Raw genomic sequence first — 247,320 nt, forward strand, 5'->3', positions numbered from 1 at the left:
AGGTCAGCCAGGAGGTGCCATCCTCCAAATCCGGGACTCTCGAGCGGGACGCACAGAGGACAGACAGTGACGAATTTCATGGCTGTGCGTTGCCCGAAGGTCGGGCCGTGAGACAGGACAGGACGGGGTCAGTGGACCCAGGCGCACAGAGGACGGCGATGCAGTCAACAGGCTCACCTGATGCTGAACCATACATGGGCCACGTGCGCCCTGCGCTGGGACATGACTGGGACCAGGACACTGCTGATTTACTGACGACGAGGACCTAGAGCTTGCGGCACTGGCTTGTCTCCCACACCATCCACCATCCCAGAGACACTCACCTCGGTTGGGCATTAAGTGATGATGCTCCTGGGTCACGGTCTGGTGTGCACCACACAGCGAGCCGGTACAGCAGGTGGAGGTCGGAGCAGCCGAGGGCTGGACGGTCGGAGGGCAGCCCAGGCCCAGCATCCAGCTGCCGCCCAGGTTTCCCGGGTTCCTGATTTACTCGACCCACCCGGACAGCCGATGCATTTTGAAACCCAGGGACACAATGACGGGATGGGCCATCTTCCAGCAGCTGCAGACGCAGTTAGAGGAGTCAACCGCGTCTAGAGCAGGGAGTGGGCCGCTCATCGCAGCCACCCAGGCCGACACCGCACGGGTGCGTCCACGGTCGAGGCAGTGGGTGAAACGTTTTCGGCCATGGGTCAGGTTCTGCAAGGCATTAGGCTTCATGTGCACATGTCATCCGCGGCCCTGGAGAGGGTTGCCCTCTCACAGGCAGCAATGCGCCAGAGCCAACATGACATTGCCGGCACGCTACGGGCCCTGGCCTAGTCTCACCAGGTCATGGCACAGTCCCAGCAGGCCATGGCACAGTCCCAGCAGGCCATGGCACAATCCCAGCAGTCAGTCGCGGAGAGCATCGACCGCCTGACGCACGTGCTGGATGGTATCACGCACTCACAGGTTTGAGGTCGCACAGTCCCTGGCGGGAATGTCTCACTCCCTGGACTCCGTCTCTGCGAACGTTCGGACCCTGGTCGATACCGTTGCAGGCCTCCAGGACTGGCAGCGCCAGGTGTCGTGGTGGTGCGGGGACCTCCCCGCTCGCACCTCTGTCCCAAAGGGAGGCCCGGGGCCACCGGGCCCCCGAGGGAGGAGGAGGTTCCGGGGCCCATCCAATTAACTCCATTACGGGACATCCCTGAACGCTCAGCCTCCCCCCGTCCCATCCCTGGTGCATCGGGTGGGCAGCGGGCAGAGCAGGGTGGCACCACGTCATCCGAAACGCCCGCGGAGCAGCCTGGCCCATCAAGGCCGGGTCGCCCCAGGAAACAAGTGCCGACCGGGAGACATGTCGCGGGGCATGATTGGGTGTGCAGTTCCCCGCCCCCCCGCCCCCACAGTCGGGCACCGTAGTCCTCGGCACTCCGACGCCAGCTAGCCCACGCGGGCAAGTGATGGAGTGTCCCTGACGAACTCAGCGACCACCGAGATGGATGGTTCAGCTATTGCCATGAGTCAGACTTTGTCTAACGATTCTGAGCTCACAGCTCATGGCAGAGCGGGCTGTCATCATTCAACATGGCACCGATCACACCCGCTGACACAGCCATCAATGTCGTGCCATAACCGTTTGCTGCAGTGGTAAGGGTGATCTCGAAGTGGAGCACTGTACACGAGCGGGGGGGAGTTGTGTGCTGACCGTCTGCACGTCTGGCGATGCAGGTGGTTGTGCTGGCGTTCAGCGGTGACGTCGCGCGCGGCGCGTGAATCTTGCTGCCACCAACGCGTCGCGTGCCCACTGTCCTCGCCGGTGCCGTCGTGCAGCCTCCTGGACATTACCAGCACCCGGGTCATGTGATGTACCATCAATTGGACGCGAGACACGATGAATATCCAAACTGTGGCTTTAATCAGCTAGTTGTTAGCCCGGTGGTCGACTACAGAGAAAGGCCGATTGGTGAGCAGTCACATGACTAGTCCCAGCCAATCAGATGAGAGGCACATGACCAGCCAGAGACAATGGGAAACCAATGCTCTGCACCAATGGCAGTGCTCCCACTCATATCACCACATCGTGTCTGTGTGCTGCGCCCGACGCACCACCAACCTCCTCCACCTCCTCCTCCTCCTCCGTGTTGGCACCATTGCCAGTGGCTTCTCCCTCCGACTCCTCCACCAGAAGGGCATCTCCCCTCTGCATTGCAATGTTGTGCAGCGCACAGCATACCACAACAATGCGAGCGACCCTGTCAGGCTGGTACTGCAGAGCCCCTCCGGAGCAGTCCAGCACCTGAATCTCATTTTCAGCAGACCAAAGCAGCGCTCCACCACACTCCTGGTTGCTGCATGGCCTCATTGTATCGGGTTTCCGCGTTGGTCTGAGGCCTCCGTATGGGCGTCATCAGCCAAGCCCTCAGTGGATAACCCCTGTTGCCCAGCAACCAGCCCCTCAGAGCCGGGGGGGTCCCGTCCCTCAAAACATATCAGGGATGAATGACTGCGCGAGAATGTACGCATCATGCACACTCCCTGGGAACCTTGCACACACGGCATGATCCTCATGTGAGGGTGCGCATACCACCTGATGTTCATGGAGTATGTCCCCCTCCTGTTAGTGACACTTCCCTGTTGCCTGCAGGCGGGAGCATGGGGACGTGAACACAATCAATCACTCCCTGGACCATCGGTATCACCGGCCACATTGGCAAATGCACGGGCTCGTGCTTCTTGACTTGCTCGGTCCTCGGGAAAGGGTGATGTAGCAGTTGGCGATGGCAAACAGGGCGTCGTCACATCCCGGATGCACCTGTGGACCGATGTCCTGTGATATCCCGGATAGTGCCCCACTCGAGACTGGAAGAGCCGGTAGCATAAAAGTTAAGTGCCACCGTTACCTTGACGGCAACCGGGATCGCGTGTCCTCCTCCCGTTCCACGTGGGGAGAGGTGCGCCACGAGGTGGCAGATATGTGCGACCGTCTCTCTGCTGAACCGGAGTCTCCTCCTGCAGGTGATGTCCGGCAGTGTCCCTCGAAAGAGAGATCCGGCCACGCGGTAACACCCTAGGCCTCGATCGTCGCCCCTGGGGCCCTGGCTCCACCATCAATGCCTCCTCCTCCTCCCCCCCCCCCCCCCCCCCCCCCCCCCCCCCCCCCATGCTGTTCAACTTCAGTGCCCGCATCCTGTGCCATCCTCAGCGTTTGGGGATCAATGTTTCCCCTCGCATCCCCCTGGACTGCCGGCCATGAGTGCCTGTGGCCTGTACGGCGACGACAGCCACCTATGCGGCCACTCCCTCGCTGCTGCAGCTGCCCCTGCATCTGCATCCACTGTGGGATGTCACTGTGGACGCTGCTGGATGTCCACACTGCAGTGCAGCGGCTCCAACCACTGCGCTGAACATAGCCGTTCGGTTTGAATACATTATGGTCCACCTACAGAGGGTGGTGGGGGGCAGAGAAACGACATGTTAGACGGAGGTTAGTCGACAACCTCGGCTGCCGCCTGCCACGGATACCTGTGTGTCCCGGTGTCTGGTCGCGCTGCTGAACACGCGGCCAGCCTAACCCTGGTCACTTTTCTGCGTCCAACGGTCAGTTAACAACGTCCTCCTCACCGGTGCGTCAGTGGGCTGCGGCCATCAGCCACAGGGCAACCAGCGGCCGTGTCCTCGTCACCGTACCTGCCATGGCAGGCAGCTGACATGTTGACATCCTGGGGGTGGACGACCCACTCCACCACCATCTCTCCTCGTCCCCCCCTCGCCACCTCCACTCCATCACGTTCTCTCTTCCCCCCCTCCACTACTTCCCTCGCGTCTCCCCCTCCCACTACTCCCTCTCTCTCCTCCCCCCCCTCCCACTACTCAGCTCTCCTCCCCCCCCACTACTCCCTCTCTCACCTCCCTCCCACTACTTCCCTCTCTCCCCCTCCACTACAGCACCTCTCTCCCCGCCCTCCCACACTCTCCTCGTCTCTCACCCCTCCCACTACTCCTCTCATCTCCCCCACCTCTCCCACTACTCGCTCTCTCATCTCCCCCTCCCACTACTCTACTACTCGTCTCTCCTCTCCCCCTCTCCACTACTCACTCTCTCTCCCCCCCTCCCACTACTCCCTCTCTCTCCCCCCCTCCCACTACTCCCTCTCTCTCCCCCTCCCACTACTCTCCTCTCTCTCCCCCCTCCCACTACTCGCTCTCTCCCCCACCCACTACTCCCTCTCTCCCCCTCACTACTCCCTCTCTCTCCCCCTCCCACTACTCACTCTCTCTCCCCCCCTCCCACTACTCCCTCTCTCTCCCCCTCCCACTACTCCCCTCTCTCCTCCCCCCCTCCCACTACTCACTCTCCCCCCCCCCCCCTCCCCCCTCTCCCCCCTCCCCTACTCTCTCTCTCCCCCCCTCCCACTACTCCCTCTCTCTCTCCTCCCCTCCCACTACTCCCTCTCTCCCCCTCCCACTACTCCCTCTCTCTCCCCCTCCCACTACTCTCCTCTCTCCCCCCCCACTACTCCTCTCTCCCCCCCCCCCTCCCACTACTCGCTCTCTCTCCCCCACCCACTACTCCCTCCCTCTCTCCCCCTCCCACTACTCCCTCTCTCCCCCCTCCCACTACTCCCTCTCTCCCCCCCTCACTACTCGCTCTCTCCCCCTCCCACTACTCGCTCTCTCCCCCCTCCCACCTCTCCCTCTCCCCCCACTACTCCCTCTCCCCCCCTCCACTACTCTCTCTCCCCCCCATACTCTCTCTCCCCCCCCCCACTACTCCCTCTCTCTCCCCCCCCTCCCACTACTCGCTCTCTCCCCCCCCACACTACCCTCTCTCTCTCCCTCCCCCCCTCCCACTACTCGCTCTCTCCCCCCCCCCCCCCCACTACTCGCTCTCCTCCCCCCCCCCCCCTCCTCCCCCCCCCCCACCCCACTGGCCGCTGCGTTCTCGGGATGCCTTCCCCAGTTTCCGAAGACTCCGGGACAGTCTGCTCACCTCCTCACTGCTCGTCAGCCAGCACGACTGGCTGATGACTTTAAAAAGCAGGTGTGGACGGCGATGGCGTCACGACGTCGGGAGAATAGCGGGGGTTCCGGAGAATCGCCATTTTGGGTGCATCGGGCGATTCTCCGGGTTTTGGCGCGCGGAACACGACGGAACAGATTTGGCCATTTGGGAGAATAGCGGGAGCGCGTCGGACCGGCGTCGCGTGAAAAACTGGCGCGGCCCGCTATTCTCCCAACCGGCGTGACATCGGAGAATCGCGCCCAGTGTGTAGGAATAGTACATTAAGAGCTGGAAGTGCACTATATTAGTATAGCAAAACAAATTGGCATCAGGGTGGGGGCCCATGCCTGAACAGATCCTTTGTGAATGCGAGTAAGGGGCCCAATGCCTGTTCTAAGCCTTCACTGCAATAATGGTATACTCCGAGGCAGTAAACATCAGCACCTGATGAACTCAGGATAACCCAGTCTACAAATTGCTGAACAGAATCTCCAAAAGGTTATTACATATTAGATTCTAACAAATCAGGTATTAAAAAATATATACTTAAATGAATGTGGGGAATGAAGTAGCTCGAGTGATCTCCCGGAGCGTGCAAGCCTACCTTTCCTAACCCTTTTCCTTTCTTACCTTTGTTACTATTGTTTTAGAAGTGGCTCTTCTGGACTTTCAGAATTCTCCTCCAGTTTTCCCAAATATGGTTCTACTCTATTTCCCGCAGGTGAAATCTTTGTTCCAACAGAAAGGTGTCCTGCTATCTTAATAGCTTTTAGAAATTTAGGGCGTGATCTAACCAAAATAACCAGAGCCCATTCTGGGCCAGAATCGTGCCAGGCAGCAGATCCATCGCTATAGCATGTTTTGCAACATCCGGGCCGGACTCGGCAGGGTGGGGCAATGCTTCGGAAAGCAGAAGCACAAAGGGATTTGGGAGTCCTTGTTCACGATTCTCTTAAGGTTAATGTGCAGGTTCAGTCGGCAGTTAAGAACGCAAATGCAATGTTAGCATTCATGTCAAGAGGGCTAGAATACAAGACCAGGGATGCACTTCTGAGACTGTATAAGGCTCTGGTCAGACCCTATTTGGAGTATTGTGAGCAGTTTTGGGCCCCATATCGGAAGAAAGATGTTCTGGCCTTGGAAAGGGTCCAGAGGAGGTTCACAAGAATGATCCCTGGAATGAAGAACTTGTCGTATGAGGAACTTTTGAGAACTCTGGGTCTGTACTCGTTGGACTTCAGAAGGATGAGAGGAGATCTTATTGAAACGTACAAGATACTGCGAAGCTTGGATAGAGTGGACATGGAGAGGATGTTTCCACTTGCAGGAAAAACTAGAACCAGAGGACACGATCTCAGATTAAAGGGACGATCCTTTAAAACAGAGATGAGGAGGAATTTCTTCAGCCAGAGGGTAGTGAATCTGTGGGAACTCTTTTGCCGCAGAAGGCTGTGGAGGCCAAATCACTGAGTGTCTTTAAGACAGAGATAGATAAGTTCTTGATTAATAAGAAGATCAGAGGTTATGGGGAGAAGGCAGGAGAATCGATTTGAGAAAATATCAGCCATGATTTTTAAAAAAAATAATTTTTATTGAAATTTTTTACAGTAAATATAACAACAAACAATAACAAGCAACAATAAAACAACATAATAAGTATAACACCCCCAAGACCGTAACACCGCATGTATCACACCCCCCCCCCCCCCAAACCCAGTAAACAACAAGATAACTTAATAAATACGCATATTCAACACCCCCCCCATCATCTCTACCCCGCTCCAAGAAGACCCTCTTCACCCTCGGGGTCCCATGCGCCCAAACAAAGCTCATGATGCTGCTAGTCACCCTCCTGAAAAAGGCCCTAGGGATAAAGATGGGCAAACACTGAAAAAGGAACAAGAACCTCGGGAGAACCGTCATTTTGACGGACTGCACTCTACCCGCCAGCGATAGCGGTACCATGTCCCACCTTTTAAATTCCTCCTCCATCTGCTCCACCAGCCTGGTAAAATTAAGCTTGTGGAGAGTCCCCCAACTCCTGGCCACCTGCACCCCCAGGTACCTAAAACTCTTCACTGCCCTCTTTAAACGGGAGCCTCCTAATTCCCTCCTCCTGATCACCCAGGGTGTACTACAAATACCTTCCATTCTTGCCCAGATTCAGCTTATAGCCCGAAAAGCTCCCAAACTCAGCCAATAGCTCCATCACCCCCGGCATTCCCCCCTCTGGGTCCGCCACATACAGCAGAAAGTCGTCCGCATACAGCGATACCCGATGTTCCCCCCCCACCCCTCACCAGACCCCTCCACCTCCCCGACTCCCTCAACGCCAAAGCCAGAGGTTCAATCGCCAGTGCAAAAAGCAAGGGGGACAGGGGGCACCCTTGCCTGGTCCCACGGTAGAGCCTGAAGTACTCTGATCTCCTTTCATTAGTAACTACACTCGCCATCGGGGCCTCATACAGCAACCTCGCCCATTTGTTGAACCCCTCCCCAAATCCGAACCGCTCCAGCACCTCCCACAGGTACCCCCACTCAACTCTATCAAACGCCTTCTCTGTATCTAGCGCCACCACTATCTCCGCCTCCCCCTCCACCGCCGGCATCATAATAACATTTAACAATCTCCGTACATTCGTATTAAGCTGTCTTCCCTTGACAAATCCTGTCTGATCTTCGTGTATAACCCCTGGCACACAGTCCTCTATCCTGGCCAGGATCTTCGCCAGCAACTTAGCATCTACATTGAGGAGCGAGATTGGCCTGTATGATCCACACTGCAAGGGGTCCTTATCCCGCTTCAGGATCAAAGAAATTAGCGCCCGTGACATCGTCGGGGGCAAAGCCCTCCCCCTCCCATGCCTCATTGAAGGCTCGCACCAACAGGGGGCCCACCAGGTCCGCATACTTTTTATAAAATTCCACCGGGAACCCATCCGGCCCCGGCGCCTTACCTGACTGCATTTGACCAATCCCCCTGACTAGCTCCTCCAAATCAATCGGCACCCCCAACCCCTCCACCAGCTCCTCCTGCACCTTTGGGAAACGTAGCCTGTTCATGAAGCTCTCCATCCCGGTGGCTCCGACCGGTACAGTTCCTTGTAAAAGTCCCTAAAGACCCCGTTCACCTCTGCCCCCTTCCGCACCACATTACCACCCTTATCCATCACTCCACCAATTTCCCTAGCCGCATCTCGCCTGCGGAGCTGATGTGCTAGCATCCTGCTCGCCTTCTCCCATACTCATAAACCGCGCCTTGCGCCTTCCTCCACTGTGTCTCCGCCTTTCTGGTGGTCAGCAAGTCGAACTTGGCCTGCAAACTACGGCGTTCCCCCAGCAATCCCTCCTCCGGGGGCTCCGCGTACCTCCTATCCACATCCAAGAGCTCCCCCACCAGTCTCTCCCTCTCCCTCCTCTCCCTCCTTTCCCTATGGGCCCGGATGGAGATCAGCTCCCCCCGGATCACTGCCTTCAGAGCCTCCCAAACCATCCCCACCCGGACCTCCCCCGTGTTGTTGTTCTCAAGATACCCCTCAATACTTCCCCGGACCCTCCTACACACCTCCTCATCAGCCAACAACCCCACGTCCAGACGCCACAGCGGGCACTGGTCCCGCGCCTTCCCATCTCCAGATCGACCCAGTGCGGAGCATGGTCTGAAATACTCGGCATCCTGCACCCTCGGGATCAAGCCCCTGCTCAGGACGAAAAAATCTATTCGGGAGTAAACCCTATGCAATGGGAGAAAAAGGAATACTCCCGTGCCCTCGGCCTCTCAAACCTCCAGGGATCCACCCCTCCCATCTGGTTCATAAACCCCCTCAGCACCTTGGCCGTCGCCGGTCTCCTACCCATCCTTGAACTGGACCGGTCTAGTGGGGGATCCAGCACCGTGTTAAAGTCTCCCCCCATGATCAGGCCCCCTGCCTCCAGGTCCGGAATGCTGCCCAGCATACGTCTCATAAAGCCAGCAACATCCCAATTCGGGGTATACACATTAACCAGCACCACCTTCTCTCCCTGCAGCCTACCCTTCACCATAACAATCTGCCCTCCTGTCCGACACCACCTCAGCCGCCTCGAACGCCACCCTCTTCCCCACCCAGAATCGCCACCCCCCCGGTTCTTCGCGTCTAATCCTGAGTGGAAAACCTGCCCCACCCACCCCTTCCTCAGACAAACCTGGTCCGCCACCTTCAGGTGGGTCTCTGGAGCATGGCACATCGCCTTCAGCCCCTTCAAATGAGAAAATACCCCGGGGCCCGCTTAACCGGCCATTCAGCCCCCTCACGTTCAGGTGATCAGCCGGATCAGAGGGCACCCCCCGCCCCCCTCCCCCGCCGACTAGCCATAGCTCATCGATCTGCTCGCCCCAGCCAGCCCCACCCCCCGCCCGAACCCGTTCCCATGACGATACCGCCTCTCCTTACCCCCCCAGCCCACGCCAGCTCCTTCCTGGCCATTCCAGCAGCACCCAAGTATCCCCCCCCCCCCCCCCCCCAAGGCTAGGACCCCTCCCTAGCCGCGACGCACCCTCCATGGTACTTCCGTGAGTCAGCTGACTTCTGCTGACCCCGGCAACTCCCGCCAAAACCCGGCCCCTCCCGACATGGGATCATCCCCCCTCCTGCCACACCTCCCTGGTGGCACCGCTTCAGTGCGGGAAAAAACCAGTAGAGGCCACGCCCCCCACCGCCAGCTCCACCCCTCCTGCCCTGCATCGCGGGAAACCAGAGAAAAGCCCGCGCTTTCACGCTGCCCCACCCCCACCTTTCTAACGCAGCTCCCAAACTCCAGCTCCACCCCATCCCCCAGCCCCGTACAGAAGAAAAACAAACTCCCAACATTCCCCACATAACACAAGACCATACCCAACAGAACCACCCGGAAAAGAGCAAGAACCAGCAAAAAAAACACATGTCAAAATTACACAAAACAGCAACAGCAAAAACAGCAACAACCGTAGTACACAGGACCCCGCAGCCCCAGACCCTAGTTCGAGTCCAACTTCTCCGCCTGTACAAAGGCCCACGCCTCCTCCGGGGACTCGAAGTAGTGGTGCCGGTCCTTATATGTCACCCACAGACGTGCAGGCTGCAGCATTCCAAATCTGACCTGCTTGGCATGCAGCACCGCCTTCGTCCAGTTAAACCCGGCCCGCCGCTTAGCCACCTCCGCACTCCAGTCCTGGTAGATTCTCACTACCAAATTCTTCCACTTGCTGCTCCTCTCTTTCTTGGCCCATCGCAGCACACACTCCCGGTCACTGAACCGATGGAACTGCACCAGCACCGCCCGCGGGGGTTCATTCGCCTTAGGCCGCCTGGCCAGTACTCTGTGGGCCCGCTCCAGCTCCAGGGGCAGATGGAAGGACCCCGCTCCCATCAACGAATTCAGCATCGTGGCCACATAGGACGGGAGATCCAACCCCTCCAGCCCCTCCGCCAGGCCCAGGATCCTCAAAATCTTTCACCTCGTGCGAAAGTCCAGCTCCTCCAAGCGGTCTTGCCACTTTTTGTGAAGTGCCTCGTGCATCTCCACCTTCCCCACGAGGACCACGACCTCCTCCTCCCGATAAGCGGCCTGCCGCTGCAACTCCTGAATGGGCTGTCTGGGTCTCAAGCAGCTTGTTGGTAGTTGCATTCAAGGAGTCCAGCAACTCAGCCTTCAGCTCCACAAAACAGCGCAGAAGACCAGCTTGCTGCTCCTGCGCCACCTTCCACCAGTCCTCGGGTGCTCCGCCAGCCGCCATTTTGTCCTCCTTCCCCCGCTTTTCCTGGTGAGCTGCTGCAGCCTTTTCCTTTGCCCCACTCCGGGTGCGCACCATAAATTTCGGGGAATGTTCCTCCAAACACCTTCCCCCACCGGGAATCGTCGAAACAGCGCCGTTTGGGGCCCTAAAACAGGCCCAAAAGTCCTTTGATAGCGGGAGCTGCCGAACGTGCGGCTTAGCTCCACATCACCGCAACCGGAAGTCCCAATAACAGCCATGATTGACTGACGGGGCAGACTCGATGGGCCAAGTGGCCTAATTCTGCTCCTATGTCTTATGGTCTTATGGACCATGCAAATAGCTCATTAGAGCTATTTTACATGTCACTGACAGACAGGAAGCACCAGTCACTATCCAGCTGGGATTCACTGCTCCCCCTCCCCGCTCCCCGCTCCCCCCCCCCCCCATTGACAGCCTTTAAACCAATTAGTCAGTCAGTCAGTATGTAAAAATTAAAGCTTTTTCATAATAAAGTGAAACTGTTCTCCTCTGTCCCCGACCCTTTAAAATGTCTGTCAGTGTGCCAAGTTTAACGGTCTATGAGACGAAGGTTAAATATATTCCTTTAAAGTGGCGGAAACCTTTGAAGAGGTTTTGACACAGTCAATTTCATTGCTATATGAAGTTAGAAGTCTGTGTGTACAGCTAGAAGGCTGAAAACTTTGAACTGGATTGTTTACATTCAATTTCACAATCCATTACCGGCTGAACACTTTCTGATTGACAGGTTGTGGCAGCTTCAAAGAGTGCAATCAGAGTGTTTATTTTTAAAGCTCTGCAGGGATCCATTACCTCAGGATAGCAGGTGTTTTCTTAACCACAGTTTTTTAAATGTGTTGCCTCTTTGTTCCCGAGTGCTTCCTAGAAGGTACAGGGGCAGCCCCCACAGCTGAGAATATTTTCACTATACTATGAGGGATATGCATTTTTGAGATACCGAGTGACTGTTCAAATGGTCTAGGGGTGCAGATGAGAATATTTTCACTTTATTATGAGAAAACTTCAATTTTGACATACTGACTGATTGTTTAATGGATTTAAAAGCTGCAGATGGGGCGAGTAGCCAAATGAGTCCCATCCCAGGAAGGACTCCTGGCCTGGAAGTTTCCTGCAGAAAAAGGAGACTAAAAAGGCAAGTCTCATTGGGACAACAAAAATTAGCAACTTGAAGTAAATGTTTCTCTGAACATTATTTGGAGAAAGTGGCCTCCCCCGCAATCCTTTTTAAGACACTTCTTATTTGTAACATTTTGAACTGTTTGGGGCTGAACATGATCCCATTCATGGGAAGGTTCTTGCATTCAAATTGGCTTTCTTAATCCAACAGCAGAACCACAGGCCCACATTTCCATTGGTCCATGATTTCGAGATAAAGTTAAGGGAGCTTACTTTAGCAATATTAAAATTGGACGTTGGTTTTAATCTACTAGGATCTGAACGATAGGAGTATCTTCTATATGGTAATTATTTGGGATATTTCAGCAAATCATACAAACCAAATATTTTAACTTTGTTTAGTCACAGACTGAATACTTAATTGTCTAATTATTGTAGAGTGGCCTATGAATATTGTTGTTCCACGTAAAGTTAATAACTATTATTGGAATTTATATAAGTATGGCCTCAATTAAAATTAATTTGTATGAACTGTAAGTGAATGTATGTCTATTACCTTTCTGACATTGTGGCGACTACCAGGTGTTTTTATTGTTCCCTATACAGGGCATGCATTTCCTGTGCGATACTATCGTGGAATGTTGGGACCATGATCCCGAGGCACGCCTAACGGCACATTGTGTGGCTGAGAGAATCAATATGATGGTACAAATGAACTGTGAAGACTTCCTCAATAACAATACAAGCAATGAAGCAAGCAAGGAGGCAGGTTCTAATCCCTCAGATCTTGAAAGCCCTGTTGAACATAAAAATATCGAACTAGTCACAGCTCTGTGAAGAAACACAAGCATCAAGAGAAGCATAAATTTTGGTCTCTTTGTACATGAAAAATTGCATATTATTTCCAAAAATAAAATGAGGATGTCATATGAATAAAGCCGCATTGATATGGTGCATTATTAATAACTATTTGACAGTGGACTCCAAATAAGTGTATATCTTGTCTAGGCCGAATTCTAGGCAGCGCACAGAACACAAAGTTGGTAATATATAGCATTCTTGATTCAGACATTAAAAAATGTGCTGTGACATTGCCCATCTGGATTGTAGGGCAAAATTTCTGGAGATAATGAATGTGACAGTACAGTATATTAGTCGTCCTCTTCACAGAACAGGTTCCCTGAAAAAACATTACATGACACTTTGTACAATAGAGGGTTTCAACTCAGATGTATTTGCTGTAACAGCCATTAAATGGAATGAGCCATAAAGTATTATTAAATATTCACTGGAAGTCATATTCTAAACATAAAATTAATTGGTAAACTGGTTAAGTATTTGTCGGGTAATTCATTTAATTATAATGGATTTGGATTTGGATCATTAGTATGCGAGCACTAGGATAGCATTTTGAACTCAGTACTTGCACATGGCAAGGTTTTTTTTATAAATTTAGAGTACCCAATTACTTTTTGCAATTAAGGGGCTATTTAGTGTGGCTAATCCACCTACCCTGCACATCTTTGGAGTTGTGGGGGTGAGACCCATGCAGACAGGTGGAGCACATGGCAAGGCTAGTGATAGAAATGATAGAAATGATCAGGTGCATTGTTGGCAGCCAATTTACAATTGCTCATTCTGCACTGAAACTCAGGATAATTTTGCCCCTGGAGTTCTTTATTACCAGCTACTAATAATTAAATAACATGAAAAACCTGTTTCTGAGGGTCTAATATGAAATCTCAATGATGAGCTTTCAAAAATAAGAGTTTATCATTGAGTGGTAATGCACCTCAATATGAAGCTAATATATTCGAATAAGTTCATACAAAACTGGAAGCGGAAGTTGTAATATTCTGAAGCACTATTTACCATACTTCTTGGCACTAACACTTTCTCAGTAAGATTAATCCTTTTGTTACTCATATTATGTGAAAATCACAATATTTTACATTATGTCAAATTTATGTCTGCTCATAGCAGCAGATAAAGAAATATTGGAGAAACCTAAGGAAATAAAGCTGGCAAAACCCCAGGACCTGATGGCCTAAATGCTAATGTTCTAAGAAGTGACTCGCGAGACAGTGGACGCACTGGTGATGATTTTCCAAAATTCCTTAGATTCTAGAATGCAGTAGATTCGAAGTTAGAAAATCTAACATCACTATTCTCGAAGGGAGAAAACAAGCAGCTACATGCCGTCTAACCTGAAATCAGTGGTCGGGGAAATGCTGGAATTAATTAGTAAGACAGTCTTAACCATGCACTTATAAAAATATAGCATGGTCAGACTGAGTTTATATGGTTTAATTCTTTTATAAATTTAGAGTACCCAATTCATTTTTTCCAATTAAGGGGCAATTTAGCGTGGCCAATCCACCTAGCCTGCACATCTTTGGGTTGTGGGGCTAAACCCACGCAAACACGGGGAGAATGTGCAAACTCCACACAGATAGTGACCACGAGCCGGGATCGAATCTGGGACCACGGCGGCATGAGGCAGCAGAGCTAACCCACTGTGCCACCCTGCTGCCCTGTTTATATGGTTTAATATGTTTTAAAAGGCACAGATACAACAAGCAGTTAGGAAGACAAACTGTATGTTGGCCATTGTTGCAAAGGGATTGGAGTACACGAAGAACATCTCTTGCTACAGTTGTATAGGACTTTGGTGAGCCCGTACCTGGAGTACTGTGCACAGTTCAGCTATCCATATCATAGATATATTTGCCTTTCAGCCTGTCCAGCAAAGGTTTACTAGATTGGTTCCCTGGCATGAAAGGATTTTTCTATAATGAGAAGCTGAGTAAATCGGTTCTATACTCTCTGGAGTTTTAATTAGTAAGAGGTGATTTAATTGAAATAGACAGGTTCTGAAAGGGCTTGACTGGGTAGACATGAGGTTACTCCTCTTGCATGGGAAATCTAGATCATGGGGGCACAGTTATTAATTATTTTGAATTTGCAGATATGAGTTTGGCCATGTAGAGTGAAGATCAAGAGATTTTCCAGTGCTTCTCCATTAGAGCATTTGTTTTTCTATATACTTTATGGATTTCCATATTCATTCCCTGTGGGAGTGACTCTGTGACAGGAGCATTCAATTTTTCCCATAATCTGTGCATTTGACAATTGTTTCAAATAAATGAATCCAGATCAACATTCATTAAAAATATAATAGGTTGTTGAGAGAGTTGTAAGGCTGTAGAGTTCCAATTAAAACAGCTAAAAGCCGATATTGGGTGAAAGTTTTTGGCCTTGTGGGCCTTCTCCAAATACACCTCTTTGATGCATTGGTTATAATCTTCCAAAATTCCTAGAATCTGGAAAGGTCCCAGTGGTTTGGAAATCTACAAATGTAATGCTCCTATTCAGGAAAGGAGGGAGATGGAAAGGGAACTATGTGGGCCAGTTAGCCTGGTATTTATCATTTGGAAAATGCTGGAATTTGGGGCAAGAATGCAGGACACTTAGAAAATCGTAATACAGACCAGCAGAGTCAACATGGTTTTATGAAAGAGTTCCTTGAGGATGTAACAAGCAGGATGGTATAAAAGAGGAACCAGTTGGCATGGTTGGATTTTCAAATCTTTGATAAGATGCCACATAAAGGTTTACTATACTAGATAATAGGAAGTGAAAATGAAAATCGTTTATTGTCACAAGTAGGCTTCAAATGAAGTTACTGTGAAAAGCCCCTCGTCGCCACATTCCAGCGCCTGTTCGGGGAGGCTGGTACGGGAATTGAACTTGTGCTGCTGGCCTTGTTCTGCTTTACAAGCCAGCTAATCATTGGATTGGATTGGATTTGTTTATTGTCATGTGTACCAAGGTACAGTGAAAAGTATTTTTCTGCAAGCAGCTCAACAGATCATTCAGTACATGGAAGAAAAGGGAATTAAACAAAATTCAAGAAAATACATGAGAATACATAATAGGGCAACACAAGATATACAATGTAACTACATAAGCATTGGCATCGGTTGAAGCATACAGGGTGTAGTGTTAATGAGGTCAGTCAATAAGAGGGTCATTTAGGAGTCTGGTGACAGTGGGGAAGAAGCAGTTTTTGAGTCTGTTCATGCGTGTTCTCAGACTTCTGTATCTCCTGCCCGATGGAAGAAGTTGGAAAAGCGAGTAAGCCGGGTGGGAGGGATCCTTGATTATGCTGTCCGCTTTCCCCCGGCAGCGGGAGATGTAGATGGAGTCCATGGATGGGAGGCAGGTTTGTGTGATGGGCGGTATTCACGACTCTCTGAAGTTCCTTGCGATCCTGGGCTGGGCAGTTGCCATACCAGGCTGTGATGCAGCCCGATAGGATGCTTTCTATAGTGCACCTGTAAAAGTTGATATGGGTTAATGTGGACATGCCGAATTTCCTTAGTTTCCTGAGGAAGTATAGGCACTGTTGTGCTTTCTTGGTGATAGCGTCGACGTGAGTGGACCAGGACAGATTTTTGGTGATGTGCACCCCTAGGAATTTGAAACTGCTAACCATCTCCACCTCCACATCAATGTACTGCACCTGTATTTTTTAATTGAGGTATGCATCAGGGAGCTTCATTTTGTCTTGACCATTGCATGCTTTGAATGGAACCTGCACCCATGATTAATTGTATCCGTTGGAGGCATATTTCTGGCACAATAAAGGGGATAGGGGAATTTACCTTTTTTGTACTGGTACCTAATATAGTCCAGAATAGAACAGTTTGACCAGAAAAAAAACTTACAAATTGTGGGCGGCACGGTAGCACAGTGATTAGCACAGTTGCTTCACAGATCTAGGGTCGATTCCTGGCTTGGTTCACAGTCTATGCGGAGTCTGCACATTCTCCCCATGTCTGTGTGGGTTTCCTCCCACAGTCAAAAGATGTGCAGTTTAGGTGGATTGGCCATGCTAAATTGCCCTTAGGTTAGGTGGGGTTACGGGGAAAGGGTGAGGTGTGGGCTTAAGTAGGGTACTCTTTCTGCAGACTCGATGGGCTGAAAGACCTCCTTCTGCACTGTAAATTCTATGATTAGCTATAATCATAGAATCGCTACAGAGCAGGTGGAGGCCATTTGGCCCATTGATTGCAAATTCTATGGGCTAAATGGCCTCTTTCTGCTCTGCAGGGATTCTACGACTTTATTCAATGGTGGAATAGGTTCAAAGAGCTGAATGGCTTACTTCTGCTTCTATTTCTTATGTCATAATTCAATTAATAAATGGACTGTCTACTGTACTATTGATCTATACAAATAAGGAGTTTCCAGCTTCAATTCATAATTTCTGTTTCGTCAATTCATTCTAGTTAATGTCTGGCTACATGTCTAGCTACATGTCACAAAATAATTACAGGGTAACTAGAGCACTGATGTTTGCAGTTTTAAATAATAGTTCTAGCAAGAGTGGTGTGGTTGATATTGGTGGAATTGGAGCCTTCATAACTAGCAGATGTGCAGTCCAACAACAAGGGTTCTAAAGCATAACAGTTCCCAACACAAAGAACTATATGCACCTACAGGAACAGAGACTTGATGCTCCTACAAAACTGAAACACAAACTGGGGATGAAACTGATGTAGAACTCTCTTCTATTTTATGAACAACAGTGAAACATGCTGACAATTTTTACTATTTTTAAAAAATTGCGGAGGACATAACAGATAGCATTATATTTGATTAACAGATACAAGTTTACTTCTTTTGGTGCTTCAATGAAAACCAATTAATATAGCTAAACCATTGAAACCATGTGTTTCTGGGAGTGTCAGTTTCTGGAATGTTTAAGTATATTTTACCCACAGCAGAAGCGCTCCCAAGTACAAATGCTGATGTGGAGAAAATTAGTTTGGATCTAGTTTATCTGAATCCTCATATTTCCCGAAATACATTATGCATATTCAGTCATGTGGGAGTCATGGCAGCTGATCAAGAGCTCCCGAGTAAATACTTTAGAAGAACCAAAAATATTTCGTAAGAAGAACGTCATGGCTATGTTAGCATATGTCGATCATACTGAAGTATCGAAAATCTAAAGAAAGGATGGACAAGATTTTTTGCCGAAGGGGAATTAAATACAATTCGGTGAACATTCAGGTGAATACCCCCGAGCCCAAGCATCATCTCATTTTATTTTTGTTAAAGGAGAGTTAATGATTTTGGTATTATCTATCATTTAATTTGGTCCTTTGGGAAGATATAATTTTACATATGGACATTTGTGCTGGGATGGACTGCTACTGCGGGTTAAAAATAATGATGTAGATTCCAGAAGCCAACACTCCCGAAGCCACATATCTAGCCAGGTTTTTGATGGGAGCACATTATGCACTGGAAATTACCTCCTTACATATGATTGACAATATCCAACAGATTACATGAACTATTTATGCATTTCCAGTGTTGTTCCTCTACTTTGCTATGCAGTACTACTGCAAGCAATGTTCAGTACATGGTTACAGAACTTGCAACTTTACCAATTGTTCATGGTGGACAATGTAATTTTGTTTTTTGAATCAATCTGTAGCTTAAACTTGAAACTCTTCTCTTATTTAACGTACCCATTTTAACTACCAATACAAAATTTGCTGAAAACCTTTGCAAATGTTTGTTCAATAGTTACTTCAAATCATACAAACCACAGCCACTGAGCCATTTAAGATTTCAGATTTGTACACTTTGAGAGACAATCACCATTAATTACCTTCCACGCAACAAAGCAAAAAGGACACTGGCCCAAAGAAGGAGTTATCTCAAGACAAGAAAAAGCTTGGTCAAATAAATAGATTTTAAACAGGATCTTAAGAGGGCAGGGAAGTAGAGAGGCTTGGGAAGGGAATTTAATGCGTGTGTTGAGGAATGACAAGCCATGGTGGACTGATGATAGGGGGATGTAAAAGAGGCCAGATGCATAGGAACAGGGAGTTTTGGGAGCTAAGGTTGGAGGAGAGAGATGGGAAAATGCAATGCCATGAAGGAATTTAAACACAAAATTCTAAATTGATATCCATGAGCTAGTGTAATTCAATTTGGACAACAGTAACCGGTGACTTGAGACCTGGGGTGGGACTTTCCCATCTGGGCTAAGTCCCGTGACGGGAGTGGGGGGGGGGGGGGGGGGGGAGACATAGAGGGCGCGATTCTCCGCTCCCCACGTCGGGTGGGAGAATCGCAGGAGGGCCGGGTGAATCACGCCATGTCGCCCTGGCACCCCCTGCGATTCTTGACACGCTGCTCAGAGAATCGCCGCTCGCCGTTTTTCCCGGCGACCGCCGATTCTCCGGCCCGGGTGGGCCGAGCGGCCTGACGACCCCGACGGGTTCACGTCGGCGGCAACCACACCTGGTCATTGCCAGCGTGAACATCGCATGACAGGTAAGTGTGGGGCCTGTGGGGGGTGGAGAGAGGATCGAGGACCACGGGTGTGCTCGTGAGGTGACTGGCCAGTGATCGGTGCCCACCGTCGTTGGGCCAGCGTCTCTAAGAGACGCACTCTTTCCCCTCCGCCGCCCTGCAAGATCAAGCCGCCACGTCTTGCAGGGCAGTGGAGGGGAAGACGGCAACCGCGCATGTTTACGTCACTTAGGCGCCACCGGCCGCGTCATTCTCGGCGCGCCGCTTTGATGTAAGCGTCAAGGCCCGGCGGCTGAGTTTCTCGCAACGCCGCTCCTAGCCCCCCCCCCCGGGGGGGAGGAGGAATAGGGGGCGAGGAGCAGCCTCCGACGCCGGAGGGAAACACTCCGGATTTCACTCCGGCATCGGCCGTTGCGGAGAATCGCGCCCAGGGTGTTTCTCGTGTTGCTCGTTCTGAGTAAGTGTGTTTAACACTCCTCCCAGAGGAAGTGTGCTTAACACTCGCTTGGCTCTGTTTCTCGTTTATATGCTCTGGAGTCGCCAGGTGCCGTAAGAGACACCGTCACAAGTATCAAGGTCAAGGTCAAAGCAATAAAGCTATACACCAATTAGTAAGTCCAAACAGTTAGAGTTTATTATAACAATTATAATAAATACTCATGCACATGCTAAAGACTAACTTACTTCTACCATTAAACGACTAATACTTATCTAAGGCAAGGTCAGGGAACAAGGCCTTCATTCCGTTCTGGTCTGCAACTTCTTGTTACTACTGGTCGGCACGGGTATAAGTAATGCCTGGGTCAAGGTAGCGATCGCCATTTGGCACTTACTTATCGATGGCTGCTGCTTGATGGCTGGTGTAAAAGACAGGAGTCTGGAGGCTGGAGTCGGAGGCCGGAGACAGGAGACTGAACCATGTGCGGAACCTCTCTTTTATAGGTCCCAGGGGGTCCGTGGCCCTTGGGGCAGGCTTCCTCACCTGCTGGGGATCGATTGGGCCTTTTCCCAATCGATATGATTTGAACCCCCTATCCTAGGGCCGTTCCTTGATGGCTGGGGCGGTTCTTAGGACTCATTGTCCTGACTTCGCTGGCTCCATCGTGTCTGGTTCTCTATTAAAAGTATCGATTGATACCTAAGTGTATCCTTTGTATCTGGGACGGCCCAATATCACCTCATTACTATGTAAACTGTTTTCCCATTTACAGCGCTGCCTAAACTCTGCAGCTGTCGGGAAACCGGTTTTTTGCAAGTGTCTCAATGCTGAAAGCTTCTGCAAGCTGTTTGCTCTTTACTATGTCCGTTTTTCCCTGCACTCTTTGCAGTCTTCCATTTTGTATTCACTGGTGTCCATCTTAGATGGCTACACTCGTTGAAGAGGCAGGTTGGGAAAGCACATCATACCTTCTGGCCCAATCTCATTAATTATGCAAATGGCTGTTTTGCGCTGTATTCCATGGCAGTGCGGGCCTGATGGTGCGAAGACCACCGTTGAATCCGAGCGTCTTGTTTAAAAGGGGCCCAACACCATTGGCTCACTGTTAAAGAAAGAAGATGGACTTCCAGATAATGAAGATGAATCATTGGTAGCACTCTGAGGGTGGAAGACAGACCTCCTATGAAAGAAGATGGATCTTTGGGAACATTTTGAGGCCGCAGGCATTTCACTCTGTCCCCTGCAATTGTGCGTGCTGTTGTCATTCTCCCCTCTGTCCAGTTCCTGAGCTTGGCCACCCATCTAGTCCTTCTCCGATCTTCCTGGTCTAATGTTTCACCTTCCATATTGGCAACACTCAGCTCTCATCCCACCTTTTTCACTGGTCGTATTCTCTCAATTTTCATTTCTCCACTTCAGCTAAAAAATGACAAGCTGGGACTCTGATTTCCATGCTGACACATTCATTGGTTCTTTACTCTGTTACAATCCTAGCTGTTATTACTACTGGACAGTCAGGTCCCAGAATGGAACCTTGGTTCAATAGATCATAACTTGCCATTTTTTTGTTTAGAGACATGGATGAACAGAGTCACAGGACTGTCACAGTCAACGTACTGCAGGAGGACACCTCAGAGGGCAGCGAGGCTATATGGGTAGAGATTAGGAATAAGAAGGGTGCAGTCACAATGTTGGGGGTTTACTACAGGCCTCTCAACAGCCAGCGGGAGATAGAGGAGCAGATAGGCAGACAGATTTTGGAAAGGAGTAAAAGCATCAGGGTTGTTGTGATGGGAGACTTTAACTTCCCCAATATTAACTGGGACTCACTTAGTGGTAGGGGCTTGTACGGGGCAGAGTTTGTGAGGAGCATCCAGGAGGGCTTCTTAAAACAATATGGAGATAGTCCAACTAGGGAAGGAGCTGTACTGGACCTGGTATTGGGGAATGAGCTCAACCAGGTGGTAGAAGTTTCAGTACGGGAGCATTTCGGGAACAGTGATCACAATTCAGTAAGTTTTAAAGTGCTTGTGGACAAGGATAAGAGTGGTCCTCGGGTGAATGTGCTAAATTGGGGAAGGCCATTATAACAATATTAGATGGGAACTGAAGAACCTAGATTAGGGGAGGATGTTGAGGGTAAATCAACATCTGACATGTGGGAGGCTTTCAAATGTCAATTGAAAGGAATTCAGGACTGGCAATTTCCTGTGAGGAAGAAGGATAAATGGCAATTTCAGGAACCTTGGATAACGAGAGATATTGTAGGCCTTGTGAAAAGAAAACGGAGGCATTTGTCAGGGCTAGAAGGCTGGGAACAGACGAAGCCTGTGTGGAATATAAGGAAAGTAGGAAGGAACTTAAGCAAGGAGTCAGGAGGGCTAAAAGGAGTCACGAAAAGTCATTGGCAAATAGGGTTAAGGAAATCCCAAGGCTTTTTACACGTACATAAAAAGCAAGAGGGTAGCCAGGGAAAGGGTTGGTCCACTGTCTGGAGTCAGCAGAAATGGGCGAGGTACTAAATGAATACTTTGCATCAGTATTCACCAAAGAAAAGGAATCAGTGGATGTTGAGTCTGGAGAAGGGTGCGTAGATAGCTTGGGTCACATTAAGATCCAAATCGACGAAGTGTTAAACATAGAACAGTACATAGAGTACAGCACAGAACAGGCCCTTCGGCCCTCAATGTTGTGCCGAGCCATGATCACCCTACTCAAACCCACGTATCCACCCTATACCCGTAACCCAACAACCCCCCCTTAACCTTACTTTTATTAGGACACTACGGGCAATTTAGCATGGCCAATCCACCTAACCCGCACATCTTTGGACTGTGGGAGGAAACCGGAGCACCCGAGGAAACTCACGCACACAGGGGGAGGACGTGCAGACTCCACACAGACAGTGACCCAGCCGGGAATCGAACCTGGGACCCTGGAGCTGTGAAGCATTTATGCTAACCACCATGCTACCCTGCTGCCCCAGTGTTGGGCGTCTTGAAAAATATTAAGGTGGCTAAGTCCCCAGGGCCTGATGGGATCTACCCCAGAATACCGAAGGAGGCAAGAGAGGAAATTGCTGAGGCCTTGACAGAAATCTTTGGATCTTCACTGTCTTCAGGTGATGTCCCAGAGGACTGGAGAATAGCCAATGTAGTTCCTTTGTTTTAGAAGGGTAGCAAGGATAATCCAGGGAACTACAGGCCAGTGAGCCATATGTCTGTAATTGCTGGAGAGAATTCTTCGAGACAGGATCTACTCCTATTTGGAAGCAAGTGGACATATTAGTGAGCGGCAGCATGGTTTTGTGAAGTGGAGGTCGTGTCTCACTAACTTTTTTTTTTTAAATTTAGATTACCCAATTATTTTTTCCAATTAAGGGGCAATTTAGCATGGCCAATCCACCTACTCTGCACATTTTTGGGTTGTGGGGGCGAAACCCACGCAGACACGGGGAGAATGTGCAAACTCCACACAGACAGTGACCCAGGGCCGGGATTCGAACCTGGGACCTCAGTGCCGTGAGGTGGTTGTGCTAACCACTAGGCCACCGTGCTGCCCTTTGTGTCTCACTAACTTGACAGAGTTTTTCGAGGAGCTCACAAAAATGATTGATGCAGGTATGGCAGTGGATGTTGTCTATATGGACTTCAGTAAAGCCTTTGAAAAGGTCCCGCATGGCAGACTGGTACAAATGGTGAAGTCACACAGGATCAGAGGTGAGCTGGCAAGATGGATACAGAACTGGTTAGGTCATAGAAGGTAGAGAGTAGCAATGGAAGGGTGCTTTTCTGATTGGAGGGCTGTGACTACTGGTGTTCCGCAGGATTCAGTGCTAGGATCTTTGCTGTTCGTAGTATGCATAAATGATTTGGAGGAAAATGTAACTGGTCTGATTAGTAAGTTTGCGGATGACAAAAATGTTGGTGGAATTACGGATAGCGATGAGGACTGTCAGAGGATGCAGCAGAATTTAGATCATTTGGAGACTTGGGCGGAGAGATGGAGATGGAGTTTAATCCGGACAAATATGAGGTAATGCATTTTGGAAGGTCTAATACTGGTAGGGAATATACCCTCAAGAGTATTGACAGTCAGAGAGATCTAGGTGTACAGGTTCACAGGTCAATGAAAGGGGCAACACATGTGGAGAAGGTAATCAAGAAGGCCTACGGCATGCTTGCCTTCATTGGCCAAGACATTGAGTATAAAAATTGGCAAGTCATGTTGCAGCTGTATAGAACCTTAGTTAGCCACACTTAGAGTATAGTGTTCAATTCTGGTCATCACACTACCAGAAGGCTGTGGAGGCTTTAGAGAGGGGGCAGAAGAGATTTACCAGGATGTTGCCTGGTATGGATGGCATTAGCTATGAGGGGAAGTTGAATAAACTTGGTTTGTTCTTACTGGAATGAAGGAGGTTGAGGGGCGACCTGATAGAGATCTACAAAATTATGAGTGGCATAGACAGAGTGGATAGTCAGAGACTTTTTCCCTGGGTAGAGGGATCAATTACTAGGAGGCATAGGTTTAAGGTGCGAGGGGCAAGGTTTGGGGGAGATGTACGAGGCAAGTTTTTTTTACACAGAGTGTAGTGGGTGCCTGGAACTCGCTGCTGGAGGAGGTGGTGGAAGCAGGGCCGATAGCGATGTTTAAGGGGCATCTTGTCAAATACATGAATAGGATGGGAGTAGAGGAATACGAATCCCGGAAGTGTAGAAGATTTTGTTTAGAGGGGCAGCATGATCGGCGTGGGCTTGGAGGGCCGTAAGGCCTGTTCCTGTGCTGTACTTTTCTTTGTTCTTTGACTGCCAATTAACTTTAACAAAGAATAAAACATTTATTAAACATGAAAAGATTGATTATAATATAATACTCCTTCACCCCCCCCCCCCCCCCCCCCCGTATCTTCACAGATGTACACATTTTTAAGATAACACAATTTACAAAATATAACATAGTATAATGTTCTCGTAAGTACACAGTTCACATAAACCAACAGGACAACTATGATCAGATAAACCACAGTCTGAAACCAGGTGGCAGATGCCACCTAATAAAACATATCTGGATTTCTCATCAAATCCCCCAAGATGCTTGTCACACTGTGAGCCAACTGGTCTCGCTGGAATTCTGACTTCCATATAAGTATTTCCAATCTCCACTCTCGAAGAAACACGCCTTGGAATCTTCTCCCAAACAATGTTTTCTCTCAGATGCCTTCACCATGGATCCACTTCCAGGATTGCAATCTCACCATTGAATATTCCTCTGCCTGGGATTGTCACATACATTCAAGCTTCTGTAAAATCTCTCAGGTATCCAGCCATGTCAACTGAACACTACTGATTCACAGGCTGTATTAAGCTGTCACTAACCTTAGGATTAGTTCAGATGCCCAACTCTCGCCAACCAACTTCATTAAATCTGCACCTTTCAGCTCTGTCTTTAACTGGAAGCCGCTCTCTCCGCCCCTTTATTTAATTTCAGTGAACAGTACCATGCTCATATTCCAGTTCTTTATCCCTGTGGCTTCAATCTTCCTGGGCCTTCTCTTTCAATCCCTGGTTTCCAGAACTATCCTTTTGCTTCTCGGACTTGCTTTCTCCCTATTACTCGTTGTCCTGCCTCTTTGTTGGCAGTTTCTGTGAGAGCTGCTTTCTTCCCAGGTGCCTGGTTCCAACTGAGGCTTATGCATTTCAGTGTGGACTCCTGGTTGCTAAGCAACAGCCTAGTCTTTCCATAAACTTAGTTTTTATGTTGTAGGCCCTTTAATTACAATGCTGGCACAGTTTAAAATGAAACCAAAGCCCACAGACATGCAAGCACCTTTGGTTGACATGAGCTAACTGAAGTTTTAATCTTTTCTCAGCACCTAACTGCAGAACCACAAATTAAGCTGAAACTCAAACCCTATTTCCAATATCCACAAATACAACTACATGTAACATAAAACTACCTGTTTCTTGACAACTCTCTGGCTGGATGATTTTAAGGACCCTCTCCAGAGATACTTCAAAATTTGTAATCCTCTTCTCGACAGCCTTACTTATGGTCTAGCTCTCAAACCAAAACAGCGCAATGCTCTACATCATGGATTATGCAAGTTGCTTTTTCAAGTGCATACTGCTTGCTGTTGGGTGCTGTCTGGCTATCATTTAGCCGGCGTCTTGTCGAGCGGGCAATTAATTGCCTTTATTTCAGTGCTGCTGCTATCCCCATAGATTCCTTTGAATCGCAGAAATTGAAAATGATTTTTTATGTTCACAATGGTTAAAAACTGAAATGCCACACTGTTTTCTGTTATTGATGCTCAACCCAAACTTCAAACTTGACCTTCTCAGCCCCTCAGCCATTATGGATAGGTGTTGCTCATCTCCAGCCATTAGGGTGGTGTCATCAGCATATCTATTTTTCAGATCATAGTATCCCTACAGTGCAGAAGGAGGTTATTTAGCCCATCGAGTCTGCACCGACCCTTCGAAAGACCACCGTACCTAGACTCACTTCACCACCCTTTCCCCATAGCCCCACCAACCTTTACATCATTGGACACCAAGGGCAATTTAGCATGGCCAATCCACCTAACCTACACATCTTTGGACTATGGGAAGAAACTGGAGCACCCGTAGAAAACCCATGGAAGCACGGAGAGAAAGTACAAACTCCACACAGACAGTAACCTGAGGTTGGAATCGAACCTGGCTCCCAGAGATGTTGTGACACCAATGCTAGTAGCTGTTCTGGGAATGCAGACCTGATTTCTCTCATGACATTTTCTCCTATGGCATTGAAAATACTTGCAGTATAAGAAATAAGAATTAGGTATGAGAACAGGGACATTATTTTAATTTTTTTTTGTGGTTCACACAAACGACTGTCAACTAAGGTAGAAGCCCGTGTAATTGAGGGAAAACAACAAATAAATCTCCCATTGTCACAAGCAGGCCGACACCAACACCGCAACAAAGTCACTGCGACCAGCCTCCAGCCACCACACTCCGGCACATGCCCAGGCACACAGAGGGAGAACCCATTATCCCTACTTTCTGTCGACAGCCACTCAAGCAATTTCCCAACCAAGTCAGTAATTAAGGGACGGCATGGTAGCACAGTGGTTAGCACTGTTGGGTCCCAGGTTCAATTCCCAGCTTGGGTCACTGTCTGTGCAGAGTCTGCACGTTCTCTCCGTGCCTGCATGACTTTCCTCCGGGTGCTCCGGTTGCCTCCACAAGTCCCAAAAGATATGCTGTTAGGTGAATTGGACATTTTGAATTCTCCCTCCGCGCACCCGAACATGTGCCGGCGACCAGGGCCCTGCACAGCAACCCCACCGCAGCGCCAATGCAAGCCCACCCACGACAATAAAAGACCCATCTACCATTATTTCCCCTCAATTCCACGGGCCTCCACCCCAGCTTTTTTTTAAAAAAAGGTATTTTTATTAAGGTTTTGCCGAATTTTCATAATAAAATAGTAACAATAAACAAAACAAACTAGAGTGAACACTCCCTCCCCCCCCCCCCCCCCCCCCCACGGATTGCTGCTGCTGCTGACATTTTAATTTTCCCCAGAAAGTCAACGAACGGCTGCCACCTCCGAGAGAACCCTAGCGTAGACTCTCTGAAGGCAAACTTTATTTTCTCGAGGCTGAGAAACCCAGCCATGTCGTTAACCAAGTCTCTACACTCGGGGCTTCGAGTCCCTCCACATTAATAAAATCCCTCTCCGGGCTACTAGGGAGGCAAAGGCCAAGACGTCGGCCTCTTTCCCCCCCTGAACTCCCAGGTCTTCTGACACTCCAAATCGCTATCTCTGGACTCGGCACCACCCTGTGTTAAGCACCTTGGACATTGCCCTTGCGAACCCTTGCCAGAACACGCTAAGCTCCGGGCATGCTCAAAACATGTGGACATGGTTTGCAGGGCTGCCCTTGCACCTCATACAACTGTTTTCTACCCCCAAAAACTTGCTCATTCTCACTGCCGTCATGTGTGCCCAGTGGACCACCTTAAATTGAATTAGACTGAGCCATATGATGAGAAGGAATTAACCCTGCCCAGGACCTCTGCCCACAGACCCGCTTCCAATTCCTCACCTAGCTCTCCTCCTCCCACCTGCCGTTGAGCTCCTCCACCGGGGTTTCCTCTGCCTCCTGTAGTTCCTGGTAGAGATCCAACACCTTCCGTCCCCTGGAGACCACCCTGTCCTGTATCCTCAGCGGCAGCAGCGGCGGAAAGGCCACTACCTGTTTTTTCAGGAAGGCTCGTACTTGCAGATATTTAAAGGCGTTTCCTGGCGGCAGATTAAATTTGTCCTCTAGCACCTTCAAACTGGTAAGCTTCCGTCTATGAACAGATCTCCCATCCTTCTGATGCCTGCCCTCTGCCAGCTCTGGAACCCCCATCCATCCTACCCGGGACCGACGCTCCCTCCACCTTCTTGTATCTCCTCCACTGTCCCCAGATTCATAGTGTCGCCACCACCACCGGACTTGTGGAGTAACGGGTCAGCGAGAAGGGCAAAGGAGCCGTTATCAAAGCTCCCAGACAAGTACCTGTTTTGTTATGCTCTTGACGTAGCATAAGCTGCTTCCTTGATGTGCAGTCTGACGAAGGAAGGTTCAGACTTGGAGATAGCTTTAACACGTTTATTAAACTGTTAACGATTCTCCTACTTGGATTCAACTCTCCTGTTAATCTTGCTATAGCTACTCAGACTATCTAACCAGTCTGCTACAATCCATGTGCTGGGTGTGATGTGTTTCAAATCAACCCTGTCTGTACTCACTAAGTGTCTCCACTGGAAAGAGGAAGGTGATGTGTGCTGTGTCCTTTTATATGGGTTGGTGTAATGCTCCCCTGTGGTAGTGTCACCTCTGTGTGTCTTGAATGCCCATTGGTCGTGTCCTATCTTACTGACCTATTGGTTGAGTGTCTGTGTGTCGTGTCTCTGGTGCACCCTCTAGTGTCTATCTAGTCTACGCGTATTTATATTAACCCCTTGTGTATTTACAGTGATGCATATCACCACAGTACCTTTACATGACGCCACCTCCAGCTGCTCCCACGCTGCCCCCCCCCCCCCCCCCCGACTGCACTCCAACAGCGATCTCCTTACTCGTGGGGTCTTATTTGTCCACACAAAGCCCGTAATGATGGGACAGTATTTTAATGAGACTGTAAATAAATCCAATATAACTTGAAAAAGTTGGTTTAGAGTCAGAGATGGTAAATTTAATTCATGGTTGCTTTATGTCTAATCACATAAGGAAAGCCACAAGAGCACTGATTATCTTGGCCTGCATATATGCAGGGCCAGAATAATACCTAAAAACTACATTGAGTTCTACAATAGCGCGGGCTGTCAGATCAGGTGAAAAATTAAAAATGCAACAGGCTTGAAACTTGAGCATAAGATAGGAAATATTCTGCATGATTCCCTCCTTGAATTTTCAAAGGTGGATGTGAATAGGAGGTCTTTGACATAATTCAAAGATTGAGGTTCATTACAGGCTGAATGAGTTTAAACATATAAATTGGTGGATTAGATGTAATTTATCCCAGAGTACTGAGAGACCAGTGAAGAAATTTGAAAGGCAGTGTAATGATGAAGAATTCATGGCTACTGGGTCAGTGCACTAACTACAGATGAACTTAATTCAATTCCACATAATTAACGATGAGGTATAAATTTGAGGGTTATCCGTACAACAACCTAGTTGTCAACATAGATTTACGGAAGGCAAGATATTTAATTTTCTTTGAAGAACGACATGAATAATAATAATCTTTATTAATGTCACCAATAGGCTTACATTAACACTGCAATGAAGTTACTGAAATTCCTTTTACATTCCGACGCCTGTTCAGAACATCCAATCCACCTAACAAGTATGTCTTGTGGACTTGTGGGAGGAAACCGGAGCATCCAGAGGAAACCCACACAGACACGGGGAGAATGTGCAGACTCCGCTCGGATAATGACCCAAGCCGGGAATTGACAGTGTTAACCATTGTGCTACCGTGCCGATTAAGTTCAAAGCTGTGGGGATTCAGGATAAGACTTTGGGAGTAATAAGAAACTTGAAGTTTAGAGAAGTCATTGTTAGGACATGGGTGGGGAACAACTGAGTAGATTGTGATGATTACGATTTCTAAAATGACATCAAATGAATCCAGAGATTCTGACATTCAATGCAAATTAGTTATATTTGCAGATAACAGCATAGCAAAAACAGCAGGAAATCAGAGAATAGGCACTCAGTGGAGCACACATCTCAATCACAGTGTTCACTCGATATTATTACAATTATGCAGCACTACCTTCAAGCCTTTCCTTGCTTGGTTGATGCTCTTTAACTGAAAAGCGGCGTATTCTAGTAATACGACATGCCGTTTATCCACGGTCTCAGGCCATTGCCTGAGGCCCATGATGCTCCGTCCCCGACCGGCCGAGTTCCGGACGGTGTGGGACTCTCATGGTCTCAGCTGTTCGGGAACTCAGTGTGGCGGCTGCGGACTCAGTCTGGGGCCGCCACAGTCAGGGGAGGGGCGATCCTTGGGCAGGGGGGCTGGATTCGGGGCTGGGGACACTGTGGGTGGACGGTCCAGAGCACACGGGCGACTGAAGGTGGTCACTACTTTAGTGGTCCAGATCCGTGGGCTGAGTCCGCCATGGAGCACGGCGCAGTCGCTGCAGGCCACCACTGTGCGCTAGTGCGGCCTCGGAACCAGAGGTGCGGAGGGCCGCATCGGCAGCTGGAGCTGCGAGCTCTATGCTGCCTCCTGCTAGTCCCCAACAAAATGGGGATTCGGTCGCCATTTTACACCAGTTTTCCTGGCATAAAAGACCACCGTTTTCACACCGGTGTGGAGACTTAGTCTCCAAAACAGAGAATCCAGCCCAATATTTTTATTAAGAGGTTCCATCCCACTGTGCCAAACTGCCAGGGGCCAGGCCAGGGAGCAGTGCCCAGGCATGTTCCTGTTCCCTTGGGTCTATGGGGGGCATGCGTAATGAGATTAAAATTTACTCAAATTAATTAGAGGTTCTCACAATTTGCGGGCGTGAATCCAGTGATGTCGCTGGCGAGACATGGGGAAAATTGGCAAACCCGATCTCTTTTGCGGATTTTCCACCTACGCTGCTGGCAGACAGAGGCTGAAAATCACCCCATTGTTTACAAACAAATTAACAGGGCAAAACATTACTTCTGCCCACTTTCAGTGGTGGAAGAACAAGTTAGAGGAAGTTCTGATAAAACTGTAAAGCCACCTTGAACACCATCTCCAGCTCTGATCACCTAGAAATATGGGAGACATTCAAGTAATAACAGTGCAGAGGCACAAGACAAATCCTTGATGTTAGATGTCTGGGTTATGCGAAAGAACTGGAGCTTTGCATTTTCCACCTCAATAGGAGCCATCAAAGTGGTGAGTTTTGAGAGGTATATATCATAAATGGTTTGGAAAAGCATCTTCCCTGTCCAAGGCCCCATACACTCGTTCCAGGTGAAGCGGTTTTTACTTGTACTTCTTTCAATTCAGTCTACTGCTAGAGCGAGAGGAGCCGGAGATTTAAAATAGCGGGAGAGGAGCCGGAGATTTAAAAGCATAGGAGAGGAGCCCGAGATTTAAAAGAGCGGGAGAGAGGCCGGAGATTTAAAAGAGTGCGGGAGGAGACGGAGATTTCAAAGCGCGGGAGGAGCTGGGTGATTTAATTGGACCTGCGAAATTTGAATCCATCTAGTAAGTAGCGGTGATTGGGAAGTAATTTTTCTTTTATTTACATTTATCTATTTTTTTGGCATTGCAGTTATACAAGTTAACCTAAGGGTTAAGTCATGGCAGGAGTCCCAGACACGTGTCATGCTCCTCTTGTGCGATGTATTCAGGGACACGTCCACTGTCCCTGGCTCCTTCATGTGCAAGAAGTGCATCCAGCTGCAGCTCCTGTTAGACCGCTTGATGGCTCTGGAGCTGTGGATGGACTCACTTTGGAGCATCCACGATGCTGAGGAGGTCGTGGATAGCATATTTAGCGAGTTGGCCACACCGCAGATAAAGAGCACCGAGGGTGATGGGAAATGGGTGACCAACAGGCAGAGGAAGGGAGTGCAAGGGTACCCTGCAGTCATCTCCCTCCAAAACAGGTATGCCATTTTGGATAGTTGGGGGAGATGGCTCACCAGGGGAAGGCAGCAGTAGCCAGGTTCATGGCACCATGGCTGGCTCTGCTGCACAGGAGGGCAGGAAAAAGAGTGGTAGAGCTATACTGATAGGGGATTCGATTGTAACGGGAGTAGACAGCCGTTTCTGTGGCCGCAAACGAGACTCCAGGAAGGTATGTTGCCTCCGGGTGCTGGATTTAGGGATTTAGGAGCTAAACTAAAAAGTAGGAGCTCAAAAGGTAGTAATCTCGGGATTACTACCAATGCCACATGCTAGTCAGAGTAGGAATGACAGGAGAAACAGGATGAATGCGTGGCTTGAGAGATGGTGCAGGAGAGAGGATTCAGATTTTTTGGACATTGGATCTGGTTCTGGGAGAGATGGGACCATTACAAATCGGACGGTCAACACCTGGGCAGGACTGGAACCAATGTCCTAGGGGTTTGTTTGCTAGCACTTTTGGGGAGGGTTTAAACTAATGTGGAAGGGGATGGGTAACAATGCAGGAAGTCAGCGAGTAGTAAAGAAGGGACAGAAACAAAAGCCAGTAAGGAGAAAAGTGGAAGGCAGAGAAACAGATTGAACTGTATTTATTTCATGCAAGAGGCCTAATGGGCAAGGCAGATGAACTCAGGGCATGGATAGGTACATGGGACTGGGATATTATAGCTATTGCTGAAACATGGCTAAAAGAGGGGCAGGACTGGCAGCTCAATGTTCTGGGGTACAGATGCTATAGGAAAGATAGAGCAGGAAATAGGAGGGGAGGGAGAGTGGCGTTTTTGATTAGGGATTTCACGGCAGTACAGAGAGAGGATATATCCAAGGGTTCGGCCACTGAGTTTATATGAGTAGAACCAAAAAATAAGAAGGGTGAGATCACTTTGATAGGGCTGTACTATAGGCCCCGAAATAGTCAGCGGGAAAACGAGAATCAAATATGTAAGGAGATTACACATAGCTGCTGGAAAAATAGGGTGGTAATAGTAGGGGACTTTAACTTTTCCAACATTAATTGGGACAGCCATAGCATTAGGGATTTGGATGGAGCGATATTTGTCGAGTGTATTCAGGAAGAATTCCTCATTCATTATATGGATGGCACGTCTAGAGAGGGGGCAAAACTTGACCTCCTCTTGGGGAATAAGGAAGGGCAGGTGACGGGATATTGATGCCCTGGTCAAAAGGAAGAAGGAGGCATATGACATGCATAGGCAGATGGGATCAAGTGGATCCCTTGAAGAATATAGGGCTTGTCGGAGTAGAGTTAAGAGAGAAGTCAGGACGACTTCCAGTGGCGGCTATGGAGGAGTAAGTCGCACATTTGGTGGCTCCCACTCTGGTCAGACTTTTGGACCTTTCCCCCAGACATTTTTACGGTTTAAAACGGAAAATTTGTAAGTTGAGGCAACTGGGCACTATTTCCTCGCATGGGTTTATGGAAAAAAGGATCTGAAGTGTACGAAAGGGCAGAAACAAGAAGACAGTAGCAAGCTGTGTTGAAGCTGCAATGGGAGACAGTATGACCCAGGGACGGACCCCTGGGGTGGCAGCGCAGTGATCAACGGACCCAGTGATGCAGGCCATTCAGGATGGTTTCACCAGACAGAAGCGGGAATGCCTGGACCAGATCAAAAAATCAACTGATCGCCGAGAGAGCAGACTGGACACCCAGGACTGGGCGATTCAGAAGGTGGAGAAGGCGCTGCTGGAACAAGAGGAGCACCAAACAGCGGTGGAGCTGGAGGTGGGGATGCTTCGGGAGCAGCAGAAATAGTTCTTGGAGAAGGTGGAGGACCTTGAGAACTGGTTCCGCCAGCAGAACCTAAGGATTGTCAGGCTCCCAGAGGGGGGTCACAGGCTAACTAGGTGAGCTAGCTCACGGAAGCACAGTGGGGTGTGTGTATATGCTTAGTTTATGAACTGGGTTGGGATTTAGAGTAGAATTGTTGGGGGGGAGGGGGGGGATCTTCTGACGTGGGAGGGACTTCAATGGAAGGTCACTGAGGGGGTCAGGAGTGGGAGTCGCCCCATGGTGGGCCGGCGGAGGTGCAGCGCATGGGTTAGCTGCGGGCCCAAGAAATGTGATGGCTGACCAGCAAGCGGGGGGGGGGCACTTTACCCCCCCCCAACTAGGCTGGTCACCTGGAATGTACGGGGGCTAAATGGGCCGTAAAGAGGGCACGTGTGTTTGCGCGCCTGAGGAGACTGAAGGCTGTAGCCACCTGGGGTGGCCACATCCCGATTCCAAAATGGACACTCGCAAGGAGTGCAGGGAAAAACAGACAACACCAGAGAAAACAAGCAGGTGCAAGGTTTCCTGTGTATTAAGATTTGCAGAACCCAGACAGAACTGAAACCAATAGCCATTAGCATATTAATGAGCTATCTCCAGGGACAAAAAGAAACATTGAAACAATCGAGACCAAGACAGACACACCGGGGCCAGCGGGAGCTAAAACAAAGGCAGGCCCGCCCAACGATCAGGGGACAGCCCCAGTATTGGAGAAAATCAATACGAACGATTGGGACATGGTCCAATTAATTGGGACCATGTCCGGGGCCCGCCCAGAAGGGCGTGAAACCCCTTGGGGTATAAAACAGAGTCCTCAAGTTCAGTTTGCTCTCTTGGCCTTGGCTCTCAGCAAGGAGAGACCTGCCTAACAGCTGCATCAACGAAGTAAGTCTAAGGTCAACGCACGCTACAAGATAGACGCTCCTAGCTACTATTCCGTACCAGTTCGAAGCCAGCAGTATCAGAACCGGACAACGGACATTGTTCCTCTGACCTGGTGGACCACTCGAAGCTAAGTATAGGCTTTTAGTAATAGTTGTAGTTTAGCGAGTAGAGTTTATGCATGAGTAATAATTGACTGTGTGGGTAAATAAATGTGTATTGATTTCAAACTTACTAACTGGTGTATTGAGTCATTGATCAGTACTTGGCTTTGAACCTTGTGGTGGTATCAGAAAGATACCTGGCGACTCTAGAGCAAAGGTAATTAAAACAGAGCAAATTAAGGGAAAGCATTACGAGCAACAAGGCGGACGTGGTGATGCTGCAGGAGACACATCTTAAAGTAGTGGGTCAGGTTGAGGAAAGGTTGGGTTAGCCAGGTTTTCCACTCGGGGCTGGACTCAAAGACAAGAGGGGCTGTGATTCTGATTAACAAGTGGGTGGCATTTAAGGCGTGGAGGATAGTCTCTGATGTAGGAGGGAGATTTATCATGGTTAGTGGCAAGCTGCAGGGTATGAAGGTAGTGGTCAACGTATATGTGCCAAATTGGGACGATGGGGATTTTATAAAGTGGGTGCTGGGGAAGATTCCGGACCTGGATTCACACAGGCTGATTATGGGTGGGGATTTCAACACGGTTATTGATCCCGGTCTGGACCGGTCGTGTTTGAGAACGGGTAGGGTGCCAGCAATGGCAAAGGAGCTAAGGTGGGAGGGGATCCATGGAGATTTAGACAGCCGGGGGCCAATGAATTTTATTTTCTCCCACGTACACAAGGTGTATTCCCTGTTAGATTTCTTTGTTGTGGGCAGGACCCTGTTGGCGGGGATGGTGGACACGGATTATTCAGCGATTACGATCTCGGATCATGCTCCACACTGGGTGGACCTGCAGGTCAGTATGGATAGCAAGCAGCGTCCGCAATAGAGGTTGGATTGGATTGGTTTGGATTTGTTTATTGTCACGTGTACCGAGGTACAGTGAAAAGTATTTTTCTGCAAGCAGCTCAACAGATCATTCAGTACATGGAAGAAAAGGGAATTAAACAAAATTCAAGAAAATACATGAGAATACATAATAGGGCAACACAAAATATACTATGTAACTACATAAGCATTGGCATCGGTTGAAGCATACAGGGTGTAGTGTTAATGAGGTCAGTCAATAAGAGGGTCATTTAGGAGTCTGGTGACAGTGTGGAAGAAGCTGTTTTTGAGTCTGTTCATGCGTGTTCTCAGACTTCTGAATCTCCTGCCCGATGGAAGAAGTTGGAAAAGTGAGTAAGCCAGGTGGGAGGGATCCTTGATTATGCTGCCCGCTTTCCCCAGGCAGTGGGAGGTGTTGATGGAGTCCATGGATGGGAGGCAGGTTCGTGTGATGGACTGGGCGGTATTCACGACTCTCTGAAGTTCCTTGCGGTCCTGGGCCGAGCAGTTGCCATACCAGGCTGTGATGCAGCCCGATAGGATGCTTTCTATAGTGCATCTGTAAAAGTTGGTAAGGGTTAATGTGGACATGCCGAATTTCCTTAGTTTCCTGAGGAAGTATAGGCGCTGTTGTGCTTTCTTGGTGATAGCGTCGACGTGAGTGGACCAGGACAGATTTTTGGTGATGTGCACCCCTAGGAATTTGAAACTGCTAACCATCTCCACCTCAGCCCCGTTGATGCTGACAGGGATGTGTACAGTACTTTGCTTCCTGAAGTCAATGACCAGCTCTTTAGTTTTGCTGGCATTGAGGGAGAGATTGTTGTCGTTACACCACTCCACTAGGTTCTCTATCTCCCTCCTGTATTCGGACTCGTCGTTATTCGAGATCCGGCCCACTATGGTCGTATCGTCAGCAAACTTGTAGATGGAGTTGGAATGAAGCTTTGCCATGCAGTCGTGTGTGTACAGGGAGTAGAGTAGGGGGCTAAGTACGCAGCCTTGCGGGGCACCGGTATTGAGGACTATTGTGGAGGAGGTGTTGGTGTTCATTCTTACTGACTGTGGTCTGTTGGTCAGAAAGTCAAGGATCCAGCTGCAGAGTGGAGAGCCAAATCCTAGGTTTTGGAGCTTTGATATGAGCTTGGCTGGGATTATGGTGTTGAAGGCTGAGCTGTAGTCAACAAATAGGAGTCTGATGTAAGAGTCCTTGTTTTCGAGATGCTCTAGGGATGAGTGTAGGGCCAGGGATGTGGGGCTGATGGCGGACGAAGCGGTGTGCGAGAGGTTGCGGAATTGCATGCTGAATTACCTGCAGGTAAACGATACGGGGGAGGTCTCAGCAGCGGTGGTTTGGGAAGCGCTGAAGGCAGTGGTGAGAGGGGAGCTGATCTCGATCCAGGCTCACAGGGACAGGACGGATAGGGCAGAAACGGACCGACTGGTAAAAGAGATTCTACGAGTAGATAGGAGGTATGCGGAGGCTCCAGAGGCAGGGCTGTTCAGGGAACACAGTAGCTAGCGCATGGACAAACAGGACGATTTCGGACTATTTAAGGCTACACTGGGGACAAGACAGGGATGTCCCATCTCCCCACTGCTGTTTGTGCTGGCGATAGAGCCGCTGGAAATTGCTCTGAGGGCCTCAAGGGGTTGCTCCGGGGGGTTGGAGCATAGAGTCTCGCTGTATGCGGATGACTTACTATTGTATGTCTCAGACCCAATGGAGGTCCTGGGGAAATTATGGGAATCTTAGGGGAATTCGGGCAGTTTTCGGGGTACAAGCTTAATATGGGGAAGAGGGAGCTATTTGTGGTTTAGGCGAGAGGTCAGGAGAGGCGACTGGGGGAACTGCCGTTTAGAGTAGTAGGGGACAGTTTTAGGTACTTGGATGAAGGAGGATTTCCGGAGATGGGATGCGATCCCGTTGTCTATGGCGGGCAGGATGCAGTCGGTAAAAATGAAGGTCCTCCCGAGGTTCCTATTCATTTTCCAGTGCCTCCCCATCTTCAACCCACGGTCCTTTTTAAAGCGGATCAACAAGATTATCGTGGGCCTTGGGTGGGGGGGCAAGCCTCCGCGGGTGAAGAGGGCAATGCTCGAGCGGAGTCGGGGGGATGAAGGGCTGGCACTGCCGAATTTCAGCAATTACTACTGAGCGGCTAACATACCAATGGTTAGGAGGTGGCTGGTAGGGGGATGAGCCGGCCTGGGTGCGCATGGAGGCGGCTTCTTGTAAGGGCACAAGTTTGGGGGCATTGGTGACGGTGCCTCTGCCATTCCCGCCGGCGCGGTACTCCACTAGTCCAGTGGTGGTGGCGGCCCTGAGAGTCTGGGGGCAGTGGAGGAGACATGTGGGAGCAGAGGGGGCACCGGTGTCGTCCCCAATCTGCGATAATCACTGGTTTGCCCCAGGGAGGATGGACGGGGGGTCTGAATTTGGCGGAGAGTGGGGATTGAGAGGATGGGGGACTTGTTCTTGGAAGGAAGCTTCCCGAGTATGATCGTGCTGGTAAAGTGGGTGAAGCTGGGGGAAGAGATAAAGGACGGCATCTGGGCGGACGCGTTAGGAAGGGTCAATACTACTGCAACATGTGCCAGGCTCAGCCTGATACAATTTACGGTTGTTCACTGGGCTCACATGACAGTGACCCGGATGAGCAGATTCTTTGGGGTGGAGGACAGGTGTGCGAATTGCATGGGGGGGGGGGGGGGGGGGGGGGGCAGTGAATCATGTCCATATGTTCTGGGCATGCCCAAAACTGAGGGAATTTTGGCAGGGCTTTGCTGATGCCATGTCCACAGTATTAAATAGGAGGGTGGCAATGCCGGTTTTTGGTGTATCGCAGGACCCGGGGATCCAATAGGAGAGAGAGACGGATGTTCTGGCCTTTGCTTCCCTGGTAGCCCGCAGGCGCATATTACTAGCATGGAGGGCCTAAAAGCCCCAAAATCGGAGACCTGTCTTTCAGACATGGCAAGTTTCCTCTGCCTGGAGAAAATTAAGTTCGTCTTGAGGGAGTCTCTGCTGGGGTTCGCCCGGAGGTGGCAATCATTTGTCGACTTCCTCGCAGACAACTAATCGTCAGCAGAAGGCTAGGGGGGTAAGTAATGGCAAGACCTGTGGGAGAGAGGTGGAATTTGCGCTGTGTTCATATTTTTCTTGTTATGTATATTGTTGATTTTGTTGCTGTTGAAATGCCAAAGAACTACCTCAATAAAACATTTATTTAAAAAAAGAGAGGTCAGGAGAGCAAAAAGTGGACATGAGATTGTCTTGGCAGATAAGACAAAGGAAAATTCAAAGAGCTTTTACAGATACAGAGTATCAGTAAAGGGTAAAAGGGTGACCAGGGAGAGGGTAGGACCTCTTAAGGATAAACAAGGTCATCTATGTGCAGATCCACAAGTGATGGGAGAGGTCCTAAATGAATATTTCTCGTCTGTATTTACTGTTGAGAAAGGCACGAATGTTAGGGAAATTGGTGAAATAAAATGTAATGTCTTGAGGAGTGTGCATATTACAAAGAAGGAGGTGCTGGGGGTATTAAAGTGCATCAAGATAGACAAATCCCTGGGACCTGTTGAAATGTATCCCAGGATGTGGTGGAAGGCTAGGGAGGAAATTTCCAGCCCCCTAGCTGAGATATTTTAATCATCGACAGCCACTGGAGAGGTGCCTGAAGATTGGAGGGTAGCAAATGTTGTTTAAGGGCTGTAGGGATAAGCCCGGGAACTACCGACCAGTGAGCCTTACTTCTGTAGTGGGTACATTTTTAGAAGGTATTCTGAGGGACAGGATCTACAGGCATTTAGACAGGCGAGGGCTAATTAGGGAAAATCAGCATGGCTTTGTAAGAAGAAAGTCATGTCTCACGAATTTGATTGAGTTTTTTGAAGGGGTAACCAAGAAGGTAGACGAGGGCAGTGCGGCCGACGTCGTCTACATGGACTTCAGCAAGGCCTTTGACAAGGAACTGCATGGCAGGTTGTTGCAAAAGGTTAAATCTCACGGAATCCAGGGCAAGGTAGCCAATTGGATATAAAATTGGCTTGGCGATCGAAGGGTGGTTGTGGAGGGCTGTGACCAGCAGTGTGCATCAGGGATCAGTGCTGGGTCCACTGTTATTTGTTATATATAAAAAAATTATTTGGATGAGAATGTAGGAGGCATGGTTAGTAAGTTTGCAGATGACATCAAGATTGGTGGCATAGTGGATAGTGAAGGTTATGTATATATTTTTAAATCTTTAATGTCACAAGTAGGCTTACGTTAACACTGCAATTAAGTTACTGTGACAAGCCCCTAGTGGCCACACTCCGGCGCCTGTTTGGGTACAGAGGGAGAATTCACAATGTCCAAGTTACTCAACAGCACGTCATTCGGGACTTGTGGGAGGAAACTGGAGCACCCGGAAAAAACCCACAGACACAGGGAGAATGTGCAGACTCTGCACAGACAGTGACCGAAGCTGGGACTCTCGAGGTGTGAAGCAACAGTGCTACCTACTGTGCTGCCCAATATAAGATTGCAGCAGGATCTTGACCAATTGGGCCAATGATTGGCAGATGGAGTTGAATTTGGATAAACGTGAGGTGAGGCAGGCGCCGGAATGTGGCGACTAGGGACTTTTCACAGTAACTTCATTTGAAGCCTACTTGTGACAATAAGCGATTTTCATTTCATTTCATTAGATGAAATCAGGCCAGGACCTATTTAGTTAATGGTAGGAAGTTGGGGACAGTTACAGAACAGTGATCTAGCAATACAGGTTCATACCTCCTTGAAGGTGGACAAGGTGGTGAAGAAGGCATTCAGCATGCTAGGTTTGATTAGTTAGAATACTGAATACAAGAGTTGGATACATGTCTTATTGAAGTTGTACAATACATTGGTAAGACCACACATGGAATACTGTGTTCAGTTCTGGTCACCCTATTATAGGAAGGATATTGTTAAACTAGAAAGAGTGCAGAAGAGATTTACGAGGATGCTACCAGGACTTGATAGTTTGAGTTATAGGGAGAGGCTGGTACTTTATTGCCTGGAGCATAGGAGGCTTAGGGGTGATCTTATAGAGGTCTATAAAATAATGAGGAGCATGGATAAGGTAGATAGTCAGCATCTTTTCCCAAAGGTAGAGGAGTCTAGAACTCGAGGGCATAGGTTTAAGCTGAGGAGAGATACAAAAGAGACCAGAGGGGAAATTTGTTCACACAGAAGGTGGCGAGCATCTGGAATGAGCTGCCAGAGGCAGTGGTAGAGTCGGATAGAACTTTGCCCTTTAAAAAGCAGTTAGACAGTTGCATGGGCAGGGTGGGTATAGAGGGATATGGGCCAAATGCAGGTAAGTGGGACTAGCTTAGTGAAAGAAACTGGGTGGCATGGACAAGCTGGGCCGATGGGCCTGTTTCCATGCTGTAAACATCTATGACTTCACTTCATTTGCAGTTCACAATGAGGTCTCCTCTACATTGGGATTTGGTTTTTGCCAAGTATCAGTTTATATCTCGTTTTTGCTTTCAGACTGAACGGATAATTATTCTGCTATTAACAGCCACTCTGGACCGATGCTTGGTTTCTTTATGATGTGGAGATGCCGGCGTTGGACTGGGGTGAGCACAGTAAGAAGTCTTACAACACCAGGTTAAAGTCCAACAGGTTTGTTTCAAGCACGAGCTTTCGGAGCACGGCTCCATATCCCTCTATACCCACCCTCACCTGAAGAAGGAGCCGTGCTCCGAAAGCTCGTGCTTGAAACAAACCTGTTGGACTTTAACCTGGTGTTGTAAGACTTCTTACTGGTTTCTTTATGGCATTCATTACCACTCCCTTTGTCTTTTGCTCCATGATAACAGTACATGACCTATCACATTTCTACCTCTCTTCAGTTCTGAAGAAGTCATATTGGATTAAAAACACTTTCTCTCGCCACAGACCCAAGCAAAGTTTTCCAGCACTTAGTTTTTATTTTAGATCTCCAGCATCAGCAGTATTTTGCTTCTATTTTAGTGCTTAAATTAATCGGTGGGAAGAACAGAAAGAGAACACCACAAAAACATTGTGTATTTATATAACACTGTTAACATATAATGATAACATACCTTTTCTGACCAGACTGCTATGTGGAACCTTGTCCAATGCCGTGGTAAAATCCACATTGACTACTTCAAAAACATTCCCCCATCGACTCACCTTGTTACCTTTTCAAATAACAAAATCAATTTACTCAGAAAAACCTTGAACAAACCCATGCTGTCCTTGATTAATCGGTGTCTTTCTAAATGATAATATAGTCCCTCAGAATTTCTTTTCCATTAATTTGCCTGGTACCAGTTAGGCTGACGCGTCTTTAAATATCATTCGGTAATTATCAGTCAATCCAGCAGAGCGGAGCCGCTGATTGGCTGTTGCGGGGAAAATTTGTATCAGTGCATTGCAGTCACTGTATCCAGGTGTACCTGAGCAAGACACCCACCGTGTTCAAGTGAAGGAAAGCATCCAGCAGAGGGCAGCAGAGCGCAGCCGCTGAGTGGCTGCTGCGGGGAAAATTTGCATCAGTGCATTGCGGTCACTTTATCCAGAAGGTGTGTCTGAGAAAGACACGCTCCTTGTTCAAGTGAAGGCAAGCACCCAGCAGAGGACAGCAGAGCAGAGCAGAGCTGCTGATTGGCTGTTGCGGAGAAAATTTTCATCAGTGCATTGAGGTCACTGTATCCAGAAGGTGGTTTGTGTAGGAGGGAGCTGTTGTCAAGTGACAGCTCATCATGCAAAGGCAGCAGTAGCCAGGTTCATGGCACCGTGGCTGACTCTGCTGTACAGAAGGGCGGGAAAGAGTGGAAGGACTATAGTCATAGGGATTCAATTGTAAGGGGAGTAGATAGGTGTTTCTGTGGTCGAAAACGAGACTCCCGAATGGTATGTTGCCTCCCAGGTGCACGGGTCAGGGATGTCTCAGATCGGCTGTAGAACATTCTGAAGGGGGAGGGTGAACAGGCAGTTGTCGTGGTGCTTCTAGGCACCAATGATATAGATAGAAAACGTGATGAGGTCCTACAAGCAGAATTTAGGGAGTTAGGAGCCAAGTTTAAAAAGTCGGACCTCAGAGGTAGTAATCTCAGGATTGCTACCAGTGCCACGTGGTAGTCAGAGTAGAAATGAAAGAATAAGCAGGATGAATGCGTGGCTTGAGAGATGGTGCGGGAGGGAGGGGTTCAAATTTTTGGGACATTGGGACCAGTTCTGGGGGAGGTGGGACTACGACAAATTGGACGGTTTACACCTGGGCCGGACTGGAACCAATGCCCTTGGGGGTGCTTTTGCTAACGCTGTTGGAGAGGGTTTAAACTAATGTGGCAGGGGGATGGGAACCAAATGAGGTTAGTGGATAGTAAGGAGGTAGTAACTAAAACCTGTAAGGAACTAGATCGTGAAGTCAGCGTGACTAAGGGGAAGAGTAGGCAGGGAACAGATTATGAACGCAAAGGGACTGGTGGTCTGAGGTGCATTTGTTTTAATGCAAGTAGTGTAGTAGGTGAGGCAGATGAACTTAGGGCTTGGATTAGTACATGCGAGTATGATATTATTGCTATTACCGAGACTTGGTTGAGGGAAGGGCATGATTGGCAACTAAATATCCCAGGATATCGATGCTTCAGGCGGGATATAGAGGGAGGTAAAAGGGGTGGAGGAGTTGCATTACTGGTCAGAGAGGATATCACCGCTGTGCTGAAGGACTCGAGCAGTGAGGCGCTATGGGCAGAGCTCAGAAATAGGAAGGGTGTGTAATAATGTTGGGGCTGAACTACAGACCTCCCAACAGCGAGTGTGAGAGAGGGATACAAATATGTAAACAGATTATGGAAAGATGTAGGAGCAACATATTAGACGTATTAGATGCTGTGGTATGAAGAGACAAAAGTTCTGTTCCTTTTTCACCAACACACTTTTATTTTCTTCCAACAGACGGCACAAAACTCTACACATCACCAGACCCAGAGGCCACCTGAAGCCCCTTTACATATCAGTGTCAATTATTGGACACTTAACATAAATGAGACAACTAATTGCAATGTCTCTTAACCCATTACTTAACACAACAGGGTGGTGATGATAGGAGATTTTAATTTTCCCAACATTGACTGGGATACACTTCATGCAAGAGGTCTCGATGGAGCAGAATTTGTAAGGAGCATCCAGGAGGGTTTTCTAGAGCAGGATGTAAATAGTGCAACTTGGGAAGGGGCCATACTGGACCTGTTGTTGGGGAATGAGCCTGGCCAGGTGGTTGAAGCTTCAGTTGGGGATTACTTTGGGAATAGTGATCACAATTCCGGAATTTTTGGAATACTCATGGACAAAGACGAGAGTGGTCCTAAAGGAAGAGTGCTAAATTGGGGGAAGGCTAACTATACCAAAATTCGGCAGGAGCTGGGGAATGTGGATTGGGAGCAGCTGTTTGAAGGTAAATCCACATTTGAAATGTGGGAGTCTTTTAAGGAAAGGTTGATTAGAGTGCAGGACAGACATGCTCCTGTGAAAATGAGGGATAGAAATGGCAAGATTAGGGAACCATGGATGACAGGTGAAATTGTGAGACTAGCTAAGAGGAAAAAGGAAGCATACATAAGGTCTAGGCGACTAAAGACAGACAAAACTTTGGAAGAATATCGGGAATGTAGGACCATTCTGAAATGAGGAATCAAGAGGGCTAAAAGAGGTCATGAAATATCTTTGGCTAACAGGGTTAAGGAAAATCCCAAAGCCTTTTATTCATATATAAGGAGCAAGAGGGTAACTGGAAAAAGGGTTGGCCCACTCAAGGACAAAGGAGGAAAGTTATGCGTGGAATCAGAAAAAATGGGCGAGATTCTTAATGAGTACTTTGCATTGGTATTCACCAAGGAGAGGGACATGACGGATGTTGATGTTAGGGATAGATGTTTGATTACTCTATGTCAAGTCAGCATAAGGAGGGAGGATGTGTTGGGTATTATAAAAGGCATTAAGGTGGACAAGTCCCCAGGTCCAGATGGGATCTATCCCAGGTTACTGAGGGATGAGGGAAGTGAAAGAAGAAATAGCTGGGACCGTAACAGATACCTTTGCAGCATCCTTGAACACAGGTGAGGTACCAGAGGACTGTAGAATTGCTAATGTTGTCCCCTTGTTTAAGGGTAGCAGGGATAATTCAGATAATTATAGACTTGTGAGCCTGACATCAGTGGTAGGGAAGCTACTGGAGAAGATACTGAGAGATAGGATCTATTCCCATTTGGAAGAAAATGGGCTTATCAATGATAGGCAACATGGTTTTGTGCAGGGAAGGTCATGTCTTACCAACTTAATAGAATTATTTGAAGAAGTGACAAAGTTGATTGATGAGGGAAGGGCTGTAGATGTCATATACATAGACTTCAGTAAGGCATTTGATAAGGTTCCCCATGGTAGGCTGATGGAGAAAGTGAAGTCTCATGGGGTTCAGGGTGTACTAGCTAGATAGATAAAGAACTGGCTGGGCAACAGGAGACAGAGAGTGGTAGTGGAAGGGAGTTCCTCAAAATGGAGAACTGTGACCAGTGGTGTTCCACAGGGATCCGTGCTGGGACCACTGTTGTTTGTAATATACATAAATGATCTGGAGGAAGGTACAGGTGGTCTGATTAGCAATTTTGCAGATGACACTAAGATTGGTGGAGTAGCAGATAGTGAAGGGGACTGTCAAGAGAATACAGAATATGGATAGATTGGAGAGTTGGGCGGAAAAATGGCAGATGGAGTTCAATCCGGGCAAATGCGAGGCGATGCATTTTGGAAGATCCAATTCAAGAGTGAACTATACGGTAAATGAAAAAGCCCTGGGGAAAATTGATGTAGAGAGATTTGGGTGTTCAGGTCCATTGTACCCTGAAGGTGGCTGCGCGGGTCGATAGAGTGGTCAAGAAGGAATACGGCATGCTTTCCTTCATCGGAAGGGATATCGAGTACAAGAGTTGGCAGGTCATGTTACTGTTGTATAAGACTTTGGTTCGGCCACATTTGGAATACTGCGTACAGTTCTGGTCGCCATATTACCAAAAGGATGTGGATGCTTTGGAAAAGGTGCAGAGGAGGTGCACTAGGATGTTGCCTGGTATGGAGGCCCCTAGCTATGAAGAGAGGTTGAGTAAATTAGGAGCGTTTTCATTAGAAAGACAGAGGTTGAGGGGGGACCTCATCGAGGTCTACAAAATCATGAGGTATAGACAGGGTGGATAGCAAAAAGCTTCCCCCCCCCCCCAGAGTGGGGGACTCAATTACTAGGGGTCACAAGTTCAAGGTGAGAGGGGAAAAGTTTAAGGGAGATATGAGTGGAAAGTTCTTCACGCAGAGGGTGGTGGGTGCCTGGAACGCATTGCCGGTGGAGGTGGTAGAGGCGGGCACGATAACATAATTTAAGATGTATCTAGACAGATACATGAATGGGCAGGGAGCAGAGGGATACAGATCTTTAGAAAATAGGCGACAGTTTTAGATAGACGATCTGGATCGGCGCAGCCTTAGAGGGCCGAAGGGCCTGTTCCTGTGCTGTAACTTTTCTTTGTTCTTTGGTGTATACTCGGATTCCATTTCCGTACATGCTTTCTGGTATAATTTATTTATCTCCAAAACTGTTTGTTGTAATTCAACCAACTTGCTTGAACTAAAGGCATCTGCTTCATCCACCACCTGCTCTGATTCTTTATTGCCCATCTGATCAAACATCGTTCCTGACAATTCATCCATCACCAGCTCTTTGCCTTTTGACTAACCATCTGATCAAATATGGTTTCTGGTAATTGAATCTCATTCTCCCAATTGGCACTCCTTAAGTTCTCTTCCTCCTGTATCAGCCTGTGGCTTTGTGATCGGGTTACCACATTCAGGAAATGATTGTTACCACAATCAGGAAATACTCCAGATATGCCTGAAGCCATTGACTTTCCACTGGTTTTTCAAACACAGTAGGCTGCACACCTACCTGTGATCCAGCTGTACCATTACCCAGGATAAATTGTACCTCAGGCAATTGTATTTATTCTAGTATTCCTACTACCACTTCTCAACGGACTCTCTAACCTTATCTTACATAATGGCACACTACTGCTCTCACCACCAATCCCACATATTACCACCTTTTCCGACAATGTGCTTTCCAAACCGCACATCTTCTGATCTCTGACCATTAAAGAATGATTTGTTCTTGTAATATCTTAATTTCCTTACCTACTCTACTTTGTACACGAGTAAACTTTACCCTCACAAATAAAATCCTTAAGAAGTTCTGATATCTGCTTATCTACCAGCCTCTGAACAGGTTGTACACTCTGTGGCACCACTTCCATTGGGTCAGTGGTTTTTCTTCCCACTTTAATAAACCCTACTGGCTTACCCTGTTTTGCCAAGTCTGTCTTCCCAGCACTTTTCGTAAGCCACCAACATGGTGACGTCACCATGTCCAGCTTAATTACAATGACAAGGTTTTCCTGTCTCTCTATCACTATCATTGGTTTTCTTTTTACTCTGAGGCACACTCTCCTTAACATCACCAACTACACCTTTTCTGCATAGACCCCCTGTGAACTGCTCATGTCTCCAGTTTCTATCCTTCGCAGATTGAAATTGATGTCAGACACAAAACTTTGCTTTATGAACCAATTCAAAATCGTCAGACATTTATGCAGCCTGCCCAGCCATTTTAACTCTCTGCTCTTCCACACGAGTTCTCACTACTGTGGGAAGTGAATCTTTAAATTATTCTAAAATAATTATTTCTCGAAGCAGCACCTCATACGTTTGGTTTATTTTTTGTGACCCTTTTCAACTATCAATTCTATATAGGTATGACCTGGTTCTTTTCTTAGATTTCTAAACTTCTGTCTGTAGGCTTCTGGCACTAGGTAGTAGGCACTTACTATGGCTTTCTTCACCTCATTATAATCCCCAGATACCTTAACTGATAGTGAGGCAAACATATCACTCGTTCTACTGACCAACTTTGTTTGAACCACCCACATGGTCGTTGGCCAATTAAATTGTTTAGCTACTTTCTTAAAGGATATAACGTATGCTTCAATATCGTTCTAACTGAATCTTGGCAAGCTTGCATACAATTAAACATGACCCTACTAAACCTTTGACATGGGGATATTTCTTGTTCCCTAAAATTTCCTCAGCTCCTGCCTTTGCCTCCAACACTTTATGTTGTTGCTCTCCTTGCAGTACCAGTTTCCGAAGTTCAATTCTCTTTTGCCTTTGCAGACAACAGCATTTATGAAGCAATTTTTCATCCGTTAGGCACATCGATTAGAACCCTTTTCCAAAGCCTGCCTCGGTGGCAAATTTCACAACCTCTCTCGGTCGATGTCCAGTCTTCTCCTGTCCCTGTTCGAATCAGTGTTGTTTCTCTCTCTCTCTAAGCTCCGTCCAGCCCCTCAAACAAAGGTTCTCTGGGGTTTCCAGACTTGATTCTATCATTGTTATCTTGGCTGCTTTATTGCCCACTACAGCTTATAGAAAAAGAACAAAGTCATGCTGTTGAGAACAAATCTTCCATTGACAGACAAAGAGGCCATCAGACTATAATAGGCTAATAGCTGGCCAGACAGGAAGTGTCCCGAAGAACAATGGATCTGGGCATCCTGTGTATTCCCACTAAAGAGTTGAAGCCTGACTGGACAGCGTAACTCAACCATTTGTGGACGTATCCCTCTGAGTCCGTGCTAGCAGTATTTCCCCTCAATTGGTTTAACCTCTAAATTGTTTGACATTTATGGACCCAATTTCCTAATATCTCCCTCACGTAACAATGGTGTACAATCTCATGCATTTCAGGAAAAATTCAGTGGAAAACTGTATGCACCACTTGTGATACCAGATGTCATCCCATTCTATGGATTTTATACAAAAGTAAGCCAGTTGCTATTTGAAATTGTGCTTTGTCTCGGTGTAATGTTTTTCAGTGCACCATGGAATTCCTACAATGCTGCAGGAGGCCATTCGGCCATCGAGTCTGCACTTATCCGCTGAAGAACACCCTACCTAGGCTTACTCCCCTGCCTATCCCTGTAACCTCACCTAACTGGCACATCTTTGGATAAGGAAGCAAACCGGAGCGCCTTATTGTTCAACTAGACATTGGGCAGCAAAAGCTGACCCTAATCAGAGGATGTGACATCTGCTTCAGGATTGGTCAATGATCCTTAACCCAAAAGCAAAACTAGCACTAAAACCCAAAATCTGTGACAATACCAGTGTATTTCTGTATTTTTTACTGAAAGAAAAGGTTTCCTACAAAGCACAGCTGTAATCAACTATATTCAACACATTTATAATGACTTATGATTTATCTGAATTACTTGGTTGTAGCCACGATCCATTAAAGTTGTAACATTCGGGCAGCACGGTGGCGCAGTGAGTAGCACTGCTGCCTCACGGCGCCGAGGTCCCAGGTTCGATCCCGGCTCTGGGTCACTGTCCGTGTGGAGTTTGCACATTCTCCCCGTGTTTGCGTGGGTTTCGCCCCCACAACCCAAAAAGGTGCAAGCTAGGTGGATTGGCCACTCTAAATTGCCCCTTAATTGGAAAAATGATTGGGTACACTAAATTTAAAAAAAAAAAAAAAAAAGTTGTAACATTCAGTTTTACAACACACATTCTGCACTTTCACTGACAATTGAGAGGTGCAAGTAGGAAAACTTTAAAAGAAAAGATCGTAAAATTGACCATTTTTGCAGTATGTTTAATTCAATCTTTTCACACTTGCTACTACTACAGGAGTGTCATTTTGAGTTTCCTTCAGTGCATTGTACATGATTGCAAAATATACAGGACCGTAGCATCACCAAAATGTTGCATGACAATCAATACACTTTCATTTTGATTTTAAATACAATGAGTAATGATGTTTTCTGCTTTACTTTCTCACAATTAAGATAATTCAGATGGAAAATTCTAGTCAATAGTGTGTACTGCTAATTGTTCTCCTAAATCTCCCAGTAACAAAACATAATAAGATTTTTTGAATTCAGATCTGTCCTGTTAAATTTCAATTAAACTTAAAAAAAACATACAAACAGAATCTCACCCAAATGAATGACAATTTATTTAACATGTGGAATATTGCATAACGTCGAAGCTTACTTTGTAAGCTATGTCTTCCACACACATTAGAAAAAGCCATCTTTCAACTGTCAGTGCATAGACAGCAAATTTGATCCTATGAAGCGTGAATGGTACTTTCGCTGTCACAAGGTCAATATTTAACTAATATTAATGTGACATAACAATTAATGGTCAGCAGTAACCGGTGGACTTTCAGATTTATTGCAACACTCGAGCCACACACGCACAAAATAAACAGCATATCTCACCAGTGATGGTGGGTATCATGTTTTTTTTCATCAGTGTGAAATGCCATAGTTTACTTTGATCATTCGAATCATATTTTCTATATTGTTCCCTTGAAAGTTAAAATCACATCCTCTTCTTGAAGCCCAAAGGTTTGCTTACTAAGCGGTTTCTGCAAGAAACTTGAAACAAATCAATTCATAAAATTCATTGTACTTTCAGTTCATGATGAATAGTTAATTCAGCCATCATTCAGCTGCAACAGATAATGTCACATGTACTAATTGGAAGACAATACATTTAAAAAAAGATACAGCGTAAGGCACAACGCTTCGGAAACAAGGTGTTTTAAATGACATTACTCAATGTAACAAGTACTCTTTTCATTTTGCTTACCCTTTTCTTGGGATTATTTATTAATTGCCTGCAATTTTTAAAGAAATGTACTTAAAAGGAACTTCATATGACAAATTTCTCCCGAATAGACATTTTTTTTTAAAAAACAGCTTAAATAATAGATTGAACCAAAAGGTCACCCTGGCATCTTTCAGTTGCAAGTTTCACAGGCTGGATCAACAGTCCTGTCTCTCAGCCATTCTTGTCAACTGCACAAACAAGCCAAAAAAAAAGCACTACACTGTGCCAGTTAGAAATAAATCTTTGTTCTGAGGCAGCATCAATCACTGAAGCATTACCTCTTTCAAGTACTGGTGTCAAAATAATACACGATCCTTGCCAAAAAGTAATTTAAGTCAAAGGCTTTAGATAAGATACAAAAAGTAGTTGAAGATAAAAACTGCTTTCTCTTGTTTTCCTGTAACTTTAAAGTGCCCTTCACTTTACCATGCCGATGTGTACTTAGAGCACTTATACAATATCATACAGACACACAATGTTGGATAAAAGCAGCTGAGAGATTAACTGCATTTTACATTTTAATAGGAAGTCATTATGGCTAAACAACATTGGTCACAGCTACGTTTTGAATGCTTATTACTTAAAGCCCATGTTGCTCTAGTCCAGTTGCACAGAATCTAAGGTGCTGGTGCAGTTGTCTCAATGTCGTCTCTTGTAGATTTCCATAGTGGCTTGTAGTACATCCATCCATCACCCTGCAAAAGATGAATCAAGAAAAATTTAGAGGTCTCTCGCAGATTTAAATTTATAAATTAAGATGTGGGGAGATACATTTAATAGATGAGAGGCTAAAATGCTGGAATTCAGAGGGATTGGGGATCCTTGTACATGAAACACAAAGTTAAAATTTGCAGGTATAGGAAGCAATATAATGGTAAATGGTATGTTAGAATTTACTACAAGGGGTTTGGAGTACAAGAGTAAGGAAGCCATGCTGCAATTATATAGTGGGGCGATGAGATCACATGTGGAGCACAGAGTATAGTTTTGGTCTTATTACCCAAGGTCGGATATACTTGCCTTAGAGGCGGTGCAACAAAGGTTCACTAGATTGATACCTGGGATGAGAGAGCCATTCTATATTGAGAGCTTTGATCAGCAGAGTAGGCTCTGTGGGCTAACTGGTCTACTCCTGTTCCTATTTCTTGTGATCTCAAATTAGGTTTGGAATACTTTTCCAAAGGGAACAACCAAGACACCTTTTCAGGGAAGACTAATAGTTGAAGTATAGTGTTCAATTCTTGTCGCCACACTACCAGAAGGATGTGGAGGCTTTGGAGAGGGTGCAGAAGAGATTCACTAGGATGTTTGACAGTCATCGGACTCGAAACGTTAGCTCTTTTCTCTCCCTACAGATGCTGCCAGACTTGCTGAGATTTTCCAGCATTCTCTCTTTCGTACCAGGATGTTGCCTGGTATGGAGAGCATTAGCTATGAGGAGAGGTTGAATAAACTCAGTTTGTTCTCATGGAACGACGGAGGTTGAGGGGCGACCTGATAGAGGTCTACAAAATTATGAGGGGCATAGACAGAGTGGATAGTCAGAGGCTTTTTCCCAGGGTAGAGGGGTCAATTACTAGGGGGCTTAAGGTGTGAGGGGCAAGGTTTAGAGATGTACGAGGCAAGTTTTTTTACACAGGGTAGTGGGTGCCTGGAACTCGCTGCCGGAGGAGGTGGTGAAAGCAGGGACGATAGTGATGTTTAAGGGGCATCTTGACAAATAAATGAATAGGGTGGGAATAGAGGAATACGGACCCCGGAAGTGTAGAAGATTTTAATTTAGACGGGCAGCATGGTCGGTGCAGGCTTGGAGGGCCGAAAGGCCTGTCCCTGTGCTGTACTTGCTTTGTTCTAAAAGTAGAAGCAACATTCATATGGAAAAGCATTCAACTGCAGTAGGGCTAAATTCAGTGAGTCGATGTCCATGTGGATCAGAATCAAAAATTGGGAGACTAAGCAGTAACTGAAAAATGGGAGGCCTTCAGAGAAAAGGTAGTTACATTTCCATAGCGGAGGGTGGGTGGGGAAGAAAGAAAGGGCATCCACAGCCAGAGCTGCCCAAATGACTAAAGTTATGGAGGATAAAATGAGACAGAAAAAGGAAAACAAACGAGACGGGGAAAAGAAAAATGACAAATGTAAGGTACATAATACAGTAGAAGACCAGGCTGAATATAGAAGTAAAGAATAGATTTAAAAGAGAAACAAAGGGAGAAAGTCAATGAGAATAAAAATGGAACCTAAAAGTCTTTTATAAGCTCAAATAGTAAAAGGGTAGTTAAAAAGGGTAGGGCTGAGTAGGAACCAAAACACAAAGGAGATATTCTTATAGATTCAGAGGCCGTGACTGAAGCATGAAATGTGCACTTTACATTGGATTTAACTGGAGAAGAGAATGCTGCAAATATAGCAGTAATGGAGGAGGCAGTTAAAATACTGGATTGGATAAATAGATAAAAGATGTGCGTTTGAGTGCTCAAAGACCAAAAGTCACTTTATCCAAATCAAATGCATCTTAGGTCACGGAGAGAAGTAAGAGTGGAAATTCCAAAGGCTATGGCCACAAGTTTCCTTTGCCCTTGGAAATTGGGGTGGAGGAATAGAGTTGGTGAATTGAAAAGGTCACACACTGTTCAAACAGAGAGGCAAGTGATAAACGTAGCAGGTACAGGTCAAACGTCAGGTGAACATTTGTAGACAATTATTTGGGGCAGAATAATTGAACTCAAATAATTTCCATTTGAATAAACATGGTTTAATAAATAAAAGTCAGTACAGATTTGTTACGGGCAAATTGCATATCATTAGCTGGGCTAATTAGAGGGGCTGGTTTAGCACACTGGGCTAAACAGCAGGCTTGTAATGCAGAACAAGGCCAGCAGCACGGGTTCAATTCCCGCACCGGCCTCCCCGAACAGGTGCCGGAATATAGCAACCAGGGGCTTTTCACAGTAACTTCATTGAAGCCTACTTGTGACAATAAGCGATTTTTATTATCGATTAAGTTCTTTGGTAAAGCAATGGAGAAAGCCGATAAGGGTAGTGCCACAGATATTTCATATATGGTAGTTTACATATAAAGTCAATGAGATTAAAGGGAGAGTGGCAGAAACGATACAGAAATTAGCTAAGGGATAGAAAGCAGAGAACAGTGGTGAATGCTTTTGGACTGAAGAGGTATCGTTATATTTACTAGGGGTCAGTATTAGGACAAAGAACAAAACAGCACAGGAACAGGCCCTTCGGCCCTCCAAGCCTGTACCAGTCATGACCAAAACCCTCAGCATTTCTTAGTGCCGTATCCCTCTATACCCATCCTATCCATGTATTTGTCGAGATGCCTTTTGAACAACGTTAATGTATCTGCTTCCACAATCTCCCCTGGCAACGCGTTCCAGTCACTCACCACCCTCTGTACAAAATCCTGCCTCGCACATCTCCTCTAAACTTTGCCCCATGGACTTTAAACCTATGCGCCCTAGTGACTGACCCCTCCACCCTGGGAAAGAGTGCCTAGCCATCCACTCTATCCATGCCCCTCCATGCTCTTCCAGTGGGCAGAAGATACAACAGTCTGAGAACACACACAAACAGATTCAAAAACAGCTTATTTGCGGCTGTTATCAGAATCTTAAACGACCCGCTTATGGACTGATCTGATTAATACTATACTCTTGTATGCTTCACCTGATGCCGGTGTCTATGTATTAACATTGCGTACCTTGTGTTGCCCTTTTACGTATTTTCTTTTGTTGTACTAAGTGATCTATTTGAGCTGCACGCAGAAAAATACTTTTCACTGTTCCTTGGTACACATGACAATAAACAAATCCAATAATCTTGTAGACTTCTAGCAGGTTGCGCCTCAACCTCCGTTGTTCTAATGAAAACTGTCTCGAGTCTGTTCAGCCTCTCCACATAGCGAACACCCTCCAGACCAGGCAACATCCTGGTAAACCTCCTCTGCACACTCTCCAAAGCCTTCACAACCTTCTAGCAGTGTGCGGCGACCAGAATTGTGGGCAATATTCCAAGTGCGGCCATGCCAAGGTTCTATACAACTGTAGCATGACTTGCCAGTTTTTATGCTCGATGCCGTGTCCAATGAAGGCAAGCATTCCATATGCTTTCTTGACTACCTTGTCCACTTGTGGACCTGCACGCCCAGATCTCTCTGACAGAACCATTGGTCTTTTGGTTATAATGACCTGGATTTACGTATAAATGGTATAATTTCTAAGTTCGCCAATTACTCTAAATTCATAGTTCTGGTAAACAAGAGAATACTAACAGATTCAGGTCAACAGGCAGACTGCAAAATGGGCAGGCATATGGGAGATGAAATTTAACACGGAGAAGTGTGAAGTCATACATTTTAGTCAGAAGAATGAGGAGGGGGCAACATGAACTAAATGATACAATTTTAAAGGGTATTCAGGGACAGAGACATGAAGGTGGCTTCCTTAAGTCTTTGAAGGTGGTAGGACAAGTTGAGAAGACTGTCAAAAAAGCTATGTGTATGCTTTACTTTATTAGTAGAGAGAGCACAACGCAAGGAAGTTATTCAAAACCTCTATAAAACACTAGCTGGAATACGGTGTTCAGTTATAGGCACCACACCTTGGGAATATGCCTTAAGAGAGTGTGTAAAAAAGATTTGATAGAATGTGACCAGGGATAAGGGACTTCAGTTATGTGGAGAGAACAGAGAAGCTGGAGATATGCTTAGGGCAGAGAAGGTTAAGGGAAGGTTTGATAGAGATGCACAAAACCATGAACGGTTTTGATCAAGCAAATAAGCAGAAACATTTTCTTTTTCCCCCAGTGGGAAAAGGGTTGGTCAGCAGCAAGCGCAGATTTAAAGTGATTGGCAAAATAACTGGAGGCAACATGATTAAACTTGACTGCTTTACACAGCAAATACCCAGGACCTGAAATGCACTGCCTGAAAGGATGATAGGATCAGATTAATTAGCAACATTCAAAGATAATTGAATAACCTCTTGATGAGAAGGAAAATTTCAGTGCTACGAGGAAAGGGCAAGTGAGTTGGATTAATTGGATACCTTTATCAAAGAGCCACACGGCTGAATGGCCTTCTTCTGTGTTGCACTCTTCTATGAAGGTTAGAAGCAGAAAAAGATGGGGCTTGTGGAGAATGCATGATATTAAAATTAGTTTGGGGTTGATCTAGCAAAGGGATAGCACAGACACAATGGGGCACATTTCCTAATTCAGTGCTGTTTTCCAAACCACCTTGGTGACAGTACAGATACTGAAAAATAAAGTGCACATAACAGATATTCATCAGCAGCCTACAGAAAGCAACCCACTAATATAAATCTTGTGAAAATATTTTTATTCAGGAAAACCTGCAGGCAATTTAGAATTGTGAGACAGTTCAGCAGAGGTTGCAAATTTCTGGAAATAATTCTGGTATCTGATGTGGGATTTTCCCAAAAAATATGAAAATTGATAGAGATGGAAGCATTTATCAAAACAGTAGAGACACCAACTTTTTGACACTGAAAAACGAGTGACCAAATCAGCACACAAATACGTTCTACAAGGATGTTATTTATATATATTTTTCTCATGAATTGTAAGGATCTACATTTAAAATTTTACCTCTTGATGGAAATATTTTGTCTGCCATGGTGTCTCTGTCTCTGCACGGTGTCGCGCGTCTGATCTTTGACGTTCCTCCAGTAAGCTCTTGTATTCAGTTGCCTTCTCTATGTTGCTTATCCTCAAAGCTTCAGTCACATGCTGCCACAAACGTCTGGCAAATGCACAAACAACACAACTGGATACATTAAACAGAACTTTAAAATAATCACTCTCAGAATATGGGAATTTATTGGCTGTCCCTAATTGCACTGGAGAAGGTGGTTGGGAGTCATATTGTTAAACCACTGCAGTCCATGTTGCAAAGGTAGTCTCCCAAAACTTTGAACCAGTAACAAGGAAAGAGTGATGATATATAGTCAAGTCAGAATGTTTTGTGACTAGACATAGATATTTAACCCGTGGGTAAGGGTGCCAATGGACTGCTTTATCCTGGATAGTATCTAACTTCTTGATTATTGGAACAGCACCAACACAGATAAATGAAGAACATTCCATCACATTCCTAACTTATGCCTTCTATGTGGTAGACAGGTATGCCACTCACTGAAGAATACCCAGTCTCTGATCTGTTATAGTAGCCATGCAATTTATGTGACTGATACAGTTGAGCTTCTGATGAACAGTGCTTCTCCAGGATACTGATGGTTGGGGACTCAACAATTTTGTCATTGAATGCCATGGGGAGGTGATCATGCTCTCTCTTGTTGGAGATGGTAATTACACTTGTGTATCATGAATGTTAGAAGGTCTTGACGTGCAGTGGATAACGTCCCTGCCTCTGAACCAGAAGTTGTGAGTTGAAGTACCACTCAAGGACTTGATGGCCAAGGAAAGTGCATTCATAACACAAAACCAAACAGTTTGGCAATCAACTTGTAAATCCTTCTAACATAAGCCAGTGGCAGGCGGTAAGAGTGGGAGAGACTCCTCATCGACCATCTGCAAAAGGCAAAGGCAAATTATTGCAGTGCCTTGCCAAACATAACCATAAACCAACACAGAAGTCATGGTTGTCAACACCCTTTCAGGACAGAGTATCTGATGAGAGAGCGCTAGCGCAAGAATGCTACTCATCACCTATCAACAAAAACTTAAATGTTTTGCTGCAGGTGGGCATTGACTGCTTCATGATCTAAGCAGTTACAAGTAGAAATAAACACTGTGAAATCATCAGCAAAGAGCCCCATTACTTAACTTATGACGGAGGAATTGTTGAAGCCAATGGGCCTCCAACAACCACAAATGTACTCCTTTATGGTAGAAATGACTCTAGCCACGGGAAAGATTTCCCCTTGATTTCCATTGACTTTAGTTTTACCAGGACTCCTCTGTGCCACACAGAGTCAAATTATAGCTTGCTGACTTCTGGTGGCATCCATGGTGTGAGTGGTCGCACACAGGGCAACTCCTGCTTGAAGGTGTAAAAAAGAACTCTTTTTACCCAAAATTGGGTGCAACGTCGACGGAAAGGTGTAACTGAAGGTCAGAGAATATCCCCCCCGAGAGTGGTATGTCTGCTGGTCATCAAACCTGGCAGGTGAAGGACTTGGCCAAGGGGTTGGAAGGGACCTGTGGTGCAACAGTCAGTGGAAGGATAACGGAAGGGGGAAGTGCAAGTTGGAAAGCCCCAGATGGAACAGTTGATGGCCTTCATCAAGGAAGAGTTCCGCCAGCAGAGGAAGGAGATGCAGAAGGATCGCTCAAAGGCCATCGAAGGGGCAGCCCTGAAGGGATTGGTGGAGAGGGTGGAGAAATGCTTTGAGGCACAGGGGTCGCAGATCCGAGAGATTGGGAGGGTGATGTTGGACCACAGCGATCGGGTGGTGGCATTGGAGGCAGAGCTCTTAGGAGACCATTGCAAGACGTTGAGAGCAAAGGTGAGGAGCAGCAAAATAGGTCGAGATGGCAGAATCTGTGGGCCTGCCTGAAGAAGTGGAAGGTGCGAGTGCCACAGGTACATTTTGAGGATGCTGGCAGGTCTGGTGGCAGAAGGGATGCTGGATAAGGCCCCTAAGGTCAACACTGGGCAGAGGTCTCGGAGGCAGAAGCCTAGAGCAAGGGCGATGCTGTGGGCGATGATTGTGAGGCTCCACAAGTTTGTGGAGGAGGAGAAGATTCTGCAGTAGGCCAAGGAGAAGTGCAACCTGCGAATGGGAGGGGAACAAGGTCTGAATATACCAGGACATGAGAGCTGAATTGGCAAAACGGCATGTGGGGTTCAACAGGGCCAATGCGGTGCTGTATTGACAGCAGATCAGGTTTGGAGTGCTCTACTTGGCAAAACTATGGGTGACCTATGAACACCGGGAATACTATTTTGAGACCCCAGAAGCGGCCAATGACTTTACCAAGGACCATAAGCTGGGGGAGAATTGAACAATTTTGGGAGACGGAGGTGCTGGCACTTTGAAGTAATTGAGAACACAGGTAGAGTGGGGGTTGGAGGGAACATTTTTTCCTTTTCCTCCGATGTGGAGTTTTTTTTCTTCTTTTTATTGTCAGGTCGACAAAGGGTAGCAGGGGTGAAAAGTTGGTTCGCAGACGGCTGTCCCCATCCCCTCCTGCTGCTTGGGGCTGTGTTTTTCTTTTTGTTTGTCTTTGAGGGAGGTGACCTGTGGTTTGAAATGAGTCTTGGGGGAGGGGGAAGTCAGCGGAGAGCCTTCCTCACAGAATAGCGAGGTGAGGGTGGGATTCAGTAGGAGGAGCCTTTGGGCAAGAGTTGCCACGCTGGCAGGAAAGGCTGGTGAATGGAAGTGAGGTGGGGAGAAGGGAAAGGAAGGGAGGGTGATGTGACGAGGCATGGTTGGAGAGAAACATTGTCAGGGGCGGAGAAAGGGCCATCTTGAATGGGTCGGGTACAGGGTGAAATTAATGGAGGTAGAGTGGAACGTGAGGATGGCAGACGGTCGAGGGGAATGGATCAGTGAGTCCCCGGTACGGCTGATAATATGGAACGTGCGAGGGCTCAATGGATCGGTGAAGAGATCTCAGGTGTTTGCACACCTAAGGAGTTTAAAAGCGAAGTGGTCTTTCCGCAGGAGACGCACCTCTGCGTGAAGTACCAGGTTGGGCTGAGAAAGGGATGGGTGGGCCAGGTTTTCCACTCGGGGCTTGATTCAAAATTGCGCAGGGGCGGACAAATTTGATGAGTAAGAAAACGGGGTTTATGAGCGCTAAGAAAGTGAGGGACCCGGGTAGGGGATGTGTGATGGTGAGTGGGGTATTACAAAGTATGCTGGTGGTATTGGTGAATGTGTATGCACCGAATTGGGACGATGAAGGTGTAATGAGTGGGTTGCCGGCAGCAACCCCGGACTTGGCCAAGCACTAGTTAATTATGGGAGGAGATTTTAATTGTGTCCTAGAGCCGAGGGTAGATAGGTCAAACCCCAGGTCAATGGGTAGAATAAGAATGACAAAGGTTTCAGGGAATCCGGTGGCAACGCTCAGGATCTGGAGGCAGTTGCGCAAGGTTTAGGTTTAGAGTGGGGTCAAGGGAAATGCCGATTCGAGGGAATCATAGATTTGAACCTGGGAGGTGGGATGGGAATTTTCGGGGAGGGGAGGAGGGGAGATTTAGCGTATTAAAGGATTTGTTTCTGGGAGGCCGGTTTGCGAACTTGGAGGAGCTGGGGGAGAAATATGGGTTGGGGCAAGGGGCAATGTTTAGATATATGCAGGTTCGAAATATTGCCAGGAAGGAGGTACAGAGCGTTCTGATTGCAGGAACAGATATTAATGGCTGGGTGATTGGAGAAAAGGGTGGTGTCGCTGAGTTATGGGGTTATTCTGGGAGAAGAAGATAAGGTATCACTGATGGGATTAAGGCAAAGTGGGAGGAAGAGTTGGGGGAGGGCAGGGAGGGGGGGTTGTGGTGTGAGGTGCTTTGGAAGGTGAATGCCTCAACTTCGTGCCGAGGTTGGATCTGATACAGTTGAAAGTGTGTATAGGGCGCACTTCACAAGGGCAAGGATGAGCCAACTTTTTGAGGTGGTGGAGGATGTTTCTAAACACTGTGTTTTGGGGGGGGGGGCAAATTACGCTCATATATTTTGGCCCTACCCAAAACTGGGGGGGTATTGGAGGAAGGTATTTTGGGTAATCTCAAGGGTGGTGCATATGAGACTCGAATCAGGTCCCCTAGAAGCCATATTCGGGGTATCTGATCAGCTGGCATTGGAAGCGGTTGTGGAGGCAGATGTCTTGGTCTTCCACCCACTAATTGTCCGAAGGTGGATTCTGTTGGGATGGAGGTCGGCTTCTCCGTCCTGTGCCTCGGCGTGGCGGATCTGCTGGAGTTCGGTAGGACAGTTGCGTAGGGCAAGGGGGTGCAGTACTAATATGGGGAGAAGTCAAGTTGAATGTTAGGGCATTAGCTACGTAGTCAGGCCACATCCAAGGGAATATTGAAGATACGGACTGGGGATGTGGTGTCGGAGCCAGGGAAGATAAATAAGCTGTTTAGGAATTATAATAAGGAGCTATACAGGGCAGACCCGGAGGAGGAAGAGGAGGACATGGGACGGTTCTTAGATAAACAGGAGTTTCCACAGTTGGAAGAAGAGAAGAGAGAGGCGCTAGAGGGGCTCTTGAGCTGAAGGAGGAATTGGATAGCATAAGGAGGAGGAAGTTGGGGAAGGCTCTGGGGCCCGATGGCTATCCGGTGGAATTTTGTAAGGAGTTTGCGACGGATCTGGCATAACATCTCTTGGGGTGTTTAATGAGGTGTTGGAGAAGGGGAGCGGCCAGAGACGATGATGCAGGCAACGTTCACGTTAATACCATAAAAAAGGGGAAGGATCCGTTTGAATGTAGGTTGTATAGGCCCATATCATTGTTAAATACAGATGTGAAAGTACTGGCTAAGTTGGTGGCGTGAAAGATGGAAGGTTGTGTTCCCGGGGTGGTTGTGGAGGACCAAACAGGCTTTGTTAAAGGCAGGCAACTTTCTAGTAATACAAGGTGGCTGTTAAACGTAATCATGACCCCGTCGAGAGACAAGGTGCCGGAGGTAGTGGCATCGAGGAATGCGGAGGAGTGGCGGTACCTGTTTGAGGTCCTGGGAAAGTTTGGGTTTGGGCCAAGGTTTTATGGCATGGGTGCACCTGTTACATGTGGCACTGATGGCGAGTGAGCAGACCAATGATATGGGTTCACGGAACGTTGAACTGCACAGGGGAACAAGGCAGGGGTGCCCGCTGTCGCTTCTGCCATTTGCGTTGGCGATAGAGCCTCTGGCAGTTGCTCTTAGGGAGCTGACAGAGTGGCGAGGGATTATGAGAGGACGAAGGGAGCATCGGGTGTCGCTCTACACAGAACACCTACTATTGTATGCATCGGACCAGCTGGAGAGGATGGAGAGGATCATTGGCCTGTTGGGGAAGCTTGGGACGGTCTTTGGATATAAATTAAATGTAGGGAAAAAATGAAGTGTTCCCGGTGAACGAATTGGGTCAGCGAGCCAATTAAGGGGGGAATGCCATGGGGATTCAGATAGCGAGGGAATGGGCAATGCTACACAAATGGAATTTAATAAAACTGGTGGAGGAGGCTAGGGAGGATCTCAAGAGGTGGGACATGCTGCACTTGATTTTGGCAGGGAGGGTCCAAGTTGTGAAGATGAACATCCTGCTGAGGTTCCTGTTCTTGTTCTCGATACTCTCGATCTTTGCACTGAAGGTCCTCTGGCGAAAACGGGATATGATTATTTCAGATTTTCTATGGGCAGGGAAGATGCCAAAGGTTAAGAGGACCCTGTTACAGAGGCAGAAGGGAGGGTTGCCGTTGCCAAACCTGCTACATTATTATTGGGCGGTAAATGCGGGGAAGGTGAGGCGGTGGTGGGAAGGAGAGGGGGCAGAATGGGTTAGGATGGAGGAAGAATTCTGTAGGGGGTCCAGCCTGCAGGCTATGGCGACAGCGGCATTGCCACTGACACCAAGGACATACTCAGAGAGCCCTGTAGTGCAGTCCATGAAGGTCTTAAACCAGCTGAGGAGGCACTTTAGGATAGAGGGGATGTCGGTGTTAACGTCGTTGTGCGGAAACCATGGTTTTGAGCCGGGAGGGATAGGCGGTATGTATAGGAAGTGGAGATAAGTGGGTCTGGTTAAGGTGAGGGATTTGTACTTGCAAGAAGGATTTGCCAGTATAGAGGAACTGAAGGAGAGGATGGAGCTCCCGAGAGAAAGTGAGTTCAGATATCTGCAGGTAAGGAACTTTGCACGGAAGGTCGCCGAGGTACAGTCTGCTGGAGCGACTGCTCCTTCCAGATGTGGAAGGGGAGGGCAGGATCGGAGACATATACAAGTGGCTGGGAGAGCGGGGAGGTGAGCAGGTGACGAAGATTAAGAAGTGGGAGGGGAGATAAACTGGGGAGTGTGGAGGCTCTACACAGGGTAAAAGAGACTTCTCCGTGCGCAAGGATGAGCCTGATATAGTTCAAGGTGGTACACAGGATACACATAACTGGGTCAAAAATAAGTGGGTTCAGGGAGTGACAGACGAGTGTGAGAAGTGTGGGCGAGGACATGCGAATCATGTTCATATGTTCTGGGGCTGCGAAACATTGGGGAGATTTTGGGCGGGAGTGTTTGCAGCGCTAACAAGGATAGTGGGGGCGGAGGCTGAGCCCGACCCTTTGGTGGTAATATTTGGGATATTGGAGAAGCCGGAGCTGATGGAGGTGAGGAGGTCCGATGTTGTGGCCTTTGCCTTTCTGATTGCCCAGTGTGACCATTGTTCGCTTGCCCCCCAAACCTGCCAACTTTTGGGTTTCCTTTTTCAACACAATATTAGAGATTCTTTGGGTGGTTCTAGAGCCATGCCCATTGGTAGCCATATTTGGGGTCTCAGACTCACCAATATTTCTCTCTGGGGTAGGGGCAGGTGTTGCTGCCTTTGCCTCACTGGTAGCTCGAAGGCAATATTGCTTAGCTGGAGGTATCCCATCCTGTCCAGTGCTTTTGCCTGGCTGGGCGATTTAGTGGCATTCTTGCACTTAGAAAAAATTAAATATACCATCAGGAGGTGGGTGGGGAAGTTCTGCCTTAGATGGCAACCTTTCATTCCCTTTTTTAAGGATCTAGACACCGTCAGCTGCTAGGGAGTTCAGTTATAGTGTTTAGGTATTAGTTTGTGTTTTGTTGGGGATTGGTTTGTAACTTTTTGATTTTGTACCCTTACATCTTCGTTGGCCAATTGTTTGTTATATTGTTACTATATTTCCACAAACATTTAAATCCTCCACCCCCGTCGAACTGTACGACAGCTGTACCATCTACAAGATGCACTGCAGTAACTCACCAAGGCAGCACCTTCCAAACCCATGACCACTACCATCTAGAAGGACATGAGCAGCAGATCCCTGGGAACCCCACCACCTGGAGGTTCCCCTCCAAGTCACTCACTACTCTGACTTGGAAATATATCACCATTTCTTCACTGTCGCTGCGGCAACATCCTGGAATTCCCTGCCCAACAGCAGTGGGTGTACCTGCACCTCAAGGATTGCAGCGGTTCAAGAAGGCAACTCATCACCACCTTCTGAAGGGCAATTAGGGATGGGTAATAAATGCTGGCCTAACCAGCGATGCCTACATGATGGGGTTCCGAGGTATCTGCTGCTCTTGTCCTTCTAGATGGTAGTAGTGGTGGGTTTGGAAGCTGTTGTCTAAGGAACTTTGGTGAGTTATTGCAGTGCACCTTGTAAATGGTATACATGGCTGCCACTGTTTGTAGGTGGTGGAGGATTTGAATGTTTGTGAAGGGGGAGAAATCAAGTGCGCTGCTTTGTCCTGGATGGTGTTGAGATTCTGGAAGGGGGGCTGGTGCTGCCGAACTTCAGCAACTATTACTGGGCGGCCAACATAGCAATGATAAGGAAATGGATGGTGGGTGCGGGGTCGGTTTGGGAGCGGATGGAGGCTGCTTCGGGCAGGGGCAATAGCTTAGCAGTCTTGGTCACGGCGCCTCTGCTGCTTTCGCCGGCACAGTCCTCCACCAGCCCGATAGTGGTGGTGGCTCTTCGGATCTGGGGCTAGTGGAGGAGGCATGTAGGGGAGGTAAGAGCATCGGTGTGGACCCCAATCTGCTGCAACCACCGATTTGCCCAGGGAACATGGAGACTGGGGAGGAGGACGGGGATTGTGAGAATGGGGGATCTGTTCCTGGAAGGGAGCTTTCCGAGCATGAAAATGAAATGAAAATCGCTTATTGTCACAAGAAGGCTTCAAATGAAGTTACTGTGAAAAGCCCCTAGTCACCACATTCCGGCGCCTGTTCGGGGAAGCTGTTACGGGAATTGAACCGTGCTCCTGGCCTGCCTTGGTCTGCTTTCAAAGCCAGTGATTTAGCCCTGTGCTAAACAGCCCCTTGAGGGCGCTGGAGGAGAAGTTCGGACTGACGAGAGGGAACGACTTTCGATACTTGCAGGTGAGGGATTTTGTACGCAGACTGGTGCCGTCCTTCCCACGTCTCCCGCTGAAGGGGAGGCAGGGCAGGGTAGTTTTTAGGGGTGAGGTGGGAGAGGGTAGAGTTTCAGACGTCTACAAGGAGCCAATGAGAGCTGAGGATACGCAGACCGAGGACCTGAACTTTAAGTGGGAGGAGGAGCTCGGGAGGGAGCTGGAGGACGGTATTTGGGCAGAAGCCCTGAGCAGAGTAAACACGACCACAACATGCGCCAGGCTCAGCCTGATCCAGTTTAAGGTCGTGCACCGGGCCCACATGACGGTGACCCGGATGAGTAGATTCTTCGGGCTGGAGGACAAGTGTGCTGGATGCGCCGGAGGGCCGGCTAACCATGTACACATGTTCTGGTCGTGCCCTAGACCATTGTTGAAGCCTGCTTGTTGTCAATGAAGGAATACCTATATTTGGTCCAAAAACAGCTGTAAGGGCCTATGTTCTGTCAACAATGTGAAATGAGGACCATCAAGGATTTGGTGAAATTTTCTCACACCAAAAAAAAAACTGAGCGTAGATGGATTCAGCACTTAAAAAGGTATGACACGCAAAAGCTATTGGTCGTTTTTCCCCTGAAGATAGTGAAACCACCACTCCAACTCCATATGGCGAGGCATCATAGGCAGGTTGTGATGGTAACTTCAATACCAACACTTCAGACTTCTTCAGTGCTTGTCTAACTAACTGATATGCTTTCTCACATTGCGTGGCCCCCATTGTCATGCCTTTTGTTTTTACACACACAAAGTATGTAATGATAGGGGTTGTTAAATTTAGGACAAATTTGCCATTGTAGTTAATTAACTCTAGGAATTATCTTAACTGTGTTATATTCGTTGGTCGTAGGGATGCCATAACAGCCTCCAACTTCTTTGGTGCTCTATTTTATTATGGTGCGCAGATGTCAAGATTCTGCTGCAACATTCATTTGCAGGTAGCCTGCGATAGGTCGATCTTGCTCAACTTCTGTCTTCCTGCTAGCCGGCAAACAAATCCTCAGTCAATGGTGACCGATATTGATCTGGGCAGAGAACCGGATTTGATGGTTGTTTTGAAATCTCTGCAGATCGGTATAGTTCCATCCTGCTTTACTACAGGCATAATAATAATTTGTTGTCACAAGTAGGCTTACATTAACACTGCAATAAAGTTACTGTGAAAAGCCCCTAGTGGCCTCATTCCTGTGCCTGTTCGTGTACACCGAGGGAGAAATCAGAATGTCCAATTCACCGAACAGCATGTCTTTCGGGACTTGTGGGAGGAAACCATAGCACCCGGAGGAAACCCACGCAGACACGGGGAGAACGCGCAGACACGGGGAGGATGCGCAGACTCCGCACAGTGATCCAAGCCAGGAATCGAATCTGGGATCCTGGCACTGTGAAACAACAGTGCTAACCACTGTGCTACCGTGCCGCCCACATTAGGGGTGCCCAGTCACTAGTAGTAAAGGGATCCAAGACTCCTGTATCCACAAGTCTCATTAGTTCAGGTTTTACCTTTGGATGTTTGGCAGAGGATACTGCTCTAGCCTCGAGACTCTGGCTAGCTATTTTACTTGATTTTTAGTGACACTTGTACTCCTTTTATGGATCACAGTATGCCCTCAAATACACTTCTGTATTTCTTGAAGATGTTCTGTGGATCCGTATTAGAATCAGCTGAGCTGTTCACAGCACTTCAATTCAACTTTATCTTTTCCTGCTAAGAGCAGCCAAAGAAAACTGGAAAGTGTCCTCAGACAACTTGGAGCAGCAGTTCTGCAGTTTGTCCACTTAAATCTACTTTGACTATGATGTATTGTCTTAGAGGCGGTGTGGGTCCTCAGGATGACATCTGCTAGCTTTAATGGTAGGTTATTCAAATTTTGTTCATAGCTGGTCTCAGGAATTAGGGAGAATGTAGCCCCCGTATCGACCTTCAATTTTATACGACATCCATTCAACTTTGGAACAACCTAGAACCAATGTAATTCACCTTGAACTCAAATTATATTAATCAAATTGATGTGCTGCTTTGGTACCATTGTTGGTATTATTTTTTTCTTCCATACTGTGAATTCTCTTGGTGGAATGTGTTTTGTTTCTTCCTCTAAGTGTGTTCTGTGTTATTCTTTGAATGTTATTCTCTGGAGAAACTGATTTACTCTTGCATGTTCCTGCTGTGTCACCAATTTTACATTGGCTATCCTGGCTCCAGCAATCAGCCTGTGAAAGGTCCATTTTTGAACAGTGGTGACACCCTGTTGCCGGGTAGATTTCCTCTGGGCAGCAGCCAGTTTGTGAATCCTCATGCCTTCTCAGAGCTGAGAAGCCTTCTTAGCAGCAAGCTCCATTGAAATGGTTATCTGCAAGACTGTTTTAAGACTTAAATGGCCCAAATACCAAGTGGTCTCTAATCGTATAATCCTGAGAGGCACTAAATTTACAAAACTCCGTGTGCCGCTTTAGGGTCACAACAAACTGTGTTATATTCTCCCCTTCTAGCGGAATCCTCCAGTGAGCAATCAGAGAGGGGTGGCACAGTGGTTAACAGTGCTGCCTCACACCGCCAAGGACCAGCATTCAATTCTGACCCTGGGTGACTGTGTGGAGTTTGCACGTTCTCTCCGTGACTGTGTGGGTTTCCTCTTGAAGGGGCTCTGTTTTCTCCCAAAGCCAAAAGATGTGCAGGTTAGGTGGATTGGCCATGCTAAAGCAGGGGCGGGTCTGGCATATTTTACATGAGGCCATTCTCAGCAATCGCAGCAATGAAGTCAGAGTGCCAATTTCAACTGCTGGACAGAATCTAGAAGCTGCATCAAGCTGTTCTGAAAAATTCATGTCAGAATTGAAACTTTGGTGAAGATGGAAGACTGCAAATTTCACACTGAATAGTGATATGTATGTTATGTAAATATGCATGTGAAGGACGCTGACTTGTATTATAAATGCGTTTTCTACTAAAATTGAAACTGTGTCTCTGTAGCCACATATGTGGCTAGTCAGTAACTTCAATTGGACATTACTGTAACGCCAGAAATGATAATTCCATATATTGTGCTTAATACCACAGTATTACTAATCGCCTTACCTGGATTCAAATGTGCCTTGTTTCTCAGTTGGTCGCACTCGTTTTTTCATGACAGCAAGTTTAGTTACGTCCACAATTTTACTGTTTCCATTGTTGTAAGTGAATTCAAGCAGACCATTCCATTCACCCTGCACCCTACACACAACAGTGTTTGTTGAATTGTGTTTTACTTCAGCTGTCACCCTGAAGGAAGAAGTTACACATTTCCGCATCACATTAAAATGTATTGGAACATAATATCAGAATTTAGGAAACTAAAACGTAACTGCAGTTCCAGCTTCGTCTTGTGCTTTGAATACTAACAATCACAATATGTAGGAGCAAGAATGAAACACCAGCTGAATACCCACCTTCTTCAGCTGTTAAAGATAGCTCTATTGAATTCTTCTTGAAAAGAGACAGCCTCATCGCTGACAAATGGATGGAGCACATTCATTTTAGACTCCAAAATTTAGACAGGCTGCCTTCACCTTGGATTTCACCTCCTTTCCCACATGTGATCTGCCCCAGCCCCTCAATCATGCTACTCCCCATTTGCATGTCATTTTGCAGCTTCTTTTTTACCTCATATTCCTCTGGCAACTCATCTTCTTCCAGGACACTCACCAACAGGTTTGATCCTATTCAACTCTTTACCACTCTAACTTATGAGGCTACATATTTGGTGACATAGTTAATAGTTCTCTGAAGCTAACCTTTTAAAATGTCTTCTCCTGATCCATTTGACCCAGATCAGGATGTTTCTGGCCCAAGAAAGAGGTTATCTCTGGATCTGATTCTTAGGAATGAAGTGGGTCAAATGGATCATAGAACATAGAACAGTACAGCACAGAACAGGCCCTTCGGCCCTCAATGTTGTGCCGAGCCATGATCACCCTACTCAAACCCACGTATCCACCCTATACCCGTAACCCAACAACCCCCCCCCTTAACCTTACTTTTTTTTATTAGGACACTACGGGCAATTTAGCATGGCCAATCCACCTAACCCGCACATCTTTGGACTGTGGGAGGAAACCGGAGCACCCGGAGGAAACCCACGCACACAGAGGGAGGACGTGCAGACTCCACACAGACAGTGACCCAGCCGGGAATCGAACCTGGGACCCTGGAGCTGTGAAGCATTTATGCTAACCACCATGCTACCCTGCTGCCCCAAAACTAGAACGAGGAAACGATCATTAGGGGACATATTAAAAAGTTAGCTTCAAAAAAGGACAAGGCTGTCTTTAAAGAAAAGATGGTGTGGGTACAGTCAAGGTACATGAACATGTTTTTAAAAAAAATGTATTTATTCAAAGTTTTTCAATAATTTTACAAAACACTCCAAAAAGAAAAATAATACAAAGAAAAAAAAGGGCAACATGCCAACCAAACAGAACCTAACCCGCTAAACAATAAACATTTTAACAAGTTAACATCTAACTTAAAACAAAATAGGGCAAGCGCCCCTTACAAAGAAAAAAGTTGGACTCCCCGAATACCTCACACATCTGTCCTCCACCCCAAAAAACGTACGCATCCTCGCCCCTGTCATATGCGCCCTGTGTACCACTTTAAACTGGATCAGGCCGAGCCTGGCGCAAGATGAGGAGGAATTGACCCTGCCACGGGCGTCAGCCCATAGGCCCTCATCCAGCTCCTCTCCCAGCTCCTCTTCCCACTTGCCCTTCAACTCCTCCACCGAGGCTTCCTCCATCTCCTGCAGCTCCTGGTATATCGCCGAGATCTTACCCTCTCCGACCCACACGCCCGAGATCACCGCACTTCAATTCAACTTTATCTCCTACTTGTTTCCTGACAAATGCCCAAACCTGCATGTACCTGAAGGCATTTCCCGGGGGTAACCCAAATTTCTCCTCCAGTGCCCTCAAACTGGCAAAAGTCTCATCAATGAATAAATCCCCCAGCCTTCAAATTCCCGCCCGGTGCCAGCTTCGGAACCCACCATCTATCCTCCCCGGAGCAAATCCTATGGTTGTTTTGTATCGGGGACCAGACTAAGACCCCCGTCTCCCCCTATGCCGCCTCCATTGCCATTAAATCCTCAGCGTCGCTGTCACCACCGGGCTTGTGGTATACCACTTCGGCGGAAGCGGCAACGGTGCCGACACTAGTGCCCCCAGGCTAGTACTTACACAAGACGCCGCCTCTAGTCTTTTCCATGCCGCCCCCTCTCCCTCCATCATCCATTTCCGAATCATGGACACGTTTGCTGCCCAGTAGTAGCTGCACAGATTCGGCAGTGCAAACCCACCCACCCCCCGACTGCGCTCCAAGAACAGTCTCTTAACCCTCGGGGTCTTATTGGCCCACACAAATCCCATAATACTCTTGTTCACTCGCTTGAAAAAGGCCTTGGGGATGAGGATGGGCAGGCACTGAAACACTGAAATCGGGGATTCCGCACATCTCCTATCCACCCTAAGTATCTCTCCTACCAACCTATCCCTCACCCTCCTCTCCTTTTCTCTGTCAGCCCTGATGGAGATTAGCTCCCTTCTAACCACCGCCTTCAGTGCCTCCCAGACCACACTCACCGACACCTCCCCATTGTCATTGGCCTCCATATACCTCTGTATGCACCCCCGGATCCGCCCACAGACCTCATCCGCCAACAATCCCACGTCCATGCGCCACAACGGGCGCTGGCCCCTCTCTTCCCCTAACCAACTCCACCCAGTGCGGGCCGTGATCCGAAATCACGATGGCCGAATGCTCCGTCCCCTCTACTCTTGGGATCAGTGCCCTGCTCACCACGAAAAAGTCTATCCGTGAATAGGCCTTGTCCATGTGTGAAAAGAAGGAAAACTCCCTCGCCCTTGGCCTAGCAAACCTCCACGGATCCACTCCCCCCATCTGATCCATAAACCCCCTCAGGACCCTGGCCGCAGACGGCCTCTTACCCGATCTAGACCTAGACCGATCCATTGCCGGGTCCAGTACCGTGTTGAAATCCCCCCCCCCCCCCCCCCCCCCCCCCATAATCAGGTTCCCCTCCTCCAAATTCGCGATCCAGCTTAGCATCCGCTTCATGAACCCTGCATCGTCCCAATTTGGGGCATATACGTTCACGAACACCACCCGGGCCCCCTGCAGCTACCACTCACCATCACACAAGCACGGTAGCATTGTGAATAGCACAATTGCTTCACAGCTCCAGGGTCCCAGATTCGATTTCGGCTTGGGTCACTGTCTGTGCGGAGTCTGCACATCCTCCCGTGTGCGTGGGTTTCCTCCGGCTTCCTCCCACAGTCCAAAGATGTGCAGGTTAGGTGGATTGGGCATGATAAATTGCCCTTAGTGTCCAAAATTGCCCTTAGTGTTGGGTGGGGTTACTGGGTTATGGGGATAGGATGGAGGTGTTGACCTTGGGTAGGGTGCTCTTTCCAACAGCCAGTGAAGACTCGATGGGCCGAATGCCCTCCGTCTGCACTGTAAATTATTTGATAACGGCCCCCTTTATCCACCACAATACCCACCTCCTCGAAAGTCACCCGCTTGCTCACCAAAATTGCTACCGCTCTGTTCTTCGTGTCCAGCCCGGAGTGAAAGACCTGCCCTACCCATCCCTTCCTCAGCCTGGTCCGATTCACAACTTTCAGGTGCATCTCCTGTAACATGGCTACGTCTGCCTTCAGTCCCTTTATGTGCGCAAATACCCGGGCCCTCTTGACCGGCCCATTTAGGCCTCTCACAGCTCACCCTCGGTCAGTACAGCAGCAACCCAGCCCCCCCCCCCCCCCCCCCCCCCCCCACCAAGCAATTGCTTAACCCCCCTGCTCCCCCCATTGCACTCCCGTCAGCTGACTCCTGCTGAACCCATCCGCTCCCGCCTCTGCCACCGATCCCCGGGAGATTCCCCCCAAAGCCCAAGTCCCCCCTCCACTCCCCCTGCAAACCAATGTGGACTCCAATCCAGTACCCCCCCGCGTCCGGCCCCGCCCCCTCCCTTTCCACATGAAAATAAACCCCGCGCTCCTTGTCCGGGCTGACCCCGCCCTCTATGGCGCAGCTCCATTCTCCTGCGACCTCACCCCAATCCCCAGAGTCCCCGGCCCCCCCCCCCCCCCCCCCCCCCCCCCCCCCCCCCACCGAACACGGGGAACAACCCCTCCCAAACCAGCACACGCACAGAAAGAAAACACATATCGTCCTCTCCCACTCCCCAACATCCCCCAAAGCATGCTACAGACCACTAATTTGTGTCCAGCTTCTCATTTTTGATAAACATCCACGCCTCGTCCGGCGTATCAAAATAGCGGTGACGGTCCTGATATGCGACCCACAGTCGTGTGGGCTGCAACAGCCCAAACTTCACCCCCTTTCAGTGGAGAAACGCCTTGGCCCGATTGAATCCTGCCCTCTTCTTGGCCAGCTCTGCACTCCAGTCCTGGTAGATGCGAATTTCAGCATTCTCCCACCTGCTGCTCCGCTCGTCAGTGTAACCTCACCACCACAGCTCTCGGCGGCTCATCTGCCCTCGGTCTCCTCGCCAGGACTCTGTGCGCCCCATCCAGCTCCAAGGGCCTCGGAAAGGCTCCCGCGCCCATCAGCATACTCAGCATCGTAGTTACATACGCCCCAGCATCCGACCCCTCCGCACCTTCAGGGAGACCCAGAATCCACAAATTCTTCCTCCTAGACCTGTTCTCCAGATCCTCGAATTTCACCTGCCACTTTTTATGGTGTGCCTCGTGCGCCTCCACTTTCACCGCTAGGCCCAGGATCTCGTCCTTGTTATCAGAGGCCTTCTGCTGCACCTCTTTAATCGCTGTCCCCTGCATCCTCTGGTTCTCTACCAGCCTTTCGATCGACGCCTTCATAGGGGCCAACATCTCTGCCTTCAATTCTGCAAAGCAGCTTCTGAGTAACTCTTGCTGCTCCCGCGACCACTGAGCCCACGCTGCCTGGTCTCTGCCCCTTGCCATTTTGCTTTTTCGCGCCTGTTCTCCTCTCTTCTCTAATGCCCCTTTTTTGACCACGCCGCTCCTGATCCACTCCATACAGTGCTGGGGGAACCTCACTGCCATCTTCCCACACTGGGAATCGTCAACCAAGTGCCGCTGGGGCTCCTTAAAAGGGCCCAAAAGTCCGTGCACGGCGGGAGCTGCCGAACGTGCGACCTATCCAGGCATAGCCGCAACCAAAGTCCGGTACATGAATATATTAAAACCTCTTCCAGCAGGGGCGGTGGAAAAGTGGTACCCGCCAACGGATGAATCAGTACTTGCTGAACACCATTTGGAGGAAGCACTGAGGATGGCATGGATGCAGAGCATTCTCTAGGTAGGGAACTTCATTGTCCATCACAAAGAGTGGTTCAGTAGTACCAGTAGTGCTGGAAGAGTCTAAAGGACATAGTTGCTGGGCTGGATCTAAGTCTGGTGGCGAGGGAAAAACATACTTCACCTCATCCTCCCTAACCTGCCTGCTGCAGATGCAACTGTCCATGACAGTAGCGGTAGGAGTGACCACTGCACTGCCCTTTTAGAGAAGAAGTCCCATATACACATTGAGAATACCTGCCATAGTGTTGTGCGGCACCTCAACTGTGCTAAATGTGACAAGTTTCGAACAAATCTAACAACTTAAAACTGGACAACCGTCAGCAGCACCAGAATTGTAATAATAATCTTTATTATTGTCACAAGTAGGCTTACATTAACACTGCAATGAAGTTACTATGAAAATCCCCTCACAATCTGCAACCTCATGGCCCGGCACACTTTACCATTGCCATCAAGCCAGGGTATCAAACTGGTTCAATGAAGAGTGCAGGAGAGCATTCCAGATGCAGCAGCAGGCATATTTTAAAATGAGGTGTTACCCTGGTGAAGGACAGGAATCCTTGCATGCCAAACAACATAAGCAACAATTGATAAACAAAGCTATGCGACTCCACAACCAACGGATCAGATCGAAGCACTGCAGTCCTGTCACATCCAGCCATGAAAGGTGGTGAACTACTAAACAACTCACTGGAGGAGCAGGCTCCACAAATATCCCCATCAATGATGGAGGAGCCAAGCACATCAGTTAAAAAGATAAGGTTGAAGCATTTGTAACAATCTTCAACCAGAAGTGCCCGGTGGATGATCCATCTCGGCCTCCTTCGGAGGTCCTCAGCAACACAAATGCCAGTCTTCAGCCAATTCAACTCACTCCATGTGATATCAAGAAATGGCTGAAGGCACTGGATACTGCAATGGCTTTGGGCCCCTGACAGTATTCCGGCAATAGTCTGAGACTTGTGGTCCAGAACCTGCTGTGCCCCTCGCCAAGCTTTTCCAATATGTTGTGGAAAGTTGTCCAGGTATGCCCTGTACGCAAACAGCAGAACAAATCCAACCCAGCCAATTATGGTCACATCAGTCAACTCTTGGTCACCAATAAAGCAATGGAAGGAGTAATCAACAGCGCTATCAACTGGTACTTGCTTACCAATAACATGGTCACTGATGCACAGTTTGGGTTCTGCCAGGGTTACTCAGCTCTGAACTCATTACAGCCTTGGTTCAAACAGAGACAAAACAGTTGAACCCGAGGTGAGGCGAGAATGACGCCCCTTGATATTAAGGCAGCATTCGACCAAGAGTGGCATCAAGGAGCCCTGCCAAAGCTGGAGACAATAGGAATCGGGAAGAAACTCTCCACTGGTTGGAGTCATGCCTAGCACAAATGAAGATGGTTGTGGGAGGTCAATCATTCCAGCTCCAGGCCATCACTGCAATGTCAGGAAAACACAGGTAGTTTTAAATGATCTACATTTGTATTGTAAAAGATTAAAAATAAGGTATAGTTTTAAACAGGTTGAATTAAGTGTTTATGTGCAACAAAAGGTTAGTTTCATGCCAGACATGGGGGTTTGTATGCATGGGGGTTTGGCCAGACCAAACTTTACTTCTATTGTGCTTAGAGAGGATTACGGCATAAAAAGTAAACAAAATGGGAGAAGTATCAAGTCGTTGCTTAGTAGCCAGGGGCAACTTTAAAGGTGGGAATACTTTTTGAGTTTAGCTGGATTTATAGCAGTTGGAGCTAGGTAATGAGAAGCAGCTCCGACTGCTCCGCTCGAAGCAGAAAAGTCATACAACGGAGTTAAGTGCATGAAAGCAAGCTCCGGAGGAACTAAAGGATTATCCTTATTTCCAGAGTTTGAAACAAGAATATTCCGTTGGGGACAGAGTACCTGAGATGGTATAGCATTTTGGGTCCATGTTGCAATTCAAAGTAAAGGAACCCAGAAAGAAGAGGTGAAAATCTGGTGTGAATGATTGCACACAGGGCAGATCCTGCTTGAAGGCGTAGAAAAGAGCTTTTTAACCCAAATTGGGTGAAAATTCGACAGAAAAGTGTAACTAGGTCGGAGAAGTTCCCTCCAGGACTGGCATGTCTGCTGGTTACCAAGCCCAGCAGAAGATGGAAGATATGGCCAAGGAGTTGGAAGAGACCTGTGGCGCAACAGCCAGTGGAAGGATGGCGGAGAGAGAAGGGCCAGTATAAGTAGCAAAGCCCCAGATGGAACAGTTGATGGCCTTCATTAAGGAAGTGTTCTGCCTGCAGAGGAAGAAGATGCAAGAGGATCGTGCAAAGGCCATTGAAGGGACTGTGGCAGCCCTGAAGGGCTTGATTGAGAGGGTGGAGAAATGCGCAGGAGTCTCAGATCTGAGAGAATTGAAGGAGAGGGTAGAGCATCCGAGAGGAAGTGAGTTTAGGTACCTGAGGGTAAGGGGCTTCGCGCGAAGGTTTGCAAAACGTTCCCCAGGTTGCTGAGATACACCCTGCTGGAACGACTGTTGCTTCTGGATGAGGAATGGGAGGGCAGGATCGGAGATATATATATATAGGTGGCTGGGAGAACAGGGAGGCAAGCGGATGGTGAAGATTAAGGAGTGGGAAGGGGAGCTGGGATTGGAGATAAACTGGGTAGTACAGAGTGAGGCACTGTGAAGGGTAAATCAGACCTCCTCAAGCGCAAGGGTGAGCCTGACACAGTTCAAGGTCGTACACATGGTACATATGACCCAGGCAAGAATGAGTGGGATGGCAGGCAGTGTGAGAAGTGTGGGCAGGGACCAGCAAACCACACACATGTTCTGGGGCTGTGGAAAGTTGGAGAGATTCTGGGCGGGAGTGTTCACGGCACGAGCAAGGACAGTGCGGGAGGAGGCTGAACCAAACCCTCTGGTGGAGACATTTGGGATATCAGAGAAGCCAGAGCTGATGGAGGGGAGGAAGGCCAATGTTGCGGCCTTTGCCTCTGAGTGCCCAGCAATTAATTTTATTGGAGTGACGGTCAGCAACTCCACCGTGGGTATCAGGAGATTACTTAATGTGATCATGAGGGATGAGAGGTAGAAGTGGTGCTCGCCATAGCCGCAGAGAAGGCCTTTGATCGGGTGGAGTGGGAATAGTATCCATGGGAGGTCCTGGGGCGGTTTGGGTAGGGATTTGTGGACTGGGTCCAGTTGTTATATCAGTCTGCGGACAAACCAGGTGAGTTCAGACTATTTTAGGCTGCACTAGGGGATGAGGCAGGAATGCCCACTTTCCCCACTGCCGTTTGCCCTGGCTACAGAGCCGTTAGCAATGACACTGAGAACATCGGGGGTCTGGCAGGGGATAGTGCAGGGGGACTTGGTGGAGCACAGCGTCTTACTATATGTGGATGATCTACTTCTATATATTTCAGGCCCGCAGGGGGGGGGATTGGAGGGATAAATTAAATATGGGCGAGAGTGAGGTCTTTGTGATTCAGGCGAGGGAGCAGGCGCAGAGATTGGGGGAGATGCCGTATAAGGTGGTAGGGGGGGCCTTCGGTTTTTGGGCATCCAAGTGGCGCGGGAGTGGGAGCAGCTGCACAAGCTGAATCTGGCTCGGTTGGCAGGACAGATGAGGGGGGACTTTTGGAGGTGGGAAGCGTTCCCGCTGTCATTGGCTGGGAGGGTGCAGACAGTGAAGATGACGGTCCTCTCTAGGTTCTTGTTTGTCTTTCAGAGCCTTCAATTTCATCCCTAAGGAGTTCTTTAAAAAGTGAATGCGGTGATTTTGGGGTTTGTGGGCGCGGATAAAGAAGGTGCTGCTGGAGCAGGGGCGTGGAGGGGCTGGCCTTTCCAAATTTTATAAATTATAAAATATAGCAGCAAATATAGCGAGAATCAGGAAGTGGGTAATTGAGGGGTGGGGTTCTTTTTGGGAGGGGGTGGAGGCGGCCTCATGTAAAGACATGCGTTTGGGGCACTATTAACGGCACCAGATACTCCACAAGCCCAGTTGTAATGGTAGCCCAAGGGTGTGGGGACAGTGGCAGCAGCACATGTGGCTGGAAAGGGCATCGGTATGGGCACCGGTCTGTGATAAACACCGCTTCGCTCCCGGGGGGGGGCTGAATGACTTTGTGCGGAGGCAGGTTTTCCCACAACTGCCTCCCGAGGGGCTACAGGGTAAGGTGATGTCGAGAGTAGGAGTAGGGGTGGCCTCAGAGATCTACAAGGAACTGATGAGTGGGAGGGAGTCCCGATAGGGGAGATGAAGTGAAAGTGGTAAAAAAAGCTGGGTGGGAGCTGGAGGCCGGATTATGAGAGGAGGCCCTGAGGCAAGTCAATGCATCCTCGTCATGTGGCATTAAAGAAGATCAAGACCAGGCTGCACAAGAGCAACGTGAGGCTTGATGTGAGGACTTGGCTCATCTTCGGGTGACTTTCAAGGAGAGAGACTATTACCTTGATGTGCCGGAGGATGCAAATAAACGTGAAAAAGCACGGACTGGGGGTTAACTAAAGTGCTTAAGGACTACAGAGTTTATTGTTTGTTCATTGTTAAGTTCATCTATATTTGTATTTTGTGGACATTTAGGTTTTTGAGGGACAAGGAGTTTTCTTTTCCCCCCCCCCCCCCCCCAAAGTCCATCGGGTTTATTCCCAGATTGACCGCTTTATGGTGGGTAGGTCTCTTCTGCCTGGGGTGAAGATGGCGGGGGTACTCAGTGACCGTTATATTGGATCATGCTCTGCAATTTGTGGACCTGATGTTGGAATCGGGCCGCTCTCAGAGACTCCCATGGAGACTGGATGTTGGCCGTGGGTAAGAGATTTTGTGAGCAGGTATCCTCTACCATTGGGAGCATGGTGAGTTCAACAAGAATGAGGCAGTCTAGCCTTCCATGCTCTGGGAAGCCCAGAAGGCAGTTATTAGGGGGAGATAACCTCTTGTAAGGAGCATATGGATAAATCTGGGAAGATGGCATTGCAGCGGCTGGTGGACTCCATTCTCGAGGTGAACCGCTAGTACACAATCTCTTCGACACCGGAGTTATTGACAGTAAGACAAAAAATGAAAATGGATTTTGAGTTGTCGTCAAAAGGTGAGGTGGTGGCCCAGCTGCAAGGGGCACTTTTATAAGCATAGGGAGAAGGCCAGGCTCACCAGCTAAGACGACAGGTTGCCTCCTGGGAGATAGTGCAGGTTAGGGACTCAGGTGGCAGGTTGGTTCCATCCCCAAAGAAGGTTAATGAGGTGTTTGAGGCCTTCAACTGTGGATGTATGAGTTAGAGCCCCCGAAGGAGGGCCTTCAACGAAGCAATATTTAGATGGGTTGACCTTTCTAGAGATGGAGCAGGAGAGAAGGCAGGAGTTGGAGACAACGATAGAGCCGGAAGAGACCATGAGCTGCATTCAATTAATGCAGGCGGGCAAAGCACCGGGTCCAGATGGGTCCCTTATTGAATTTTACAAACAGTTTGCTGGTCGGTCGGTTCCACTTCTGCTGGATATGTTTAAGGATTCCGTATTGCGGGGGATGCTGCTGGCCACGCTGGCGCAGGCATCGATTTCCTTGATCCTGAAGAAAGACAAGGACCCCATGGAATGTGGGTCGTATCAGCCTATTTCGCTGTTGACGTTGTTAGCAATGCGTTTGGAGCTCTGCCTTCCTGGGATGATTTCAGAGGAGCAGACAGAATTTGCTAAGAGTTGGCCAATATTAGGATATTGTTAAATGTTATCCTCCTTAGGGACTAAGCCAGATGTGATTATTTCAATGGACGTGGAAAAGGCGTTCGATAAGATTGAGTGCGGATACCTCAGATCCTGGGGTGGTTTCGCTTTTGGCCAAAATGTATTTAATCGATAAGGCTTTTGTGCAGGGCCCACACTGCAAGTGTATGTAATAATGCCCTGAGCGTGGGTTATTTCCAACTGAAGGTTCTGTGGGAACGAAAGAGACTCACGGTTGGTTTGTTGCCTCCCAGGTGCCAGGGTTCGTGATGTCTCTGATCGTGTTTTTGGGATCCTTAAGGGGGAGGGGGAGCAGCCCCAAGTTGTGGCCCACATAGGTACCAACGACATAGGTAGGAAGAGAGATGGAGATTTGAGACAGAAATTCAGGGAGCTAGGGTGGAAGCTGAGAGCTAGAACAAACAGAGTTGTTATCTCTGGGTTGTTACCCGTGCCACGTGCTAGCGAAGTGAGAAATAAGGAGAGAGAGGAGTTGAACACGTGGCTACAGGGATGGTGCAGGAGGGTGGGTTTTGGTGCTCATTCTGGGGTAGGTGGGTTCTCTACAAACAGGATGGTCTTCACCTGAACCAGAGGGGTACCAATATCCTGGGGGGGGAGATTTGCTAGTCCTCTTCGGGGGGGTTTAAACTAATTCAGCAGGGGGATGGGAACCTAAATTGTAGTCCTAGTGTACAGGATGTTGAGAGTAGTGAGGTCAGGGATAGGGTTAAAAGTTCGAAAGAGGGCACCGGCAAGCAAGACGCTGGTTTGAAGTGTGTCTACTTCAACGCCAGGAGCATCCGGAATAAGGTGGGTGAGCTTGCAGCATGGGTTGGTACCTGGGAATCTCGATGTTGTGGCGATTTCGGAGACATGGGTAGAGCAGGGACAGGAATGGTTGTTGCAGGTTCCAGAATTTAGATGTTTCTGTAAGAACAGAGAAGATGGTAAAAGAGGGGGGGGGGGGTGTGTGGCATTGTTAATCAAGGAAAGTATTACGGCGGTAGAAAGGACATTTGAGGACTCGTCTACTGAGGTAGTATGGGCCGAGGTTAGGAACAGGAGAGGAGAGGTCACCCTGTTGGGAGTTGTCTATAGACCTCCGAATAATTCCAGAGATGTAGAGGAAAGGATTGCAAAGATGATTCTCGACAGGAGCGAGAGTAACAGGGTAGTTGTTATGGGGGACTTTAACTTTCCAAATATTGACTGGAAATACTATAGTTCGAGTACTATAGATGGGTCAGTTTTTGTGCAGTGTGTGCAGGAGGGTTTTCTGACACAGTATGTAGACAGGCCAACAAGGGGCGAGGCCACATTGGATTTGGTACTGGGTAATGAACCCGGCCAGGTGTTAGATTTAGATGTAGGTGAGCACTTTGGTGATAGTGATCACAACTCGGTTATGTCAGACAGAAGGCAGAGAGTTGGGATAAAAGGTTATTTTTCGGAATGGCAACCGGTGACAAGTGGTGTCCCGCAGGGTTCAGTGTTGGGGCCACAGCTGTTCTCTTTATATATTAACGATCTAGATGACAGGACTGGGGGCATTCTGGCCAAGTTTGCCGATGATACAAAGATAGGTGGAGGGGCAGGTAGTATTGAGGAGGTGGGGAGGCTGCAGAAAGATTTAGACAGTTTAGGAGAATGGTCCAAGAAGTGGCTGATGAAATTCAACGTGGGCAAGTGCGAGGTCTTGCACTTTGGAAAAAAGAATAGAGGCATGGACTATTTTCTAAACGGTGACAAAATTCATAATGCTAAAGTGCAAAGGGACTTGGGAGTCCTAGTCCAGGATTCTCTAAAGGTAAACTTGCAGGTTAAGTCCGTAATTAAGAAAGCAAATGTAATGTTGTCATTTATCTCAAGAGGCTTGGAATATAAAAGCAGGGATGTACTTCTGAGGCTTTATAAAGCACTAGTTAGGCCCCATTTAGAATACTGTGAGCAATTTTGGGCCCCACACCTCAGGAAGGACATACTGGCACTGGAGCGGGTCCAGCGGAGATTCACACGGATGATCCCAGGAATGGTAGGCCTAACATACGATGAACGTCTGAGGATCGTGGGATTATATTCATTGGAGTTTAGGAGGTTAAGGGGAGATCTAATAGAAACTTACAAGATATTGAATGGCTTGGATAGGATGGACGTAGGGAAGTTGTTTCCATTAGCAGGGGAGACTAGGACGCGGGGGCACAGCCTTAGAATAAAAGGGAGTCACTTTAGAACAGAGATGAGGAGAAATTTCTTCAGCCAGAGAGTGGTAGGTCTGTGGAATTCATTGCCACAGAGGGCGGTGGAGGCCGGGACGTTGAGTGTCTTTAAGACAGAAATTGATAAATTCTTGATTTCTCGAGGAATTAAGGGCTATGGGGAGAGAGCGGGTAAATGGAGTCGAAATCAACCATGATTGAATGGTGGAGTGGACTCGATGGGCCGAATGGCCTTACTTCCGCTCCTATGTCTTATGGTCTTATGTTTACTTTAGCAATGGGCAGGGATAGGTATATACCGCAAGGCAAGAATTATAGCCGGGGGAAAGGCAATTATGATGCTATTTGGCAAGATTTAGGATGTATAGGATGGGGAAGGAAACTGCAGGGGATGGGTACAATCGAAATGTGGAGCTTTTTCAAGGAACAGCTACTGCGTGTCCTTGATAAGTATGTACCTGTCAGGCAGGGAGGAAGTTGTCGAGCAAGGGAACCGTGGTTTACTAAGGAAGTTGAAGCACTTGTCAAGAGGAAGAAGAAGGCTTCTGTAAGGATGAGACATGAAGGCTCAGTTAGGGCACTTGAGAGTTACAAGTTAGCCAGGAAGGACCTAAAGGGAGAGTTAAGAAGAGTGAGGAGAGGACACGAAAAGTTGTTGGCGGATAGGATCAAGGAAACCCCCAAGGCTTTCTATAGGTATATCAGGAACAAAAGAATGACTAGAGTAAAATTAGGGCCAATCAAGGATAGTAGTGGAAAGTTGTGTGGAATCAGAGGAGATAGGGGAAGCGTTAAATGGATATTTTTCATCAGTGTTTACACTGGAGAAAGACAATGTTGTCGAGGCGAATACTCAGGTTCAGTCGACCAGGCTAGATGGAATTGAGGTTCAAAAGGAGGAGGTGTTATCAATTTTGGAAAATGTCAAAATAGATAAGTCCCCATGGCCAGATGGGATTTATCCTAGGATTCTCTGGGAAGCCAGGGAGGAGATTGCAGAGCCTTTGTCCTTGATCTTTATGTCGTCTTTGTCGACAGGAATAGTGCCGGAGGACTGGAGGATAGCAAATGTTGTCCCCTTGTTCAAGAAGGGGAGTAGAGACAACCCTGGTAATTATAGACTTGTGAGCCTCACTTCGGTTGTGGGTAAAATGTTGGAAAAGGTTATAAGAGATAGGGTTTATAATCAACTTGAAAAGAACAAGTTGATTAGCGATAGTCAACACGGTTTTGTGAAGGGTAGGTCATGCCTCACAAACCTTATTGAGTTTTTTGAGAAGGTGACCAAACAGGTGGATCAGGGTAAAGCGGTTGATGTGGTGTATATGGATTTCAGTAAGGCGTTTGATAAGGTTCCCCACGGTAGGCTATTGCAGAAAATAAGGAAGTATGGGATTGAAGGTGATTTAGCGGTTTGGATCAGTAATTGGCTAGCTGAAAGAAGACAGAGGGTGGTGGTTGATGGCAAATGTTCATCCTGGAGTTCAGTTACTAGTGGTGTACCGCAAGGATCTGTTTTGGGGCCACTGCTGTTTGTCAATTTTATAAATGACCTGGAAGAGGGTGTAGAAGGATGGGTTAGTAAATTTGCAGATGACACGAAGGTCGGTGGAGTTGTGGATAGTGCTGAAGGACGTTATAGGATACAGAGGGACATAGATAAGCTGCAGAGCTGGGCTGAGAGGTGGCAGATGGAGTTTAATGCGGAAAAGTGTGAGGTGGTTCACTTTGGAAGGAGTAACAGGAATGCAGAGTACTGGGCTAATGGCAAGATTCTTGGTAGTGTAGATGAACAGAGAGATCTCGGCATCCAGGTACATAAATCCCTGAAAGTTGCCACCCAGGTTAATAGGGCTGTTAAGAAGGCATATGGTGTGCTAGCCTTTATCAGTAGGGGGATTGAGTTTCAGAGCCACAAGGTCATGCTGCAGCTGTACATAACTCTGGTGCGGCCGCTCCTGGAGTACTGCGTGCAGTTCTGGTCACCACATTATAGGAAGGATGTGGAAGCTTTGGAAAGGGTTCAGAGGAGATTTACTAGGATGTTGCCTGGTATGGAGGGAAGGTTTTACGAGGAAAGGCTCAGGGACTTGAGGTTGTTTTCGTTAGAGAGGAGAAGGCTGAGAGGTGACTTAATAGAGACATACAAGATAGTCAGAGGGTTAGATAGGGTGGACAGTGAGAGTCTTTTTCCTCGGATGGAGATGACCAACACGAGGGGGCATAGCTTTAAATTGAGGGGTGGTAAATATAGGACAGATGTCAGAGGCAGTTTCTTTACTCAGAGAGTAGTAGGGGTATGGAACGCCCTGCCTGCAACAGTAGTAGACTCGCCAACTTTAAGGGCATTTAAGTGGTCACTGGATAGACACATGGATGAAAATGGAATAGTGTAGGTCAGATAGGCTTCAGATGGTTTCACAGGTCGGCGCAACATCGAGGGCCGAAGGGCCCGTACTGCGCTGTAATGTTCTATGTTCTATGAACAGGGGGACACGACAGGGGTGTCCATTGTCTCTTCTTGTGTTTGCCTTAGCAATCGATCTGCTGGCCATTTTGTGGAGGTCGGCTAACAGAGGGAGGGGGAAGAGAGCATGGAGGGAGGGAGCATAGGGTGTCCCTATATGCGGACGATCTGTTGCTATGCATCACTGAACCACTCTCCAACGTGGGGGAAATAATGGAGTTTGCTCAGGAAGTTTAGCTCCTTTTCAGGGTCCAAGCTGGATCTGGGCAAGAGAGTGAATATTGGGGGCAGTCAAGAAAAGAGTTTGTCTTTTTATTAAGATTCTGTTTTCTCTTTGGCGCGGGGGGGGGGGGGGGGGGGGGGGGGGGGGGGGGCGTGTGATGGGGACTGGGTGGGTGTACTTTTGGTATAGTGCAGTGTTGGGATTTGTTGCTTTTTTTTGTTATAATTAAAATCTTGCTTGAATAAACTATATTAAAAAAAGATGACCAAAAGCTTAAAATAGTAGCTTTTAAGAGTCTAAAAAGAGGAAAGAGAAGAAGAGATTTAGAGAGGGAATTCCAGAGTTTCGGACTTTGGCTGTTGAATGTTCAGTAGCCAATGGTGGTAGTGGTTAACATTGAGAATGTTTGGACGACTGTAGTGTTGGGAAAGATTACAGAGATAGGGAGCAGGATTGTCCAATCCCGTGGCAGAGTGTCCACGTCGTCGTAAACGCCGTTGCGTTTTACGACGGCGTGAATGGGCTGCTCCCACGACTAATTCTGGCCCCTTCAGGGGGCCAGCACGGCGCTGGAGCAGTTCGCGCCGCTCCGGCTGCAGATCCCGGTGCGAACTGTGCGGCGCGGGATCTGTGCATGCGCAGTTGCGCCGACGTCAACGAGGACATGCGCAGTGGCACCAGCGCCAACGTGCACATGCGCAGTGGTCTCCTTCAACGTGCCGGCCCTGATGCAACATGGCGCAGGACTACAGGGGCCAGTGCGTAGGAAAGGAGGTTCCCAGACACAGAGTCCAGCCCTCCGATTGGTGGGCCCCGATCGCGGGCCAGGCCACATCGGAGGCCCCCCCCCAAAGGCCGCCAACCGACCCTTACATGCCGAGGTCCCGCCGGCCCCAGAGCAGGTTAGAATGGTGCCGGCGGTTCTCGGCTCTTTTCTTACGGCCGCTTGGCCCATTTGGGCCGGAGAATCGGTGGGCCGCCCACGTAGAGAGGCCCGCGACCGCGCCAGCGCCAATTCTCCGCTCTCCGAGAATCACGTGCCCACATCGGGGCGGCATGGCGCGATTGGGAAGATTACAAAGATAGGGAAGATTACGGAGATAGGGAAGATTACAGAGATGGGGGAGATGAGGCAGATTATAGAGATAGGGAAGGTTATAGAAATCGGGGGAGATGAGGAAGCTTACAGAATTGGGAGAAATGGGGCTCTGGAGGAATTTGAAAACAAGTACGAAAATTATAAAATAAGGCTTTTCTTAACCCAATGTTGGTAAGCATGCAACAGCTTAGCATGCAGATAGCAGTGGTTTGGATTACCTCACCTTTATGGATGGTGCAGAAGGGATGCCTGTCAGGAGAGCATTGGAATAGTCAAGTCCAGAGGTATCAAAGGCATGGATAAAGCTTTCAGCAAATCAATTAAGAAAGGAGAGTTGGACGATATCCCAGGAAGTCAAAATAGGCAGTTTTAGCAATGGTGTGAATGTGGTTGGATTGATTTCTCGGAGTCAAACATGTCTTAAAAAGTTAACAGTTTGAGTCAGCCTCAGACAGTAACCAGGGGGGAGGGTATCAGCAGCAAGGCAATGAAGCTTGTGGCAAGGATCAAAAACTGGCCAATGATCAGTTGGATAATATTTCTGCTCATCCAATATCAGATGCCAGTCAAATAGTCTGACAATTTAGAGACAGTGGAATAGTTGAGTGAGGTGATGGTGAGGTAGAGATTGGCAATGTTAGCATACAAGTAGAAAATGTTTTCATTTCATTTCAAATGATGGTGTTTTTGGATGATTTATTAGAGAGGAAGTATTAAAGACTAGCGCATGATTAGCCTTCCTTGCTAGACGGCTAGAAAAGATTCAACAGATACGCAAAGCTCTGGATTATACCATATCATGAGTACTGTGTACAATACTGAATGCTGTACTTTATAGCAAATATATTGACTATGGACAGAGTGCAGTGCAGATTCACCAGACTGTTACCAAGGTTCCATGGGTTAAATTATGAGAAACGATTACATAACCTCGCCATGAATTCCTTAGAACATAGAAAGTTACGGTAATATTTTTAGAATTTAGAAAGAAATTGACACAGCGGTCAGAGAGAAACATTTGCCATTGGCGTCAAGACTTGGACAAGGGGACAATGAAGAGTGCGGAAGGGCATGATAGGAGCAGCACCATGCATACCTATAAATGAGGTATCAACCTGATGAAGCTACAACACAGGACTACTTGTACGCTCGCAGCAAATGACTGACAGAGCTAAGCGATCCCACAACCATCAAGACTTAATTGACACCATATCCATCAGCTTAAACATTAATTCCCTCCATCACAGTGTCAGCAATGTATAACCTCTACATGATGCACTGAAGCAGTTCATCAAGGCACCTTCCAAACATACAACCGCTACCATTTCGAAAGACAAGGGCAGAAGATACATGGGAACACCACCACTAAGTTTCCCTCCAAGCCACTCACCATCCTGTCTTGGAAAAATATTGCTGTTCTTTCACTACCACTGGGTCAAAATCCAGGAACTCCCTTCCTAACAGCACCATGGGTGTACCTACAGTACATGGACTGCAGGGGTTCAGGAAGACAGTTCACCAATACATTCACAAGAGAAATTAGGGATGGGCAATGAATGTTGGCCTAGGCAGCGAAGCCTACAGCCCTTGAATGAATTAAAAACATAACCTTCTTGTCTTCAATACCTACACGTTGCTTTCACTAACAACCGCTGAAGAAAGAGGGTCAATTTTCATGTGTACTTAATGTTACCATAAGTTTATTTATGCACATCACTAGGGACTGACTGTACCTGTGAAGTTTGCCACCATAAAATGGCTTTGTGTGAAAAGTTATAGCTGCTGAGTAACCCGTCTTCGCACAGTTGACATTAACTTTTCCTCCGAGTTCCACCCAAGGAACTGTCAAAATGGAACGAGCGTACGCACAAGGAAGGGTAAATGTGTACTCCTCTCCATGTTCCAAGAGACACAAGAGACCTAAATGGCAAAAAGATATTAATTTACAGCATTTTCATTGACATCATCTGAAAAGAATTGTTACAACAGTACATTTTGTTACAGTAGAGACCATACAATTAAATTCTGTCAATCATCTGTTGCCTTAAATGCAAGTTCAAAACACTGCACCATTAGCAGCTTGATTGTTATTAATTAACTTATGTATTATCAATCTGAAAAGCAACCTATAAAAAGCATGTTGAGCATTTGGTCCAAATTGTTTTATATATTGGTAGGGAAAGAGAGGACAACTATTTTTGGAACAATTATGCACACAAATTTCCATATATGGGTTTAATGACCATCTAACTATTTTCATACAGGATAACATGAGAATTCGAAATGCATATGCCATAACAATAATTTCCAATGCAGAGTTTGGGGGAAAAAAAAAATTATTATTGAATAAACAGTTCTCCAATGTCTCCATAGGAGGGTGTATGCAGTGTGGTACACAGAGTCATACAGGAAAGCCCCAGATTCACTCTCTGATCTATGGGGACCTTGTTTACATTATTGTAACCAGTATGAGTCACTGTCTTGAGAAGGGCAAGAACATTCAAAGTACAAAGTACTGGATATTGACGGAATTAAAGTCAATTCCCTACCTTGATTGACATTCTTCATTCTTCAAAAGGATGCATCCTCCACATACTGCAGGATCAGCCCAGGTTGTCAACAGGGAAAATCACAAGGGCCCTTTAAGATAGTTTTGACATCATGTGATCTTCCCTTCTTGCGCCATATAAAGGCACCTCCCTGGGCTACTTTGTAGCTCTTAACCAGAGGGAGCAGAACAAAGAAATTGTAAACAGAGACATACATTTAGCTGTACATATGGACTTTTAATACCCTTCAAGGAAATGGGAATGGAGGAATCAGCCGATCCTTGGTACGTGGAGGAAACTACTACAAAGAATGAAAGATGACCTCACTGGTAGATATGCATTCGAACACCCACCACATACCATAGAAGCTTAACCCAGTAATGGGGGGGGGGCAATTTTGGTAAATGGACTATTTTCAGATGCACTACTACAGATGCTGTCTAAGGCGGCTTTTTAAAGTATAAATATAGTTGGCTCAAAATGTAGCACTAGTATTGGAATATCATTTCCTATAAGATTTCCTGTCTGAAATTGGTAACAGGATAAAATTATAAGCTACAGTTAATCTTTGCCTAGAGATCCTCGTTCTCCATGATACAAGAAGCCCAGCTTTTCAAACTGACTTGGTTCTATCTACATAGAAAGAGAAGGTCCATTTAGCATCCAAATATTCAAATCTACAACCAAGCCTATCTTTGTGGAGGCAATTAGAATAATATTACCACGCACGTCTCTTACATATATAAAAGGGTGCTCTCCAAGATATCCACTCAGGCTAATAGAAATCAGCTTCAACATTATGTCCAGCAGGTAATGAAGATACTCAGAGCCAAAGTTGTAATGCTTCATCATACTTTTGCAGCAGTTTGTCTTTACATTTTCTTTTGTGTGCTTGTGTTTTTTCCTCTCTAACGCTCAACAACTACAATTCTTGAAAAACTGAAATACAGCTGCCAGTTCCTCACTGATAATTCCTCACCCAAGCAAACCTAACACCCAACTTCCCCCTCAAATAAGGTACACAGGCCCACTGCCACCATTTTGGACTTTGTTCTGGACACAGGTCTTGCAGCCTGTCAATCCTTGCCTCAGGTCCGACAGCCTCATGACCTCCTTCTAAATTGAGGCTCATTTGTGGCACCACAACTTAACAAAACTCCAATATTTCCAAAAGCTGGGTTTGATAAATTGTCTGAATGGTCATTTCCACAAATCTAGGGAGGAGCTTTTATTTTGCTGACTCACTTATCTGAGGTAATGGTTCTTCACTGGGTTGTGACAGAAAATAAGTGGTGCTCTGCTCGTCAAAATGGCATAACTGCTGAATGGTTGGGGTAGCCTGTCAGGAGGTAGGGCTTTTTGAAACATTTTGCTTGAAGGACATTGTTAGAAGTAATTACTGAATTCCTGATTCAGAAATTCAAAAGGGTCAAAGACTTAGCTGAGGCCTTTAGGGCATGGTGGTCTGTACCCCACAAGTAGTCATTAGTCTTGAAGTTCTCCTGGAGGCATTTCCAATACACCAGCAGAACCCCATCCAAATCTATATGCAATGTATGCAGAAATGTATACAGACAAGATTTCTGATGGCCTTTGGCGAAAGAATTGTACCAGTGAGTGTGGTAGCAAGTTACTATTGATACAATGATGTTCATAAAACAGTTTGACAAACAGTAACATGGAATTTCTGTCCTTAGGGGATCCCTCCTCGAGCTTCAATTGCACCTGACGGACTGCAGCAGGATTGCTTGCTGTTGTAATATACACAATCTAAAGAGGCTTTTAAAACCTCTGTGTATACAGTTTACTTTGAACTGATGTGCATATTGAGCCTGTTTCTGTCCACTACCTCCTAACAGTCTACAAGAAGAACGGGAAAGAAATGTCTGCAAATTTTGAAATAGTGGCACAACATCTAGGAATGTTCCAGTGCCCCAATATTTTGACTTCAGGGCATAATCATATCAATAACAATGCCTTAGCAGATGAATTAATTGCCATTTCAAGATAAGAGAGACACTTGCGGAAAGAATCTCAGCACCAACCATAAACTAAAAGATGCTCGAGACCTACAGCATCCGAGCGATAATTGGAAAATACCCGATCATAATTTGCCTTGGTGCTCGCTGGTAATTAGCTATAGCAGAAAGTGGCAGAATCAAACAGTAAATGTGGAAAAACAATCATGATCACACAATGCTGATTCTGGGAAGACAAACCCCTCGAGTATCACTGCGCAGTTACACCACCAAATCATATGCATTGACTAGGTCAAGACTGAGAGTTGACTCTTTTGGTGAATCCTCCCGAGACACCTTGCACCTGCACAGTTTGTCATGCAGTAAAGGCAGCAAACCCCAGGCACAATTGACAAACAGCCATGTTAGAGAAGGTTAAATGCCAACAAAGGCAAAATTCGTGAATCTCAACAGTAACTGTGAAATTCAGAGTCAAATTTATGGCCCGAAGAAATGACCTTTTTGTTTTAAAAACGAGAAAGATGGCAGTGCAATGCTGACTTGCTTTTTCAAGAAGTTACATAATATAAAATTCTGAATGCAGCAATGATAGAAATTGTTCTGTTGGACAGTAGTGAATAGAACTGAATACCATCTTTGGGAGGCTCATTTACATAGCACAGTCACATGGGTAACGTTAAAACGTATCTTAAAGAGACTGGATCCTTAGGATTTTTCTCAATGACAACTTGGCTGATCCTACAGAATGCAAAGGATGCTGAAATGAAGGATATGGAAATGAAAACTATGTGAATCTAATAAACTTGAAAATGCATAGCTCATAATAACAGAATCAAAACTCTAATTCAAACATTTACATCTATATTAAGCAGAGATATACACAACACAATGGAGAATCACCTTGAATACCTAAACAGGCAAAATACTGTACACTCTTCACCTTTGGTTGAGAAAACACAATATAAAATAAACCAGTTTAAGAAAAGTTACACGGTAATCAAAAAATTAAACCAAAACCACAAACTATAAAAGCAAACTTCAAGTGTGCTAAAACCAACTACCTTTAAAATGAACCGTCTCAAGTAATTTCCTGATATCCATTATCAAACGATCAAACTGGTTCATAAATCTTATAAAGTTTGAAGATGAGAGTAGGGGAATAGTCACTAGTGACTTCCTGATATGGGGACAGAAGGCACAAGGAATTGATTGACAATATCTGCATTTCCTATGCCAAGGCAGCATTAAATCAGAAACATGTCAGACATATTGATTCATCAGAGTATTGTCATGAGATCTGTCAATCAATCCATAAAGCTCAATTGACAATCACTTTTCAGTTTCATTGCTAGTTATCTATGCTGATCAGAAATCTAACAATGCACACAAAAAATATTCTGTTAAACTAAATTTATACAACTTATGAAACATTAAACCATGTATCGCTTGTTCAGAAGTCAATCAAAAACTGTGACTTGGGTAATGCAACTCTAAGTAAGAAGTTGCCAGATTTCTCCCATTTATAGGTTTAATTTAAAGCTTTTGGGGAGCATTAATGTTTTCAAGCTAACTGTTGTGCTCCAAAAGAAGTTACAACACTATTTCCACGGACATATAATTAAAAGGAAGCCAAATATTTTATTCTGGAAAGTAATAGTCCCAATGGACTCTCAAGATTACTTAAATAAACTATCTTCCTCTTTAGATCGTTGCAACAATGTTAATAATATTCCAAAGAGACTCAGCTGCTCCTGAACCATTCCCTAGGTGGGTCAATAAGTTACAGACAGCAGCTTGGACAGAAAATCTACCACTGTCCACAAAAGAAACTGATCATAGAATTTACAGTGCAGAAGGAGGCCATTTGATAACACACCTCCTCACATTTTGTTAATCGATTGTTAGAAATAATGCAGAAGAATTTATAACAAAGAGAGAAGACTATTAGAAAAATCATGACCAGCCACATTGTTTCCTTGGGCTTCTCTGGCGAACTCAAAGGTGCTAATCTACATTACACCACTCCTTGGAGCAAAACGTTCAGCGTGCAGCCACTAAGGATCATCATAGTGAGCCAACTCCAGCTTCTAATCAAATACGATATTGTAGATATTCTGCTTATGACAAGCCCCTATACGCCACATTCCGGCAGCTGTTCGGGTACACAGAGGGAGAATTCAGAATGTCCAATTCACCTAACAGCACTTCTATAGAGACTTATAGGCGGAAACCGGAGCACCCGGAGGAAACCCACGCACACACGGGGAAAACGTGCAGACTCCACACAGACAGTGACCCCAGCGGGAATCGAACACATGACCCTGGTGCTTGTGAATCCATAGTGCTAACCACTATGCTACCATGCTGCCCATATTGGCGTTATCTTCTAATACCACCCATGAACCTTAAAAAAATATATAATTAAGAGTTCAATTTTAGTTTAAGTTCACAACCCAATTATTATAAATTTGTTCTTTCACAATTGGACCCAGTCTGGTCTTATTTCAATCCTGTGGATATTAACTGTAATTAGATAACATACAGGTTTCCAATAATCACCTATTTCTCTCTTTCTTCAAATCAGAAGCAATTGCATCCTTACCTTCTCCAATCATTACAACTCCAATGGACATGCCCATAAACTTGCTTTTCGTCCATACATGTGTATTTGCACACATGTTTTTCTCTTCACACTCTACATAAAATCCCGAAACAGGTGGATGATGGGATACCTGCTCTGCCACAAATCTTAAATGATAGTCTGACTGGCCATTTCCCTCTGTCCCATCAGGACACTTCGTCTTCTGCTGACAACTCTGTGATGAGGTATTGGCTGAAGTATTGTTCATTGTGTTTTTTGGTACATTCCATGAACAGTGAAATGTTTCACCAATAATTGGATTGTATGGTTTCTTAGCAATTGCTCCTTTCCGGCCTTCATGGAATGAGGTGAGGTAATACTCAACAAAGCTGATCATCCTCTCTTCAGGGGTAGCACCATCTGAGATAGCAAGGAAGAGGTCTGGATGGGACATAAAATCTGCATACATCTCCAGCAATGAACGTTTTTCCAGTATGAAGGTTGGAAGAACCACCTGTGGTAGATACAGGAAAGTACATTTTAAATGCACCCTTATGTACCCTCAATCTAGTGACATTTCTCAAAATGATAATTAGCAAATAGGATGATTCGATAATTTCAGGAGGATTAGGATAACCATTTGGCCCACCTTGACTCTGAATATTCTTTGATGCCGTTGTTAGTTAGTTACATGAAGTCACGACTGGTCTCCCAAGGTGTGCAACTTGCAAGTAGACCTCCCAGGGAAGATTGGGCGAATGCTGCGCTCCATTTGGGGGGGGGGGGGGGGGGGGGGGTCATCATGCTTGGGTACGCCCTGGCACTGCTAGTGCTCACAGTCAGTGCTGGGGGGGGGGATTTCAGGTTGAACCAGTTTGCTTGCTCGCTGTTGTACAGCGTTTAAAAATGGTGCCCGATTCTCACGCTTTAAGCTGCAGGCAGGGCAAGCGAATCCCTCCCAATGTGTTAACTTCAAAATACCCATATAACTGTTATATATAGCACGGTAGCACAGGGGGCAGCACAGTTGCTTCACAGCTCCAAGGTCCCAGGTTAGATTCCCGGTTTGGGTCACTGTCTGTGCGGAGTCTGCACGTTCTCCCTGTGTCTGCACGGGTTTCCTCCGGTTGCTACGGTTTCCTCCCACAGTCCAAAGATGTGCAGGTTAGGTGGGTTGGCCATGAAAAATTCCCCTTAGTGTCCAAAAAGGTCAGGTGGGGTTACTGGGTTACGAGGATAGGGTGCTCTTTCCAAGAGCTGGTGCAGACTCGATGGGCTGAATGGCCTCCTTTTGCACTGTAAATCCTATGGTTCTATGATTTTGCAGTCTGGAGAGTTTTTAATATTGTTTCAAATGTGAAATAATAAATCCAGTTAATTGTGTTTTATTAACAATTTGCTTTCCATATGCATTATTTCTTCCTGTTCCATCCCGAATCAATTAACTGATGCAAAGTTCTCAACAAATATCCATATGTGCCTTCTCAAAGCAAATCAGCCAACAGTAAATGCAAAATCATTCAGCAAGTCAACGATGCTATCCCAACTTGCAAGCCTCAACAAATACATAATGAGCTTCTCCACTTGTAAGGAGTTTGAAGTTCGAGGTATTGCTTTATCCTGTCAGGCTAGCGTGGGAACAGGACAACATAACTCACTGTGTTAAGAAATAAAAACCTACACAAACAACATAAATGAATATTTGGAGCCCTAACTTGAATGTCGGTTTGAAATATTTGAAGCTTCAGTGGATATAATTTTCATTCCTCTTGAAATGCAAGAGGAATGCATTTCTCTTGAACCTCGTCCATATCCTTCAACAGATCAATGAGAATTTAGATTCTTCTGCTTCTTTAGAAAAATATTTTTGTATATTTTTTTAAACTGTAGCCAACAGCTGCTACGTTAGCTTTAAATGTTCTACCTTTTATCCTTTTTCACTTTGTGCCTTTTAGTTGACATCATTTCTGAACTTAATTGGGACTCTTTCGTGCCTCCCTACTGATGTTGGCAAGAAGCTTTGTTCTTCTTTAGCACCACAGAATAGGTTTCAACCCAACAATTCCTAAATCTCAGGATTGGAATATTGCTATTTAAAAAATACTTTTTATTGAAAATTTTCATTTATGACAAACAAACATATAATTCGAGTACGCAATCGTATCTGCGAATATAACATCTGTAATAAAATACATATTTGAACTGAACATACAAGTAATGTGATTAGAATGTACACTTGTGATAGACATAGTAATGTGATCAGTTTTCGTTTGTGACGGATGTCAACAAATTATTCTGTTGTAATCAGAGGGGGGGGGGGGGGGGCAGTCTGGTTCTTCCATCCTCCCTTCCCATCCTCCCCTACCCTCCTCCTCCCATGTTCCCCCATTAGCTTCTGGTCACAAACAGGTCTTGGTAGATATTGGTGAACTATTTCCACTTGCAGTGGAACCCTTCCTCCGACCCCCAGATCTTTTTGAGCCTCAGGAATTCCGTTAGGTTGGACAGCCAGACAGTCTGCAAACTTGGGTGGTGCTGCCAATCTCCGTCTGAACAGGAGTCCCTGCTAGGCAAACAGAGAAGCGAAAGCCAGGGCAACAGTTCCCTTCTGCACAGAGTTCTGGCTGCTCCGGCACCCCGGAGACCGCCACTAAAGGGTATAGCTCCACCTTCACCCCATGACTTTGGACATTGCTTTGAAAAAGGTGATCCAGAACCCGTTCAGCTTGGGACAAGACCTGAACATTAGAGTGGTTGGCTTGACTCCCTTGACAGCGTTCACATTCGTCTTCCACTTCCGGGGAAAACTCGCTCCTGCGTATCCTTGTCAGGTGCGCCCTGTGCACCACTTTTAGCTGCGTTAGATTCAGCCCCGGGCACAAGGAGCTAGAGTTCACCCTGTGCAGTGCTTCGCTCCAGAGTTCTCCCCCATCTCAATACCCAGTTCCTCCTTCCATTTTTCTCTCGTCTCGTCGAGTGGGGCCTTACCTCCTCTAACAACTGCCCATATATATCTGCGCATTTACTGCTCCCTAATTCGTCTTGTGCTAATAGCCTGTCCACTGGATGTGCCCGAGTAACTGGGGGAACATTGCGGCCTCCTTGCCGAGGAAGTTGCATAGTTGCAGGTACTGGAGGTCATTCCCTTTCGGCAGCTGGAATTTCTTCGTTAGTTCCCCCAGGGTTGCTACTGTACCGTCTACATAGGGGTCGCTTACTGTTAGCACCCCATCGTCCCTCCCCCCCCCGCCGCATGGGTCTTTGTCTTTCTTTGGGATCGATGGGATTGAGACCTGTGCCAGCGTGGGCGGTAGGGCCCCCCTCAACAGCGAGTCATTGAACATCTCCTGCAGGCGTGGACCAGTGCTGCTGCAAACGTTTTATAAAAGCCCATTGGGGACCGGTCCAGTCCCGGTGCCTTCCCTGATTGCATGTATTTGATGGATTCTATGATCTCATCCAGACCCAGCGGTGCTTCTCTTTTTTTGTCTCTTTCCCTCCCCTCACAGCCAGGATGGCCACCCATTCATGAACTGCTTCATCTTCTAGTGCCCCACCTGGGCTTTCCTTACCCTCAATTGGTCCTTCTCTCTTAAGTAAGTCTCCTGAAGGAAGACTATGTCAGTCTTCAGGTTTTTTAGATGGGCAAATACTCTGGATCTTTTCACTGGTCAGTTAAGTCCCCTCATGTTCCAGGTGACTACCCTGACTGGAGAGGTAGAGGGGGTTTCCTTCCCTCCTTCTCCTCCCCACTCCTCTGGGGTCAGCCGTACTTGCCTCATGGGCATGCCCAAGCTTGCCTTTGATCTTGGGCGTCCAAAATGGCCAGCGCGACCTTCCTCTTTCCAACCTACTCCACGTGTGATCTGAGTCTCTCTCTCTCTTTCCCCCCCCCCCCTCCCCCCCCCCCCTCCGCATTATTTCCTCCCGAGTCTGTTCTTCTGCACAAACATATTTGCTTCTCCAAAGTGTTGAAGTAGTGTTCCCTGTTGCCGTGCGTGACCCATAGTCTTGTCGGGTAAAACATGCCGAATTGCACCTTGGCCTGTTAAACTCCGCCCGGCGGTTGGCCTGGTCGGTCCCAATGTCCTGGTAAATACGGATGGTGTGTCCTTCCCACTTACATGACCATGTGTTCCTTGCCAACCTCAGGACCCATTCCTTATCTTGGTATTTGTGGAACTTGGCGATTCTTGCCCGTGGTGGTTTCCCTGACTTTGGTTTTTGGCGGAGCGACCTGTAGGCCCAGTCTATTTCTGGGGGTTTAGTGAATCCCTCTACCCGATCAGTTTACCAAGCATCTTCCAGATGAATTTCGTTGGACTCTTACCCTCAGGGGGGGGAAGAGAGGGAAGAGACAGGGAACAATAGAGGAGAACCAGGGAGGCAGGGAAACGATAACAAACTTGGCATCCACAAGAACAGAGAAAAAGGAAAATACAGGCGGAAGACGGGAGGAACGGCTGAAGCGGAGGTGAGCGCGAGACGACAACGGCAGCGAAATCCGTCCGGAAGAAGCAACTGACAACACTAACACCAGACCCATTCGAGTATTGCCATCTAATTATTTCTCCGGCACCCAAATGTATATCTGCCCCACTCCCAGTCTCCACCCCCCCACAAACAGATACCTACTTATGTCAAACAGGTCGATTATAAGCCTGCAAATCCTTTAATATGCCCAATGGTAGGCGGTAAGAGTGGGAGTTTTTCCTTGTCAGCCTTACAGCAGAAGGTGCATCAAACCACCTCAGTACTTTGCCAAACAAGCTTGGGCCAAGCCATGGTTGCCAACCCCATCTTAGAGCATTGTACCGGAGGAGACGAAGGATAATGGTCAGTACTCCTGAATGGTTCTTGCCAACTCCAAGATACCTCCCGATGTGTTCCAACCTTTCTATATCCACCTGGATTGAAATGAAACTTATTTCATCATTTCCTATTATGAGCGTGTATAAACAGAACTCCTCTCATTCCTTAGTTAATCTTTGATCCTACAATTCTCAGATTTTTGAAATTTAGGCTTTGGTTTATCTAGTCCAGCGGGATTCAATAAGTGGCATCTCCAGCTTGCTGCTTTCCTCGCACTTTCAGACCCTCCCAAGCACTGCCTCACTCGTTCCCTCTCTTGCTTCCATCCTCTTGCCACACCTCTTCTGAGCCCTTGCAGTGTGGATTTGGGAGAGGGAAGCAGTGAGCCTAGAAGGTGTTCCACAAGCGAGAAGAACGAAAGGATCAGGGTGGATAGAGGCAAGCGGCAAGTCAAGAGAGGTGGTAAGTCAGGACAGGTGTAAAACACAGGCAGAGGCAGCAAAAAGTTACGTTGAAACAGTTAACAACTGGATTTTTGGGCCAGTTAGGTTAAAGGCAGCCAACAGGTTTTTAAACATAAAAATTAGAGGTCAGGAACCTAACTCACCCATATTACATGTTTTATGGAAGGTGATTTTCATTTACCATATTTTGTTTAGCATGCCATTTTTTAGGAACACTTAACAGTTCCAAACAAGGCATAGTTGTATGGAGAGCTTATGCTCAATGTATATTGAGTTTGGTTAAATCACACTTGCCGTTTTTGTGTTTTGCATCTCAAGACAACTTTTTGAAGAAATAAATTGCAATGATTCAGTAAGTATTCTTTTAAATTCTACTTGTGGCCTGATTAAGATTTTCCAATACTCCAGTTGAGCCTCGCTATTTTTCTCGTGAATACCACTGCTCTAGTCACTATCTACTAATTCTAGTCAAATGTTCTCAAACTTGCTGATTGATAATTTCATTACCGTGGCTTCCTCATTTGTTTTACACCCTCTAATCTTGAAGTTTGTAAATAAATTATCTGTTTGCAGAAAGCCTTTTAGTGTAATTGAATTCTTTGATTCTGGACTCAGTCATTGGTACAGTAGTTAATTAATTAACAGCAATTAATTCACAGATAAATAAGCCAGCTAATATTGATCTTTAAATTGAAAGCAGAATAATTATGCTGTTAAGCTCAGAAAGCTCTCTCAGCCATTAATGTTCTCTAGCTATTAATATGTCATCAGGTTCTTTAATACTTGCTGAGATCAGAACATCCAACACCCTCAGTGGCAGTGCAAATAAACTGCAAATAAACCTTTTCATAGGAAACTAAAGCAAGAAAAACGGATGCAATTGGGAAACTTTGTACCTTTTAAAAGGAAATACATATTCCTAAGAATTTTTTTTAAATGTTGCAGAGTAGTAACATAATCCCACCCTAAAATATTGATACTTAATGATATACGTCAAATAAAAGAAAAAAAAGTATTGTCTAATGTATAAATTATTCTAAATGTATACAATATTACTGGATGTCTCAAAGTGCTTTGCAGCCAATAAAGTATTACAAATATTAATATGTTAATATTACAAATGATTCTACTTAGGCAGCATGGTGGCACAGTGGTTAGCACTGCCACCTCATGAAATGAAAATGAAAAGAAATGAATGAAAAATGAAAATCGCTTATTGTCACAAGTAGGCTTCAATGAAGTTAGTGAAAAGCCCCTAGTCGTCACATTCCGGCACCTGTTCAGGGAGGCTGGTACAGGAATTGAACCGTGCTGCTGGCCTGCCTGGGTCTGCTTTAAAAGCCAGCGATTTAGCCCAGTGTGCTAAACCAGCCCTAAGCCAAGCCAGCGCCAAGGACACAGGTTGGATCCTGGCCCCAGGTCACTGTCTTTGTGGAGTTTGCACATTCTCCCCGTGTTTGCATGGGGCCCACCTCCACAACCCAAAGATGTGCAGAGTAGGTGGATTGGCCACACTAAATTGCCCATTAATTCGAAAAAAAATTGGTACTCTAAATTTCTAAAAAAAACAAATGGTTATGCTTACCATACTTCAAGTTTTTATACTATGCACTTACTCGTGTCAAATCCATACCGAGCTTCAGCTGAGATAGTAAGTGCAATATTACACTACGCTGCTCTTCTACAACTCCAACATCATCCTCCTCATGATTCTCAAAGGTATCTTCTGTCTCATCATCTGGATTTATTTTCTCAGGCTCCTAAAGACAAAATTATGTTGGTAAACATGATTAACAGCATCACCTGTTTTTCTAGTTCGATTCTGAATATATCCTTTTGTGGTCTTGTGCAGTTTTCATACACCAGTATGAATAAGTTATCAAAGAAAGCAGTGTTTGAGCTTCTGTATCTTGAACGACAGGCTCTGCGAGTTAGGTCCAATTATAGAACTTCATCTAGAAGTCTATTTTTAAAATTTGCATTTATAACCTAGTATGCCATGATTACGGCACAAAGCAGTGTGATCATGGATTTACATAAGAACATAAGAAATAGGAGCAACGTTCTATTCCACAAAGCCAGCTGGTGAAGTATGATACAATATTTAGTCAGTCTTACACTTTTAGGCAGCACGGTAGCATTGTGGATAGCACAATTGCTTCACAGCTCCAGGGTCCCAGGTTCGATTCCGGCTTGGGTCACTGTCTGTGCGGAGTCTGCACATCCTCCCCGTGTGTGCGTGGGTTTCCTCCGGGTGCTCCGGTTTCCTCCCACAGTCCAAAGATGTGCAGGTTAGGTGGATTGGCCATGATAAATTGCCCTTAGTGTCCAAAATTGCCCTTAGTGTTGGGTGGAGTTGCTTGGTCATGGGGATGGGGTGGAGGTGTTGACCTTGGGTAGGGTGCTCTTTCCAAGAGCCGGTGCAGACTCGATGGGCCAAATGGCCTCCTTCTGCACTGTAAATTCTATGATTATCTACAAAGTGAAACATTACAAGCATATACCTTCTAACTCAACCACCCTACAGTTTCAGCAAGCCTCTCTTTACATATGTTGAAGTGAAACCCCAATTAAATGACCTTTCTGCAGATAATTAAACAAAATTGACATACAATGAACAGCGAGATAAGACCATTTGATTTTCTGAGCCTTCTTCGCCATTCAGTAGGATCGTAACTGATCTACTGCAACTCTGCATTCCCACACCAGTCACATATCCCGCAATTCCTCCATTATTCTACCAATTTCAGTCTCGAGCATCCAAAGCCACCAAGGCTAAAAAATTCAAAAGGTTCAAAAACCTTTGTGTAAAGAAATTTCTCCTCGTCTCAATCCTAAATGATCAATCCCTTATTCCGAGACACCTAGCTTTAGACTCCCCAGCATGGCAAACATCCACTCATCATCTACCCTGAAGAATTTTATGTTTTAATGAGATCACTTCTCATTCTCATAAATTCGAGGGAATACAGGCCTAATCTTCTCAATCTCTCTTCACAGGACAATCCACCACTCCAAGAATCAGTCCAGTGAACCCACATTGCACTCCCTCGATGTCGTGTACACAACATTCCAGGTCTCACCAAGGCAGTGTATAATTGCAGCAAGTCTTCTTTAATTGAACACTCAAAATAATTTGTATTAAAGGCTAACAGACCATTTCGTTGCCTAATAACTTGCTGTACCTGCATGTTAAGTTTGTTATTTATCACTGCCCGTGTGGAGTTTGCACATTCTCCCTGTGTCTGCGCGGGTCTCGCCCCCACAGCCCAAAGATGTGCAGGCAGGTGGATTGGCCATGTTAAATTGCCTCTTAATTGGAAAAGAAAGAATTGGGCACTTCAAATTTATAACAAAAAAACTTTTGTCATTTATGTACAAAGAAACCCAGGTCCCTCAGAATATCAACATTTCCTACTCTCACCAAAAAAATATTAATTTTCTACTTTTTCGTCCTGAAGTGGATTGCTCAAACTTTCCCACATGAGGGCACAGCTGTCATGTTTTTGCCCACTCATTTAACTGGTCTACATTTATTTGCAGCCTCTTTGCACCCTCCTACTTTCCCGACAAACTTTGTGGCATCAGAAAATTTAGTTACATTCCGCTCTGTCCCCTTATCTGAGTAATTGATTTAGATTGCAAATAACTGAGGTTCAAACACTGATTCCTGCAGTACGCTAAGTTGTTACACCCGACCCACCTGGAAACTCGATGGCCTGAATTTTCAAGATGGCAGGAACTGGGCACTCGCCATCCAAAGAGACGGTGGGGAACGCATCTCTGCCAACTGCAGCAGACTCAATGCCATTTCACACTCTAACAAGCATCGAATGGCAAATGGTGGGATTTCGTCCACCTGGGTGGTGCGATCTCGAGGTCTCGAGGGATGGCTGGGGATCAGGAGATCCTGAAGACACTCGATTGACCTTCGCCCCCCTCCCAGATATATCAAGCGTCTGCCAGCTTACTAATTGAGGCTAGGCGGGAAAAGGTCCTTATGTGGTCATACTTCGGGCGAGAGTCGACTTCTCCTCCGAGGCCCTTCTGCCCCAGTGTAAAATCCCGTCCAGGGTGAGCTGGAATCCACAAGGAATCCTGTCCATGCAATTTCATACTTCTCCCCAGTCACCTCCAGTCTCAGAACCTGCTTGGGCAAGGGAGTGGATACTCAGCGAGACCTTAGTGCCCTTGCGCAACATTTCACTGAAAGTAAGCACATAGGTACAGCAGGCAGTAAAGAAGGCAAATGGCATATTGGCCTTCATAGCTAGAGGATTTCAGTATAGGAATAGGGATGTTTTACTGCAATTGTGTAGGGTATTGGTGAGGCCACATCTGGAGCATTGTGTGCAGTTGTGGTGTGCGTATCTGATGAAGAATGTTCTTGCTATGGACAGACTGCAGCAAAGGTTTACCAGGCTGATTCCTGGAATGCGGGACTGTCACATGAGTAGAGACAAAGTTGATTAGGATTATATTAATTGGAGTTTAGAAGAGTGAGAGGGGATCTCATAGAAACTTATAAAATTCTAACAGGATTAGACAGGGTAGATTCAGAATGTTCCCGGTGGTAGGGGAGTCCAGAACTAGGGGTCATAGTTTGAGGGTAAACCTTTTAGGTCTGAGGTGAGAAAAAATTTCTTCACCCATAGTTTGATTTTATCTTCCTGGCTATATACTCCACCTACTCCCCGAAAGGTCTCTCATATGTGGCCCACATGCGGGCCACCTGCGTCGGATTCCGTGGGCAAAACCTCCATCTCCAACTCTTTAATAATGAAAAAATGAAATGAAAATCGCTTATTGTCACGAGTAGGCTTCAATGAAGTTACTGTGAAAAGCCCCTAGTCGCCACATTCCGGCGCCTGTTTGGGGAGGCTGGTACGGGAATCGAACCGTGCTGCTGGCCTGCTTTAAAAGCCAACGATTTAGCTCAGTGAGCTAAACCAGCCCCTCTGGTTGCCGGTTGCTGGTTGCCTTTCCGAGGCAGCGGGTTTAAAGATAGTGTCAATGGATGGCAGGCTGGTTTGTGTGATGGACTGGGCTATATTCACGACCTTTTGTAGTTTCCTGCGATCTTGGGCAGAGCAAGATACAACCAGAAAGAATACTTTCAAGGTGCATCGGTAAAAGTTAGTGAGAGTCGTAGCTGACATGTTAAATTTCTTTAGTCTTCTGAGAAAGTAGAGTCATTGGTTGGCTTTCTTAACTATATTGTCGGCATGGGGAGACCAGAACAGATTGTTGGTAATCTGGACACCTAAAAACTTGAAGCTCTCGACGAAAAAAATATTTAATTCGCTCTACGTACTGGGTCCAATCCCTAGTCTCGGATCCTTCAAGCTTACCGATGAATGGCATATCTGCTGCCTGAGCAGAGGCCTCCTGAGGCCTAATCAAGGGCCCGGTCCAGAGGAAGTGGCACCTCCTGCAGCTCCACTTGACCGTCGTCGCCAGTGTAAAGTCTCAGGTAAGCGATCACTCGGAAGCGATGACAGTAGAAAAGTTTGGTTTTATTCTTCTCCTGCTCCCCAAAGGGTCTCCTGCACCCAGGCTGGGGTATTTATATCCCAGTAGTTCTAGGGAAAGGGGGTAACCTGCCCCCTCATTTGGGTAAATCATATTCAGGTGATGCCACAGGGACTCTGATGTTGCAGATCCTGGGTCTCTTGTTATGTTATAACACAATGCTTTTTGAAAATCCAAATATACCACATCCACTGGAAATTGTTATCTACCCATTAGTATTTGTGATAAAATGAAATGTGCCAATATATTTGCATTCCATTGAAAAGTGAATACCAGAACATTTGGAATATCTTTTGTAGTAGCTGAAAAAAGTGTTAGATTGTAACATACATAGCAAGTAATCGCCAGTGAAAATAATTGGCATGACTTATTACTCATTTAAGAGGTGGACAACTACTGCAATAGGCTGGTCACTTACAATATGAAGAAATAATAGAAATGCAGGAAATCTATTTTTAATTTATTATGGGTTGGAAAGAAAATTATCCCCATTCATACAGTTTAATTTACATCCTCAGGCTATTCCATAGTATCACACAGCCAAGCGATTACTTAAGACATATTAATACTTAAGGTAAGTCTCCCTTATCAGAAACATTCATTTTTCTTTCTTTCAGATAATGCATTTTCCATTCGTATTTCAACTTTTCAGCATTCACAAACTGTTTTTATCTCTGAATCTGCGAACAGTTGCATCTATTCAAGAGCAAAACAGCTCTTTGTGTTGTTGAAAAAAGCAACTTTGGGATTGGCCAAATAGATTGTGCCTTCTTTAATTTGTCATTTTCAACTATACTGGTTCTCAGAACCTATTTGAGAGATTATAGAATTTTAATAAAAGTAATTGTTTAGGTTTGCCCAAATGCATGTCATATCTTTTTGTTTTGCACGAAAAGTTGTAATTTTTCAACATTTGAGTATAGCTAGGATTAGGATTCGAAGAGAATAGTAACTTTATCATGTGAGGCCAAGGCCAACATTCAACGCCGATCCCCAATTGCTTGAGAATATCTTGGTGAGTTTGTGGGGTGGAGCCAAATGCATAGTGCTGTTAGGTAAGCAGTGCCAGGATTTTGAAACATTGACAACGAAGAAAAGGTGATATTATTTTGAAATCAGGATAGAGTGCCTTGTTAGGAAACTTAGAGGTGTTGTCCTCAAGATCCATCAATTCATAGTAAGTGCAAAAGTGATTATTCGTCAATTTTTTAGTTCACTAGTTTTTCAGTTAACATTAAGTTCATACAGTTCAATATGTCACCATTGAACCAGATCAAAGAAATCCAACATGCAATATTTTGTGGATCATGCCACCAGGACACAGTGGCAGCAGTGCACTCCATATACAAAATGTCTTACGGCAACTCTCAAGGCACCTCCAATAGCACCTTCCAAACCTGTAAACTCTAGCACCATGGCCGGCAGATGCAGGCTCCCCTTCACGTCACACACCATTGTGACTTGGAATCATATAGTTTTTGTTGCTCAGTCAAAGTCCTGGAGCTCATTTCCTAATATGTCCGACTGAGGGACCTAGCAAGGGGAAAGCTGGAGGGAAGTTGTTGCTCACCCCAAACAGCTCTTTCCCAACAACACCTTGCCCAAGACATCCATGCCGCACCACCCATCTGTCTCCAGAGATTCAGCGATGATCCCTGGTCAAGACCTTGGAGCACTGAAAGCAGCAGTCATCACTCTTGGTGGCGCTGCCAGTAATGGAGAACTGCCAACCTCTGATTGACCACCAACTCTGGGAAGGGATTTCCATCATACTGGAGCCGTGAACAGGTCAAGGGACGACTGTCTCACAAACTAAACTTGGTCCATTTTTGATGTTTAACTTTTATGCAAACTATTTGAAAGCGGTTTCTCTCCAACCATTTGAATCTCTTTCTCAGGGCAATTAGAGTAAGACACATAGAAGAGTGAGTTTGAGAGCTGGGAATTCGAGGCTGGATGGGAGAGGTGCTTTTTATCCCTTGATTTGTCACATTCAAATCTCCAGTGACTGGTCTTTCCCTGCTGCAGGTGACTACAAGGCAGAGAGCAGATTGGCGAGCAGCAGGTAAGGCAAGTAGGTCCTTCATATCGGGGGCAGAGCCGAGCAGGAGAAACCCAGAGTGCAGTCTGGGAAGGTAAGTGGTACTTTGTGTCGGGCAGCACGGTGGTGCAGGGTTAGCACTGCTGCTTCAAGGCGCCGAGGTCCCAGGTTCGATCCCAGCACTGGGTCACTGACCATGTGGAGTTTGCAGATTCTCCCTTGCTTGCATGGGTTTTTAGGTGTAGGATAGGTGGATTGGCCATGCTCTATTCCCCCTTAAATTGAAAAAAATTAATTGGGTACTTAAAAAAAGTGAATCGGTGTTAAGTTTGAAAAAAAACATTGAAAAAAAAATTTTAAATTATTAAACTAGGTAGAGGAGTAACTAAACCCAAGGACAGGGATTAGTATTTAGCATTTACTTTTACAGTACAAATCTAGAGCCAGGGCCATATAGTTATTGTAACTTAATCTAATAACAATTTAAGTATTTATTTTAAATTAATTAACTAGTGCTTAAATGTCACTCAGCTCTAACTGCGAGATGTGGGAGGTCCGTGAAGCTTCCAGTCTTCCGGTCAACTATATCTGCAGGAAGTGTAACCAATGGCAGCTCCTTCAAGGATGGCGTGGTTCGGTTGGAGCAGCAGTTGGATGCACTTAGGAGCATGCAGGTGGCGGACAGCGTAATAGATAGGGGTTAGAGAAATGTCGTCAAACCCAAGGTGCAGGCAGACAGATGGATGACCGCTAGAAAGGGCAGGCAGTCAGTGCAGGAATCCCCTGTGGCTGCCCCACTCTCTAACATGTATACCATTTTGGATACTGTTTGGGGGGGGATAGCCTATCAGGGGGAAACAACATCAGCCAGAACAGTGGCACCACAACTGACTCTGTTGATAAGCAGGGCAGGGCAAAGTGCAGGAGAGATATAGTTTAGGGGACTCTATCGTAAGGGATACAGATAGGCACTTCTGTGGACGTGAAAGTGACTCCAGGATGGTATGGTGCCAGGGGCAAGGATGTCTCTGAACAAACACAGGACATCCTGCCTACCGTTATATCGCCCGCCCACACTTTGGCAAACCTGAGGAGAATCCGTCAAAGAAAGTTGTGCAGTGTTGGTCTGAGGAATCGGATGATCTCCTACTTAGAGTCAGTGGACTGGTCAGTATTTAAAAACTCTGCGACCAACCTGAACGAGTACGCCACTACAGTAACTGACTTCATTAGTAAGTGTGTAGAAGACTGTGTGCCAAATAAGCAAATCCGCGTGTTTCCAAACCAGAAACCCTGGATGAACAGGGATATCCACTGCTTGCTGAAGTCTAGGTCTGAGGCGTTCAAGTCAGGCGACCCTGACCTCCACAAGAAAGCCAGATATGATCTAAAGAAATCCATCAAAGATGCCAAAAGACAGCACTGGACCAAGCTCGAGTCCCAGGCTAGCCACACGGATCCCCGCCGTCTATGGCAAGGTTTGCAAGACACAACAGGCTACAAGATGAAGGCATGTAAAATCATCGGCGCCAACGCACCCCTCCCTGATGAGCTCACCGCATTCTATGCCCGCTTTGAGCAAGAGGTCAGCGAGAGCGAACCCGCCACCCCAGAAGCCACGTATGAACTTGTATCTGAGATCACCACTGCAAACATCAGAGCAGCCTTCTTGAAGGTCAACCCACGGAAAGCCACTGGCCCGGATTGTGTACCCGGACGAGCACTCGGGTCTTGTGCGGATCAGCTGGCGGGGGTATTCGCAGACATCTTCAACCTCTCTTTACGACAATCTGAGGTCCCTATCTGCTTCAAGAAGACGACCATCATCCCTGTACCAAAAAAGTCAAGGGGCGTGCCTTAATGACTATCGTCCAGTGGCTCTGACACCCATCATCACGAAGTGCTTTGAAAGGTTAGTCATGGCACTAATCAACTCCAGTCTCCCAGATTGCCTTGATCCACTAGTTTGCCTACCACTGCAACAGGTCCACAGCAGACGCCATCTCCATGGCCCTGCACTCTACCCTGGAACACCTAGATAACAGACACCTATGTCAGACTCCTATTTATCGACTACAGCTCAGCCTTCAACACCATCATTCTTACCAAACACATCTCCAAACTCCGTGGCCTTGGCCTCGGCTCCTCCCTATGCGACTGGATCCTGAACTTTCCAACCCATGGGCCACAATCAGTAAAGGTAGGCAACAACACCTCCTCCACGATCATCCTCAACACCGGTGCCCCACAAGGCTGTGTCCTCAGCCCCCTATTATACTCCTTATACACCTATGACTATGTGGCCAAATTCCCCTCCAACTCGATTTTCAAATTTGATGATGACACCACCGCAGTGGGTCGGATTTCAAACAATGATGAGATAGAGTATAGGAATGAGATAGAGAATCTGGTGAACTGGTAAGACGACAATAATCTCTCCCTCAATGTCAACAAAACGAAGAAGCTTATCATCGACTTCAGGAAGCGTAGTGGAGAACATGCCCCTGTCTATATCAATGGGAACGAAGTTGAAAGGGTCGATAGCTTCATGTTTTTAGGTGTCCAGATCACCAACAGCCTGTCTTGGTGCCCCCATGCCGAAACTATAGTTAAGAAAGCCCACCAATGACTCTACTTTCTCAGAAGACCAAGGAAATTTGGCATGTCAGCTACGTCCATCATGCAAACCAGCCTCCCATCCATTGACTCTATCTAGAACTCCCGCTGCCTCAGAAAGGCAGCCAGCATAATTAAGGACCCCACGCACCCTGGATATACTCTCAATCTTCCGTCAGGAAAAAGATACCAAAGTTTGAGGTCACGTACCAACCGACTCGAGAACAGCTTCTTCCCTTCTGCCATCAGACTTTTGAATGGACCTACCTTGTATTAAGTTGATCTTTTCTCTACACCTTGCTATAACTGTAACATTATATTCTGCAGTCTCTCCTTCCTTCCCTATGTACGGTATGCATTGTTTGCACAGCATGCAAGAAACAATACTTTTCACTGCATACTAATACATGTGACAATAATAAATCAAATCAAATCAAATTCTGAAGGAGGAGGGTGAATAGGCAGAGATCGCAGTACACATAGGTACTAACAACATAGGCAGGAAGAGCGATGAGGTCCTGCAGAAGGAGTTCAGGGAGTTAGGCAGCAAACTCAATAGCAGGACCTCTAGGGTTGTAATCTCAGGATTACTCCCTGTGCCACGTGCCAGTGAGGCTAGAATTAGGAGGATGGTGCAGCTAAATGCGTGACTAAACTGGTGGTGGAGGGAGGGTTTCAGATTTCTGGACCATCGGGATCTCTTCTGGGGCAGGTGTGACCTGTACAAGAAGGACGGGTTGCATCTAAACTGGAGAGGCACAATATCCTGGCTGGGAAGTTTGCTAGGATTTAAGCTTGTATGGCAGGGGATGGGAACCAGAATGTTAGCTTAGAAGGTGTAATAACTGAAGGGAAAATACAGAACAAAAATAAGAGAACAGCATCACCCTGTCTGCTCAAACGCAGTGGGTTGAAGTAGGTTTGTTTCAATGTCAGAAGTATAGCAGGTACGGCAGATGAACTTAGAGCACTTATTACTACTTGGAACTATGATGTTATGGCGAGCACAGAAACGTGGGTAAAAGGGCAGAATTGGCAGCTGAAGGATAGAGATGCTTCAGGTGTGATAGAGGGGGATGTAAAAGGGGTGGTGGAGTAGCATTTCTGGTTAAGGAAAATATTATAGCGGTACTGTGGGAGGATACTCCTCGGAGGGCTCATACACGAGGGAATCTGGGTAGAGCTCAGGAACAGGCAGGGGCAATCACAATGTTGGGGGTTTATTACAGGCCCCCCAATTGCTAGCGAGAAATAGAGGAGCAGATTTGATTTGTTGTCACATGTACCGAAGTACAGTGAAAAGTATTTTTCTGCGGATGAGGGAACGTACACAGTACATTCATAGTAGATAAAAGAATAATCAACAGAGAACATTGACAAATGGTACAGCGACAAACAGTGATTGGTTACAGTACGGAACAAGGGGCCAAACAAAGCAAATACATGAGCAAGAGCAGCATAGGGTGTCGTGAATTGTGTTCTCACAGGGAACAGATCAGTCCGAGGGAGAGTCTGTGAGGAGTCTTGTAGCTGTGGGGAAGAAGCTGTTCCGATGTCTGGATGTGCAGGTCTTCAAACTTCTATACCTTCTGCCTGATGGAAGGGTCTGGAAGAAGGCAATGTCTGGGTGGGAGGGGTCTCTGATAATGCTGTCTGCCTACCTGAGGCAGCAGTGGTGTATACAGAATCAATGTGGGGGTGGCAGGCTTGTGTGATGCGTTGGGCTGAGTTCACCACACTCTTCAGTTTCTTGTGATCTTGGACCGAGCAGTTGCCATACCAGGCTGTGATGCAGCCAGATAGGATGCTCTCTTTGGCACATCTGTAGAAGTTTATGAGAATCGATGCAGGCATGCCAAATTTTTTTAGCTTCCGTAGGAAGTAGAGACGTTGTTGGGCTTTCTTGACTGTTGCATCAACGCGAGTGGACCAAGACAGACTGTTGGTGATGGTGACCCCCAGGAATTTAAAGCTATCAACCATCTCCACTTCGGAGCCATTGATGCAGACAGGAGTGTGTGGTGTGTATCGTGCTACACTTCCTGAAGTCGATGATCAGTTCCTTGATCTTTCCAAGGTAAAGATTTTCTGGATTGGTGCAAAAGAAACAGGGTTGTTGTGGTAGGGGATTTTAACTTCCCTATATTGACTGGGACTCACTTAGTGCTGGGGCTTGGATGGGGCAGAGTTTGTAAGATTTATCCAGGAAGGCGTCTTTGATGCAATATGGGCAGCACAGTAGCAGTGGTTAGCACAGTTGCTTCACAACTCCAGGGGCCCAGAATTGATTCCCGGCTTGGATCACTGTCTGTATGGAGTCTGCATGGGTTTCCTCCGGGTGCACCGGTTTCCTCCCACAGTCCAAATGTGCAGGTTAGGTGGATTGGCCATGCTAAATTGTCCTTAGTGTCCAAAAAAGATTAGGTGGGGTTACAGGGATAAGGTGGAGGTGTGGGTATAGGGTGTAGGTATGAGCTTGAGTAGGGTGCTCTTTCCAAGGACCGGTACAGACTCAATGGGCCAAACGGCCTCCTTCTACACTGTAAATTCTATGATTCTAGATGTCCAACTAGGGAAGGGGCAGTACTGGACCTGATATTGGGGAATGAGTCTGGACAGGTGGTCGAGGTTTCAGTAGGGAAACATTTTGGGAGTAGTGACCACAGTTTCGTACGTTTCAAGGAACTTTTGGATAGGAATGAGGGTAACCCTCGGTTAAAGTGCTAAACTGAGGAAAGGCAAATTTCGATAAAATTAGACAGAAATTGAAGAATGTGTATTGGTGCGGCTGTTGGAGGGTAAATCAACAATGGACATGTGGGAGTCTTTCAAACAACAGTTGATTAGGATTCAGGAAAGTCAAGTTCCTGAGAGGACGAAGGATAAGTATGGGAGGTTTAGGGAGCCTTGGATAACGAGGGATTTTGTGACACTCGCCAAAAAGAAAAAGGAGACTTTTGTATGGTCTAGAAGGGTGGGGACAGTCAAAACCCTTGAGGAGTATGAAGAAAGTAAGAAGGTATTTAAGCGGGATATTATGAGGGCTAGCGGGGGGTCATGAAAAGTCCTTGGCAGGTAGGATTAAAGCTGAATCCCAAAGCTTTTTATTCATATGTAAAAAGCAAGAGGGTGGCCAGGGAAAGGATTGGACCACTTAAGGACAGTGGGGGGAATCAATGTTTTGAGCCAGTGGAAATGGGTGAGGTACAAAACGAGTACTTTGTATCAGTGTTCACCAAAGAAAGGGACTTTGTGGAAGATGATTCTTGGGTAGGGTGTGTGGACAGTCTGGGTCATGTTAACATCAAAAAGAAGGAAGTATTGAGTGTTTTAAAAGACATTACGGTAGGTAGGTCTCCTGGGCCGGATGGGATTTACCCCAGAATACTGAGGAAAACAAGGGAGAAAATTGCTGGGGCCTGAACTGACATCTTTGTGTCCTCATTGGTTACAGGTGAGGTTCCAGAAGACTGTTTAAGAAAGGTAGCAGGGATAATCCAGGAAACTATAGACCGCTGAGCCTCACGTCGGTAGTAAGTAAATTATTGGAGAGAATTCTCAGGGACAGGATTTATATCCATTTGGAACAAATGAACTCATTAGCGAGAGACAGCATGGTTTTGTGAAGGGGAGATCGTGCCTCACTAACTTGATCTAGTCTTTTGAGGAAGTGACAAAGGCGACTGATGAGGAGAGGGCGGTGGATGTTGTTTACATGGACTTCAGTAAAGCCTTTGACAAGGTGCCTCATGGCAGAATGGTACAAAAGATGAAGTCACATGGGATCAGAGGTGAGCTGGCAACAAGGATACAGATCCCCGTGTCTGCGTGGGTTTCACCCCCACAACCCAAAGATGTGCAGGGTAGGTGGATTGGCCACGCTAAATTGCCCCTTAATTGGAAAAAATGAATTGGGTACTCTAAATTTTTTTTTTTTTTTTAAACAAAAAAAAACCAAGGATACAGAACTGGCTTGATCACAGAAGGCAGAGTGTAGCAGTAGAAGGGTGTTTTTCTGAATCGAAGGTTGTGACTAATGATGTTCCATAGAAATCTGTGCTGGGGCCTCTGTTGTTTGTAGTATACATCAACAATTTGGAGGGAAGTGAAGCTGTCTGATTATTAAGTTCCCGGTTGACACCAAGGTTGGTGGAGTAACTGGTAGTGTTGAGGACTGGCAGACGATACAGCAGCACATATATAGGTTCGATGAGAAAAATCAGCCATGATTGAATGGCGGAGCAGACTCAATGGGCCGAGTGGCCTAATTCTGCTCCTATGTCTTATGGTTTTATGGAGACTTGAGCAGAGAAATGGCAAATGGAGTTTAATCCAGACACATTTGGGGCGGTACGGTGGCACAGTGGTTAGCAAGACTGCCTCACAGCTCCAGAGTTGTAGATTCAATTCTGGTGCCGGGTGACTGTGTGGAGTTTGCACTTTCTTCCCATGTCTGCGTGCATTTCCTCCGGGTGCTGCGGTTTCCTCCCACAGTCCAAAGATGTAGGTGGAATGGCCACCCTAAATTGCCCCTCAGTTTCCAAAGGTCCGGTGGGGTTGCTCAGTTACGGGGATTGCATGGAGGCGGAAAGTGCTCTTTCCAAGGGCTGGCGCAGATCCTATGGGCCGAATGGCCCCCTTCTGCGCTATAAATTCAATGATTCTATGAATGTTGAGGTGATGCATTTAGGTAGGTCTAACAAAGGGGAAATATACCGTAAATGGCAAAACTCTTAGGAATATAGAAAGTTAGAGAGATCTGGGCGTGGAGGTACACAGATCTTTGAAAGTTGCAACACAAGTGGACAAGGTAGTCAAGAAAGCACACAGGATGCTTGCCTACATTGGACAGGGCATAGAGTATAAATACTGGCAAGTCATGCTACTGTTGTATAGAACCTTGGTAAGGCCGCAACTGGAATATTACGCACAACTCTGGTCGTCATACTACCAGAAGGATGTGGAGGCTTTGGAGAGGGTATAGAGGAGGTTTACCGGGATGTTGCCTGGTCTGGAGGGTGTTAGTTATGCAGAGAGGCTGAACAGATTTGGACTGTTTTCACTAGATCGACAGAGATTGAGGGGTTACCGGATACAGGTCTACAAGGTTATGAGAGACATGGATAGAATGGATGGGCAGGCACTCTTTCCCAGGGTGGAGGGGTCAGTCACCAGGGGGCATTGGTTTAAGGTCTGTGGGCAAAGTTGAGAGACGTGAGAGACAGGTTTTTTTTGTTTTTGTTTTTTTACACAGAGGGTGGTGAGTGCCTGGAGCACGTTGCCAGGGGAGGTTGTGGAAGCAGGTTCATTAATGGCGTTCAAAAGGCATCTCGACAAATACATGAATAAGATGAGTATAGAGGGATACGGCACTAGGAAGTGCTGAGGGTTTTGGCCAAGAGTGGTGCCACACCCGGTACAGGCTTGGAGGACTGATGGGCCGTTTCCTATGCTCTATTGTTCTTGTTCTTAGGGATAAATGCTGTCCTCACCGGTGACACCCACAATCGGTAAAAGAATAAAAACAATATCCAACCAGAAAATATCAGACCAGCAACTTTAGTGCGTGTTTTTTCAACTCCATTTACATGTCTTGCTGAGGTATTGTTCCAACTCAAGAGGACACAGCAAGATGTTTTAGTGTGCGCGCCATGATGACTTAAATTTGCATGTAGTCTTTTTGGTTGACAATGATTAAAAGGGTTGTGAAACTTTGAAATTCTCTACTCCGGAGGGCTGTGGAAGCTCAGTAATTAGTACCACTAATGTAAAGGGCTATGGGGATAGTGGTTACAGACAGTGTTGAAATGTCCAATGCGCTTTGATTGTATTAAATGGCCCGATGGGCTGAATGCCTACACCTGTTCTGATGTTCCTCGGTGTGAGTATAATTATAAAAGCTATTTAGAAAGAAATATACTGATAAACTTGTAAGGCTGCTCAAAAAAGCTTGAGCAACTAAAATTGCACAAGTCAAATGCCTGTCGCGACAGACATAAATGTTAACAGGTACCCATGCAAGGCAAGTAGATAGATGCCATCTTGCATATGCAATTTTTACAAAACATTGAGTTAAATTGTGGCTTCCCACGCAATTGCTATACACAGCAATAAATAATCTTCGGTCAGTCATACAAAAATAAAGTCACGTGCAGGCCATTTGCCCTCCATGAACATCATTTCTCAGCCATAGGGAAGAAGGATTGGAACATGAGCTTGCAATCCAACATACAAGGTCAGTGGAGTGGGGGGAAATGGTAGGGGAAGAGCAGGAACCTAATCCAAATCCCTGACAAAATTTAAAATTAATTAATGAAAAGGGAGTGCAGTACTTTACACCGACTCCCCAGATTTATTTCAAAAGACAAGTACATGTTTTAAAGTTAACTTTATATAAATAAAACTGGAAATGTAAAGTGGCTGAAAGAGATGGGACAAGGTGGGGAAGGGGGCAAGAAAAAAGGGCTTGGAAGAAAACTTCAGCAAAGTACTGCGATCATTCAGAATGCATCTCAACAAAATTGGATCCAGAGCAACCCAAGTATAGAGCACTCTACCTAGGTACACTCCCCCAGCCACCCAGCCTAGCCCCGTAACCAAACCTGCACATCCCTGGACACTAAGGAGCAAGTTAGTGTGGCCAATCCACCTAACCTGCACATTTTTGGACTGTGGGATGAACCAGAACACCCGGAGGAAACACACAGGCACGGGGGAAATGCAAACTCCACACAGACAAGGCCGGAATTGGACCCAGGTCCCTGGCGCTGTGAAGCAGCAGTGCTAACCACTGCACCACCGTGCCCCAGTGTTATCCAGTTATTCAAAATAGGTGTGTGACAAAATTAGATGTCAAATAGCAGTAACTTACATTTAATAACTTACTTAATTGGCTGACATCAGGGTAAATCTCACAACAATTGTGTGCCTTGCACAGATTATTCCATTATTATTGTCTATGACAAGCTCAACTCAAACTGCAGAACAGGTTAATATTCCTTAATGGAATTACATGAGATTTAAGGGAAAACACAGCACTTTCTAACATGCCAACACGCCAAGGAAACTCTTGCAGATTACAACGGTTCGCAATGCTGTTTCTCACTCCTGGAAGGTGGGTCTCTATGTCTCTTTGAATTGGTAAACAGGGGAAAGGAAGCCTTCTGTATTTTTCATGGTTACATTTTTTTTTTATAAATGTAATGCAGACCTGAATAAGTAGCCAGATTTCTGGAATTGCCACAAGCAGAAACGACCACAGACGGTTTCTCAATTTGGAGAAAAAAAGCTACGGTAAAAGAATAAACGAGAAAACAAAATCCAGAAATAGTGGTGATTGGATGATGTTAAGCGCACATGTTTAACAAACTGAAGATTGCAGGAGAAAGGGAAAAGGTGGGGAAAGAAAGGAATTGCACATGGAGAAGTTAGTACAAGACCATGTAATGAACATTGATTTCAAAACACCGAGGATGGAGGGGTGTACAAGACCAGCAAACGTAAAAGGAACAAGGCAGGGAAGTGACAGCATCTTGTGGGGCCCAACAACAAAAGCAGCTAGCACAACAGGATATGGCTCAAGGAGCTCAGACAGATAACTTGGTGATGCCTGAGAATACAGACCTTAGAAAAATTGTAAGGAAGTACCAGTGGACAAGTTAGCGCTTTCTTACTGCCTAATGCATTCTCTTGTAACCCTGGCTCAGCAAGATTCAATTGGTCATTCCACTTCTCCTCAAAATGATGAAAAAGTATGCAAGGGCATTTCTGTAAGGAGAGATTGGATTTCAAAATGTAGAATTTTTTCTGATTTTAATTCATATACAAAACCACCATCCCATTTAATCTTAGATAGGGTGAAGCTGCTAAGTGCAACAGATATAGCATTAGCCCTTCCTGTACGATATTGAAATAAGGTATGAATAATTTGAAAAGGCTGGATCATTTGGAGGTTTGACACTTGTACTTGCAGAATTACTTCACTGTATAAAATTCTTACTCTTTTACTTTCTCGATAACAAGTTTCAATATATTTTTTTTAATATATAAATTTAGAGTACCCAATTAATTTTTCCAATTAAGGGGCAATTTAGCATGGCCAATCCACCTACCCTGCACACCTTTTGGATTGTGGGGGCGAAACCCACACAAACACGGGGAGAATGTGCAAACTCCACACGGACAGTGACCCAGAGCCGGGATCAAACCTGGGACCTCGGTGCCGTGAGGCTGCAGTGCTACTCACTGTGCCACCGCGCTGTCCCAAGTTTCAATATTCTTTAATGTCCGATGACAAAAAGTGGTGTTTCCCTTCTCTAATAGATCTTAGAATAAATAGTCGCTTGGTTTTTAAAATAATGTGGACAATCACCGATAATTAAATCAAAAAGATAATCATAATTGACATCGAAATGTATTTAATTGAGTTCAGGATCAATACTCTTGCTGTCATGAATTGAAACTTTAAAAACTTTCACTAAATTCACCCCAGTGTGTTTTCAAGTCATGGTGCAGTTCTTTGTCCCCAGGGCAAAGTCGTAAGCATTCATTTAAGAAAACCACACCCAACAACCATCCTAAGATAGGAATGTTTCCAAAGCAGGATCCAAATTTAAACTATCGAACCCATTGCAAGACACAGGTATTGGTCTATAACAAGTACACTTGAAACACTGACATAATTTTCTTACATTGTGGCATGTTTAAAAAAAAAATGTTTTAAAGCCACTGACTTAAACGTTGAAAGTTGGCCCCCAGAATAATTACTTTCTGAATTACCTTACCCGTGTCGATTGGCAGGGTTCAGAAGCAGGCTGTTCCCCACTAGCAGCTTTTGACTGATCTTTCTCAGTTGACGATTGATGTGCCCTTCCATTCTTAAGGTGGTCCGATAGTGGCAATTTGGGTTCCAACCATTCAATAGTTGTCCCTGAAACATACGGTAGTTCAGCTTCGAATTTGTTCATAATCACACCCAGCAGACGAATACTGCCATTGAAACTAGTTGCATTTCTTAGTAACAAACCAAAACGTACAAAGAAAAAGGCTATGACTGAAGCCTGAGGGAACGCCTATTGTCGTCATTAAAGGTATCAGGATTCTGACTGGTGCATTCTTTTCAATCTATGTCTATTAAACCTACTGAAATATGATAGGGACAAGCAGGACTTGAAAATCATCTGAGAATGGAAAGAACAGCAGTGATACTTAAAACCCTTTCAGAACCAGTTCAAAAAAAGAAATAAAAATGACATAGTACAGTTAGAACGATCTAAAATGCAGAACATAAAACATTTTAAAATGGGAGAAGTGAGGAGTCATTGAGAAATGTCCTTATTACAGTATATTGTTAATTAATAATTAATATTCTTCTGTCATTGATAGAAGTTGAGCTTTACAACAGCTTTACACTGGCAAAGCAGTCCAGTTAATGTTTCATGGATCTCAGGTTGCTGCACCTCTTATCAGAGTAGTCTTGTTTCCTAATAAATTATTAAAAGTTCATCAGTTTCAAAGGCACAGCAAAATTATACATTTTCATATAGTTTTCCAACCTAGGTCAACACAGAACCAATCTGTACAATATTTCAGAACTTCGGAATTGCTTTCAAAAATATCATTAGTAATGTCTTTAGATCCTCTCCTTTATTGGTATTCTCTGTTAGAGAGACTGATATATGTACTGCACCAATACCTATGAAACCCGAGCTCAAATAACATTGCAAAGATGGTGCGCATTCTCTCCAATTTTCCACATTGGAAAGCACTTCTCTGCCTACTATGATTGGTGATGGGGGTTGGGGGAAAGAGGAGGAACCTCCTCTGAGCCATCTTTCTTAAGGAAAACAACCACAGTTTTTCAGTATCTCAACATAATTAAAGTCCCTCGATGGTCTTTCCATCATTCCAAAAGTATGGCGCTCTGAACTAAACATGATACCCAAGGTGAAGCCTAGACAGTGACCAATATAATTTAGTACAACTTCTTTCCTCTTGAACTCTATTCTTTATCAATAAAGTGACAACCGTCTCACTTGTCCTTCCACTGTTCAAAGATTTGTGTACATATGCCCCCAAGTCTTTTGGTTCCTTTTAAATTGTATCATTAAGAGAACATTTTTTTCTATCAGAAATAATACAATTGGGTGCAAGTGTTAGAAAGGGAGAAACTTTAAACAGGTACTGAGATTCTCGATTTGAGGTAAGGCTGACTTCAAATTGATAAGACAGAGACTGTCCACAGTAACCTGGGCAAATCTGCTAATGGTAAAACAACAGAAGATTAAGCACTCGGAGGTATTCAAAAATAATTTGATGTGATACAGGATCAATTTATGCCCACAGGGAATGAGCTCAAAGTGCTGAAAAAACAGAACAGTCATGGACAACTGAAAAGTTAAGAGACAACATGAAGATAAAAGGAAATACAGGAACCGTGCAGAAAACAGCACCGCTCCTGGCGAATGGGAGGGATACAAGCAGCATAGTATGACAAAACAGAAAGCACAAACAGCAGATGGAAGAAAAAACTCTTGTAAAGGAAGTGAGTTACAACATTTCAGTTATCCTAACTTTAATTTTCTTTCATTCTCTCGATTCAGAGGCTGCTCTTTCAGGTCAAAAGATTGCACATGCCATTCTGCTATTTAAGAAATGTTACAAGAGGAAACTGAAGGAATTGTAAGCCAGTTAGCCAACACTTGTTGGGAAATTACTAGAATTAAAAATGGAGTGTCTCACCATTGAAAACATTTTCAACTGAACAGAGAGAGTCAGGGGAGTGTCATAAATGCTTAAATTACAGAAAATGATTAACCTTCAAGGACTAAGAACATTCTGGAAAAACTTGTGGTTTTTAAAGACATTGACCCGTAAAGGGTTAGTGCAAGGACTCTTGTGACTGCTGTTTCTGGAAAAGACAGAATTTTATAACAGAGGGCAACTAAGCAGTTTTATAGAAGCTGGGAGCCTCTTGATCCTGATGAACTGTTTACAAAAGGTGCAAATGGTGATTTATGGCTTTGGAGGGAAAAAAACAGGTCGTTAACAAACTGGGTTTAAAAGTTGGTATGTTGTTGTGCTTTGGGGAGAAAGTAAGATCAACGGTTTGGCCAAAAAGGACAACAACTCCGAAAGGTCCAGACCCAGTCCAAACCAAAAAGTGAATGGAAGTTGCTCCAAAGTCACTCTAGGTTCTGAAACCGACAGATTGCGGGTTTTCCTTGAAGCTCGCCTGCAGTGCAATAATCATCGACTGTTTTGCAGACCAGTGCTGAGAGACAAACTTTAATCCGGATGCCATTTCCAGGACTCCACCACCATTTATCCTTTCCTTTGACCCATTGATTTTTTTTTAACCTTTTGTCTACTTCATTATTTTTGTTGGTGCTTGAGAATTCAGGTATTTAGAAAGAGTAATTATTATATTTTCCTATTTCATACTGTATGTTAATAAACTTTGCCTTTCAATTTGACAAGTCCGGTTTTATAATTAATTTTGCTGTATGTTGAAGAAACCTGGGCACTGAGCAGCCATCCTGAAACTAACAGGTAAAGTTCATATTTGGCTGTATAGTTAGATGGAAAAACCATTAAATATAAATCGTGACCCTTGAAGTAGTGCAATGAGAGCTAGACAGTGGACTCCTCCCATGCTGGTAGAAATATAAATTTGCTAAGTTAGGCGAAGCTTGAAGAACCTTTTTAAAAGGGATGTCTGAAGTAGTTGTAAGGAGAATGCCCATATTATTTATATAGACTTCCAGAAGGCATTTGACGAAGTTATTAGCTAAAGTTGAATCTGAATAAACTGAAGACAAACTGACGACCTGAAAATATTGACATTATGCCCTGTACACCCAAGTTCAGGTCTTAATGTACAAGAAAAGAGCAATGGTCTTAATATCGACATCTGGCAAACACCAGAACATACTTGCTCCCAATCTGAAAAATAGCCAACCATTCACCACAACTGTTTGCTTTCTGTTTCGATCTAATTTTCTTTCCATTCTGCCATTGTCTCTTCAACTCCACAGACTTTCATTTTATTCCCCAACTTATTATGTGATACTTTCTCAAATATCTTTTAGAACTCCATATACACAACAGCCGCTGTAATACTTCCAACAACCACCTCCATTACCTCGAAGAACTCAATCAAATTACACAAACATGATTTGCTGTGGTTCAGTGATATCGCTCTTGCATCTGAATCAGAAGTCTGTGTGATTGAGGCTTGCTACAGGGCTTGAACACAAAAGTATCAACTGACATTTCAGTGCAGTACTGAGGGAGTGATGCGTTTTCAGAGGTAATGCTAAAGCTACACCTCTTCAAGTAGACCTGAAGATTCAATTGCACTATTTGAAAGAAGAGCTGGATTACTACCCCGGTATTCTGGCCAATATTTATTCCTCAATCAACAACACAAAAACAGAATATCTAGTTAGTAACATTGCTGTTTGTGGGAGTTTGCTATGTGTAAATTGGCTGCAGTGTGTCCTACATTATAGTAACGGCTGTGCTTCAAAAGTACTTAATTAGTTACAAGGTGCTTTGGGACAATGAAAGATACCATATAAATAAATGCACTATAGAAATCTGTGCTGACTTTCATTCATTAACCCAACTTTTCTAAATGTCAATTAATTTTTTCCAGTTATTGTTTCAAACTTTCCCACCAGCAACATTAGGTTGACTGGCCTGTGGTTGCTAGGTTTCTTACTCTCTCTCTTTTCTGAAGAAGAGAGTAACGTGTAATTCCAGAGTCCTCTCGTACCAACCCCATATTCAAGGAGGATTTGAAGACTGCCGGCAGTGTCTGCAATTTTCACCCTTCCTCAGTAAACTTCCATTCCATTCAGACTGGGTGCCTTTTCTACTTTAAGGACTGCCAACCGTCTAGTGCCTCTTCTTTTATCTATCTTTATCGTATCCAATATTGCTGCCAACTCTTCCTTTACTGATACATTGGCAAGATAATTTTTTCTTGTGAAGACAGATGCAAAGTACTCTTTCATACCTGAGCCATGCACTTAGCCTTCACCAAAATCTCCTTTCTGATTATTATTCAGCCTCAACCTTCTTTTAACTACCCCTTTACTATTGGTTACAAAATAATTTTGAGTTTCCTCTTACATTAGCCACAATTCTGTCTTCTATTTGCCCCATTTATTCCCTTGTTTAGATCTCCAGTGCACTTGTAATATTCATGGTTATCTGCAACATTAAAAACCTGTTTTGATGTTGCTCATTGAAGGATAAATATTGCCCAGGATACTGGGAGAACACTTCTTCAAATAGAGATATTGGATCTTTAGCTCTATCTGAACAGAGGCAGGGGCAGACTTCTCATCTCAAAAGTGGGTACATTGAAGTCTCAGCCTAGATCATATGCTCAAATACAGACTTAAACCCACAACCTTTAGAGTCAAGAAAAGTAATATCACCAGAACTAAGCTGACTTAGAGGAGAGAATAAGTAATGTCACAACTAACGCTACAAATGGTTTAGTTTCAAGGGGGCACCTGCAGTTATATTGCCAGCGTTGAAACTTGAAAGCAGAGATCTGTACGTTTATGGGCGGCACAGTTATTAGCACTTCTACTGCACAGCTCCAGAGACCAGAGTTCAATTTTGGCCTTGTCTGTGTGGATTTTGCACGTTCTCCCCCGTCAGCGTGGGTTTGCTCCGGGTGCTCCAGTTTCCTCCCACAGTCCGATAATGGTTATGGGGCTGGTTTAGCACAGGGCTAAATTGCTGGCTTTGAAAGCAGACCAAGGCAGGCCAGCAGCACGGTTCAATTCCCATACCAGCCTCCCTGAACAGGCGCCGGAATGTGGCGACTAGGGGCTTTTCACAGTAACTTCATTTGAAGCCTACTTGTGACAATAAGCGATTTGCATTTCATTTTTTTCATTTTCATTTTCATGATGTGCAGGTAAGCCGGATTGGCCATGTGAAATTGCCCCTTAGTCTCCAGGGATGTGCAAGTTAGGTTACAGGGATAAGGGCAGGATGGGCTGGGGAATGGACTTGGGCAGTGTGCTCTTTTGGAGGGCAGGTGCAGACTTGATGGGCAGAATAGGGATTCTATGATTTTTATTCAAGTGCAACCATGCCATCAGTCTCTGGCTTCCAGTGAAAATTCTAACTTCTATCCAACTTGAAGATTAATTTTTCTTCCCCCTATTGTCTACTGAACTTGGCGAAAACATTAATACAAAAGCAAAATACAGCAGGTGCTGGAAATAGAGCATAAAACAGGATGCTAGAAATACTCAGTGCTTTCTCTCTCCACAGATGGTGCCAAATCTGTTGAGTATATCTAATATTTTCGGTTTTTATTTGGAAAAATTGCTTCTCCCCTTCACATGACTAACCTACTAACCTGCAGAAAATGTACTCCTCTGGTAAGCTGCCTGCTGGAGCTGGAGAATATGAAAGCACTCATTCAAACAGTTCATCGTTGCCATTGTGGTGGCTTTCAGCATAAGTAGATCTTGGTCCAGTGCTGATATTTGTTCTCCAAAGGGTGGAAGTCCTTCAATAGTTCGTACCAGATCCTTGTGTTGTCCTTCAGCCTGGTTCAGCTTCTGCTCAAAGTAAAATGTTGCTGAGTAGTACAATGCTGATGTGTGCATTTGTCAAAATGAATAAACAAACATTTCCTCTGTATTTACAGCATTAGAAAAAGATAAGAACCATTTGGGATATTGGAAAAGTTTAATTGGGCTGCATATAGCATTTAAAAAAACGATTGTGATTTATTTCTTCAAAAAGGTATCTTGGGTACATAAAATGCAAAAACAAGATAAACACATTAGTTACAGTTGACATTACGCCACGTGTGATCTAACCAAGCTTAATATGCACTAAAGCATGACTTCTCTACTTTATATAGTCATTCCTCAATCAACACTCCCACAAAAGTGTTCCTAAAAAAGTGGTGTGCTAAATGAGAACATGGTAAAGGAAAATCACTCTTCCATTCGGAAACATGCGTTAGGAGTAGCTTAGATTCCAGACCTGTAATATTTACGTTAAAAGTCTTCGGGCTGCATTTAACCTAACTGACCCAAAACCTCTTACTAACTCGAACTCTCAACAACCTACTAACTCACAATTTAACAACTTTCAGTAACTGACTAACTCATTCAGCCCGCTGACAGTTTTCCACCTCCAGCTCGCCATCTCCCTCAACTCACCACTTCGGATTCCTGTCCCTTGTCTTCTTGCTCACCAACCCTCCACTCGCTGGCTCCGTCCGGTTCACTCATTCTTCTGCTCGCTGTTTCACTCACCGAACCTCTCGCTCACTACTTCCCTCCCCGATCTTCCCAGCCTGCTGCTTCCCTCCCTGACCCTCTCACTCACTGCTTCCCTCCGACTTGCCGACGATCCCTCTCAAGGGGTAAAGTGGACAAGTGGTCCAACATGAGGATATCAATCCAAAATTCAAGAGAAAATATTGTTCAGTGGAACACAGGGCTCTGTTATTCCATATTGTTTCCCCTGCTGGGAGAGTCTAGGACCAGAGGGCACAATTGTAGAGTATGGGGTTGGCCATTTAAGACAGAGATGAGGAGGAATTTACTCTCTCAGACGGTAGTGAATCTGTGTCATTTTTTAATCGCAGAGTATGTAGAGACTGTGTCGTTAAGTTCAGGGCTGAAGTTCCGATGATGGAGATGTGCTGAGTAGCTGCACATCAAGTGGTTGTCCTCCACAAGATAAAAAAATAGGCACTTTTGGCCTAATCTGGCCTGCAAAATCGGACTTAAACATCCCCTCCCCCGCAACATTAGCACGGACGCCAAAAATGCCAGGAAGCAGCAGCTCGAGAGGTTGCAGGGACACCAGCAATTGTGGCAAAGGACAGGAGCGGCGAGCAACCGGGTTAACGGGCCCATGAGGCAAGGGGTCCACGGCAAGGTGATGGATGCAGGGTGTTCCGAACCAAGGCAGTAAATTCGATGAAGGATGACATCAAGGCCGAGAGAAAGGTGACAGTGAAGGTGGTGATGGCACTAGTCGTCATGCAGACAGTGCTCGACGCATGGGGAAGGGGCTGAAGCCAAGGGGAGCACCATATTGGGCTTGGAGAAGGCATCGAAGGATCAGGGCAACTATTGGTCTGAAATCAAGAGGGTAGTGTCGGCCTAGGGGAGCCTGAAAGGGAAGGTCGAGAACCACGAGAATCGATCGTGGCGGCAAATAATTCAAATAGTGGGCCTGCCAGAGGAGATCGAGGGCAGGGACCCAATCCGACGACGTGCCCAAATGCTGGGCAATCTAATTAGGAAGTGGGCAGCACGGTAGCATGGTGGTTAGCATAAATGCTTCACAGCTCCAGGGTCCCAGGTTCGATTCCCGGCTGGGTCACTGTCTGTGTGGAGTCTGCACGTCCTCCCCGTGTGTGCGTGGGTTTCCTCCGGGTGCTCCGGTTTCCTCCTACAGTCCAAAGATGTGCGGGTTAGGTGGATTGGCCATGCTAAATTGCCCGTAGTGTCCTAAAAAGTAAGGTTAAGGGAGGGGTTGTTGGGTTACGGGCATAGGGTGGATACGTGGGTTTGAGTCGGGTGATCATTGCTCGGCACAACATCGAGGGCCGAAGGGCCTGTTCTGTGCTGTACTGTTCTATGTTCTATGAAGGACAGCTTCCCCAAACCACCGGAAATCGGACATTGGGGCGGACCTGGCAAAGCGCAAAGCCGAATTTATCCATATAATGTCGGGCCCTGTACAAGAACAAGGTCAGATTCGAGATGTTATTCCCAGCCAGGCTCTGGGCAACATACCAGGTCAAAGAACATTTCACTGCCCTGGCAGCGGCAGACGAGTACGTCGGTAACAATGGTCTAGACAGGCAGCAAGAGAGGCAGCGGCAGAGATGGCATGGGGAGGCAAAAGGAGGAAATGGACAATTGTGCGCGGGACTGCAGTGCCTCACAATGAACAGGAGAACCAGCTCATAGGAAGGAGGGGGCAAGGGTAGCAGAACATAGGAGAGGTTGAGGAACAGATGGAAGGGACACCAGCAGAGTGGGTGGAGGAGGGGATCAGATCGACCCTGAGAGGGGGGCCACCACACTAATGGGAAAGCTAGTGCCAGGAAGTGTGTGAGAGAGGGGGGCCACAGCGTAGCTCCCACTGGGGAGAGAGCATCTGACAAAGAGGTGGGGCGGGGGGGCAGTGCAGGGGGCTGAAGGGGGATCCAAACCTTGGAGGGGAAATAAATTATATTGGGGGGGGGGGGGTCTGGACTGGCTTCAGCAGGTTAATATCGAAAACATGGAACAAGAAGACACCTTAAGCAGCCACTTTGGAGGGTCCCTGAACAAATGCAGGGTCACCCACATGGCATACACACAGTTGGTGGCCATGTTGGGTGGTCCATGGACAAAGGGAAACCCCGGAGTGCAAGGGCCCGGCCTCATGGTGAGAATGGCGACCACGCCATTTTTGATCGTCCCCTAACAAAGGAAAACCCCAGAGTGCAGGGGCGCATCCACAAGCTAAGTATGGTTGACCCCACAGGAGGGGAGGGTCAAAACATTCCCATCAGAATAGTCACCAGGAACATCAGGGGACGTAACGCCCAGTGAAAAGATCCAGAGTCTTCGCCCACCTGAAAGTATGAAAGCTGACACAGTCTTCCTCCAAGAGACACACCTGAGGGAGAAGGACTGACCGGGTGTAAGGAAGGGCTGGGTGGGACAGACTTAACATTCCGGCTCCAGGACAAGGGCTAGGGAGGTAGCAATATTGATAAGTAAGAGGACTCCGTTTACTGCAACGAGGACAGTTATGAAATCTTCAGCGGTGTCCTAGACGGGGCACCAGTAGTCCTGGTGAGCGTGTGCACCGCCAACTGGGACGACATGGAATTTATAAAATTCTGGCAGAAATCCCCGACATATAAACGCACCAACTAATCATGGGAGGAGGACTTTAACTGCGTACAGGATCCACTGACGGACAGATCAAACCCCAGAATGGGGAAAACAGCAGACATGGCGAGGGACTGGAGTCAATGGGGACAGTGGACCCATGGTGGTTCATGCACCCAGGTGAGAAGGAATTCTCATTTTTATCGCCAGTACACAAGGGCTATTCCTGCATCGGTTGTAATCGATTGTAATCTCGGACCAAGTTCCACATTACATAGATGTGAGGTTAGAGATGGGCTGTGCCCCACGTGGCGGTAGGGCACGACCCTCTTGGTCCACAGGTTTTTCTGCCAGAAAACATCACAGGCCATAGGCATGTATATTACGAACAACCGGAACAGGGAAGTCTCACCTTTCAAGTTCTGGGAGGCGCTGATTAGGGTAGAAATGATCACCTACAAGGTTTGCAGAGACAGGGAAGAGAAGGCAGCTAGGCAACAACTGATCAACTCCATCCTGGGCCTCCATCCGAGTCCCTGACCTAAGAGCTTCTGGCGGACAGGAAAAAGCTACAAATGGACTTTAACCTGATATCCTTCAGGAATGTATCCTCCAGGAATGTAGTGTACCAACTCCGCCAGACAAGGGGGACCTTTTACGAGCATGGGGACAAGGCCAGCAGCGTGCCGGCTCACCAGTTTAGAAAGCAGGCAGCCACGAGCAGCCGAGGCAGACTGGTAGCGGAACCAGAAAAGGTCAATGCAGCATTTGATGCCTTCTACCGGGGACACCTCCGAACCCCCTGACGGAGACTTGGGAATGAGACAGTTTCTCGATTGTCTGCACATGCCAGTCGTGGGGGACGATAGACAGAATTGGAAGCATCACTGGGACTGGGAGAGGTCGTGGAGAACATTGACGTCATGCAGGTGGCATGGCACCGGTGCGGACTTCTACAAATAATCCGTGACAGCACTGGCACAGCGCCTGCGGGAAATGTTCGCAGACTTGCTAGCGAGGGGCATCCTGCCTCCAATGCTAACACAGGCGGCTAAATTGCTGATACCCTAAAAGGACAAAGACCCAACGGAGTGCGGATCATACAGACCCATTTCACTGCTCAGAGTGGATGCGAAAATACCGCAAAGGTCCTGGCTAAGCGGTTGGAGAATTGCATACCAGAGGTGGTTGCAGAAGACCAAAGGGGCTTTGTTACAGTAAAAAGCCATCTGTGATAAAGACTCCATCCAGGGAGAGATGATCTCCCTGGACGCAGAAAAGGCCTTCGATCGAGTAGAGTGGAAATACCTCATTGAGATACTAGAACTGTTTTGACTAGGGACAGGGTTCACCTCATGGGTGAAACTCCTATAAAATACTCCCACGGCGAGCGTATGGACCAACGACAACAGCTCTGAATACTTCCAGCTGCAGAGGCTCAAGGCAGTGACGCCCACTGTCCTCGCTCTTGTTCCCCTGACAATTGAGCCACTGCCGATCAACCCGAGAGCGGCAAGAGGCTGGAAGGGAATCCAAAGGTGGGGCAGAGAGCACAGAGTCTCACTCTATGTGGATGAACTGCTCCTCTACATCTCAGACCCACAAACCAGCATGAAAGAAATCATGAAGCTCCTGGGAGAGGAGCAGCACGGTAGCATACTGGTTAGCACAGTTGCTTCACCGCTCCAGGGTCCCAGGTTCGATTACCGGATGGGTCACAGTCCGAGTGGACTCTGCACGTTCTCCCCGTGTCTGCGTGGGTGTCCTCCGGGTGCTCCAGTTTCCTCCCACAGTCCAAAGATGTGCAGGTTAGGTGGATTGGCCATGCTAAATTGCCCTTAGTGTTCAAAAAATGTTACGTGGGGGTTACTGGGTTATGCGGATAAGGTAGATATGTAGGCTTCAATAGGGTGCCCTTTGTAAGGGCCGCTGCAGACTCGATGGGCCAAATGGCCTCCTTCTGCATTGTACATTCTATAATTCTATGAGAGTTCGGAGCGTTTTCGAGCTACAAATCTAACTTAATACGAATAATCGCTTATTGTCACAAGTAGGCTTCAATGAAGTTACTGTGAAAAGCCCCTCGGCCACATTTTGGCGCCTGTTCGGGGAGGCCTGTATGGGAATTGAACCTGCGCGGCTGGCCTTATTCTGCATTACAAACCAGCTGTTTTGCCCACTGTGCTAAACGTGGGCAAAAGCAAAGTATTCCCGGTGAACCTGGGGATGGGATGGAACAGAGATGGAGGGTCTACCATTTAAAATAGCCCAAAACAAATTCCGTTATCTGTGGATCCAGATTGCCCATGACTGGACAGTCTGGCAGAGGAAGTTGAAATGGACCCGAGATGGGATGCACTCCCACCTTCCCTGGTGGTGGGGGTGCGGACAATCAAGATGAACGTACTGCCCAATTCCCTCTTCCTGCTTATATCCAAAGCAATCTACATCTCCACGGCCGTTTTCCATTCAATAGACAAGACAATTATGGCATTTTGGAGGAGGGGGGGTTAGTGGCGATAGTGATCCTGAGAACTTGGAACCAGATGAGGCAACATTTCAGTGTGACCCATGAGTCCATAATGGCCCCTCTCTGCAGCAACCATAGGTTTGCCCCAGCCATGCTCGACACCACCTTTAAGAGATGAAGACAGGATGGGGAGACACTGGCGGTTCTGGACTTTTACACAGGAGACAGACTAGCGACTTAGAGGAGCTGACAGAGAGGCTGGACCTGCCAAATGGGAAGGAACTCCAACATCTGCAGATCAAAAACTTTTGTCGCGTGGGCAGCACAGTGGTGCAGTGGCTTAGCCCTGTTGCCTCACGGTACCGTGGTCCCAGGTTCGATCCCAGCTCTGGCTCACTGTCCGTGTGGAGTTTGCACATTCTCCCCGTGTTTGCGTGGGTTTCGCCCCCACAACCCAAAGATGTGCAGGCTAGGTGGATTGCCCCTTAATTGGAAAAAATTGATTGGGTACTCTAAATTTAAAAAATAAATAAATAAAACTTTTGTCAGAAGGAGACAACTCGATTACCCACAAATTCGAGATGCACAATGTGGGAAGTGTTACTGGATGCGAACAGTCTGAGAAAAAGAAACTGTGGGGACTTGTATGGACGACTCTTAGAAAGAACACGCTCCCCACTGGACAAGGCATGGGAAAACTGAGAGGAAGAGCTAGGGACAGAAATAGGGTGGGGACTCTAGAGTGAAGCACTGTGCAGGGCCAACTCCAACTCCTCATTTGCAAGGCTAAGCTTCACACAGCTAAAGTGGTGCTTAGAGCACACCTGACAAGAAGCTGGATGAGCAGGTTCTTCCCAGAGGCGGAGGACAAATGTGAACAGTGCCAGGAAGGCCAACCACGCCCACATGTTCTGGGCATGCTCCAGACTTGTAGGGTTCTGGACAGAATTCTTCGAGGCAATATCCAAGATCGTGGGATTGAGGGTGGAGCCATGCCCAAGAGTGGCAGTCTTTGGGGTACCGGACCAGCCAGAACTATTAATGGGAAAAGAGGGCCGACACCCTGGTCTTTGCTTCTCTAATCACCCGGAGAATCCTGCTCGGTTGGCGATCAGCAGCACCACCCACAGCTGCAGACTGGCTGGCAGACCGGGCGGAATTTCTCCATCTGGAGAAAATCAAGTTCACCACACGGGGGTCAGAGGATGGCTGCCCCAAAACGTGGGGGTAATTCACCAGCTTGCTCCAGGACATGTTTCACACTAATAAAGCAGGGGGAAATGGGGCGGCGCATGGGAGGCGCACAATGTGACCACAGGGAGAAAACAGGAAAAGGGGGGGGGGGGGGGGAAGGGGGGGGGGAGGTGACGTACAAAAGGAGAGGGAGGCCAGAAAACAACCGACAGAGGTTGGACCCCCCACCTCCCCCCACCACCACCCCACAAAAGCTGAAAATAGGGCTGGGATAGGAGAGAAGAAAAGATGGGAGGCCCAAGACCGGGGGGGGGGGGGGGGGGGGGGGGGGGGGGGGGGGCGGGGGGGGGGGGCACCGCACACATGCAAATAGAAAATAATTGCCCCTTGTGCAATGAAGGGCACAAGAAAAGACCCTGAAACAACAAATGAAGGGGCAGGAGGGAGGGGGGGGGGAATCAGTACAGTGGAAAATGACATATACATTGTAACCGGCAGATTTCCTTACCGAATGTATAGTGTATAGGATGTAAAAACTTCAATCAAACATTTTTTTAAAAAGCTCAAGGGGTTATGGGGGCAAAGTGAGAAAGTGGAGTTGAGGATCACTGATTAGGTCAGCATTTATTGCCCATCCCTAGTTGCCGTTCAGATTGGGGTGGAGCGGTCTTCTTGAACCACTACAGTCCTTGAGGTGTAGGCACACCCAATGTGCTGTTAGGGAGGGAGTTCCAGGATTTTGTCCCAGCGACAGTGAAGGAACGGTGACATATTTCCAAGTCAGGATGGTGAGTGACTTGGAGGGGAACCTTCAGGTGGTGGGGTTCCGAGGTATTTGCTGCTCTTGTCCTTCTAGATGGTAGTGGCCATGGGTTTGGAAGGTGCTGTCTAAGGAACTTTGGCGAGTTACTGCAGTGCATCTTGTAGATGGTGGAGGGTTTGAATGTTTGTGGAAGGGGGAGCAATCAAGTGGGCTGCTTTGCCTGGATGGTGTCAAGCTTCCTGAATGTTGTTGGAGCTGCACTCATCCAGGCAAGAGGAGGGTATTCCGTTACACTCCTAACTTGTGCCTTGTAGATGGTGGACAGGCTCTAGGGGGTCAGGAGGTGAGTCACTCTTCATAGGATTCCTAGTCTTTGATCTATCCTGGTAGCCACAGATTTCGTATGGCTAGTCCAGTTCAGTTTCTGATCAATGGTAACCCCCAGGATGTTGATTGTGGGGGATTCAGCGATGGTACTGCCATTGAATGTCAAGGGCCAATGGTTAGATCCTCTCTGTCAGAGATGGTCACTGCCTGGCGCAAATGTAACTTGCCACTTGCCAGCCCAAGCTTGGATATCAAATCAACCATGACCTCAGTGAATGGTGGAGCAGACTCGATGAGCCGAATGACCCACTTTCTCTCTCTCTCTCTTCCCCCCCCCCCCCCCATGCCTTGTGGTATAAAAGGCATAGAATGGTTACAGCACAGAAGGCTGCCATTTGGCTGGGAATAGTTACGTTGGTTCTTTGAAGGAGCAATTCTCCTGGAGCAACTCCTTCACCTTGATGCCCCATGCACTCCTTTCCAAATAATCCAATTACCTCCTGTTTGTCTTGATCGAACTTGCCTCCATCACACTCTCTGAGGCAGTGCACTCCAGATCCTAATCACTCACTACATTCTTTAAAAATGTATTTTCTATTACAACCTGACAGAATAGTAGAATCATTTGACACAGCTTTCTCTTCTGAGGACTTGAAATCTAATCTGTGGAAATAATATTTGTGAGCAAGTGGTCTTTCTATGGAAGATGCCTAGAGGCGGTGGAAGCAATTAGTATTGATTTATTCAAAGGAAAACGATATTGATTTCTTTCAGAAATAAACATTTTGGGATACAGTATATGTGTAATTTGAGATATGGCACTAGGTAGATGTAGCATGCTCGGGAGGAGCAGATGACTTTGGATAACTCCACCAAAGAGCACAGGCACAGCAGACCAAACATCCTTCATCTGTGGCTGACCTAACATTTCTTCCTAGTCCCCACGTTAGTTGACAGTACTCCTCTATGCACGCTATCATTACCCCTCTCCTATAAAATCAACTCTTGACCCAATCCTCGTCAACTACTAACCAATGCACAGCCTCCCTTTCCTCTCCAAAGTCCTTGTTGTCACTTCATAAAGCCAGGCTTATCTTTGAATTCCATTTTTGAATTTCTCCAAATCAAGCTTTCCCACTCAGTAACAGTACCAAAATGGCTCTTATGAAAAAACATCCTATGTGATTGTGACAAAACAACCATCACTCTTGTCCTTCTCAGTTGGCCTGAAACCTTTGATACAGTTGACCATGCCCTGGTTCAATTCTGGCCTCGGGTGACTGTCTGCATGAAGTTTGCGTGGGTTTCCTCCGGGTACTCAGGTTTCCTCCCACAGTCCAGAGACGTGCACGTGGTAGACTGACCATGCAAAATTGCCCCTTAGTGTCCAAAAGGTTAGGTGGGGTTACTAGGATAGGGTGGAGGCGTGGGCTTAAGTGGGGTGCTCTTTCCAAGGGCCGGTGCAGCCTCGCTGGGCCGAATGGCCTCTTCCTGCACTGTAATTTCTATGATTCTATGCCATCCTCATCTAATGCCTTCTTGTCTATTATCCAACTGTGAGAGACTGCACTTGCCCAGTTCCATTCTTTTCTATTGAATCGTAGCCACAGCGCAATGGCTTCTCTTCCATTAGGTCTGACATCTTCCAAGGATCTATTCTTAGCCCCTCCTACTTATCATCTCCATGCTACCCCTCAGTGACATCATCCGAATACATGGTGGCAGTTTTCACTTGTGTGCCGATGACACCCAGTTCTACCTCACCGCCACCTCTCTTCACTCCTCCACTGTTGCTAAATCATCAGACCCCTCGTCCGACATCCAGTACTGGACAAACGTGGCGATGCCCGGAGAGTAAACTGTTTGCAACCCTCGCGTCATTTTTTACCCCATGATAATTTTAAAAAAATACATTTAGAGTACCCAATTCATTTTTTTCAATTAAGGGGCAATTTAGCGTGGCCAATCCACCTAGTCTGCACATTTTTGGGTTGTGGGGGGCGAAATCCACACCAACACGGGAGAATGTGCAAACTCCACACGGACAGTGACCCAGAGCTGGGATCGAACCTGGGACCGCACGCTGTGAGGCTGCAGGGCTAACCCACTGCGCCACCGTGCTGCCCCCCCCCCCCCCCCCCCCCCATGATGAATTTTGTCTACATATCCACACCTTCAATCAGGCCATTATAACAACGCTTGGCTTTGCCCACCATTTGGTGGCTGTGCATTCAGTTGCCGAGCCACTAAACACTGAAATTCCTTCCATATGCCTCTCCACCTCGCTCGCTTTCATTTCCGTCCCCTTTATTTTCTTTTCTTCTTTAGGACTCTCAAAAGATCCCCAGCTTTTGGACCAAGGTTTAGTCCATTTGTCCGAATATTGCGGTATATGGTTCAATGTCAAATTTTCTTTGTAGGTTTCCTGCGGAGTTTATTTATTATAGAACTTTTATTCTGCTAAAGGCAATATAAATACAATCTGTTGTTGTTATCTCTATGATTCTATTCCTCTGACTGAAATCTCAATTCTTACTGGACCTACAAATTTAAGTTTGGACACTAGTTCATTTCCCAAGCTTGAAAAACTTTGATATCAAAGCCGATGCTGGGAATCTGAAATAAATACTCAGAAATACTCAGCAGGTCGGACAGCATCCTTTGCTCCCACTCTGACCTTGGTCTACTATAGTGTGCCAATGGGGCTCATCACAAGCTTAAGGGCCATTACCTCATCTATCAACTCCGCACTCTACAGCCGTGAACATATCCAGGATTAAATTTTAAAACTGCCAATGAATTTCTGGATAAAATAAAATACACAAACATTACAGAGCAAATATGCAACACCAACCTCCCGAACATCCACCAAGTGGTCTGGCTGCAAGGTGTGGGATCGCTTTGACAGCCCCAGGCCCTTGTGATGCGATACACCAAAGAAAGTAGCAGCGTTCTGGCTTGCTCTTCTCTGCGCACCTGGAGAATTGCTTCCCTGAGAAGCCAGAGAAAAACTTCGCGACTTCAAGGGTGGATTATTCTATAAATTAAGATTAAAATAAGACATTATTTTATGGCAGAGGGGTTAATATCATGTTTTAAAAATATCTGGGCAAGGGGGATTCCCCCGACTGCTGGAGGTGGACAGGGCATATTGGGCGCTTGCCAGGAAGCCGCGGGCGGGGTGATGGTGGTGAGATTCCACAGGTTCCTGGATAAGGAATGTACTCTGCAGTGGGCCAAGCGCACGCGGAGTTGCAAGTGGGATAACAGCATCCTGCAGGGGTCCCAGGACCTGAGCGTGGAGGTGGCGAGGAAGAGGGCAGGCTTTAACCAAGTCAAGGCGATTTTCTTTAAGAAGGAGGTAAAGTTTGGTCTGCTGTACCCGGCCGCCTGTGGGTTACGCACGAAGACCAACATCATTATTTTGAGTCGCCCGATGAGGCACTGGACTTTGCAAAAGAAAAGGACTGGTGGGAGTTTGAGAACCTTTGGACTCAGTGACAATATGTTGGCCTATATTGGGCCCTTTTTCCTTTTCTGTTTTTCTCTGGGGGTTTTCGTTTGTTTTTCTTTTCCCTCCCTCGGTTTGCTGGTGGGGTTTGGGTTGTTTTTGTTCTTTCTGTTGTTAAATTGGCTTATGCCTTCTCATATTGTTGTATATCAGTCTTTTTTGGAGCTCTGTTTAGGGGAAAAGGAAAGGGGGGGGAAAGAAAGTTGATTTTCCATTTCGTTTTTGGTTCTTTATCGGGTTAGATGTTAGCAATGTTCCTTTTGTGGTTTATATTGTGTGTTTATACTGTTGAGCACTTTGGTGGAATGGAGACATGCCTGTCTGGGTTTTGGTGGGTGGTGCTTTTGTTCTTTGTGTTTCCTTGCTGTGGGGTGTTTGGGGATTGTTGGATGAGGGAACTTATTTACAGGAGCGGGGGGAGGGGAGCGAGGGAACAATGGATGGGAGACTTCTTGGCGCCAGAGGCGGGGTCACCAAGCTAGCTGGGTGAGCTAGCTCACGGAAGCACAGTGGCGGGTGTGTATATGTTTAGTTTATTAGCTGGGTTGGGATTTAGAGTAGTGCTGCTGGGGTGGGGGGGGGGGGGGGGGGGGGGGGATGGGTTCTGCTGACGTGGGAGGGGCTTCGATGGAAGGTTGACGAAAGGTTAGGGAATGGTTGGGTTAGTCAGGTTTTCCACTCAGGGCTTGATTCAAAGACAAGAGGGGCTGTGATTCTGATTAACAAGTGGGTGGCATTTGAGGTGGGGAGGATAGTCTCTGATGTTGGAGGTCGATATTACATGGTTAGTGGCAAGCTGCAGGGTATGACGGTACTGCTGGTCAATGTATACGCGCCAAATTGGGATGATGGGGATTTTATAAAGAGGGCGCTGGGGAAGATTCCGGACCTGGATTCGCACAGGCTGATTATGGGTGGGATATCAACACAGTTATTAATCCAGGCCTGGACCGGTCATGCTCGAGCTCAGGCAAGGTGCCAGCAATGGCAAAGGAGCTGAAAGGGTTCATGGAGCAGGTGGGGGTGTGGGGGTGGATCCATGGAGATTTAGGCAGCCGAGGGCCAAGGAATTTTCTTTTTTCTCCCACGTACACAAGGTGTATTCCCGGATAGATTTCTTTGTTGTGGGCAGGGCCCTGTTGGCGAGGGTGGTGAACATGCGGTATTTGGCGATTATGATCTTGGACCCTGCTCCGCACTAGGTGGACCTGCAGGTCAGTGTTGATGGCAAGCAGCGCCCGCAATGGAGGTTGGATGTGAGGCTATCGGCGGACAAAGCGGTGTGCGAGAGGTTGAGGAAGTACATGCTGAACTACCTGCAGGTAAACAACACGGGGGAGGTCTCAGCAGCGGTGGTTTGGGAAGCGCTGAAGGCAGTGGTGAGAGGAGAGCTGATCTCGATCCAGGCTCACAAGGACAGAACGGATAGGGCACAAACAGACCGACTGTTAAAGAGATTCTACGAGTGGTTAGGAGATATACAGAGGCTCCAGAGGCCGGCTGTTAAGGGAACGCCAGAGGCTGCAGGCGGAATTTGGTTTATTAACCACAGGAAGGGTAATGGAGCAGCTCAGAAAGGGCAAGGGGACGATTTACGAGCACGGGGAAAAGGCCAGTAGGATGCTTGCACGGCAGCTGAGAACGAGGGAAGCAGCCAGGGAAAAAGGGAAAGTTGTTGACGGGGATGGGATCTTAGTTGGGGATTCGACAGGGGTGAGCAAGGCCCTTCGGGACTTTTATAGTAGGTTGTACAGGTCGGAGCCCCCTGGGGGGCCGGAGGGGATGAGGCACTTTTTGGATGGGCTGACTTTCCCGAAGGTGGATGGGGAGCTGGTAGAAAGGCTGGGGGCCCCAATCGGGCTGGAGGAGACTGGAGGATTTGAAGGCCATGCAGTCGGGTAAGGCCCCAGGACCGGACGGGTACCCAGTTGAGTTCTATAAAAAGTTCTCCGAATATTGGGGCCGGTACTGTTGTAAGTCTTTTACGAGGCCAAGGAAAGAGGGATTTTACCCCAGACGATGTCACAGGCCACGATCTCGCTCATTCTGAAAAGAGATAAGGACCCGGAGCTGTGTGGTTCTTATAGGCCGATATCCTTTCTGAACGTGGATGCCAAACTTCTGGCCAAAATTCTGGCCTCTAAGATTGAGGACTGTGTACCAGATGTTATACCAGAGGACCAGACAGGGCTCGTTAAGGTTAGGCAGCTGGGGACCAATGTAAGAAGGTTGCTTAACGTGATCATGATGCCCCCGGAAGGTAGGGAAGTTGAAGTGGTGGTTCCGATGGATGCCGAAAAAGCCTTTGACCGGGTCGAGTGGGATTACTTATGGGAGATGCTGGAGCGGTTCGGGTTTGGAAGGGGCTTTGTTGACTGGGTTAGGTTGCTGTACCGGGCTCTGGTAGCTAGTGTACGGACAAACAGGATGATGTCGGACTATTTAAGGTTACATCGGGGACGAGACAGGGATGTCCCCTTTCCCCACTGCTGTTTGCGCTGGCGATGGAGCCACAGGCAATTGCTCGGAGGGCCTCAAGGGGCTGGAAGGGGTTGGTCTGGAGGAGGGGGGTGGAGCAGAGTCTCGCTGTTGTATGTCTCAGACCCAATGGACGGGGATGGAGGAAATTATAGGAATTCGGCCGGTTTTTCGGGGTACCTGCTTAATATGGGAAGAGCGAGTTGTTGTGGTTTAGGCGAGAGGTCAGGAGAGGAGACTGGGGAAACTGCGTTTAGAGTGGTAGGGGACAGTTTTAGGTACTTGGGTATTCAGGTGGCGAGGGATTGGGATGGGCTATACAAAATGAACCAGGACCGGTTGGTGGACCAGATGAAGGACGCTCCGGAGATGGCATGCGTTCCCGTTGTCTCTGGCGGGTAGGGTGCAGTCGGTAAAAATGACGGTCCTCGCAAGGTTCCTTTTTGTTTTCCAGTGACTCCCCATTTTCATTCCACGGTCCTTTTTTAAAGCGGATCAACAAGCTTTGCGTGGAGGGGGAAAGCCCCCACGGGTGAAGAGGGCAATGCTCCAGCGGACTCGAGAGTGGGAGGGCTGGCGCTGCCGAATTTCAGGACATGACTACTGGACGGCTAATATAGCCATGGTTAGGAGGTGGCTGGTGGGGGGTGAGTCGGCATGGGGTTCGCATGGAGGTGCAAGGGCACAGGTTTAGGGGCATTGATGACGGCACCCCTGCCGTTCCCACCGGCTCGGTACTCCACCAGTCCAGTGGTGGTGGTGGCCCTGAGAGTCCGGGGGCAGTGGAGGGGACATGTGGGAGCAGAGGGGGCATTGGTGTGGTCCCCAATATGCGACAACCATCAGTTTGCCCCAGGGAGAATGGACGGAGGGTTCCGAATTTGGCAGAGAGCGGGTTTGAGAGGATTGTTCTTGGTAGGTAGCTTCCCGAGTATGAGGGCGCTGGAGGAGAAGTTTGCTTTGGCGGGGGGGGGAATGCATTCTGATATTTGCAGGTACGGGACTTTTTGTGGAAGCAGGTGCCAACCTTCCCACTCTTGTCGCTAAGGGGGATTCAGGATAGGGTGGTCTCTAGAGGATGAATAGGAGAGGGGAGCGTCTTGGACACAGAGAGCTTATGGGTCCAGAGGAGTCGCAAACCGAGGAGCTGAAACAAAAGTGGGAGGAGGAGCTCGGGGGAGAGATAGAGGAGGGCCTCTGGGCGGACGCGTTAGGAAGGATCAATACTACCGCAACATGTACCAGGCTCAGCCGTATCCAATTTAAGGTTGTTCCACCGGGTTCATATAACAGTGGCCCGGGATGAGCAGATTCTTTGGGGTGGAGGACAGGTGTGCGAAATGAGGGGGCGGGGGGGGACATGTCCAAAACTGAGGATTGTGGCTGGGGTTTGCTGACACCATGTCGACGGGATTGAATATGAGGCTGGCAATGAGTCCAGAGGTGATTTTTGGGGTATCGCAGGACTCGGGAATCCAAGAGAGAGAGAGACGGTTGATCTGGCCTTTGCTTCCCTGGTAGCCGGAGGCGTATATTGCTGGCATGGAGGAATCAAAGCCCCGAACTCAGAGACCTGGCTTTCAGACATGCAGGTTTCCTCTGCCTGTAGAATATTAAGTTTGCCATGAGAGGGTCTCTGCTGGGGTTCACCCGGAGGTGGCAACCATTCGTCGACTTCCTCGCAGAGAACTAATCGTCGGCAGAAATGGGGGGGGGGGGGGGGTAGGTTAGCGTAGGTTAGTGGGGTAAGTAATGGCAAGACCTGTGAGAGAGGGAGGTGGAATTTGCACTATGTTCATATTTTTGTTGTTAAGTATATTGTTGATTTTGTTGTTGTTGAAATGCCAAAGAAATACCTCAATAAAATGTCTATTAAAAAAAAAATCTGGGCAAAAAGGGTTACAAAAAAGAATATTAGCTATATTTTGTGCATAACAATCATAGTCCAAGCAGGTTTAGCTTTAAAGCCCTGAAATCATTTCTATTGCAAGTTACGAAACAGTTGAAATTTGCTGATTAGTCATATAGACTCGTAACTATAATGCTATCTGGAATGATCATAAACGTATGCAGTTGACTTATAAGCTTGCTCAACTTAACGTACTGTTTACCATTCATTGTTAATTAATATAAAAAGTGGAACAGTATAGGTTCTTTACTCAGAGAGTGCTTAGGGTGTGGAATGGACTGCCTGCTGTGATAGTGGAGTCGGACACATTAGGAACTTTCAAGCGGTTATTGAATAGGCAGATGAAGCACACCAGAATGACTTGATCTTGGTTTCAGACAATGCTCGGCACAACATCGAGGGCCGAAGGGCCTGTTCTGTGCTGTACTGTTCTATGTTGAGGAAGGAAGTAAGAGTACGGGGAATAGGCAAGCAGAATGTTGGCGCATCAGCTCAGGAAAAGAGAGGCGGCCAGGGAGATATGTAAAGAGTAGAGACGGCGATACTGTCCTGGACCCAGAAGGGGCGAACGAGGTGTTCAAGGACTTTTATAGTAAATTATATGCGTCGGAACCCGGGCTGAGGTGGAGGGATGAGGCAATTTCTGGATCAGTTGAGGTTCCCGAGGGTGGAGGAGGACCTGGTGGAGGGACTGGGAGCCCCAATTGTGATTGAGGAAATAATCAAGGGGCTGGAGGGCATGCAGTCGGGCAAGGCCCCGGGGCCTGACGGCTACCTGGTGGAATTCTAAGAAGTCTTCAGAGATATTGAGCCGATTGCTGGCGAGGACATTTAACAAAGCAAGCCAGAAGGGAGTCCACCCAAAAACAATGTTGCTGGCCTCGATTTCATTGATCCTGAAACGGGAGAAGCATCCGGAGCAATGCAGGCCATACAGGCCAATTTCTCCACTAAATGTGAATGCCAAACCGCTGGCTAATATACTGGCCACAAAGATAGAGAACTGTGACCCAGGGTGATAGGGGACGACCAAGACGGGATTTGTTAAGGGCAGGCAACTCGAGGCTTTGAAGGCTTCTAAATGTCATTATGATGCCCTCAGAAGGAGAGGAGGTGGATGTAGTGATAGTGATGGATGCAGAGAAGGCTTCTGATCGGGTGGAATGGAATTACCTGTGGGAGGCGCAGAGACGGTTTGGGTTTGGTGAAGGATTTATTGACTGGGTGCAGTTGCTCTATCAGGCACCAGTAGCGAGTGTGGGTATGAACCGGCTGAGGTCGGGGTATTTTGAACTACACCGAGGGACGAGGCACGGGTGCCCCCTCTCCCCGTTACGGTTTGCTCTAGCCACAGAGCCACTGGCCATGGTGATAAGAGCCTCTAGGAACTGGAAAGGGCTGGTTCAGGGGGTGGTGGAGTACTGGGTCTCGATCTACGCTGATGACCTGCTCTATTTATAGGCGGGGGCTTTCTCAGCTGGAAAGCTTTGGAGGATAAATTTAAATTGCCAGCAGGAAATGGTTTTAGGTATTTGCAGGTGCAAGACTTCCTGAGAAAACAGGTGCTGCTGCCGCCACGGGGGATACAGGATAGAGTAGTTTTGAGTCCCTGGGTGGGAGTGGGGAAGATATCGGATATTTATCAGGAGCTTACGGAGGTGGAGGAAACCCCAGTGGAGGAGCTTACGGGCAAGTGGGAGGACGAGCTAGGAGGAGAGATAGAGGTGGGACTATGGGCGGATGCCCTAAGCAGGGTTAATACCTCCTCGTCATGCGCCAGGCTTAGCCTGATACAATTTAAGGTAGTCCACCGGGTACACATGACAGCGGCTCGGATGACTAAGTTCTTTGGGGTTGAGGATAGGTGTGCGAGGTGCGCGGGAAGCCCAGCAAATCATGCCCACATGTTTTGGGCATGCCCGAAGCTGAGAGGGTTTTGGCAGGATTTTGTTCAGGCGATGTCCACGCTACTAAAAACACAGGTAGTGCCAAGTCCGGAGGTAGCGATTTTGAGTGTCAGAAGATCTGAGAGTTCAGGGGCGAAAGAGGCCTTTACCTCCCTGGTAGCCCGGAGACGGATCTTGTTAATGTGGAGGGACTCGAAGCCCCCAAGTGTAGAGACCTGGGTTAGTGACATGGCTGGGTTTCTCAGTCTCGCGAAAATAAAGTTTCCCTTAAGAGGATCAATGTTAGGGTTCTCTCGGAGGTGGCAGCCGTTCGTCAACTTTCTCAGGGAAATTAAAATGTCAGCAGATGCAGTATTCCGGGGGGTGGGGGGCAGGCGGATTGTTGTTGTATGGTTGAGGTGCGTGAAGATTGTGTTGGGGGATGGGGGGTGGGGAATGTTTATTTTACCATGTTGATGTCATTGTTCATGTTACTGTTATAAAAAATTTCAAATACCTTAATAAAATATTATTAATATAAAAAGTGCAAAAATCAAAATTCTATGTTTAACACAAGCACGTCTCACCTTTCCAATGGCCTCCGTATGGTGTTGAGTACAGATCTGAAGTCTACTAACCCAGTGTTGACGCTCTTTTGCATCAGTGGCTGGAAAATAAATTCAGGTTTACTCGGACAGAGTAAACAAAACTAAATAATTTCCCAAAATAATTTCCAGTTACCTGGCAAAATAAATCTATCAAGGGCAAATACAAAATCAACATTAAAACCACGTCCTATATTTCTAATGAAATGAGGGAATGCAATATTTTAAGAAAACAATTCACAGTGAATTACTTAGGTACAGTCACTGTTCCTATGATGGCAAATATGGCAGAGAATTTGCACACAGCAAGATCTCAAGCAGCAAATGAGACAAAATACCAATTTTTATTTTGATGGCATTGGTAGACAGTTTTTGCTTGGTAAAATCAATGCAAAAAATGAAACACTGTGCCATAGTTTGGAATACTTTACAGTAAATGACTTTAAAATTGCTACCTCGCCTGCAGAGACCTCTTAAAACATCAAGATTACAAGTTCCTCAAACATAGGTACTGTACAGTACAGAGCATGGCTCCTGCACAGCAAATAATCATTTTACAAACAGAAGTCCACAGCAGTTACTCAGGTACATGCTGTACAGACAGCAAAGAACTTTGAGAAACCAAGTTCAAGTACAGAATCTGTACATTGCAGCAGAGATTTTATTTCCAAAAATGAAGTCCACAGCGTTCCTCAACTAATTAATTTTTTAATTAAGTTTAGTACAGATGGGAGGGGGAACCTGAAAATGCAGCAATGCAGTGAGGACAAAATGGCACCAACAAAATCACAAGCCAGACTGTACTCATAGAATCACAGGGCCTGATCTCATGATCACATAATTGCATTGAGCACATGATGCCATCACTCTTAAAACGAGGAACACCGCACGTTAAGTGGAACACATATTTAAAAAATGAAGCCCATTGAAACAAAACCACTTTAAAAGGGGACATTTAAAACAGGGATTCTACTGACAAATGTGAAGTATTGTCTTAAGTATATAATAAATGGAATTGAATTAACATAGGGAAATGGAGAAAAGGACCCCAGGAATTTTACTGGATATAGAACAGAAAATGCTGGAAATGCTCAGCAGATTGGGTAGTATTTGTTGAGGGATAAGTGGGCTTCATGTTTCAGGCTGTTGACCTTTCACCAGAGCTGGATAACATTACAGATGTAGAGAAATGAGGAGGGGATGAAAGAAAGAACCAACGGCTAGGTCTGTAATAGGATGGAAGGCAGGAACGTGAACAAAAGAATAGGGATAGGCCATTCAGCCCCTCGAGATTGTCAGCCATTTAATAAAATCATTGCTAATCTGATAATAACCTCAAATCAGCATCCTGCTTACCCCCGATAGCCTATCACCTCTTTGCTTACCATGAATCTATCCTTTAGATTTATTGTCATGTGTATGGAGGTATAGTGAAAACTAATGTTCAGAGTACATTCAAAGCAGATTGCTCTATACATGAAAAACATAGGGCATACGATAGGGCACGTAAAACATCGACACAGACATCAGATGAAGCATACGGAATATAGTACTACAACTGTAGAGAAGATGCATAGAGATCCGTTCAGTCTATAAGAAGGCCATTCAGGAGTCTGGTAACTGGGGAAGAAACTGTTTTTGAATCTGTTAGTCCGTGTTCTCAGGCTTTTGTATCTTCTGCCCGATGGAAGAGGTTGGAAGGGAGAATAGCGTGGGTGGGAGGTGTTATATTACTCTTTGGTAATATCATTACTCTTTGCTCCGTAATCCAAAATGGTCTCATGGTGTGATTATAAAGAAACCATCAAACTCTCACTTAAAGCAAAACTGAATTATTGAATAACTATTAATAATATTGAGTTTGCACACCCCACAGAACTATAACTATTAATAAAGCAATCTATATTTAAGTAATAACTAATTAATTACACTTGCTGCTTCTATCTAATCTTAACTATGTTGGAGACTTCCGGTGGCTGCGATGACGTAGGAAGCCACACATTTGGGAGCTCCCGTTTTAAGCGGACTTTTTAGAGCCCAAAACGGAAATTTTTCGACGTCTCCCGGTGGGGGAAGGTGTGCTGAACGACTTTCTCCACATTTCATGACTCGAACTCGGAGTGGAAAGGGGGAAAAATCGGCAGCAGCTCCCCAGAAAAAACGGGGGAAGGAATCCAAGATGGCAGCCGGAGGAGCTCCAGAGGAGTGGAGGCTGTGGGCCCAGGAGCAAAAAGCTGCTCTCCTGCGCTGCTTCACAGACTTCAAGGCTGAGGTACTGAGCTCTCTGCAGGAAACAAAGAGAAGGCTGTCGGAGATTCAGACCACCCAGGGTGCTGCCATCAAGGAGTTGCAGACGCAGGCCACTGAACGAGAGGAGGAGGCTGTGGTCCTCGTGAGTAAGGTGGAGGGGCACGAGGCACTCCACAAGAAGTGGCAGGAACGCTTCGAGGAGCTTGATCACCGCATGAGGCGGAAAAACCTGCGGATCTTGGGCCTTGCGGAGGGGCTGGAGGGGTCGGACCTGACAACCTATGTAGCTATAATGCTGAACTCGCCAGTGGGGGCGGGTCTTTCCATCTGCCCTTGGAGCTGGAGGGAGCGCACAGGGTGCTGGCCAGGAGGCCTAAGGAAAATGAACCCCCGCGTGCGGTGCTGGTGAGGTTCCACCGGTTCAGTGATCGGGAGTGTGTGCTGCGCTGGGCCAAGAAGGTGAAGAGCAGCAAGTGGGAGAATGGGGTAGTACGGATCTACCAGGATTGGAGTGCGGAGGTGGCTAAGCGACGGTCCGGATTTAATCGGACGAAAGAGGTGCTTTACAGGCAAAAGATAAAGTTCGGAATGTTACAGCCCGCGCGCCTGTGGGTAACTTATTTGGACCGGCATTATTATTTCGATTCCCCGGAGGAGGCGTGGGCCTTCGTGCGGACGGAGAAACTGGACTTGAACTAGGGGTTGGGGGGTCGGTTGTAATATTTCAGTGCTAGATTCTGCTGTTGCTGTGTTCTCTTTTTTTTGTACTTTTGCAATTTTGATATGGTTATTTACGGGGGTGTTGTTCTGCTATGTTTTTTTTTGCTGTGGGGCATTGTTTGAGTTGTGTATCTTGCAGGGAGGGTCGGGGGGGTTTGTTGTATTCTATGTCGGGTTGGGGGTATGGAGTGGGGCTGGTATTTGGGAGCTGCGTCAGAAGGGTGTGGTGAGGCAGTGCGAAAGCGCGGGCTTTCCTCTGGTTTCCCGTGCTGCGGGGTTGGGGGGCGGAGACGGTGACGGGGGGAGGCGGGGCCTTAACTGGTTCTTCCCCGCGCTGGAGCGGTGCCTGGAGGAGGGATAGATTGGGGGATGATCCCACTTTGGGAGGGGTCGGGTTATTGGCGGGAGTTTCCAGGGTCAGCAGAAGTTAGCTGACCCACGGAAGTACAATGGAGGACGGTTCGCGGCTGGGAGGGTTCCTAGCCTTGGGGGGGGGGGGGGGGGGGGGGGGGGGGAGAAAAGGGGAATACCGGGTTGCTGCTGGTAGGGTCAAGAAGGAGCTGGTGGGGGCTGGGGGGGACAGAGGTGAGGTGTTGTCGCTGTGGGGACTGGGTCGGGCAGGGGGTGCTGGCCTGGGGCGGGCAGTCGACGGGCTATGGCTAGTCGACGGGGGAGGGGGGGCGGGACGCCCTCTGATCCAGTTGGTCACCTGGAATGCGAGAGGGTTGAATGGGCCGGTGAAGCGGTCGAGGGTACTGGCTCATCTGAAGGGGCTAAAGGCAGATGTGGCAATGCTTCAGGAGACCCACCTGAAGGTGGTGGACCAGGTCCACCTGAGGAAGGGATGGGTGGAGCAGGTTTTCCACTCTGGGTTGGATGTGAAGAACCGGGGAGTGGCGATTCTGGTGGGGAACAATGTGTTGTTTGAGGCATCGGAGGTGGTGGCGGATAAAGGGGGTAGGTATGTTATGGTTAGGGGCAGGCTACAAGGAGAGAAGGTGGTACTGGCTAGTGTGTATGCCCCAAATTGGGACGATGCGGGCTTTATGAGGCGTATGTTGGGACGGGTCCCGGATCTGGAGGCGGGAGGTCTGATCATGGGGGGGGGGGGGGGGGGGACTTTAATACGGTGTTTGATCCTTCACTGGATCGGTCCAGCTCTAGGACGGGTAGGAGGCCGGCGGCGGCCAAGGTACTGAGAGGGTTTATGGACCAGATGGGTGGGGTGGATCCATGGAGGTTTGTGAGGCCGAGGGCACGCGAGTACTCTTTCTTCTCCCACGTACATAGGGTCTACTCTCGGATAGATTTCTTTGTGGTGAGTAGGGGACTGATTCCGAGAGTGGAGGAGGCCGAGTATTCGGCCATTGCAATCTCCGACCACGCTCCGCATTGGATAGAGTTGGAGATGGGGGAGGTGCGGGACCAGCGCCCGTTGTGGCGGTTGGATGTGGGGTTGTTGGCGGAGGAGGAGGGGTGTAGGAGGGTCCGGGCAAGTATTGAGGGGTACCTTGATGTGAATGATACGGGGGAGGTTCAGGTGGGGATGGTCTGGGAAGCCCTGAAGGCAGTGATTCGTGGGGAGCTGATATCAATCCGGGCACACAGGGAGAGGAGCGAGAGGAGTGAGAGGGATAGACTGGTGGGAAAGATGCTGGAGGTGGACAGGAGGTATGCAGAGGCACCAGAGGAGGGACTGTTGGGGGAGAGGCGCAGCCTGCAGGCTAAATTTGATTTGCTGACCACTAGAAAGGTGGAGGCACAGTGGAGGAAGGCACAAGGGGCAGTGTACGAACATGGTGAAAAGGCGAGTAGGATGCTGGCTCATCAGCTCCGCAAGCGGGATGAGGCTAAGGAAATTGCTGGAGTGAGAGATAAGAGTGGGAATGTGATGCGGAAGGGGGTAGAGGTGAATGAGGTCTTCAAGGACTTTTACGGGGAACTGTACCGGTCGGAGCCAACGGGGGAAGAGGAGGGGAATGGAGAGGTTCCTTGACGGGCTTTCTTTCCCGAAGGTGCAGGAGGAGAAGGTGGAGGGGTTGGGTGCGCCGATTGAGCTGGAGGAGCTAGTTAAGGGGATCGGGCAGATGCAGTCAGGGAAGGCACCGGGGCCGGATGGGTTCCCGGTGGAATTTTATAAAAAGTTTGTGGACCTAGTGGGCCCCTTGCTGGTGCGGACACTCAACGAAGCGTGGGAAGGGGGGACTTTGCCCCCGACGATGTTGCGGGTGCTGATCTCGTTAATTTTAAAGAGGGACAAGGACCCCCAGCAGTGTGGTTCATACAGGCCCATATCTCTCCTCAACGTGGATGCTAAGGTGCTGGCAAAAATCCTTGCCACCAGGATAGAGGACTGTGTGCCAGGGGTTGTGCACGAGGACCAGACAGGTTTTGTGAAGGGAAGACAGCTGAACACGAATGTGCGGAGATTGTTGAATGTCATCATGATGCCGGCGATTGAGGGAGAGGCAGAGATAGTGGTGGCGCTGGATGCGGAGAAGGCCTTCGATAGAGTGGAGTGGGGGTACCTATGGGAGGTGTTGGGGAGGTTTGGATTTGGTGAAGGGTTCATTAGATGGGTAAGGCTGCTATATGCATACCTCCTGTCCAACTCCAGCATCTTTCCCACCAGTCTATCCCTCTCACTCCTCTCCCTGTGTGCCCGGATGGCATGCGTGGCCACGAATAGGAGGAGGTCGGAGTACTTCCGGCTTTACCGAGGGACCAGGCAGGGTTGCCCCCTGTCCGCCTTGTTGTTTGCACTGGCAATCGAGCCGCTGGCAATGGCATTGAGAGATTCAGAAAGGTGGAGAGGCTTGGTGCGAGGTGGAGAGGAACATAGGGTGTCGTTGTATGCCGATGACCTGTTACTGTATGTGGCGGACCCGGTGGGAGGGATGCCGGGGGTGATGGAGTTGCTAGGTGAGTTTGGGACCTTTTCAGGTTATAAATTAAATTTAGGCAAGAGTGAGGTGTTTGTGGTGCACCCTGCAGACCAGGAGGAAGGAATTGGTAGGCTCCCGCTTAGGCGGGCAGGGGAGAGCTTTAGGTACCTGGGGGTGCAGGTGGCCAGGGACTGGGGGACTCTTCACAAGCATAATTTCACCAGACTTGTAGATCAGATGGAGGAGGAGTTCAAGAGATGGGACATGCTGCCATTATCGTTGGCGGGGAGGGTACAGTCCGTCAAAATGACGGTGCTTCCGCGGTTCTTGTTCCTCTTTCAGTGACTGCCCATCTTTATCCCCAGGGCCTTCTTTAGGAGAGTGACTAGCAGTATTTTGAGCTTTGTGTGGGCGCATGGGACTCCGAGAGTGAAGAGGGTGTTCCTGGAGCGAGGGAGGGATAGAGGCGGGCTGGCGCTGCCCAGCCTTCTGGGGTACTATTGGGCGGCCAATGTGTCAATGGTGCGTAAATGGGTGATGGAGGGGGGAGGGGTGGTGTGGAAAAGAATGGAGATGGCGTCATGTAGAGGTACAAGCCTGGGTGCCATGGTAACGGCGCTGTTGCCGCTCTCCCCTAAGAGGTTTACCACGAGCCCGGTGGTGGCGGCGACCCTAAGAATCTGGGGACAGTGGAGGCGGCATAGGGGGGAAACAGGGGGCTCGATGGAGGCTCCACTGGGTGGCAACCATCGGTTCATCCCGGGGAGCAAGGATGGGGGATTTAGGGGGCGGCAAAGGGCGGGCATCAGCAAATTGAGGGACCTGGTTATTGGCGGGAGGTTTGCGGACCTGGGGAAGATAAATTTGGCCTTCCCCAAGGGAACACGTTCAGATACTTGCAGGTAAAGTCGTTTGCAAGGCGACAGGTAGAGGGATTCCCTTTGCTGCCCTCGCAGGGGACGATGGACAGAGTGCTTTCGGGGGTGTGGGTCGGAGAGGGGAAGGTGTCTGACATCTATAAGGTAATGCAGGAGGTGGAGGAGTCGTCAGTGGAGGAGCTGAAGGCTAAATGGGAGGAGGAACCCGGGGAGCAGATAGAGGACGGGACTTGGGCGGATGCCTTGGAGGGAGTCAACTCTTCCTCTTCATGTGCGAGGCTTAGTCTCATCCAATTCAAGGTGCTGCACCGGGCCCACATGTCCGGGACTAGGATGAGTAGGTTCTTTGGGGGTGAGGATAGGTGCACCAGATGTTCGGGGAGTCCAGCGAACCACGCCCATATGTTCTGGGCATGCCCAGCACTGGAAGAATTCTGGAAGGGGGTGGCGGGGACGGTGTCGAGGGTGGTTGGATCCAGGGTCAAACCAGGGTGGGGACTCGCGATTTTTGGAGTTGCGGTAGAGCCGGGAGTGCAGGAGGCGAAAGAGGCCGGTGTCCTGGCCTTTGCGTCCCTAGTAGCCCGTCGAAGGATTCTGCTACAGTGGAAGGATGCAAGGCCTCTAAGTGTGGAGACCTGGATCAGTGACATGGCGGGATTTATAAAACTGGAAAGGGTCAAATTTGCCCTGAGAGGATCAATACAAGGGTTCTATAAACGATGGCAGCCTTTTCTGGACTTCCTGGCTCAAAGATAGGTATCTTGGTCAATAGCAGCAGCAAACCAAAAAAAAAAATCTTAACTATGCTGTGATCCGAGGCAGCACAGTAGCTAGCATTGCTGCCTCACGGCGCCGAGGTCCCAAGTTCGATCCTGGCTCTGGGCCACAGTCCGTGTGGAGTTTGCTCATTCTCCCTGTGTTTGCGTGGGTTTCGGCCCCACAACCCAAAGATGTGCAGGGTAGGTGGATTGGTCATACTAAATTGCCCCTTAATTGGAAAGAATGAATTGGTTATTCTAAATTTATTTGAAAAAAAAATTCTGCTGTGATCTATCTCTCAATGCTGACACTCAACTGCCGAGTACCCAAGATTCTCGGAGTTCTTATATTTATACTGGGAACTAGTGGTGCCATCTAGTGTTTGTATTACACTGAGATTTCATAATTAACCCTTTACTTGTTTACATACATGCATATCATTACAGGAGGAGTCTTTGATTATGCTGCCCGCTTTCTCAAGGCAGCGGTAGGTGTGGACAGAGTTAACGGGTTCACATGATGGACAAAGCTGTGTTCATGACTCTCTGTAGTTTCTTACGGTTTTGGGCTGACATCGAGGGAGAGATTGTTGCCATTGCACCGTGCCACTAGGTTCTCTATCTCCCTCCTGTACTCTGATTCATCATTGTTCGAGATCCGATCCACTACGGTCATGTCATCGGCAAACTTGCAGATGGAGTTGGAGCCGAATTTTGCCACAGAGTTGTGTGTGTAAAGGGAGTACAGTAGGGAGCTAAGCATGCAGCCTTGTGGTACACTGGTATTAAGGACTATGGTAGAAGAGATATCGTTGTGTATCCCTACTGATTGTGGTCTGTGGGTCAGGAAGACAAGAATTCAGTTGCAGAGGGAGAAGCCAAGTCCTCGATTTTGGAGTTTGAGCGCACGCTCAGTTGCCAGAGATTCTACTCAGCTTTGCTTTGTAGCCCATTATATTATTTTATTATTTAAGGCTTGCCAGAACCTTGACATGAGAGTCCATGTCATTGGTCTGGGACTCTAGCTTAGCCTGCTATTGTCTCTTGGTGTCCCTGATGGCTTTCAGAGGTCGTATCTAGTTTGCTTGTGTAGGTCAGGGTCATCTGTCATTAGTGCCTCAGACCTGGACTCAAGTAGGGAATGGATCTTCTGGTTAAACCATGGTTTCAGGTTGGGGAATGCCCATATTACCTGCTTTGTCACACAGTCTTCAACACACTTACTGACGAGCTCTGTGACGCTAGTGGCATACTCGGTTAGATTCGTTGCCGAGTTCTTGAATATGGACTGGTCCACTGACTCCCAACAGTCGTATAGGAGCTTTCTGTTGCCTTCTTAACCAGATTCTCCCGCTTAAGTTTCTGCTTATATGCGCGGAGAAGGAGTGCCGCCTTGTGGTCTGATTTTCCGAAACGTGGTCAGGGGATCGAGCAGTAGGCACCCTTGAAGTTTATGTAGCAGTGTATCAACCTCTGCCTTAAAAATATTGAAAGATTCTACTTCCACCACCTTTTCAGGAGGAGAGGTCCAAAAGATTGTAAATGAAAACATTTCACTTCATACAAGTTTCAACTGGAAAACCCCTTATTTTAAAACAGTAATGCTAGTTCTAGATTCGCCTACAAGAGGAAACATCCTCTCCATATTGATCTGGTCAAGACCCCTCAGGATCGCATAGGTTTCAATCAGTAATGATTAAATGAACAGCAGAAAGAATTAAACTAAAAGCATAGTGGTTACAGTCTCCAACTGTTGAGCGTGATATTGAGTCCGGAATATTGTAAAGTGTCCAATCAAAAGGTAAGGTTCAGGCCCTCGAGCTTCTATGGAACGTCACTGGAACAGATAGAGTGGCCAAGGTCAGAAAACGTTACAATGGCAAGCAATAAGAAGCTCAAGGTCAGGCTTATGGAGTGTTATGCGAGGGAGATATTAGAAAATTGGGTCCAGAAATTAGACCAAAATGTAGCAGGCAATTTAGGGGTTAACCCAACTGAGGTAAATTATCTGTTAGATTTGAGTCAGAGGGATACACCTGGCTGAATAACATTGTTCCAGTCAGACTTAAAACGCGTTAGTGGGAATACACTGGATGCCTCCAGATCCGTTGTTCTTCAGGACACTCCTGTCTGACCAGCCATTAGCCTGTTACAAAGTCTGATAGCCTTTTTGTCTGTCAATGGAAGATTAATTGCATATCGAAAGCATGGCTCTGTTTTGTATAAACGGGAGTGGGAAACCCCAGCAGAGAACCTTTGTTTGAGGGGCTGGGCAGAGCTTAGAGAGAAAGAATGCTGTTTTGAACAGGTACAGACAGGAGAAGGCTTTGGAAAAGGGTTGCAAACAAATTTCCCTAACAGAAGAAAAATGGCTTTGTAAATGCAAGTATTGCATTTGTCTTGGTGTTAAGTGGCATGAGAGCTGCATGTTCTGTTAAAGTGTGGTTAATGGGAACTAGTGTGTTAATGTTAAGAAACTACATGCAATCTGTTAGAGTTAAAGTTTAAAAGTATAAATATTGCTTTCTTTTCTTTCAACAAAGTTTATTTATAAAAATAACCACGCCCTATTTCTTGTATTATAACTCTTGGATCAAATCGATCTTTCCACACCGCATTAAAACTTTAAAGATTGTGGCTCCTGTCCAGTTTCTTAGCCACTGTTAAGAGCTGACCAGACGTCCGTAACAGGAGTGATCATTTTTAATCATCAATGTGGCAAAAAAGCAAATGGAAATTCAATGAGGAGAATCTGCATAAACTTGGTTTGCAATTTCTTGAGTTTAGACGGTTGGGGGGTTATATAATGGAAGGTCTTTAAATTGATAAAGGAAATCAATAAGGTAGATACAGAGAACATAATTTTTGGAAGAAACCAGAACAAGCGAACTAAATCGTGAAATCAGGAAGCACAATTTCACACCAAGTCAGTGGAATGCTGGAACTGAACTAGTCTCTTCAAAAGGCTTTGGATGTTCAGCAATTAAATGAACCGCATGACAAAAAGGATGTGGGGCACAGCCAAATTATCAGAGGTCAGGTACAGTTAAGCCATGATCTAACTGAATAGTCATGATGTGGAGATGCCGGCATTGGACTGCGTGGGCACAGTAAGAAGTCTTACAACACCAGGTTAAAGTCTAACAGCTTTGTATCGAATCCCTGGCTTTCAGAATGAAGCTCCTTCATCAGGTGAGTCAACTTAGGGCTGGTTTAGCACACTGGGCTAAACAGTTGGCTTGTAATGCAGAACAAGGCCAGCAGCACGGGTTCAATTCCCATATCGGCCTTCCCGAACAGGCGCCAGAATGTGGCAACTAGGGGCTTTTCACAGTAATTTCATTGAAGCCTATTTGTGACAATAAGCGATTATTATGATGATGACGGAGCAGCGCTCTGAAAGTTAGTGATTCAAAACAAAGCCGTTGGACTTTAACCTAGTGCTGTAAGACTTCTTACAGTAACTGAATAGTGGCACAGGCTTGAGAGGCTGAATGGTCTACTCCTGTACCAATGTTAATAAAGTGATCATTTCATTGCATAACATCAATCGTTGTACGGAAGTATATGAATGAAACTTAGTACCATAAAATGCGATGTATAAGTTGACCTGCCGTATAAGACGACACCATTTTTCCAGCCCTACAAGATGACCCCCCCCACACACACACACACATTACAGCCACAAGATGCTTAACTTACATGAATAGTCAGCCTCAATTTATCACACCAAAGGGCAGCACGGTGCAGTGGTTAGACTGCACCCTCATGGTGCCGAGGTCCCAGGTTCGATCCCAGCCCACATGTCCCGTGTGGAGTTTGAACATTCCCCCCGTGTTTGCGTGGGTTTTGCCCTCCCACAACCTTAAGATGTGCTGGGTAAGTGGATTGGCCATGCTAAATTGCCCCTTAATTAGAAAATATGAATTGGGTACTCAATCACACCATGGGATCAAACAGGCGACATGGGCTGGGTTGCGGAGATGCGGAATTTAAGAGATGTCCACTCTTTGTGCTGGATGAGGCTGACATTTTAAATATAGCGACCACCCACACTGCCGGTTCACTTTTATTTTGGACATAAATTGGCTCTCCTTTTTGGAGAGATTTTACGTGGCTTCAAAGGTTGCCTTATATGCTGACATCCAAATAAATACTCCACAGGAACAAAAACACTTAATAACTTGACAATGAATCCATTTACATTTCAAAATGTGTTATGTCCATAGACATTTAAATTGGTTGCTACTGAACAGGCAAGCTGCCTTCCATGAAGGCACTACTACCATTTTGTGTGTGACATGTTTAAATAATAACGTAAACCAAGAGACACAAAGAAAAAGAAACATGGACAAAATATTCCCATTCTCTCCTCCCCAATACAAAAAAAAACAGCCAATACTGGGAAATGCAGTAGTCCAGCATCTAAAATTTCTATTATAGTACAGGACAATGGCTGCTGGGGAGGGGGTAGGATGAGAGGCATGGCCCAATCCAGGATGCTTACGCCTCCACTAAGGACCAACCAACAATTCACTCCAATGCCACCTAAACACGTTAGTTTTAACAGCCCAATCAATAGGTGCCAAAATGAAGCACCACCCTCAGTACTTTACCTCTTAGTTTATACTGTTCTCCAATGGCTGCATTGACTGTAAATGTGTGAGAATCCTCATCACTTGGTGAGATGACGGCCCCGGCCAGCTGCAAAGTGCCTCTTGGCTTCTGATTTCTGGATTGCTCATTGACAAAATATTCTAACTGTCCAGCTTCATTATTTAAAACAAAGAATCTGGTAGATGGAAAAAAAGATCATCACCATAAAGAATCAAAATAATGGCAGTTTTCTAACTACTATATGAAGAACATAAATTATTGAGGGAGGTAAGGAACTTATTTATACAGAAGCACCGAAAATGAACACTTTTCTTTACATTTCCAGGCAAGCTCGTTCAACATGCGCAGTATGATTTCAAATAGGAAAAATAAGCTGATTTATTATTTAGGTTGATACTGGAAGAGCTCTTCTTCACAAAATCCGCCTTTTATATGCAGCTGAACCAGCGCACAGGGTCACCCGTTACCATCTCATCTAAAATACAGAAATTCCAACAATGCAAAACTCTCAGCCTGCAATGAATGTCAGGTTTTTTAAAAAATGTATTCATTCACAAGATGTGGACATTGCTCGCTAGACCAGCATTCATTGCCCATCCACAATTGCCTTTGAGAAGGTGATGGTGAGCTGCCTTCTTGCGTCTCAGCAGTCCATATAATTTAAGAACCCATAGAACTGTTAGGGAGGGGTTCCAGTGACTGTGAAGGAACGGCGATATAGTTCCAACTTAGGATGGCGAGTGCTTTGATGTGAATGTGCAGGTGGTGGTGTCGACCTGCACTCATCCAGGCAAGGGGGGAATATTACACACCTGACTTGTGCCTTGTAGATTGTGGACAGTCTTTGGGGAGGCAGTAGGTGAGTTACTCACCACAGAATTCCCAGCCACTGACCCCTCTTGTAGCCATATTATTTATATGGCTGTTCCAGTTCAGTTTCTGGTCAATGGAAACTCCCAGATTTAGATGGACGGTAATGCTATTAAACGTCAAGAAGAGATAGTTAGATTTGCGCTTGTTGGGGATAGTCATTGCCTTGCACTTAAGTAACATTCACGCCACACATCAGCCAACCCAGAATACTGTCCAGGCGTTACTGCAGATGGACGCGGACTGCTTCAGCAACAGGAGTCGCAAATGGTACAGAGCATTGTGCAATCATCAGTGAACATCCCCACTCCTGCCCAATTATGGAATGTCACAGATAAAGCATCCGAAGATAGTTAGGCCTAAATTACATACTTAAATCCTGGACATGCTTAAATCCTGGAGTGCGCATTCAACTTATAACTAAGAAACAAGAACGAGGTGATATGATTGGATACAATTTTTAGGATGAATTAAAATACTTCTAATTGTTTAATAAGTGTGATTTTTCATGCAGTGTACTGGAATAAACACTAAATAAATTTAGTGGCAGTACTAAAGCTTAATTATTTTCATGCGAGCTAAGTAAATTGAGTTTTGTAGCTGCAGCACCCATTTCTGAAATGAGATATTCCAACATACTGAAATATTCAAATGTTGGATACATTAAATTTTACAGTAGTTTTCCCAAGATAAATGTGCATTCAACATTAATTAGCAGATGTATCACAGCATTATAGAATCTACAGTTTAAAGGAGGCCATTCGGCCCATCGAGTCTACACTGGCCCTTGGAACGAGCACCCTACCCAAGCCCACACTTCCACCCTATTCACGTAACCCAACTTAACCTTTTTGGGCACTAAGGGCAATTTAACATGGCCAATCCACCTAAGCCGCACATCTTTAGACTATGGGAGGAAACCGGAGCACCCGGAGGAAACTCGCGCAAACACGGGGAGAACGTGCAGACTTGGGTCACAGACAGTGACCCAAGCCAGGAATCGAACTGGGACCCTGGAGCTGTGAAGCAACTGTGCTAGCCACTGTGCTGCCATGCTGCCCTAGTCGTAGATCAAAGATATCACTTTCAGGCATCAACAATGTATACCAAAACAATCAATCAAATTGACAATAAAACGAAAACAAGGACTCCTACATCAGACTCCTATTTATTGACTACAGCTCCGCCTTCAACACCATAATCCCAGCCAAGCTCATATCAAAGCTCCAAAATTTAGGACTTGGCTCCCCACTCTGCAACTGGATCCTCGATTTTCTGACCAACAGACCACAATCAGTAAGAATGAACACCAACACCTCCTCCACAATAGTCCTCAATACCGGTGCCCCCCAAGGCTGTGTACTTAGCCCCCTACTCTACTCCCTGTACACACACGACTGCGTGGCAAAACTTGGTTCCAACTCCCTTTTCCAACTTCTTCCATCGGGCAGGAGGTACAGAAGTCTGAGAACACGTACGAACAGACTCAAAAACAGCTTCTTCCCCACTGTCACCAGACTCCTAAATGACCCTCTTATTGACTGACCTCATTAACACTACACCTTGTATGCTTCATCCGATGCCAATGCTTATGTAGTTACATTGTATATCTTGTGTTGCCCTATTATGTATTTTCTTTTATTCCCTTTTCTTCCCATGTACTGAATGATCTGTTGAGCTGCTTGCATAAAAATACTTTTCACTGTATCTCGGTACACGTGACAATAAGCAAATCCAATCCAATATCAATATATATTCATATACACTAGATATACAAACACTTAAGGGACCATCCCTTAAAATGATGAGGAATCCCTTCAGCAAGAGGGTGGTGAAAAAAAAAAATCACTTCTGCATCACAGATCCAGAGACCCAGGTTCGATTCTGGCCTTGGGTGACTATCTGTGTGGAGTCTGTTCGTTCTCCCCGTGTCAGTGTGGGTTACCTCCGGTTTCCTCCCGCAATCCAAAGATGTACGGGTTAGGTGGATTGGCCATGCTAAATTGCCCCCTGGTGTCCAGCGAGATGCAGGTTAGGTTCTGGGGAGAGCGTAGGGTGGCCATGTGAGTGGACATGGGTCAATACAGACTTGATGGGCCGAATGGACTGCACTGTAGGGATTCTATCATATTTTAAAATTCTGCATGTAGCACAAAATTCCCTGCACACAAAGTGTACTTGTCTGTGGTGAGAAATTTGGGTCATGCTTTTCTTTCAAAATGCAACTATGGTTACTGCTGCATCAACACCTCATTCAAATTTATTATATTGAGCATCATGCAGTTGCATACCTTGGCCACTAGTTGTCTCAGTGGAGAAAGATTTGATGTCTCTCTCCCTATAACCATAAAATCCCTATCAAGCAGGAGGAGGAAATTCTGCCCATCGAGTCTGCACCAAACCTCTGAAAGAGCACTCTGTCTCGGCCCACTCCTCCACTCTATCCCCGTAACCCTGAGCATTGATCATGACCAAACCACCTAATCTGCACATCTTTGGGTGCTCAATTAGCATGGCCAATCCACCTAACCTGCATATCTTTGGACTGAGAGGGGAAACTGGAGCACCCGGAGGTAACCCATGCAGACATGGGGAGAATGTGCAAACTCCACACAGGTAGTCACGAAGGCCAGAATCGAACCTGGGTCCCTGGCGCTGTGAGGCATCGCTAACCACGGTGCCACAGTGCGGCCCATATATGTATAAATATGCACACCCAATCTTATCCTAATCTTGAAATCCCTTCATCCATTTCATATATAATTTTAAAAACCTAATTTCTAAGTTTCATCAGCCCTAAAATTCTATGGTGTAGTATACTAAAAGTATACGACACCATATTTTAAAATCATAGCATGGCTACAGAACAGAAGACGGCGATTTGGCCTGTCGAGTCCAAACTGGCTCTCCACCAAAGCATTTCAGCCAATCCTAGTCCCCCATCTTTTCCCCATAATCTACAATTTCTAAAAACTGTCTGCTGCTTATCACCTTTTGAAAGCTATCATTGAATCTATTTCCACCACTCTCTCCGGCAGTGCGTTCCAGATCCCAGCCCTCATCCGACTTCATTCTTTGGAAGCACGGCTGGACAAAATTCAAATATGTAGGAATAAGATTAAGTTATTTCATAATTGCCTCAATTGATGTAACCACAAATCCAAATAGTGATTACTTTCATTGTGGTGAATTGGAATTGCAGTTTTTTCATGGCTCCAGTAAATTGAAAGTTCACATTAGCTGCTTTACATCTTTTATCAATAGTGCAAGATGATCCAGTTGAATGCTCAAACTGCAAGGAGCTACAAAACAGTTTTGTTTTGCACCATTAATTATCGTGCAACTACAATTTTAGCCACTCCTTACACAAAATAAGCATTGGTGTGAGGCAAAAACTACATTGTACCAACACAAAATTTATATATAAAAGCATTCATTTAACAATTTCTGCTTAATAAACTTACCGATATTGCCAGCCAGTAACAAGATTAGTATATTTCATCAAGTATCCATATACATTCTCCATGTGATCACTGTAAGAGAGAGAATAAAGTTCAGTGACGCATGAACCTATAGAACCAAAGAAACCTCATGTCACCTTCGTCACTCAAAATATCAACGCAATGAGACAACCATACCAAATCTAGCCATTTTCTTTTCCACACACTGGAAACTTTTAGTGATTAACCCTAGGAATTTGCACCATGACCAGTCATTAATTTGGACAGGAGGAATAGATGGGAAATTGGAGAAAGGCATAAACCAGATTACATGAGTGCGTGGCCATTTTGGGCATAAAAGTAGAATTAAAAATATACTTCAAAATGGAAAAAAAAATGTCTTGAACACTCTCTTCTAGAAAGTAAGAAGTCCTACAACACCAGGTTAAAGCTCAACAGATTTGTTTCAAGTCACCAGCTTTCAGAGCACTGCTCCTTCCTCAGGTGAAGATCGCGCATATTCTAGAAATTTACTGGAGCCATGAAAAAAACTGCAATTCCAATTCACCAAAATGGTACCAAGGATGAGGGGATATAATTATGAGATACTTGAAACAACACTTATTGGGGAGGGAGGGGGGGGGGGGGGGACACTAGGTTAATCTAATGGAAGTTTTGGAAACTTTGCAAAGGTTGAAAAGGGCAAAGAGTGAAATATTATTTCTTCTAATCAGTGAATCTGTAACATGGGGGCACAAATTTAAGATTACTACTAAAAGCAGAAAGAAGGTGATTAGAAGTTTTTATATAATGAGAATATGGACCCATTACTATTGAATTGTGTTTTGCTTAATCGAGTATCAGACATATACAGAAACCCATTATTGTAATTAATAGTTTCCAAAACAAGCTGAAACGAAAGATATTATGGAGTGCACACTTTCCCTCTTATTTCGCATTGCATTTATCAAAGACCATCTTCAGCACTGGTTGGCTTAGGGAATTCCAAATACAGCTGGGGAACTATGATTGAACCAAAGTCAATTGTTATGTTGAGATAGGAATTAAGGATATCATAAATCTTGCAGTTCTGGAGTTTGGGATAGGTGCGTTCAGCCAGAATCTGCAGAATGACAAAGATAATACGGGCTTTTCCCATTACGTTCAGCAGTGAATTGTCTTGATGATTGTTGCAATCGCTGTGGTCACCCTTGTTTTTGTACAAAGTCACAATTTCCGTTGTCTCAGACATATCCTCGGTATCTTTTGGCAGGGCAAGGTCATAAACTCAAGAGTTCCTGGAACGTGCCGATTTGGTAAGCCACGGACGTTTGAGCTGCTTGACAAAGTTCATGAATGGATGATGGCTGCATAACCAAATATCCACTATAATGTGTGAACTGTCCACTGGATCGCAATCTCCTGGCCGCCCATACCTCCACTACAAGGACACCTGCAAGCTGAATATGAATGGGATAATGGAAATAAAGGGTCTGTTCCTGGAAGAATGATTTGAGAGTCTGGAGGAGAAGTTTGGGTTGCCACGAGGGGAGGGCTTCAGGTGTGGGATTTTGTGGCAAAGGACTGTCCAACCTTCCCAGCGGCACCACCCTCCTCGTTGCTGGAGTGGGTGTGGTCAGTTTAGGGGTTGGGGAAGTGAGGGGCCATCTCGGCGATTTATGGGAGGATTTTGGAGGAGGATAGGTTGTCTCTGGAGGAGGTCAGGGCCCTGGGAAGAGAAGCTTAGTGGTGTGAGGTGCTGTGGAGGGTGAATGCAATCTCAGGTGCGAGGTTGGGGTTGATACAGCTAAAGGCAGTGCACAGAGCACACCGGACAAAGTTGAGGATGAGCCGGTTGTTTGAGGGGGTGGAGGTTTATTTGTGAGCAGTGTGGGAGGGGCCCAGCCACACATACACATGTTCTACTCCTGCCGAAGTTGGAAGTCCTTCTTCAGGACCATGTTGCCGATCTTGCATGTGAACTTAGAGCCCAAGGCCCTGGGGGCCATATTTGGGGTATTGGGCTTGCCGGTGTTGCAGATGGGAGTGGGGGTGAAATGGCATAACCATTGGCTCCTTGATCACGCGCAGGCGGGTCCTGTTGAGGTGGAGCTTCTCCACCTGGTGCCTCGGTATGGCTGAGGGATAATGGAATTCTTGTATTTGGAGACGGTGAAATTTGCTCTGAGGAGGGCGAGTGAGGGATTCCACAAGAGATGGGGTTTGTTTGTATTGCATTTTGGGGAGATGGTTGCCAACTACTGGGGAAGTGGGAGGGTTGGAGGGGGGGGGGGGGGCTGGCGTTTTGTTTTATTTTGGGTTTGTTTGGTAAATGCTATATGTGTTATATGTTTAATTGTTAAAATGTTAAAATTTGAAAATCTGAACAAATTCATATTTTTAAAAAAAATAATAGATCATTCCAGTGCAGAGCTGGCAATGGTGCAAATTTGATGGGCCAAATAGTACTATTTTATCGTACGATTGTGTCGATTTTATTATTGCATTTCAAAATAAAAACCTGACACGCAAGTAACAAAACCCATGCACAATCCCAGAACATGTATCAGATCTCTACAATTTGGCAAATGAACAAAATGCAAGGTACATAATTCCATATCATCTTGTTAGTTCTTTCTCTATCTTTTGGATGAGATGTTAAATTGAGGCCCCATCTGCTCTCTGATGTAGGTATGAGATCTCATATGTGCTATGTTGAAGAGGAACTAGAGAGTTATTTCCAGCGTCCCAATTGGCATTTAGCCCACAATCAGCTTCAGAATAAAAAAATTGACTTAAATCCTCCGATCCGATTAGTGTTGGTCAACTGATGCTAATCACAGGAAAAATACACACTTATCTCCCAGCATTTTGTACAGGCAGACTTCTAATGCTGGCAACTCCCGGAAGCCTCTATCGGAGCAACCAGACAGGCCCTGGCCAAGCCACGCCCTGTTATGACACTAGCTGCTGTATTCTAGGAAGTAAGAGTTTATATGTTGCAAAGCTCGTGTGAATTTTGGTATTTCTAGATCTGTTTCACAATAGAAAATGTGATTTTTATGTTCCACAATTATTAAAGTGCCCATGGTCAGCATTTCTAAATCAAATCACTTGTAATTCTTTAAATGAAGACTCAGAGAAAAATTCATGGGTTTAAGGCTGCCTGGAGCTGTCAGCCTCCAAAACTGCATAGCCTCACCTCAATGACAGTGCAAACCCTCCCTCAACCCTGGCCACCCCCACCCCCAAACGCTCTCCTGCCTCCCTCACTTTATGAATGTTCATGCATAGACACTCCAGCTGATAAGTTTTGTAAGTTTTATACTTGCTATGAAAAACTCTTAAGTAAATCCTTGTAAAAAACCAGAGTAAGTGTAGCACAAACAGCCAAAGTCTGCATGGTTCTGACCAACTACGGAGCAACCTGGTGCAGGGTAAAACAGACAGCTGGAGGTTTAAGCTTCCAGTGTAAATACAAGGGGTCTGTTATAACAGGACTTCCAGGAGGTCCTAATCTTATCTGTTGGGGTACTTCCAGTCTCCAACTATCCGTGGACTAGAAGGTCTGGGCCTAAAATCTCATCATATTGCTTCTTGTTGGAACAGAGAATGCAAATTGTCTGCCACTTTTCCACCATTACAGCACTTTGTCCCGAGATTGTAAAAGGCACTACATAAATGCAAGCTTTTTTTTCTTTAATTTAAAATGGATCTTTCAGTTAAAGCAGAAGAGCAAATCTTAGACTGGAGGAGGGTATGGCAGCACGGTGGCACAGTGGTTAGCACTGCTGTCTCATAGTGCTGAGGACCCGGGTTCGATCCAAGCTCTGGTCACTGTCCGTGTGGAGTTTGCACATTCTCCCGTGTCTGCGTGGGTCTCACCCCCACAACCCAAAAGATGTGCACGGCAGGTGAACTGGCCACGCTAAATTACCTCTTAATTGGGTACTCAAAATTTAAAAAAGGTTAAGAGGTGACTTAATAGAGGCATACAAAATGATCAGAGGGTTAGATAGGGTGGACAGCGAGAGCCTTCTCCCGCGGATGGAGGTGGCTAGCACGAGGGGACATAGCCTTAAATTGAGGGGTAATAGATATAGGACAGAGGTCAGAGGTGGGTTTTTTTACACAAAGAGTGGTGAGACCGTGGAATGCCCTACCTGCAACAGTAGTGAACTCGCCAACATTGAGGGCATTTAAAAGTTTATTGGATAAGCATATGGATGATAAGGGCATAGTGTAGGTTAGATGGCCTTTAGTTTTCCATGTCGGTGCAACATCGAGGGCCAAAGGGCCTGTACTGCGCTGTATCGTTCTATGGGGCCTCACGGTAGCATGGTGGTTAGCATCAATGCTTCACAGCTCCAGGGTCCCAGGTTCGATTCCCGGCTGGGTCACTGTCTGTGTGGAGTCTGCACGTCCTCCCCGTGTGTGCGTGGGTTTCCTCCGGGTGCTCCGGTTTCCTCCCACAGTCCAAAGATGTGCGGGTTAGGTGGATTGGCCATGCTAAATTGCCCGTAGTATAAGGTTAATGGGGGGATTGTTGGGTTACGGGTTACGTGGGTTTAAGTAGGGTGATCATTGCTCGGCACAACATTGAGGGCCGAAGGGCCTGTTCTGTGCTGTAATGTTCTATGTTCTATGCTCTATGTTCTAAAAAGAATGGAGGCGGGTGAGAAAAATTACAGGGCCAATAAATATTGCATGCTTGATTGCCAGTAGCGAAAGCCAGGAAGTAATTCTCAGTTCCTGCAATGCACAAATGCTGCAATTAGGTATTTTTTTAAAATTCGGATTATTTACCTCAGTTTACAGAACACTTAATTTTCGTGACGCTTGGGTTTGGTCTATGACTTACTGATGGCAAATACTGTTTTCTTTTCGGATAAAGAAGGATCTACAAAACCTAACTAGAGTTTTAACATTGGTTACTATAGGAACCAACATTCCACTGAAAAGTCATGGTTTTCAGGAAGGCAATCACAACTTTAAATACACTTACTGTACGAAGTGCCGTGCCAAAGCACAAAATTCTGTTTGGTGGCCAGAGATCTCAAAATCATGAGAAGAAAACAAAGTACTAATGGTGTCCTCATTTTCATCCAGACCATGGGAACATATCAGAATGGATGTTTTTGCGCTCAAAGGGAAGATATTCCTCATGGTTGTTGACTATTATTCTTGGTGGATTGAGGTTCCAAGTTTTTATGGTCCCACCTTGGAAGCTATCATTATGTTATTAAAATAATTCATTTCAGACAAAGGCACAGTTGACAACAAATGTTTTTTAAAATATTTTTATTAAGGTATTTGCAAGTTTTTATCATAACAATAACAGCGCATAAACATGATACAATAAACATTTCCACCCCCATCACAATCTTCACACACCCCAACCATAAAACAACAATCCGCCCCCCCACCGCCGCCTTTGGAATTCTGCCGACATTTTAATTTCCCCCCGGGAAAGAGGACGAACGGCTGCCACCTCCGGCAAACTTTATTTTCTCGAGACTGAGAAACCCAGCCATGTCACTAACCCAGGTCTCTACACTTGGCGGCTTTGAGTCCCTCCACATTAATAAGATCTGTCTCCGGGTTACCAGGGAGGCAAAGGCCAAGGCGTCGGCCTCTTTCGCCCCCTGAGCTCCCGGCTCTTCCGACACTCCAAAGATCGCTACCTCCGGACTCGGCACCATCCGTGTTTCTAGTACCGTGGACATTGCCTTGGCAAAACCCTGCCAAAACCATCTAAGCTTCGAGCCTGCCCAAAACATGTGGACATGATTTGCTGGGCTTCCCATGCACACCTGTCCTCTATCCCAAAAAACTTGCTCATCCAGGCCACCGTCATGTGTGCCTGATGGACTACCTAGAATTGTATCAGGCTAAGCCTGGCACATGATGAGGATTTATTAACCCTGCTTAGGGCATCCACCCACAGACTCTCCTCTATCTCTCCTCCTAGCTCATCTTCCCACGTGCCCTTAAGCTCATCCACTGGAGTTTCTTCCCATTCCAAAAGCTCCTGGTTAATATCAGATATCTTCCCCTATCTCACCCCCCTTCCCCTATCTCACCCAGGTACTGGAGACTACTCTGCCCTACATCTCCCGTGGCGGAATCAGCGGGAAGGCCGGAATCTGCCTTCTCAAGAAGTCTCGTACCTGCAGATACCTAAACCCATTCCCTGCTGGCAATTCAAATTTATCCTCCAAGGCTTTCAAGCTGGGGAAGCTCCCATCTATAAATAGATTCCCCCATCCTCCTAATTTCTGACCTTTGCCATTTCTGGAACCCACCATCCAGCCAACCCGGTACAAACCGATGGTTATTATAAATCAGGGTCCAAATCGATGCTCCCTCCACTCTCTTATATCTCCACTGCCCTCAGATTCTCAGAGCCGCCACCACCACCGGACTTGTGGAGTATCGGGCCAGCGAGAACAGAAGAGATGCCGTTATCAGTGCTCTCAAACTGGTGTCTATACATGGCGTCACCTGCACCCGCTCCCATGCCGATCCCTCCCCAACTACCCACTCCCTAATCATGGCTATATTAGCCGCCCAGTAGTAATTGCAAAGGTTCGGCAGCGCCAACCCATCCTGCCGCCGACTACGCTCCAGCAACACTTTCTTCACTCGTGGGGTTTTACCTACCACACAAAGCCCAAAATAACCTTATTGACCCACTTGAAAAAGGCCCTCGGGATGAAGATGGGGAGGCACTGAAAGACAAACAGAAATCTGGGGAGTACCGTCATTTTCAGTCTGTACCCTCCCCGCCAGTGATAGCGGGAGCATGTCCAATCTCTTAAAGTCCTCTTTCATTTGTTCTACAAGCCGGGATAGGTTTAACTTGTGTAGTGCCTCCCATTCCCGGGCACCTGGTGATGCAAGATCAATTGCACAAAGACGAGAGTTGGATGCAATCGAGGCTTTATTACACTAAGATGTGTGGCCTCCTACATCAGCTGGCGAAATGGCTGCTGCACGAGGAGCACACATATTTATACTCCGCCTACTGGGCGGAGCCAGCAGGCAGGGAACTACCCCTGTACCTGTAGTACAGGGCATTACCACAAATCACCTAATATATACATCAGTGATGACTACCACATTCACCCCCTGTTAAAATTGAGTCCGGCGGGGGTGGTGGAGAACTATATACAAGTACATGTTTTAAAATACAGAGAGAAAAAAATTGAGTCCAGCGGGGTGGAGGAGAATTACACAGAAGGATGATGTTTCAAGAGTCCCGATCAAGTTACAGGTTTAGTCGGTCCGGAGCCTTGATCTGCCGCTGGGAGCGCCGCAGTGGTGGCGGCGATTCCGATGTCGGTCTGGTCCTCGGTGACTCGGGGAGCGTGCCACAATCCTTGTCATCCTCGGGCGTGGGCAGGGGGAGGACGGATTTTCCTGGGGCGGGTGTTGCGGCTGGGTGCGTCGGGTAAGGGGAGGGTGGCGTCAGGCCGGAGGGGTGTGTGGGGAACCTGCTGGCGCCAGGTCCCTGAGGGAGACAGTATCTTGGAGGCCATCGGGGTACGCTACGTAGGCGTACTGTGGGTTGGCGTGGAGTTGCTGGACTCTTTCAACCAACGGGTCCGCCTTGTGGTATTGTACGTGCTCACGGAGGAGTACGGGGCCTGGAGCTGCGAGCCAAGTCGGGAGCGACACCCCGGAGATGGACTTCCTGGGGAAGGCAAAAAGACGTTCATGGGCTGTGACATTAGTCGCAGTGCGTAGGAGCGACCAAATGGAATGCAGTGCGTCAGGGAGGACTTCCTGCCAGCGGGAAGCTGGGAGATTTCTGGACCGTAGGGCCAGCTGAACGGCCCTCCAGACCGTCCCATTCTCCCTCTCCACCTGCCCTTTTCCCCCGGGTTATAGCTGGTCGTCCTGCTCGAGGCAATACGCTCGTTGAGCTGGAACGGACGCAGCTCATCGCTCATGAGGATCCCCTGTCGCTGTGGACGTAGGCGGGGAAGCCGAACAGAGCGATGATGGTGTTGAGGGCTTTGATGACAGTGGCAAACGTCAAATCAGGGCATGGGATGGCGAAGGGGAATCTGGAGTACTCATCGACCACACTGAACAAGTACGTGTTACAGTCGGTGGAGGGGAGGGGCCCTGCTTGCCTGGTTGAGGGTGGCGGCTAGAGCGACGTCTGATGCATCGCTCTCGACTTGAAATGTTAACGTCTCGTCGACTACGTGCACCGCGGCCTTGGCGATGTTGGCCTTAATACGGTTGAATGCCTGGTGAGCCTCGGCCATTAGGGGAAAAAGAGTGGATTGGATGAGTGGGCGGGCCTTGTCCGCATAATTTGGGACCAACTGGGCGTAGTAAGAAAGGAACTACAGGCAACATTTGAGGGCCTTGGGGCAGTGGGGGAGAAGGAGTTCCATGAGGGGGCGCATGCGGTCGGGATCGGGCTCCAGAACTCCGTTCTGGACCACATAACCAAGGATGGCTAAGCGGTTCGTGCTGAACATACACTTCTCCTTGTTGTAAGTTAGGTTGAGGAGAGTGGCAGTGCGGAGAAATTTGGCACGGTTGGCGTCATGGTCCTGCTGATCATGGCCGCAGATGGTGACATTGTCAAGGTGGGTGGCATGGTTGCACAGTGGTTAGCACTGCTGCCTACGGCGCTGAGGACCTGGGTTCGAATCCCGGCCCTGGGTCACTGTCTGTGAGGAGTTTGCACATTCCCCCCGTGTCTGCGTGGGTTTCACCCCCACAATCTAAAGATGTGCAGGTTCGGTGGATTGGCCACGTTAAATTGCCCCTTAATTGGAAAAAATGAATTGGATAGTCTAAATTTATTTAAAAAAAGACATTCTCAAGGTACGGGAAGGTGGTCCGCAGCCCGTACCCGGTGACCATTCGGTCCATTTCCCATTGGAAAACCGAGACCCTGTTGGTGACACCGAAGGGAACCCTGAGAAAGTGGTAGAGGCGGCCATCTGCCTCAAAGGCAGTATATGGGTGGTTCGCCTTACGGATGGGAAGCTTGTGGTAGGCGAATGTTAGGTCCACAGTTGAGAAGACCCGGTACTGTGCAATCTGATTAACCATATCAGATATGCATGGGAAGGGGTACGCATCGAGCTGTGTGTACCTATTGACTGTCTGACTGCAGTCCACGACCATCCTGTATTTCTTCCCAGTTTTCACCACTACCACTTGGGCTCTCCAGGGGCTGTTGCTGGCCTCAATGATGCCTTCCCGGAGCAGTCGCTGGACTTCGGACCTGATGAAGGTCCTGTCCTGGGCGCTGTACCGTTTGCTCCTGGTGGTGACGGGTTTGCAATCTGGGGTTAAGTTTGCAAATAGGGAAGGTGGGTCGACCTTTAGGGTCACGAGGCCGCACACAGTAAGGGGTGGTAGGGGCCAGCCGAATTTCAATGTTAGGCTCTGGAAGTTGCACTGGAAGTTCAGGCCGAGTAGTAAGGCAACGCAGAGGTTGGGGAGGACGTAGAGGTGGAAGCCTCTGAACTCCATGCCCTGGACGGTGAAGGTGGCGATGCAGTACCCCCGGATCGGCACGGAGTGGGACACGGAGGCCAGGGAGATTCTCTGATTGGCGGGATGTACCGCGAGGGAGCTGCGCCTTACCGTATCGGGATGAATGAAGCTCTCGGTGCTCCCGGAGTAAGACGCGGCTGGTCGTCAATGGTGGAAGGCGATGGGGTGCCCGGGGGGCTTGGGTCCTGGTACGATGGCAGCACCCACAGGCTGTACGTGTCGTGGGGAAGACAAGATGGCGGCGCTTGATGCTCCCGGGGAGGACAAGATGGGGGAGGACAAGATGGCGGCGCCCACGGGCTGCACGTGGTGGGGGTTGAACAAGATGGCGGCACCCACGGGCCGCACGTGGCGAGGGTTGAAGAAGATGGTGGCACCCACGGGCCACACGTGGTCCGAGGAGGGGAAGATGGTGACGCCCACTGGCTGTACGATGGTGGGGGGGGGGGGGGGTCGGTCGGAACAATAGGGCGACTGAGTGGGCCTGGCATACCGGAGTGAAGTGCCCCTTCTTGCCACAGGCCTTACAAAGGGCGCTCCGGGCCGGGCAGCGTTGTCGGGAGTGTTTTGGCTGCCCACAGAAGTAACATCTGGGGCCCCCGGGGTTGGTCGGCAGGCGCGCAGCACAGGCGTGGGGTTGGTTGAGTGGGGTCCCCGATGGGGCAGCCGTCTACGGAGTCCACGATGTATAGGAGGGGGCCGCTCGGCTGAGGGTGTAGGCCTGGATGTTGCGCGAGACGATAGTCAGTGAGAGCACAAGCTTTTTGGTTGCCGTGCGGTCGAGTTTGGCCCCTTCTAAGAGGTGCTGGCGGATGTAATCTGACCCTATCCCTGTAACAAAAGCGTTCCTCATAAGCAAGTTCAAGTGTTCCGTGGCCGGACAGTCACAGTCTCTGACTAGGGGAATTAGAGCACGCTAGAAATCTTCTACTGACCCACCAGGGAGATGATTACGAATGGAGTGGATGTGTCTGGCGTAAAGCGGGTTAGTCTGCTGAGCGTAGTTTTCTTTCAGTAGCACCATAGTGTCATCGTAGGTCGGCGTGTCCTGGATAAGCAGAAAGATGTTGGAGCTCAACCGCGTGTAGAGGATCTGAATCTTCTGAGCTTCCGGGATAGAACATAGAACAAAGAACATTACAGCGCAGTACAGGCCCTTCGGCCCACGATGTTGCACCGTCCTGTGAAACCCTTCAAACGTCCCTCTAAACTATTCCCTTATCGTCCATATGCCTATCCAATGACCATTTGAATGCGTTTGTGTTGGCGAGCCCACTACTGTTGCAGGCAGGGCATTCCACGCCCTTACTACTCTCGAGTACAGAACCTACCTCTGACATCTGCCCTATATCTATCTCCCCTCAATTTAAAGCTATGTCCCCTCGTGCTGGACATCACCATCCGAGGAAAAAGGCTCTCGATGTCCACCCTATCTAATCCTCTGATCATCTTGTATGCCTCAATTAAGTCCCCTCTTAACCTTCTTCTCTCTAACGAAAACAGCCTCAAGTCCTTCAGCCTTTCCTCATATGATCTTCCCTCCATACCAGGCAACATTCTTGTAAATCCCCTCTGTACCCTTTCCAATGCTTCCACATCCTTCCTATAATGTGGCGACCAGAACTGCACTCCAAATGCGGCCGCACCAGAGTTTTGTACAACTGCAACATGACCTCATGGCTCCGAAACTCAATTCCTCTACCAATAAAAGCTAACACACCGTACGCCTTCTTAACAACCCTCTCAACCTGGGTGGCAACTTTCAGGGATCTATGGACATGGACGCCGAGGTCTCTCTACTCGTCCACACTACCAAGAATCTTACAATTAGCCCAGTACTCTGTCTTCCTGTTATTCCTTCCAAAATGAATCACCTCACACTTTTTTGCATTAAACTCCATTTGCCACCTGTCAGCCCAGCTCTGCAGCTTATCTATGTCCCTCTGTAACTTGTAACATCCTTCTGCACTGTCCACAACTCCACCGACTTTAGTGTCATCTGCAAATTTACTCGCCCGTCCTTCTACACCCTCCTCCAGGTCATTTATAAAAATGACAAACAGCAACGGCCCCAAAACAGATCCTTGTGGCACACCACTAGTAACTGGACACCAGTCAGAGCATTTCCCATCAACCACCACTCTTTGTCTTCTATCAGCTAGCCAATTTCTGATCCAAACTGCTAAATCACCCTGAATCCCATGCCTCTGTATTTTCTGCAATAGCCTACCGTGGGGAACCTTATCAAACGCTTTACTGAAATCCATATACACCACATCAACTGCTTTACCCTCATCCACCTGTTTGGTCACCTTCTCAAAGAACTCAATGAGGTTTGTGGGGCACGACCTACCCTTCACAAAACCATGTTGACTATCTCTAATTAAATTATTCCTTTCCAGATGATTATACATCCTATCTCTTATAAACCTTTCCAAGACTTTCCCACAACAGAAGTAAGGCTCACTGGTCTATAGTTACCAGGGTTATCGCTACTCCCCTTCTTGTACAAGGGGACAACATTTGCTATCCTCCAGTCCTCTGGCACTATTCCTGTAGACAAAGATGACTTAAAGATCAAAGCCAAAGGCTCAGCAATCTCCTCCCTAGCTTCCCAGAGAATCCTAGGATAAATCCCATCCGGCTCAGGGGACTTATCTATTTTCACACTTTCCAGAATCGCTAACACCTCCTCCTTATGAACCTCAAGCCCTTCTAGTCTAGTAGCCTGTATCTCAGTATTCTCCTCGACAACTTTGTCTTTTTCCTGTGTGAATACTGACGAAAAATACTCATTTAGCACCTCTCCTATCTCCTCGGACTCTACGCACAACTTCCCACTACTGTCCTTGACTAGCCCTACTCTTACCTTAGTCATTATTTTATTCCTGACATACCTATAGAAAGCTTTAGGGTTATCCTTGATCCTACCTACCAAAGACTTCTCATGTCCTCGCTTGGCTCTTCTTAGCTCTCTCTTTAGAGCCTTCCTAGCTAATGTGTAACTCTCAAGCGACCCAACTGAACCATCACGTCTCATCTTCACATAAGCCTCCTTCTTCCTCTTGACAAGTGTTTCAACTGCTTTAGTAACCCATGGTTCCCTCACTCGACCACTTCCTCCCTACCTAACAGGTACATACTTATCAAGGACACGCAGTAGCTGTTCCTTGAACATGCTCCACATTTCCATTGTGTCCATCCCCTGCAGTTTTCCTCTCCAGGCGATGCATCCTAAGTCTTGCCTCATCGCATCATAATTGCCTTTCCCCCAGCAATAACTCTTGCCCTGCGGTTTATACTTATCCCTTTCCATCGCTAAAGTAAACATAATCGAATTGTGGTCACTATCACCAAAATGCTCACCTACCTCCAAATCTAACACCTGTCCTGGTTCATTACCCAGTACCAAATCCAATACGGCCTCGCCTCTTGTTGGCCTATCTACATACTGCATCAGGAAACCCTCCTGCACACATTGGCCAAAAACGGATCCATCTAAAGTACTCGAACTATAGTGTTGCCAGTCAATATTTGGAAAGTTAAAGTCCCCCATAACAACTACCCTGTTATTTTCGCTCCTATCCAGAATCATCTTTGCAATCCTTTCCTCTACATCTCTGGAACTTTTCGGAGGCCTATAGAAAAGCCCTAACAGGGTGGCCTCGCCTTTCCTGTTTCTTAAGTAAAGTAAAGTAACTACCTGGGCCCAATGCCCTGCCCGATCCCTGAAACCCAAACTCACCTTTGACACCAAGGGCAATTTAACATGACCATCCACCCAACCTGCACATTTTTGGACTGTGCGAGGACACCAGAGCACCTGGAGGAGACCCATGCAGACACGTGGAGACTGTGCAAACTCCACACAGATAGTCATTTGAGGTCGGAATCGAACCCAGGTCCCTGGCGCTGTGATGCAGCAGTGCTAACCACTGTGCTGCTCTGAAGTACTATGTTCCTTCGGAAGGCTTTTGGTAGGTAAATATACCTTGTTCAAAAACCCAATAAAAAACATTTATTAAAAAATGTTTTCAGTTGCCAAATCTTTAAGCCTTGTATTTCCCTCCCAAAACACTCTGCCTTTGTGCCTGTCTTTCCTTCTAGGTATTCCTTAAAACTTACATCTTTGACTAAACTTTCGGTCATCTTCTCCCATATCTCTGAATGTGGCTTGGTTTTAAATTTGTTTGATGACACTCAGCGCCAAGGTTCCAGGTTCAATCCCGGCTCTGGGTCACTGTCCGTGTGGAGTTTGCACATTCTCCCCGTTTGCCTGGGTTTCGCCCCCACAACCCAAAGATGTGCAGGGTAGGTGGATTGGCCATGCTAAATTGCCCCTTAATTGGAAAAAAATGAATTGGGTACTCTAAATGTATTTTTAAAATTGTTCGATGGCACCGCTAAGAAGAACATTGCGAAATTTTACTACATTAAGCCACCATACAAATACCAGATGCTGCTGCTGTTCGATAACTAACTTGGGTTTGGCACACTCAAACTATGTTTTTGATTTTAAGTTGTTCTTTAGAGCTCACTGGCATAGTTGTTAGTTACATTTTAATGTTAGCACTTGGGTAACTATCCGATGGAAAACCAAAAGTGTATAAATTTCGTTTGAATAACTTTGAGACTGAATTATATCTTTATTGGCTCCTCCTCCCCAGCAGGTACAAAATTTGAACACAAGAGTATCCACATAGTTTTCTGACCCATAATAATTCAGAAAAAAAACAGAAAGGTCCATCACAAAACCAATGAAAGAAAAATCTAAACACTATTTTCCAGCCTGGCAGCACTTTTTCCCCCCTCCACTTCTGCTGATGCAGTAAAACAATTTGCTGTTTATCACTTCCCTCATTATCTAATGAGGATAGTATTAAAGGATTTACAGAATAAAGTGAACACAGAAAAGGATTTTTGCTTCCCATGTATTGACTACACCGAGGTTTTTTTAAAAAAATCTATTAAAAAAAAAACTTGATTTCACAGATACGGTTTTAGCTTCAAAATTATTTAAGATATAAATGTATGACCAACCGTTAATGGTACATTGCAGCAGAAACATTGCGCAATCAAGGGTTTGTACTGCATGTGACTGCAAATGCTTACTGCAGCAGCAAACTATTACCCACAGGATTTCAAAAAGAGATCAAGAGTTTAACCATACAGCTGCAAGCTCTTTTAGATTACTCTTTTAAACTAGAGAACCAATGGCTTAGGAAAAGCTATCTATATAATAGTGTTTATGTTTATAGTCTGTGTAATCGTATATTTTTATTAAAATTTTAATTCCTCGAATGTCATATTATGAGGAAAATTCTGACACCTAGAATTCAGAAGGTGGTGGGAGAAACATATCTCTTGATTTAGGAGTAGATGGATTTCAGATACAAACTTATAGAAATTAATGTAGTTGTCATTGTTATGCAACATGGCCTCATACTTTAACTCTTTAGTCCTGGTAGCATTTTACCTGCACCTCATCCAAAATGATTAACATTAAAGGTGAAATGCTGAGTCCCAGTACAGATCACTGGGGAACATGATTTTTCACATTGTGCCAATCAAAGAATGTTATCCTTGATCACTCTGCTAGTCTCCTATCTTCCACCTAATTGCCAACCATAAAGTTAGTGCACAAAATTTAAACTTCTCATGTGCCTTCTTTCCGGATAGATAACATGCACAGACTTAGTCACCGTGCTGATGGATTAGTCAGGCATGATCTACTCTTCATAAATATATGCTAACTCTGTCTGATCAGCTTACACTTGTCCAGGAGTTCAGCCACTCTGTCTGATAGTAGACATGTTAAACTAACAGTATGTAATTATATGCTTTCTTCCTCCCTCCTTGAATAATGGTCTGGCATTTGCAACTTTACAATCCAGACAATTATTGGCATTCTTTGGTCAGTAGTTCTAGATTGACTCCAAGGCTAGTTTGTTCTAAGGCCCTGGATAAAAGCAAATTACTGCGGATGCTGGGATCTGAAACCAAAGAGAAAATGCTGGAAAATCTCAACAGGTCTGGCAGCATCTGTAAGGAGAGAAAAGAGCTAACTCTTCGAGTCCAAATGACTCTTTGTGAAAGGCTTTGACGAAAGGCCATCTGAACTCGAAACATTAGCTCTTTTCTCTCCCGACAGATGCTGTCAGAGCTGCTAAGATTTTCCAGCATTTTCTCTTTGTTATAAGGCCCATTGAAAATGGAATAAAGCCCTCTTAGTGTCAACACAAAATGGTTTACTGGGAATGGGCAAATGACCTGGTGGATTTCTTTGTATGCGGAGAAAGCTGACGCTCACACTTTCAGTATAAAATAGGATAGCATGTCTTCATAAACAGAGAATGCGAGAAACACTCAGCAGGTCTGACAGCATCTGCTGGGAGAGAAAAAAGTTAACCTTTCAAGTCCGTTTGACTCTTCATCATTAGTTCTGATGAAGAGTCAAACGGACTTGAAACGTTAACTGTTTTCTCTCTCTGCAGATGCTGCCATATCGGCTGCGTTTTTCCAGAATTCTCAGTTTGACAGTTTCAGATTCCAGCATTTGCAGTATTTTGCTTACTTTAGCATTTCAATGATCTCTTATGAACTTGTATTCATCACCAGAAGGTTCGTAGTTCTGTGGAATTAGTATTTTGCATTTCAAGACACCTACTGCCACCGTTGACCACTTTCAATAAGACACAACAGATGCAGAATAAAGCTTCCTCTTGAGACCATTGAAGCAGTCATTTTCAAACTCAGGGGTGCAACCCAGGGTGGGTCACGGGCAGCTGTCAGGAGGGTCGCAGCACTATGCGTCACGGATTTCCTGATCGCAGGAAGTAGTGCCCAACGGCCGCAACTGACTTTGAAAAATGCTGACCGCTGTCTTGCTCTTGGCGTAGCTTAAGCTGCTTCCTTGATGTTCACTCTGACAAAGGAAGGTTCAGACGTGGAGATAACCTCAACACATTTATTGAACTATTTACAATTCTCCGACTCGGATTCGCCACTACTGTTAATCCTTCTATAGCTACTCAGACTGACGAACCAGTCTGCTACCACATGGTGGGTGTGATATTGAATCAACCCTGTATCTGTACTCACTGAGTGTCTCCACTGGAAACAGTAAGAAGTCTTAGAACACCAGGCTAAAGTCCAACAGGTTTGTTTCAAACACTAGCTTTCGGAGCACTGCTCCTTCCTTCTCCTGAGGAAGGAGCAGTGCTCCGAAAGCTAGTGTTTGAAACAAACCTGTTGGACTTTAACCTGGTATTGTAAAACTTCTTACAGTGCTCACCCCAGTCCAACGCCGGCATCTCCACATCATGGCTACCATCCACTGGAAAGAGAAAGATCATGTGTGCTGTGTCCTTTATATATGGGTTGGTGTAATGCCCCCTGTGGCAGTGTCACCTCTGTGTGTATCGTGAATGCCCATTGGTCGTGTCCTATCTTACTGACCTATTGGTTGAGTGTGTGTGTGTCATGTCTCTGGTGCTCCCTCTAGTGTCTAGCTAATCTACGTGTACTTACATTAACCCCTTGTGTATCTACAGTGATGCACATCACCACAGCCGCAACCCGTTTTCAGAATGCAGCTTTCCCATGCACACGCGCCCTTTCAGCCGTGCGCAGGCCTGGAGCGCAGCCGGGCAAACCGCCTCCTCCTGACATCAGCGCACTGACCCAGGAGCAGATTTTATTTTTAAATTGATGCAGTCTTCCTGCCTGGAGTGGTGGTAGAGGTCGCGCCCCATACACTGGCATCACGTTCCCTGGGCTGAAGAGAGAATCCTCCATTTTGTTAGCAGCAAGCAAACAATAGGACTTAATTTAAAATGGATCATTTTGCAATAAGGAAGAGAGAGGGCCAGAGACACAAACAGTTCAGGATCTCACAACTAAATCTGCTGGAGAAAGCGGCTCAGGAGAACCCACAGCAGGACAAAGCACTGCTGGTGTGAGCTCCAGGGAATCTGGTGAACAGCCCATTTAGAAGAAGCTGATATCAGGAACTAAGCAGTATAAAGATGATTTCTTAAGGTATGGATTAATTAATTGTGCCAATTCAAATCAGTATGCGAAGCCCATGTGTGTTATATACAGAGAAGTGCTGGCAAATGAAAGTTTAAAACACTCTAGACTTCAAGGCATGGCGAGATTGAGGACAAACCTCTTGATTTTTTTTAAACGGATGCAGTGAGAACTTAAATTGTCGGCTGAAATCCTAGCAGAAATGTAACATTGAATGACAAGGCAAATTAGATTGTGAGGACCATACAGGCTCACCTGCCATGTTAAAGGTAAGCAAAAATGGTGGGTCGCAAGGTTTGGCCAGCAAGGGTCGCGAAGGTCGGCTGGTTGGTAAAAATGGGTCCTGGGCAAAAAGGTTTGAAAAACACTGCATTAATGCATCCTGTACCACCTAGAGGTCATTCCTCCACTTTCCATTGTACCAAAATGGTTTAATTACAGATATCAAGAATGTTCAGCTTTTTTGGAACCTGGAGACGTACATTCATTAAGGTCAGTCAGAATTTGGAATGATTGTTCGGAAATATAAATGCCCCAATACACAAAAATCAAGTCACAACATGTAACACCAATCACATGCGAAGGTCCATACATACAAAATAAAATGAGACTCTCATACACTAAAAATCATATGGATGCACAGGTAGACTGCCCAGCACAAAAAAGGTCCACAACGTATAAAATAAGCAAGACATCACATCCACAAACAAATACAAAGTTTCCCCACAGTCCTCACTCAGCACCAGTCCCCATAAGCCCCAAATCCTTTTCCTCACCTGAAACTTGAAAACCAGTTCAGTATATTAGGGTGTCAGCTATAACTGTGCTAGAGTGGTAGGCTATACCTATCTTCATTTTTGAACAAGACCTGTGAGCTTTTCTTTCCATCATTTTCTGTTTTTATTTCAGATCTCCAGCATCCACAGTTTTTGATTTTAGTTCAGGAAACTTTACCTATTTTACTGGTAAGTAAGCAATTCCAGCTAAAGCTACTGCGTCAAATGGTCTTCTTAAAGGTAGATATAGATCAAGGTTACTTTAGAGTTTAAAGACTCCCAAGTTGTTACTGATCTTGCTAATTTTGGATAAGCTTTTAAAGATGGCCTTGTAGAAATTGTAAGCCAGCAATTAGTAGCAGTGAAACTCCTCCCCAAGAATAAGTAATTAGGTTAACTGAGTATACGTTTGAGCAAAAATCAATCATAGTGCAGACCAAGTTATCCTCATTAATGATTTAAAATGAAAGCTTACATCACATGCACCCTAAATGTACAAAGCAAAAGTTCTCAAACTGCTTCATACATAAGGAAAAGCAGATGCCAATGGAGAGAAAGGGAGTGCTGACCAAAATACTGGTCAAACTGTTGGATTTTAAGTCAGAATCTTAAAACAAGGGATGGAGGAGATGTTTTGGGAGGGAATATTCCAGAACAATGGATGCTGCACAGCTAAAAGCACAGCCACTGATGGTAGCCTGAAGGGGAAAGCACAGCATTGAAGGGCTGGAGTGTTCGAGGGTTGGGAAGCTGTGAATTTGAGGATGTTGAAGACAGAAAGCAGTGAAGTGATGGAGGAACTTAAATACAAATTTTACACCTGAGGCACAGGAGTCTGGCATGCAAATGGGCCGGCGAGGAGAGAAGTAATGGAGAACAATGCTCCTTCTAAACTGCCCAGCCCCACAGCAATGCAGGAATTCTCATGCAGGTCAGTCTCTTTCAGTTAGCGCAGGTCAGGTTAGGTCAGGTGTGCGTGACCATGGAAAAATGTACACTTGAATGATAAGCTGAGGGCAATGCTGATGGGCAAGTCATACTAATTGAAGAATAGTAACCAGGCAGCAGGAGTGTTGGATAAAATGAAATGGAAGGAGGGTGGAGACTGGAAAAAGCAATGTACTATTTGATTAGAGATGATAAAGACATGGAAAGGGTTTGAACATCAGGTGGGCTGAAGTCATGGTGAGAGTAGAGGATGGAGACAATGCTGCTGGAAACAGTTTTGATTAAAATTAATTCCTCGAATGCGCGAGTGTCACTGGCAAGGCTATCCTGGAAAGTTGGCTTCGAGCTGTCTTCACATAGTACATTTCAGTTATTAAGAGTCATGGACTGTCCCGATTGTTATCCCATAGACCATCTTCAAAAGGACTGGCAAAATAATCATGAGCTTTGTCTGGGCGGGTAAATCCCCGCGGGTGAAGAAGGCGATGCTTGAGAGGAGCCGCAGCAGGGGAGGTCTAGCATTGCAGAGTCTGATCAACTACTACTGGGCGGCTAACATAGCCATGATAAGGAAGTGGATGGTGGGTACGGGGTCTATTTGGGAGCGGGTGGAGGCGGCTTCGTGCAGGGGCACCAGTTTGGCAGCCCTGGTCACGGCTCCCCTACCGCTGTTACCGGCCAGGTACTCCACCAGCCCGGTAGTGGGGGCGGCCCTGTGGATATGGGGCCAGTGGAGGAGGCATGTAGGGGAGGTGGGTGCGTCTGTCTGGGCACCAATATGTGACAACCATCGATTTGCCCCTGGGAGCATGGATGGGGGGTTTTGGGCATGGCGGCGGGCGGGGGTGGGGAGGGTGGGTGATATGTTCCTGGAGGGGAGATTTGCGAATTTGAGGGGCTTGGAGGAGAAATTTGGTCTGGTATGGGGAAATGATTTTAGGTACTTACAGATGCGGGACTTAGTCCGCAAATAGGTCCCATCCTTCCCACGCCTCCAACCATTAGGGATCCAAGACAGAATAGTCTCTAGAGGAGTAGGAGGAGAGGGTAGAGTCTCAGACATTTATAAGGTGCTCATGAAGGGGGAAGAGTCCCAGACGGAGGAACGGAAACTCAAATGGGAGAAGGAGCTTGGTGGGGAGATGGAGGACGGGCTGTGGGCAGACGCCCCGAGTAGGGTAAATTCAACCGCAACATGTGCCAGGCTCGGCCTGATTCAATTTAAGGTCGTTCACCAGCCCACATGACGGTAGCTCGGATGAGCCAATTCTTTGGGGTAGAGGATAAGTGCGCTAGATGCTGGGGAGGACCAGCAAACCACGTTCACATGCTTTGGGCATGTCCTCAGCTTAGGGGATATGGGGAGGGATTTGCAGGGATCATGTCCCAGGTGCTAAAAACAAGGGTGGTGATGGGTCCAGGGGTGGTAATTTTTGGGGTTTCGGAAGACCCGGGAGTCCAGGGTGAGAAAGAGGCCGATGTTCTGGCCTGTGCTCCCAGATAGCCGCCATGGGTCATCAGCAGCTTTACTGGTCTCACCCCAGGAAATTTGCCCAGGGCTCCCGCTCATGCAGAGTCTGTGCGAACCGACACGGCCTGATCCGGAAATACGGCCTCAACATGTGCCACCAGTGCTTCAGACAACACGCTAAAGACATCGGCTTCGTCAAGCTGGACTAAATTGCAAAAGGAGCAAGAGTGCAAAATGGAAATTGAGCATTTGTCAAACAATTCTAACGTCCCCCTGGAAGAAGCAAACTTTTGTGATGCTCCATTTTTGTAACTAAAACTTAATTGTCATTTTTTAAAAAAATTATGTGCTCAATTCCCTGGAGTGGACTCCTCAGCTTTCTGACTCGAGATGCAGCAGCCACAGCTGACGCAGTAACTTTGGCTACATGACTCATGAGTGGAGTACACATGAACCAGTTGTATTAACCAATGTAGTCATGAGCATACAAATATTTGAATTAGGAGCAGATGGCCTGGCCATTTGGGCCCTTGAGTCTATCTCTGCCATTTGGTAAGATCATGGCTGACCTGATTGTGGCCTCTACTTTCCTGACCACCCGAATAACCTTTGACTCCAAAGGCCATAAGATATAGGAGCAGAGTCAATCAAGAATCTACCCAATTTGGCCTGAAAAATATTCAGTGTCATATTCTCCTCCCCTAAAGAGGAGACAAACAGAGGCTGACAACCCTCGGTCTCAACTAGGTCTTAAATTGTGTCCGTTAGTTCTAGTTTCTCCCTCAAGGAAAATTGTCAGGTTCTACCCAGTCAAGTCCCCTCACGATCTTATGTTTCAATAAGATCACTTCTCATTATTCAAAACCCCAATGGACACCTGACCAACCTTTCCTCACAAGGCAAGGGCGGCATGGTGGCTCGCACTTCTGCCTCACAGCTCCAGGATTCAATTCCAGCCTCAGGTGACTGTCTGTGTGGAGTTTGCACTTCCTCTCCATGTTTGCATGGGTTTCCTCCGGATGCTCCAGTTTCCCACACAGTCCAAAGATGTGCAGGTTAGGTGGCTTGACCATGCTAAATTGCCCCTCAAGTGTCCAAAAGGTTAGATAGGGTTACTGGGCTATGGGGATAGGGTGGAGGAGTGGGCTTAAGTAGGGTGCTCTTTCCAAGAGCCGGTGCATGATGTGCCGAATGGCCTCCTTCTAAACTATCGGGATTCTATGATAACCGCTTAATCCCAAGGAATAAGCAGAAAGAACCTTCTCTGCACTGCTTCCAATGGAATTATAATATTTCTTAAATAAGGAGATCATTGAGACATCATACACTAGATGTGGTCTCACCAAAGTCCAGCACAATTGGAGCAGTAGGTGTGATATAAAATCTAATTTTCTCTTCTCTGCATAGCCTCTCAATGACTCATTTTCTGCAAACCAATGGCATTCAGAAACTTCCATGAAGGGAGCAATGCTCGGTAATTTAAGTACACTAATATAACAAACAAAAATCCTATTTCAAGATATTCACTCCATGTTTCAAAGATCAGTCAAATATGCATTTGCGACCTTTGCAAAAATCGGTGAATCAATCACTGTTAACCACAAAATATTAATGCAATTAGAACTATTTTCATTTTGCCCAAACCACTCCAAGCAATTCGAATACATAATTGTACATCCTGCACTCTTCACATTGTGTTCCCAGTCTGACCATCACTCTCCAAATGTTTCTGGCGGTCTTTTATCAATAAATAATATTAATCAATCTGCTGTCCTTTCCACCATTGTATTTTATTTCAGACTTTCGTAATTTGTAATTCTTTTGTTTACCTGTAAATTGGTCATTTTCAAACTGGCTGTACGGCAAATTCTTAACACATTGAATTATATTACTGGGAATCAATTTAACTTTAGAAAGCTTGACTTTTGCTCCAAAATACTGACATGACCAAACTATTTTAATTCTAACTTCTTGACTGACATGTCAGTTTGAACAGTCAGTGGCTCGCTCACCTGAGGCACAGGATTGATGATTTCCAGCTCCATCATTGATTGAACCATAGAATCTAGGATGTCATTGCTCCTCTCCCAAGCCCTTGATGTCACTTTCAAAATCATTGCTCATCTTTTCATTAACCCCAAGTATGAATCACAATACGTTTGTATCCTTCCCACAGCAACAAATCACCTGAACAAAAGACATAATTGACATCATGTGACGGTTAGATGGTCACTCCTTGAACACCGCAATCTTTGATACAACCAACCACAACATCTCCCTCTGATACCTCTCCTCCATTGTCCAACTCGATGAGATTGCCTTTGCCAAGTTACACTCTTTCAATCCCCATACCTTTAATTCTATGTTGCCAAGAATTGACATGTTTAATCCATCTACATGCTTGCCCCAGAAACATGAAGTACAGACATGAGGTCAGCTTTCACATTTAAATTTCTCATCCCCATGTTTAAATCCCCTCATGATTTCACCGTTCCTTCCAACAGGGCTCTCTTCTGTTCTCTCATTCAGCTCTTTTGTGAATACCCATAACATGCATCTAGCCATCTATGCCTCAAGCTCTAGAATTCCCTTTCACTTAATCACATCCATCTTCCTCTGATCCTCTGAACATTTCCCTATATTAAAACAGGTACTATATTTCACAAAGTATTTAATTGGCTGGGAAGTGCTTTGAGGCACTCACGCTGTGAAAGGCACCACACAAATACAAGTTACTTCCTTCTTTAAAAAGCCAACTCTTACCCAAGCTTTTGGTCAATGCTCCTAATATCCTGTTCTTTGGCCCAGTTACTTCTCATTACAGCTCGGTGAAATGCCTTGGGATTTCTTTTCTATGCTGAAGGTCCTACATCGATGCAAATCATTGCCCACATGCCAATGCAGTCCTGAGGAAATGCTGCACTGTCATTAATACCACCTCTATGAGGAAACAACATCTGTTTAAAAGGGCACATCTTTTCACTCATTCATTTTTGATGTTGGTACATTGCTGTGCACAAATTGGCTGATGTTTTGTAGCAAAAGTGACTATAATTTAAAGAGTCGCAAAACACTTGAGGTATTCTGAAAAACTATACAAATAAAAATTATTTAATTTGCCCATTTAGCAAAGACCAACATAATTTTAATAACAATATTTTGATAACAATGGAATTAAGACTTTGTCTTCATGTCGGTAACCAGTTGATAAATACTTCATCCATTACGTTTGAACAATCTATAGCATTCAATATGCATCACAACAGCATGGAAATTTTCAAGACAAGTAACTGTGAAGAAAGATGAAACTTGGACTAAAAGGAATGGGAGATCTCGACTCAATCATTATACATCAGGTAATGATACGGTCCAACTGAGTTGCTATGGCCCGAGTGAACAAAGAGCCTTTCTGCTGAACCCTTTCACAGGGTGAACATGAAGAGCACCAGTTCAACTTTTTTTTTTTAATTCGTTCATGGGAGGTGGGCATCACTGACTGGCCAGCATTTAATATTCATCCCTAATTCCCTGTGAGGGGGCAGTTAAGAGTCAACCACATTGTTGTGGGTCTGGAATCACATGCAAGAACTGCAGATTTGCTTCCTTAAAAGGACATTAGTGAACCAGGTGGGTTTTTACAACAATCGACAATGGTTTCACGGTCATCATTAGACTTTAATTCCAGACTTTGATTGAATTGTAGTGGTAGGATTCGTACCCAGGAGCCCAGAGCTTTAGCCCCTGGGTTGCTACTAGTCCAGTGACAATACTACTGTGCCACCTCCTCCCTTTAGAATCTACAGGGGAAGAAATGGCACCATGTAATTAAAAGTATCCAAGATCTGTTCCATCCACCAGGGATAGGTTAAAAATTATTCCCATAGATATTCGAAATGACCTGTGGGAATATGTTTTATCCTGTCCATGGGGACGCACGATGGCACAGTGGCTCTGCAAAGCCTATTCATATCGTCACTGATCCGAAGTTACGTGGTCTTTTGCAATGGTAAAATAAAATATAGATAATTCGCCATAAAACCTTTCCTTTCAAATTAAATGATGACCTGCAAGATGGTATTTCGATAAATAAAATTCTCTTTAAAAGGTATATATTTCACCCAAATATTAATTGAAATTATAACAATTTGCAAGAAGCATGTAGTATAAAGTAATAAACAGTTGGAGTTTAGAGTTTTGGTTATAGCCTCATCTGTATTGCCAAGAGATTTATTCTATTTTCTTTTAATCTCAATGTCCCTCTCTCTCTCTGCATTATTAGAACGCTGAGGCAAGTAGGAAGACATGAACAGAAACCTGCGAGTTTCAGGAAAGATGCATTAAAACTACTTGTTCCCCAGTGCCAAAAACATCTGAATTCAAATTTTAAAGGCGCTTCATTGAATAGAATCATAGAATCCCTACAATGCAGCAGGAGGACATTTGGCCCATCGAGTCTGTAACAACTCTGAAAGAGCACTCTACTCAGGCCCACCCCCCACTCCACCTTTACTCCATAACCCCACCTAACCTGCGCATTTTTGGACACTAAGGAACAATTCAGCATGGCCAATCCAACTAACCTGCACATCTTTGGTCTGTGGGAGGAAACCGGAGCACCTGGAGAAAACCCACAGACATAGGTAGAATGTGCAAAATCCACACAGTCACCCAAGGCCATAACTGAACCCGGGTCCTGGTGCTGTGAGGAAGTAGTGCTAACCACTGTGCCATCCCAATGAACGAGTATATTATTCTCTTTCTTTCTTTGAAGCCGCTCGACAGTATAATAATGTGTACAATTGTGGGCAGCACGATAGCTTCACAGCACTAGGGTCCCAGGTACGATTCCCGGCTTGGGTCTCTGTCTGTGTGGAGTCTGCACGTTCTCCTCGTGTCTGCGTGGGTTTCTCCCGGGAGCTCTGGTTTCCTCCCACAAGTCCCGAAAGACGTGCTATTAGGTAATTTGGACATTCTGAATTCTCCCTCCGTGTACCAGAACAGGCGCCGGCATGTGGCGACTAGGGGCTTTTCACAGTCACATCATTGCAGTGTTAATATAAGCCTATTTGTGACAATAAAAATTATTATAATCCAAAGTGCAATGTACAACTTGCAATGGGGACGGTTAAAACCATAAGCAGGCACAATGTCTTCTTGAATTCACTAATGAAACTAGATTCAATTTGTATAACAACACACAATTCAAATCAGTATTGCAAAGCACAGAAAGTGGAAGTCTCTTTGCCAAGTTTTGAAACTTGCAATCAAAAACTTTATGATTGTCCAGGTGATAGGTGGGTGTTTAGGGAACTAAGTGTGTAGTTATGGAAAATAATTTAAAATAATGTCGTTGCTTGGTGTCTCATGTTTCTGAGTTCTCAATTTCATATCACTACGGCAGATGGATCTGAAACAAATTAACACTCAGAATACAGACAGCTTGTCACAAATTTCCTTGTCCAAATCTTACATAGAATTTTTGGATGTTGTGAAACATGATTTCTTACTCAGTTAATTTGTTCTGTTGAATTTCATGAGAATGAAAAGGACTGCTTTTAGTACTGTAATTCATTTGACAAATTCTTAATCAGTCAACAGCAGAATAAAGGGCAGACCTTTCCTTGCCAGCAAAAATCAAAGAGCTCAAATCAGCTGAGAAAGAAATAAACACAGGCGGCACCATGAAACATTGGAAAAGGAAAGCACGGAGAACAGGGCTTCAAAGAGAGGCGGCAAATGTTGCAGGGTCACAGAGAAAGGGTCAGGAGCAAGCAAGGTCACAGAAAAGAGTGGTGCAATGATGCAGCTAATTATTAGCCAGATTTGGATTTACCTTTCAAAACTAGATAGCAAGAGTTCTGACAAAGGGAGCTGTTACTTTGATGTTTCCTCATCCAGTTAACATGATGTTAAATGTTTTTTGTAATTTCAGGACTTGCTTTTGCAATTTGGAGGGAGATAACGATCAAGGCAAGAAAGTTTGAAAATGAGATTAGTTGAAACTGTGTCAAGTGGGAGCAGCTAAAATTACCTGGCAGCAGATACACAGTGCTGAAGCAAACCTCAGACAAAAAACAAAAGCGATATGAAAGAGGGAGAATAGGTACAAAGCATCTCCTGAGAAAGAAAACAGACGGAGACAATGAGGCACATAGAGAACCATAAAAATGCAGGGGCACAATGTTAACTTGATCATTTACATGCATAGTTACACACACAAGTGTAATGTACCCAAGCTTGATGAAGATGCATAGCTAGGTGCAAAAGTCAACCACTGGAGGACACTGAGGCTACAAAGAGATAGAGACAAGTTAAATTAGAAAGCAAGATGGCAAACGGAGTGTAGTCGGAAGAAATATGGAACTGTCTCCTGCAGAAAGAGTAGAAATCCAGAATCTAATTTGTTTTTAAAAAAGTGTAGAAAAAAGCAATGTATATAAAAACACTCCACAAACGCTCAGTCCACAATTTGTACAATTTTCCCCCTTTTTACCCCTTTCCCACGATTAACAGTTCCTCAAACATCGTCAGAGGATAGGATGGGAATAGAGGGATATGGATCCCGGAAGTGCAGAAGATTTTAGTTTAGACAGGCAGCATGGTCGGCATAGGCTTGGAGGGCCGAAGGGCCTGTTCCTGTGCTGTACTTTTCCTTGTTCTTTGTCATGAACAACCCCCACCGCAACTCAAAGCCCTTCACTGACCCCCTCAGCTCAAACTTAATCTTAAACTTAAGTCCATCACCTGCATAAATTCACTCTCCCTCGACAACTCAACAGGATTTTTTTGATGGCAAGACACAAATTTTTTGTATGTCACAAAAAAAGCAGCAAGGGTTAGAATTTGGAATAAAGTCTTGCAGCAATAATATAGGGCTATGGTGAGATCACAACTGGAATACTACATAAAAGTTTTGGTCTCCTTTCGTAAGAGAAGATATATCTCCCTCTAAATTTTTTAAGAGCCCGACAAAATAGATGCCAAGAGATTGATTCCCCTCACAAGAGGCTAGATCCAATGCATCTCCCTAGTTAATCAGTTAGAACTGAGACTCAAGAGGGTGCGAATTTTTGGAGTTCTTCATCCCAGAGGGCTGTGAATGCTCAGTAGTTGAGGGTATTTATGAAAAATGTCAATAGATTTGTGGATACCAAGGGAGTGGAGGGAAATGGCGAAAGCACGGAAAAGTGGGGCCTGGAACATGCGGCATAATCTTATGGAATGGCGGAACAGGCTACTTTTGTTCTTTTTTTTTCCACATTCATGGTAAATGTAAATATGGTTAGGTAACTCCAGAGTTTCAGGATTTGCTTCAAATTTAGGACCAGAAAGAAAGGGAAGTGATAAATTGGGCACATAAATTGCACTTTATACAGCAGTAACATACGCTGAAATGGGAGAGGAGTACACAGGATTGGCACTTGGCAGAATCCATCGTCACAGTGCTGAGAGTTGCAGCGTCAGGTGTCGTCTTTCAGAGGACACCTTCAACCAAAGCTCCATCTGCCTGTATGGATTTACATAAAAGACCTCATGCCGCTATTTGCGGAAGAGTGCTTCCTGTCAAGTGTCCAAAATTTATCTCTAAACCAACACCATCCATAAAGCATTTTAGAACATCCGAGAACATGAAATATGCTACATAAACATAAACATATTCTCTTTCTCCCTTAACACTTAAGGTGGAATATTTGTATCCAAGGCCCAGAAATCAATAAAGCAAGATGCCTTGGACACCAAAATAATCCTGGAATTGGACTATGAATACCTGTTTCAGAAGTTCATTTATGGGAGGATGCTAGAGCTCTACACCTGCAAGACATTTGTACTCGGGTTTTCTGACACAAAAATCAATTATGACCAACGCTTAGCATCTTTGCACTACAATCACTGAAACACAGAATTGTTATGGCACCATTTGGTTCATCGTGCTGACTTTCCAACTGAGCACCATGACTTAGTTCCGTTCCCCTTCCTTTTCCTCATTAATTGACTAACAATGACCGCTTGAATATCTCGATTGTACCTGTCTGCACCACACTTCCAGGCAATGCATTCCAGACCTGTGTGAAAAAGTTGTCACATAATATTTGCTCCTTTTGAAAATTACCTTAAATTTGTACCCTCTCATTCTTGATCCATTTATGAGCCGAACAGTTTCTTCCTATCTACTCTGTCCAGCTCCATCATAATTTTAAATATCTCTATCAAATCTCCTCATAGCCTCTCTCCAAGGAGATCAGTCCAAACATCTCCAATCTATGCTTATGACTGAAGTTTCTCAGCCCTGAAACAATTCTTATAAACTTCTTCTGCACTCTCTCCAATGTCTTCACATCCTCCCTAGTGTGGCACCCAAACTGTACACAATATTCCAGCTGAGGTCTAACTAGTGTCTTGTATAAATTCAGCATAACATCCTTGCTCTATGCTCCTGTGAATAAACCCCAGCATAGTATATACTTTATTAACTGCTCTCTACCCGTCCAGCCACCTCCAATGCTCTATGCACATAAACACCCAGGTCCCTCTACTCCTGTAGCCCTTTTAAGGAATTTTAGCTCTTATTCTCCATGTTCTACCGATCAAAATGCATCACTTCATACATCTCCACATTGAAATTCATCTGCCACCTATCTACCCATTTCTCAAACTTGTCCATGTCCTTTTGAAGTTCTACACTGTCCTCTTCACCGTTTACAATGCTTCCAAGTTTCTTCATCTGCAAGCTTTGAAATTGTCCCCTGCACAACAAGATCTAGATCATCAAAGTGTCAGGAAAATCAAGGGTCCCAATATCAACCGGAGGGGAAACACCGGTACAAGTTTTCTCCACTGACCATTACACTCTGCTTCCTATTATTCAGCCAAGTTTGTAGCCACGTTGCTACTACTCCTTTTATTCCAAGAGCTATTACTATTCTCACAAGTTTCTGTAGCAATGTATCGAATACCTTTTGAAAGTCCATGTACACCACATCAACAGTATTACCGTCATCAACACTTTCTGTTCCCTCCTCAAAAAAAATTTAACAATATATTTTTCCTTTTGAAATCCATGCAGGTTCTTCCGAATCAACCCGCATTTTTCTAGGTGACTACTAATTTAATCCCAAATAATTGTTTCTAGATGTTTGTCCACTATTGGTTAAACTAACCAGCCTGTGATTGCTGGAGCTATTCTTACAACCTTTTTTGAACATGGCAGCTATCAAAGAAAAAGCATTTGACACCTGCATTTTACAATTAGATGAAATAAAAGATGCTATAATCCTGACAATTTAATGTACTGCAAATTCAATGCTGTGAAAAAAATAAATTCCTGGAAGAGTAAATAGAAACAGAATACCAGATAGCTCACACAATTGTTTACCACATCTTAACTGTAATAAGATAAACCAATGGTACCATTATTTTCCCATCCTGCTCATTCCCAAGAAACCCATTCCAAATTAGCAATATTCCCAATTTGTTCACAAACACTGCAGGTTAAATAATAGTATTCATCAAAAAAAATAAAAGAGGAAAAAAAACATGGATGCAGTGTTGTCACTTGCTTAATTTGGTGGATCAGAACCCTACCAAGGGTGATGGAACTGTAACCACCAGTGCTTCAACTGGGCTATACTACCTCAAAACGCTCTCCATAGATACGAACAGATTCCACGATCTCAAAGTAACAAAACTGTAACTCAATAGGGTCACCATATGGTTCAAAAATAGCCTTGCCAACAAGAACAGGTTTCTGCCAGTGACTGAAACAGAGGTGTTGCTCATTCACAAACACAAAGGAGATTTCACATCCGAATTACACACAACAGTTTCCACGGCGAGGTCGCTTCTCTCGATCATGATCACACATACTGTGCATTGTTGGTTACCCGCTTTTCCAACCACCTGAACGTACCTGTACTGCCAGCCCTTCCCTCGCCCCGCCAGCTTGTGGACAGACGTCTCTGCTTTCACCTCAGGTTCAGGCACTTTCATGGAGGCGGAGGCTGAAGCTAGGGCTGCAACTGTCACGTCCCCGCCTTGCATTGTCGAGCTCCTCAGCGGCAGCTACGGCGGCTCCCGGCCGGGGGCTCCAGGGTACACAGGGTGCCGGGCGTGTTGCAGGGCTGCAGACGGGATCGCCAGGCGGCTCCTCCGCTGCGAGTGACAATTAGCAGCGGGCCCCGACCCACATTGTAACCTGCCAGGCTGACCCCGGAAGCTGTCAGGGGGGCCGAAAGCCGCTCACGCGGTGAGTCGCCGGATCGCGTCACAATGACCCGCCGGAGAGGGGGGAAATCAGCTGCAGTTACGTCACTCCAAAGCTATCTCTTCCGGGTTGCTGGCTTTCCCTGGCTTCCTTGGACCCAGGGACTGAAGTTACTTATTTCCAAATCCCGCCATTTCCCGTCCTAATTGCACCGCCTCGTTAAATCTCTTCGGCACCTCCCTCAGGATGAAGCTGATGGTTCGGCTTCTGTTTGGTCCTAAATGCATGGGTCCGTTAGGACCACATTCTTCCTTGTCCAGGAAACTGTCTGCAGATATCTTACTGCCCTGAAACCTTAGGCCTCGCCCTTGATGAACTTCAGTTGATTTAGATATTCACAGTTCATGCCTTGCCATTGTTGCCGAGCTGCACTAATACCCTTTCGCCCAGTGAATTGATTTCAAACCCTTCCAGAACCTATTTATTTTTTACTTACAATGAGCTATATTCACCAACTGCCCGCTCTATCCCATCGGACTGTGGCCCAGCACTTCAAATTAATTCTAAAAACTACTTTGGTTTTCGCTTCCCCTCTCACTATAAATCTGTCCAAATAACAACCACCCACCCATTTTACCCTGCCTTGGATCTGTTCTTTTTGTATGTACTTTAATAGCAAAGATGCAGAATTCTGTAATTTTATCTTTGTTGGAATAACTAAGATTTGCACTGTGATTTCTTTAAAGCACATTGAAGTATTAGCAACATACAATTTAGACAAATTATTTACAATATTTCCTTCTGTTTTGCCCACATTAGTAACATGGAAGCCAAACATCATAGCATGGTGAAAACATCACAGGAACACCAACAGAAACTGCTGGACAATCTTATCAGATCTGACAGCATCTATGGGGAGAGAGAGAGCAGAGCTAACGTTTCAAGTCTGGATGACTCTGTCAACGTTTTTAATCACAGGGACACATTTCAACAACCCTTTCAGACAGTGAGTTACAGACTCACTTGACCTTCTGGGTAAAAAAAATGCTTCAACGACCTACTACTACCAGATACCTTAAATCTTTGCCCCCTGGTTGTTGACTTCGCTGAAGGGAAATAGATACTTCCTATCTATACTCATAATTATACACATGTTACTAAAATCTCCCTTCAACCTCTTGTTCCAAAGAAAACCGCACCAGCCTATCTAATCTTTCCTCAGTTAAATTTTGCCAGTCCTGGAAGCATCCTTAATAATTTACTCTATACCCTCTCTGGTGCATCCTTCCTCTAATGCAGTCACCAAAACTGCAGACTGTATAACTGGCAAAACGAATGTTTTATGCAATTCTAGCATAATTTCCCTGCTTTTATATTTTCTGGCACAGTTAATTATTTTTATTTGCTTATAGGATGTGTATATCACTGGCTAAGCCAGCACTTGTCCATCCTTAGTCACTTTTCAAAGGATGCCTTCTTGAACCACTGCAGTCCATGCGATGTACATGCAGGCATGTGGATATGGAAAGCATTCCAGGAACAAATACAGAAAATGCTGTAAAATCTCTGCAGGTCTGACAGCAGCTGTGGAGAGAGAACATAGCTAATGTTTGAATCTGGATGACTCTTTGTCAAAGCTTTGCTTTTATATAAGGATTTCTATGTCTTTGACCTAGCAACAGTGGAGCAATGGGAATATCGGGCGGGATTCTCCGATCCCCGATGCCGAAATCGCGTTCGGCCACAGAGTGGAGAATCCCCGATGACGGTGAAATGAGGGATGTGCTGCTTTTGTGATGCTCCGGCATTGCCTGAGGCCCTCCCTGCGATGCTCCGTACCTGACTGGCCGAGTTCCTGACAGCGTGGGACTCTCGTGGTCTCGTCTGTCGGGAACTCAGCGTGACGGCTGCGGACTCAGTCCAGCGTCGTCACAGTCGGGGGAGGAACGATCCGTGGACAGGAGGAGTATTATTCGGGGCTGGAGGGGCAGTCTGGGGCATGTGAGCTGGCCGAAGGGGGACTATTTTTGCGGGTCGGATCCATGGGCTGCGTCCGCCATGAAGCATGGCGTGGCCGCTGCAGGCTGCCGCCGTGCGCGTGTGCGGCCAGAGATACGGCAATGTTCCAGGCCATATCAGCAGCTACAGCTGGGAGTTCTACACTGCCTGGCTGCTAGACCCCCTCCGGAGAAGGGATTCAGTGCCCGTTTTACTCCAGTATTCCTGGCGCAAAACACCACCATTTTCATGCTGGCGGAGGGACTTGGTTTCCCAAATGGAGAATCTAGCCCTTAGTTCCCACGTCAAAATAGTTTGTGACTTGAAGGTGATGGTGTTTCCTAATGTCTGCTACCCTTGACCTTCTAGGTCGTTGAGGTCATGGGTTTGGAAGGTGTTCTTGAAGGAGGCTGGCAAGTTGTTGAAGTGCATCTTGTAGATGGCACATACTGTGCGTGGTGGTGGAGGGAGTGAATGTTTTCGGGCTGCATTGTGCTGGATTGTGTTGAGTTTCTTGAGTGTTAAGAAGAACAAAGATGTGTTGATAGAGCTGCAGTCAGCCAGCCAAGTGGAGAGTATTCCACCACATTTCTAACTTGTGCCTTGTAGATGGTGGACAGGCGGGAGTCAGGAAGTGAGTTACATGCCACAGAAATCCCAATCTTTGACCTGATGTAGGCACAGTATATAGCAAGTCCTGATAAGTTTCTGATCAATGTTCACCCCCAGGATGTTGATAGTTGAGAATTTAGCTGTTAAATGGCATGGGGAGATGGTTCGACATTTTCTTATTGGAGATCATCATTCCCTGGCATTTGTATGCACAAGTGTTATTTGCCACTGCAAGCCTGAATGTTGCCCAAGTTTTGCTACAAGTGGGCAGATACGAACATATGAATTAGGAGGAGCAGCAGCCCCTCGAATCTGCTCGCCATTCAATCAGATAATGGCTAATCTGATTGTTACCTCAATCCCACATTCCTGCCTCTCCCTGATAACCTTTCCTCCCTTGTTAATCAAATATCTATCCAGCTCTGCCTTAAAAATACTCAAAAGAGTCTGCTTCAACTGCTTTTGAGGAAGAGAATTTCAGAGACTTACTACCCTCCCAGAGAAAGATATTCTCCGCACCTCGATCTTAAATGAGTGACCCTTTATTTTTAAACAGTGACCCCAATTCTAGATTCTCCGACGAGGAAACATCCTCTCCATATCTACCCTGTCAGTACCAATCAGGATCTTAAAGGTTTCAATTAAGTTGACGTTTAATTTTCTAAACTCTAATGGATACAAGCCTTTTTTTTAAATACATTTATAGTACCCAATTTTTTTTTTCTAATTAAGGGGCAATTTAGCATGCCCAATCCACCTGACCTGCACATCTTTGGGTTGTGGGAATGAAACCCACGCATACATGGGGAGTATGTGTAAACTCCACACAGACAGTGACCCAGGGCCGGGATTCGAACCCGGGTCCTCAACGCCACAATCCCAGTGCTAACCACTGCTCCACATGCCGCCCGCTAATGGATACAAACCTCACCTTCCCCACCTTTGTTCATTATACAACCTGTCCATTCCTGGTATTAATTTAATAAACCTCCTCTGAACTGCTTCGAAAGCATTCGTATATTTCCCTAAGTAAGGAGACCATTACTGAACGCAATTCTCCAGATATGGTCTCGCCAATGTCCTATACAGCTAAAGAATAACCTCCCTACTTTTGTAATCAATTTCCCTCACAACAAACAACATCATTCCTTAGAATCCATAGAATCGCTGAAGTGCTGAAGGCCATTCCGCCCATCATGCCTGCACCAACCCTCTGAAAGACCTAGGCCCACTCCCTCACGCTAACCCAGCGCATTGATCATGGCCAATCCACCTAACCTGCACACCTTTGGACTGTGGGAGGAAATTGGAGCACCCGGAAGAAACTCATGATGGCATGGGAAGAACATGAAAACTCCACACAATCACCCAAGGTCTGAATTGACCCAAGCTGGAAATCGAACCTGAGACCCTGGCACTGTGAAGCAACAGTACTAACCACTGTGCTATCCTGCCGTAGAGGTGCTGCAGCCCATCAAGTCTGCACTGATGCATGAAAGGCCCTGACCTATCTGTGGTGAATTCACACTGTAATTGTAATTCACACTGTATTGCATTGCATTGTATTATGTCCTTGTGGGCTCTGTATGTGAGCCGTTGCGCGGCTCTGCCCATAGGGGGAGATGAGGAGCCTGTACAGGGCTCCACCCTTGGCTCTGCCCATGGCCCCTCCCACTACCGGAAGTATAAAGTGCTGCAGCCGTAAGCCTGCTCTCAGTTCCTCTGGTCACAGGCAGGCTCAGTTGTAAGACTATTAAAACCACAGTTTACTTCCAATCGTGTCTCTAGTGAATTGATGGTCACATCAATTTAATAGTCTTAGAAAACTTGAAGAAAACTACTATGGAATCAGCCCTCAAACCTGATCGATTAGAACTCGACCCGCAGGCTGCAGAGGCGAAGGAAATCTTCCTACACGGGCTTCGATGTTTCAAGGCCTACCTGGCTGAATCAAGCACATCCGAGACTACAGAGGAGCAGAAACGCAGCCTACTGCACGCACGGGTGAGCCATCGTATTTCTACGCAACTCAATTGTACCACCTCATATACTGAGGCCCTGGCTATGCTCGACCGACTGTACGTGCGGCCGATTAACGAAGTCTACGCATGGCACATTTTCACGACCCGCCACCAGCGCCCCGCAGAGTCGCTAGAAGACTTTCTGCGCGATTTAATAGCTCTTGCTCGGGACTGCAATTTTCAGGCTGTAACAGCCGCCCAGCATATGGAACTCGCTGTCCGTGGTATATACGTTGCAGGGCTCAGGTCCAACTATGTGCGCCAGCGATTGCTTGAAAAAGAGGCCCAGAACTTGGAGGACACGGTAGAGTTAGCTACGTCTATGGAGGTCGCGTTCCGCAGTTTGAACTCATTCCCCGCGGACCAAGCGACCCCATCGTGGGCCCCCGACCAGCGACTGCCGCAGGCCTGCGCCGCGTGGCCACCCACACACTATGGAGCGCCAGCGTGCCATTTTTGTGGCCAGCCCCAACTCCCACGGCAGCACTGCCAGTCCCGCAATGCGACCTGCAGCAGCTGCGGTTGCAAAGGACACTATGCCCGAGTATGCCTAGCAAAATCGAAAACTCCAAACTCCCCCGCAGTCCAGAGCACTCGCCTCCCAAACTCACAGGCCCGCAGGCCCCGTAATGCTGCAGCGTGTCTGCCGACTCCGCCTCCACCCGACATGTACGACTCATGGGTGCCGCCATCTTGGCAACCCTCCTCCACGTGGGTGGCCACGTGCGAATCATGGGGGCTGCCATCTTGGACACCATCTTCCTCGCCTACCGCCACGTGCGAACCACGGGGGTGTCCATCTTGGACGGCATCTTCTGCAGCACCCGCCACGTGCGATCAACGGGGGCCGCCATCTTGGCCATCAACCGAACCGAACCTCAACGACTACGACCTCAGCGGACAGTCATCACGGGGCCACTCCAACACAGCTGATCGAGCTGCCGACTACCCGCAACTCAACACAGTCACGTTGGACCAGTCGTGTCCGAAGCGCGGACAGTCTTCACGGGGCCACTCCAACACAGCTGATCGAGCTGCCGACTACCCGCAACTCAACGCAGTCACGTTGGACTAGTCGCGTCCGAAGCACCTCCAGAGCTCGATAATGTCCGTTAAAATCAATGGGTACAGGACACCGTGCCTCTTCGACTCAGGGAGCACCGAGAGCTTTGTACATCCTGACCTGGTGAGACGCTGTTCGCTCCCTATCTTCCCTGCACGGCAAACTATCTCCCTCGCCTCGGGCTCACACTCAGTCCACATACAAGGGCACACCGTCGCGACCCTAACAATTCAGGGCGCCAGCTATTCTAATTTCTAGCTGTACGTACTCCCCGACCTCTGTGCCCCACTCTTACTTGGACTCGATTTCCATTGTAATCTCAAGAGCCTCACACTCAGCTTCGGCGGACCCCTACCTCCACTCACTATCTGCAGTCTAGCGACACTAAAAATCGACCCCCCTCAACTCTTCGCTAATCTCACTTCGAACTGCAAACCCGTAGCCACTCGCAGCAGGCGGTATAGCCTGCAGGACAGGGTATTTGTTAGAGCCGAAGTCCAGCGGCTCCTACATGAGGGAGTCGTGGAGGCCAGTAACAGCCCCTGGAGAGCTCAGGTGGTGGTCGTCAAGACCGGGGAAAAGTTCAGAATCGTGGTTGATTATAGCCAAACCATTAACCGGTTCACGCACCTCGATGCGTACCCCCTCCCCATAATTGCAGACATGGTTAATCAGATCGCCCAGTACCGCATATTTTCCACGGTGGATCTGAGATCTGCTTACCACCAGCTTCCAATCCGCCCGGAGGACCGCCACTACACGGCGTTCGAGGCAGATGGCTGCCTCTTCCATTTCCTCCGGGTCCCCTTTGGCGTCACGAATGGGGTCTCGGTGTTCCAACGAACAATGGACCGAATGGTGGACCAGTACGGGCTGCGGGCTACATTTCCGTACTTGGACAATGTCACCATCTGCGGCCATGATCAGCAGGACCACGACGCCAACCTCCACAGATTTCTCCAAACTGCCCAGAAACTCAATCTCACCTACAATAAGGAGAAATGTGTTTTCCGCACAACCAGACTAGCCATCCTCGGCTATGTCGTGGAAAACGGAGTCCTGGGCCCCGACCCGGACCATATGCGCCCCCTCTTACAACTCCCTCTCCCTCATTGTCCCAGGGCCCTCAAGAGGTGCCTGGGACTTTTCTCTTATTATGCCCAGTGGGTCCCCCAGTATGCGGACAAAGCCCGCCCACTATTTAAGACCACACTCTTCCCACTGTTTTTTTTTTTTTTTTTTATAAATGTTTTTATTCAGTTTTCGTATTTTATATTGAACAAATTACAAATTGTTAGGAGAGAGAAAAAAAAAAACAAACAAAAACAAACACGCAAAAATTAACATACATATTTACAGGTAAGCATCTTCGTAGTAGTAACTGCGCCCCCCCCCCCCCCCCCCCCAACATGTTTATTTAGCTTGGTTTTGGGCCTTAGCTAGCCATCGAACCCCCGTAACGAACCTGTAGCCCCCCCCCCCCCTCCCGCTACCTTCCCCCGACTATTCTTCCTCTTGTACATTGGCCACAAATAGGTCCCGGAACAGTTGCATGAATGGCTCCCACGTTCTGTGGAAGCCGTCGTCCGACCCTCGGATGGCAAATTTGATTTTCTCCATTTGGAGAGATTCCGAGAGGTCGGACAGCCAGTCCGCAGCTCTGGGCGGTGCTGCTGACCGCCAGCCAAACAGGATTCTACGGCGGGCGATCAGGGAGGCAAAGGCAAGGGCATCCGCCCTCCTCCCCAGGAATAGATCTGGCTGTTCTGAAACCCCGAAGATCGCCACTATCGGGCATGGCTCCACCCTCACTCCCACCACTTTGGACATTACCTCGAAGAAGGCTGTCCAGTACTCCACGAGTCTGGGGCAGGACCAGAACATGTGGGCGTGGTTGGCCGGGCCTCTTTGGCACCGTTCACATCTGTCTTCCACCTCCGGGAAGAACCTACTCATACGGGTTCTTGTTAAGTGGGCTCTATGTACCACTTTTAGTTGCGTCAGGCTGAGCCTTGCGCACGTGGAGGTGGAGTTGACCCTATGCAGTGCTTCGCTCCAGAGTCCCCACCCGATCTCCATCCCCAGGTCGTCCTCCCATTTCCTCCTTGTTGCGTCCAGTACGGTGTCGTCCCTATCTACCAGTCGGTCATACATGTCACTACAGTTCCCTTTCTCTAGGATACTTGCGTCCAGTAGGTCTTCCAGTAGTGTCTGTCGTGGCGGTTGTGGGTACGTCCTTGTCTCCTTTCGTAGGAAGTTTTTGAGCTGCAGGTACCGTAGCTCGTTCCCCCCAGCTAGCTGAAATTTCTCTGTCAGTTCGTCCAGTGTTGCGATCCTGTCGTCCGTGTATAGGTCCCTGACTGTCAGTGTCCCCCCGTCCTGCCTCCACCTTTTGAAGGTGGCGTCGGTCAGTGCTGGTTTGAACCTATGGTTGTTGCAGATGGGAGCCCTGTTCGACATTTTGGTCAGGCCAAGTTGCTGCCGCAGTTGGTTCCAGGATTGGAGGGTGGCTGTCACCACTGGGCTGCTGGAGTGTTTTTTGGGTGGGGATGGGAGTGCTGCCGTGGCGAGGGCCCGGAGGGAGGTTCCCATGCAGGAGGCCTCCTCCGCACGCACCCACTCAGCTTCTGGCCACTCTTCCCACTGTTGGCTGAGGCCCGCCAGGCCTTCAACTGCATTAAGGAGGACATCACCAAAGCTGCCATGCGGGCGGTGGATGAATCCGTCCCCTTTCAAGTGGAGAGCGACGCCTCAGAGGTCGCTCTCGCCGCCACTCTGAATCAGGCCTTCTTCTCCCGAACCCTCTCCGCTTCGGAACTTCGACACTCCTTAGTCGAAAAGGAAGCTCAATCCATTGTGGAAGCCGTACGGCACTGGAGGCACTACCCGGCTTGCCCACTATGTCAAAGCCCGAAATCTGCCTTTCTTCACCGAGGAGGTCAAAGCCAACACCAGGGATTGCCCGATCTGCGCGGAGTGCAAAACGCACTTCTATAGACAAGACAAGGCCCACCTGGTAAAGGCATCCCGGCCCTTTGAACGCCTGAGCATCGATTTCAAAGGGCCACTCCCCTGGACCAATCGAAATGTGTACTTTCTGAACGTCATCGATGAGTTCTCCCGCTTCCCCTTTGCCATCCTGTGCCCCGATATGACCTCCCACACAGTCATCATAGCTCTGCACAGTGTCTTCACCCTGTTCGGTTTCCCCAGCTACGTACACAGCGACAGGGGTTCGTCCTTCATGAGCGTCGCGCTGCGTCAGTACCTGCTCGACAAGGGCCTCGCCTCGAGCAGGACTACCAGCTACAACCCCAGGGGGAACGGGCAGGTGGAGAGGGAGCACATGACGGTCTGGAAGACCGTCCTACTGACCCTCCGGTCCAGGAATCTCCCGACCTCCCATTAGCAAGAGGTCCTCCCCGACGCGCTCCATGCAATTAGGTCCCTCCTATGCACCGCCACCAACCAGACCTCTCACGAACGACTATTTGTTTTCTCTAGGGGCACTACCACGGGGGCTTCGCTCCCATCCTAGTTGAGGACACCGGGCCTGGTTCTCCTCCGGAAGCGCGTCCGGACACACAAAACAGACCCGCTAGTAGAGAGAGTGTTACTGCTTAATTCAAACCCCCAATACGCCTTTATTGAATACCCATACGGCCGTCAGGACACCGTTTCCCTCCGGGACCTGGCGCCTGCAGGATCCAACACCACGACCACCACTGCCGAGGTACCCCTCACACTACACCCCACCCAACCCCCCACGCCCTGCACCTGTAGGTTTCCTACCCCTTGCGCCGTCGCCCGTCGCACCGGTCAGGTATGAAGCTCGGACCGAAACACCCCCGGAGTCCGCCCTCATACCCACACCGATCGTCACCACCCAGCCACCCGAAGAGGCTGCAACCCCGGTGCTCCGCCGATCCCAAAGGACGACTCAGCCACCGGACCGGCTCAACTTGTAGACCCATCACCCCCGCCGGACTTGATTTTTTTTACAGGGGGTGAACGTGGTGAATTATACTGTATTGTAATTCACACTGTATTGCATTGCATTGTATTATTTCCTTGTGGGCTCTGTATGTGAGCCGTTGCGTGGCTCTACCCATAGGGGGAGATGAGGAGCTTGTACTGGGCTCCACCCTTGGCTCCGCCCATGACCCCTCCCACTACCGGAAGTATAAAGTGCTGCAGCCGTAAGCCTGCTCTCAGTTCCTCTGGTCGCAGGCAGGCTCAGTTGTAAGACTATTAAAACCACAGTTTACTTCCAATCGTGTCTCTAGTGAATTGATGGTCACATCACGGCCCACCTAATCTCACTTGCCAGCACTTGGCCCATAGCCTTGAATGTTATGATGTGCCAACTACTCATCCAGGTACTTTATAAAGGATGTGAGGCACCCTGCCTCTACCACCCTCCCAGGCTGTGCATCCAGACTGTCAACACTCTCCCGGTAAAAACATTTTTCCTCAAATCCCCCCTAAACCTCCCACCCCTCAAGGGTTAAAAATACAGTGTCCACACTCAACTGTGGACAGAACCAATTATATATCTCAGATAGTAAACCCAATAACACCCAGATGAGGTCTTTCCGAGGTCCTGGCAACAATAAAGAATCAATACTGTTTAGCCAGGCGCCACAATGTATAGATAAGCCATTGTGCCTCTAAAAACTAATCAAATATTAGGGTACAGTAAGAAGTCTTACAACACTAGGTTAAACAGGTTTGTTTCGAATCACTAGCTTTCGGAGCGCAGCTCCTTCCTCAGGTGAATGAAAGCTAGTGATTTGAAACAAACCTGTTGGACTTTAACCTGGCATTGTAAGACTTCTTACTGTGCTCACCCCAGTTCAACGCCGGCATCTCCACATCACAAATATCAGGGAGATGGGACAATTACCACACCATCAAAATATGCTTATCGGATATATTGTTTTTATATTGTAAAACAGGTAAACAAGAGATGCCCGGAAAACGATTAAAGTGAAGCATACAGGACGATGGACCTGCATAATGTGATTGGAACACAACTTTAATCAATTCAAACTATCAGTGTTGATGACCTAATGTAATGTAACATGCTGTACCAAAAAACAAGGTATAAGAACTGTGTAAAAACTTTGTTTTAGCAGAGCAACTTGGAAGCAGCCTGGAGTTTACAGCTCCAAGCTCAACTCTCCTTCATTCATGTTGAATAAATCCATTTTTGTTGAAGTTCGATTCGGTCTCAAGGACTCAGTTTGTTTATTCCCTTCTACACATGACCTTGTCAAAGGCTTTTACTGAAATCCACATAAACTACATCAACTACACTTCCCTCATCTCTACACTTGGTTACTTGTGCGGCACGTTAGCACAGTGGTTAGCACTATTGCTTCACAGCTCCAGGGTTCCAGGTTCGATTCCTGCTTGGGTTACTGTCTGTGCAGTGTCTGCACGTTCTCCCTGTGTCTGCGTGGGTTTCCTCCGAGTGCACACTTTCTTATTAATGCAGCTCCATCACAATGGGGATTGTGCTCTGCTTGAAATAATATTCTAACAATGGGTGCCTGGATTGATAGTCTACACTTTTCAGAGTTCTCTTGCTCAATGTTTTAAAGTCACAATTTTGTTGAATCCTGGCTTTTGTTTTTTTTCAGCTGAGATTCTCCCAGTTTATTTAATTAATTATTTTTCATCTTGGAGCGAGCTCAGATGTCACTTGTTCAGGCGCTGATTCAGGGATTGGGCTTCAGGGACGGGGTTTTCAAACTACACTTCTGACTCTGAATTATTTAACGATTTGTCAGGATTTGGTATAGCCTGGTATTTTAAAAGATTTAGTTCACCCCTGCTTGGATGCTGACCTCTGCGCTCTAGGCTTTGAAACTGGACGTCCAAAGGAGATTCACTAGTAAGGAATTTTACATTCCTGCCTTCAGCTGCCAAGTCTTTCGTGGCGCTTTATCCTGGCAATTTTTCTTCTCTGCCTCTGTTTCTGGAGCTTCTTTTCAGGTCAGAATGGTTTGTTGAAATTTTTTCTCAGTCTTTCAGCATTTTAGTTTTTCTCTGAATTGCCTGCAAGGTTTTGAATTTTTCCAGAAGCTGCCACCATGCTGTAATGTGTTGGTTGAGGTTTGATAAGTCTGAAGAGGGCTCCATAGTCATATGTAGGTTAACTGTAAGTCTATATTGACTCTTACAACTAATGTAAATAATATTTTTTATTGTGCTCAATGTTAGATGAATTGGACATTCTAAATTCTCCCTCTGTGTACCCGAACAGGCGCGAGAATTTGGCGACTTGGGACTTTTCACAGTAACTTCATTGCAGTGTTAATGTAAGTCCACTTGTGACAATAACGATTATTATCATTAATGTATTGTCATGAATGAGAATAAAATGTGTGCTTCTGAATAAGCTTGGAGCTGTTTCCATACTTGCTGGTGCACACAGCACTTTGCAACACTAGCCTGATCCTGGGCTATGTGCTCCCTTACATCACAGTGTGGGCAGTACTGTACTCAGTCCCACATTAGTCCTACATGTGTCAGACCCCTCAACTACAAGGCTGAAGGGAAGTATCTGTATGCCTTCATCTACACTTAGGTATTCAACATTTATTGTGCCCTCCATGGCCTTGTTTGCCCTCCTCAAATGTATTGCCTGATAACAAATACAAATTGCCGACTGTGTAGATGAAGTTGCTTCATAAATTGAACTGAAATTTGAACAAAGAAAACACAATGATTTCCAATTTTCCAATTAAAAAGAAAATGGCTTTGGAAAGTTAAATATATTTTTTAGTCATTTTAAGCCAACATTCCCTTTCTGAAAGAGCACGGATATGGTTATCAGATGAATTTGCTCTGCTGACCTTCACTGTCCTAAATTAATATATGAAGGATGGCAACGTCAGCAAGATACCAGATGGTGATTAATACCTGTGGAACAGTGCTTCAGGTGAGGTTGGGAAAATTAAAAGGGGAATTTATTCAGAAGCACACATTTTATTCTCACTCATGACAATACATTGCGCATGATACACAACATGTTTTATTATTTTAAAACAAAATATTGTCTGAATGTGATTTTTAGTTGAGTGGCATAATTGAATCTGTAGTAAATTTCCCAGATCTGTCTGAAGGTGGCTTTTGTTTCACAGAATTTACAGCAATGAAGCAGGCCATTTGGTCCAACCTTAGATCAAAAAACTGGCAATCTAAAGTGACTTGCGCCTTTCAGATGGTCGTTTTCTGTTTTTATTTCACTCATTGTGAGTCCCAAAGCAACGGCGACAATATATCGGCTGGGTGTTCCGGCCATATGGATGAAGCCTGCAATGATTGAATTCACACATTCAATGGGCTGAAAAACACACAAAAAATAATTCAACGTGTCACATTTAATCCAACTGCGCTATGGTAAATCCAAAGGTTGAGAAATGGGTTTGAATGAGAAATGTCTCCTCTCCTGGGCAACAATAGCAGTGCAATGTAAATATGATTGTTTGACCGACAGAGCAACAAGCCAATCACTGGCTCCGGGAAAGGCAGCAAGGAAGTTACACCAGCTCCACACTGACTTGAACCTCTCCTTGTAAGAGCTGCAAACACTCCAAAAAAAAGCACAGGTCGCAACTCAACGATCCCGAATTTGTCGGATATCACAACACCACAGCATGTCTGGTCGCAAGAAGATCTGCATCGTTGGATCCGGCAACTGGTATGTTGGGCGCTGGCTAAATGTGTTTATTTCGGATGTGGCGAGTGTTGTGCCGCCTCCCTGGGAGGACCCTTGTTTCGGTTCTTTTACTCAAGTATCTGGTGAGTGCACATCGTGGCATGGAGAACAGCCTCCAGCGCTGCCAGAAACTTCAACAGGCTTCATTCGAGAAGATCAAGAAAATAAACAATAGTGTGTAATTGGCAACAGCAAAATTATAATAGATCACGAATTGTAACAGGCTGTAACTGACTAATCTTCATTGGTGAAGATCCAGTCATTAAATTATAACCTCCATTTCCTGATTCTCGATTCTCTCATTGGGTATTTTTTTTGTAATGAAAGGTTATTTATTTTAGTATGTTAAAAAAACTTTATCCCAAAGTTGATGAGGGGTCTGTCTGGACACAGTAGATAGGGAGAAACTGTTTCCATCTGGCAGAAGGGCAGAGAACCAGAGAACACCAATCTAAGGTGAATAGCATTAGAAACCCATGAGGAAAACCTTTATTTTACGCAGAGGGGGTGGGGGCACCGTTTGCTCACCCCTATGCAACTGTGGCGACTAGGGGCTTTTCACAGTAACTTCATTGAAGCCTACTCGTGACAATAAGCGATTTTCATTTCATTTCATATAATCGAAAAGGGGCAGCAGGGTAGCATGGTGGTTAGCATAAATGCTTCACAGTTCCAGGGTCCCAGGTTCGATTCCCGGCTGGGTCACTGTCTGTGTGGAGTCTGCACGTCCTCCCCCTGTGTGCGTGGGTTTCCTCCGGGTGCTCCGGTTTCCTCCCACAGTCCAAAGATGTGCGGGTTAGGTGGATTGGCCATGCTAAATTGCCCGTAGTGTGCTAATAAAAGTAAGGTTAACCCAACCCAGTTGTTGGGTTATGGGTATAGGGTGGATACGTGGGTTTGAGTAGGGTGATCATGGCTCGGCACAACATTGAGGGCCGAAGGGCCTGTTCTGTGCTGTACTGTTCTATGTTCTAAGTGCCCCAGCCTGTGTTCAGTGGTGGTCTCGGCCCTAAACCCGGCTGACGAGGAGGCTGCCAACTGGCGGAAGAATGTCCAAACTTGACATCCAGCTGTTCATCCGTGCTTATGAAAGTAGTGTTTATGTTATAACATCAGTTGCTTCAGAACATCATTGGTCCCAAATTTTCACGTTTTTAGCCCAGTGTAAGGCTTAATAGGACCACTTACATTTTCTGACCAGAAAAACCAGTGTCCTACATCACAACAGTGACTACACTTCAAAAGTATGCCATTGACTGTAAAACACTTTGGGATTGCCGGTGGTCATGAGAGATGCAAAAAAAAAAGCAGGTTTTTATTTTTTAAATACTGTTTCTGCCCAAAACAAAACTGCTGAGATTTATTTTATTTTTTGAAAAACATTTTAGAGTACCCAATTATTTTTTTCAATTTAGCATGGCCAATCCACCTAACCTGCACATCTTTGGTTGTTGGGGGGGAACCCACACAAACACTGGAGAATTTGCAAACTCCACAAGGGTGACCCAGGGCAGGGATCGAACCCGGGTCCTCAGTACCATAGGGAGCAATACTAACCACTGCACCATGCCGCCCAACTGCTGAGATTGATTATTATTATGTGGTCACCATGACCTCATGCTTATTTACATATATTTAGATGAGGTGCTGGTGTCCTGAATTTCCAGACGTTTTGCTCATATTATGGCACGTTAGATAGAGAACCGTAAGCAACATGGGGGCAAAGTGGTTAGCACTGCTGCCTCACAGCACCAGAGACCCAGGGTCAATTCACTTTGGGCCTTTGGTGATGATCTGTGTGGAGCCCGCATGTTCTTCCTGGGTCTGTGTACGGTTCCTCCGGGTGCTCCAGTTTCCTCTCACAGTCCAAAGATGTTCAGGTTAGATGGATTGGCCATGCTAAAATTGTGCCTTAGCGTCGAAAGATGTTCAGGTTAGGTGGGGTTACGGGGTCAGAGGGTTGGTACAGACTCGATGGGCCAAATGGTATAGATTCTATTACATCTTTAACTGGTGCAAGTGAGGACCTATCGAGCATGAATACTGTTGACGGTTTATGCACCAAGTACTGCAACTGGGAATTATTTTTTTCAATGCTTTATTTTTGTTTTGAGCCTTGGCACCATTTGTACTTGCCTCTGAATACCTGGAGGATTATGTGAACACTGGAGATCTCAGCTAATGCAAGAGGGACAAATGTGGGATTTCCGTACGTCATTGACAAACAACAGAAGTTGGAGGAAAGCTGTGTGAGGCAGAAGTTGAAGATCTGATCCTCAACTAGCAGCATCTCTCTTTCCTCAACCTCACACCCCCCCCAACCCCCCAATCAATTTACTGACTCATGTTTTGAATATTTCAGCATGGAGCTGTTTATTACGAGTGAATTTCTCAATGAAGCGTTAAAAATGTTGTAGTCAATTCAATCATCCAAGGAATATCCATGTTGTATTGTGCAGGATATGTGGCAGGTGACTGGCATGAGGGTTCCGCAGTACTGGTGGATAGTACAATGCAGGATCACATGAAAGGATGAATAACATAGGGCCATCCAGTTTTACGGGATTGCTGGCTTTCCCGAAGCTTGCAATGGAAGTTATCAACATTCTTTACGAGCTTGCAATTGTTAAACCTCCATCACTTCCACAGCAGAAAGCCATACCTCTCAACCAGTTTCTATGAAAAAACATGTTGAGAACCCCCCAATGCCAATGGAATATTAGCTGTGAGTTATTACAATATTTCCAGCCCGCCCTGTGCTCTTTGCTCTCACATTCCTCTCTAGTTGGATAAATAAAAGGAGTTCAGAAGTCCAACAGGTACCCACCCATTTCTTAACATCCTTCTCCTTCTGCCTCCTGTTCTTACATATCCCTCCTTTTTTTTGGAGGTGATGACCAATTTCCAGAGAAAAGAAAGGTACCTGGTGCATAAAATACAATCTGAAATGTAACAATAATCTTTATTATTGCCACAAGTAGGCTTACATTAACACTGCAGTGGAGTTACTGTGAAAAGCCCCCAGTCACCACATTTCAGCGCCTGTTCGGGTACACAGAGGGAGAATTCAGAATGTCCAATTCACCTAACAAGCACGTCTTTCGGGCATTGTGGGAGGAAACCAGAGCACCTAGAGGAAACCCACGTAGAGGCGGGGAGAAAGTGCAGACTCCGCATAGACAGTGACCCAAGCTGTAAATCGAATCTGGGACCCTGGCGTTGTGAAGCAACGGTGCTAACCACTGTGCTATTGTGTCGCCCTGAAGAAAAAGTGGATAGCAGAGGATCGCTAATAAGCTGAATACTAACTCCCCAGAATTGGGGTTGTTAAAATGCAAAAATATATCTGGAACAGGAGCTGAACCACCTCAAACCTGCCAATTTCCGTTTTAATAGAGTCAGGACAAGGGGCGGGTGACCACTCAGCTACAAGGATCAGATTGGTAATTTAAATATACTAATAGTGCAGCGTGCCTTCATTTGAACTGTCAGTCTATTCTTAATCATATGTGGCTGGGTTTCCTGGCTTTCAGGAAATTTGGCAAGAAAAGGAGATGAGGAGACTGAATCCATCAAGTAAATGCTTTTGCTGATGAGGATCCACGCAGTAAACCATCAGACTGACCCTACCTCTATGCAAGGACCCTTGATGCACCCCCCTGCCCCAACTGATATTAGGACCCCTCCCAATCCACCCCACCTTCCCAACCCGACTATCTCTCTCATTCCCCCAATACATTTGCTCTTTTAAGCTTCGACCCTATGATGCAGGCTTCCAGTCAGAGAGGCCTCCAAAGTCTGTTAGTCAGGTAGTTACGTTGTGCAGAAATAAGGAGTAACCGTTTTCCCGGACTTCCTGGGCTCACAACAACCTCCCTCCTCGACTACCACCTGCCCCCTGCCTCCCAACCGCCTACACAGTAATAGCCCCCAGGCTAACTCTAGACCAATGTCACAAGTCCATGAAATGAAATGAAAATGAAAATCGCTCATTGTCACAAGTAGGCTTCAAATGAAGTTACTGTGAAAAGCCCCTAGTCGCCACATTCTGGCGCCTGTTCGGGGAGGCTGGTACGGAAATTGAACCGTGCTGCTGGCCTGCCTTGGTCTGCTTTAAAAGCCAGCGATTTAGCCCAGTGTGCTAAACCAGCCCCTACAGCACTTCAGGAAAGAAAACCTTGTGACTAGATAGCTTGTGAGTAACAAGGCAGAACGTCTGTTGTCAGAAATAATGACTCCACTGAGAAAAACAACATAAAAGTGTTAAAATTGTTAAGAAATGGGTTAAGAAACATTCCAATTAGATGTCTCATTGATCCAATAATTGGCACTGATGTGAAAAGAGGCTACAGGTGGCCTTTGGGGCATGTGATGTGACAACAGAGTTTGGTGCTGAGTGTTCAAAGAAAAATGAAGGTGTTTGAGAAAAGGAGATCTCTTGACTCTTTACTCAACAGCAACCAGAGCGGCAAATGAAAGGACAATAGGGATCTTAAATGTACCCTTTCATTACCCGACTGGTTATGAGGGTCTAAGAAAAATGTAACATTTTACCTTGCATAATTGTAACCTGTTCTCAGCAGAACATTGCCAAGATAAAAAATCTAGGCATAGACCAGAATCTAGTCAGGTATCTAGTCAGAATTTGATGGGGAAGAACATCTGGATAATTATCGTTCTTCAGGGAATGCTGCAAATGGCATTGGGAGAGAGAAGTTAGCTCTCATAAGTCTGCGAGAAGCAGTTGGTTTAGAAGGCTACAGAGGGAGCGTCACTCTCAGCATTGTAAGAAGAAAAGACATATTATGGAGTAATGGTTAAGAAAGCAGATGCCAGACATCTGGGGCTGGATTCGCCACCGGCGGGCTGCTCTGTTTTGCCGGCAGCCGGGGGTTTCCCAACAGTCTGCTCCACAATGGGAAACCCCGTTGACTGGCCGGCGTAACAAAACATCCCGCCGGCAGGGTGAAATAGAAATGTGGCGCGGCGGGACGGAGAATCCAGCCTCTAAAGTCCAGCTAGTTAAGGAAACTAAAGAAGTGAAGAAAAGTGTCCAAGAAGTCTGGAATTAAGTGAACAGGGACAAAGGTATGGTTTAGCAGAATTCAAGGAATAGTAAACGACGTTTTCTGAGTAAAAGAGACACTGAAGTAACCAGATTTTAAGTGGGACTGCAGCCTTCAAAGGTAAATCAGAAGTCTTGATGCCATTTTAATACGTTCTGGGAATGGAGAGTTAAAGAATTGGGAGCACTTTGCACAGTAGCCAAGACAAAGAAATCCAAAAGAGGTTGGTGTAAATTTAGAGTACCCAATTCATGTTTTTTTCCACTTAAGGGAAATTTAGCATGGCCAATCCACCTACCATGCACATCTTTGCGTTTGTGGGAGGGCAGCACGGTGGCCTAGTGGTTAGCACAGCTGCCTCACGGCACCGAGGTCCCAGGTTCGATCCCGGCTCTGGGTCACTGTCTATGTGGAGTTTGCACATTCTCCCAGTGTCTGCGTGGGTTTCGCCCCACAACCCAAAAATGTGCAGAGTTGGTGGATTGGCCATGCTAAATTGCCCCTTAATTAGAAAAAATAATTGGGTAATTAAATTTTTTAAAAAAATCTTTGCGTTGTGGGGGTGAGACCCACGCAGACACTGGGAGAATGTGCAAACTCTACACAGACAGTGAATCAGGACTGGGTCCGAACCTGGGTCCTCGGCGCCGTGAGGCAGCAGTGCTAATGTGCCGCCTTCTTGAGAGAATATTTTAAAGTATTTTTGGTAGTGGAGTTTGGGAACTCTCGTGACAATCATCTGGGGGGATTCTGAGGAGGTATCCACGAACATTCACTTGGGTTAGAATGGAGAGTGTATTTGCCCATAGTCATTTTGTGTGCTTAAAAGGGACTTATGTTAATGAGACCATTGCAGATTAAGATGTATTTTGTATTTTGTAATCTATGTTAATCCTAAAACCAGTGTGTAATCAAGGTGCCTTGATCGGGGACTGGGTGCCTGTGAATTAATGACGACCCCACCCATAAGGCTGATGGCAAACCCGACAGGTTTTGCTGGGTGGGTTTTGAGAGGCATGGGAGACCAATGCGAACCCCTAAATCCCATACTAAATCCCTGATCCACCAACAAATCCCGGTGGGCTCAAGGATGATTGCTCTCAAGTAGCTCATTAATGAACCTGATCTGCATTGGGCCCTTCCCTTTCCCCCACTAAATGCGGGACACTTTTCCCGCCATTGGGAATTGCACACATTGCCTCACACCCCCCACCCCCCACAACCCCCTGCCATCATGCCTGCTCCAGCGAGCTCTGTTAAACTCCACACATTAACCCTGTTTCTTTATCTAGATATTTGCCATTTCTATTTGTAGAAATCTGAAATTGCAAAAAGCTATTGAGGTCAGATCATTTGAAAATAGATTTGAGATGGAGATCAACTATGATCTAATGATGGAACAAACTCGAGAGGCTAAATGGCCTCATTCTGTTCCTATGATCCTGAAAATTCTGGAAGATGTCAGATCACATCCCACTCCTGGATCTAGAGTGCTATTCAATCTCTTTTTAACTGCTCCCAGAGTTGGAGTTGTGCTTCCAATGAAGATATAATACTGGCTGGTCCTGGGTCCTTAGTTAGGGGGTGGAGTTGGGGTATTGGGGAGAAGAGAGTGTCAGGGGATATGGTTACTACAGATTTCAATGAAACTTCTAAATGTTACTTTGGTCTGCAACAAAATAAAGCTTCCCTGATGCTGCCACAGAGGATGGTTGTAGAGTTATGGGTGTCGATTGCTGCACTTTTGCACAGACTCCATTTCAGAACCTCAATATCCTGCTTTTCAATCGAGTTCCCTTGAAATCTTTGTAGCATGATTCCAAAGCCTTCTTACCCAATTCCGGTTGGGAAGATAGCACATCTTTTTTCCACGCCTCCCGCTCTCCCGTGCATTTGTGAATTAATTGGTGTCTCATCTTTATCAACATGATGTCATTACCCCCTAAATTAAAATATGAGGGGCTGGATTCTCCGACATCAGGACTAAATGGCAGATGTTCCATGGCCCCAGAGCAATCCAGGACATGGTAATGGGCCAGCACACGTGCCATGTGGAACTAGTGCGATTCCAACTGACACTTGATTCGTATTTGCTGTGGTCGGGATTGTCACTGGACAGCCTGACAAGCTGGAGCTGCATACAAGTACTCCTCTCCCCACACAATCTCATCCCAGCCGAGAAGATGCCACCCCAGAGATCGGCCCCAAGATTTGCAGATGCAGAGCTGGAGATATTACTGGATGCATTGGAGGAGAGGTAGGACCCCCAGCTGCCCGGTGTGGGAAGGCGGCTGCCACCCACTGACGTCAACCGGGCCTGTGGCAGAGGCCATGAGCGCCGTGGGCCCCACCGTAAAGACTGGGCAGCAGTGCCCGGAAAAGCTGCACAACCTCCTCAGGGCAGTCCGAGTGAGTCATCGACTCCATGCCCCTGTCACCATCCTTGTCCCCCACCCCGCCCCACCAGGCGGAACTGGAGGCAGTGCTGGGTGAGGATGGGCAATCTCCTGGCCAGACATGATGAGTCAATGATTCACCATCTCTGTGCCCCTGGCACCTCCCCACGCTCCAACACACCCACACTCCTCACACCCCCTCCCTTGCCGGCAGCCCCCTCGCACCCACTCTGCATCACATGCCAACACCCATAGTGCCCACCAAGGCTGAGTGCCCTGCACACACAGGTCACCAGCTGCAGAACCCCTGCACTGTCCACGTCCAAGAGTCTCACTACGCATTATCTGCCCACAGGAGAAGGCGGCCCTCAACCACAAGAGGGAGAAAAGTTCATCGTGGAGCAGAGGGCGTTTGACCCTGGTTGGCAGAGTGTGAGAACGGCAGTCACCGAGGCGGTGGTCAGCATGGGACAACCAAGTGAGCGCCCAATGTGTTGTGATGTCCCAATGGCACATGAGTCACCCCTCCCACACCAGCCCCCAACCCACGATCTAACAATGTGTTTGTTTTGTGCCTTGCAGAGTCACCACCAGACGATGGAGCCGGCTGGTGTTCCCCCATCCCCAGCTGCAACCGGCGGTTCACCTGGTGTCAAGGTGGAACTGTCCGTGGTCCCATGCCCCTGCCACAACCCCGCAATGCCCAAGAGCACACGTCCAGGGATGATACTGACTTCTCGTCACTGCTGTCACCAACATCCTTCACCATCCCAGAGACACTCTCCTCTGTTAGGCATTTTAGTGAAGAGGCTCCTGGAGCACCATCTGGTGCGCACCACACAGTGCACGTACATCAGGTGGAGATAGAAACCCCCAAGAGGGCAGGTGGTCAGAGGGTGGCTCGAACCCAGGGACTTGCTGCTGTCCAGACAGGTCTAGCGCTTCTGGAAAGAGCAATCCCACCGATGTTGAAAATGCAGGCGCAGAGTCGGGGACTACATGAGGTGGTGTTAGCAACCATCCAGCACCTGCAGTTGGAGGAGTCCAACTGCCTGCAGGAGGCGGTGCCGACCATGTGTGCTACCCAGGCCAACACCACACGGGTTGTGTTCAGGTGGAGGCCTTGGATGCAAAGGTTTCGGCCATGTGTCAGGATGTCCAAGGTCTGGGGCAAAGTGTGCGAACGGTGGCTGAGGCACAGGACAGGGCAGCCATGTCATAGTCAGCCATTTACCAAGGCCACATGGACATTGCTATGGTGCTCCAGAACGTGGCCCAGGCACAACGGGTGATGGCTTCGGGCGTAGAGCATTGGCCTTCCACTAGCTGACCTGAACCATTCATAGGAGGACATGGCACGGTCCCTGAGGGACATGGGATGGTCCCTGAATGACATACACAGTCCCACAAGAATGTGGCACAGGACATAGCATAGTCCTTACGCTGCATACATGGAGACCTAGGTCGAGATGAGAGTGGACCTCCAGAGCGAGGTAACAGCGGAGCCCCCTGGAGCTCGTTCCAGCCACCCCCCCCCCCCCCATCGCACAGAGTAATCTGGGGGTCGTCGGGCACCCCAAGGGAGGATGAGGTGATGGGGCCCTGTCGGAAAGTCGTAGCACCTCTGAATCTACCCCCCCCCCAACCTGCCCACTGGGAAGCGGGCAGAATGGATGGCACCACGCCACCTGAGACACTGACCCGGTCAGTCCAGAGGACGGCCGCCAAAGGGGGCGCAGGTCACATGGTGGATTACACAGCAGGCTGCCCCACTTCTTTTTTTTTTTAAATATAATTTTTATTGGAATTTTTTACAGAAAATATAAAACATAACGACAAGCAATGAAATGCAACAAAATAACCCATAATAACTGTAACACCCCCAGACCATATGTATCCCATCCCCCCACCCCCAATGAACAACAAAAGAACTTAAAAATAAATTAAAATTAAATAAACAAACATAGTCATTGACCGCCCTCCCCCCCTTTTCCCTCCCCCCCTCCCCCCCGGGTTGCTGCTGCTACTGTCCCTGTACCCGTTGAGCCAGAAAGTCGAGAAAAGGTTGCCACCGCCTAAAGAACCCTTGTACCGACCCTCTCAGGGCGAATTTGACCTTCTCGAGCTTAATGAAACCCGCCATGTCATTGATCCAGGTCTCCACGCTTGGGGGCCTCGCATCCTTCCATTGTAGCAAGATCCTTCGCCGGGCTACTAGGGACGCAAAGGCCAGCACACCGGCCTCTTTCGCCTCCTGCACTCCCGGCTCCACCCCAACCCCAAAAATCGCGAGTCCCCATCCTGGCTTGACCCTGGATCCCACCACCCTCGACACCGTCCTCGCCACCCCCTTCCAGAACTCCTCCAGTGCCGGGCATGCCCAGAACATATGGGCATGGTTCGCTGGACTCCCCGAGCACCTGACACACCTGTCTTCACCCCCAAAGAACCTACTCATCCTCGTCCCAGTCATGTGGGCCCGGTACAGCACCTTGAACTGGATGAGGCTAAGCCGCGCACACGAGGAGGAAGAATTAACCCTCTCCAGAGCATCAGCCCATGTCCCATCTTCGATCTGTTCCCCCAGTTCCCCCTCCCACTTAGCTTTCAGCTCCTCTACTGATGCCTCCTCCGCCTCCTGCATAACCTTGTAGATATCAGATATCTTCCCCTCTCCGACCCAGACCCCCGAAAGCACCCTGTCGCTCACCCCACTCGCAGGAAGCGAAGGGAATCCCTCCACCTGCCGCCTAGCAAATGCCTTTACCTGCAGATACCTGAACATGTTCCCCGGGGGGAGCCCAAATTTCTCCTCCAACTCCCCCAGGCTCGCAAACCTCCCATCAATAAACAGGTCCCTCAGCTGTCTGATGCCCGCTCTGTGCCAACTCTGAAATCCCCCATCAATGTTCCCCGGGACGAACCTATGGTTCCCCCTTAACGGAGCCTCCATCGAGCCCCCCACTTCTCCCCTATGTCGCCTCCACTGCCCCCAAATCTTGAGGGTAGCCGCCACCACCGGACTCGTGGTATACCTCGTAGGAGGGAGCGGCCACGGCGCCGTTACCAGGGCCCCCAGGCTTGTATCTCCACAGGACGCCCTCTCCATCCGTTTCCATGCTGCCCCCTCCCCCTCCATTATCCACTTGCGCACCATCGACACATTGGCCGCCCAATAATACCCCAAGAGATTGGGTAACGCCAGCCCCCCCCATCTCTACCCCGCTCCAAGAAGACCCTCTTCACCCTCGGGGTCCCATGCGCCCAAACAAAGCTCATGATGCTGCTTGTCACCCTTCTAAAAAAGGCCCTAGGGATAAAGATGGGCAAACACTGAAAAAGGAACAAGAACCTCGGGAGAACCGTCATTTTGATGGACTGCACTCTACCCGCCAACGATAGCGGTACCATGTCCCACCTTTTAAATTCCTCCTCCATCTGCTCCACCAGACTGGTAAAATTAAGCTTATGGAGAGTCCCCCAACTCCTGGCCACCTGCACCCCCAGGTATCTGAAACTCTTCACTGCCCTCTTAAATGGGAGTCTCCCAATTCCCTCCTCCTGATCACCCGGGTGTACTACAAATACCTCACTCTTGCCTAAATTTAACTTATAGCCCGAGAAGCCCCCAAATTCCGCTAACAGCTCCATCACCCCCGGCATTCCCCCTTCTGGATCCGCCACATACAACAGCAGGTCGTCCGCATACAGTGATACACGATGTTCCTCCCCACCCCGCACCAGACCCCTCCATCTCCCTGACTCCCTCAACGCCATAGCCAAAGGTTCAATCGCCAGTGCAAAGAGCAAGGGGGACAGGGGGCACCCCTGCCTGGTCCCACGGTAGAGCCTAAAGTACTCCGATCTCCTTCCATTGGTAACTACACTTGCCATCGGAGCCGCGTAGAGCAGCCTCACCCATTTGATGAATCCCTCCCCGAATCCAAACCGCTCCAGCACCTCCCACAGGTACCCCCACTCAACTCTATCAAACGCTTTCTCCGCATCCAGCGCCACCACTATCTCCGCCTCCCCCTCCACTACCGGCATCATAATAACATTTAGCAGTCTCCGCACATTCGTGTTGAGCTGCCGTCCCTTGACAAATCCTGTCTGATCCTCGTGTATCACCCCTGGCACACAACCCTCTATCCTGGTAGCCAGGATCTTCGCCAGCAACTTAGCGTCAACATTGAGGAGCGAGATAGGCCTGTATGATCCACACTGCAAGGGGTCCTTATCCCGCTTTAGGATCAGAGAGATCAGTGCCCGCGACATCGTCGGGGGCAAAGCCCCCCCCTCCCATGCCTCATTGAAGGCTCGCACCAACACGGGGCCCACCAGATCCGCATACTTTTTATAAAATTCCACCGGGAACCCATCCGGCCCCGGCGCCTTACCTGACTGCATTTGTCCAATCCCCCTGACTAGCTCCTCCAACTCTATCGGCGCCCCCAGCCCCTCTACCAGCTCCTCTTGAACCTTTGGGAAACATAGCCTGTTCATGAAGCTCTCCATCCCCTCTCTCCCCATCGGGGGTTCTGACCGGTACAGTTCCTCGTAGAAGTCCCTAAAGACCCCATTTACTTCTGTCCCCTTCTGCACTATATTCCCACCCCCATCCGTCACTCCACCAATTTCCCTAGCCGCATCTCGCCTGCGGAGCTGATGCGCCAACATCCTGCTCGCCTTCTCCCCATACTCATATACCGCGCCCTGCGACCTCCTCCACTGTGCCTCCGCCTTTCTGGTTGTCAACAAGTCAAATTTGGCCTGCAAACTACGCCGTTCCACCAGCAACCCCTCCTCCGGTGCCTCCGCGTATCTCCTGTCCACATCCAGGAGCTCCCTCACCAGTCTCTCCCTCTCCTTCCTCTCCCTCCTTTCCCTATGGGCCCGGATGGAGATCAGCTCCCCCCGGATCACTGCTTTCAGAGCCTCCCAGACCATCCCCACCCGGACCTCCCCCGTGTCGTTGGTATCCAGATACCCCTCAATACTTCCCCGGACCCTCCTACACACCTCCTCATCAGCCAGCATCCCCACATCCAGGCGCCAGAGCGGGCGCTGGTCCCGCGCCTCCCCCATCTCCAGATCAACCCAGTGCGGAGCATGGTCTGAAATCGCTATGGCCGAATACTCGGCATCCTGCACCTTCGGGATCAATCCCCTGCTCAGGACGAAAAAATCTATTCGGGAATAAACCCTATGGACATGGGAGAAAAAGGAATACTCCCGCGCTCTCGGCCTCCCAAATCTCCAGGGATCCACCCCTCCCATCTGGTTCATAAACCCCCTCAGCACTTTGGCCGCCGCCGGTCTCCTACCCGTCCTTGAACTGGACCGGTCCAGTGGGGGATCCAGCACTGTGTTAAAGTCTCCCCCCATGATCAGGCCCCCTGCCTCCAGGTCCGGAATGTGGCCCAACAAGCGCCTCATGAAGCCGGCATCATCCCAATTCGGGGCATATACATTTACCAGCACCACCTTCTCTCCTTGCAGCCTACCCTTCACCATAATATATCTGCCCTCCTTGTCCGACACCACCTCAGCCGCCTCGAACGCCACCCTCTTCCCCACCAGAATCGCCACCCCCCGGTTCTTCGCATCCAATCCTGAGTGAAAAACCTGCCCCACCCACCCCTTCCTCAGACGAACCTGGTCCGCCACCTTCAAGTGGGTCTCCTGGAGCATAGCCACGTCTGCCTTCAGCCCCTTCAGATGAGAAAATACCCTAGTTCTCTTAACCGGCCCATTCAGTCCCCTCACGTTCCAGGTAATCAGCCGGATCAGAGGGCAACCTGCCCCTCTCCCCTGCCGGCTAGCCATAGCTTATCGACTGCTCGCCCAGGCTGCCCCACTTCTGATGTACCAACTGGGAGACCACCTCGAAGGAGCATTCAGATACATATGGTTAGAAAGTTAGGCACCAGTTAAGTTGGCATAGGTGCAGCACATTATAGTGTTAGATGCGAGGGCACAGTTATTGTACATAGCACTGTCACAAATTTTTTTTTTATTCCTTCATGGGACATGGGCATCGCTGGCTGGGCCAGCATTTATTGCCCACCCTAATTTCCCTTGAGGGAGCAGCGGGTCTGTAGTCACATGCAAGCCAGATCAGTTAAGGATGGCAGATTTCCTTCCCTAAAGAACATTAGTGAACCACATGGGCTTTTACGACAATCAGCAAACCTTTCATGGTCATCATTAGACTTTTAATTACACCATCTGCAATGGCGGGATTTGAACCTGGTGTCCTGAGCATGTTTGGGGAGGGGGGGGGGGGGGGGGGGGGGAGGCCGGTGATATGGGGTGCGGGTGTTGGAGGTCGGCATGGGCTAGGATCCTGAGGGCAGTCGGGGGTATCCCCAGTCGCCACCCTCGAAAGCAGTAGGGGCCTGGGCCAGAGATGCGGGAGCATCGTGTGGTAGAGCCTACGGGTGGGTTACCGCTCACCACTCGCCATCCCGTCCCTGGCCCAGCTGTGGGGTCTACCGTGGGTGCCCTCAGTGGGCCACGTGATATGTCACAAGCAGGGTGCTGCCTCGTGGGGGGGGGGGTGTTTTGTGCCACTGACAGTGCCATGTCTGGTGGCATGCATGTGGGTAGGGACCGCGCACAGGGGTGGGCACCATAGCTGTCATGTGCCGTTGGTCTGCTGTGCCCACCTGTCCGGGGGCAGGATGGTTGGGAGCAGAGGCACAGAAAGCAGGTGAGGCTTGGTGCCACCTGGTGTTCCTGCAGGGTGGGCTGGCTGATGGTGCCACTGGGGGGGGGGGGGGGGGGGTGCCAGGGAGGGTGGCAAGGGCCACGGTGCATGTGGCTGCTGCTCAGGGTATGCTCTGCACCACCACTTTCCCTGCAGTGGGGCAGTACCTCGGATTGGTGTACTGACGTGCCAGCTCTTGGTGGGCCACTGGCTGTTCTGGACCACGCACATCTCATTGGTGGGGTGGATGAGGTTCCTGGTGGGAGGGGCTGGGACACCTACGGCTAGTGGCCCCCTGCATATTTACAGGTTACAGTGGGCAGTCAGTGGAGTGCGCAGCCAGATGGCTTCCTTGCAGGCCGCAGCAATGGCAGTCCATGCCGAGACGGCCCGGACTTTGGGGGGGACCCTGAACCAAAGGCCCATCTCCTGGTCACCCCGCTATTCCCCATGGCCGTGACAGAGGACCCCGCCCCCACCCCCAGCCAGTGGCACAACCGACAATACGGTTGCACCTTTGGAAACTATCTCCTCTCTCACCCTCAGCAACCACAGTGCCTAATTCCCGTTTTTAAATACCACGAGTGAACCATGCCAGTGTCACTCCTGCCTGGCGAAGGCGGAGCATCGCGGGAGGCCGGAGAATACCGGGTCGGGCCCGTTAATGATAGGCTAACGACCGTTACTGTGCAATTTACACGCTGACGCAAGGCATGGAACGCATTCATGTTGCAATCGAGGCACTGGAGCATGGCGTTCCACTGGACGCCCGGCACCAACCTCTATTATTGGTTGATGCCTGATTCTCTGCCTGATCGTGATTTGCGATTCCGCCATCGCTGGACAGAAAGTCCCGCCCCAGACGCAGTGGTGCAGGGATGATTGTGGAGGTTTTGTTTTCATTGGTAGGGAAGATTGTTTTTGGCAGGATTGTCATAATTTACGACTGACCTCTGTCTATCTCTTTCAGGGGTTCTGCTATTGCAATGATTATTGGCAAAAATACAGCAAAGTCAACCCATTTTGACCCGAAAGTGAAAATGTGGGTTTATGAAGAAATAATAAATGGTAGAAAACTCACAGATATAATAAACACAGACCATGAAAATGTTAAGTACTTGCCAGGTCATAAGCTTCCAGAAAATGTGGTAAGTCAAAGTTCAAGAAACATTGCACAAAAATTGTAACATTTTACTTGCCATTTTGTAGTCTGCATGGTATTGTGGCGCTCTGATAAACTGATATGCTCCCAATGTATAATCTTTTAAAGCCTTCATGATAACTTCTTAACAAAATGGATCTTGCTCAAACATTGAACTTCAAGATGGATGTGTTTACATGAAATAGCTTTTTAAAAATCTTAGGGTGCAACATGTAATGAAATCACAAAATAAGTATTGTTATTTTGGTGGTGGTTGTGATGGACATTAAGGTCATTATGAAAATCAGGCATATAACTTTCGTATTCAAAAGGCAACTCATGCTGCATAGTACACACATAAGCAAGACATTACAATTTCAAGAGGTGCCAAATGACTGCCAATTTCTAATTCACAGAAAAAAGCTCTGATTTCATGCTAGGAAAATTTACACAGTAGTGTTAAGTTATGTGTGATTTCAATTTCAAAGTTGCTTTGTTTAAAATGTTATGTTCATACAAACTGTGAAATTGTTGTTTATGAATAAGAAGCGAAGAAAATGGTGGAAGGGAAATGTGTTGTAATCAGTTGCTCACGTGCCAGAGTTACACAGACTCATAAATGGGAGTTTCTGAACTTTGCCCCAGATCACAATTTACCAAAGTCTACTTACATTTCAACATAGGCTGCCTTACAAAATCTCCCACTTCCTTTTAGCAAGTAAGGTTATGTTAAATAGAAACAGAATGCAACCTTGGACTTTGTACATTAGATTTTGAGATTCTCGATCATAGACAACGCAGAATGAGGCCATTCGGCCCATCGAGTCCGCACCAGCCCTTGGAAAGAGCACTCTTAAGCCCATGCCTCCACCCTATTCCCGTAACGCTACCAAATCTTTTTGTATACTAAGGGGCAATTTAGCAGGTGTTATGGGCCAGGGTTTAGAGAACCCCAAAGTGTATCATGGAGTTCATTTGACCCATAATTTTTCATAGATTGTGGTATGAGGAGCACACGGCCCACTCTACAGGTGTGGTACAGCAGAAATGGAAAAGTATTTTTTAAAGCAAAACAATGTTTATTCTATGAACTCAAATTAACCTTTTAAAAACATTCAATGAACATCTTAGCAACCATTAATTCAAATACAACCCCCAAGGAATACAAAACTAAGTAATCCTTAAGGTGTCCTTTTAACATAATTAAGACTTTAAAAAATCTTTTATCAGAAGCACATCAGGTTAAAGTCACTACTGAGAGCAGTTATTAGTTTTAAATCACCAAGGGATCAATTTACAATCTTTAGATTACAGAGAGAGAGAGACTAATACACCTTCTGGCTGTGACTGCAGCTATCCAGCTCTGAAAACAAAACTAAAACATACCCTGCAGCAAATAGCCTAAAATGAAAGTAAAAAGCTGACAGACAGCCCAGCTCCACCCACACTCTGACATCACTGATAAACAACCATTTCTTAAAGGTACATTTCTTAAACACCCATTTCTTAAAGGTACTCTCATATGACAATGGCCAATCCACCTAACCTGCACATCTTTGGATTGTGGGAGGGAACCAGAGCACCTGGAGAAAATCCACGCAGACATGGGGAGAACTCCACACAGAGTTACCCGAGGCCAGAACTGAACCCGGGTCTTGGAGCTGTGAGCAGTGCGAACCACTGTGCCACCATGCCGCCCATCTGATCTGTTATGCAAACCTTAAATTTTTTGTATGAAGCTCTATGAATGTTCAATTTATGAATTTTAAATAATGGGATCCTAAATGTAACATGAGTGATTTTAACCTTGCTGACCTGATGCAAACTTATTAAAGTTCACCATGGGATTAAATAGAACAGAGCCTCAAAATCTATTGGCGACATAAAATAGTGACAACTCTAAAATACTTCAGGAAGGTATAGGTTAACAGAATGAAAGATTTTGAAAAATAAATATAGGAAATGAGTGTATGGACTCACAGGACAGAATTTCACAATTCCCTGCCAGCAGTTTTGTAGGTAAAATTCTGTGGTTCCCGCAACCTACTAGCACAGTGGTTAGCATTGTTGCTTCACAGCGCCAGGGTCCAAGGTATGATTCCCGGCCTGGGTCACTGCCTGTGTGGAGTCTGCACGTTCTCTCCATGTCTGCATGGGTTTCCTCCGGGTGCTTCGGTTTCATCCCACAGGTCCCGAAAGACATGCTGTTAGGTAATTTGGACATTCTGAATTCTCCCTCTATGTACGCGAACAGGTGCCGGAATGTGGCAACCAGGGGCTTTTCACGGTACCTTCATTGCAGTGTTAAAGTAAGTCTACTTGTGACAATAAAGATTATTATTATTATTACCTGCCCATCCCCGGCCTGGCAGAGATTGAGGCCCTTAAGTGACCAAATATGGGCCACTTAAGGGCCGATTGCCATCTGGCTGAAGTCTCTGGGCCTGTGCGAGGATGCCCCCACCCGGGGCCTCCTCTCCTGGCCCTGTAGGGATATCCTCAGACCCACCTGTGCCCTGGCTCCTGGCACCTTGTTCTGTGGCCATCGCTCCCGGTGCTGGGACTGGAGAGCTGCCAGCTAATCATATTGGCCAGCAGTTCTCTGTGGGGCGAGACATCCTTGCCAGCTGGGGGCCAATTAACCCTTCACAGAACATCAAATTACTCTACCAGTAATGTGTTCACCGCAAACTATTTTGGTGTTGGGTTGAGAAACCCTCCATCCAAAAGATGCTGGTCAAATTCTGCAAAACAACACATTCAGCCCCTTGAATCAGTACCAGCCCTTCTGAGAGCACGCTGTTAGTCTCACACCCATGCACTCCCCCCATAGCCCAGCAATTTTGTTTTCCCTTTAAGTGGGCGGCACAGTGGTCAGCACAGCTGCCTCACACCGCCAGGGACCCAGGTTCAATTTCAGCCTCAAGTGACTGCGTGTGTGCAGTTCGTACATTCTTCCCATGACTGCCTGGGTTCCCTCCGGCTGCTTTGGTTTCCTCCCACAGTCCAAGATGTGAGGGTTAAATCGATTGGCCACACTAAATTGCCTCTTAATATCCATGGATGTGGAGGTTTGGTGATGGGATTATGGGGATAACACAGACACAGAACATACAGTGCAGAAGGAGGCCATTCGGCCCATCGAGTCTGCACCTACCAACTTAAGCCCTCACTTCCACCCTCTCCCCATAACCCAATATCCCCTCCTAAACGTTTTGGATACTTAGGGCAATTTAGCATGGTCAATCCACCTAACCTGCACGTCTTTGGACTGTGGGAGGAAACCGGAGCAAACCCATGCAGACACGGGGAGAACGTGAAGACTCCGCACATAGTGACCCAGCGGGGAATCGAACCTGGGACCTTGGTGTTGTGAGGCCACAATGCTATCCACTGTGCTACCGTGCTGCCGTGTTAGGGCAAGGTGGACACTTGTAAATAGGCAGAGGGCTTATTAGAAGGGTCTCTGCAGGCACGATGGGCCGTATAGCCTCCTTTTGCACTGTAAGGATTCTATGATTCTATTTAAATAAAAGCAAATTACTGCGGATGCTGGAATCTGAAACGAAAGAGAAAATGTTGGAAAATCTCAGCAGGTCTGGCAGCATCTGTAGGGAGAGAAAACAGCTTTGACAAAGAGTGTTCGGACTCAAAACGTTAGCTCTTTTCTCTCCCTACAGATGCTGCCAGGCCTGCTGTGATTTTCCAGCATTTTCTCTTTCCTATGATTCTATTTACCTAATTCCCGTTGCAAGTTTCGAAGGAATCTGCTTCCACCATCCTTTCAGACAGTGCATTGCAGAATCACAATAACTCATTAAAAATCTCTGACATCTTATAAACCATTTTTCTGGCCGTTAGATAACATGTATTAATAACCAGTATTTTTTTTAAAAGGTGTTATATTCAGATGACTGGCAAGAAATGGAATTGTATACTTAATGGAACAACACTGGAGGGTATGGTTGACAGAGAGAACCACAGTTCAAGTACATCATCCCCAATTAAGTATGAATGTTGGTAGATAAAGCCATAAAATAAGTCAATAACATTTAGGGTTTATAAACCAGAAACACAGAATTAATGAGTTAGGATGGCATAATAAATTTATACCCAATGTAGTTTAGGGAACAGTTCGAATCACCCCTTTAATTTAAAACCTATATTCACTAGGTTTCAAGTGTCACAGTTAGGGCTTTGGGCACTGAACTTTAAAAAAAAAACATTACAGTCACTGAGCGTTGGGCAGCACGGTGGCGCAGTGGTTAGCATTGCTGCCTCACGACGCCGAGGACCTGGGTTCGATCCCGGCCGTGAGTCACTGTCCATGTGGAGTTTGCACATTCTCCCCGTGTCTGCGTGGGCCTCACCCTCATAACCCAAAAAGATGTGCAGGGTAGGCAAATTGGCCCCTTAATTGGAATAAAATGAATTGGGTATTCTAAATTTATTTTTAAACAATCACTGAGCGTGTGATGTCTAGATTCTTCGGATGATACTAGCATGCAAACCTATAGTTATGAGGAGGTAATGCGATGCTGGGTGAGATTTTACGGTTGCATTGTGCACTACACCGATCTCGCTATTCACCAATTTTGCGTTGTGTGGTGAATGGATCACGATGCTTGCAATCTGTGACGCCCGATGCCCTCGCTGGGCAGACCAGCATATTTGAATGAGTCTTGAAACTCACTTAAATATGTGCAGCCTGATCGAGGCCAGAGTCTCCTGGCTCCCAGATTCATCGGACCCACCACAAAAACCGGAAGTGATGGCCACACAGGGGTGGGGGGGGGGGTTCAGAGGCCATTGGAGCTCCGAGGTGGTCAGGGACAGGGCAGGGCAGTTCTCTGGCACTTCCCCTAACACCCTGGTAGTGCCAACCTGATGTGACAAGGATAGATGGGGGTGGGGCCAGGTAACCCTTGTGCATGTGGGAGGGGGGGGGGGGGGGGGAGGTGACATGAACATTTAGTGATTGGGAGGGGGGGGGAGAGAAGGTTGCCGCTTTAGGGTCGAGCTTTGGGGGTGTTGGCCATGTCTGCGCGAGGCCGCACAGTAGGCTAAACAGCTGGCTTGTAATGCAGAAAAAGACCAGCAGCGCGGGTTCAATTCCTGTACCAGCCTCCCTGAACAGGCGCTGGAATTTGGCGACTAGGGGCTTTTCACAGTAACTTCATTGAAGCCTGCTTGTGACAATAAGCGATTATTATTATTATTATTATTATTAACAAACTAGCACTAACTTCTCTCACTCTAGCCATTCTATGTCTTGCTTGTTCGCTGTTCTGAATCACATCATCATCAGACTTAGAAAAGGCGCCGGAAAACCAGTTCTTATAGTATCTGACTGTGAGCCGTCTAGTGTTGAAATGACTGTACTACATTTACATACATTGTTCATGTATATTGATATCTGAATATTACTACATCCCCCTTTCTTATTAACATTTTCTTTGAAATATTTGAAAAGAAAATTTACATAAGAAACGCAGCGTAAAGAGTACACTGTAATCACTAGATTAGTGAAAAAGTTCACAAATTTGATTGGGTTTTCTTCTTCTCCTGCCAATCTTCTCAACTTCAAAGGTGATGAAAAATTCTCCAGTTTGTTGTGAATCAGTACATTGGATTGCATCCTTCTTTCAAGTTGTTTGGAAACAGTCTGGTTCAAATCAAGATCTGGAAAAACGTTGACAGTATCTTTCACTTGAAGTAGATCTCTTCTATTTATTCTTAGAATGGTTCCATCAGAAGTTCTGATCAGATAAGATCTTGGTAAGAATTGCCTAATTATGTGAGCTTTGTCAGACCAACCTCCTTCAGGAAGTCTGAATAGTAACTATATCATCATCAGTTCTTTCGAATGTTGATCAAAATATCTTTTCTGACTCATTTTCTGTTGCATTCTTTTAAAAAGATTTTGTTGTTCTTGATCAGGAAAGCGTAATTGAGGTAATGTTGTCCTCAACACTCTTGTACAACATTTGAAATGGAGATAAGCCTGTTGATAGAGGAGATGTTCTGTAATTGAGTAAAGCCAAGTAAAAATCAGAATCAGATTCTTTAGATTTGCTAAGTAGCTATTTCATGATGCGAACACCTTTTTCTGCTTTTCTATTTGTTTGCGGAAAGTGTGGGCTTGAAGTAATATGTTGAAAATTGTATTTCAATGAGAAATCATGCCATTCATGACTTGAAAAACAAGGGCCATTGTCAGGCATTACGATACTGGGAATACCATGTCTGGCAAATATCTCCTTGCATGCCTTTATGACATTGTTGGATGTGATGTCGTTCAGTTTCACTAACTCAGGAAAATTGGAAAAATCGTCAATGACTACAAGATTGTCTTTTCCAAAAAAGTGAAAAAGATCAGCACCATGTGCAGTGGTTCTTTGCATTGCTGACTTTGATGGGATTGACATGTTGAACACGACGATATCATGTTCGCAATATCATTGTTGATACCAGGCCGATAGACTGTCTGGCACGTCTTCTACATTTTTCAATGCATAGATGACCCTCATGTAATCTCGACAACATTCCAGAACACATGCTTTGTGGAATTATAATGCGATCTTGTCTCAGCAGTACACCATCTACAATAGTCAGCTCTGACTGAATGGATTGATATTGCGGACAATTGCCTTTGGATCATCCTTCTTGAAGATGTTTCATAACTTTCATCAACGTGGTATCTTTCTGTGTTTCAATGCGAATTTGTTGAAATTTGACAACTGATACAGGTAGTAATTCTTTGAATAGCTGCAAATGTGAATCAACATCATTGATGGATTCTTCTTGGAGAGTGTCAGTGTTGACTGACCTAGATAAAGTATCAGCAATTACTAATGCTTTGCCTGGAGTATACTTCAGTGTGAAATCGTATAGTCTCAATTTCATTATTGAACGTTGAAGTCTGGGAGTCACGTCATTTAGGTTTTGTTCTATGATGTGTACTAGTGGACGATGGTCAGTTTCCATTCTGCAGTATGTTTGTAAGTCCAGATGAATTCTGTGTTCTTTCTGATCAGTTGACGTAGAGCAGTTGTTCTCGCGGATATATTTGAAATGAACTTTCCTAGAAAGTTGACAAATCCAAGAAAGTGTAAGACAGCCTTCTTATCTTTGGGAATTTGCATTGCCTTGATAGCTTGCACTTTGTCTTGATCTGGTTCAATGCCTTCAGCGGTTATGTTGTCACCCAAGAATCTTAAAAATGAGGCTGCAAACATACACTTGGCCTTGTTTAACTTTAAACCATAGTTGTCAACTCTTTGAAAAACCTCCTGAAGATGCTTGATCTGCTCTTCAGGTGTTGACCAGACGATTGTGTCGTCAACATGAACTCAAACTCCTTCTATGTTCTCGGTTATCTGTTCCATTGTTCTGTGAAATATTTCAGAAGCAGATATGATACCAAAAGGCATCCTATTGAAACAGTACCTTCCAAAAGGTGTATTAAAAATACAAAGAAATTTGCTGGAGTCTTCTAACTGCATCTGCCAAAATCCTTGACACGCATCAAGCTTGGTAAATATTTTAGCATTTGCCATCTCTAGCAGTGATATCTTCTTTCTTTGGTATTGGATAATGCTTTCTCTTGATACTTTTGTTGAGATCTTTTGGGTCCGTACAGATTCTTATTTCACCTGTAGGTTTCTTGACACAGATTAGGGAGCTTACCCAGTCAGTAGGTTGAGTAACCTCAGATTATTCCTTGAGTTTGAAGTCTTGACAATTCAGCTTTCAGTTAATCTTTAAGTGGAGCAGGAACACGTCTAGGTGGATGGATCACCGATTTGGCATCCTTTTTCAGTTGGATTTTATATTGAAAAGGTAATGTGCCCATACCTTGAAAAACATTTGGGTATTGCTGTGAGAGTTGCTGAACATCATAATTGAGTGCACTTGATTGACAGGTATTCGTAGAACGTAGAACATACAGTGCAGAAGTAGGCCATTCGGCCCATTGAGTCTGCACCAACCCACTTAAGCCCTCACTTCCACCCTATCCTCATAACCCAATAACCCCTCCTAACCTTTTTGGTCACTATGGCCAATTTATCATGGCCAATCCACCTAACCTGCCAGTCTTTGGATTGTGGGAGAAAACCGGAGCACCCGGAGGAAACCCAGCGGGCAATTGAACCTGGGACCCTGGCGCTGTGAAGCCACATGCTAGCCACTTATGCTACCGTGCTTCATGAAGATTCTCTGTATGAGTTGCAAATCTTTGCATGCTTGTGCTCCAAGTAATAATGAACAAGTACCATTGACAATCTTGAACCTTATTTGCCGTTGAACGTCTCTGTTTGTAACACTTGGGTAGCAGGATCCATGTGAAAAAATGGGGTTGCCATTGTAATCATGCAATGAGCATACTGGAGGAATCATTTCATAATGACTCTTGATCTTGTGCAGGTCCTTGGAATTCAAAGGATTCACTGAGGCGCCGGTATCCAATTTAAAAGTGATTGGAATTGTGTTAACATACACAGTAGTCATCCATTCGTTGCTTACTATGTTGGCTTTTTGTTCTTCCGTTGCTTGAAGATTTTTCTCATCTTCTCAATGAGGTAACTTCACTGTTTTACGATGATCCTTGCTTGCTTGTAGATCATGCTTGATGGACAAACCAACAAAGAAAGTATCGTCATCTTCCATGAAATCTTCTTGAGTGTTGATTTCTTCTGTTTTGTCCACAGCTCGTACTTTGTGATACTTTTTGTCTGTAGGAGGAATGTATTTAGCAGTTGATTGACACTGTGAAGCATAATGGTTGAGTTTCTGACATGTTAAACATTGTTTGCCAAAAGCTGGATAATTCTCCTTTAAGTGGGCGTTACCACATCTGTGACACGTAATTACGTTGTCGTCATGATGTAATTGTGATGTACATACATGCGCAGACTTCTTCTTGAACGTCTCGCATTTTGGTGCGTATTGCGCACGTGCAGAGCTCGCAAATGCTAGCAGAGGATAGCTTCCGTTCCTTATAGATTTCTGCTTTGCTTGCGACACCATTTTAATTTTCTCTGCCTCGAGGTAGAGATTCACGCTTTTTTCTTTTGGATAAAATGCTAGATACTGGCTTCTGGTCTGTTCTGTCGAAATACATTTGTCAATTTGTAGAGTTAAATAATTTTGACGAATTAACGTTTCTCTGATATTATCAAGTATACCACATACTATTTGGTCTCTGACAAGTGAATCATGCAGATTTCATAGTTACAGGTTTCAGCTAAGAGCTTGAGATCTGTGATAAAATTATTTACAAGTTCACCAGTTTTTTGAATTCTCCGATGAAATTTTAGTCGTTCTAAAATCTCATTTGTCAACATTTTACAATGTTCATCAAACTTCACTATCACTTGATCAAATTTGTTTTTATCTTCATCAGCACTAAAATGAAATGAGTTGAATATTTCGATTGTTTGCTGTCCTGCAAGGGATAGAAATAATGCGATCCTTCTAGCTTCTGGTGCTACACTTAAATCACTTAAATAGCTTCTAGGTAAAGTTGAAATTGCTGCTTGAACAACTTCCAATTTAAGTTTAAATTACCAGTGGTCCTTAGATGTCTTGGTGCTTGAACTTGGTCCATTGGTAGGTCGTTTACGTTAAAGTTTTCAAAATTTCGATGATTGCTATAGTCGAATAGTTGAATCCGTTTGTTCTTTTTTTCTTTCTTCTTTTCTTTGCTAAATCTTTGTTAGGCTTTTTAAAAAGATTTATAACTGGCTGGTACCATGTTATATTTTAAATAATGACTTATCCAAAATATATATTACTCCTGAATTGACCAGGATGGTAAAATGACCAATAGTCTTCTTGTTGAAAGATGAACGAATTAATGAGTAATGAAATAATAACGTGTGAGTCCTTTTACTCAACACTAAACTAACAATAAAGAATTAAAGTACAATACAGATAACTATACACCATTATAACAAACTAGTTCTAACTTCTCTCACTCTAGCTATTCTATGTCTTGCTTATTCACTTCTGAATCACATCATCATCTGCATCATCATCTGACTTAGAAAAGGCAGGCAACCAGTTCTTATAGTATCTAACTGTAAGCCATCTAATGTTGAAATGACTGTCCTGCATTTACATACATTGAACATATATATTGATATCTGAATATCACTACAATCTGGGTATCCTTTAAAAAGATCACCCCAATCTCAGATGAGAAGGTCTTTTTTTAAAATTAATTTAGAGTACCCAATTCAGTTTTTTTCCAATTAAGGGGCAATTTTGCATTGCCAATCCACCTATCGTGCTCATCTTTGGGTTGTGGGGGTGAGACACACGCAGAATGTGCAAAGTCCACACGGACAGTGACCCAGGGCCGGGATCAAACCCGGGTCCTCGGCGCCATGAGGCAGCAATGCTAACCACTGTGCCGCCCCCAGACGAGCCTGTCTTGCCGGCAGATTTAGTTCCCCGCTCCAGAAAAAATTCTCAATGTGGGATATTTCAGTGAGAATCTCCCCAAACTCCTCTGAAAAATGACTATGTGGGTGAATTGCAATCTGGATCGTGCCCAGGAATCACCTCACGAATCCCGCCCAAAATGACATGTAGTCTAATTCCACTGTGTCTAATTCCACGAGTTGAAAGAAAGCTATGAAAAGATTAAGTCGAAAATTTTTTAAAAGCTGGGTTTGACAGCGAATAGGAAATTATTATTTCCCCTGGTTGAGGGATTAGTGACAAAAGATTACCAATTTAAAATTAGCACTAAGAAAAGAGGAGAATGGTAGAAGAAATGTAGGGGCTTGGAACATGAAATGTTTTGCTGAAGGGTGTGGTTGAGACATTTTAGAAAAACTGGATGAATATTTGGAGCAGATAAAAATTCAGAGATCAAGAGGGAGCACACCAGTGGGATTAATTTTGGATTGCTCCAGAAAATAGCTGGCACAGGATGTGTGAATGAACGCCTTGTGCTGTAAAGGTTAGTGTTTTTTTTTGGTCTGTCTTTGCTTTGCAGAGATATGTTGTATTAAGGAGACAGACTTTCTGATAGCTGTGCTCTTCCAAGATCTTGCGAAATTATGTTGGTATTCTTGAATTTTGCCAGGGGCCAATACTGTTTAATTAGACTCCCTTTGAACTAACTCTAACTGCATCCCAGAATGCAAGCAGTATGTCTTTCACCATATTTGGGGTTAGCTTGATTGATGGTTTACTTACCTATACCTTTCAAATTGATTTGGGCACAGTCCAACAACATGAATAACTTCAACTAGCTGAATCATTTTTGGTATTCAGTTTGCAAATGTTTTCCTATTTTACAGATTGCTGTGCCAGACATTGTTGAAGCATCAGATGGGGCAGATATACTTGTCTTTGTTTTACCCCATCAGTTTATTGGACCACTTTGTGATAAAATGAAAAGCCATGTGAAGGATAATGCAATTGGAATTTCACTGATAAAGGTAAGGATTGAGAGTTCAATTGATGCAAAAGACTGAGGTTCCAGGTTTGGGATATTTATTCCAACACATGTGCAGGGATTGGCTACATTAAATTGGAAAAATTAAAACAAAAGAATTGTGCTGCTGAATTTTGTTTTCCGACATTACGCTTTTTCTACCATACTTTAGACTATGCTGGCTTCGCACTTCCTGACTGCTACATCTGTTTCTTTTTGGCTGTGGAAATTTGGCACTTACAATGCTATCCTTTCTAGAATAGTAACAGAGCGACACAGAAAGTGTTTATAGCAAGGACATTTTTTCATGGTCCCTTAATGTGTGGCTTCAACCGGAGTGTTACCAAGGATCTATTATTTTAAGAAACTGAAAATGATTTGAATCATGTACTTTATTTAATACTATTGTATTGCATTCATATTTGATACTGCCATACCTCATAATTTGCCACTCTTCCTATTTCATTTTATTGACATATAATGTCAAAAAAACAACTTTGTAACTCACTTCCTGTTGTGCCTGCTGAAATAGTTATTTTTTAGATCGAAGTACAGAAACTAAAGGCACCAACAATTTAACAGGCACTGCCACGCGCTGTATTAATTATGAACCTTTTATCTTTGGATGACATGTTGTTCACAATTATCTGAGATTACAAAGAACAATACAGCACAGGAACGGGCCCTTCGGGTCTCCAAGCCTGCACCGATCACGTCTACTATCTAGACCAACCGCCTATATCCTTCTATACCCCGTCTGTTCATGAATCTATCCAGATAAGTCATAACAAACTTAGTCATTTTAAATTGTGACATGGCCGGAACTGTATTGGTCAGAATGTGATGATCTACTCTCTTGCCAAGGAGCCACCCTGCACTTACCCTGACCACCCTAGGGTCTCCGGTGGCCCGGGAGACCCCCCCGGGTGCCATTCCGCCTGGTCCACGTTTGTGTGGACCATCACTGATCAGCACCCAGCTTCAGCCCCTCTAGGGAGGCCGAAGAATCAAGGGAGGCCGGTGGATCCCACGCAGGTAGGTCGTAAGTAGGTTTTCGACCTACTTCCGCGAGCGTCATTCGGTCCCGCCCATTTGGGGCAGGGTTCCGACTCCGACATCTCGCAGGACTTCGGAAAATCCCGAGCAACGCAGCCGGAGAATCACACCCATCATAAACACATTCTTTTCAAATTCACTCACAACATTGCTCGAGTGAGTCCGCATTTCTTCTCCCCTTGTCTTTAGGATAAGAGATCAGCCATTTAGATTTTAGATTTCAAAAGTAGTGAATCTTTGGAATTTTCTACCCTAGGAAGCTATGAATTCCATTCAACAATATATTTGATTTTCAGACACCAAGAGAATCAGTGGACATCATGATTGGGTAGGAAAATGGGGATAACGTAGAAGAGCAGCCATACTATTATTGAATTGCAAAGAAGGCTTATGGGGCTCTGTGGCCAACATCTCCTATTTCCTGTATTATTTCTCAAAACTGACAGTGTTGGGCTATCTGTACTGAAGTTAATTTTTATGTCTAATTCTTTAGGGAATTGATGAAGGTCCTGATGGTCTTAAATTAATATCACATATAATTCATGAGAAACTTGGCATTGAAATGTCTGTTCTGATGGGTGCCAACATTGCTAAAGAGGTAGCAGATGAAAAGTTCTGTGAGACAACAATTGGTAAGAAATATGACACAGTGCGCTTTTGGCGTTCTGATTTTTTAAAACTAAAGTTAGATCTAAGCTTCTAGTTTACTTTGCATCATGTCACTCAGCTCTAATGCATTCCTAGTGCTTCTAAGTGAATGCAAATGTTAAACGGGAACTAAGTCATCACGCTGTTGCAGCATCCTGGATGTGGTGTAATCACATTGCAATGTGAGATCTGTAGAAAGGCTTTGTAAGCAACTTTCGGGCTCTATGTGTATCTCATTTTATTTTAATGTCTGTGTTTACCAGGATCCAAAAATAAAACTCATGGAGAGATCCTTAAGAACCTGATGCAGACTCCAAATTTCAGAATTACTGTAGTAGAAGAATGTGACACAGTGGAACTGTGCGGAGCTTTGAAAGTAAGTTACTGACAAATTAGAATCAATAAATCTGGATGATAGATTGTAAATAAGCTTCAAAAGGATTTCCTATGGATTTGAGAGCTTTCATTTTTTAAAACGGCATGGTAGCACAGTGGTTAGCCCTGTTGCTTCACAGCTCCCGGGTCCCAGGTTTGATTCCTGGCTTGGGTCACAGTCCGTGCGGAGTCTGCACATTCGCTCCATCTCTGCGTGGGTTTCCTCTAGGTGATCCGGTTTCCTCCCACAGTCCAAAGATGTGCAGGTTAAGTGCACATCTAAACTGCCCCTTAGTGACCAAAAAAAAAGGTTAGGTGGGATTACTGGGATATGGGTGGAGATGTAGGCTTACATATGGAGTTCTTTCCAAGGGCCGGTGCAGATCTGATGGGCCGAATGTCCTTCTGTACTGTAAATTCTATGAAAATATTCACCAGGAAATATTTTACATCAGGATGTTCTTTACTTTCTTCTGATTGCATTTAGATAAACCCATTTTCCAATAATTCCCCTGAATTTTCATACTTTACCACAACAGGTATTCATATGGCACTTTTGATACAATAACATGCATTCATTTGGCATGTTTAATACAACAGCATGTCCTAAGTTGCTTCACAGGAGCACTAAAGCATAATTTGACATCAGCTACATAAGGTGATATACAGGGTGAGGGAAGATATGCAAAAGCTTGGTCAAAGAAATAGGGCATGATTTTCTGTCCCTTCCTGCCAGCCCGATCTTCTGGTCTTGCCGAATCATAGAATCCCTACAGTGCAGAAGGAGGCCATTTGGCTCATCGAGTCAGCACTGATCCTTGGAAAGAGCACCTTACTTATGTCCACCCCACCCTGTCATAATATCCACTCATGTATATAATGAGATGAAGACAGGCAGTGATTGACACATAGGATTACCAGTAAGCATACAATACAGTACAGCCAATCACCAGACAGGACACTACCACTATAAAGCCAGAGGGCACTAGGTTTCCCGCTCTCTCGGGACCCAGCTACTGAGACAGTCAAGAGTCCACGAGCTAGCAAGTGCAAACACCATGCGGTAGCTAGTAAGTCTGGTCAGGCTACTACAAGGTCACCAGTCAGATCAGTATAGTGTCGACCCACAGCTGAATATGTATAGCAGTTCTATAGTTGAATAAAACAGTGTTGGATCTTCTCCAGTGTTAGACGTCTGTTTCTAAATTCCCTGCATCGAGTGCAGTCCACATCGAACCAACCTGCCTAACACATCACACCCTATTCCTGTAACCCCATAACCTAACTTAGGGGCTGGTTTAGCTCACTCGGCTAAATCGCTGGCTTTTAAAGCAGGCCAGCAGCACGGTTCGATTCCTGTACCAGCCTCCCCGGACAGGCGCCGGAATGTGGCGACTAGGGGCTTTTCACAGTAACTTCATTGAAGCCTACTCATGACAATAAGCGATTTTCATTTTCATCTTTGGTCACTAAGGGACAATTGTTCATGGCCAATCCATCTAACCTGCCCATCTTTGAACTGTGGAAGGAAACTGAAGCACCTGGAGGAAAACCATGCAGGACATACCAACTCCATAGTGACCCAAGGCTGTTGGCACTTACAACCCTATCCTTTCTAGAATAGTAATGGGGGATAGCCAGCTAGGAGTACATTGAAATAGTTGAGTCTAGAAGTAACAAAGACATTAAAAGAGGGCTTCAAAAGAAGATGGGCTGATCCAGGGGTGAGGTGGGTGGTGTTATGGAAGTGGAAATAGGTGGTCTTAGTGGTGGCATGGATATGTGATCGGAAGGTTATCTTGGGATCAAATACAACACCGATTTCAAACAGTCTAGTTCAGCTTCAGACAGCTATCAGGAAGAGGAGTCGGTAGTTGAGGGGTTTGTCACCAGGAAGTAAGATTATGGCGTTGTTCTTCCCAGGAGATAATTGATGTAAATGTCTGCTCATACTGGATATCGGATGAACAGTTTGATGATAATATTCTTTATTAGTGTCACAAGTAGACTGATATTAACACTGCCATGAAGTCACTGTGAAAAGTCCCTAGTCGCCACATTCCAGCACCTGTTCGGGTAATGAGGCGGCCCACTGAGCTAAACCACTGGGATGAAACCTAACCCTAATTGATGGAATTCAAACATGGAGTTCCAGGAAAGATTTGAATGGATTTGAGAGGTGACAACATGGCCAAGGACTTTGGAGAGGAAAGAGAGGTCGTAGATAGGGGTGATGATGTACAAGGTCGATTTTTTGAGAGGGGTCATAATGGCAGTTTTGATAGAGATGGGAATAGTTCTTAAAGAGAGAACTGTTAATATCATGAACAGAGAAATATGCAAAAGTTCAGTGTGTATTGGCAATTCTGGAATTGGGAGCAAGAAAAACTGGGACAACAGATATTATTGTTCTTATTACAGTATTTGTACTAATTAAATGACTGTGTAAAACAATGAAAGTTTAAACCAAGCCACATTGTACCACACAATTAAGTGCAATTATTTAAATTAGTAATCAGAGCTTAAAGTTGTGAGTGGGCCAAACTGTGTCTGCACTGTATTTGAAGTAGGACCAGTGCTGCAGATAAAAGCAAATTGCTGCGGATGCTGGAATCTGAAACCAAAAGAGAAAATGCCAGAAAATCTCAGCAGGTCTGGCAGCATCTCTAAGGAGAGAAAAGAGCTAAGAGTCCAAGTGACTCTTTGTCAAAGCTAAAAGGGATAGAAAGTGGGAGATATTTATGTAAGGAGACAGAAATATAAAACTATTAAATACACAGTAATATTTCTGTTATCCGGTTAGATTCTGGTTTGGATTTAGGAATTCTTTAATAACAGATAACATTTCCTGTCCAACTGTAGTATGATACAATTTCCATGCGAATCAGTAAGAAGTCTTACAACACCAGGTTAAAGTCCTACAGGTTTGTTTCGAATCATTAGCTTCCCGTGCACAGCCCCTTTTCTCACCGAAAGCTAGTGATTCGAAACAAACCTGTTGGACTTTAACCTGGTGCTGTAAGACTTCTTACTGTGCCTACCTCAGTCCAATGCAGGCATCTCCACATCATGGCATGAGGATCAGGATAGTGAGAGGTCCTTTATAGTACCTTAACATTGTACTTTTAGTGAAGGGAAATCAGACTGACACTTAATTTTTCAAAAGATGAAATGATTTTAAAATTATATTTAGAATTAAAATAGGGATAACTTTCAACATAGCTATCAGATTGGTCACCCATTGATGGAGACGAAAAATCAAACAAAGTGTGAAACAGGCAACAAATCTCAAATTGCTCGTTGTCCACCATGCTGAGGTTGAAAATTATACCCAATCTATTTCTGAAATATTAGAAAATACTGATAAAATGTATAAAAAACGTAATTACGTGCACTTTTAACCCAAATCTTTAATAGAACCGCTGCTGCCGGCAGTAAATGGCTTCCCAACCTTTCTGTATAAGAGCCCAATACAAATATTAACGCTTCAGAGACCTCCCTGCAAATGTGTAAATGTTAACATGTTCTGAGCTCCTCTGTTCTGACTTAACAGACAGTTAGCTACCCAAAGAAAATCAGTGCATTCATCAGAGAAAGTGGGCAGGATTCTCCGCTTGCCAACACCAAAATCATATTCAGCGATTGAGCGGAGAATCCCCTTTGACGCCGAAATCGGAGGCGGTGCCTGTTTTCGGATACTCCTCCCTCCCCCCCCCCCCCCCCCCCCCCCTCCAAAACGGCGTCATCAGTGAGTACGGCGCACGCTGTTGAGACGATCTCAGGACGTCACCTGAAGGCCCTCGGCTGATGCTCCGCCCCTGTGCACATGTGCAGCCACGGACCCGGCAATTCTCCAGCCGTTTCTGTCGGGAACGCCTGGGATTTTACGTGGCGCGGCTACTAGCCCCCCACTGGCGGAGCATCGGTGCAGGTTGCCGCTGACATTTTCATCGTAAAACTAGACACTTCCTCCGGACATTGCCTCACAATCGGAGAATCCAGCCCAGTGTTTTGACTTAACATGCCTTTACGTTAATAAATAGAAAATCTGATGATGTCTGGTCGTAAATCCTGGGTGTAAAAGATTGAAAACTTATTAATAAGTGAGACAAAATAGGACAGCTTATTCTGAAGTCTTTTTAAAGCCTCACTAAAATGCACATTTCATACTTGATTTGTGCTGCTTCATTTATAGTTCAATTCATACGGAAGATTCAGCCTGAACTACAATTTTCCAATGCCTATTTTGTATTTTAACCACATTTTTATCAACTGTTTTTCTTCCTAGAACATCGTTGCTGTTGGTGCTGGATTCTGTGATGGACTTAATTTTGGTGACAATACTAAAGCTGCTGTTATCCGCTTGGGATTGATGGAAATGGTAGAATTTGCCAAATTCTTTTCTGAAAGACCAGTTACATCTGCTACCTTCCTGGAGAGCTGTGGAATCGCTGATCTCATTACAACTTGCTATGGGGGGCGCAACAGAAGAATAGCAGAAGCATTTGTGAAAACTGGAAAAGTAATGATTATTTTGACTCAGTTCTGACAGTGTTTTTACGATTATATGCCTTTGAATAGTGCTTTACTGAAGAAAATAATTCTCATTTTAAATTTTGCTTTTCATGAAAATAAGCACATACTAATAAGTGGAAAGGCAAAGCACGCAATTTCATATAATGAAATACATGTCATTCGTATTTTTGGTTATGTCTCATCAAGACTAAGGGCTGCACGGTGGCCTAGGTCCCAGGTTCGATCCCGGCTCTGGATCACTGTCCGTGTGGAGTTTGCACCATCTCCCCGTGTCTGCATGGGTTTCGCCCCCACAACCCAAAAATGTGCAGAGTAGGTGGATTGGCCACGCTAAATTGCCCCTTAATTGGAAAAAATAATTGGCTAATCTAAATTTAACAAAAAAAAATGTCTCATCAAGACTTCATCACTGTTGTTGCACTATGTATTTTACATTAATTATGACATTTCTGAATAATCGGAATGCAGACCGTATAGTCATACACTAGATTTTAATAGTCTTTCACTTATATTTTATCCAGTCCATTGAGGAGTTGGAAAAAGAGATGCTGAATGGGCAGAAGTTGCAAGGTCCTCAGACTTCAGCTGAGGTTTACAAACTACTTAAACAGAAGAACTTGGTCAACAAGTAAGTATTTTTTATGAGTAAATATGTTAGTTTATTTACCTATAATTTTAATGAATGTGTTGGTGCATCATGGATTGAATAATAATATGAAAACTAATTCTTTTAATGTCCCAGAGTGCTTCATCCGAAGTGTTATTCAAAAATATTTGATACCACGTCACATAATGAGGTATTGGGACTTGTGACCAAAACTTACTGGGCTATTATTCAGTAATATAATTACTGTGTCACTGTATCCATTCTACAGTAAAATATATGAGAATTTATGATTATCTCTAATGTATGTGTTCATTTTTTGAAAAGTGCATTTCCTCCACTTGACACTTCAAGTTTGGGGATAAGGAGCCCATTTATTATTAAAATGTCTTGGACTAAACTTTATTTATTTATTTTTACAGTTTTCCACTCTTTGCCGCAGTTTATCAAATCTGCTATGAGTGTAGGCCAGTCGGAGACTTCGTCACATGCCTTCAGAACCACCCAGTGCATAAGTAACTCAAACCAACTCCTACAAATCCATGTGATAACCACAACCTATTACCTTACAGGTGAAGGATAAGTATAGCAACAGGTTATTTTATTAGCCTTATTCTAAATTTACTATTTTGATAAGCTGATCTTTTAATGAGCATTATGTGAAACATAACAAAAATTGCTTTCTATACCTCACAATAATTCTCCACTTTAACCAGGCAAATGTAGCTTTTGTATGTACTTAAGAAAACTTGTAATCTCTAGAACACTTATTAATGTTTCAGACATCTTCCGCATTCCCTACTTTTGCCAATGTAATTTCTCAACATGTTTTTTTTGTTAGCCTTACTTTTTACATTAATTAATGTTGGCCTTTAGATCACGCAGCAAATGTTGATCATCCAGTTCTGTTTCATTCAATAGTGGGTGTTGACTAACTGAAGATTTCAGAATTATGAGAATTGACTGCACATGCTGATCCTTGGGTTCAATAAAATAAATTGATTAAAGTTAATGTTTACATTGAAGACATTTAATTTTTTTATGTGCGGGAAATATTTTAGTGCACTTGTTTTCAATAATATAACTTGCTCATTGTCATATTTGGCTTCACACAAATGAAGCATTGGAAACTTTAAAAAGTACTGTAATTGCAGTACATTATTATGAGACTTTTGTGCATGGATCAACATCTTAACTTTTAAAAATAAACCACTTCAGTAGTCAACACAAGACTATGGTCAGATGAATTATGAGGCGGTATTAACAGTGGAGGATATCCAACTTTGTTTTTTTGGACATGACATTAAAAACTGTATAACTTTGTATCCGATTATATCTCAATCACAATAAAAATATTTGTCACAAGAATCGTTTGGCAGGTTTTTCAGAAAATGCCAGTGCTGAAACATTTAAACAAGTTGACTCCACAATACTCCACACAATGTCACAGAACTCATTTTTCGTGTAATCTTAGAAAATTTGAGTAAGACTATGATTCAATAGTAGACTATTTGGCTCAACTCCCTTATTTGTCCATATGAGCCACCTAGTTGAACGTAATTCTCTTTCTTGATTGCCCTCCTGTTCGGTACCTAACTCTTTCAAACAGCTCTTTGAGGCCTGTGAATTCTTCTGTTGACCCGAATGTCATTGCCAGGCTGAGAATGAGGAAGAATCCTTGCATGAACGCCACCACATCCTCTCTCTGGCTCAGGTATCAGTGCAGATACTGGCATGTCAACAGGTATTAGCACATAAGAGGGCGGTGTGGTAGCACAGTGGTTAGCACTGTTGCTTCACAGTATCAGGGACCCAGGTTCGATTCCCAGTTTTGGTCACTGTCTGAGCGGAGCCAGCATGTTCCTCCCACAGTCCAAAGATGTGCAGGTTAGGTGGATTGGTCACACCAAATTGCCCCGTAGTATCCAAAAGTGAGGTAGGTTGCTGGGTTACGCGGATAGGGTGTAGGTGAGCTTAGGCATGACAAATTAAGTTCTTTACCCATCAGTCTGGTCTCAATAAAACTCGAGAGGGATCTGTAGGTATGGTATTATTTATTTTTAAACAACTTGCAAGGCTGACCCGCTCTATAGATTCAGAACACATACAGTCTCCTGAAGCTCCCAGAACCAAGTGAGTCCGAGGACAAAGAAATCTCTGCACATATCATTCAAATGGCATCAAGTTTCCCATGGGTCATCCCATACACCTCCTGACCTGGCCATATATCTCGATTAGCTCACTTTGCATTCCTCAACCCTGGGCCTCGTGTTACCCAGCATTCTTTTCACCATCCTCTGCACGAGGCTCCCCTCCCCCCTTTCTGGCCATGCTTCGCTCAATTCCTTTGTTCTTTGCCTGTTAACTCACTACCATCAGACCGGCTCTATCCTCTACATTATTCTAACTAATTATCCTATTTTATCTCACATTCGTTTGTTCAATTCCTCAGGCAGAGTGCGCTTTCCGGGGCCGGTATAGACTTGATGGGTCAAATGGCCTCCTTCTGCATTGTAATTTCTATGATTTCTACAAAGGCAGGCACAATCTGGTGAGGCCACTTCACATTCACTCGTGCAGCTGCAGGAGCAGGCCTCAGGCAGTCAGAGCAGTGTTTGAGGTGATCCAGAAACTGCCTTTGAGTCAGATAGTGTGTCTCTGGAGTTATGCACGAGGCAACAGATGACGATGTCCAGCGCAAGGTCCGTGGAAATCCAACAATAAACCAGAGGGCATTGGAGGTGTCAATGCAATCATGTGCACTGCGATCACCCACTCTGAGTGCCCAGCTTCCTCAATGGCCAAACTGGCCACTGTCTGGAGGGGCAAACAAGGTGCATTGCAGATGCAATTGTGGGTATGCGCTCTGGCCTGCACACCATCTCCCTGTCTCTGAGCTCAGGAACTATCGGCACAGGGGGATTGGATGCATGGGCATTGAGCCAGCTCCTGGGACCTCATGGGAAGGAGGTGAGGACCACGTGAACCTAGTGGCAGAGAATGAACAGCAGCTGCCACCATGTGGAAGCACCTCTCAGGGCACTTCTGATGGGGGCAGCATACCCTCTGTCCATCTGCCGATAACGCAGTCCTCATTTAGTGCTACAGAGACAGAAGCACCACCTGTGCTCATCAGGAGGGGTCTTCTAATGTCATGGGCCACTCAAAGCCTCAGCCCACCAAAGTCATCCCGGGCAAAGGAGATAGCAGATCAGCTATCTCTCCAGTGCATCTGCAAGCAAGGGGGGGGGAGAAGCAATTCACCAGAGCACAAGGAAGTGTGTCAAGAGAATGCCATAGTAGTCACCAGATGGGCCACATGTCTGTTTGTGATGCTGATAATGTAATATCTCAGAATGATTACATAAATAATCCCTGGCCTCACTGTCGCTCATGCAGACGTTATTTTAATATTTTATTGCTGTGGCACTTCTTTAGAGAGCTGAACTTTAGCTTTAATAGTTTGAGGGAGGCAGGGAAGGATGCGCATCAATGGTCACTAATTGGATAGGGTAAGTGTGTTGAAAGGATGGTAACATCAGTCTCACGTTCCATTTGGAATAAGCTTTGGGTAGAAGTTGTACACATATCGGAGGCCAGGACTTCATAAACTGTGGAATCCTCTGCCTTAATAATAATAATCTTTATTGTCACAAGTAGGCTTACATTAACACTGCAATGAAGTTACTGTGAAAAGCTCCTAGTCGCCACATTCCGGCGCCTGTTCGGGTACACAGAGGGAGAATTCAGAATGTCCAAATTACCTAACAGCACATCTTTTGGGACTTTTGGGAGGAAACTGGAGCACCCGGAGGAAATCCACGCAGACACAGGGAGAACATACAGACTCTGCACAGACAGTGACCCAAGCCGGTAATCAAACCTTGGATCCTGGCGCTGTGAAGCAACAGTGCTAACCACTGTGCTACCGTGCCGCCCTTATTAAGACATCCCTGGTGTCATGGCCATCCATGTGATCAAGTCCAGGGCTTCCTGCCTGAACATCATTGTGTCCCCTCACCTTATCCTTGCCTACATCCTCAAATTAACAGCACTGATCTGTTAGCACCTCTTGCTCAACAGGGCAGGCACAGCACATCATCAGGGACACACACGATGGAGTGTCCTGCAACACCCCTCCTGACCTGTCAAGACATCTGAATCTCATTTTCAGTAGTCCAATGATCTGTTCAGCGATGGCCCTGGTGCTTTCATGGCTGTCATTTTAGCTCCTCCCTACACCTGTTCTGGGTGCCCTCACTGCCGTCATGAGCCATTTTTTCAATGGCCACCCTTTCACTTTAGCACAGAGCTAAATCGCTGGCTTTGAAAGCAGGCCAGCAGCACGATTCGATTCCCGTAACAGCCTCCCCGAACAGGCGCCGGAATGTGGCGACTAGGGGATTTTCACAGTAACTTCATTGACGCCTACTCGTGACAATAAGCAATTTTCATTTCATTCATCCAGTGTATTAGGGCCATTGAATAGGCCTGGCACCTGTGAGGTTATACAGAATGAATGGGTTGTGGCTGCTTCCCCAGTACCTGGTGCACATCTGCATTATCGGTCAATTATAATCAGAAATGAACAACATTCAATGAGTGGAATCTTTTCCTGTTAATAAAGGTATAGGGCTGTCCAGCTGGAGCCTTTATGGAAATGCGTTTGCAGGCAATGATTCCCATTACTCTGCCTCCAACCCTCTGGCTCTTTCCAGTTGATTCTACCCATCCATTGTGAAAGGGATGTAATTTCCTGCCCTTTGGAAGAAAGGGAAGTGCAACGGGACCTGGGTGTCATGGTGGAACAGTTGCTGAAGGTTGGCAGGTACAGCAAGCGGTGAGGAAAGCTAATGGCATGCTTCCCGTACCAGCCTCCCCGAACAGGCGCCGGAATGTGGCGACTAGGGGCTTTTCACAGTAACTTCATTTGAAGCCTACTTGTGACAATAAGAGATTTTCATTTCATTTCATAGCGAGAGGATTTGGGTATAGGAGTAGGAATGTCTTGCAGGGGCGGCATGTGGCGCAGTGGATAGCACTGGCACTGCGGCGCTGAGGACCCGGGTTCGAATCCCGGCCCTGGGTCACTGTCCGTGTGGAGTTTGCACGTTCTCCCCGTGTTTGCGTGAGTTTCACCCCCACAACCCAAAGATGTGCAGGGTAGGCGGATTGGGCACGCTAAATTGCCCCTTAATTGGAAAAAATAATTGGGTACTCTAAAATTTTTTTTTAAAGAATGAGAGGGGATCTTATAGAATCATACAAAATCCTGATGGAACTGGACAGGCTATATGTGGGAAGAATGTTCCAATGTTGGAGACGTCCGAACAAGGGGTCACAGCCCATGCATAAGGGTAAGCCATTCACGACTGAAGTGAGGAAGAACGATCTCTCAGACACTGGTGAACTTGTGGAATTCTCTGCCACAGAAAGCTGTTGGGGCCAGTTTGTTCGATATATTCAAGAGGGAGCTGGACGTGGTCCTTGCAGCTAAAGGGATCAAGGGGTATGGAGAGAAAGTGGGATACTGAATTTGCATGATCAGTCATGATCATATTGAATGGTGGTGCAGGCTCGAAGGGCTGAATGGTCTACTCCTACACCTATTTTCTATGTTTCCAAGACCTTGATACAGTGGTGGCAGGCTACGTAATGACACCAATGTCTCCACATGTGACTAAAAGAACGCTGTCACAAAGACGTTGTGTGAGAAGTTGAGTGCAACAGTTGAAAGCTACAGGCATTGGATGATCCCCAATGCAGTTGGACAAAACTTCCCCTGCCAGTATGTCACAAAGAGATGTGACTAGCTCGGGAGCCTGAGCCTCCTCTTGCATTGTGTCTTGGACATGACAGCTGAGTCTCTGCCAACACACTTGAAGGGCTGCATAATTCATTCGATGTTTCCTTTGGGGATTCACGATGGCTTCATCACCCTCTGGATCTGACGCAGCTCTGTTACACTCATACACCACCAGTGCATCCTGGACTTCCCATTGTGCCCTTCTTCCTCTCACTCTCCTCCTCCTCCCCTCCTCACAGAAACCACAATTCCCATGTTAAGCCTAGTATGAAGTCTAAGGTGATGCTCAAGGTCTAAATTGACCTCTCAGCAGGAGGAATTTAAAAAATATATAAACTTAAAGTACCCAATTATTTTTTTTTCCAATTAAGGGCTAATTTAGCATGGCCAATTCACTTACTCTGCACATCTTTGGGTTGTGGAGGCGAGACCCACCGGCGCAATCCAGATATTTAATGAACCATTAAGCCGCATTCACCCGGCTCCTGGTAGTCACCAGCCACACAAGCATGGCCTCACTCGGGCGGCAGTTAGTACTGTCCTTCCCAACCAAGCATTTGAGGCCTTTTCCAGGGACTGTACACCTCCGAGCCCCCTGATGGGGTTTTGGGGATGAAACGGATCCTTGGTGGACTGGACATGCCAGTTGTGGGGGAAGATAGATGGTGGGAGCTGGAAGAATCAATAGAACTGGCTGAGGTCATGCAGAGTATTAACTCCATGCATGCGGGGAAGACACCTGGACCAGATGGGTTCCCAGCAGACTTCTGCAAAACATTTGCACCAGCTCTTGCCCTGCACCTATGGGAGATGTTCGCAGGGTCGCTAGCGAGGGGCACCCTGCCTCCAACACTAACAGGCCACCATATTACTGATACCCAAAAAAGACAAAGACCCGACTGAATGTGGACCATATAGATCCATTTTGCTGCTGGAAAATGGTCACCAGCCAGATGTGAAAACATTCACGAAGGTCCTGGCCAAGAGACTGGAGAACTGCGTACCAGGAGAGGTTGCAGAGCCGGGCTTTGTCAAGAATAGACAGCTAACTGCGAACATCAGACCACTGCTGAATGTGATACTGACCCTATCTGGGGAGCGAACAGAGGTGATTGTCTCCCTGCGCGGAGAAAAGGCCTTTGACAGAGTCGAATGGAAGTACCTCATTGAGGTACTGGAGCGGTTTGTGCTGGGGACGGGGTTCACCTCATGGGTGAAACTCCTGTACAACGCCTCCAAGGCAAGCATTCAGACCAACACCAGCTCTGAATACTTCCAGTTGCACAGAGGCACCAGGCAGGGATGCCGGCTGTCCCCGCTTCTATGCCCTGGCAGTAAATCCCTAGCAATCGCCCTGCGAGATGCGTGGGACTGAAAGGGTATCTGAAAAGTAGGCAGGGAGCACAGAGTCTCACTCCATGTGGATGATCTGCTTCTCTGCATCTCGGACCTGCAGAATGACTGAAAGGAAATGATGAAGCTTCTGGAAGAGTTTGGGGCCTTTTCGGACTAAAGGCTTACATTAACACGGCAATGAAGTTACTGTGAAAATCACCTAGTCGCCACACTCCAGCACCTGTTTGGGTACACAGAGAGTGAATTCAGAATGTCCAATTCACCTGACAAGTACGTCTTTTAGAGCTTCTGGGAGGAAACCGGAGCACCTGGAGGAAACCCACGCAGACACGGGAGAACGTGCAGACTCCACACAGACAGTGAACCAAGCCAGGAATCGAACCTGACACTGTGAAACAACAGTAAAAAGTGAAGTTTTCCCGGTGAAGCCGAACGGAGGTGGAACAGAGCTGGAAGGTCTCCCATTTAAAATAGCCTGAAACAAATTCCGCTACCTTTTTTTTATTCGTTCTTGGGATGTGGGCGTCGCTGGCTGGGCCAGCTATTTTTGCCCATCCCAAATTGGCCTTGAACTGAATGGCTTGTTAAGCCATCCCAGAGGGGGGTAGTTAAGAGTCGACCGCATCACTGTTTGGTCTAGAGTCACACGTAGGCCAGATCAGGTAAGGATGATAGATTTCCTGCCCTGAAGGACATTAGTGAACAAGATGGGTTCCGCCAGTCAGATTCCACTTGTGGATCCGTGTCCAGTCCTGGGCTCTCTGAATCCCCAGGTAGCTGAATTTGTTTTGTGCTATTTTGAATCGTGGTATACCTTCCAGCTCTGCCCCTCCCCTGTTCGGGTTCACTGGAAATGCCTCACTTTTGCGCAGGTTGAGTTTGAAGTCCGAGAAGGCCCCAAACTCTTCCATGAGCTTCATGATTTCCTTCCAAGCCGTTCTGCAGGTCCGAGATGTAGAGGAGCAGGTCATCCGCATAGGGTGAGACTGCTCTCTGCATCCTCTTCGAATACCCTTCCAACTCTTGCATCTCGCAGGGCAATCGGAAGGGGTTCAATTGCACGGTAGCACAGTGGTTAGCATTATTGCTTCACAGCGCCAGTGTCCCAGGTTTGATTCCCGGCTGGGGTCATTGTCTGTGCGGAGTCTGCATGCTCTCCGTGTGTCTGCGTGGGTTTCCTCCAGGTGCTCCGGTTTCCTCCCACAAGTCCGAAAGACGTGCTGTTAGGTAATTTTGACATTCTGAATTCTCCCTCAGTGTATCCAAACAGGCGCCGTAATGTGGCGACTCGGGGCTTTTCACAGTAACTACATTGCAGTGTTAATGTATGCCTACTTGTGACAATAAAGATCAGTTAAAAAGTAAATTGCCAGGGTGAACAGGAGCGGGGACAGCAGGCATCCCTGCCTGATGCCTCTGTGCAACTGGAAGTATTCAAAGCTGATGGTATTGGTCCGAACACTCACCTTGGGGGCGGAGGAGGGTTGATGACGGGAGTTGCCCGAGGGCGGGCCAGGGGAGGTGCAGCCTAGGAGAGGTTCGGTTATGGTTGATCAGCCGGGGGTGGCGGGCTGGTCACGTGGAACATTCGCCACCGACCAGGCTGGTCACGTGGAACATTCGGGGACTGAATTAGCCAGTCAAAAGGGCCCGTGTATTTGCACACTGAGGCAACTGAAGGCGGACGTGGCCATGTTGCAGGAGACACATCTGAAGGTGGGGGACCAGATTAGGTTAAGGAAGGGATGGGTTGGACAGGTGTTCCATTCGGGGTTAGACTTTAACTTTAAAACGAGTCGGTGGCGATCTTGGTTAATTTGCGGATGGCATTTGAGGTGGGGAATGTAGAAGAGGACGCGGGGGGTAGATATGTTATGGTTAGTGGGAAGCTGGAGAAAATGGCCGTGGTATTGGTAAATATATATGCCCCAAACAGGGATTGTGTTGAGATTGTTAGACGGGTACTGGGGATGGTCCTGGACCTAGATTCACACTGAGTGATTATGGGGGGAGATTTCAATATGGTCCTGGATCCAAAGCTTGACAGGTCAAGTTCTAGGTCTGGGAAGGTATCAGCTATGGCAAACAAGCTTCAGGGGTTCATTGAGCGCATGGGGGTGGGGGTCAATCCATGGAGATTTGGGAGGCTGAGGAGTAAGAAGTTTTCATTCTACTCCCATGTGCATGAGGTGTATTCCCGGATAGACTTATTTGTGATGGACAAAACACTGCTGCTGAGATGCTGAACATTCCGCAATTGTGGTGTCAGGCCATGCCTCGCACTGGATGGACTTGCAAGTTAGCAAGGGAAGCCCAGCGCCCGCAATGGAGATTGGATGTGGGGCTGTTAGCGGAGGAGGTGTGTGAGCAGATGAGGGAGGCCATTCAGGGATATATAAAGATCCATGACACAGGTAAGGTTTTGGTGGGGGGGGGGGGGGGGGGTTTGGGAGGCACTGAAGGTGGTTATTAGGGGGGAATTCATCTCAATTCGGGCCCATAAGGAGACGGCTGAGAGGGTGGAGTTGGGCAGATTGGTAGGTAAAATTGTACAGGTGGACAGGAGGGATGTGGAGGGGCGCGAGGTCAAGGTGGTGGTGGCCATGGATGCAGAAAAGCCCTTTGATCGGGTGGAGTGGAAGTACTTGTGGGAAGGTTTGGGTTTGGGCAGGGATTTGTGGATTGGGTCTGGTTGCTATATCAGGCACCGGTGGCGAATGTAAGGACCAACCGGGTTCGATAAGAATATTTTAGTCTGTGCCAGGGGACGAGACTACTGTTTGCCCTGCCCGTAGAACCTTTGGCAATGGCCTTGAGAGCATCGAACATTTGGCGGGGGATAGTGAGAAGGGGATGGAACATAGGGTCTCGCTCTATGCGGACGATTTGCTCCTTTTTTTAAACAGACCCGTTGGGGGGAATTGCAGGAATTATGGGGATACTGGAGGAATTTGGTCAGTTATCAGGTTACAAACTGAATATGGAGAAGAGTTGAGGTTTTTGCGATCCAGGCAAGGGGGCAGGAGAGGAGACTGAGGGAATGCTGTTCAAGGTGGTGGGAGGGAGTTTTACGTACCTCGGGATTCAAGTGGCAAGGGACTGGGGTCAGCTTCCTAAACAAAATTTGGGCAGGTTGATTGAGCAAATGAAAGGGGACTTCCGTAGGTGGAACGTGCTCCTGCTGTCATTGGCAGTGTGGGTACACTGTGAAAATGACAGTCTTCCCGAGATTGCTGTTCGTGTTTCAGTGTCTTCCTATCTTCATCCGCAAAACATTTTTTAGAAAGATGAACGCGGCGATCTCGGATTTTATATGGGCCGGTAATGCCCCGAGGGTGAAGAAGGTCCTTCTTGAACGCGAGCACAGGGAGGGGGGCTTGCTCTTCCGAACTTTATTAATTACTACTGGGCGGCTAATATATCGATGGTTAGGAAATGAGTAGTGGGGGAGGGGTCGGTGTGGGAGCGAGTGGAGGCGGCATCTTGCAAGGGCATGAATCTGAAGGCTTTGTTAACGGCATCTCTGCCATTCTCCCCGGCTTGATATTCCACAAGCCCAGTGGTAGTGGCAGCCCTGAGAGTGTGGGGGCAATGGAAGCAGCACTTGAGACTGGAGGGGGCGTCGGTGTGGTCACCGATCTGTGACAATCACCGGTTCGCCTCCGGGGGGGCTTCAGGAGGTGGCAGCAGGCAGGGATTGAGAGATTTTGGACCTCTTCATTGAGGAGGGTTTCCCAGAGCCTGAAGGAGCTAGAGGAGGAGTTTGAGTTACTGGGTGGGAAAGAGTTCCGATACCTGCAGGTATGGGATTTTGTCCGGAGGCAGGTCCCGAGCTTTCCTCGCCTCCCCACTATGTGATGTCTAAAACAGGGGTTGGGGAGGGGAGGGTCTCGGAAATATGCAAGGACTGATAGAGTTGGACGGGGTCCCAATTGGGGAGGTGAAGGGGAAGTGGGAGGAAGAGCTGGGAGGGGAGTTGGAAGTCGGGTTATGGGAAAAGGCCCCGAGGAGAGTCAATGCATCCTCGTCATGAGCCAGGCTCAGCCTGATCCAGTGTAAGCTGGTCCACTGGGCTCATATGACTGTGGCCCGGATGAGTAGGTTTTCGAGGAGGTGGAGGACAGGTGTGGATGGTGTTGGGGGGAGCCCTGTGAACCAGGCACATATGTTTTGGGTGTGTCCGAGGCTGAGGGGATTCTGGAAGGTATTTTCAGATGTCATGTCAGAGGTCCTGGAAGGAAGGGTGACTTCGAGTCTAGAGCTGGTAATATTTGGGGTGTCGGAAGATCCGGGAGGCCGGGGGGGGGGGGGGGGGGGGGGGGGGGTGGAGGCCGACGGTTTGGCCTTTGTCTCCCTGGTAGCTCAGAGACGGATTTTGCTAGGATGGAGGGACTTGGAGCCTCCAAAGTCGGGGGTTTGGGTACGTGACATGGCAGAGTTTCTTAGTCTCGAGAAAATTAAGTCCGCCTTAAGGGGTTCTGTACAGGGTTCGCTCGGAGGTAGAACATAGAACATACAGTGCAGAAGGCCATTCGGCCCATCGAGTCTGCACCGACCCACTTAAGCCCTCACTTCCACCCTATCCCCGTAACCCAATAACCCCTCCCATCCTTTTTGGTCACTAAGGGCAATTTATCATGGCCAATCCACCTAACCGGCACGTCTTTGGACTGTGGGAGGAAACCGGAGCACCCGGAGGAAACCCACGCAGACACGGGTAGAACGTGCAAACTCCGCACAGAAAGTGACCCAGCGGGGAATTGAACCTGGGACCCTGGCGCTGTGAAGCTAAAGTGCTATCCACTTGTGCTACCGTGCTGCCTTCATCGACTTCTTCAAGGAAAAGTGACCGTCGGGAGGGGGGAATGGAAGTGACGAATAAGAGCAGGGAATCTAATGTATGGGTAGTTAGTAGTTAGGGTTTAGGGCTGGAGGAAGTTGGGTATTTTGTTGTGAGGTTTTTGTGTGCTGTTTTAAAATGTGAAAATGTTAAAATTATAAATGCCTCAATAAAATATTTTCTACGAAAAACGTTTTAATCAACTTTTGTTCGTTGCATATCTTAATATCAGAATCTATACTCATATTTCTGTGTGCTTTAGCCTTTATTTTTATGTTGCCCTTATTTTTTTTGTTAATGGCTGCTTTTTTGCCTCGTAGAGCTCTTGTCCTTTAGGGGTATCAACTAGTCCTGTAACATTACATTACTTGTGAACACCTCCTCTGTTTTTTATTCATCCATTAATACATCTGTTTGTAGTTCACTGCGGACAGTGCCTGTCTCGGCACAATGAAGTCAGAATTACCT

At 46.7% G+C, this 247,320-nt stretch overlaps 4 protein-coding genes and 2 long non-coding RNA genes across 9 annotated transcripts in view; 4 read left to right on the forward strand and 2 right to left on the reverse strand.

Annotated features, from left to right (window-relative positions):
* tgfbr2l (transforming growth factor beta receptor-like) overlaps positions 1 to 12,848 on the forward strand; it is a 115,810-nt gene extending 102,962 nt beyond the window's left edge. Inside the window, exon 7 of the mRNA XM_038789785.1 lies at positions 12,489 to 12,848. Within this exon, the coding sequence (XP_038645713.1) occupies positions 12,489 to 12,719 (231 nt within the window). The 3' untranslated portion in view covers positions 12,720 to 12,848. The remainder of the gene's footprint in view (positions 1 to 12,488) is intronic.
* Positions 12,849 to 49,239: 36,391 nt separating this feature from the next.
* On the reverse strand, positions 49,240 to 187,473 carry osbpl11 (oxysterol binding protein-like 11). 4 transcript variants are annotated; one of them, XM_038789787.1, is made up of 15 exons: positions 187,148 to 187,329; positions 179,253 to 179,427; positions 156,508 to 156,576; positions 152,173 to 152,348; positions 140,048 to 140,127; positions 132,531 to 132,713; positions 121,421 to 121,625; positions 115,815 to 115,960; positions 114,655 to 114,798; positions 98,459 to 98,602; positions 91,588 to 92,080; positions 86,191 to 86,377; positions 67,452 to 67,634; positions 55,911 to 56,064; positions 49,240 to 50,977 (listed from the first exon to the last, which is right to left on the reverse strand). In XM_038789787.1, exons 3-15 carry the CDS (start codon positions 156,567 to 156,569, stop codon positions 50,900 to 50,902), a joined length of 2,235 nt encoding a protein of 744 aa, XP_038645715.1. In that variant the 5' UTR covers positions 156,570 to 156,576; positions 179,253 to 179,427; positions 187,148 to 187,329; the 3' UTR covers positions 49,240 to 50,899. The 4 variants fall into 4 exon arrangements, with proteins under 4 accessions (XP_038645715.1, XP_038645714.1, XP_038645717.1 ...); XM_038789786.1 differs by lacking the exon at positions 179,253 to 179,427 and having other exon boundaries at positions 187,148 to 187,472; XM_038789789.1 differs by lacking the exons at positions 132,531 to 132,713; positions 179,253 to 179,427 and having other exon boundaries at positions 187,148 to 187,473.
* Positions 157,757 to 161,749, forward strand: LOC119962029. The gene is made up of 2 exons (XR_005459787.1): positions 157,757 to 157,799; positions 161,424 to 161,749. It is a non-coding gene; the product is annotated as an uncharacterized LOC119962029 (long non-coding RNA).
* Positions 177,270 to 177,462, forward strand: LOC119962028 (40S ribosomal protein S29-like). Its single transcript, XM_038789792.1, has one exon. The coding sequence runs from the start codon at positions 177,279 to 177,281 to the stop codon at positions 177,447 to 177,449; it is 171 nt and encodes a 56-aa protein (XP_038645720.1). The 5' UTR covers positions 177,270 to 177,278; the 3' UTR covers positions 177,450 to 177,462.
* Positions 187,474 to 200,508: 13,035 nt separating the features above from the next.
* On the reverse strand, positions 200,509 to 228,658 carry LOC119962030. Its single transcript, XR_005459788.1, has 2 exons — positions 228,514 to 228,658; positions 200,509 to 201,005 (listed from the first exon to the last, which is right to left on the reverse strand). It is a non-coding gene; the product is annotated as an uncharacterized LOC119962030 (long non-coding RNA).
* Positions 200,649 to 236,218, forward strand: LOC119962027 (glycerol-3-phosphate dehydrogenase [NAD(+)], cytoplasmic-like). The gene is made up of 8 exons (XM_038789791.1): positions 200,649 to 200,846; positions 216,009 to 216,186; positions 227,495 to 227,635; positions 229,181 to 229,319; positions 229,599 to 229,711; positions 233,999 to 234,232; positions 234,768 to 234,874; positions 235,273 to 236,218. The coding sequence occupies exons 1-8, from the start codon at positions 200,803 to 200,805 to the stop codon at positions 235,367 to 235,369; spliced, it is 1,053 nt and encodes a 350-aa protein (XP_038645719.1). The 5' UTR covers positions 200,649 to 200,802; the 3' UTR covers positions 235,370 to 236,218.
* Positions 236,219 to 247,320: the final 11,102 nt, after the last annotated feature.

This window comes from Scyliorhinus canicula, chromosome 2 (assembly GCF_902713615.1).
Source record: "Scyliorhinus canicula chromosome 2, sScyCan1.1, whole genome shotgun sequence".
NCBI classification, from domain to species: Eukaryota; Metazoa; Chordata; class Chondrichthyes; order Carcharhiniformes; family Scyliorhinidae; genus Scyliorhinus; species Scyliorhinus canicula.

Bases quoted from the DNA above. Each gene is read 5' to 3' on its own strand.
- LOC119962028 (XM_038789792.1), top strand. From the start codon at position 177,279: ATGGGTCATCAGCAGCTTTACTGGTCTCACCCCAGGAAATTTGCCCAG.
- osbpl11 (XM_038789786.1), bottom strand. From the start codon at position 187,278: ATGCAAGGCGGGGACGTGACAGTTGCAGCCCTAGCTTCAGCCTCCGCC. The intron at 156,577-187,147 runs GTACGTTCAGGT...TCTCTCTTACAG, and splicing joins GGGAAGGGCTGGCAGTACAG to TGATCACATGGAGAATGTAT. The intron at 115,961-121,420 runs GTTAGTAGGTTA...CGTATGTTTCAG, and splicing joins GAGGAGTACATTTTCTGCAG to GGACAACTATTGAATGGTTG.
- LOC119962027 (XM_038789791.1), top strand. From the start codon at position 200,803: ATGTCTGGTCGCAAGAAGATCTGCATCGTTGGATCCGGCAACTG. The intron at 216,187-227,494 runs GTAAGTCAAAGT...CCTATTTTACAG, and splicing joins ATAAGCTTCCAGAAAATGTG to ATTGCTGTGCCAGACATTGT. The intron at 229,320-229,598 runs GTAAGAAATATG...TGTGTTTACCAG, and splicing joins GTTCTGTGAGACAACAATTG to GATCCAAAAATAAAACTCAT.